Source organism: Monodelphis domestica, chromosome 6 (assembly GCF_027887165.1).
Source record: "Monodelphis domestica isolate mMonDom1 chromosome 6, mMonDom1.pri, whole genome shotgun sequence".
Lineage (NCBI taxonomy): Eukaryota > Metazoa > Chordata > Mammalia > Didelphimorphia > Didelphidae > Monodelphis > Monodelphis domestica.
The window spans coordinates 303001399-303287980 of NC_077232.1; the positions used below are offsets into that span (position 1 = coordinate 303001399).

At 41.5% G+C, this 286582-nt stretch overlaps 4 protein-coding genes across 10 annotated transcripts; 1 reads left to right on the forward strand and 3 right to left on the reverse strand.

The window, feature by feature from the left end:
• Window positions 1-17274: 17274 nt before the first annotated feature.
• Window positions 17275-34980, forward strand: EXOSC9 (exosome component 9). Its single transcript, XM_001362762.5, has 12 exons — window positions 17275-17512; window positions 22263-22357; window positions 23272-23391; window positions 23510-23612; window positions 24745-24882; window positions 25899-25981; window positions 27082-27214; window positions 31838-31926; window positions 32360-32506; window positions 33075-33256; window positions 34084-34162; window positions 34807-34980. The coding sequence occupies exons 1-12, from the start codon at window positions 17447-17449 to the stop codon at window positions 34886-34888; spliced, it is 1317 nt and encodes a 438-aa protein (XP_001362799.2). The 5' UTR covers window positions 17275-17446; the 3' UTR covers window positions 34889-34980.
• On the reverse strand, window positions 34168-41340 carry CCNA2 (cyclin A2). Its single transcript, XM_007495537.3, has 8 exons — window positions 40761-41340; window positions 39939-40182; window positions 38290-38405; window positions 37993-38216; window positions 37328-37535; window positions 36576-36689; window positions 36153-36286; window positions 34168-35948 (listed from the first exon to the last, which is right to left on the reverse strand). The coding sequence occupies exons 1-8, from the start codon at window positions 41007-41009 to the stop codon at window positions 35900-35902; spliced, it is 1338 nt and encodes a 445-aa protein (XP_007495599.1). The 5' UTR covers window positions 41010-41340; the 3' UTR covers window positions 34168-35899.
• Window positions 41341-42263: 923 nt separating this feature from the next.
• BBS7 (Bardet-Biedl syndrome 7) lies at window positions 42264-127620 on the reverse strand. Of its 5 annotated transcripts, XM_001362675.4 has the most exons (19): window positions 127374-127617; window positions 123810-123875; window positions 118785-118847; window positions 109113-109288; window positions 107164-107350; window positions 99070-99142; window positions 98374-98490; window positions 78741-78871; window positions 72563-72647; window positions 72025-72127; window positions 70081-70273; window positions 67839-67913; window positions 66533-66598; window positions 59343-59482; window positions 56734-56898; window positions 46758-46867; window positions 46563-46666; window positions 45293-45416; window positions 42264-43323 (listed from the first exon to the last, which is right to left on the reverse strand). In XM_001362675.4, exons 1-19 carry the CDS (start codon window positions 127407-127409, stop codon window positions 43190-43192), a joined length of 2148 nt encoding a protein of 715 aa, XP_001362712.1. In that variant the 5' UTR covers window positions 127410-127617; the 3' UTR covers window positions 42264-43189. The 5 variants fall into 5 exon arrangements, with proteins under 5 accessions (XP_001362712.1, XP_056659482.1, XP_007495596.1 ...); XM_056803504.1 differs by lacking the exon at window positions 56734-56898 and having other exon boundaries at window positions 127374-127619; XM_007495534.3 differs by lacking the exons at window positions 42264-43323; window positions 45293-45416; window positions 46563-46666 and adding exons at window positions 48797-48985; window positions 54035-54102 and having other exon boundaries at window positions 46785-48528; window positions 127374-127620.
• Window positions 127621-133082: 5462 nt separating this feature from the next.
• On the reverse strand, window positions 133083-235628 carry TRPC3 (transient receptor potential cation channel subfamily C member 3). Of its 3 annotated transcripts, none has more exons than XM_001370640.5 (12): window positions 234332-235626; window positions 218826-219597; window positions 197989-198177; window positions 185847-186011; window positions 182442-182658; window positions 173371-173604; window positions 166316-166580; window positions 154247-154442; window positions 151528-151737; window positions 146698-146781; window positions 143390-143465; window positions 133083-137178 (listed from the first exon to the last, which is right to left on the reverse strand). In XM_001370640.5, the coding sequence occupies exons 1-12, from the start codon at window positions 234556-234558 to the stop codon at window positions 137036-137038; spliced, it is 2778 nt and encodes a 925-aa protein (XP_001370677.2). In that variant the 5' UTR covers window positions 234559-235626; the 3' UTR covers window positions 133083-137035. The 3 variants fall into 3 exon arrangements, with proteins under 3 accessions (XP_001370677.2, XP_056659480.1, XP_007495593.1); XM_056803502.1 differs by lacking the exon at window positions 234332-235626 and adding an exon at window positions 219690-220317; XM_007495531.3 differs by lacking the exon at window positions 146698-146781 and having other exon boundaries at window positions 234332-235628.
• Window positions 235629-286582: the final 50954 nt, after the last annotated feature.

The window sequence follows — 286582 nt, forward strand, 5'->3', positions numbered from 1 at the left end:
CAGACAGTCTTTTATCACCCTTTGGGCATAGTTCCAAATTGCTCTCCAGAATGGTTGGATCAATTCACAACTCCACCAGCAATGAATTAATGTCCCTACTTTGCCACATCCCTTCCAGCATTCATTACTTTCCTTTGCTGTCATGTTAGCCAATCTGCTATGTGTGAGGTGATACCTCAAAGTTGTTTTGATTTGCATCTCTCTGATTATAAGAGACGTAGAACACTTTTTCATGTGCTTATTAATAGTTTTGATTTCTTTATCTGAAAACTGCCTGTTCATGTCCTTTGCCCATTTATCAATGGGAGAATGGCTTGATTTTTTGTACAATTGATGTAGCTCTTTGTAAATTTGAGTAATTAACTAAGGTTTTTATGAAGATTGTTTCCCAATTTGTTGCTTCCCTTCTGATTTTAGTTACATTGGTTTTGTTTGTACAAAACCTTTTTAATTTGATGTATTCCAGATTATTTATTTTGCATTTTTTGACTCTAAGTCTTGCTTGGTTTTAAAGCCTCTCCCTTCCCAAGGTCTGACATGTATACTATTCTGTGTTCGCCTAATTTTCTTATAGCTTCCTTCTTTATGTTCAAGTCATTCACCAATTTTGAATTTATCTTGGTGTAGGGTGTGAGGTGTTGATCTAGACCTAATCTTTCCCACACTGTCCTCCAATTTTCCCCAGCAGTTTTTATGAAATAGTGGATTTTTGTCCCCAAAGCTGGGATCTTTGGGTTTGTCATATACTGTCTTGCTGAGGTCACTTACCCCAGTCTATTCCACTGATCCTCCTTTCTGTCTCTTAGCCAGTACCAAATTGTTTTGATGACCTCTGCTTTATCTTCTGGGGGATTTTAATTTGTTTGCATTCAAGTTTTTTTTGATTTGCATGTCCAATTCATTGACCTCTGCCCTCCCTAATTTGTTAATATATGAACTCAAGGATATAAATTTTCCTCTGAGTACTGCTTTGGCTGCATCCCATAGAGTTTGAAAGGATGTCTCATCATTGTCATTTTCTTCAATGAAATTGTTTCTATGATTTGTTCTCTAACTAGTCAATTTTGGAGAATCATATTTAATTTCCAATTAATTTTTTATTTGGCTCTCCATGTATCCTTACTGATCATTATTTTTATTGCCTTATGATCTGAAAAGGTTGCATTTATTATTTTTGCTTTTCTGCATTTGTATGCCATGTTTTTATGACCTAGTATATGGTCAATCTTTGTGAATGTACCATGTGCTGCTGAAAAAAAGGTGTATTCCTTTTTGTCCCTATTTATTTTTCTCCATATATCTATTAACTCTAATTTTTCTAAGATTTCATTCAACTCTTTTACCTCTTTATTTTTTTATTTGATTTATCTAAATTTGATAGTGATAGGTTCAGGTCTCCCACAGTATAGTTTTACTATTTCCTCCTTCAATTCTACTAGTTTCTCCATTAGAAAATTGGATGCTATACCATTTGGTTCATACATGTGATATTTCCTCATTATCTATACTCCCTTTTATCAGGATGTATTTACCTTCCCTATCCCTTTTAATCAGGTCTATTTTTACCTTGGCTTTGTCAGATATCATGATTGCAATTCCTGCCTCCTTTCTATCAGTTGAGGCCCAATAGGTCTTACTCCAACCTTTAATTCTGACCTTGTATCTATCCACCTCGTGTTTCTTGTAGACAACATATGGTAGAATTCTGGATTCTAATCCACTCTCCTATTCATCCACGTTTTATGGGTGAGTTCATCCCATTCACATTCAAAGTTATGATTGTCACTTTTGAATTCCCTAGCATTTTGATATCCTCTCCTAGTTCTATCCTTTCTTCTTTTGCTATATCCTTTTAACTGTAACAGTTAAAATTAGTTTTTCTACTAAAAGTATTATATTTTTAGAGGTTTATTAAAGATTAAGAAATAAAGAAAATACAAAATAAGAAAAGCACATGTCTAGGAGGGCTGAAAAGCCCATTCAATTTCACTTACTACATCTTGAGAGATGCATGTGCTTAGAAGCAGAAGCAGGAAGAGGGAGCCAAAGTAAGCGGAGAATCAGTTTAAATACCCATTTTGTTCTCATCCCAAGTGAGGACCTCAAGTGAGATTTTAGGGAATTCTGGGAACTACCAAAGACTTCTGGGAATTGAAGTCTGGGGTTCAAATCTCCATTTACACAACCCGGTGGTTTACTTTTAGTCAATTCCCCTACCCCCCTCCCTTAATATGCTTCCCTTTCTGACCCCTCCCTTTTTGATCCCTTCTTGTTTTTTCAGAGTCTGTTAAGTTCCCTCCCCCCTCTCCTTCCCTCCTTTTTTTTGTACTCCCCCCCTCTTTACCCTGTAGGATAAGATAGGTTTCAAGATCCCAATGGATCTAGATGCTCTTCCCTCTCAGAATTGATTTCACTGAGAGTAATGTTAGAGTATTACCTATTAGCACTCTCTTCCTCTACCTCTTATAAGAGTATTCTTCCCCTCCCCTTTCCATGTGTATCTTTGTGTGACAAAGATTATTCTATTCATTTTATTTTTTCAAGTATCTCTTGATACCATCATCGATGCCCCCACACCCTTTTTCTTTTTTCCTGCATATCATTTTATAGCCTTTAATGCCACAATCTTTTCCTATGAATGATTTTTCTATTTACTATAATAATGAAAACAATGTTTGAGATTTACAAAAAACAGTTCCTCCACATATTAGTATATATAATTTGATCTAATTGTAGCCCTTAAAGAAGAGAGTTTGAATTAAAAAAACAAACATTTTTCTCCTTTTCCGTCTCTTTCATATTTACCTTTTCATGTTTGTCTGATCTTTGTGTTTGGATATCAAACTTTCCACTTAGTTCTGGTCTTTTCTTTACAAATACTTGGAAATCTTCTATTTTGTTGAATGCCCATACTTTCCCCTAGAAGTATATAGTCAGTTTTGATGGATAGGTGATTCTTAGTTGAAGACCCAGTTCTGTTGCCTTTCTGAATATCATGTTCCAGGCCCTGAGGTCCTTTAGTGTGGAAGCTGCCAGGTTTTGTGTGATCCTGATTGGTGCTCCTTGGTATCTGAATTTCCTCTTTTTGGCTTCTTGTAGAAGTTTCTCCTTAGATTAAAAGCTCTGGAATTTGGCAATTACATTTCTGGGAGTTGTCTTTTGGGGATTTACTGTAGAGGGTATTCTATGGACTCTTTCAATGTCTATTTTGCCCTCTTGTTCAAGAACATCAGGGCAGTTTTCTTGGATTATCTTTTGTAGTATGTCAATATTTATGTTTATTTCTGGCTTTTCAGGTAGACCAACGATTCTCAAATTGTCTCTTCTTCCTCTGCTTTACTGATCTGTCACCTTGTCAGGGAGATATTTTATGTTTTCTTCTATTTTGTCAGTCTTTTGACTTTGCTTTATTAATTCTTTTTATTTTTATTTATTTTTTAAAACCCTTACCTTCCATCTTGGAGTCAATACTGTGTATTGGCTCCAAGGCAGAAGAGTGGTAAGGGCTAGGCAATGGGGGTCAAGTGACTTGACCAGGGTCACACAGCTAGGAAGTGGCTGAGGCCGGATTTGAACCTAGGACCTCCCGTCTCTAGGCCTGGTTCTCAATCCACTGAGCTACCCAGCTGTCCCCTGCTTTATTAATTCTTGCTGTTTTGCAAGATCATTGGTTTCCAGTTGCTCAATTCTAGTTTTTGAGACCTGGTTTTCTGCTTTAACCTTTCGGTATTCAGCTATGATTTAATTTTTTTAAAACCATTTCCCCTTTCTTCCCAGAAGGCTTCCATCTTTTTGATAAGCTCCAATTGAAATTCGTCCAGGGCTTTTGAACAATTTCCATTTTTTTTAGGTTTTGCCTTTGTTTGAATTTCGTCCAGTGTTTCCTCTGTAGCCTGGGTTTTTCCTCTGTAAAATTCTTGAGGGTCACAGTCTTTTTTTTTTTAAGGATTTTGAGGCTCCTATGCATAGTTAGCTATTTCCATGTATATTTTTCCTTTCCTTTTTAGTCAGAAATCTGAGTGAGCTGGGAAGGTTCTCTGTGTATGGAGTTAAGGAGCAAGGGTTTTGCCTGAGGCAAGCTCTCGAATCTCTGCAGTCCTTTGCAGCTCTTCTCTGTGCTACTTTCCCAGGGGAGTCCAAGGTCTGCACTCCCCTACCTGCCTGGGTTTCCAGTCTAGCTGCTTTCAGGGGTAGGTCTCCGGGAGTCCTAGTCAGCTACCAAGTACCTAGAAGTGACTGTTGCTCTTTCTAGAGGTGCTCCTTGCTCATTTGAAGGTTCTGGTGGGCACGCCGGCTCTGAGCACCTAAGGTCTGCGCTCCCTCAAGCATGCTGGGGTTTCCTGTCTAGCTGCTTTCAGGGGTAGGTCCCTGGCAGTCCTAGTTAGCTATCAAGGACCTAGAGGTGCCTCTTTCTCTCTCTCGAGGTGCCCCTCACTCGATCACTGGTTCTGGCCTGCGCTGGCTCTGGCTCCATAGGTGGAGTGGGGGAGGGTGGATTGGCTCACATTTTGGGTGGAAGCTTTTTCACCCTCTTATAGTTTGGAAATGTCCCAATCCCATGTACCTTCAATGCTGTGCCCTACTGTACAGTTTCTCAGTTCTTCTGAAAATGATTTTTAAGATCTTTTGAAGTGGTCTTTGTCAGTGTGTGCTGGTGAGAGGAAGTGTCCCATGTCTAGACTGCCTCCATGCTTACCCAGAAATCCCTTGACTCTGATTTTTTAAATTTTTGAGTGAAGTTTTTGGAATTGTTGCCTTTTTTGTAATATGCACAATTGTTTTTTCTGTCTTTTGTTGGTTAAAGTATTTAGAGATATTTTTTAAATTCCCTTAAGGACTGCTGTATCCCCAATTTTATTATGTTGTCTCATTATTATTTTATTTAATGAAATTATTCATTGTTTCTAAGGTTTTTTTTGACCCACCAATTCTTTAGGATTATTTACCCTCCATTTACATGAATGCTTTGTTCAAAGGTCCTTCATTAATTATAATTTTTATTCTGTTATGGCCAGAAAAGGGTGTTTAATATTTCTGCTTTTCTATATTTGTTTGAAGAATTTCATGTCAAACTACACAATCAACTTTTGTAAAACTACATTTACAGCTGAGAAATATGTAAATCCCTTTCAATTACCATTTAGCAATGACCAAAAATGTCTTAACTTTTCTAAAGTGCAAATCATTCCTCAATTATATATGGCTTTTTGTGAGATTTAAGTTCAAAAAGGGTAAAATAAGGTCAACTATTATCATTTTGCTATGTTTCCCTGTAATTCAACTAACTTTTCCTTTATTTAGAAGCTATGTCATTCAGACACATATATACACAGATATATACACAGATATAATCTCATTTCCTTTAAGCATAATGTAATTTTCATATTTATCTTCTTTAACTATGTCTATTTTTATTGTTACTTTGTCTGAGATCATGATTATTACTTTGGTTTTAAAAAATTCATCTCAAATATAATGCATTCTGCTCCTCCATTTTAACTCAATGTAAATTTTTGTTTTAAGTGGAAGACTACTGGTTCCAGATACCTTGGAGTAGAAACAGGAGTATCTATACCTGTCAGACCCTGACTAAACTCAGATTCAGGTCAAGCTGCCACCTACTACCTTCTGTTTGTTATTCACTAGCTCCAACACCCTCCCTCCCCCAACCACCATTCCCACCAGCCACCTGGGCAAAGAGGTAGACCCAAGACCAGCCTGACTCCCTCTGCAATATTTCTGAGAGACAATAAGTTTCTATTCGCATCCCACCCAATACCACCCCTATGGCTTTTCCTGTTTCTCTCCCTATCTTGCATAGTATATGCACTAGGGCTCTCTTTCCGAGTGCCACAGTTGCTATACTGCCCCTCATGGTTCTAAGGGACTTTGGCTACAACCCTGAAGTTTTGCCACATTGTCTAATTATTGTAATTTTCAACTGTAATATTATTAGAAACCCTGAGAGAGTATTTTCTTCAATGCCATTGTCTAGAGCCCTCACCCTCTGTGTACTCACCACCAATTGTTAGGAGCACAGTAACTAGTACTCAGGGTCCAATTACCCACTCAATATTGATTACATTTTTACAAAAAGTTATTTACTTCAAAGACAGAGGCAGAATATACATATTCCCCAATTCCTCTGGAGGGTGCTTTCTCCTCACCTTCTTGGGAAAAAGGCTTGAAAATCAGAATTGAAAACTGTTCTGCTCTTGCTCCCTTGTTCATTGCCACCTTTCTCTTGTCAAACTTCAGCCATGGATTACTCTCATACTACTCCTTCTCTTCCATTCTTCCTCAGGAGCCACTACCTGAAGCTGAAGAAAATCCCACAACTATACTGAGTTAGTACATTATAAATTCAGGTTATCCAATCTTAATTGGGCCTTCATTGCAGTGAAGAAATCCTTTTATTGTTCTCCAGTTGTTTTCCTATTTTATTCCTCATAGAAGCTTAGCATTCTCTTCCACTATCAAGCCCTCCATACTTCTGCCTTTCCTACTCTTAGTAGACAACTTTGTTTCTTCCTTTTCTGGGAAATTTGAGACCATCTGATATAAACTTTCTCTTCTACTTTCCTCATCTGAAAACCCCTATAACCTCCCACTCTTCCTTTTCCTTAGTGTCTGGCAAGGAGGTGACCTTGGGGCAGCTAAGTGGCTCAGGGGATAGAGAGCCAGGCCTGAAAAGGGGAGGTCTTGGGTTCAAATTTAGACTCAGATATTTCCTAGCTGTGTGACCCTGGCCACACTTAATCCCCACTGCCTAGAGATTACCACTCTTCTACCTGGGGACCAATATACAGTATTGACTGGAAGACAGAAGGTAAGGGGTTTTTTAGAAACAAAAAAACAAAGAGATGACCCTTCTCCTTGCCAAGGCTAACCCTTCTACATGTACACTTGATCAATCCCCTTCCTATCATGTCCAGCAGATTTATTTTCAATCTTCCTCCCCTTGAATCTTCAAAGCCCTCTCACCTGGTTTCTTTACTACTGTCTAATATGTATAAGTCTCAATACAAAAGGGGGAAAATCTTCACTAGACCTCATCCTTTCAAGTTACCATCCTAAATTTGTCTTCCATTTCTCAGTCAAATCCCTTGGGAAAAAACCGTTTCAACTTCCTCTCCTTTTACTCACTCCTCAACCTTTGCAATCTGGCTTCTAGTCTCATTACTCAACTGAAAATGCTCTGCCAGATTCCATGACCTTTTCTCAGTCCTAATTCTTCTCATTAAATCCACTGCATTTAATAGTATTGGGAACCCTCTCCTCTTAGATATCCCCTCCTCTCTGAGTTTTCAATGACTACTTTGCCTTGGTTCTCCTCCTCCCTATTTCAGGCTCTTTTGCTGGCTCATTCATATCATGCCATCTAACTATGGATGTTCACCAAGATAGATTTAGAGTATATGCAAATAGGTAGCCTGCAAGAGACTACAAGATAACACTAATAATATATTTATACAAGTGTCAGAGCAGCATTAAACAATTCCCAGAACAATCACTCGGCTGTTTCCTTTATCTGTTCATGGGTTTAGCTATCATTTTTATGCAGTGGACTACAAATCTACGTATCTAACCATAGTCTCTCCCCTAACCTTTAATCCTGTATCAAAACCTACTGGGTATTTCAAACTGGATGTCTAGGAGGCATTTCAAAATCAACATGTTCAAAACTGAATTATCATTTCTTCTAAACCTTCTTCAAATTTTCCTTGTTATTATCACTCATCCAGTGTCCAGGTTAGTAATCCTGACATCATTCTGTATCCTTACATACCCTCACCTCATAGTCTCAAATAAGGCACCAAAAATTGGCATTTCTCCTTTGAAAGAGAATTCTTTACTCTATTGTCTATCCTGAGTTAATATTAACTTAAGTACCCCTACTTAGTACCTCACTACACTGAAGACAGGATTAACTCCCCCTTGTCTACTTTTGAATTGAATCAACAAAAGATTAAACACCCTACTTAGTACTAGTTGAAAAGCTAGCAAGGTACTTAAAGAATTCACACCCTTAGAAATTCAATCAAATTAGGAATCTGTGAATCTTCTTGATGAGAACTTAACCTTCAGAAAGTGAGAAGTCGATCCTACAGACACTGCCCTCTGGGCAGTGCTAGACAATTTGGAAATTGTGATTGGTCCCTGTGAAGAGGGAAAGGGACAAGAAGTCACTATAAAAAGCAAGCACTGAACTCCTTCAGAGCAGATTGTCTTTGAGAAGATAGTCTGAACAGATTGTCTTCTGGAGATAGTATTAGATAGTCTTCAAGGGAGCTTCACTGGAGACTACAGTTTGGATTGTGGACTGGGTGCTTGGCTTCTACTTGGACTCTGACTTTTGGATTACTTCGCTGGTTGAGTAAAGGGCTGACCCCTTTCCTAGCTTTGGGAGTTACTAGCTTCCATCTTGGAGGTGGTAACTCACTACCAGCCTTTCTGAGAGCTAATTAATCTCTACATGGATTAACCAGACCTGAAGCAAAACATTTAGGTTGATGGGATAGATAACTTCTCTTCTTTATTGTTTCCTCTCTGTAAATAAATTTCTCACTAAAGATATAATAAATATTAGCGACCACATAATTTCATATGATCATTGTCCAACTATTAATTTTAATCTTTACACTCCTTTCCCCATATTTCTAACTGCCTGACCCCTTCTCTCTACTCACATAACTACCACCTTTACTTCAGGTTCAGATCATCTCTAACCTATATGACTGCATCAGTCTTTTACTTGGTCTCCCTCCCTCGTGCTTCTCACCTCTTCCAGTCCTATACAAGCTAGAAAATAACTTTCCTTAAATGCAAATCCAACCCTATCACTCTCCAACTCTATAAACTCTAGTGTAGTCCTACTGTCTTTAAGATCAAATGGAAATTCCTCCATTTAGTTTGTAGAACCCTATACAACCTGACCTAATCCATATTTGCAAAATCACTATACATTAACCTGCCTCACTCTGTACAATGTCTCTCAGACTTCTCTAAACCATGTTTCTTCATTGTGTTTGATGTTTTCTTTTAACTAATATTTTTAGAACCAGTTCTTGAATTAGGGTTTTCTGTTCAGACAAATCCTCTTTTCTACTCTTAGATGGGGTTAGGTAGTCCCTTAATGCTCCTATATCCTCTGCAGTCTGAGTGCCAGTGCCACCACCAGTCTGGATGAAGTGACTAGTATTAGCCATAATCTTCTGCCTTGACCTCTAGTTTATGTTTGTCTCCTCACAGTCCATAACAGGCTCTGGTCTTGGGCAATTTGTCTTCTCTTCTTTTAAGTGGTGAATTGGTTTTATCCTTTGCTGTGGTCCTAATAAGTTGAATGTCAGAGATAATACTGGTCTGAGACCTCCTTCACAGCCTCCTAATAGTAAGGGCTGACTTGGCCCCGTTTCCAGTTCTAGTGCTCTACTTCGTTAAGACCCTACCTCCCTGCATAATGACCTTTGTGGTCTTGCTTGAACCCCTGCTTCTGTTTTGGCAGAGCAGAACCAAGATGTCAGTCAATCAAAATACCATATAATAAATAACCTATGTTAAGGGAAAATAAATTCTAGCACTCACAGAGAAGACATTTCATGAATTCATCAAAGCTGAAACAACTTTTAAAATATTGTTGGGCAAGAGACAGATTTAAAGTGTATGCAAATAGGTAGCCTGCAAGAAACTTCAAGATAGTACTAATATAATACTTATACAAGCATCCGAGCAGCATTAAACAATCCCCAGAACAATCACTCAGATGTTTTCTTAATAGAACACTGTTTAGGAGTGGAGGTTGATCTGTCATGTCATTATTTCACATCACTAGGTTTTATAAAACAATCTAAGGTTTTATAACAATCCATTTTGCTTTACCTTGAATTTAATAATTTATGTGAAACTTTGCCAGGGACCTTGAAATATTAAGCAATGTCTATGGGTGCCTTGTATTACACTGAATCCTTTTACTTACTAAGCGTCAGGCACTGTGCTAAGCTACAAGATTATAAAAAACAGCCAAAGACAGTACCTGACCTGTAGAAGCTCTCAATCTAATAGAAGACAACACATAAAAAGAAGTTGAAAGGGTGCAAACGGAAGAAGGATATCCAGGTGGGAAATGATGAAATGGCTGTCCTTGATCCTGGATTCTAAAATGGAGGATCTGCAGGTCAGGGGAGGAGCTAGTTGATATTCACCTACTACTCACTTCAATCAGAAGGAAGGAGGAATCCAGGGGGAGGGGGAGCTGGGGAGGTGTGAGGTGTGTTTTAGAGTTGATGTCATCTTGCCAGGAAGATGCATTTGATGAAGTACAGGAAAAGAGGCAAGTGGGACTTTATTAATGGATATTTCTCTGGCTTGCTTCTCCCTTGTTCATATCACCTGCTCTCTTTAGGTCTGTTTTTGGAGCTCTCTCTAGCTTCCAGGTTCGGCTCCTCTCTATACCTTCATCAGCTTTTATGTTGACTTGCATTCACCCTGGATTTCCTGAGAGAACCCCTCTGCCAGCTTCTGCAAACTTTGTTAATGCATTTCTGGATGGATGATAAAAAGTATGTTTGCTTTTTCTGTTAGTTTCCTCATCATCACTTTTTTTTATCTTTTTTCAATATTTTCCTGGGGTTATATAGGAGACCTGGGCTTCTCTATAACCTTTCATGTTCACCACTTAATTCGAGGGAATGTCAGTTACTTTGAACAAACTCATCTTAGATGAATTCTGCTGTAATTGCTCCCAAATGCTGGTCTTCCTGATCAGCAAATTCTAATAGTACAATGATAGAGAAAATATATGAGATATCAGCTTTTCCTTGACATTTCCTTGCATTTTCCCCATCCTGAATGCACCAGAGATGGGCAGTATGGAGTTGAGTTGTCCAGGTCCTTGAACACCATTCTGCCATCCATGTAAGCTATATGAAAACAAAAAAAAGCCTTTATACTTTACAAAAATACCAGTAAGAGACACAGCATTGGCAATGTGCTGCAGTGAGTTTAGGGGCAAATATGGGAGTAGACCCTGGAAGGAGGTTCTTCTTGCCCTCAGAACCAGCCAGCCTATTGACATCTCTTCTACTTTCCTCATCTGAAAACCCCTATTTCTCCAGGCAATCGAGCAGGACAGGTATGTAGTCCAAGGAGGAGTCAGGGTGTATAATTTTATATATATATATATATATATAGGAGATAAGTAAATTAGAATAATAGACCTGTTCTTCTAACTTATCTCCTTTTATGTCCAGATCATGTATCCATTTTAATCTTATCTTAGTTAATGGTGTAAGATATTGGTCTATACCAAACCATAGTCTAATTGTTCAATTGAGTTATAACATCAACCAGCCTCTTATAGGCAGCATTCATACAAGCCCCAGACTTACTGCTGATTGCCATCATAGTCTCTGTGATGCCCCAGAAGCCAGAGTTCCAGTGAGTCTTCTCATTAATAGTAAAATTCAAAGCAGTAATTGATCTTACCAACTTGTAGACAAAGCACAAAAGAGGAGGCAATAATTCACGTGATCAAGTCCAAACAAAGTTCCAAAGGTAGAGGGAACTTACCCCTCAGCATTTTCTTAGCTGTTCTTTTCCTATAGCTGTCATTTGCATGGTTTGGCACCTGAGATACAATACCTAGATTGGAAAAAGAAGTGAATCCTCCAGCCCTAGTGAGATGGAAGGGGGTTCACTTTTCCAGCTATCAAGCATCCCTGTGGACTGTAAAGCCCTGTCCCTATCAGTAGTGTACCTCCTTTCCCCAGGAGACATGTAATTCAATCTCCTTTCAAAAATACTTGTGTAGTTCAACTGAAGGAATCATCTGGGTTTGATCTGCCCTATCCATTGCCAGAGCTCTGCACACCAGCTCTGCCCAGTTCTAGAAAGCATTCTCCTGTCTATTGAAGCTTGCCCTTTAATGTACAGCTCTCAACTTGCTCATGTGACTGGGAGTCCTCAGCTGCACAAAGTTGCCTGATTTTCACAACTTCCCAAAGCTCTTCTGCCATTTCCACCTGGTGAAAACTAAGCTTCAGTCCATGACAACAGAAAAGAGTTACCTATTCTTAGTAAGCATTATATAAATGTTGGACAGTATTCCCTACTTGCTACTTTTTTGTCCAGAGGGTTCAAAGTTATTTGGGGTATGGGGACATCTCTGACACAACCCCAAACAATAAGACAGTTTTCACAAGCCAACAAAGTTCACAGGCTATGTAAAACAGTCCCATGTAGAAGTGAGTTACTCTCCTTATTCCAAGGTAATCAGCCCATTCCCATTATCCTTAGGCATATACAGTTGCCTACCTGGTTCAGTCTGGTATTCATTAGCCTGTCATTGCCTTATTCCCATAGCACCTAGTTAAAACAGTATTCTTTTTTTAGTAAAAGAACAGTCCTTCTCAGGTGTGCCATCTCACCTGTCTTTAAGCTGGCTTCTAACCCATTAGGTCCTGTGTAAGACACAAGATAAGAAAAAATAGTTCCCTTTCCATTTTTATGAGGCTTGTTTTATAGGAGGTTTTTCCCTTGGCCAGAGCCTTGGGTAATTGCTATTGCCCTACTCATGAGGGCTGCTGAAATTAATTTCTCCCTGCCCAAATGAAGTTAAATGATGGGTCAAATTCTCATGTAATACTATTTATTATTTTTTACATACCAAAAGTCAGTGTAACCCCTATTAGAGGAAAATTCCATCCTAATTCAAAGAAACACTTGCACTAAATGTATTATATTATAACCCTTTCTGCCTATTTATTGAGTTACTGGTTTTCTTTGAAGTAAATCATAACTACTTCTAACCTCTTTAGAATTCACCTATTAAAATTTCAAAGGTTTTTTTCCCCTTTGAAACTTTTGTATAAGCTTTACTGAATTTAGCACCTTATTAAGGGAGAACCTGACTCAGGTCAATCCCACTGTATTTTATGTTCAATACTGGAACAAGGTGAGACACTCTGGTCATTTAACAGTCAACCAAAGTTGTTGTGTGAAGGACAAGCAAAGGAGGAAGTTTCCTGAGACTTCCTGGAAGAGGGCTTTGAAAGAAGTACTGACCACCAGCTGATTTGAATCACAAGTTACAGTGGGGAAATGGGCATAGAGATATTATACAGAAGACCTATTTTACAGCCCAATGCCCACTGTCCATTAGACTTCCCTAAAGAGACAAGCACCCCAAATACAATCACTTAGCCAGGTCAGGGGTGGGGGCGGTCATGCCTAGAATCATTTCCTACCTTCTAGAAATAATTATATTATGCCAGAGATCCAAGAGAAAACAATGCTCTACAAATTTCTATCTGGTATTATCTACCTTATTCATCCTTCACCCCAAAACAAAGGAGTGAAATACAAAAATCCTTTGGATGTCTCTTTGGGCTTAAAGAAATAATTAAATAATTTGAAATGAACAATACCTTAAAAAAGTAAGAAAGAGGAAAACAAAAGAGAAGGAAATGAGTCTAAATTCCTTCTTCCCCTCAAAAAGGATGGGCTGTTCCATCTCCCTCCAAGGTTTATCCAGAGAAAACTGAGATAGATACTTCACAAGAAAATGGAGCTGTGATGATTTTAGGCTATCATTCTCAATCTAAAACTGCTCCTCAAAAAGGATCAAGGGATAGGTCAACAAGAGATTTTAATTTTTTTCTCCCATTATTATAATGTTATAGAATGTACATGTGAATGCTGTGATTATTCCTGGAAGAAGTCAATCTGTTTCACTGAATTAAATCTAAAACCTGTGCTGCCCTGGGGTTTTGAGGAGGAACTACATGGACTGAATCACCAGTTGGAGTTTGCCAGGCAAGCTTTCTTTTATCTGTTCAACTCGAATAGGAACAAACTGTTCTATGAATTTGATACCACACTTTTGCATGTAGACCCCATTTTTGTGGACCATATCCTGGTCAAACTCTCACAGGAGAATGAATTGAATCATCACAGTCACAGCCAAGCCAATGTTTGCCAGAAACCCAGCACATTCAAGGGTTGCCAATTACCTGGGCAGTAAGGCAAGGAGATCATCATTGCTGATACAATATTTCCTGTCTCCCAGGATGCCTAAGTAAAGTAGCCTTTAACCTCTGAGGTTATGTAAGTTGCCTAAAGTCACCCAGCAGTGTCAGAGGCAGGATGTGTTATCCTTCCAGTGTACCATGATGCTGCCCCAAGCAGGAATATCAGAAGGAGCAGCATTTCTGCACTTTTCTTCATAATCTTAGGATTTGCCTAGGCTATTCCCTTTCCCCCCCTTTCTTTCTCTTTTCCCCTTCCCTCTTTTTCCCTTTTCTTTCTCCCTTCTCCAAGCCCCTTCTTTCAATTGGTTATGAAATGGAAGTTCATTTCCAAAAACACATTTGCCAAATAAAGTTTTCTATGCTTTGCTATTCATCTAAAAGATTAGTAAAGGAAATGATTGCTTTCTCTCTAAAAATAAGAACACAAGTTGCTTTTTTACTTGTTCATACTGCTAAAGTGAATTTTTTATCCCTATATGTCCCTTGATTGATGAAAAGGGATGGTTTCAAAGAAATCTGGGAATACTTGTATGAATCTCTGCAGAGGGAGGTGAACAGAACCAGGAAAAATATTGCAAAGACAAACAATCTGAAAGAATGACTATGATCCCAGAGGACTCATTATTTAAGAATGCAATCTGCTAAGAGACAAATGGACTCGGTAGTGATTGAAACATATTTTTTGGACATGGTCAAAGTAAAAATTTCTTTTGCTCCACTATTTACATTTGTTATAAGACTTTTGTTTTTCTTTCTTTCTTTTTATCCCCCGTTGGTGGGAAGGAGAGAATTCTGATAGATTTTTTTAATTTAAAAAATGTGATTTAATTTTTAAAAGGAAGATGTCAGAGATAAACTTTGAAATTAAAATGTAAGAGAAACCTAGAAAGATAAATTTACTTGAGTAATTGAAAGGGCTATATAATGTTGAAGAGATAATATTCTATTGGGGGAAAAGAAATATTTCTCTCTTCATAAGCTCAATGGGTACCAAGTTAAGTAAGAAATGCATACTAGTATAGAAAGAAGAACTAATTTATCTCTTTTTTTTTTCAAAAAAATCCTTACCATCTATCTTAGAATCAATACTTAGTATTTGTTCCAAGGCAGAAGAGGAATAAAGATTAGACAATGGGGGTTAAGTGACTTGCCCAAGATCATCCAGCTAGGAAGTGTCTGAGACCACATTTGAACCCAAGACTCTCATCTCTAAGCCTAGCTCTTTATCCTGAGCCACCCCAGAACTGATTACTCTCAACTGGAGTGCATGAGAACAGTATACACACACACACACACACACACGGAGGAAGGGACTGGAGAAAGAGGCTTCGGATGAAGAATTTTGAATATACAACCCCACAAAAACAGTCTGGTGTAGAAATACATCAAAGTTAACCTTGAAATACAGAGACAGATGGGTAAAAGAGGGAGGGGAAAAGAAAGACAACTTTGAAAGTCTTGAGAACTTTAATTAATGCAATGACCAGGCATGTCTCCAGAGGACTTGGGATGAGAAATATATATATTTTTGAACATGACTACTGTAATAGAATCACTTTCCTTGACTAGGCCTATTTGTTCCAAATCTGTCTTTGTTTTTTTCTTGGCGTCATAATGTGGGGAGGGGGGGTGAGGAAGAAAAAGGGGGGTTAGCAATGAAGAGCATTTTGTTGAAACTTAAAAATTCACAGAAGCAAATAGAATTGAAGTTTTGAAAATAATGTATGCAGTTTTTTTTAAAAAGGGATATGAAACAGTTACAGGTTTATATGCAATCATTTTTTTGTGGTCTACTTCATAAAAGGAAGTGCTTTTTGGGAAGTGCATTTGGATGTCCACGAATGTAAATTGTGGCACCTTTCTGTTCAAAAGTTGTTTGCCTCTTAGTAACTGCAGTGGAAGTGACCTTTAATACTGTTTCTTGAGGGGTGATACCCTTCCCTTAGGGTCTTTTGTGGAGAGTTCATTCTAAAATGACAAATGGAATTAAGGCTTTGGTTTCCTCATTTTATTTGGGGAGGGGAGGAATAATGAATGCATTTTGGACATGTACCCTGTGAGATGTATTCAAGACATACAGTTTAAAACATTCAATAGCAGTTGGTGATTTGGGACCGAAGCCCAAGAGACAAGCACTGCCTGGTTATATAGATCCTCGAGTCATCCACAGAAAGGGCAATTAAATCCTAGACAGCTAATGAGGTTGTCAACAGAGAAGGTTGCCCCAAACTGAGCAATCTGTCTCTTCCTGGCACCTTACCTGGCCAACAGCCCGGATTAAGCCTGCAATAGCCTCACAACTTGTTTCCTTCCTGAAGTGTCTCCCCTCCCCAGCAAAGGTAGGACCACTCCACAGCTTCTCAAAATAAACTCCAGTGGTTCCTTTCATTTACTTCTCTCCTTCCACTACTGTGTTCTGCTTGAGCAGGAGATAGTGTCTCTCTCCACATCTCACATCACCTGCTTAGAAGAATGTTTCTACCAATAAGTGCCCGGGACATGACCCTGCCAGAAGCACTGCAAAGAGCTTTCATGGAGGGTGAGGAGAGGTACCCTGGGTTGAATCCTGGGGCTGACAGCTAATTAGGAGGAATTCCTGGCCAGTTAGAGAGTATGTGCCCATCTGAAGAAAGCACACAGAAATGGAAGTTCTCTTTAATCTTTCTACAGTAAAGATAAGTAGCTTCTCTCAAAGGGGTGGTACAAAGAGGCAGAATTATCTGCTAAACTGAATACCTCTTTTTAGTCGCTTTTATTCTCTCAGAAAGTCCCGGCAGGGGACACCGTCGGAAGCTGGAGAAAATGATTGTCAATTGACAGGAACGACGACAGATGTCACCGATAATCAATCAACCCAAGTTTTCGGAAACTCAGTGAGCTCCAGATTAGAAGCATTGGTGAGGGACACAATTAATTCTTCCTAAGGGCAAATGTAAGTGCATCACTTATCCCGAGGGCTCCCCGGAGAAGGCGGCACCGCTGGCGCGCTGGGGTAGGTCCCTTAAATCACTTTTCTAGCTCATTTTCTTCATGTATAAAAAGGGGGAGAGGACTGGATGACCCTTTTTTATGATCTAGGCACTCTAAATGCAAGTGGAACTCCCACCTCGAATTTTGCTGAGAAACTCCTGCCCCTGCCAGTAATAGCAGAAAAAAAACTGCGAACTTCAGTCCCGACGCCGACGCCTGCGCAATTTGAAATGCCCACGGTTTTCCGCCCAGCTCGGCGCGTGCGCATAGCCATAGCAGTGCGCCCGGCCCCTCCCTACCTCCCGGGGCCGCGTAGTGATGCCGTCAGTCTTCGGCGCGACCGAAGACTCTAGGGACTCACGTGAAGTGGTGCGCACTTCGTAGCCCTTCCATTCCCTTCCCTCCCTCTGGGCTCTGGGGCCACAGCCCTCCTCCGGAACGGCGGCGTCATGAAGGAGACGCCGTTATCTAACTGTGAGAGGCGCTTCCTGCTCCGGGCCATCGAGGAGAAGAAGGTAAGAAAGGAAGCTCGCGCGCACTCTCTGCCCCCGCCCGCATGCGCGCACGCACGCACGCGCTGCCTCTAGCCCGCCGTTTGGAGAAGTGGGGGCGGGGCGGAGCGGAGCTACAGTCATACTCCTGCCCCACTCCCACCCCCGCGCGCAGAGCATAGCGCATGCGCCTTAGCCCCTCCCGCCGGCTCTCTCGCCACTTTCCTGCGGCTGCTGTCCAACTGTGGCATGAATCAAGGGGTCGGATCCAAGGACCTTCTGAATACCCTTCCCCTAGCTTCCTCCCCACATGGGAAAAGTTTCTGAACAATTTGAATCCCAAATACGAGTTTCCCTGTTCTGCCACAGGCCCCTTTAGACACATGCGCCCTTTACGCCATTGGCGCTGATCTGCGGCTGAAAGGCAGTGTCGGCGAAATGACGCATGCGCGGAGCTCTAACCCGTTCCGCTCCTGCGTCTGGGACGAACGGGAAGCGTCTCTTGGCGCGCCTCAAGACTTGGCAACTGGTTGGATATAGTAGTTGGGTTAGAGTAGGTTGTGAATCTGGGTTACTGGGAGAATGGTAGTGCTCTCAAGAGGAAATATGGGAATTAAGCAGAGAGGAATACAAAGAAAGAGAGCTTCTTTGGACATGTTGAGTGTGAGATGCTACTGAGGCATAACAGTCCAGACATGATACCCAGCAGGAAGATAAATACTGCTTAAGTAAATTTGGAAATGATGTGCGTAGAGAGACTATATTGAATCCCTAGGAGTTAATGAAATTGGGTGAAGTGAGAAATTAGTGTCTTATTCTCAAACATTTATCTCCAAAATGAATATGCCGAGAACCCCAATAGGAGTTAGTAAATTAAGTCTCTGTCCAAGGGCATTCCTTGCAGGACTACATGACCCCACCCCATTCAGAATACAAAGCCCCCCTTATTTTTGACCTGAGTGAGACCAAAACAACTAATACCTTTACTATCAGAAACAGTCTTTAGTAATACAAAGTATTTTGGATGCCTTTTAAGTTGGTACTTTTGGAATAATTTTCATGAACCAGAGGCTAGGCTAATACAATAGTGACTAGTTAGAGGTAACGATCTGTCCCAACCATCCCTGTACCCATGCAGATTAAAACCTGACTTCGACCCCTTGACCTTTTGCTAAAAGGGTTAATTTGAAGGTTACTTCCTTGAAGGTTGGACCATGACTAGGGTGACTGTCAGGATGATATAATTTAACCTGAGGGTTGTATTTTCCTATAAATAAAGGGTTTCTCTCCCTTTCTCCCACTTTCCTCTCTCCCTCCCCTCTCCCCCTCTCCCCCTCTCCCCCTCTCTTCCTCTTCTCCTCTCCCTTTCCCCCTCTCCTCTCCCTCTTTCCTCTCCCCTCCCCTCCACACTGCAGAACACTGAGAAAAAGCCACTGGTTTAGAAAGAAAACCAGAAAGATTGCTCATGGGTATTGCAGACTTGTGTGTATTGTGGATAATAATGGGATCAGGCTGCAAATCTTAGGAGTTGGGGAGTTTCACCTATGAAACAAGGATACTTAAGGAGACATTGGCATGTTAGGTTGACCCAAGTGTAAGGATTCTGGTAGAGAGACTGTGCCATATCCCGAACTATGGTGGGCTAGTGGAGAATATAGTGTAAACTCCATAGATCGGGGTGGACTGAACCTCAAAGGCTCTCAATAAAGGTTGTAGAAGGGAGGAGTGCATGCACCTATCCCCTGGCCTAGTGTGTCTGGCCATTTATTGCATACTAGTTCAGCCAAAGTTCTTCTGGCTGCCCCACTAGGACACCACATCCTATCTCCAGTTGCCAGTTGCTGGCATACAACCCCTCTTCACCTTCACCTAGAAGAATCTCTAACTTCCTTCAGAATTTAGCTCAGGGGCCACTCCTACATGAGGCCTTCCAGAACTTTCCCAACTCTAGTGCATTCTAACACGTTCCACCTTGTCTTTTCTTAACTTGATCTTAGCCAAAAGACTGAGGAGTTATTTGTACATGTTTTTCCCCAATAGAATGTAAGCTCCTAAGGGGCAGGTACTGCTTATCTGACTGTATCTCTAGCACCTGGCACAAAGTAAGTGTCTAATCAATGTTCGTAGATTGATCTGGGTTCTAACAGAAGAGTCATTCAGTTCTATAAAGTGTCCAGAGATCCAGTGTTTTCTATTGCAAGGGTCTTTGACAGGAGCTAAGAGGGGGTGTTTAATGTGAAGACAGTTTGTTTAAAATAGAATAATACTGGAAGGATGGAGCTGATGTGGATGAGGATGAGGCAGTGAGGACAGCTACCTCAGATGAGGTTTAACTTACCCTCTTCAAAAGCCTTTCAGTTCTGCCCTAAAATAACTTGGAGGACAGTAGGGTCCCTGGTGGTAAGACAACTTAAGGCAATCAATAAACATTTACTATTACAACAAACACCATCAGTTTAAGGTACCTGATTTTGAGGTTACAATCCCTGCACTTAAAGAGCTTATAATCTATTGGAGGATGAAGCCTATTTGTAAATAAATAACTTCATTAGATAATACAAGATTTGGTAAGAGTTAGGGAAGAAATTCAGGAAAGCTTCTTAAAGGAGGTGGGAGAATGGTGTGCACTCAACAGAAAAATGTTAAGAGGAAGAGCTGGTTTAGGGGGAAAAGATAATGATCTCTGTTTGGAATATGTTGAGTTTGAGATGCCTCCCATGGTCTATGGCATCCAGGTGAAGAAATTGAGAAACAGAAAAGAGCTATACCTGTTTGAGAATTCTCTTCATAAAGATCATAGGTGAACCCATGGTTCTTGAGGGCCAAAACTGGTCTTCATTTTTGCCTTTGTGTTCCCTGTACCAAAATATTTGTTGAACTGTTTAGCCAACCTTAAAACACTGTATAAAAGGATCTCTGACCTTTTCTCCTTCCTCTCTCATAAATGATCTGTTCACAGGTCCTGCCTGTTTTTGAAACTACCCTGTCTTTGATGTTCCCACTACTATCAGCCCAGGCTCTCATTACCATCCACCTGGAATCTTGCTGTCACCTCCTGACAGGTCTTCTGGATTTTTCTTTCTCCACCTTCTAATCCATCCTTCATATCATTACTAGAATAACTACTCCTTTGCACAGATGTGGTCATATCAGTTCTCTCCTGAAAAGTCCCTTCTAGCTCTTTATTGTCTGCTGAGTACTAGGTTCAAGACCCTCCACAACCTGAAACCCCTCTAGCTTTAGCTCATTCTGCTTCCCTTGGACACATGCTGGGTGTATCAGTCCAAATCTACCTCTTGGAACCGATTCCTTCTTCCTCAGTCTCCCACATCTGCATTTTCCAGGATGGGACCAAGGGATAATGAGAACCAAAATCTAAGGGCCAAGTATTAACCTAACTCTATGCCTTCTTTCTAAGTACTAAGAACTCATGTATCCCAAGCCTTCTCCTTTTGTGGCCACCCTAAGGGAATTACCATCACTTTGTACTATTCAGACCTTCCTCCTCTCCACCCATATGAGTATTAGTAGTCAATGATGGCCTCCCTGTGAATGCCTCGACTTAGGCTGATAGCCTCTTTGTATCTGACTTCTTGATTTTGTTATAGTGAAATCACTTTTGAAGATTGATATAATATTAATTTATGGTCGCCAAGGAATTTACTTATGAAATTCCTAAAATGAAACACTCAAGACAGAATGGAGTTTATGGTGGTTTAATCACAATGGGAGTAAGCGAGAAGGAGAGGGAGAGAAAGGAAAGAGGGGGAAAAGGAAAAAGGTTAACTCAACCTTCCGGCAGAGCCAGAGGGAGTTTAGGCCAGAAGGCCAAGGTAGAAAGGAGAATCGGTCCTTGACTCACATGACCCATCTGAAGGAAAGCTGTCTGCGGGCCTCCTCTCTGCTCAAGTTCCTAGCACCAACTGGTGCCTAGCTCTGTCCACAGGAAGTGAGCGAACTCCAGAGGCTGCTCTCTACCTCACTTCCTGTACCTCACAAGTGCCAATGGTGGCTTAAGCTTGGCTTAGGACAGCCCAGGTGGGCAGTTAGTCATTTCTGATTTGTCATTGACTAGCACATGCCCGTGTAGTGTGGGTGTGCACAATTTTGTGCTAGACCAAGCAAGATGGAGATTTAAAAATCACAATTTCTTATGTCCTGCCTGTGTCTTGTCATGAAAGGTTTAACTGTTTGTGGCCTATAGCTCTATCGCAGGATATAGCTTGGTTTGGTTTTAATGGAGATACCTCCTCACCACACCCACCAGTTCAACTCTTTCATTTTCCACTTATGGTGGAGGCCTTAAAAAAATGCCACTGCCACTTTTTAAGTTCTTTTTTTGAGAGGGAGGGGACTTGATTATTTTACAAGCCTCTGCTATTAGAAATTTATCATTCTAAAAGGAAGTAGTATAGATTTCTTAGGTGTTTGGTTTAAGAAATTAATGTCAAGATGATAGCTTAATTCAGTTCAAATTTTAAGTATTCTTATTGTGCACCAAGCCTAGAACTAGGTATTATGGAGAGATAAAGATTCTTAGGTAAGATGTAATCTCTGCTGTCATGGAACTTATGGAGTAGTAAAGGATAAAACACTGACATATAGAGCTCTGTAACACAGTAGTACAAAACCAAAGGTCATATAAAGCCTGAGTGCTTTTGAGGTGAACAGAGCTCTCAGTTTACTCAAGTTAAAAACATTAAGATAGTTTATTAACTGTCTAAACCCCCTAAAATTTCTCCCTACCTATGAAACTGTTGTTTTTCTGTTGAAGCGCCTTGATGGTCGACAGACCTATGACTACAGAAACATCAAAATTTCATTTGGAACAGACTATGGCTGCTGTATTGTGGAACTTGGGAAAACAAGGTAAGAAAAATCAATATAAGACATTCCTTTTATAGTTAAATAAAAAAACTCCTGGTTCTTAGTTTCCATAGTTTATTAATATTACTTGAAATAGAGAAAGCAGATAGGTAGAGATTAAAGTCTATTTCTAATCTAATTCTAATTCTGACCACATGACTCTTCACATGGCTGTCTCTCTCAGCCACAGTCCTTCACTGCTACCATCCAAGGGAATAGAGAGACCACTTCCTGGCACCCCTCTTTTATTTGTTTCTTTTGGCCCGGACCCATAACCTTTAGTTCCGGGTCATGTCCCTAGGGCTCTTCACTTGTGACCTCTGTTTGGAGCTCTCATGTGACATCCAGTCACACAGGGCAGGGACGCAGGTTGGACGACCCTGGGGGAGGGGGTTTCCTTTACACATACCTCGTTGGTTTGGCATGTTTGTCATTTGAAGCCTTCTGAAACCTTACCTTTTCTTATCTGTAAAAATGAAAGGATTGGACAAAATTGCCTTTGTTTTGGAGGGGTAGTAATAAGAAAAGATTCAAGTTTACCTGAGACTAGTAAGTAGCTCCTCTGGACTGCACTGAGCTGTGCCAACTAGGCATACAAAGCCTGTAATTAATGTGATGACTCCTGGGTCCCAAGAGGGACGAAACAGCCCAGGGAGGAAGCAGTATACAAGTCAGAGCTCCTGGGCCAGTCAGGGGTGGATCTTGTCCTGGATATCCAGCCTGAACAAGAAAGGAAGTTCCAGTTTAAAAAAATCTTTCTAAAAAAATCAGTTGACATTTATTAGCTGTATGATCCTAGGCAAGTCACTTGATGTTGATCACCTCAAAAATAAAACTAAAAATCAGTCGATCAAGATGAGCTGTAAGAAATGAATATGTAGATTTCACTGATGAATGTTTATTTTTTGTTTTTGTAGAGTTCTTGGGCAAGTTTCCTGTGAACTTGTTTCTCCAAAGCTCAATCGGGCAACAGAAGGTATTCTTTTCTTTAACCTTGAACTCTCTCAGATGGCCGCTCCAGCTTTCGAACCTGGCAGGTATTAGATTCTGTTTCTTAAGAAAGATTTTCTCTGCCGTTTAACAGAAGAAAGTGTATGACAGTGAGAATTTGTGTTTTAATGGTCATCTATCATCAGTTCATTCCTATTTTCATAGGCAGTCAGACCTCTTGGTGAAGTTGAATCGACTTCTGGAAAGATGTCTAAGAAATTCAAAGTGTATAGACACTGAATCGCTCTGTGTTGTTGCTGGTGAAAAGGTACAGAATATGCCTACAGTGCTTAACTCGAACGAAACATCTCTATTTGTTGAGCTCGACATGCACCCTTCTTTCACAAAGCTTGGGTTAATGTGACTTTTTCAGGAAGCATCTCCCGTCTCTCCCAGAGGCTGGCGAACAACATATTTGAGCATTATCCTATCTGTTGTTAGGGAGGCATAAACATCACTCTTGTGAGTAGAAAATCAGTTTGTTTCTATGAAAACAATACATGATAATAATGATAATAAGAGTTCTAATCAAATTATAGTAACTTTAGTACCCCACAGAAATGAGACCCTGGGTTCATAGAATCTTTCTCCCAATGAGCTTTAAGGCTCCTATCCATATTTATCTTATTGATTCTGTTTAATTCATAGAGGCAGACAGTACTCTCGTCTTTGACAAGTGAAGACCCTAATGCACACAAAGGTTCATTAGCCTCCCCAAGGCCACACAAAAGTAAGGATTAGAACCTAATTCTCTTAACTTTCAGTCCAGTGATTTTGCTGTGGAATCATGGTGCCAGCCTGGCAGACAGGTCACTTTGGACTTAACCTTGGCTGTGATGGTCTGACTCGAGAGTCACTTTCTGTTTCTGCATTACATACTTCAGTGCCAGACCTCCTCTGTTTGCCGGTTTACACAAATGCCCAAAAGAAATGAAAGGAGCTGAAGAGTTCCATTTAAGGCATTGTAGAAGTAGAAATTGTGAATACTCTGGGAGTCTAGGAACATTTTATTTTTAACATAGCTATAACTCTTATTTATGCAGCCACCTATCTAAAATTAGATTCAATTTAACCAATAGACTAATAGAAAATTACATTTTTACATATTAACTTACCTAGAAATCCAAACTATATCAGTGGAAGGACCGTAACACTCATCTGTCATAGAGATAGGAAACAGGTCCAGAAAGTCCAGTGACTTGGCAAAGGTCTCACCCTCCTCACCAATAAGGGTAAGGGCTGTAAGGAGCCCCAGTGCCACATTCCGTGTTATTTCCACACTACCAGATTGCCTGTGAAATGGTCCTCGATCTTACAGTCTTGCTAAACATATTGAAAAAGTAATTACATTTTTCACAGTGTGCAAAGAGTTACTTTTTATTAGTCCACTTCTCTTTTAGGTCTGGCAAATACGTGTGGATCTGCATCTCTTGAATCATGATGGAAACATTATTGATGCTGCCAGCATTGCAGCCATTGTGGCACTGTGTCACTTCAGGAGACCTGATGTGTCTGTCCAAGGTGATGAGATTACCCTGGTAAGTCTTTATAGTCATGCCAGTCATTTGGGTTAGTAATAGAATTGGGTATAGATAGTTAAGAGACCTCAGACACTGGCTGTGTAACTGCAGGCAAGCCATTTAATCTTTTAAAGCTTCCATTTCCTTCTCTATAAAATAGGCATAATAATACTTGCACCATCTAGATTCCAAGGTGGTCATGAGGAAATTGCTCCCCTCCTCCCCCGACAACCCTTGTCTTCTTCCATCTTGGCATCACTACTAAGCCAAGGTAGAAAAGTGATACGGGCTAAGCAGTGGGGGTTAAGTGGCTTGCCCAGGGTCACATAGCTAGGAAGTGTCTGAGGCCAGATTTGAACCCAGGACTTCCTGACTCCAGGCCTGGCACTCTATCCACTGTGCTACCTAGCTGCCCTGAGGAAATTGCTTTATGAACTGAAAGCACCATGCAAATAAAAGGTCATTGTGCTAACTGATGATTAGGGTCCCAGAGTCAGACTGAACTCTTGTCCCTTAACCCCGTGTTCCTGAAATGTTGAAGAGAGTGGCCAGCCTAAAGGTACCTCACCCATGGGGCAACATGCTCTTAGCTTCTGCCTTCTGAGAGTTTCTGGTTCTCTGAAGCTGGCAATCTGATGGATCTGAGTCACATGCCAAAGACTCCAAAGTTTAAGGTTGCACATAGTGCCAAGGCTCTGGTGGCATCAGACTGGCATTTGGGTACCTGGGGAAGAGGCTGAATGCATACTCAGCACCAGCTCTGGAGTTTCCTCCCAAGGTGGTATACTTGGAAGATGTCCCAGCAGGAGGCAGGCACTTGGCTTGAATACCTGCATCCTCCTCACTGGTAAGAGAGCTGGAGGAGGGAGGATTCTGGGATCAGAGAGGCATGAGAGAAGGAGATGGTTTTGTGCCATTGGCCACAAAGGGACATTTTATTTTTCTCCCCGAACCCCTAGACCCATTCGGTTTTTGAGGTGTCCATTACCTGACCTTAATGTTCTCTAGTTACTGGCCATTGTGTTTTTGTGTAGTACGCGCTGGAGGAACGAGATCCCGTACCTTTGAGTATACATCACATGCCCATCTGCATCAGTTTTGCCTTCTTCCAGCAAGGGTGAGTCGTGAGAGCTTGGCATCAGGAACAAACAGATGATGGAAGGAACAGCCAAGTCAAATGCCAAAACAGTGCCTATGACACAGACCTTCGATCTGAAGCCACTCTTCTTAGGCATCAGCCACCGGGAAATGGGGGACATATGGATAGCACCTGGGCTATGAGCATCATCATTATTCCATGTTCCCAAAAGAGCGGCAGGGAGGCAGGGTAGTGCTGAAATCACTCTCCACATTGCCATCTCTCTTCCATTTAATAAATGCCTGAGAAAGACTTCAATCTGGAATGGCAATGGGATAGGAACTCTTAGGTGAGGAATCTCCCTTTGCCAGTGGAAGTCAGCACCTCATCCAGAGCTGCCCACAGCACTGAGAGGTGACTTGCCTAGGGTCTGCATGCAGCCAGTCTATGTCCGAAGGAGGACTTGAACTCAGGGACTAAGGACCTGGAAAATGATGGGTTATGAACAGGTAATTAGGGTTCAGTATTTTTTGTCTTTTGGCTATGAAGGAGGAATGGAGAACAGCACAGAGAAGCACTCAGTAGACTCATTACATTGAATTGAAAGTAGAAAATTGCATTGTAAGAAGATGAACAATTTTGATGGAATATGACCAGAGTTTAGAAGTACTTTAAGGGTCATTATGTTGGCCAGATAAAGGCATTTATTGTACTTTGAAATTTGAAGTGAAATCCAAGAAGGAAAGAACTAGAGGGAAAAAATGGCCTTGGAATAAATACAAATCATTAAATCATGTCCACATTATCTAATTGTTTGTTAGAACACTTAAGCCATCTAATCAGCCAAAGACAATTATGCATCATTTGAAGAAACTGATATTGGCTTAAAGAGGTTTTACTCTAATTGCCCTGTTGGGTTTTCAAAGAGAGATGCATTTAGCATTCACTCTGTATTCAGAGACGTAATCATTCTCTGACTCTTAGTGCTTCCCCAGATTGCTGTCTAATAGCACAAGATGCTGTCTTTGTAGTTTTTCAAAACTTAGGGCTTAGTGCTCACATCTTATCCCTTGGATAACTTTCTGCTTTGCCCCGAACAATAAATATTAATTAAAATATTAAACTAATATTTATTTCAGAACTTACTTGTTGGTGGATCCCAACGAACGAGAGGAACGCGTTATGGATGGCCTGCTTGTAATTGCTATGAACAAACACCGGGAGATCTGTACCATCCAGTCTAGCGGGGGGATCATGCTGCTCCAAGATCAGGTGAGCTGTTTGGTTCCCATTTTCTTAGATGTGATGGGCAGGGGCCCTTTCTGGGTTGAAGCTGCAAGGTCATCTTAATCACAGACAATCATCTAGCTGTTACTGAGTCTTGAGTAACTAGAAGAGGTTGTGTAAAGGATGCTAGTTCTCACACACACATTCCACATACTAATAGTTGCTAGTCTTAATAACACTCACTTAGTCATGGTTAAGAGCATCCATGATACAAATCACAATCTTTCCACACCAGAGAAGATGGAAACTAGTTATGGCCAAAAGCAGCCATCTTCGGTTGCTAGCACTCTGCTCATGGGCTTCCCTGCCATCGGTGAAACTGAGACAGATGGGTGCTGGCCTGATCTCAAGTTCCACTGGTATCATCATCAAGATCCCCCTTTCTTTCTTTCTTTCTTTCTTTCTTTCTTTTTTTTAAATAATACTGTGTACTGGTTCCAAGGCAGAAGAGTGGTAAGAGCTAGGCAATGGGGGTCAAGTGACCTGCCCAGGGTCACAAAGCTAGGAAGTGTCTGAGGCCAGATTTGAACCTAGGACCTCCCATCTCAGGGCCTGGTTCTCAATCTATTGAGCCACTCGGCTCCCCACCCTCACCCCCCACCCCCTTTACTTCTTAATAAGAGGAGGCATTGAAAGAGAACACAAGTGATGGCATCAAGTCAGCCATGTTGGGAAATTGTTTATTCTTCCAAATCTTAGAACTGGAACCTTCTGGTTACCTAGCTAGTGTGGATATGAAGCTGGAGCTTAATCTAGACTAATGGTCTAGATTATATCTGTGGAAATTTGTTATTACATGTAATTGGTAAAATAAAGTCTCTTTAAAAATAAGTAGATTAAAAAAATGGATAGTTAAATGAAAGGATGGTATTGACAGTTTTAAAATACATAGTTCAAAGATAGCATGTTGTAATGGATAAAGAACTGTCTTCAAAGCTAGAAGGCCCGAGTTCAGTTCCCACCTCTGATATACTCTGTAGGACATTGGGCTAGACACATGGCTCTCTAAGACTGTGTTTCAGAGAAGATGCTGAACTTCCCTGGCAGAGTTTCCTCACTCGGGAATTCCCTGGACCAATGAAATCATCAATCTAGTCCTTCCTCCTCCCCATCTCTGTCATCTAAGGGTGATAGGAAAAAACATCGGAGGGGGTTTTTTAAACTAGCTCGAGCTTCAAGCCTTTATTTGAACTGATATTCCAAACAGTGGTTTGTGGACTCCTGAAAGATGGAGAAATAACAAAGGTGTAGGGGAAAATTTCAGGCATTATTTTTATCAGAAAAAGTAACCAAATTGGATATTAGCAACTTCCTATCCATAGGCCACCATCCTATCAATTTTTCCTTTCTTTCTTCCCTTCTTACCCTTACTTCTGTCTTAGAATCAATTTATTCTAAGACAGAAAAGTGATAAGGGCTAGGCATAAGTGACTTGCCCAGGGTGATACAGCTAGGAAGGGTCTGAGGCCAGATTTGAACTCAGGTTCTTTTGACTCTAGGCCCGGCACACTACACACCATACTATTTAGCCACCCCTGTTCTGTTCATTTTCTCAAAAGTTTTTATATGTACATGAAGGCATCTTTGATGATGTTATAGAAAAGAAATAATGAGGCATTCTCAGGTGAGCTTCTTCAGCGGACCATGGTCAAGCACTTGACTGAAAAGTATAGAGAATACAAGACCCTGCTATGCTTATAATTTGTTGAAATGATAGGAATTGAGAGCAAAACAATTCTCTGAAGACTCTTTCTTATGCATATGTTAGTCATACAACATCCGAGTGATGGACCAACAAAATAACTGTTTAGTCTCCAGTCTCTGATTATTTAAGTGAAGCAAGGCTGTAAGACAGATGTCTGCTTGCCAAGGTATTTTCTGCCATCATGTACATGTGCAGTCTGGAGTCCTCCTGGAGATGAGACCCTTCAGATTCACTTTATTAATGAATGCAGATTGCATCAAGCCCAGGCACACTACTGAGCCTCCAAAGGAGATCTGTAATCATTCAGAAGTTTAGCCTATCTGCCCAGGAAACAAGTGCATGGAAAAGGTCTTGTCTAGATTACAGATGATGTACGTTTGGATGAACTGCCCATTGAACACATCTATCAGTCTGTGCGTCACTGAAAAGAAGCAGATGGAGAGAGAGAGAGAGAGAGAGAGAGAGAGAGAGAGAGAGAGAGAGAGAGACACTCACCACAAGATCGTCTTCAAGCAAGCTCCAAACCTCCAAACTCCAACTAACTTCTAATCCAAAAACCTCACTCAAACTCAATAAGTCCCATCCTTTTAAAAATTTTTTCTTATATCACCTCCTCTAAATCTTCATGCCTACCAATCAGAGTAGATGCTTTTTCCCAGGACTGCCCATTCTTAGTTCTCATCTTCTTTGGTTCTCACCTTCTCTGGTTAGATTAGATCCTCCGAGTACTTCACACCTCTTTTGTTAATCTTGTCTTTTGTAAGTTGCTTGACCTTTTAGGTACTAATTTAACCTTTATAGGTACTGAGCACCTTTTTGTATTAGATCTAAAAATAGACCTAGCTTAAGGTTTTAGCTTCACTATAAGTATGAGTTAGGGACTTATATTGTTCAGTCAGGAGTTTGCAACTTTATCTTTCCCTAAGGCACTGTCTGAGTAGGGTGGAGTAATTTTAAAAGTTCTCAATACATTCCTGATCAAGTACCTCCATTGTTAAAAATGGAGAATAGCTTAATCAAATCTTCTGAAGTAGAGTCTGAGCAGTTTTAAGATTCACAAGGTAGAAGTGTAGGAACTGTGCAGAGCCATTAATGTCCTAGAGTGATCTAATTCCTCTGCCTAGTCCTCTAAAAATACAGAATTTGAAAGAGTAATATCAAAGTCACTAGATTTAGAGCTGGAGAGAGGCTATAAGGGTCATGTAGTCTTAATGTCCTCATTTTATAGCTGAGGAGTCTGAGGCCAGAGAGAAGTGACTTACTACAGGACCAGTAGTAGGACCTGCTCAATGCCTTAGAGCAGCATTTTTGCCATTGTCCCATAATGCCTCACCCTTATCAGAACTGGCCTTTTGAAGAAATATTGTTGGGGCAGCTTCATGTCTCAGTGGATTGAGAGCCAGGCCTGAAGACAGGAGTCACTGGGTTCAAATCTGGTCTCAAACACTTCCTAGCTGTATGATCCCAGGCAAGTCACTTAACCCCCTTTCCTAGCCCTTACTCTCTTCTGTCTCAAAATCCACACTTACCATCAATTCCAAGACAGAAGGTAAGGGTTGGTTTTTTAAAAGAAAAGAAAAATAAATATAAGAGATCATCATCATATCTTCATTTAAACTTTTATTTTGTGAATCCTTTGCCCCCAAAGAGAATGCCTGCTTCTCTGAAAAAGCAGTAGGGTTAGTAGCCCAGATGCCTTCAAATTCATCAGTCCAAAGTGCAAAGGAACCTGAAGGAAACAGTGAACTCTGAGTTACTTTGTCTTAGACAGTAAGAGGTTTTTTCATTGAAAAATTCTGGGATCAGTGGTCATAGTGTCATCATTTTAGAGCTGGTGGTAGCAAACTCAAATAGAAATGGGGGCCCCTATATATCAGGCCAAATAGTGACTTAGAAAGCCACATGTTCAAACATTAGCTATATTTTATTGTATTTTGCAATATTTTGTTAAATATTGCCTAATTACATTTTAAAATATTTTAATGGATCTAAAATGAATTAAATATTTAATAAATAAAATATTTTATTTATAATAAAAATTATTTTAATATATTTTTAATGATATATTTTCATTAATTTTTTAAAAACCCTTACCTGCTATCTTAGAATCAATACTATGTATTGATTCCAAGGCATTAGAGCAGTAAGGGGCTAGGCAAGTATCCGAAGTATCCGAGGTCACATTTGAACCCAGGACCTCCTATTTATGAGCTTGGCTGTCAGTCCACCGAGTCACCATCTGCCCCTCCCGATTATATTTTAATCTGGCTTAAGCCGCACTTGGGAGTGTCATGGGCTACATGTGGGCTGCTGTTTGCCACCTCTGATCCAGGCCAACTCCTCATTTCACATGAAGTTGAGGCCTAGAGAGGATGACTGTTTTGTGCAGGGTCAGGGACATTCAGCTTCCCATGCTCTCACCATCAAAAGAACATCAGCATTGGTATTACTTAAGGGGCTGGGGAGCTGTACTGTTTTAAATCAGTCAACACACATTTAGTTTATTGAGCGCTTACTGTATGCCAAGGATACACAGGTTATCCCAGAATCCCTTTTTGGGAAGGCATTCCTGTTCCATAGGGGGAGGCCAGCATGCCACCAACTGTGTATCATAAGATAGGCAGGGTAGATGGCATTAATGAAATGTTTATTCTGGATCCAGGACTTTTTAACTTCTTTAGAACATGGAAATCCTTCACATTTCTTTGTTTTTAACCTGGAACTTTGAACTTTCCTCTTAAAAAAAAAACAAAAAACACCTCTGGCAAAGTTGCTTAAAAAGTTTGGCAGTATTTTCAGAGGTAGAACGACTAGTCTCAGAACCGAAATGTGCCTGTTTTTGTCACATTCGGATGAAGTGTTTGATGTGTTATAGCCTCTGAATAACATTGACAAACCAACAGGTTTTGAGATGTAGCAAGATCGCTGGCGTGAAGGTGGCGGAGATCACGGAACTCATCCTGAAAGCCTTAGAGAACGACAAGAGAGTGAGGTGAGTGTGACAGAGAGGAAACGTCACTATCACCCCAGCCCCCTTAGCCTACCTGGCATTTCCGTTTAGAAACCACCAGGCATCTCAGAGCAGCCACGTAACCACATCATTAGCCCCATGCTTTCTCCTGTGGATGTGCTTTGTCTACTAATTGTGGTTATAAGCTACTGAGAGTCTGTGAAAGGCCTTGTCTTATATTAAGGCACTCTCTGCCAGGTAAGACAACTCCTTCCTTCAAGTTTCTTAAGGAATCAAAATCAAATTTGTAAACTATCTCCAGTTGAATAGTTCTCAATTGTGTATTCCCCACATGTGAGCCTGATGGCCCACAAAATACAAACTAGCCTGATTTTGAGGTTCCTTGCCTATCACTGGACAAATAATTCGACTCTGCTACCCTTTTGTTTTCTCACACTGATAAAAAACAAAATAGGAAAGAAGGTGGAAAGTTCGGCTTTGCAGAATCAATTGCAAACCAGAGGATCACAGCTTTCAAAATGGAAAAGGCCCCTGTTGATACCTCGGATGTGGAAGAGAAAGCAGAAGAAATCATAGCTGAAGCCGACCCTCCTTCAGAGGCGTATCTCTTCTGGCGGGTTATTTTTTGTAATGAGTGACCATAGCAAACTAATTGGGGGGGCCTGAACCTGTGCTCTCTCTCAAACCTTTTTTCAGAGATGGCTCTCATGATTTACATTTCTTTTTAAGGTAAGCTTTATAGTAGGAAATGTAAATAACTGAACATTTAGGAACCGTGAAGAGTAGGATAATCTAGCTTATAAAGTAAAAAGTCGCCAATATCCTATTCTTAATTCTGCCTGCAGAAATCCAGGAGTTAAGAGCCAGGTCCCTCCACTGCAAGGAGCCATATTTACTGCCTCAGAGAGAGCCCTGAGGGTCAGGAACTCTGGCTACTGTTTAATGTTGCACCATTTTCCTTGTTATTAGCCCATCAGAGGCACCTCTCTTCTGGCAGTTATTCTTTGTGATGATGACCCTAGAAAAAAGTGATCTTAGAAATAGGCAAATTGTGCCACTTCTTCCACGTGGGCTAAAGTGATTCTTTAAGAAACACCTCTTCCTGCCTCTCGGCATCAGGGTGTCAGCTCAGCTTTGGGGTGGTTTCTTAGCTTCCTTAACAAGCTGAGTGTTTCTAAACCGGTGCTGTGGACTCCTGGGACTGCCCAGATTGGAGAGGGGATAGAGAGTTCCTGGGGCGATCTGGAAGAGGAGGAGGAAGAAGAGGAAGGTGGCAGTGATGAAGTCACCATTCTCGACAGCGTCAAGATGGAAACTGAAGACCCGAGTGCAGGCAACCACATCAGCGACGGTAAGTTCGCTGCAGTTAAACAGAACCCTTGGTTTCCAGCAGCTCTCTGCTCAGCACCTTCCTACTGAAAAGTAGTTGTTCCCGAGGCCGATGGTCTCAGTCTGTACCCATCATGCAGTGGAATCCATTCACACCCAAACAACACTGCCTGAAATAGTGTGCAAAGGAGCTAGAGTGGCTTTACATGCTAGGCTGGGAGGGACAGGCAGCCCCTGCTTCCAGCTCTGTGACCTGGGGCAAGTCACTTCACCCCAGTGGCCTAGTCCTTGCTGCGAACTGCTACTTAGTATCAATTCGAAGTTGGAAATGCTCAAAAAAGCAAGCCGCGTTAGGTGGCCCAGATCAGGAGCCTTACGCTTAACTGAGCTGGGAAGTCCTTCCAACAAGGCGTTCTGGCAAGCGCCGTGTCCAAAGCACGAATGAGCCCACGCCTTCCCGACTCCAAACTCAGCCCCGATGAACCGCCTACAGGCGAGCCGATGGAACCTTCCAGATTCTGTCCTTGGGGAGACGTTCCTACTTGGGCTACACTGAGTAACAGTAGCAGCGTGTCCCGCATGGGAGAAGAGGCAAACCAGGGCCCTGCCCCTTCCCCCAAAGGCAGTTCGTTTTTTTCTGGAAACAAAATCCAAGAATTCATTTAATGAGATATATTACAGCTTTTGAATAATCCACACAGAGCACCCCTTGGGAAATACAGTCCAGCCCAACACAGTACGCCGAGCCCCCCGTAATGGCAGCTATCTGGTGCTGTTGCTCAACGATAGGAACTTCCGCTTGTCCACACGTCCTCCCCTAACTGCGTGTGTGGGTTTGGTTAATTTCAGATGCTCCCATCGTTCTGTCAGACAGCGAAGAAGATGAGATCATCATTTTAGAACCGGGAGAAAATCCAAAGAAAACAAGGTAACTGAAGTATCTCAGATTTATTAGAACAGTTAGGGAAGTCTATGCAAATGTTAATTCACCTCTGATGTCCCTACTCTCCACCTGTAGAATTTTCCAAGGCAAATGTTAGTATAAATCTTACTCAACAGCCTTCAGATTCCTTTTTAGACTGATTGTAGCGAACTGTCCAGGAAGGGTGGACTGGACGGTCTGCGGTTTCCCTAAAATGCACGGGACAAAAGCATACGAAGGTCACAGGAAAGAGCTCGAGTTCCTCTCGTAAACCCACTTTAAGCTTGGTTCAAGTGAGAACGTTGGACCAGCTTCCACTGCACAATTGGGTGTTAGGACCAAGGAAGGCAGCCCCGTTTGTCTGGCCCTAACTAATGAAAGAGAATGAATTTTCCTTGGCAGTGTCTGGCAATGTTAGCAGTCATCCCGGGCAGTGATTTGTTGCTGTTCTGTGGAGGATACAACGGTGGCCTTCCCAGACTGGCTCCTCTAAGAGGCCCTGGAGTATGCCAGCCCAGCCTTAGGGCTTAGCTCCCCACCCTCCAAACTAAAAGCCTTATTTTTGACTGAATGAATACCTGTTAAAGAAAGCCTCTATAAATAAATGTCTATAATACATGTTCTTAGGCTTTGATTTCATTTGTTTACAGAACGCAGGCCAACTCCAAACCGGAAAAAGTCTCAAGTAAAAAAGCAGTTAGAAAGAAAAAGAAGAAGAAACCTGCTAACTAAAATTTCCCAAATACACTACTGGAAGGTATATTTAGGACTTGCATATTTTCACATGTATTTTTCTTGATTTAAAATAAAGCATCTAGAAAACATCTTGTGGAATTGGATTAATCTGAGAGGTTGAACCTACTTGTGATTGCAGACAGTTGGGAAGGGCCCAGAGGGGCAGGCAGCATGGACAGATCTGTGGCCCTGGAGACCTCCCTGGAGAATCTGGGCCACTGAGTCGGTTACCTAATCTTAAACGGAGCCCATTTCTATCCCACACATCAGACCCAATTTGTAGTTGGGCTCCGTGTCCTGCTAGTTACTAATTCTATGATCCATTATTAAGATTATGGGCGAGTTCTTCTTCCTGGTTGGGTTTTGTGAATGTCACCAAGCGTACTAACGGGTAGACAGTGGAGGCTGAGTCTGTATGATCGAGCCCGGATACCTCGCTGCCATCAGCAGCTCCCTCGGAGTCCGCGAGTGGCCCGCCGCCCTCATCAAGGACTACACGTGGTTTCTGCCTTACACTTCCCCAGCCATTCCGGAAGCACGTGGAACAGAAACAAAGCTAGGACGGCCAGTGCACACAAGGCCGCCGTCCGTGAGCAGGTGCCAGCACTCTCCGGAGGGCTGGCCAGGCCCTTTTCCACTTTGTCCAGGGAGGTCTTTGTGCCGGGCTCTCGTGCCACACTGTTCACGTCCAAAGCCTCCTGGCAGCGAGTCCGAGTCTGGCGTTCACTCGCTAGATGGGATGAACCATCCGGTCGGCCAAATTCTGAGTCCTAAGGAATGGGCTTGGCTAGTACTCACTATACACACACAACACCATTTCTGTCTGGAGCTAACTATGCAGGGCAGTGGCACGTAGAAAAGGTTTATATTTAAAATCATAAAAATCAAGAGGGACGTCATCATCGGAAACTGGCCATGACTCATGCTTTGTGAAGTGATTCTTTGCGAAGACACCCAGGCCCAGGGAAGATAAAAACTGTACAGCGCGGCGGCGGCGGCTCCCGCCCACTACAAGTTGAGCGTCTCCGGAGGGTTAATGAGGGATACACCGTGGTACCTGGGAGGAGAGAACGCAGCAGGCTTTGTCTCAGGACGCCCACCCCGAGGTAGAGCAGCCGCTCCGCTCCGGGATGGGCCCCCGCCACCTCCCCCCGCCCACATCTGCCCACCCGCCTCGCTGTAACCTCACAAGTCACAAGGACTCCGGGCTACCCTTGGCCGGCGCGGAGGGGGAAGACTTCTGCTCCCCGGCCCTGCTTACTTTGCCGTCTTGTACTTTTCTCGTATAGACTGTTGCAAATGGTGTGGTGCTCTGAGGTAGGTCTGGTGCAGGTCCATGAGGCACGGCTTCAACGTTTCCAAGGTGTAGCCCGTTTTCTGGATTAATGACTCGGGCTACGGGACAGGAACGAGAGCACACACGTGAGGCCGGACGGCGGCGGGGTGTGCAGAACTCGCCGGGGCCCAGGAGCCCCAGGGGCCGCCGAGCCCCAGCCCGTGGCCTTTCCCAGAATCCTCTACTCGGTCCAGCAAAAGCCCGACCCAAAGAGCACTCCCTCCGCCCTCGGGCTGGACGCACGCCAGCTCGGCCTGACTACCAGCCTTCCTCCTCCTCCGGACCAGAACTGGGGCAGCCAAAGCAATGGGACCGAAAAGCAAGGCCGTTGGCGGTCCGAGGACATACCCAGCTCTTCCCAGTGATGGTGTACAGTGCTATGTGGAAGGCGGCTCCTGCAGTAACGGATGGCAAGTACTTCAGGTACGGGTCGGCGTCGATTAAACTTAGCTCTCCCAGAAACTGGAAAGGAAACGGTCACAGTGAGCAATGGCAGAACTTCCGTGCGGGGGAAGGGAGCCTGCCACCACCGGCAGCCTGGGGGGCCATTCTGAATCAGGCTGTGGGGATCCGCTGAGGAAGCTGGCAGCCACCCTGGAAAGGACGAGGCTGGGGCGCTCGACAGTCTAGAAACCGGCTTAGTGTTTTGAGAGGCGAGATTTATGTCTTCAAATCAATACTGAGTATCGATTCCAAGGCAGAAGAACCCTAAGGGCTAGGCCATGGGGGTTAAGTGACTTGCCCAGGGTCACCCAGCCTGGCTGCCCCCAATACCTGGATTTCACCATAACGGCTTTGTTGGGTAGCATGTTATGCATTCAAAACACTCTAGAGGCAGCTAGATATTCCAGTGGATGGAGTGCCAGGCTTGGAGTCGGCAAGTCCTGGGTTCGAATTTGGCCGCAGACATGTCCTGGCTGTGTGACCCTGGGCAAGTCACTTCACCCTCACTTCAGAGTCCCTGCAGCTCTTCTAGCTTAGAACTGATATTTAGTCATGGGATTAAAAACTCAAACCAACCCCCCCACGACTGTGAGAAGGGGTCTTGGACCCCAAAAGGGGAAAGCAGAAAGGGAAGGCCCAGCGAGGCCGCCACCTACCATGGCCAGGCTCTCCACCTTGGAGTTGGCCTGCTGCTGATGGAGGAAGTACTGGGTGAGGAACTGGTTGATGGTGGGGGCGGCGAGGTCAAAGGCCAGCACTTTGAGCACCAGATGCTCCATCCTCAGGACCTGCTTTTTGTTGTACGTGTCGTCGGTGATGTACACAAACTCGGCCACCTCCGGGGGGTAGATTTCTTCAAACTTTCTACCAGGAAAGAAAGCATCCCAAACGAGGGCCCTTTAGGCACAGCAGCCTCACCTCTGTGACCCCGGCCTCCGTGTTAGCTCTCGGCTCCAAGGGCTAGGCCGTGGGGGCACACGGCCGGGACCCGGACCTGCCCCTGGGCACACAGTCACAGCCCGGCCTCCCGCCAGTGCCTCAGCCCTCTGCCGAGGCTCAGCCGCCCCTCCGCGAAGGCCACATCTCCCCCTCCCCCGCCGGGGCCAGACTGTGACCCCCTAGCCCCATCTCCCCCTCCCCCGCCGGGGCCAGACTGTGACCCCCTAGCCACATCTCCCCCTCCCCCGCCTGGGCCAGGGCGTCCTCTCCGGGCCTCCAGGAGGTCAGCCAAGAGCGGGGGAGCCCCACTGGCCGAGAGGCCCAAGACTCGGGCTGCCCATTTTATTGACCGAAACTCAGCGAGCCGCTGGCGCCAACTTACGAGGCCAGGAGCATGGCGGCCGTGCCCACCAGCTGCAGCTTCCCCCGCAGCACGGACATGGCGGACAGGAAGCGGTCGATGTAGTTCACGGCCAGGTGCAGAGTCTCATTCTGGAGCTTGTACTCCTCGCCCACCTCGACCAGCCAATCCACCAAGATGGCCCGCATGCTGTTGGTGATGTCGGGCTGCTTCTTCATGTAGCCCGCTTTGGGCTTGCACTTCACCTGCGGAGAGGAGAGGCGGTCAGGCCTGCCCGCGCCGGCGGCCCCACGCCCCGCGGCCCGCACGCTCCATTACCTCCATCTCCCGGAGGTACAGGTAGATGTCCTCGTGGTAGTCCGGGACCTCGTTGACGTTGGGCGGCCTTTCCTCGGGCTCGAGCACCACGGACATGTCCATAGTGAGGGGGGACTCTAAGGGCAATCCGGAAGAGACGGTCATTCAGGGTCTAAAGCGGACCCCAGAAGGCGGAAGGGGCCGACCGGACTGACCAGGACGCCCACCCGCCGCTCTGGCCACCTCTAGTGACGGCACCGGCCACACACAGCCTTCTTGAGGGTTGGCGAGCGCCTGCCTGCGCCGAGGGGAGTCAGGCACGGCAGGGAGGAAACAGACACAGAGAGGGCACGAGAGCCGGGAGGCTGTTGGAGCAGGAAGCGGGGCTTGAGGATTCCTTCAGACCAGGACCTTCTCGCACCCTCCAGGCAGAGGCACGGGATGCGGAGCCTGTCCCAGCCTTCTCCCCTCTCAACCCCAGGGGCAGAACTCCCTGGCACATGCAGCCGGGGACTGCAGAGGCGCAGATAATACCTGATGGTTTGATTTGCGGGCTTAAAATGCCAGTGACAGCGGCTCACATTCAGGTCACTGCTCAGGGCTCCACCGAGAGGCAGGGGCTATCTCATGGTGAAGGACCCTCAGGCGACAGCTAGGAGGTGTCCGAGGCTTCCTGACTCCAGGCCACCCCACGGAGCTGCCCCTAACAGTGGTATTTCAGATTCTACATGCAATGCGCAGGGAGCCCAGACAGGCTCCTCTGTGCAACTTCCACGCTGGCATTTGTTACTATCATTGAAAGCAAGAGAATCGGCATCGATGGCTGGCAGTGAGTTCTGCAGATTTTAATTTAACCCCACAATGCAATTCTCTGGAGCACTGGCAACTGTGTTACCAGCGGCAGCAAACCCGTTATCTGCAGCCAGATCCCGACCCTTATTCTGAATCTCGCTCTAGCTGTGCCCAGTCCGGGAATGCTCAGAACATCAGCTCTGCAAGAGAACATTCTGGCTGTCAGACACTTGGGCTACCCGTGTGGAGGACGAATGGGAGACCCCCAGCCTCTCTGGGACGGGAACCCGAAGGAGCAGAGAGCTCCGCGCCCCCCACTGAATTGTCACTGACAGCCTCTGGATACTGTTGCTTCTAGAATCCCAGTAACATGCAGGAGGAAGCCAGGGCAGCCCCCTGCTGTTCTCATCCAGCTGCCATGCAGGGGCTCTGCGGGCCAGAACGTTGGTTGTTGGGAGTAAGAAGAACCGCCTCCACACAAACACACCAGCGTGATCTCGTCTTCATCTAAACTCTGGTGGGTGCGGAGGAGACAAACCACCACAGGTGGGAGCCGGGCTGCCCACCGCCACCCCAGAGGGGCTCTGGGCAGGCTTTAGGAGGTGCTCCTGGCAGTATCTCAGCCTGTTTGTACTGCTATCCAGTGTTGAAAGTCTGAGCCTGCCACCCGGCCTAGCTCGGGAGAGCGGATCAACTTTGTGACCGCTCGCGTTTGCTTTCTTCCAGAACGTAGGGCTAAATGGATACATCCTTCCTTTCTGCTGCCCTGGGGAAGTTATCCCCCAAAGCTAGGCTACTCTCCGCTCAAGACCTCTCGAGGATCATGCCGTACGTACCCCCTCAGCCGTCTGACTTACACATGAAACGCGAAGGCTTACCAAAACTGCCATCCATGGGGTAATCCAGGGGCCCCAGAGGTTTCCTCTCCGGCAGTGAAACGGCTGAATTGAAGCCCAACAGATCCTCCGACTCCCCCTTCTTGGGGCCGGGAAGCTTCTTCCCGGTCTCCCCTTCGGGTTCATCCACGTGAATGGTGAAGGCAGGCTGCTTGCTGGGGGCATTCCAGGCTGGGACGATGCCCGGCTCATCATGAAGGGGCACATCTCTGAGAGGAGCGGCAACCTGCAAAAAATAGCGAGTCCGTGACTTCCCGCAGGGGCCGCCGCCTCGAATGGGCCAGGACTTGGCTAAGTCTCCATGCTCAGTACAAAGAGAGAAAGAGGGCCAGGCCAGGAGCCCACGCCTAAGGTTGGCGAGTGGGGGGCACCGAGCATTCGGTATGCTCTGGCTATTTTCCAAGGCTGGCCCAGGAATGGGCTGGGGCTGTCCAGAGCCTCCTCTGGTACCCCTGGGGGAGCCTGTGGCCCCCAACCTCGCAAGGAGCTCGGCCGGCTGACAGCTGGCACTTCCTGGAGGGGGTGCCCTTTCAAAGGTTGTCAGCCCAGAAGGGAGGGGCCGCGCGCGCAGGCTGCAGTCTGATCCCGCTCAAACGGGCGGACCGGCGGGAGCTGCCGCCGGCCCGGGACAGGGTGAGCCCCGACCCCCCCTGTTCCCCCCTCCCCGCAGACAGAACCCCGGGGAGCCAGCTGAGCAACAGAGGAAGCGGCAGGGCCGCGCGGCTCCCAGTGGAACGCCGGGCATCGGGGCATTCTCGCCCGCCGGAGCAGTGCTCCAGGGCGCGGGACCCGCCTCTCACTCACCCGCCGGTTCTTGGACTTGTGCGGCGCCAGGCCCGCGGCGGGACCAAGGCCAGGAGCTGGGCCCGGGGCCGGAGCGCGCACGTTGGCCCGCAGCACGCCCAGCACAGTGCGCGTTCGGGCGGGCTCGGCGCCGCCGCCGCGCTTGTCAGGCTGAATGTTCTCCTGGTTCTCATCGGGGCTGGCGGTCCGGGCCAGCCTGGGTGGCTGCGGCTGCGACCCCGCCGCGCCGGCCGCCGGGTGCCCCAGCATGGCGCGGGGCCAGCCTGCCGGGGCTCGGCTGTGCGTCCGGCCTCTCTCCGCCTCTCTCCGCCGCTCTCCGCCCCGCGCCCCGCTTCACTCCGCGGCGCGCCCCGGGCAGGGCCAAGCCGGGCCGGGCCAGGCTGGGCTGGGCCGAGCCGTACAGGGACCGCGCGCACACACACTCACTCACTCACTCACTCACACTCTTTCTCTCTCACATACACACACACACAGACACGCGCGCACGGAGGCAGGCAGGCACACCCGCCGCTCCCGCCGCTCCGAGGCCGCGGCCCCGGGTTCTCCTCGCCGCAGTTCAAGTGTCCCGCGACTATTGAAATGGGCCAATGGAAGCCGCGGGCGTCGGGACGTCACCGCGCGGCGCACGCGGGCCCGGGACACGACACGCGGGGCGGGGCGGCAGCAGAAGGAAGAGGAGAAAGAGGAGGCCGCGCCCCTCGGGGAGGGTCTGGGGCGGGACGGGCGTCGGAGCGGGGCTGGGGTCCCCCAGCCCTTCCACGTGTGTACCCGCTGCCCCGACCCAACAAAGGACGCCCCAGGCCTGCCCTCGGGCGCTCTCGGGCACTTGTGGGGGCGGGCGGCCAGCATGCACTGGGGCTGGAAGGCCACCCACTGACCGGCCACTGAACTGGGCCAAGTGCTTTGTAGGGGGAGGGAAAGGCTGAAACCGGCCTAGGAGCTCTTTCTTTAGACCGACTGGGAGACGTGCCCCAGGGGCAGCTAGCTAGGCATCCTTTTGGAGAGGCGTAGAGCAGCCAGACCTTGCGCGGAACACCGGGCCCCGGGATGCGTAAGCCCTTGCTCCTGGTGAAGCCTGAGGGCCCGGAGATCTGGGGAGCCAAGTCGGACCGTGGTGGGGGGTGGGGTGGGTGGAGAACCAGATCCAGGAAAAGAAACGGCCTCAGAGGAGGGGCGGGGCAGAGGAGGGGTCCCCCAGAGAGCTTCAGGAAGGAGGAGAAAGAGAATCCGAATTGGCAGCTTAGACTGAGCATCCCGAGGGGAAGCGCCTCCAATTCCTAATCATCTACCCTCAGCCGAACAGGTATCCAGGCTGGCCATAGCGAAGGCCTCAGAGGTTAAGGAAGGCCATTCGGGGCCCCTGCGGCCAGCTACCCCAAGGCAGATCTTCCCCTCAAGCCTCAGTGCCTCCCTCTCTTTGGGGCAGAATGATAGGCCTGCTGCTAGATAGGCCTTTGAATAAATGAAAATCTCCATTCCTGAAAACAACCCATCAAACAACCATTCGCTTAACCAGACTCATTTTTATTGATTTCTTGTGAACTAAAATACAATGATACTCACTGAAAAGAAGAATTTGATCCCGGGCTGTTTGAGTCCTCCAACAAATGACTCCTTTCCTCCAAGGCTTTAAAGTGGTTAGAAGGGTCACTGGCATCCCGTAACAGGCCAGATTCCCCCACCCCCACCTCAGCAACATATAGTTAGGGTATGGCTCCCAGATGGGAACACCCACCCCAGTTCTTTTATCTTCACTCTTCTTCTGGGGACCACCTCTTCCATATGGGTCATCTGAAGACCCCCTTGGCTTTATTTCACAGAACCAGCCCCATTACTGAAACAACAACGGGAAAGCCAATGGCATTATCCCATACAAAGGCAGCAAGGACTGTCGGGTAGAGGAGAACCACAGAGATCAGGAGTCAGAAAAGCAGGGGTCCTGGCCCATTCAGATGCAGATCTGGGGTAAATAGTGGACATCTCAAGGCCTCAGCTGGAGTCCGGGAGCCAAAGGTCCTTTCCAGATCTACATGAATGTATGATTCTATGACTAGTTGTAAAGTGAGAATGATAAAACCCCATTGTACTTCATGGGGACGTCATAAGGGTCAAATGGGACTATGTGTGAAAGTATGTTTTTAAAACCAATTCTCCTGCTATCTTTGAATATTTTCCAAATACCAGTATTCAAGGAAGAAAATTGATGCCAATAAGTCATCTGTACAACTCTTAAAATCAGTTTTTTAAGCTAAAAATAAAAAATTATTATTTTTTTTAAAGAACCATCTAACCAAAAATACAATTTCTTGAAAAATATCAGGACGACGTCAAAGCGATTTGAGATAGAATCAAAGCCATATAAAAATGGTCAAAATCAGATATTTGAAAACATCCTTTCCTATTTGGTTGCTCGACCTACACCTTATGTTTTAAGCGGCATCAAAGAAAGTGATGAGGGCATTCTGGTCATAACTGTCCAGAATCTCCAACAGAAGAGGCACTTTGGTCTTCACGTTGGTGCCTTTAAACTTGAACTTGTCGATGAAGAGGTCTGTGATCATGCCTGAAAAAGAAATGCCCATGTTCAGCCATTAGCTTTCACTGCTCAGGATGACACATTTCCAAAAAGGTAAGCCTATATATTTGGCAATTTGTTGCTAGAGATGGCTGTCCCACACTATCCTTTTAACACAGAGAACCACTTAGAGGGGCCTTTTTGAGGTCACTCATCTTTTCTTTTGCCCAGACTTTTGATTTCATTATTCAAATTGCACAAGGGTCACTGTACTTAAAAATAAAAGTATAAAAAACCCAATTTCTAGGGCAGTGATCCCAAACACTGTATTTTGATTGTGGAGGTGATAGAGAGGCTGCTGGAATGTACCGAGGAGGGGCAGTGACGTGGTTGGACCTGGTGGGCGAATGGAAGAAAGCTTGTGGCAGGTGATTGCAACAATCCAGAGTTGAGATGATGAGGGCCTGCACCAGGGGTGGGGAGGAGGGGCAGTACTGTCAGAAGAGAGAAGAGGGTATAAGGGAGATAAGGTACAAGGGTCAAGAGGACACACGTTGGCCAATGGATTGGACATAGGACCATGGGAATGAGGAACTAAGGAAGGCAGTAAGGTGGTAAGCCTGGATTACTGGGAGGATAGGGGAACCCCAGAAAAGAAGAGAAAAAGGGGTAGGCACGGTAGGAAGAGGGGAGTCTGGGGGCAAGAGAAGGAGTTCAGTTTGGGGCATTGTAGAGTTTAAGAGATCTACCAGACTTTGAGTACAAGACAGTTTGGGGGTGAGAGCATGGAGAGGAGCAAAGACTTTGAAGCTGGATAAACTGATCTGAGAATCATTGGACTAGAAATAGGAACGGAATCCACAGGAGCCAATGAGATCTCCAAGTGAAATGATAGAGGGAGAAAAAGAGAGGGGCCAGGACAGAGGGCTGTAGGACACCCGCGGTTAATATTGATGACCTGGAAAAGATCCAGCCAAGGAGACAGACAGGTAGAAGGAGACGTAGCAGAGAGAAGAGAGCATCATGGAGAGAAGGGTGGCTGCCCGGCAAGTGAAGATTGAGGAAAAGCCATTAATCGGGTAAGAGGCTGGCAATGACTCTACACACTTCTGCTCATATGCCATGCTAGCAGCTGGCCACCTTGGCCTCCTCACCCTGACCTCACAGACGGCCCAGACTTCCTTCAGCTCAAGCCCTTTTGTCCTGCAGGTACCCTTCCATCCATTTAGCTGGCATCAGTTTTGTACCTGTACATATCTGGCCACACTGTCTCCCTAGGTAGAACACAGAAGTCGTAGAGACTATGTTGGTCTGCCCAGTGCCCAGCACGTGATAGGCCTAGCCTGCCCCTCGCAGCCTGGATGCTCCCAGCAGCTGCTCGGAGGCCCCATTTGCCTCTGGGCCTCTTTGATAGCTGCTTCAGCCTCTGTCCCCACCTACCTCATCCCTCAGCCCCTGCCATGCTATCCCCAGCCCCCTCGCTTCCACAGACCCCGTGGCTCAATCTGCATCAGACCCTTGGAGGGAGCTGGGATCAGAAATAGGGATGGACAGCCCTCCCCAAGACAAAGGAGCCCACTCTTCTAGGGCATCCAAGTTTCAGGGTAAAATTCACCACGATAATCCACTTTAATCAAGGCCAAGGACAAACAGTTAAATAGTTGATGTAAAAAAACAACCAAATTGACTATTTTGCCCCTAACTTGTAGATAGCCCCTAATTTCAACCAGATTAAACATCTGTAAACATGCCCTGGTTTCCCGTCAGGTTTGATCTGGCAATTTTTCCTTCATGGCTGCATTTATACATCAAAAAGGAATAGGCCACCTATACTGTCTCTGTGTCTGTCTGTCTCTCCCTCTCTGTCTTTCTGTCTCTTTCTCTCTTAGGGCATCTCAGGACGTTAGGAACCACAGATTTGGTTTGTCATCCTGAGGGCCGGCTTTCCCCATCAAGCCTAGCTTCCCGTTGAACAGTGAATGTTTCTGAGTATCAGACAAAGGTCATGCAAACTGACCATAGAGCCTTTCCAGGTGTGCAGGTTGTTTCTTGTACTCCTCCTGCAGGCGGTCGGCCTCTTCGAGAATGCAGCGATATTCTGGTATCAAAAAGTCGGTGTTTCCCTCATGCACCTGCAGTTCCTTATCGGGATAAAGCAAAGCCACTTGTTAGTCTGCACATCCAGGAGGGGGCCTCTTTGTGTCCCCAGGTGTCTCCCTCATAAAGTCCCCTGCCTATCAGCAGCAGCAGCAGCAGACCAATGAGCGTGGGAAAAGGTATTTCCAGATCATAAAGCAGGGCACATTTTTACATCCTTTTGGCCAGTGTTCTCCAAGAACATGCCCTGGTCTACAAAACAATGACTATGGATGGCCATCGCTTTATAAAACCCGTAAACCTTACCAAATGGCAGGCTCTCCTTCCTCTCTCGGCATCCTTCTCCTCTGACCTGAGCCCAAACATGTTTCTTGCTTTCTTCCTGGCTCCCACTTCCCATCCCTTAAATTAGTGAAGGCCACAGAGTCACAGCATCATTGATTATCAGAACTGAATGGGACCTCCAGAATCACTGAGTTCAGTCTCTTCATTTCAGAGATAAGCAAACCAAGGCCCAAAGACATGGCCGTATCCACTCAGAGGTACTGCGTGTCTGGAATCAAGTCACTCACTCTGCTCCCATCTCTTGCGACCTAATCTTCAACGGGCAGAGAAGGCTGGCTGACTTGTCACTTAGGTCAGGGCCTCAGAACTCTTAACGATACATGGAATTATTCTAACTAGAGAAGGATCAGGGCAGAGGCTAGCCTTGGGATGTCGTTGGAAGAGGAAATCCCTTCTCTGAGGGCAGGGCAGTGTCCCACAACCAACATGGCGCCAGTGCTGAGGGTAGGATCTCAACCCAGGCCTTCCTGGTTCTAAGGCCAGCTTGCTATTCACTGTGCCACATCCCTCTCTGGCCCATGACTCGGCTCCAGACGTATAGCATGATCACAATTCAGGATAACAAAATTAGCTCAAGAAACCATTTCTATGTCTAACAAATGAGTTTCTTTGGGTCTTCTAAGAAAATAATGAGCCCAGGTTTTAATCTTCTCTTTATCTCTTTCCAGAAATAAGCTGGTGGCCCCATGGCTACAGTACAACATAGTTTTTCATTCTTTGGCAAAATGTCCCAAATGAAAAAAAAAAAGGACAATTTTATTCTTTGGGCAAAGTGAGAAATAAGGCACTTAAAATATTATGAGAAATGGCTTAGAGGATTAAATTCATCTGAAAATGGAGCTTACTTTTAAAGCATCAATTAACTGCACTTTCTTGGCCAACAGGAGCTGGTATTCCAGTTTGGGGTGGATCAGCTTTAATGTGTGATTCACAGACACTTCACTGATCTCTAAGAAAGAGGAGATACAGATGCCAGTTGATAGAGTGACTGGAAAAATGTGGCATTATACAATTTTTTAAAACTGGATTTTTATTTTTACCGTAGGCTATGTTGAGATTAATTTTCCTTTTTGTGGCTTCTTTAGAAAGTACATCCTTTAGGATGGATATGGTAGAAATGTTGTCCGATTTAAAGACTCCTTCTCCTTTTCTAAAAAATTAATATTTTTGAAAGAACATCATCAGGAGAATATGGTCCAGTCCACAAATCATTTTTGTCAGAAGCCTACAGTTCAAATCTGATCTGACCTTACAATTTATTAATATGAATCTATCATGGAATACAACATAATATACTATGAACTCTTTACAAAATTATCAACATGTAGCACACCTAGATTACCTCAGATCCTCAATATATTAGGAAATGCTGGAGTGTCTAAACTCCTTGTGGCAAAGGACCAGAGGGAGTGGATCTGAATCCCTTTTTTCATATGCCCACCCCCACAGGCAGCAGAGCTGGAGGGGAGCAGAGAGCTAGGACCACTCCCCTCCCCTTCTCTACACTCATTCAGGATATTCTTCACTTCACCCACCCCTCCACCCAGCAGCCCAATGGGAGCACTTTTTCCCTCTTCTGTGAGGGGTGGGGAGGGCATGTGTGGCATTTATCTGGGGGGCAGAGCACAGCACACAGTCTCTAAAAGGTTGGCCATCACTGCTATAGGAGAAACAGGAGGCAGCATGTGCCACTTGAATCAGGCCACCAGCACCACCACTATGAGCACTACCATCTCCCCTCAAACCCTTTTGGGTACAGCCCTGAACTCAAGGGCCTTGGAATGCTTCCAGGCCAGTGCCCTCAGGCCTCATCAAGGGAAGCATCCCCTGGAGTCCCAGAAAGGAAAAATGTAGCCTCCAGAGACTTAACACTGTCAAATGGGTCAACATCAGAATCTGATACTGTTTTTTCAGTGAAACTGACAACAAAGATGCCACTGCACCCTAAGGACCATAAGACCTTTGCATCTGCCCTACAGCTGGAATCTACCCTATGCTGTTTCCTTCTGTTGGAATGTGAGCTCCCTGAGAGCTTAATCTTCTGTTTGTACCTCCAGCACTGAGCCCAGGAAATGCTTCATTCTTTGATTCATTTTCCCCCCTAAAATGTTGATTTCCCTTATCCTCCATTCCTTCTTGCCTCAGAAGTAGCTTTGGGAGAAGTGTCTTTCCTCCTTTTTATGACTAATCTCTTAATGTGCACTCTGAGCTTGTGTTCTACTTAAGGTCCTTCAATTATCCCCTTAACCTTCATCTATCTTCAGTCTCTTCCAGGTCAATGACTCTTCTCCCTTCTACCCTCTGCTTCTACAAGTACAGTCGAGTTCCTGGGGCACCACCACCATTCCCACCGAGCTACCATCTCATCTCTCCCCTTAACCATCCAACTTTACTGGAAGTAGAATGGAGGGCCTTTGGCCAGCGATCCTGTAGACAGAATTCTTGGTGACATACCAGGCAGAGGAGATGGCTTTGTTGGTTGCTATCAGTTCTCTGTTTGGGAGTAGACTGGGTTTATCCCCCATCACTGAAAGCATCCTGTCAAAATTATTAATGATGACCTCAGACACAAGCTTACTGCCTTTTTCTTAATCCTCATCCTACCATAACCTGTCTGTCTGCTGACTAGGAGCTACTAAAGGCCCTTTTTCCATCCTGCTTTGCTATCAGCAATTATGAAAAGAGTCCTGTTGTGGATATACTCACCTGTGTCTGCAAGCACTTAAATAAATGGAGTCCAGCAGAAAATTCACAGGCTAAAAAGCAGTCTGGCTGTGAGTTCTTTACAAAGTACTTTTTAAAATTTCAAACCTAAACACCATCAAAATTAATATTTTCATATACAAAGTGGAACAGAAAATAAAGGATTACATATGAAAGCAGGAATCTCTGCAGTTTTTAAAAATTATACTACGAATTCAACATATTACTTTCAAAGCTCGAAGCTATTTTGCCTGTTTCCTTTGGAATTTCCTATACATTTTTTAAAAATGCTTCAACAACCCTCTTCTCTTCTATTTTAGCAACACCATAACTAGCTTCCCTCCCCTCCCAACTGAGAAGAAAAAAAAATCCTCACCACAAAAAGGCATCGTCAAGGAAAACAAATCTCTGCAATAGCCATGTTCAAAACTGTCTTCGTCATTCAGCATTGTGAGTCTATGCCTCTCTGGCAGGATGTAAGAAGCCCATTTCATCATTAGTCCTCTGGAATCATGGCGGGCCATTCCATAATTGTGAGTTCTTAAGTTTTTCAAAGGTTTCTTTTCTTTTAAAAAAACAATATTGTTTTTCTAGTTCATTTCTCTTCCCTATGAATAAGTTCACACAAGTCTTTCTAGGCTTCTTTAAAACCATCTCCTTCATCACTTCTTGTGACACAATACTTTTACACTACTTTCATATGAGTGAATCTTAAAACTACTCAAACTCTACTTTAGAAGATTTGGTTAAGCTATTCCCCATTTTTAACAATGGAGGTACTTGATCAGGAATGTATTGGGAACTTTTAAAATTACTCCACCCTACTCAGACAGTGCCTTAGGGGAAGATAAAGTTGCAAACTCTGGACTGAACAATGAAAAGTCCCTAACTCATACTTATAGTAAAACTAGAACCTTAAGCTAGGTCTATTTTTAGATCTAATACAAAAAGGCTTTAAGTACCTAGAAAGGTTAAATTAATCACAAAACGGTTAAGTAATTTACAAAAGGCAAGTTTAACAAAGAAGTGTGAAGTACTCAGAAGATATAATCTAACCAGAGAAGGTGAGAACCAAAGAAGAAGAGAACTAAGAATGGGCAGTCCTGGGAAAAAGCATCTACTGTGATTGGTAGATATGAAAATTTAGGGGAGGTGACATAAGAGAAAAATTTCTTTAAAAGGAAGGGTTAAGAGGAATTCAGGGCATTTTGAATTGAGTTCACAATTGAATTCAGTTTGGAGGCTAATTTCAGTTCAGAGTGGAAGAACCCAGCTTGGAGATGATCTTATGGTGAGTGATAAAGACTGACTGCTCTCCCTTAGACTCAGGCCAAAATGGCCTAAGCCTTTTCTACGGCTTGGCTCAGCCTGAGCCAGGGAATTTAAATTAATTCTCTCTCTCTCTCTCTCTCTCTCTCTCTCTCTCTCTCTCTCTCTCTCTCTCTCTCTCTCTCTCTCTCTCTCTCTCTCTCTCCTTCCTTTAATTCCTTCATTTATATTAATTAAAATCTCCATAAATCCCAGCTGACTTGGGTATTTTTCATATTTGGGAATTTCCCATGGTGACCACTTATTTTAGATTTTAAGTCAAAACACTAAAATTATCCCTTACATTTTGGCCAAAAGCTTTACAGTAGTTGGCATTTACAGTTTTGGCCTTTACATATGCCATAATTTGTTCAGCCATTCCCTAAAAGATAGGTACCCCCTCTGTTTCCAGTTCTTTGCTACAATGAAAAGAATGTGTATATGTGTGTGTGTGTGTGTGTGTGTGTGTGTGTGTGTGTGTGTGTGTGTGTGTGTGTCCTTTTCCTCTTTCTTGTGATTTTAAGTCAGAAAATCTTGGTTTGAGTTTGGTTCTGCCATTTAACATCTGGGTTTTATTGGGTCAATCACCACATCTTTGAACCTTAGTTTCCTTTAAAGGCTATAAAATTCCATTTATAAAAAAGGGATCATAATCACAGCACTACCTACTTCCCAGAATTACTGAGAGAAAAATCATGGTGCCAACTTCAAGTCCATTGCTACTGTCAAGTCCATTCAGCCACTCTTCTCTGTCTTCTGCTGGCTCTTCTTCCTTCAACCTATTCCCTAATTGTAGGTATCGTACAAGGCTCTGTTCTTAGCTCTTTTCTCTTCACACTCTACATTCATAATTTTTTCCATTGACACAGTTTCAACTATGGACATGGCTCCCAAATCTACACGTCCAGTCCTGACTCCACGTCCAAGCTCCAGACCTTCATTTCCAACACAATGATGGACCTATCTTTCAGGCAGTTCCAAAAGCAGCACAAATACACCATATCTCAAATTAAAGCTTTCATTTATATTCCCTCAGAAGAAAACCATTTCTCTTCCTCACTTCTTTTTTCTACCCTCTCCATGGCATTACCATCTTCGTCATCCAGGCCTGAAATACCAGGGCCATGGTTTGAATCTTCTTCTAAGTGGGTGGACAGGTTTTATTGATGCTATATCTCAAATATGTCTTGGTCCATCCCACATTTAATCCTTTTTTTCCCTTCCTTGGGACTATCATCTGAGCATTCGAAATGGTATCCTCTACTTTTGTCTTTCCCCCATCTAATCTGTCTTTAGCACATTCTGATCTATATTTTTCCTAAAGCCCAATTCTGATCAGCACACTTACTAATAATATGATTATATAGCAAATGAAATTTACAAAGTGCTGCTCTCATAGCCACTGCCGAGGGAAGGGAAGACATGTATTCTCACCATCAGGATTTTATAGATGGTGAAGGAAGGTGGCTTAGTGGTGCAAATATCAAAACTGTACTATAAAATAGTAATGGTCAAAACAATCTGGCACTCCTAAGAAACAGTGCTGGATCAGGGGAACAAAAATAAATGACCATGGTAGTCTGGTGTTTGATAAACACGAAGTTCAAGCTTTGAGGGTAAGAACTCATTTGACAAAAATTGCTTTCAAAATGTGTTGCCCCCCTTTCCGTCCCCCCCCCCCGAAACTGGAGTTGAATAGCAGACACTAAGTATAGACAAACATTTCACACTGTATATCAAGATAAGGTCAAACATGATTTAGACAAAAAGGGTGACATCATAAACAAATTAGGGGAGCACAGAATATTATGAGATGTATGGATAAAGGAGGAATTTATGGCCAAACAAGAGACAAAGAACATTATCAGAGATAAAATGGATAATTTTGATTACATGAAATTAAAAAGGTTTTGTACAAACAAAACCAATACAGCCAAGATTAGAAGGAAAGCAGGAAACAAAAGAAAACATTCTGTAGCAAATTTTCCTGATAAAGGCCTCATTTCTCAAATATATAAGAGAACTGAGTTAAATTTATCAGACTTTGAGTGATTCCCTACTGGATAGATGGTCAAAGTGGCATGGGCATTGTACCCCCAGAAACTTGGGCAAACTCTTATCAGGGAAATTCCTTTGCTCCCTTACATCCTCATGACTCCTAGCCTAAAACATCCAAAGACCCCTATAGGACCCTGACATGATTGTCCTCCTTTGATCCTCATTTAGATTTAAGATGGACAGAGAGATGCACCTCCAGGCTACACCTTGATCCTATCAGGCTACATCTCAGACATCCGTCTGTTCCCTAAAACTAAGGAATCTTTATGAGGGTCATTCCCCATGTCTCCAGGCAGACCCCAGTCAGATAACTAAACCCCTGACTGAATGGCCGAGGGTTTACCACTCTAGAGTCCTGTCCACACCATGACACAGCATCTGTTGTAAAGAGTATAAAATCCCCAGAACCGATGTCATCTGGGGGACAGCCTTTCCATCTATGCTATCCTCCCAAGGAGCAGCCTTCTATCCTGCTGTTCCACCTGTACCATCCTCCTGGCCATTCTCAACATTACTCTTGAAATTAATAAATTTCTCTTTTTATTTTTAAGATAAGTTTTGGAGTCTTGAATTCTTGCACAAGGTATCCTTCCCAAACCCCAGGGGTGCACCTCTTCACCCCTTTCAGAAGAAGAAATCAAAGCTATCTATAGTCACATGAAAAAAATGTTTTAAATCACTATTGATTTAGAGATATGCAAATTGAAACAACTCTGATATCTTATACCAATGAGATTGGCTATTATGATATTAAAGAAAAATGATGGAGGGGATGTGGGAAAACTGGGTCCCTATTGTGCTACTGGTGGAATTGTGAACTAGTTTAACCACTGTAGAAAACAATTTGGAACTCTGCCCAAAGGGTTATAAAAACATTTATACCCTTTGATCCAACAACACCACTAAAAGGACTATATCCCATGGACATTTTTTTTAAAAAAGGGAAAAGGACCAATTTGTAGAAAAATACTTATAGTAGTCCTTTTTGTGGTGGCAAAGAATTGGGAATTGAGGGGATGCTGTGTAATTAGAATCTGTTTTCCTAAAAACTACAAGCCCCAGCAAAACTATGATTCCCAGGACTCCACTCACTTCCCGTCATTACCTGCTAACCTTCTGTGTCTTGCTTTCTTTCCTTCCTATCAAGGCTATGGTGGAGTGGGGATTTTTAAGCAGGTAGAAAAACTTAGTTACTTGGTTCTATTTTGTCAAATAATCAACTTTAAAAAAATAATACTTGAAGTATTAGATTTTAATTTTTAATCTTACAATGCCCATCAACTGCAGAATGGCTGAGCTGGCTATGGTATAGGATTGTGATGGAATATTATTGTGCTGTAAGAAACAGCAAGCAGGATGCTTTCAGAAAAAATTGGGAAGACTTACATGAACTGATGCAAAGTGAAATGTGTGGAACTAGAAAATATTGGGTGTGGTAATAGCAATATTATATGATAATAAACTGTGAATGAATCACTTAGCTACTCTCAGCAATACAATGATCTAAGACAATTCCAAAGAATTCATAATAAGAAATGTTATCTACCTTTGGAGAAAGAACCAATGGGGTCTGAATGCAGAACAAAGCATACTTTTAAAAACTTTATTATTCTTAGTGTTTTAGGTTTGTGTTTTCGTTTGCAACATGGCTAATATGGAAAAGGTTTGCATGACTACACATATATAATCTACATAAAATTGCTTGCCTTCTCAAGGGGGAAAGAGGGAGAGAACTTGGAACTCAAAACTTTTTTAAATGAATGTTAAAATTTTTGTTTATGTGTAATTGAGAAAAAAATAAAAGTGAAATGTAATAAAATAAAATGAGAGATTAAACTATCTAACCTCCAAAGTCTCTTCAAGCTAAAAAAAAAAGGAATTTTGTAGATGAAGATTTAAATTCCTTACCCAAAGTTAAATAACTAATACATATCAGAGCTGAGACGCACTCTCAGGTTTCTCCTTTACTTAAAATTTTAAAACTTCAATGGCCTACAGAATAAATTTCAAACTCTTTAGCCTGCTATTCAGAGAACAATCCTTCCTTCCTGGTCATCTTTCCCAGCACTTCCCTCCATGTAAACCAGGCTCCAGCTAATCTAGACTATACTCTAGGATCCAATTTCCCAATGTTTTCTCTGCCTTTAAATGACCTTTGCCCAAAATTCTACTTTCCCAAACATTACCCATCATTCAAATGTTCCCTCTTCCCTCCCTCCAGTCTTCTTTTCTTGTATGTCTAACATACCTGTGTAGTCTGTCTTCCAGGACAAATCTCTGATTGGCCCTAAATTCCCCGATTGAAGTACATATTTCCTAGAAAGGCAACAACAGGAGTTTTCCCATGCTAGTATTCCCAAGGGACCTCCTAGCTCAATACTCCAGCTACAGTGAGCACTAAATAAATATTTGGTGAATGAAGGAGCACAGATACTGTATACCTAAGCAGTCTTTTCCTTCTCTCAATGTCAAAGTTCTTTGGATTTAATTTGTGGGATTCCCTGCAAAGATTCATTCTTATCAGCCATTGTGAGGCATACTCTATCTCTGGTCAGGAATCTGTCAGTCTCATATTGCAGACTTTGTCTCACAAACCGAAATCTCAGTATTCTCAGACCCTGCATTCTTAGTCAGCCGTTCATTTAAGTGGTCTTGGGTCTTCTCTACCTCTTACATTCAATGGATAGCACCAAGGAAGCCACAAGCTAAGTCTCTGGGTCATCGGTTCCCTAGGCAAGATGGCATCATCATTGGCAGCACTTTTAGGGTTCTTCTGCTGCTGTCATTTGTGCCTCTTACCTTCTCTGAGGAGGGACTACTTTCATCTGGAGTCTTCTGACCTATCTACATACTCCCTTAAATAAGGGAAATGTGCCTTTGGTGGAAAGTTTAGTATTCTATGTGTCCTCAGGAAATAATCCTTTTTGCTCTCTCCTTTAGCTTTAGGAGGAGGAGGAAGGTCAAAGTCGCACCACCCAGGAACAGCAGTCCTCCTCCCTCCCCTCCAGAGGAGCAGAGCTACTGCTGCTAAGCAGAGAACCAGTCCTCTCCCTGGAGATGATTCATTCAGGCAGAAGGTCCCAGCTGTCATAGCTCCAGGGCTGATTACCTCCACTGGGATCTTTGGTCCTCTCCTTCCATCTGCATTTCAGCCTCCCACCTCCAGCTGCTTCCCGACTTTCCTGCTAGAGTTCTCTTGTCATATGTCACAGTGCAATCTTTCCCAGAGGAAACTGACCAGCTATCCCCTCCGGACTGACGTGGCAGGATTTTTTTCTCTCAAAAATTCTCTAGATTCTAACTTTTTGGAAGGGGCTATCATGTTCGCCCATCTGTTCCAGCCCACACAACCAGAGCCTCAGCCTTTATCACATTCTCCTTCAAACTGGATTAAGATATACAGAGCACTAACAGAATAATCTGCCCTAAGGACTTCTTCCATGGCTGCTGGTGGGCCCTTTTTTAAAGAACGTTATAAGATGTCACTTTATACACTTGACAAGAGTAAACACAAAGAAAAGCCAGGACCAGAGGCCCGCAGGAGCCTGTGACACGGGGTCTGTGATGTTCAGCTGGATTTGGAATCAAGAAGGTTCCACTTCATTTCCAGCCGCCTGACTGTAGCCCCTTCTGCCTGTTCTCCTCTTGGCACCTCTCTTCTTTCTTTAGGGAATATCTTGATCCCGAGCTCCTCCCGCCCCTTAACAAACCAGCTCTGGGGAAGCAAACCTTTTTTAAGAGCTCTAAAACTTACTCTTTCCATTTATTTACAGTGCCAAGCATGCCTCTGTTTGTAGCAACAATGGATTACCTGCTCATCTGGACAAATAGCCTGCCCTGGGGCTAACGGGCAGACTTGGGGAGCACTGAGGAGCCCCACACAGTGACCTGCCTCATGGTTCTCTCCAGGAATTCTGAGCACAAGGCTGCATACCCCAAAGTCTGAGCAATCCTTCTGGGCTATGTAACCTCACAAAAGTCAATATGCTTCTGTAGCTCAGTTTTCCCATTTGTAAAATGGGAACAGTCCGAATACGTGCCTAGACCTCATAACATTTCAAAGGAACGAATGACCCAGTTTCCAGTTTGGCCTCTATGCTCTCAGTGCCTCCTTTTTCCAAAGCAGCCTTCCTGTGACATACAAAGGATCTTCTTAAAAGGCCGGGGACACAGTAGCCCTTCTCAGAAAGCTTTGGTAGCTCCCAAGCTGGCAAGAGGATGACATATAAACATCTATGCTTGACTTTCAAGATCTCCAAAATCGGTTTTTCCACACTTCTCCCCAGCAGGCCCGAACAATGAGCTGGTTCTTCCTTCCTCCAGTTTCCTTCCCAGGTCTCTCCATAAAATGAATGCAAACTCCTCAAGGGGAGGTTTGCCTTAGCTTTGGAGCGTGGCCTAGTGAGTGGCACTTAACTAAAGCTTCTCATTCATTCATTCATTCATTCATTCTTAAGCAAAGGAGGCTTTAAGGACAGTGGACTCCCCTGCAATAAACTCATTCATAAGAGTAGAACTAGGGGCTTCAGAGGTCTCCAGCATCAGTCCAAGTCATCCCCCAGACCAGAATGCACACATTCTTTCATCCAGACCAGGGAAAATCCTTCTAGGCCCAGTGCAGGTGCTTCTTCCAGGAGGTTTTCCCTGGTTCCCTGGGGCCACTTGCTCCATGGCCCTTTTCTCCCCTTCCAAAGTAAGATCAACTCAACTCTGACCTGGTTTCCAGGATGAGCCTGACCTATCAGCTCCCTCCAGGGCTCTCTCACCAAAGCCTGGAGCTTTCAGTACCCTAGCCTGGCCACCACTTCGCCCACTGGGATGCAGGCTGCTTAAGGAAGGGCTATGCTTCAGCATGGGCCTGCACACACCCTTAATAAATGCCTTTCATTCAATCACTCAAGGCAAACCAGGTCCTTTCTGGTGAGGCCCCAAGGACGTGGCCTTTACCTGTAAGTACTTTCTAGCTGTGTATCGAGGAATGTGTTTTGAAAATAGAAAGTCACACATTCTCCTGCTGGAGCTTTTTCTGGAACCTCAGGCAGGCAGAACACCACCCAGGAGTGAACTTCAGCAAAACTGAACTGGCCAGTCAGGGTCAAAGTGTTCATGGGTCTGCAATTGAAAAGAAAACCAAGAGTCATTAGGAGCAAGGGGCATCCAATCACAGAGGTGGAACGTAAATAGATTCCTCTCCTGCCATCGGATACCTCCAAGGAGCCATGTTCATTTCTTCTCCTCAGTCACCTACTTGCAGCTCCCTCTAGGCCAATCTCACCTGGAGATCCCACTAAGCAATGTCCCAAAACTAATTTGGGGAGGCCCTCCCTAGACTTGCTCACTTCTGTCAAGGGCCTTATCCAACCCTGCATATTCTGAACCCCCTGGGAGCAGAGAACCTCTGACGACTCCCCATGTGCCCTGCAATGAGTTGTGCTCCTCTGCCAGAGATGAAGAACCAGAGAGAAGGCTCCCTAGGGCCTATCGTGTTCCCACACTTCCTGCCGGTGGCTCAGGGCGGTACTTCTCCAAACCCTCTCTCCTTGCATGTGCCTTGACAGCTAGCTCAGGCCGGCGCCCTCCCATCTAGCCTCCCTGACAGGATTCTCTATGTTCTGCACTTCCCAGCAGAATAACCTTCCACGTGGTACACCATGTCATCATGCCAACAACATCACTGCTAGAAGGCCTCAGAGGTTCTCTGGCATCAGCCAGAGGGGGTGGCAGGAGGAAGGAGAAAGGGCTGGAGTGGGGGAGATGGGGGACGAGTGGGGATGCTGCACCTTGGTGCCATGCCTCCTTTACACTTTACACTTTACACATCAGTCAAATAAGGCACTTGTTCTTTTCCAGGCCTTTGCTTATGCTGTGACTGGGACGCTACCTCCCTCCTTCTTTATGCCATCTACACCATGAATGACTCCTCAACTCTCTGGGACGCTGCTGACCCTGGCTGAGGTATTGCCTGGTGGTGAGGGGGCCAGGCTTCCAATCTTACCTCAGATACCTCCAAGCTGTCACATCTTAACCAAGTCTCCCTCTTTTTTTAATCCTTACCTTCCATCTGAGAAGCAGTACAGTATATTGGTTCCAAGGCAGAAGAGTGGTAAGGGCTGGGCAATGGAGATTGAGTGACTTGCCCAGGGTCATACAGCTAGGAATGTGTGGCTGTGGTCACATTTGAACTCAGGCCTTGCAGACTCCAGGCCCATGCTCTATGGGGCCTAGGGCCTCCCTAGTAGGCTTTTCCTGTGCATCAGTTATCTGATCCTCCTTCGAGCCCAAGATGGCAGGACCCACATCTTTTCTGAACTGTTTTGGGTTTCCTGGGCCTAGCACAGAGGAAGGTATATGATAGGGATCTAATAAATGTTTGTCAAACTGAACTGACTTTTCCAAATGATATAAATAGGACACCTGCTGCTCCCTGGCAGTTGGCTTCATTCCAGTGATCAGCCAATATAATTCCATTTTTTTGGATAGAATTAGATAAAGAAAACTTATCCAATGTTTTGTTGTTTCGTGGAAATTACAGATTACTTTCACATGGACAAAGTAACAGATAAAGATGAAGAATCAAGATGTTGTAATGTTATAGATGACAGAGCTTTAAAACAAAACAAACGGAGGATTATGGAACTAAAGGCTTGAAAGGGACCATGATTCAGAGGTCAGGAAATTCATCCCAGCCCTCCAACAGGGCCATGCCTCAAATTCCTCAAGAGTAAGCTTATCCAATTAGAAAGATTTTCAGAAAAATAGCTCTCACTCAAGAAGTTGTATCTTTCAAGGTTTAACAATCTTCCTAATCAGAAACCCTTCCTCAATACAATTTCCTCTCAGTTCAATAGCCCCAGAGGACAGAACTTTGAATAATGAGTGTGAGTTGGAAAGTTCTCAAAAACAGAATGGGCCTCCTTGAGAATCAGTGAGCTCCCTGTCACTGAAGGGCTCCAAGCAAAAGCTTGAGGGACTGCTTTTTGGATACCCGATGAAGCAATTTCTGGTTCTGGTGCAGGGTGGGCTAGAGAGCCTCCCAATTCAGCCATTCTGCGATCATATAATAAAGAAAATGCCCCAGCGATTGGGAGGGGCAGGGGGATGTGGAATTGTTCTAAAAGAAGCATATGGAAACTGGACACCAACAAGAACTTTAACAGCCAAGCAGGCTTCCTTCTGTTCTTCAGGAGGATGAAAAAGGAAAGCAGAAATTCTACAAGAGAATCCAATGGCCCACCATGTTGTTCAAATGGGAACTGTGCTGAAGGTGCCCCCTTTGATCTAGTTTAAGGGTAGCAGGTGCTTCAGACTTACAACTAATTACAACGGAGAACTCAGATGGGAAAATACAGAAGAGGCCAACCAACCCATCTCCAGAGCCCACAGAGCAAAAGCTCCCATTAATCAGAAGAATGGCCTTAAACAAACCCAAGAGGTTAAATATACTTACACCACTAAGGAAAAACTGCAGGGAACTTCTGGAAGGACTAAATTACAAAAACAAATGGCCTAAAATCCAGTCAAGGAAAAAACCCGAAATATTCAATCTTTTGTCTTACCTGTCATGATCGATAAAGTGAGTTCTCTGATGAAGTGAAAGGGGCTTGATCTGATACTGACGGACCTGGCAGGTTTTGGGCTGAATTCTTGGAGTTACATATGCTTGTAGTGTTCCATACTGGCCTTCAATGGAGCGAATCTAATTCAGTGCAAAGGAAAGAGAGGGGAAAAATATGAAGAAAATCCTTACTGCAAACCACCAAAAATGGAAGACAATGTAATGAGATATGCCAGTCTGGCTAAATGGGAGCTCGTCTCGGGGAAGGTGCACAGCTCAGGAAAGAAGGAAGCCTAATGAATTAACGCTACCTTGTAGATACTTTCAAAAAGAAGCCGGAAATTGGCCAACATTTTCCACATCCCCAGTTTTTACTAGCTCTGTACATAACTCCGTCAATATATTCCCCGAATGCTAAATAGATATAGTCTCTCAAACGACACTGTCACAAGTCCTAGCCCAGTGCCTGGCACATTACTGATTAGGAGAAAAGTGTTAAACAAATTAAAGATTTTTTTATTAACAATAAGCTAGGAGCTGTGAAAGCTAGCAAGGCATACTGAACAGAACTCTCCTCTAGAGAAGAAGATCTGGGTTCAAATTTTGACTCTGATACATCCTGGCTGTAAGAACCTGGGCAAGTCTCCTTTTACCAGGCATCTACTCTGAATTGGCAATCTGCACTGGGAAAGGGAGTTTCCTCAGGATGAACAGTCATGCTGAGAAATCCACAGATCTAAGCCAAGGGGGGTGGAGGGGGGAGGCTTTGATTGAAGGAGGGGCTTTCCATGTTGTTATAAATAAAGGGCCCAGTCTAATTGACACAACAAACTCTGACTAAAGAATCTTTGAAGATGATAGTGTGAAAATGCTCTAAACCACCCAAAATGAACCCCATACATTTTATTTTTTAATTTTTCCATGGTTAAATGATTCTTGTTGTCTTCCCTCCCTCCTTCTTCCCTCCCTCATCCCAGAGTTGACAATCAATTCCACTGGGTTATACTCAAATCCTATTTCCATGTTATTGATTTTTGTAATACAGTTATCTTTTAAAACCCAAACCCCAAATCATATACTCTATAAACAAGTGATAAATAATATGTTTTCCTCTGGATTTCTACTCCTACAGTTCTTTCTCTAGATGTGATCAGCATTCTATCTCCTAAGTCCCTCCAAGTTGTCCTAGATCATTGCATTGCTTTTAGTAGCAAAGTCAATCACATTTGGTCATCCCACAGTGTTTCAGTTACTGTATATAATATTCTCCTAGTTCTGCTTATTTCACTCCGAATCAGTTCATGGAGGTCTTTCCAGTTCTTATAGAAATCAAGCGGATATCCCCTCATTTTCCAATTTTTTTGCCACCACAAAAAGCACAGCTATAAATATTTTTGTATGAACAGATCCTTTCCCATTTTTCTTTTTTTTTTTTAATCTCTTTGGGGTACAAATCCAGCAGTGGTATGGCTGAATCAAAGGCTATGCATTCTTTTAAAGCCCTTTGCGTATAGTTCCAAATTGCCTTCCAGAATGGTTGAGCCCAAGATTTTTAAGCCAATGTTGTAATATGCTCCAAATGGTAAGGTAAAGAAATGAAATACTGACTGAAAAACATTTATTTTCATCTAAACAAAGGTGGAGAGGGTCGGCCCAAGTTACTCATGAGTGAACTATGAAACTAAATCATTTAACACTTCATAAGAAAAACAGAGATGGGTAAAGTAATAAACTCTATGTTAAGACTTATACATTTTAACATTGGAAATTAAAAAATAATGGATTATAATTCTTTTGGTGTTAAGTTTGACATCAGTATGCTAATTATTCATTAAGAACACCATCATTTTGTGGATTTAGGGTGAGCTTACAAATGAAACCAGTGAAATAAGTTTTGCAATAAGATATTATAAAAATGATATTAGGAGAAGAGGAAGAGAGTGATAATAGGTAATATGTAAATCTTACTCTCAGTGAAATCATTTCTGAGCGGGAAGAGCATCTAGATCCATTGGGATCTTGAATTCTATCTTATCCTACAGGATAAGGGAGAAGGGAAAACTAAGGGGGGTAGGGAGGAGGGAGTACAAAATGGGAGGGAAGGAGATGGTGGAGGGAACTTAACAGACCCCAAAAAACAAGAAGGGAACAAAAAGGGAGGGATGAGAAAAGGAAGCATATTAAGGGAGGGGATTAGGAGGATTGATTAAAAGTAAACCACTGATTTATTTTTTTTCTTTTTTTAAACATTATTTTATTTGGTTATTTCCAAACATTATTCATTGGAGAAAAAGATCATTTTCTTTTTCTCCCCCCCCCCCCCTTCCCACCACCTCTCTCATAGCCGACGTGCGATTCCACTGGGTATCACATTAAACCACTGATTTAAAAGGATATAGCAAAAGAAGAAAGGAGAGAACTAGGAGAGGATATCAAAATGCTAGGGAATTCACAAGTGACAATCATAACTTTGAATGTGAATGGGATGAACTCACCCATAAAACATAAACAAATAGGAGAGTGGATTAGAATCCAAAATCCTACCATATGTTGTCTACAAGAAACACACCTGAGGTGGACAGATACTCATAAGGTCAGCATTAAAGGTTGGAGTAAGACCTATTGGGCCTCAACTGATAGAAAGAAGGAAGGAGTTGCATTCATGATATCTGACAAAGCCAAAGTAAAAATAGACCAGATTAAAAGGGATAGGGAAGGTGAATACATCCTGATAAAAGGGAGTATAGACAACGAGGAAATATCACTAATCAACATGTATGCACCAAATGGTATAGCACCCAAATTTCTAATGGAGACACTAGTAGAATTGAAGGAGGAAATAGATAGTAAAACTATACTAGTGGGAGACCTGAACCTACCACCATCACATTTACATAAATCAAGTAAAAAAATAAATAAGAGGTAAATGATGTGAATGAAATCTTAGAAAAATTAAAGTTAATAGATATATGGAGAAAAATAAATAGGGACAAAAAGGAATACACCTTTTTTTCAGCAGCACATGGTACATTCACAAAGATTGACCATATACTAGGTCATAAAAACATGGCAAACAAATGCAGCAAAACAGAAATAATAAATGCAACCTTTTCAGAACATAAAGCAATAAAAATAATGATCAGTAAGGGTACATGGAGAGCCAAATAAAAATTTAATTGGAAATTAAATAATAAGATTCTCCAAAATTGGCTAGAGAACAAATCATAGAAACAATAATTTCATTGAAGAAAATGACAATGAAGAGACATCCTTTCAAATGCTATGGGATGCAGCCAAAGTAGTACTCAGGGGGAAATTTATATCCTTGAGTTCATATATTAACAAATTAGGGAGGGCAGAGATCAATGAATTGGACATGCAAATCAAAAAACTTGAAAGCAAACAAATTAAATCCCCCCAGAAGAAAACCAAATTAGAGATCCTAAAAATTAAGGGAGAAATTAATAAAATTGAAAGTGACAGAACTATTGAACTAATAAATAAGACTAGAAGCTGGTATTTTGAAAAAACAAACAAAATAGACAAAGTACTGGTCAATCTAATAAAAAAAAGGAAAGAAGAAAACCAAATTAAACAGTATCATAGATGAAAAGGGAGAACTCACCTCCAATGAAGAGGAAATTAAGGCAATCATTAAAAACTATTCTGCCTAACTATATGGCAATAATATATAGTATATATATTGTATTATTATTATATATAATATACTATATATTAATATAGTATAATATAGTAATCTAGGTGATATGGACGAATATTCACAAAAATATAAATTCCCTAGATTAACAGAAGAAGAAATAGAATTCTTAAATAATCCCATATCAGAAAAACAAATTGAACAGGCCATCAAAGAATTCCCTAAGAAAAAATCCCCAGGGCCTGATGGATTCACAAGTGAATTCTATCAAACATTCAAAGAACAGCTAATCCCAATACTATACAAACTATTTGACATAATAAGCAAAGAGGGAGTTATACCAAATTCCTTTTATGACACAAATATGGTACTGATTTCAAAGCCAGGCAGGTCAAAAATAGAGAAAGAAAACTACAGACCAATATCCTTAATGAACATAGATGCCAAAATCTTAAATAGGACAACAGCAAAAGATTCCAGCAAGTGATCAGGAGGGTTATTCACTATGGTCAGGTAGGATTTAAACCAGGAGTGCAAGGATGGTTCAATATCAGGAAAACCATCCACATAATTGACCATATCAATAAGCAAACCAACATAATTCACATGATTATCTCAATAGAAGCAGAAAAAGCCTTTGACATAATACAACACTGATTCTTATTGAAAACACTAGAAAGTATAGGAATTGAAGAGCCTTTCCTAAAAATGATAAACAGTATCTGTCTAAAACCATCAGCCAACATCATCTGCAATGGGCATAAACTAGATGCATTCCCAATATGATCAGGAGTGAAACAAGGATGCCCATTATCACCTTTATTATTTAACATTGCACTAGAAACACTAGCAGTCGAAATTAGAGAAGAAAAAAATTGAAGTTATTAAAATAGGCAATTAAAAGCTATCATTCTTTGTGGATGATATGATGGTCTACTTAAAGAACCCCAGAGAATCAACCAAAAAGCTAGTCCAAATAATCAACAACTTTAGCAAAGTTGCAGGATGCAAAATAAACCCACATAAGTTATCAGCATTTCTATATATCTCCAACACATCTCAGCAGCAAGAATTAGAAAGAGAAATTCCATTCAAAATCACCTTAGACAATATAAAATGCTTAAGAATCTATCTGCCAAGACAAACACAGGAACTATATGAATACAACTACAAAACACTTTCCATACAACTAAAACTAGACCTGAGCAATTGGAAAAACATTAACTGCTCATGGGTAGGATGAGTTAACATAATAAAAATGACCATCTTAACCAAACTTATCTATTTATTTAGTGCCATACCCATCGAACTTCCAAAAAACTTTTTTACTGAATTAGAAAAAACCATAACAAAGTTCATTTGGAAGAACAAAAGATCAAGGATATCCAGGGAAATAATGAAAAAAAAATGCAAAGAAAGATAGTCTTGCAGTCCCAGATCTCAAACTATACTATAAAGCAGTGGTTATCAAAACAATTTGGTACTGGCTAAAAGACAGAAAGGAGGATCAGTGGAATAGATTTGGGGCAAGTGACTTCAGCAAGACAGTCTATGACAAGCCCAAAGATCCCAGCTTTTGGGACAAAACCCCACTATTTGACAAAAACTGCTGGGAAAAATGGAAGACAGTGTGGGACAGATTAGGTTTAGATCAACACCTCACACCCTACCTACACCAAAATAAATTCAGAAAGGGTGAATGACTTGAACATAAAGAAGGAAACTATAAGTAAATTCTATGAACACAGAATAGTATACATGTCAGACCTTTGGGAAGGGAAAGATTTTAAAACCAAGTAAGACTTAGAAAGAGTCACAAAATGTAAAATAAATAATTTTGATTACATCAAATTAAAGTTTTTATATAAAAAAAAACAATATAACCAAAATTAGAAGGGAAGTAACAAATTTGGAAAAATCTTCAAAACAAAAACCTCTGACAGAGGTCTAATTACTCAAATTTACAAAGAGCTAAACCAATTGTACAAAAAATCAAGCCATTCTCCAATTGATAAATGGGCAAGGGACATGAACAGGCAGTTGTTAGCCAAAGAAATCAAAACTATCAATAAGCACATGAAAAAGTGTTCTAAATCTCTTATAATCAGAGAGATGCAAATCAAAACAACTCTGAGGTACCACCTCACACCTAGCAGATTGGCTAACATGACAGCAAAGGAAAGTAATGAGTGCTAGAGGGGTTATGGCAAAGTTGGGATATTAATGCATTGCTGGTGGAGTTGTGAATTGATGCAGCCATTCTGGAGGGCAATTTGGAACTATGCCCAAAGGGCGATAAAAGACTGTCTGCATTCGATCCAGCCATAGCACTGCTGGGTTTGTACCCCAAAGAGATAATGGACACAAAGACTTGTACAAGAATATTCATAGCTGCGCTCTTTGTGGTGGCCAAGAGTTGGAAAATGAGGGGATGCCCTTCAATTGGGGAATGGCTGAACAAACTGTGGTATATGTTGGTGATGGAATACTATTGTGCTAAAAGGAATAATAAAGTGGAGGAATTCCATGGGAACTGGAACAACCTCCAGGAAGTGATGCAGAGTGAAAGGAGAAGAACCAGGAGAACAGTGTAAACAGAGACTGATACACTGTGGTACAATCGAATGTAATGGACTTCTCCATTAGTGTCAGTGCAGTGATCACGAACAACCTGGAGGGATCAACGAGAAAGAACTCTATCCACATTCAGAGGGAAAAACTGTGGGAGTAGAAACACAGAAGAAAAACAACTGCTTGAGTACATGGGTTTGAGGAGATATGGTTGGGGATGTAGCCTCTAAATGAACATTCTAGTGCAAACATCAACACCACAGAAATGATTTCTGATCAAGGACACATGTAATACCCAGTGGAATTGTGCGTCAGCTACAGGGAGGGGTTGGGGGAGGCGAGGGAGGAATAGAAAATGATTTTTGTAACCAAGGAATAATGTCTGAAATTGACCAAATAAAAATAATGTTAGAACTGTTTAAAAAAATGATATTATAGATGGCTATTATTATACTGCAAAAAGAAAGCTTCAAAAAGATTTCCTCTCTAATCATTAAAAAGTCAACGCCTAAGGGGCAGCTGGGTAGCTCAGTTGATTGAGAGCCAGGCCTAGAGACGGGAGGTCCTAGGTTCAAATCTGTCCTCAGACACTTCCCAGCTGGGTGACCCTGGACAAGTCACTTAACCCCCATTGCCTAGCCCTTACCACTCTTCTGCCTTGGAACCAATACACAGTATTGATTTCAAGATGGAAGGTAAGGGTTTAAAAAAAAAGTCAACACTTTAAATGAGGTTACAAATAACCACTATGCTTTTAGGGGGGAGTTTAGGTGAAAGCCAGGTAAAGGGAATGGAAAAGTTAAAGGTATTTGGTTTTAAATGTAACTCATTAATATATCCAAAAGACAATGTTCCAAAATAAAAGTCAGTCCAGAGATAAAAGAAAAAGTGTTACATCTGATGGGATTCCTAGGAATAAATACATGTTGCAGAATTCAAGACAACCATTTCAAGCACTTTACCTTGAGTTCCAGCCTCGTAGTATTTGCTTGGCATCGATAAGTGGCCAGGAGAAAATTCTCATTTGACTGTAGGGAATTCATAGTTAATGAAAAGGATGAATCAATATTAGATGAGGCAATTTATACATAGGACATTTGTCCTAAAAACATTCTGCTTAGAATTTAATTGAACCATAATGATCATTTCTTTTATTTTTCAAAGAGTAATTAACAATTATGAAAGCTATGATTTATGACCTAATTTTTCATTAATGTGGCTTATTTATACTGAATTGCTTTAAACAAGTTATATGAACATAGAACAACTTGTGTTCTTTGAAATTAAATATAATGGCAGCTAACATTTATACATCTCTACTTTCCATTAGTTATCTCTTTTGATTCTCACAATTCTGAGGTAAGTGCTATAATTATTACCATTTTTTTTATAACCCTTACCTTCCATCTTGGAGTCAATACTGTGTATTGGCTCGAAGGCAGAAGAGTGGTAAGGGCTAGGCAATGGGGGTCAAGTGACTTGCCCAGGGTCACACAGCTAGGAAGTGGCTGAGGCCAGATTTGAACCTAGGACTTCCCATCTCTAGGCCTGGCTCTCAATCCACTGAGCCACCCAGCTGCCCCCAATTATTACCATTTTACAGATGAGGAAATTGAGAGTGAGAGAGCCAAAATGATTTGCCCAGGATCACATAGGTGAAGTGTCTGAGGCCAAATTTGAACTCAGCTCTTGCAACCTCTAAGTTGCATCATCTATCCATTGCACAAGTGAAAAAAATTTTGTGATTTATGAGTAATCAGAATTCAGACACTTTAAGATGGAAATGACATATCTATAATTTTTTCTAAACTAAAATCCCCTAATAAATAAAAATAAGGGAAATGTAAATATTTTTTCTCTTGGCATTTATACCTGAGAAGAATAGAATGATGAATATCAATCATTATTATGATTAATTAAGAGATCAATGTTAATCATTAATTAATATTCATCAATTACCCAAAATGAATTCACCCGTAGAAAATCAAAAAGTTACTGGCTCCCGTGGCCTTAGGCTCAAGATTAGCAATCATCTAAGAAGCTGTAGGCCTGGTGGCAAGAGTGTCCATCCAATGCAGTGCCACAAAGGTGGGAATCTCTGCCCACACTCAAAGCAATTCTGGCTTCCATCACAAGCCCAGCATTTTAAAAAGTTTGTCAGAGGGTTCACTAAATGTTAGCGACATGTCGGAAAAGCCTTAATCTAGAAAGCTTCAAGCAGAAAGAAGCAAAGGCTGCCAGAATGCTTCATGTTCTGGATTTACTCACCTCTGTATCAGCGCTGCTAAAACTAACCACAGCAGAATTCTTATCCACATCAAGTAAGTCTATGGGGACATCGCTCTGTTTGTAACAATTGGGAGAAGAGGGGGAAAAATGAATATTCCTTAAATTAAAAAATCTATATTCTCAGGGATATTTTCAATTCTGCTTTGTTTTTATCTTCTAAATTAAGTTGGAAGGTCTACATGACTAGAAAATTATGAAATTTTACAAATAATGAGCACATTGTATAAGCAATTACTTTTCTGACTCAACATTATTAAAACCAACAAACCAAAGATTTGGGGGTATTGCTAAAGCTGTTCATACACATACATGCACATCACCATTTATATTAGGCAGAATTTTTCTAGCTTTGCTGGAACTAAGCAAAGCAACAGATAATTGGGCAGCCCATTATCAGTGGTATGTGATCATCTCTAAAGTCCCCTCTAGTCCTAAACCTAGGACCTGCTATAATCATTAAACAGTAGGAAATAACCTGGTTCACAGCACCCAATTGCTATAATGAACTCTTACCCCATCATTGACAAAGAAAAGCTAATGTTCTGGTCTAAAGTAAACAATTAAAATGTTAGCATTACTAAACAGGGGAATTGGGGTTTTAAAATAACCTTTAAAGAAACAGCAATATGAGATCTTTTTATAATGTGCTTCCCTCTTCCTTCCTTGGTGGCATTTGATCAATTCCCCCCTCCCCCCCCATTGTCCTTAGGATCCTAAGATTGAGAGCTAATTTGGACCTAGGAGTTCATCTCTTTTTTTTTTTTTAAACCCTTACCTTCTGTCTTGGAATCAATATTGTGTATTGGTTCCAAGGCAGAAGAGTGGTAAGGGCTAGGCCATGGGGGTTAAGTGACTTGCCCAGGGTCACACAGCTGGGAAGTGTCTGAGGCCAGATTTGAACCTAGGACCTCTTGTCTCTAGGCCTGGCTCTCAATCCACTGAGATACCCAGCTGCCCCCAAGTTCATCTCTTAAGTAACTCTGGGATTGAAACCCAGGTCTTCTGACTCTAACCCTGGGAATCTTTCCACTATACTCCCATGTGCTTACACTTCATTCCTCCTCCCATCCTATCCCATCTTTTCTATAGCATTTTAAACTTGTGGTCTGATCTAAGATTTTAAATATATATCAATAAAGGACCCAAAATCAATACTCATGATTCCATTTACTTCTTTCTAAATTGGAGACTTGGTGGGATAATTGATAAACTACACTGTAAGTGATCTCATTTCAAAAGTTATTCAAGATGCCATTTATCTTTAGATGAATTATTTTAGAGCCTATCCCACCCCACATTAAATCTGCCTTCTCTCTTATGAAGAAAAACAATTAAGCAAACAGTGAGCTTCTCTAAAAAGATTTATAATAGACCCAATTTTCCATCCTAGTAGTCCCCCATCTCTCTGTCCTGATGGAAGAGGTATGTTTTGTTATTTGACCTCTAGGACATTCATTGGTTCAATATTTAAAGAAAAATTTTGATAACCCATTTTTAAAATGAGTTATTCAATTTAGCAAATATTAAGGACATTTACTAACAACATATTTCATCTCCAGGTAGACCAAAATATTTATAGCAGCACCTTTTATGACACCAAAAATACTTGGAACAAATTGGAGAAGAGTTAAATAAGTGGTGGTGGTGTATGAAAGTAATGGAATATGACTGTACTGAGAGAAACAACAAATATAATGACTGCAGAGAAGTAGAAGAAACACTTAAATGAACTGATGCAAAGTAAAGTAAGCAGAACCAGAAAACAATATACTCGGCAACTATGACAGCCTAAATGAACAACAAAAAGAACTGAACTTGAAAGCATGTGATTGTCATGACTGAGTTCAGCCCTGAAGAAGAGACAAAAAAAGGCTCCTCCTAGAGGTGGGGAATGCAGCCTACAATGGCAGCCTTTTTTTGGTCAGTTAGTTTGGCTGAACTCTCTTGTTTTTTCTCTAAGTCTTCTGGGCGGGGGGGGGGGGGGGGGAGAGGATGGCTATACACTGGGAAATGTAGGTGATGTTAAAACAAAAGCAATCAATAAAAAAGCATTGTTTTTGGTGTTCTAACTTAACTCTTCCCCTGACATGATTCTCTCCAAGCTGCTGTCTTCCTTCAGGACAGGATCCCCCAAATCCTACCATACAAGAGGCACAGAATGAGACTCTATACTCCTAGTTTTAGTAGAGTTGAGGTCTTGGAAACAGGGCTGTTCACCTACCTGCACCATGACGTTATCAATGGCTGTCTGCACCTCCAAAATGAGGCTATAGCTGGCATCATCCTTATTTAATGTGAATTTATCATTCACACTGAAAGAAGGCACTGCCGATATCGCTGTGCTGGATTGGGATGACTGCTGATATTTCTCTCTTTCCTGAATCACTTTAAATTGCAAATGTTCCAAGTCACTCCTACAGAAAGACAGACACACTTGGATTCTCTAAGCTTCTTCGAACCCCAGCTAGAGAACAAATGGAGAATTTCTACAATGTGAGTTACTTTTGGTGTAGGTACATATGAGACATCAAGCCCCCTACCCACATGGGGTCAAGAAGGCACAAGCCTTTGGGTTTTTATAAATGGCCAAATTACTTAATGGACATCAAAGATGCATTTGAATAGAAAGAGTAACCAAGAAATCACTAATGGAAAGGGGTCAGATGGTTCCAGAAAGGGGATCCCCACAGAGAATCTGAGTAGGTCAGCTCACAGGACTTCTACTATTCCCTTATGACAGATGGAATGGGTGAACCTTTAAGGCTAAATAAATGCCAGCTCTCCCAGTTCCTGCTTCCTGCCCAGGGCAGACAACACTTCGAGAGGGAGGGAGCCTCTCTTTCCCAAGGTGGCCAAAGTCCCCCAGGTAGGCTACTTGCGAAGTACCATGAACAATGGAGACCCCGTTTCCTAGTCTCCACAGTCTAATAACAATAATAAGTGGCATCTTAGAGGGCTAGATAGAGAGCAGGCCTAGCTGGCTGTGTGACTGTACTTAAGTCACTCAGAACAGTGTCTGGTACACAGCAGGCGCTTCATAAATGCAGCTTGACTTGATTTCAGCTCTCAATGCTGCAGGCAGCTTACTAGGCTGATGGTAGGAGAGCTTAATTGATCTACACAGGAAGACAGGGTTTCCCCACCAGGTGGGAGAAGTTCCCCATGTAGGCATGGATGAGATCATAGGTTTGGCCAAAAATGATCTCAACTATAGTATCTCCTTTACAGACTACATCAAGGTTTATAAAAGGTTTGGTCACAAGTCTAAGGCAAACAATAACAGTGCTATCCAAATTTTACAGATAGGGAAACTGACTCTTGGTACAGTTAAAGATAGCTGTTTATAAAGTACTTTAAGGTTTGCAGAGCATTTTATAAGTATTTTCTAGTTTGAGCCTCATGACTACTGTGAAAGGCAAGTTCTATTATTATCTCCCACCCCCATTTTATAGAGGAAAAATTGAAGCAGATAGAGGTTCAGTGACTTGTCCAGGATCAAACAGCTAATAAGTTTCTGAGGTTGAATTTGAACTAGGTTTTCCCGACTCCAGGCCCAGAGCTTTACCCCCTGCACCACCCAGCTCCCTTGCCTGACTTCACAGCGAAGAAGCAGGAACTCAATGTCTGGTCTTCAGACTCTAAGCCCGGTGCTATTTTCTACTCATACAGTAAGAAACGTCTTGATGGGCTTCCTCATTAGAATGTAAACTCCCCTCAAGAACGAGGAGGGGATCCCGCTTTGGCCTTTCTTGTATCCTCAGCATTTAATCAAGTACTTTGTACACAGTAGGTGCTTAATAAAGCCCTGACTGACTGACATACAAAGATGATGGACTCAGAATCCCCAGATGCCAGGAAATTTGTATTGAATGCTCCCTGCTTCTACAGAAAAAAGAGAGCTCCTACATGGAGAGATTCTTCATAGTTCAAACACATGGGAAAATGGAATTTTTAATCCAAGGAAAAAACTTAGTACAGAGTAAAGACCATATTGGGGGTTTTCTTCAAACCAAATTTTAAAAACCAAAGATTATTATGTGTTCATGTTTTATTCCCCCAAATGAATCAATACATTTTAAAATATAAGCTGGCTTGTTCCTTTCAAATAATACCACATTTGAAACTAAGCAAACCAAGCAATCCATTGAAAAAATCAAAGATGTACCGCAAGGATGCAATCTTGTTCTGCATCTCCTGGTTTATCTTAAGTTCTTCCCCAGGTCCGCTCTCCTTTTGGACAGGCTCTGTGGTCAGACCTGTGATCCAGCCTAGGGAAAAGACCTCTAATTACACACCAAAGAGAATCCTGTCTTGGTGACATCCAGGAGAACAGGTGAAGAGGTGGCCTGGAGTCAGACGGCTCCACTCTCCATCCCATCGCACTTGACCAGAACACTCAGCGTCCAATTGGCAAACCCTTAAAACTATGCAACATGAACATGACAAGAGGAAATCTTTTTCCCCAAGAATTTGCCTTTCTTCCTTAATATGAGAAGCCCAGATTACCGAACAGAGTACGAGAACAACATCTGGTATGGGTGCCCCGGGATAATTCCTTTACAACTGGGTGCATGGCCTCTGAGAGCTGCTGTGGCTTTCAATGCTAAGGGGTAAAGTGATTGGAAAGAGGTAGTACTAAAGAAAATAGAGCGATCAAGCGGTAAATCGCGAGATTCCAAAGTGTCTGGAAGCATTTACTGTACCTGAATATGTGGTCAGCACGATTTCATCATAACCATCCTTTCCCACACAGCCACCCTGGATGGACGTGACACTCTCAGACAAGGGCTAGGAGAACAATAGGAAGCAGAATATCACTCGTTAAAAATAGCTGAGAGCATAATAAGCATCAAAGTTGTTTATCCTATTAGCACAGTGATAAAAAAATCTAGAACAGCAAGGGTATTCCGTTTGGCTATATCTCCCTGCAATAAAAGCTAAAATTAAATTATATAGACATAGCTACTGGGCCTGGAGTTAGGAAGACTCATCTTCCTGACTTGAAATCCAGCCTCCGAGGTTTACTAGCTGCAGGATCTGGGTTCAAAATGATATAACTGTGGGATTGTTCAATCTGCACATGGAAACGCACACATACACTGTACCTACATACATAGGTATATACATATATTTAAGTAAACAGTGTAAATACATGTACATGTAAATACATGTATGAATACATACATGTCGATGTCCAGCCCAGCTTTGTATAGAATACTGTATGTCTTTCTCCCAGAACTCCTGCATCAGTCATTTTCTTGAAAGAACATACAATATTTGTTTTTCTCATGCTAGGGAGAAGGCTACATGTTTGGTAATTTCCAAGGTATGGTTTCCCCGAGACCTTGCAAACTGGGGTGCACTGGGCATTCCATAGCCTTACTGGAATGGAATCTCCTAATCTTCTTATGCTGGTCCCACATGTATATATTTCTATATGAATGTAATATATATAAATGTATATGTAAATATGTGCAATATATTATAACTATATAAATAGAAAAGCTTTTAAAATCTCAAATTTGGTAAAAACTATTCTATTTTACTTTAAACATAGCAAATTCTCATATTTAAATGATATACCCTACTATCAACAAAACGGTTATGTTCTATTTAAAATTAAAACTCAATAAGCACGTACAATTATTCCCAGGTAAACATAAGAGTTCTACCTACAGTGGTCCATAGTTGTTCATTTGCTTATCAATCCACATGTTTTCAAGAGCATGATGGAATCTGTGTAAAAAACCAATTATATGCTTTCTGTGCATTTCTCTAAAAGTGTGGGCCTTGCATATTTATAGTAGTCTCATAAATTTTAGATGTTATCATTTATCTATTAAATTTGCAAGAAACACATTTCTTGATTAATGTTTTTCTTGTATGAGGTTTTTTATTTTTATATGATCAAACCCACCTAATTTATCCCTTGTGATATGTTCTGTTTATATAACAGTTTTAAATGCATCTGCCTTCCAAAACGATGATATTCCCTCTTCCTCTACTGGCTTTTATAGTTCATTTTCTTATATTTAGTTCTATGATGCAGCTGGAATGTATCTATAGTATAAAGCAAGTGTATACATTCCCCCCCACATCGTTCATTTTCCCAATAACATTAGCTCATGCATCCTTTCTCTGATTTTTGCCAACGGATTTGTCAAATATGAATCTTTCGTATGTATCTTTTTTATGTCTGCTGTGATAAAGGATGAAAAGGTTTGCAATTTGCAAAACTGTTGCAAAAACTGAGAAATGCAAACCTCAGGGAATGATGGACAGTAGCATGTGGCCAAGGGTCACATGGGAGCCTGAGGGGGGGATCTGGGAAGATTCTATGTCCAACAGTTTGTCTTCTCAGTGTCTGCTCTCCTGGAAGACCTTGAAGAGGATTTTGCCTGTGATCAACGGAGGAAGGAGTTTTTCTGGATCTGGCTGCTGGCAGCATCCGTCTGGACTTACTTGGACATCTAACAACATAAGATCCTGGCCCTATTTGATCTGGACTCCTGGTGTGAGATTGGGATATTTGGGAAGTTAAGGTTTTAGTTTAGTAACATAGTTTAGTTAGTTATAATCTTTGAAATTAAGCATAAGTATATTCCTAAACCCTTATTCCTTTCCTACCCTTCCCAAACAATAAAGCAGAATTTATTTATGTGTTTTCCTCTTGTTTTTCCCTTACCCCAAATCCTACCTTAACACTACTCTATTAATAATAGCCTTCATATAGCACTTTAAAGTTTGTAAAGCATACCACATTTGATCCTCAAAATGGGCCTGTGAAGGAGGTACTATAATGCCTGTTTTTTTTAAATCCTCACCTTCTGTCTTGGAGTCAATACTGTGTATTGGCTCCAAGGCAGAAGAGTGGTAAGGGCTAGGCCATGGGGGTCAAGTGACTTGCCCAGGGTCACCCAGCTGGGAAGTGTCTGAGGCCAGATTTGAACCTAGGACCTCCCGTCCCTAGGCCTGGCTCTCAATCCATTGAGCCACCCAGCTGCCCCCTATTAATGCCTGTTTTTCAGATGAGAAAACTGAAAGATGAAGTACTTGCTTAGGATTACAAAGCTAGTCAGTGTCTGAAGCCGGCTTCAAACTAATCACCGAGTTGCCCAGTGTTGTACTGGGTTGCTTTTCTTCTTTTGACTTGTTCCAGATAGTTTCAATGGGAACTGTTTTCTAAATATATTTCAAAAGCCAATTAAATTGAAATTCGCTTTAAAAATGATTAAACAATTATAGGCAATAATAAAACCAAACATACATGTCCCTGTGTTTATGTGTATGTATATAAGTACATGTGTTTATTTTCTATATACAACTAAAGGACAAGATTTATGGTCCGATTTTCCCCTAAAATTAACACTTAATATTCCTGACCATGAATATATTTATATTTTATTGATATTACATTAAAACTATACGTTATTTTAGGACACATTGTCACCATTATTAATTTGACCTATTCATCAACACTGATGGTCATCTAGTGTTTTTGCTCTTCCTTCATTTGTCATTATAACTTAACAATTTTTCTTATTCATGTTATCTATGTCTATCTAAAGTAAATTTCCAGAAAAATAATGTTTTTTTATTTTAAAAATTAAAAAAATTAATTTAATTTAATTTAAAAATTAAAAAATTATTTAAAAATAATTATAATTAAAATAAGATCCCTTTTAAATAACTGCTTTCATCTCCATCAGCTGCTAAAGAATGCCAATAACTCTTATGGTTTTCTTTTGTATCATGAAACCCTGATAAACTCATTTATTGACCGAGACTGAGTGAGTTTCTAATCTAGTCATGTTATTTGAAAATAATGTTTTGATGTTACTCCTTTTTATATTAGTTACTTTAATCCTCCTTTTTCTGCTTTATTACAATTATTAACATCTTAATACCATGTCAAATAGAAGTAGTACAAGAGTACTCCCTTATTTTGCACCTATTTTTAATGAGTGATTCTAATAGTGTGATATTACACATAATGTGGGTCCTGCTTTTGGGTAATTTACAAAATTTTTAAGAGAATAGCCTAGTGGGGGGGGGATAATATCCTAACCCCCCCCTCCCCAAAAGTAGGCTGTTTTTTTCCTTAAAAGGTATTGAGCCCCTCCTCAAGTCTTGATTGGCTCAGGGTAGAGGCTCAGCCTCTTGATGTTACTCTCCTCATCAGCCGGTGCTCCAGAAGGACTGGTGGATCACAGTGGACCAGGGTAGCTCAGGCAAGGAAGCCAAGCTCAGCAAAATCACCTCAAAGTGTCCTCAATACTTTTCCTTACTGAATATCCTTCTCCTTTTTTGTTCATAGCTGAATGACGGACAAGTATCTTATTTTGCTTTGATAAACTACCACAGGACTGAGCAGCCCAGAACAAACTTATATGAGTATGAAAATTTGACAAGTGAACAGCCTGCATTTGCAAACACTGTGCTGAAAACAATTTCTTAATAATATATATATATATATATATATATATATATATATATATATACATATAATGAAAAATCATCAAGGGTACATGACCTTGGAGTACTGACTCTTTTGCTTACATTTTTAAAGCTGGAGGGGGAGCAAAGAATAGCATAGTGAATATATCTAGGCCAAGCTCTACCACAGGCAGAACAAAGGAAGTTACAGAAAATGGGGATTTTTCAGGACCAGAGCAGAGGGGCATCAGTGGGGCTGCCAAAGACAACCAATATAGTATAAGAAATACTAGCGACTTCCATAAGACATAGGAGTAAATGGAAAAAATATTAAGTGTTTGTACAAAGTAGGGGGGGGGCAGGGGGGATACATAGGTAGCTGTAACACTCATATAATAAAGGCTTGAACTCCAAGGAGTGAACATGGGACCCAGGATTGGAAAGAATTTTCATAATTAATGAGAAACAATGGCAGGAAGTCCAGATGGGCTTTGGGGTATACTTTGGGTGGTTGGGAGCAGAAACCTGCACCCATAGCAAGGTTAGAGTGCTTTGAACATCAGACTCTTCTCTTTTTTTCATGGAGGGGAATGAAGTAATGATTGTATCGGCAAAAACAAAAAAAGAAGGAAAAAATGGTAATGGAAGCAATTTTTAAATGTTCAGAGAACAGATTGACAAAAAATTCTCAAACAAGAAATACTACTTTGAAAATTACATGCTGAATTTATTACGTATCTTAAAAGTGATATGTATATAATAAAGATTCATATATCCATTAATTCATTCATAGATTCGATAAAAAGAGAAAAAAAAGAAAAAAGAAGCATCATTCTTAAGAGGGAAAGAACAATTTGTATATAATTTATGTGCCCCAGTTATCTTACACCATGATGGAATTTAGTTGTTCAGCAGCAGGCTTTGGGAATGTCATCAAAGAAGTCAAGTAAGGAGAAGAAAAGCCTGCGATCCAAAGTCCGGCTTCTTATATAGAAGCTTATTTCCAGACCAGAAGGTGGTCAAGAATAGAGAAATTGAGAACCACCCTAGAAGCAAACTGGAGAAGCCCTGGATTGTGTCAAGAGCCCCATTTCATCACAACAGAGATCTTAAAATATATTTTAAAAAATATTTTGTTTTTCTCAATTTTTAACATACATTTTTTGAAATTTTGAACTCTCCTTGAGACAGCAAGTAATTTAATAGAGGCTATATATGTATAGTTATGCAAAACATTTCCATATTAGTTAAAAGATATTCTTAAAACTTAATTTTTAAAAAGTCTCCACATCTTTACTCGGCATAAATGGGAGTAAAATAAACACCTTAAAGTTATAACAATTAATCTTCTGTTTGTAGATATCTTTCATGTTGTTGTAATAATTAGGGGAATATAGTTGTTTATCTAAAAGATTTAATATTGCTACAATCTCACTTGGCTTATATAAAAAAATATTTCAACTGCATGCATACATGAACCCTTCACACCGCCGTTAACATTGGCTCACAGAATTACATGATACTCATGGATTTTGAATCTTATAAATATCATATATTTCTTATATATAATTACACATTAATATATAATTGTACATAATTATATATTAAAATAACATGTAACATATAATCGTCTACCAAATATAAAAACAATATATTATAAAAATAATATATAACTTATAAAATAGTTTAAATTGATGAAATATCACTTATTTGCTGTTCAGCAACAGTTTTAAGGTACATGTTTAGAAGACAGTATCTTAAACTATGTAAAACACCTCAATTTTCATCAAAACAAGGTCCCAAGATAACCCTATGGGGCTCGTGGGAAAAAATGCTTTTCCCAGCCAAGGAAAGAACTGTTGGAATATGATTACAGATCAACATAAGCCATCCTTTATTTCCTTCATGAGTTTTTTAATTGTATGTATGATATGTGTCTTCTCTCTTGACATGGGGAATATGGAAATATGTATTGCATGAAAGCAAGGGTATAACCTATAACAAACCATTTACTTCCGGGGCGGGGGGGGGGGGGGGCAGGGATAGGGGAGAAGGAGGAAGGGAGGGAATCTAAATTGTAAAATGTCAGAAAACAATTTTAAAAAGTTATTTCCACATGTAATTGTTTTTAAAACTAAAATAATACATTCAGACAAAAACAAAACAGACATTTTTGGAGTGAAGAAGACTTTAGTTCAAATCCTGCCTCAGACATCTGCTAGCTGGGGGATCCTGGGCGATTTTTACCTCTGTCTATCTCAGTTTCCTTATTTTTAAAAAGGAATGATGATACTAAAAATATATTAACAATCCCAATAGTATAATAACAATCCCAAGGTTGTTTTGGAAACCTTAAATTGCTATACAAATACTATGTTTATTATTATTGTCTTACTTCTTTGATGTAGTAATAAAGTGCTATTAGTGGTATGATTTTTCCTTTACCTGGTCAAATCGGAGTACAGGCTCATTGACGGCGTCAAAACTATACACTTCCACCATTCCATCATCTCGACCAACAAGTAGGTCTTTAACGCCATCTCCCACAATATCAAAATAGTCAACACAGAGAATGCCTTTATTTAAAAGGAAGAAAAAGATATCCAATATGAACCACAGATAAAAGTAATGACGTTTGAATTCAAGGTAGCAGTTATTCACTAAGGCAGGGAAGTAAAGAAACATTTTTCTGTTGAACAGTACATAAGCATTGAGTCCTTCCTGCATTGAAATGGTTGGTTGAATGACAGAAGGCCTCATCATGGATATGGACTGGACACATTTATCCCTTCCCGAAACAATGTTATGAAAAAGGATTAGCCTATAAAAGCCATTTAAGCCATAGAGTAGCTAAAACAAGTAGTTCTCTAATCTCATTAACTGTATCCCTCAGCTCAAGGACTCTCTATGACTTCAATTATACTTGAGGCTAAATAAGGCTGACCCGAGAAACTATTATTTATTTTTTCCTGTTTTTTTGAAGTCAACATTTGACTTATAAATGAACAGTATAAATTAGAACCTTCTCAATACCAGGGACTATTTGGATTTTTTTTAAACCCTTACCTCCTGTCTAAGAATTGATACTAAATATAAGTTCCAAGGCAGAAGAACAGTAAGTCAAGTGACTTGCCCAGGGTCACACAGTAGGAAGTGTCTGAGGACAGATTTGGATTGTTTGTATTTCAATATAACTTAGTCTTAGAGTGAGAAAATAGGCAGAATGTATATACATTAATGATTCCCAAAATATAACAAAGGAAACAGAATATATAAATGTTTAACATTCAAACCTTACTTTTTCAGTTTAAAATGAATAATAATTTCATTGATGGCAATTTTTCTCTAATTTATTTTATAATTTTATCCAATTTATTATTATATATGGTATAGTGGAAAAGAAATACTGGACTTGAAGCTGGTCAAGATCTAGATTTAAATACCACCTGTGACACTTCCTAACAGGTGACTTAACATCTATCTCTAGGCTGCCTCAGTTTCCTTATCTCTATAATGATACTAATATTATCTGAAGTAACTACTTCTCAGGATTATTGTGAGAATTAAGAAATAAAATATATAAAGAACTTTGTAAACCTCAAAGCATAACATAACTGCTAGCTGCTGCTAGCTTTTGAGGTTTACAAAATTTACAAAGTCTTTATGTTATGTTATGCTTTGAGGTTTACAAAGAACATTAATAGTGTTCTTTTAATTTCAACGAACACTTATTAACATCCTGTGTAATTAGAATTTTGTACCCCAGGACAACATTTCCCAGAACCCCACTTTCATCTTCACATTACATACTTATATTTGGGAGATACGTTTTGTGTAGATCCACCCTCCTCTCTCTCACTCTTCTCCTGCTTTCATGGTTCAGGAAACTTATCTTTACTCAGGCTATACTTTTCCTCTACTTCAAGTGATTATTAATAAATCTTATAAAATACAATGCTTGGAGATATTAGATATTAATTTTAATCTTATATTTCTGGCAACCAGCAAAGCTGGAAAAAGAATTCTTGATTTTTTTACTCAGATAGCCTTTTGAGTAAAGGTGAGGAGTTTTCCTGGTGCTGGGGACTTACCCACTATGAGAGCCGGGGACTGGCATCTCTGCCCACCCTGTTCTCTTGCTAGTAGCTATTCCTGGCTGCTTCCCTGCTTCCCATAACTATCTCCGAGTCTTTTTGAAGGAGGTAAAATATATACTTTCCCTAGCTGAATAATTGGTACTGCCCCTCTGCCTCCAGTCATGGCTATACCTCATCCCTCTCCTAATTTCCAATCCAAATTTTAAGCTAACCCTGGGCTCCTGGAAACTATGGGGTTTTCACATGGGGGTCTCCTGTGCCACCCTGTATACCCTAAAACCCAGCATAACAGGGGGGTCAATTAGCAGGTCAGTGGATTTGAAGCTAAAAATATTTTTAAATTAATCTCTGAGGTTTCCTGACTCAAACAACAGGTGCAGACTTTATTTTCTATTCAAATATCCTTTTGTTCTCCCTGGCATTTTTTGTCCCTAGGGAGGAGGGGAAGGAACAATAATTTCCCAAACCACTTAGCTAACTCCTGAAGCTTTTTTTTTGTTGTTGTTGTTTTGTTTTGTTTTACCTTCAAGTAAGGGTCTTTTGTTTTGAAACTCTAAGGGAACAGTTTTTGTTCCCAGAGAATTTTACTGGGTTGGAAAAGCTTATAAGTTCAGATCGGCTCTGTTTACTTCTGTTCCTGGGAATCTTTATTTTCATTGGATATTTCCCACTTTATTTACTTCTTCTCAAAAATAAACAACAAAAAGCTAGCCCGCTTAAATTACAGACTCCAAAGGAAAATTTTGAAAAATTCTTGACTAGTCTCAAGATGCAAAAGGAAGATCCCTCCCCATCTATGCCACAGGTGGAATGCCTCCTCTCTCACCTTATGCAGTTCCTGGTCTCCCCGCCCTCACCTGTCCTTTTTCCCAGCACCCAGGCCTCCCTATCCTCAGACCAATCTTGCCCTCTCCCCTCACCCTTCACCTTACTTACTCTGTAGGAACACAGACATCCAGCCAGTGCTCACCTTAAATAAGGATGGATTAGTGGTGACCTTAAGGCACCACACACCTTTTACACCCCAAGATATTAAGAAATTGAAGCAAAACACTCCTAATTGTGAAGATGAACATATAGTAGTCATTAAGAAACTTGACAACATTTTTGTATGATCCTGCATATTAGGATGTGCAGAACTTGATCCAAGCCTTTTTTGACAGAAAAAGAGAACAATAACATTGTTTCTCTTGTTAATAAAACCCAGAGAAGGAATGTAGTTGGTCCACTGACCTAAGATCCTAAATGGGATGTTAATGAGAAAGGAAATTATTTACAACTATGCCAAGCTAGAGAGGCATTGCTAAAAGCTATGAGAAATTGTTCTGATAGACATAGACCAAGTTTGAGCGTCTTAAGCAATCAGAGGATGAAACTCCCTCTCAGTTTAGGAAGAGACTTATTCAGCTGTGTGAATCTTGAAATTTCTCACACTTGTGAATGTTAAAAATTTCCCCATCGGGGAATTCTCAATTGGAACAATTCCCTACTGGGAACATTCCACATTTGGATGTGAGAACTCTACTTGGATCAGAAATGGGAGGACCTCTACTCTACCCGTACTTAAGACTGCTTTAGGGAAGAAAACTCCTTGCAGAACAATGAAAAGTACTTAAACCCATACTTAAGCCATGCCTATTTTTAGAATTATTACAAAGGGGTGCTAAGTACCTATAAAGGTCAGGCAACTTGTGAACTTAAAAGGAGCAAAGAGGAAAAAAACTTACACAGAGATTCTAACCTACTCAGGTGTGGATTACTAAAAGGATTAATCTACTCAGGTGTGAATTCAGAATGGGCTGTCCTTTGGAAAACATCTACTGTGATTGGTAGATGGAAGAACTTAGGGGAGGTAACATAGGAGAAAACCCGCTATATAAGAAAAAGGACAGACTGTTGAGAGATCTCTTGAGATGGAGAACAGGCTCTTGAGAACGGTCTCTTGAAGGAGAGTCTCTGGCTGGAACTCCCTCTGAGGAGACTCCGTCTCTCTCAGAACTCATTCTGAAACATTCAGATGGAGGATTGAGCTGGTGAAAGCAGCTGAGATGATGCTGGCCTGGTGTCACTAGAATCCTTGCTTGGTCAGATCTTGTGGTGAGTGATTAAGGACTGACTGATTTTTTCTCTTAGGGCTTATGCCTCGGTTGGCCAGGACTGGCCAGGGCCGGCTTATCCCCTTCTCATTATTCCCACTTTTTCTCTCTCTCTTTCTTTAATTCCTTATTGTATTATTAATTAAATTCTCTATAAAACCCAGTTGACTTGGATATATTCATAATTGGGAATATTTCCCTGGCAACCATCTTATATTGATTTAAAAACAAGACACTGTAGTGAAAACATATTTTCTGCGGTCACAATTTACTCATCCACTGTTTTATCTATCACAATTTAAGTCTTCCACTATTTTAACTCACTACAGTTTATGACCTCAACCATTTTAACTCTTACAGCTGGGAGGTAGATACATAAACCTAGAACTTTCCAAAGACAGAGATGTCAGGCAAATTAGGAGACAGTTTATAAATAACTGTTGCAAAGTGGTCAAATATCATTTGAAGACAAACTTCCTAAACTGGCCTAATATGGACCTTGAAGAATTGAGGAGAGTCACAGTTTATGTATATAAAGGCCATGAACAGAAAAATGATGAGACCAATGAATTAGTAGAGACATTAAGAAAGGAAATAAAAGCTTTAACTGAAAGATTTGAAAAAGAGAAAGCAGGTCAAGCAGTGGCCATGGCCCCTTTGCAGGAATCTAAAAATCAATCATTTGCATGTCATTTCTGTGCAAAAAGGGTCACATAATGATGAACTGTAAGAAGAGGAATCAAGCGATTAGAAATAATAACTTTAGAAATAATAACAATTATAGAAATAATAATCCAAATGAAGCAAACAATTACTCACACCAAAATGCCCAACAACAATATATCCAAAGTGGAGTTCATCCATCTATAATCAGGGTAAAAATGCCCCTCAACATGGGGGATCCCAGGGTAATATCCAAAGATCTTTATGAAGGTATGAGGGGAGGTGGGGGTAAGGGCACTGGAATCAGAGAATGAAACCTTTGATTTCCCAGACCCTGATGTTTTAATGCCAGTTATCCCTATCCACTCCCCCTTCCCCCTATAGTAATGAACCTCATGTAATCCTGAAAGTTAGAACTACATATTATGATTGCCTCTTGGACACTGGAACCTCCAGATCAGTATTGATGAGTACACCTGATTCTGATTGTGATTCCATAGGCTCACTAAATGTAGTTGGAGTTTCAGGGCCACCCCTAAGGGTCCCAAAGCTTTCCCCTCAAATGGTATCTGTAGGACCTTTATCAGTGAAACATTCTTTCCTTCTAATGCCTACCTCCCCTATAAATTTTCTAGGAAGAAATCTTTTATGCAAGCTTAGAGCCACAATAACTTGCTCTACAGATGGCTCTATGCCCCCTAGAATTGCCTGAGGAATCCTTAAATTTGCTCCCTGTACTTCTTTCAGACAGTTAGGAGATGAAAGAGTCTCTCACTTTTGAAATCACAGCTGATATACCTGAGTCTCTCTGGGCCACATCATCTTCTGATGTTGGCATACTTATGTCAGATGTTCCTGTTCAAATTAGGACAAAAGCTGGTCCACCTCCTTCCATTCCTCAGTACCTTCTATCAACAGAGGCAATTGAGGGAATTATTCCAGTGATAGATTCATTAATTGAGCAAGAAATAATAATTCCATGTAAATTTGAATATAATATACCCATCCTACTTGTAAAAAAAGCTAAAATTTGGCCCCAGAGGGAAAATTATCTATAGATTTGTACAAGATTTAAGGGCTGTGAATAACCATATCATAAAGAGACATCCTGTGGTTCCAAACCCAAACATAATTATCTTCTCTATTCCTAGTACAGGCACATACTTTACTGTAGTATACTTGTGCTCAGCATTTTTCTCAATACCAATTCATGAGAATTCCAGGAATATATTTGCCTTCACCTGGAAAGGTTCTCATTGTCCTGGTGTTAGCTGCCACAAAGGTCCATAGACAGCCCTATGTTATTCTCACAAATTTTGAGCCCAGACACAGAAAATATTAAATTTAAGAATAGCCATTTAATTCAATACGTGGATGATTTGCTCTTGGCCTCACCAAATGCCACAGTGTTCCAGGAAGATAGCAAACATCTTCTTTTAGAGCTGCATAAGAGAGGCCACAAGGTCTCAAAGACAAAGGTTTAGTGGTATCTCCCCAAAGTGAAATATTTAGTGTTTATTTTAACTGCTGGTGCCTGCTCCATTTCCCCTAAGCATATTGAAGATATTAAAAAATTGGGTTCACCCTCCACTAAGAAACAGTTGAGGGCAATTCTTGGATCAACAGGGTTTTGTAGGCAGTGGATCCCTTGTTATGGGGAAATCACTAAACCCCTTATAGCACTTATAAAAAATTCAGTCAAAATTCAGTCCCTGAACTGATTAAATTAGAGGCAGAACACCTGTCAGCTTTTTCTAAATTAAAACAGGCTATCCTGTCTGTCCCTCCTCTAGGCATCCCAGATTACAACAAGCCATTTACTTTGTATGTACATGAACAGAGAGAGGTAGCTTCAGGTGTTCTAACTCAAACTTTGGGACCTGCTCAGTGCCCAGTTGCTTATTTTTTAGCCCAACTGGACCCAGTACCTTCAGGAGCACCACCATGTCTTAGAGGTGTAGCTGCCACAGCCTTGCTAGTAACAGAATCTGTTGATTTAGTATTAGGATGTCCTTTAACCGTAATGTGTCCACATGAAGTTGAAGCATTGTTGCTAAGACATGGAACATGGGCATTTTCTGAACAGAGACTTGCAAGGTACGAGGTAACTTTGTTAGGTAATGAAAATATTACCTTGAAATGTTATACAGTTCTAAATCCTGCAACTTTTATTCCTGATTTTCCAGTTTCAGGAAAACCTTTGCACAGTTGTGAATCTTTAGTGTCCATGGCAGAAAAACCTCAAGATAATCTCCTGGACACTCCTTTAAACAATACAGATCTAGTCTTATTCACTGACGGTTCTTTTCTCATGAGGGATTGCATATGCTATACTAGAGCTGCTGTAGTCACAGAATTTTCCACTCTGTGGTCAGCTTCACTGCCCTCAAATATAAGTGCTCAAGGATCAGAGCTGATAGTTCTAAAACATGTTTGTATAATTGTCAAAGATAAGAAAGCAACAATTTACACAGACCTTAGATATGCATTGAGAATATCATGCAGTGGGTGTGCTATGGCTTCAAAGGAGATTATTAACATCAGCTGGAAAATGTATAGCAAATGCAGAAATTATTAATGAAGTACTTTCTGCCCCTTCAGCTCCCTGAAGCCCTAGCTGTAGTTCATTGCCCTGCCCATACAGGTGGCACTGACCCTGTTTCTAGGGGGAATAATTGGGCAAATACCACTGCAAAGCTAGTGGCCTTACAAGGGTCTGAGTTAATTTTAATATTGGCAACTAGTGATGACTTAAATTTGTCCCTGTCTTATAATGAAAAGGAAATGGAAAAATGCAAGCATAAATTTAAAGCAAAATTGATAAATGGAATATGGGTATCAGCTGAAGGAAAACCCCTACTCCCTAGAAGTTTCTATCACCAAATTTACCAATCCATTCACAAAAATGGTCACTTTGGTACCCAGCTAATTGTGGACTCTGTTAAAAGAGTATGGATAGCATCTGGCATAACTACCATAGCCTCTAAAGTATGTACAGCCTGCCCTTCCCGCCAAGCATTCAATCAGCACTCCTTTTGTGGCAAAGCTCTTGGTGTGTGTCCTCTGGCTTACACACCTTTTGAACACCTACAAATTGATTTTATCACTATGCCAAAAGCTAGACAGTATAAATTTTGTCTGGTCATAGTAGTTCAGCTGACCAGATGGCCTTAAGCATTTCCTACTGCTTGAGCCACAGCAGCTTTTGTTGCCAAGGTGCTTTTAAAAGAGATTATTCCTTGCTTTGGCTTACCAGCACAAATTGATTCAGACAAAGGAACTCATTTTACTAATTTGGTTTTGTCTCAGATTTATTTGTTTGGGGATAACTCCTAAATTCCATGTACCACACCATTCCCAGAGCTCAGGCCAAGTTGAGAGAATGAATAGAGATCTTAAGACTATGATTGGCAAATTGTTCACTAAGACTCATTTAAAATGGCCTGAAATTTTCCCTCTGGCCCTATTTTATCTCCAAAGCAGGCCCAGGGGAGATCTATGCATCTTACCATTTGAGATGCTTTTTGGACATCCCCCTATGCGGGCTAAGCCTTTCTCTCATGCATATACAGCATTACTATGGGGAGATACTTCTATTGCCTCATATATACAGGACTTGCAAATCAAATTGTGAGAACTCCATGAATCTGGAGATGCTGTACAAGCAGAAACCATATATTTTTCACTCCATTACTTATACCCAGGTGACAAGGTATACATAAAGAACTTCCAGTGCACTGGGGCAACTCAGCCTGCCTGGGAAGATCCATTTCAAGTCTTGTTAACCACTCCAACAGCTATCAAAATTACACAAAAGGACTCTTGGATCCATTGCTCACATGTAAAGAGAGTATTTTGTGAAGATTAAATTAAATCCCCTGCCCATTTTTAGATTTAATCACCAAAAATGTAAACACCTTACTTACAGTTGAGTGGGGAGGTCTGTGACCCACATGTGCGATAGTGGGTGATGAATCAGAATCAAACTGAATGCCCCCTGGGCAGTCCTAAGCAAAACTTCAACAGTAATTGGTAGACTTAAAAGAGGAGGAAGGCCCAGAAGTGATGCAAAAGAAAAGTGTCTTTAAAATGGAGTTACAACTACCTGGGGACTTCTGCTGGGACTTCTTCTGGAGTTCAGAGTTCAAGTTGGAGACTGGTGAAGAATCTGCTGACTGGACCCGAGACCTTTCCTGGTGAGGCTGTCCTTAAATCTCTCCCTTTAGACTGACACATGGTGAGTGAAAAAGCTGACTCCTTTCCTGGATTTTCTGAAGAGACTAGCCTCAGGAGAGACCTATCCTCTTGAGAGAGGCTCCCTGCATCCCTAGGTCCTCAGCTACAAGGGCCGAGGCCCCTCTAGCTAAGGATTAACTAACCCTCCCTGTTTTTGAGGCAGGGATTGGAGCAAAATACTTAGTGCTTAGGCTAGATATCTTACCTTATCTTCTCTCATGTCTTACTTCACTTTTTCTATATTTTGTAAATAAATTGTAAAAAAAATCTCTTTGGAATTTCATAAAAATTCCTGGTGACCCTACTCTTGAATAATCCAGTCCAACCTTTATATAAAAACCCCTTTTCTCCCCCTTACAACCCTCTATAGACTATGAGTGACTGCACACTATTATCATGCTTATTGTATTTGCTAATTGTTTTAAGATTTAATTTTGTTTTTTTAAGTTTATATGTTTAAGTGAATCTATAATATTATGTTACACTATGTCACATTCTATTACTGTGTTTTGGATATTATATATACATTCTATTGCACTGTCTTTATTTGTACTGCCCTATGCTTGGACTGGAGAAAATACCATTATAAAAGTCCATAAACTAGTTTGGATAAAACCTGTATTGGTAACCTTTGGGAGAATTTTATATGCTTTTTTGCAATTTTTAGGGAATTTTGGTACTTTGAATGTGCATTGCCTACTATACTACTATTTTAAAAAGCTGTTATTTATGTAATGTATGAAAAAAGAGACCCTAAATAGAATCCTGCTGCTGTATGAACAGCTAGCCTGGTGGGGGCAGCTGATGGAGGAGGAGTGGAGAGTGAGCAAGAGGATTCTGAGAAAAAGAACTGGGAACTGAGAGAATTCTGACCAACTGATCACTTCCAGCCTTGGAAGAAATGGAGGAGATTTTTCCTGAGGGTCAGAGAATATCTGAAGCTACAGGAGGGAGAAAGAACCTGATTTCCATACTTGTTGCAGACCAGTCTCCATCTAGAAATCCTTCATAACTCTTCTTTCACTTAAGACTACATGAGACTCAGAAGGAGTTTGGTTGAACTCTCTCATCTGAGCCATCTTGCCCTCTTTGGTTCTCTCACCCTTGCCTTTTCATTGGCCTGAATAATAGTTTTAGTTAAATTATAGTAGTATAGGGATAGAAGAAGCAGTCAATTGGGAAGGGGGCCAAGACCCTGAAGCCACAGTAAGTCTCAGCTCTTGAAATTCTACTGCTGTGAAATAGATTTACAAAGCATCCTCTCCCTCTATCCTCTCTCTTATTTTCTTTAAACACACATTCCCCTTCTTTTCAATAAACCCTTAGTATAAGTCAGATTTGGGTCTAGGTCTGCTTTATACTAAGGGGAAAGATAAGACAAGTTGCAGAGAGGATTCATATTGAATCCTATCCTATCCTCTTCTGTGGCAAACCAGACCCTGGGTTGCCACAATTCCTCCACAGAAAGGGGGTTTGATTACAAACCCCTTGCTCTGAATTGAGGCAAGGAAACCAGATAACACTTCTAGTTTGTGTCAATATAGTACTCAAAGAAACTGTCAGTTGAGCTATTCTTTGGAAAAAGGGTTGGAGAAGTCTCCCCACCTTTCTGAGGTTGCCTCAAGCTCTAATGTAATTAACCTTGAGGAGGGAGAGACACTGCCATCTCTCCCTCAACCTTGCTATTTGTTTCTCAACATCCATATTGCCCTTACCTTACTTCCCTCAACTGTTCACTGGAGTTTTTACATCTTTCCAGTGAACAAAAACCTACTCACCTCTCTCCATTTTAAAAGAGAAAGAATCCCCCCTTTTCTTCTCTTTTACATTTAGTGAAAATCATTTGCACTCACTGTGAATCATGGCCAAATTAAAAAGGAAATGGATCTCATTTTTGGTGAGAAACCTTTGTATTGTACCTCTCCTTGGCTGACACATTGTGTCACTGATTATGAACTACATATTTTTTATTTCTTTTACATTTTATTATTGTTTTTCCTTGTATGTGCAATATAGTATTTGAGTTTTCTTTTTTCTCTATTTTTTGTACTTGAAGAACATATTACCATTATTAATGGTTTTTTGATTTTGCACTAGGGTAAGCTTAAAATATCCATTAGCCCTAATGTCAATGCATACCCAAAAGCTTTAGACTATGGAAACCTACCATTGATTGTTAAATATTATGGGACTTTTATTAATAATTGTGTCTGATTCCAGGAGAGGGGATCACAAAAGAGCCACTGCACAGTGCCAACAAGCACAAAGTCAAAGGGAACAACCAAACCTGTTAAGATTGATGAGATTCTGCATCAAGACATAGGACTTGAACTTGTTGGAAGTTCAAGGTTGTGGCTATTTGGCATACATCAAAGACACAGGTCTTCCCTGTGCCACATTCTACCAAGTACCAAAATTTGGCTACCATCCTGGCTCTCCTATCCATGAAAGAAAAGGTAAAATCAGATCAGGGAATGCTATTTCCTATTTGCTTCAAAAATCTAGTCCTTTTTCTGTCTTTCATAGTGTGGCAATTTGTGGGACATAAATCAGGCCCTGATTCAAGGATCTGTTATAAGTTTATTTTTCCTTACTTAGAATTTTTACACATAAGACTTTGACATTTTATATTTCATCCAGAAGTTATTTTTTCTCTTTTATTTGGATGTTTTTGTGTTTTTGATTTTCTTTTGAAAATTGATTCATATAACTCAGCCATATATCCCTGAGAGATCCATGTGTTTGTCAACACCCTTCTTGGGGGGGGGGGGTGTATTATTATACTATAATGCAAAGTTTAAATTCTTTTGAGAGTAATTTTAGGATAAGAAACTTGCTACCTCTCTGAATCCAGAAAGTTAACTGTTTGGAGAAGGCACCATGAAGATGCCTGCAGAGATCACACTCTGCACCAAGAGATACAGAGTGAATTTTGGGATGTGGAGATTTGAACTGTGCAGGATTGAATGCATTTGTTTTGAATGTACACTCTTATGCCAAAGGGGACTGCCCCCAAATTGTTTTTTGTCAATGTAGCAATCATTGGTTTTGTTCTTTTATTTTCCTCTTATCCTCAACTTATTGTAATTTCCCCTTAGAGAGTGTAATAATGTATTTACCTTTAGTTGAAGATCTTTTAAGTTGGTTATGTGTACTAATTTCATGGGGAAACTAGGCATGTAAATCTGGGAGATTTCTACATGCTTGTTTTCCATGGGAATCATAAAGGGGGGTTGTGTAATTAGAATTTTGTACCCCAGGACTACATTTCCCAGAACCCCACTTTCATCCTCACAATAAGTCCTCATGTTCGGGAGATAAGTTTTGAGTAGCTCCACCCTCCTCTCTCTCACTCTTCTCCCTCTTTCGTTGTCCAGGAAACTTGTCTTTACTCAGGCTATAATACTTTTCCTCTACTTCAAGTGATATTGTAAGTAAGATATTGAAATCTTATAAAATATAATACTTGGAGTTATTAGATATTACTTTTAATCTTACAGTCCTTTTATTCATTCATTCATTTATTTATTTAGCAAAGTGCTGAAGGAACAAAGATAAAAGTGAAATAATCTCTGGCCTCAGGAAACACTTATGAACCTCGAAAGGATCAATTACAAGTCCAGAAAATTAAACACAGGTAATACAGAGTAATTTCAACACACACTTTTGGTAAGAAAGTGGCTAAGATGCCCATCACCTATGATCCAGTGATTCCACTATTAGGCAATGGCATGAATGGACCCAAATGACCTGAAAAGGGCTCCCTACCAGGCCAGAGGCTAGGAAGTGGTGCCATTCCAGACCAGAATAGCTCAAAAAAGGAAGAGCTAGAAAGTCAAAGCCAATGCTCAGAAATGGGCTGCAGTGGTGCAGCCTGGGAGAGGGGTTCCACTGGCTCAGGAGATGGGAGGTGAGAACCTACTGAGAAAGCTAAAGAGGAGTCTGCCAGAAATTAGGAGCAGACCAGGATCTCACACCATATATTACAAGTGCTATATACATATATGGTTTCCTATGAAGTCTATTAGCAATCTGCCATAATTCTCAATATTTTTGAGAATTTTTCTTTAAGTTACCTGAAAGATAGATTAGATTAGCTATATTCTTTTTCTTTTTCCAGTTTGTGGGAAAATCAATAATAATGATATTTCCTATCCTGGATCTGTCCTCCAAATCAATCATTTTTGTTTGCACTAGTTCCAAATATTTTGCTGGCTTATTTATCATTCTTATTTAGAAACTTAAAGTTTCTAAGGATTTAAAAAAAGACTCATTGCAACTTCCAACAACTTGACATATGATGTATAAGGGTTAAAATAGTAGGAGTTTGACAAAAAGTGAAGAGAGCAGTTTGATAAAGCACTTAGTTTAATTTGAAAAGAAGTACAGATAGAAAATAGAAAGGAGGAAAGAGAGATTATTCTAATACCTTATGACTTATACCTAAATTCCTAATTCTAACTAAAATTTCTAAAAAACCTACTCTAACAGGTTCTTCTGCCTGGCCAGATCATGCCTAATCTAACCTACTCTGTCTATAAAATATTTACTAACTACCTATCTACACTAATAAAATCAACAGCTACCAACCATGACCTCCTTAAATCAGGTTTTATCCTCCAATGGCCAGTAAACTGCCAGTAGTAGCCGCGTACCTCAGAGAGCAACCTCTTCCTTGCTCAAGGTCCAAAAGTAAAAGCCCTCAAACTGCCAGCTGTCCCTCTCTGAACTTCCTTGTCTCCTAGGTAATGGAATCTTCAACTTTGGCTAACTGGCACCTGCCAGTTCTCCTTGATTTGGAAATCCTGCACTCTTGCCTCTTAAAGAGACAGAGGGTGAGATTAAGAAAATGCCTTTAACATATGAAATAATTATACTTTTCACTGAACCTGTTATTTTGCTTATATTCTCCAAAAATATTTCTAGGCCATTGAATTTCATCATTTTGTTGAGATTATTTAGCTATTCAAGTCTTTATTTAATTCATATTTTCATTTCTTCCTTTAATCATTTTACAATGAAGATGATCTGTTTTCCTCTTTAAACAATTCTGGCTGTTTTAAATAAATTTTATTGCTGTATTTTGTCTTCATATTTCCTAGATTTCCCCTTTCCTTTCTCCCTCCTGCAGAACCATTGTTTATAACAAAGGCTTTTTTAAAAGTGGAATAAAAATATCAAAACTGATAAACACATTATAAAATCTAACATTGTATATAATTTTTCATACTCAAAGGCCCAATCTCTACAAAGAAGTTGGGAGAAGGGAGAAAGATGGCTTTGTGGCACACTTTTTAAGGTCTAACTTTGTTGTTTACAATTTCCCAGTATTTAATTTTGATTAGTTGTTCTTGCTTAAGTCACTGTGTAATTTTCCTTTTCTAAGTGAAATTTTTAATATTTCCAGGGGGCAGGTAGGTGGCTCAGTGGATTGAAAGGCAGGTCTAGAGACAAGAAGTCCTGGATTCAAATCTGGCCTCAGATACTTCCTAGCTGTCTGATCCAGAGCAAGTTACTTAATACCTAAGTCTAACCCTTACCACTCTTCTGCCTTGGAACCAATACACACTACTAATTCTAAGATAGAAGGGTTTAAATACATATTTCCATATTTGCCATGTAATAAGAGAAAAACTTGATAAAAAATCAAAAAGTATACTTGGATATGCCTTCAGATGCCACCAGTTCTTTTACTGGAAATGGATAGTATTTTTCATCATAAGTTCCAAAGAATTGTCTTAGATCATTGTATTGCTGTGAATAGCTTAATCATCCTTAGATGATTATCATTCAACATTACTGTTACTATGTACAATATTCACTTGGTTTTGCTCACTTCACTTTTCAACAGGTCATATAAATCTTCAGAGGTTTTTTTGAAACCACCCCTTTCACCATTTCTTACATGATAATAGTATTAGATTGTGAGATGATATACTATAACCTGTTCAGCCGTTCCCCAATTAATGCGCATCCCCTCAATTTCCAATATCTTACCATCATAAAGAGTTGCTATAAATATTTTTGTAAATATAGGCCCTTTTCCTTTTTTTTTTTTAATCTGTTTGGGTTATAGACCTAGAAGTAGTACTGCTGGGACAAAGAGAATGTAGTTTTATAGCCCTTTGGGCATGGTTCCAAATTGTTCTCCAGAATGGTTGGATTAATTTACAACTCCATCAAAAGTGCGTTAGTGACCCAATTTTCTAACAACCCCTCCAACTTTTGTAATTTTCTTTTTTTTTTTAAATCATATTAACCAATCCAAAAGGTGTGAGGTAGTACCTCAAAGTTGTTTGTATTTGCATTTCTCTCATCAATAGTGATTTAGGGCATTTTTTTCATATGACTGTATAACTTTGATTTCTTCTGAAAAGTACTTGTTCATATCCCTTTTATCTTTTATCTTCTTCCCCTCCTACCTCCCTATAGAGTAAGATAGATGTTTATACCCAACTGAGTGCGGATGCTATTCCTTTTTTGAGCCAATTCTGATGGGAGTAAGTTTCCAGTGTTATTCACCTATACCACTCCTATCTTACCCTCCATTTTAAAATTTCTTCCTTTTTCTTCTCTTTTCCGAGATATAATTTACCCCATTCAACCTCTCCTTTCCCCCTTCTTCCAGGATATCTCTTTCATGCCCCTTCATTTTATTTTATTTTTTAATCATGCCATCATAGTCATTTCACACCCATGCCTTCTGTCTATGTATATGCCTTCTAACTGCCTTAATAATGATAAAGTTCTTAGAAGTTTCAATTTTATCTTCCCATGTAGGAATGTAAACAGTTTAACCTGAAGGGATCCCTTGATTTCCTTTTAATGCTTCTCTTGAGTCTTGTATTTGGGAGTCAAATTTTTTTATTCAGCTCTTCTGGTCTTTTTAACAGGAATACTACAAAATACTCGGTTGCATTAAATATCAATTTTTTCCTTTGAAGGATTATACTCAGTTTTGCAACAGGTTATTCTCAGTTGTAATACTAGCTTTGCTATCCAGAATATCACATTTTAAACCTTTTGATCTTTTAATGCAGGAGCTTCTAAATCTTGTGTGATCCTGACCGCAGTTCCCTGATACTTCTTTCTCTCTGGCTGCTTGAAGCATTTTCTCTGTGGCCTGGGAACTCTAGAATTTGGCTTTAATATTCTTAAGAATTTTAATTTTAGGGCTTCTATAAGGAGGTAATTGGTGGATTCTTTTAATTTATATCTTTTCTTTTGAATTTAAGATATCAGGGTAGTTTTCCTTGATAATTTATGGAAACATGATGTCTAGGTTCTTTTTTTGATAATGGTTTTGTAATAATCTGATAATTCTTTAAAAAAATTTTTTTTTTAATTTAAAACCCTTACCTTCTGTCTTGGAGTCAATACTGTGTATTGGCTCCAAGGCAGAAGAGTAGTAAGGGCTAGGATCAAGTGACTTGCCCAGGGTCACACAGCTGGGAAGTGTCTGAGGCCAAATTTGAACCCAGGACCTCCCGTCTCTAGGCTTGGCTCTCAATCCACTAAGCTACCCAGCTGCCCCCTCTGATAATTCTTAAATTACCTCTTTTGGATCTATTTTTCAGGTTACGTGTTTTTCCAATGAGATATTTTTACATTTTCTTCTATTTTTTCCATTCTTTTAATTTTGTTACTATTTTTTGATATCTCATAGAGTCATTAGCTTCTACTTTTTAAATTCTGATTTTTAAGAAATTATTTTTACTAGTGAGCTTTTGTACCACCTTTTCTATTTGACCAATACTGCTTTTTAAGGAGTTCTTCTCTTTAGTGAATATTTTTGTTACATCTTTTTCTAATTGGTTAATTCAGCTCTTTCAAAAGTTTTTCTCTTTGGTATAGTTTTGTGTTTCTTTTGCAATTTGGTCCATTCTTGGTTTTTAAAATGCTATTTTCTTCTATTTTTTTGTGCTTCTTTTACTGTGCTGTTGACTTTTTTTGTAATTGTCTTTCATTATTCTCCTTTCTTTTCCTAATTTTTGCTCTCAATTTTTCAAAACCTTTTTTGAATTCTCCCAGGAATTCTCTTTTGAGACTGAGATTAATTTGCACTTTTCCTAGACATGTTTGATGTTGCTACTTTTGACTTTGTTGTCTTCTGAGTTTGTGTTTTGATATTCCTTGCCACCATAGTAAAATTCTATGATCAGGTTCTTTTTGTTGTTGTTTCTCACTTATTTTTCCAGTCTATTTATTGACTTTTAACTTTATGTTAAGTTGGGCTTTGCTCTCTGTGTGGAGAGAGCTCTGCCCCAAACTTTAGGTTTTTTCATACTGCTGTTTTCAGAGATAGTTCTTCCAAGGTAGTATAATCTAAGTAGAGGTGTGGTTGCTGCTCTCTTAGCCTTTGCTCTGGTCTATGAGTGTTGTTCTCCACAAGAACCGTGATCAGAGCCCCTGCTACTCAAAGGCAGCAAGTGTCAATGTACTTCTTTGTCTTAGATGTGAGACTAGGGTCCCTACTCCCCTATGACTACAAGTACTCTTCTCTACTCTGGAACTTTAAACTTAGTCCCTGATCCACTGCAGCTCAAAGCACAACTGCACTAGTGCTCCTTCTTACTGTGGGATGGTGATCTGGAACCACACATAAGTAATGAAATAGGGTCCTGTGCCCAATGCCAGCAGAGTTCCCTGTAATCTCCTTCTGACCAATTATCTGATCTCTTTACCATTTGTAGGCTGAGAGTTTCTGATGTTGCTGTTGCTGCTAGTTTGCCAAGGTACAGCCTGCTCTGTACTATGCTCCAGACCTGACCACTACCCTAGTGAGATAAACCTTTTCTGCTGACCTCCTAAGTTGCTTTGGGATGAAAAATTGTCACATCCAGACCTTTTGGTTCTGTTGTACCAGAAATTAATTTGAGGCTATATTTTGAAGTTGTTTGGAAGGAAATTGGGGAAGATTCGGATGAATTCTCATCTTTACTCTGCCATCTTGGCTCTGTCTCTGCGCCTTGTTTTCTTGACTCAATTGACTTCACTCTTTATTCATTAGTTTTATTTATTAATTATGAGAAGAATTATTCATCCGTCTCTATAGTCATTATATTATTGGTTTCTTGTAGGACAGTAATATTCCATTGTTTCCATGTACTACAATTTGTTTAGCCTTGCCCCAGTCAAAGGGCATCTTCCTTGTTTCCAAGCTTCTTGGCTACCACAAATAAAGCTGCTATAAATACTTTGGTGTCTACAAGAACTTTCTTTATGGCTATCACCTTGGACATATTCTTAGAAGTGGGTATCTGGTATGAACATTTCAGTCATTTTATTTGCATAATTCCAAATTCTAGCTTAGTTTATAAGCCTCTTTATATTGTGTCAGGACATAGGTCTTCTGGGATCTTTGCTTATGCCATTAAAAAATCCATAATATTATTTCATCATGTTAAAACTCTTTCTTGGTTTGCTCATTAATACAGCTTTTGAATTTTCCATTGGGGATTTCCAGGCATTTTCCATACTTTCTATTGTTTCTGTTGCTATTTGGAGAGATTACTATGAGAAACTCTCTTCCATCCTTTCAGTCTGCCATATTCCCAGAAGTTAGGATTTGTTTTTTTTTTTTTTACTCTAAAGATTGGTCAAGCAAGATTCTTTGGATTTCTGGCCTTTTAAAAGGCTAATCAATCAATCAATCAATCAACATTTATGTACCAGGAACTATGCTAAGAGTTGGAGATACAAATAGAACAAGTGAAAGAAATCCTACTCAAAAGTTTATATTCTAATGGGGAAGAAAAAAAGGACCCATATAACTCTAGATAGAATTAATATAAGGATGGGAATAATTATGCCCATTTCTCAGTGTTTTTGTAAAGATTAGACAACGTTAGACAATATTTGTAAAGGACTTTGCAAACCTATATAAATGCTTGCTATAAAGAGTAAATACAAAGTAGTTAAATGCAAAATAATCTGATGAGAAGAGCACTAGTAGTTGAAGGGATCATGAAGATTCCACATAGAAGATGGCCCTTGGGCCACATCTTGAAGGAAGAAAAAGATTCTATGGGGGCAGAGGTGAGGAGGAATGTATTCCAGACATGGGAGATAGTCAGAAAAGCTAGTGCAAAATGATAGAGGTAGGGATGGGATGTCTTGTGTGAAGAGTGAGGAGACTGGTTTGGCTGGACCACAAAGTATGAGGGAGATTAGGGGAAAGAGGGCTGTCCAATGAGGATAGAAAGATAAGTTAGGGTCAGGGTGTAAAGAGCTTTAAAAACTAAGTGGAGGAGTTTACATTTGATTCTAGAAGCATGAGGAACCTACTAGCATTGACTGAGTAAAGGTGTCACATGCTCAAAGCTGTGCTTAAGGAAAACCACTTGGTAACAGTATAAAGGACACACCAGAGCAAGAGGACTAAACACAGGCAATTGACTAGAATATCCTTTATGGCCACCCTACCTATCTAAGGCACAGAGCTAAAAGTAGGGTTCAGACTGATTCAAGGTGATTTCAATAAACTGAGGTATATCATATTTTAACCAAAAATTCAAGTCTTTTATCTAGAGGGTAAACCATATTAAGTATTTTTATTTGGCTGTCTGAAACAAATGTTACACATAGACCTTAAAACTGAAGAAGTAAAAAGAACGATAACAAAAAGGGTTAAGTCTTGACTAAGAGGGAATGATTTCCTTCTGAAAAATACTTTTATATACAAGTATAAAAATTATTAGTCTTAATAAATAAATACAGTAATTCAAGAGGGTCTCACAGAAATGGAAATGAGGATTTTTTCAATCCCTGAAAAGTGAATGAGTAATATGAACTATTCTCACTGAGTGAATAATACTATTATCACTCATCTCATGCTATATTCAATTAAAAAGCATTTTATGAGCATTATCTTTTGATCCTTACAACCACCCAGTGGGGTAAGGCAAAAATTGTTGTCCCCATTAAATAATGAGCTATAGACTTATTATAAACTACCACTAGAATGTTAGATTCACCATGACATACCTCCTCTCTTTTTCTCATTTCTCATTTCCCATTTATGCACTGGGTTAGATGCTGTGATCTGAATAATCCCAAGTTTCCCATCTGAAGTTCCAAACAGAAGATCCTCTCCAGATTCACCTAGGAAATTAACATGAAGTAAATATTTCTCCCATTAGGTTTTTAATAGAACCTTTAATAAATAAATTATTTTTCCTAGCTGTTTTATTTTAATGAGGGAAATTTAATTTTTATGTAATGGCAAATAATTTGAACTTATTTCCAGGTACATGTTCATAAACTGTTAAGAGCTAGAAAAGACCTCAGAAATAATGAAGTTTTAAGGAGCTTTAAGAGGTGAACTTGCAGATGGCTAGTTAGTAGTACTGTTGGAACTAAAATCCAAATCTTCTCATCTCCAAACTCCAATTTATTTCTAGGCTTTTTTAACTATTAGATGCATTAGTGCAGTTTTAAATAAATTAAAATTAGTTGAATATTGAAGTTTTGTTAATTAAATTTTGAGCCACGCAGCTTCCCCCTGCTGGTCAGTATTAAATGTGGAAAACATCATTATATTTACCTTAGCATAACATTCACTATAAAATATTACAAACATATTAACTAAAAGTTATGCGATATTGGTAAGAAACCTTAACCACAGGATACAAACAATTTGACATGGTCCTCTATTTAAGTATGGAAATGCCATGTAGTTACCACCATTCCCATTGTGTAAGGCGAGGACTGTGGGGGGACCAGGGACTTCCACTTCGTACATCATATCGGACCCCTAAGGAAAAACATGATGTGAAAATACTGAAATAATGGAATTCAAGATCATGTCTTTTAAATAATAACAAACATACCTATGGTTATAAGTATTTAAATATAGTATTCTGCATGAGTTTTACCCAGGGGTGTGCTAGTAAATGTTTATTGACTGGCTTTGAAAGGTGGAGGAAAAACACCCATGACATACTTTGAAGGTTGACCTGCATTGTTAACAAAAAGAAAGGAGGAAAGGAAAGGAGAAAGAGAAGGCTGAAGGAAAAGGGGAGGGGAGAAACTCTATAATCATGCAATAAATCTATGAAGCCTCAGTTGAGGGCAAAGCCCTGGGCTCAATGGGAAAGGGGGAATGACAAAACTTAGACCAGACATGGTCCACTCCTCAAGTGGCTTATTGGGAAAATGTACAAATTGATGTTTATAATAATATTCACAAATGTTTTCCCCTACTTCAAATATTTTATTTTTTTAAATTTTATTTAATTAGATAATTTAGAATATTTTTACATGGTTACAAGACTCATGCTCTTTCCCTCCACTCCTATATATGATTCGCAATTCCACTGGGTTTAAACATGTGTCATTGATCAATACCGATTTCCATATTGTTAATATTTGCACTAGGGTGATCATTTAGAGTCTACTTCCCCAGTTATATCCCCATCGAACCATGTTATCAAGCAGTTGCTTTTCTTCTATGTTTCTTTTCCCACAGTTCTTCCTCTGTAAGTGGATATCATTCTATTTCATATGTCCCTCTGAATAGTTCTGGATCACTGCATTGCTACTAATAGAGAAGTCCATTACATTTGATTTTATCAGTGTATCAGTCTCTGTGTACATTGTTCTCTTGGTTCTGCTCCTTTCACTCTGCATCAATTTCTGGAGGTCTTTCCAGTTCACATGGAATTCCTCCAATTCATTATTTCTCTTAGCACAATAGTATTCCATCACCAGCATATACCACAATGTGTTCAGCCATTCTGCAATTGAAGGGCATCCCTTAATTTCCCAATTTTTTGCCACCACAAACAGTGCAGCTATGAATATTCTTGTACAAGTCTTTTTCCTTATTATCTCTTTGGGGTACAAACCCAGCAGTGCTATTGTTAGATCAAAGGGAAGAAAGTCTTAGTGCCTTTTGGACATAGTTCCAAATTGCCTTCCAGAATAGTTGGATCAGTTCACAAGTCCACCAGCAATGCATTAATGTCCCAATTTTGCCATGTCCTCTCCAACATTTATTACTTTCCTTTACTGTCATGCTAGCCAATCTGCTAGGTGTGAGGTGATACCTCAGAGTTCTTTTGATTTGCATTTGTCTGATTATAAGAGATTTAGAACACTTTTTCATGTGCTTATTAATAGTTTTGATTTCTTTATCTGAAAGTTGCCTATTCATGTCCCTTGCCCATTTATCAGTTTTGATTTATCACAATTGATTTAGCTCTTTGCAAATTTGAGTAATTAGACCTTTGTCAAAAGTTTTTGTTATGAAGATTTTTTCCCAGTTTGTTGTTTCCCTTCTAATTTTGGTTGCATTGGTTTTGTTTGTATGAAAACTTTTTAATTTAATGTAATCAAAATTATTTATTTTATATTTTGTGATCTTTTTTCTAACTCTGGCTTGGTCTTAAAATCTTTCCTTTCCCAAAGATTTGACATGTATACTATTCGGTGTTCACCTAATTTACTTATAATTTCCTTCTTTATATTCAAGTCATTGACCCATTATGAGTTTATCTTGGTGTAGACTGTGAGATGTTGATACAAACCTAATCTCTCCCATACTGTCTCCCAATTTTCCCAGTAGTTTTTGTTAAATAATGGATTTTGGTCCTAAAAGCTGGGATCTTTGGGCTTGTCATAGATTGTCTTGCTGAGGTCACTTACCACAAGTCTATTCCACTGATTCTCCCTTCTGTCTCTTAGCCAGTACCATATTGTTTTGATAACCACTGCTTTATAATATAGTTTGAGATCTGGGACTGCAAGGCCACCTTCCTTTGCATTTTTTTTCCTTATTTCCCTGGATATCCTTGATCTTTTGTTCTTCCAAATGAACTTTGTTATTTTTTTTTCTAATTCAGCAAAAAAGTCTTTTGGTAGTTCAATGGTATGTCACTAAATAAGTAAATTAATTTGGGTAGGATTGTCATTTTTATTATGTTAGCTCACCTTCCCATGAGCAATTGATGTTTTTCCAATCGTTTAGATCTAGTTTTAATTGTGTGGAGAGTGTTTTGTAGTTGTGTTCATATAGTTCCTGTGTTTCTTGGCAGACAGATTTCTAAGTATTTTATATTGTCTAGGGTGATTTTAAATAGAATTTCTCTTTCTAACTCTTGCTGCTGAGATGTGTTAGAAATATATAGAAATGCTGATGACTTATATGGGTTTATTTTGTATCCTGCAACTTTGCTAAAGTTGTTGATTATTTCTACTAACTTTTTAATGGATTCTCTAGGATTCTTTAAGTAGACCATCATATCATCTGCAAAGAATGATAGCTTAGTCTCCTCACTGCCTATTTTAATACCTTCAATTTCTTTTTCTTCTCCAATTGCTACTTCTAGTGTTTCTAGTGCAATGTTAAATAATAGCAGTGATAATGGGCATCCTTGTTTCACTCTTGATCTTATTGGGCATGCTTCTAATTTATTCCTATTGCAGATGATGCTTGCTGATGGTTTTAGATACATACTGTTTATTATTTTTAGAAAAGGTCCATCTATTCTGATACTTTCTAGGGTATTCAATAGGAATGAGTGTTGTATTTTGTCAAAGACTTTTTCTGCATCTATTGAGATAATCATGAGATTTTTGTTGGTTTGCTTGTTGATATGGCCAATTATGTGAATGGTTTTCCTAATATTGAACCATCCTTGCATTCCTGGTATTAATCCTACCTGATCATAATGAATAACCCTCATGATCATTTGCTGGAGTTTTTAGCTAGCATTCTAGTTAAGATTTTTGTATCTATATTCATTAAGGAGATTGGCCTGTAGTTTTCTTTCTCTGTTTTTGATCTACCTAGCTTTGGAATCAGTACTAGATTTGTGTCATAAAAGGAATATGGTAGAACTCCTTCTTTGCTTATTATGTCAAAGTTTGTATAATATTGAGATTAGTTGTTCTTTGAATGATAGAATTAACTTGTGAATCCATCAGGCCCTGGGGATTTTTTCTTAGGGGGTTCTTTGATGGCTTGTTCAAATTTCTTTTTCCAGTATGAGGTTATTTATGTATTCTATTTCTTCTTCTGTTAATCTAGGCAATTTATATTTTTGTAAATATTTACCCACCTAGATTGCCATATTTATTGCCATATAATTGGGAAAAATAATTTTTAATGATTGCCTTGATTTCTTCTTCACTAGAGGTGAGGTCTCCCCTTTCATCTTGGATACTATAATTTGGTTTTCTACTTTCCTTTTTTTTTGTTAGGTTGACCAGTACTTTGTCTATTTTATTTGTTTTTTCAAAGTACCAGCTTCTAGTCTTGTTTATTAATTCAATAGTTCTATCACTTTCGATTTTATTAATTTCCCTTTAAATTTTAGGATCTCTAATTTAGTTTTCATCTAGGGATTTTTAATTTGTTCACTTTCTAGTTTTTTAATTTTCATGCCCAATTCTTTGACTTCTGCCCTCCCTAATTTGTTAATATATGAACTCAAGTATATGAATTTCCCCTTTAGTACTGCTTTGACTACATCTCATAGATTTTGAAAGAATGTTTCATCATTGTCATTTTATTCAATGAAATTATTGTTTCTATGATTTGTTCTTTAACCAACCAATTTTGGAGAATCATATTATTTAATTTCCAATTAATTTTTTATTTGCCTCTCCATGTACCCTTACTAATTATTATTTTTGTTGCATTATGATTTGGAAAAGTTGCATTTATTGTTTCTGCTCTTTTGCACTTGTTTGCCATGTTTTTATGCCCTTATACATGGTCAATCTTTGTGAATGTACCATTTATAGCTGAAAAGGTGTATTCTTTTTTGTCCCTATTTATTTTTCTTCATATATCTATTAACTCTAATTTTTCTAAGACTTCATTCACATCTCTTACCTCTTTCTTATTTATTTTGTGGTTTGATTTATCTAGATCTGATAGAGGAAGGTTCAGGTCTCCCACTAGTATAGTTTTTCTATCTATTTCTTCCTTTAACTCCTCCAATTTCTCCTTTAGAAATGTGGATGCTATACCATTTGGTGCAAACATGTTGATTACTGATATTTCCTCATTGTCTATACTGCCTTTTATAAGGATATAATTATCTTCCCTATCTCTTTTAATCAGATCTATTTTTACTTTGGCTTTGTCAGATATCATGATTGCAACTCCTGCCTTCTTTTTCTCATTTGAAGCCCAATAGATTTTCCTCCAGCCTTTCACTCTTAATCTGTGTGTGTCTACCTGTCTCGTGTGTTTCTTGTAAACCACATATGGTAGGATTTTGGTTTCTAATCCACTCTGCTATTTGCTTCCTCTTTATGGGTGAGTTTATACCATTCACATTCAAAGTTATGATTTCTACCTGTGTATTCCCCAACATTTTGATTTTCTCTCCTTGTCCTGCCCTTTCCTCTTTCACTATTTCCTTCTATACCAGTGTTCTATTTTTAATTAGTCCCCCTAATCCCCACCCTTATTTTACTTTCCTTTCTCCCCCCTCCCTTCTTATTCCTCTCTTATTTTTCTTTTGGGTTCTTTTTAAGCTACCCCACACACTCCCTCCCTAGTATTGCTTCCCTCCCCACCCTCCCCTTCTGGCCCCTCCTTTTTTATTCTCCTATTTTTTTAGGGTCCAGTAAATTCCCTTCTCCCTCTCTTTCCCCCTTCTCTTTTTAGCTCCCCCATCCCCCTTAGTTTTCTGCTCTCAATTTCCCTATAGGGTAAGACAGATTTAAATACCCCAATGGATCTAGATGCTCTTCCCTCTTGGAATTGATAATTGATTCCACTGAGAGTAAGGTTTGAGTATTACCTTTTAACACTCTTCCTCTCCTTCTTATAGTTGTATTCTTCCCCTCCCCCTCCCCTGTTACTTTTTGTGTAGTATAGATTATCCTAATTTTCTTATTCTTTCAAGTTTCTCTTGGTGCCATCTTCTCTCCTCACCCCACCCCTTTCTTTCTTCTTATTTTTTTATATATGATTTTAAACCACTTAGTACCCCAATCTCTATCTATGATAACTCTTTTAACTACTTTAATAGTGAATACAATTTTTTGATAATTTCAAATAACATTTTTCCATATAGGAATATAAACAATTTGGCCTTACTGAGGCCTATTTAGTTCTATTTAGTTCTGGTCTTTTCTTTACAAATATTTGGAAGTCTTCTATTTTATTGAATGCCGACACTTTGGAAGTATATAGTTAATTTTGATGGGCAGGTGATCTTTGGTTGTAGACCCATTTCTCTTGCCTTTCTGAGTATCATATTCCAAGCCTTGTGGTCTTTTAGTGTGGAGGCTGCCAGATCTTGTGTAATCCTGATCAGTCCTTGATATCTGAGTTGTCTCTTTCTGACTTCTTGTAACATTTTCTCCTTAGCTTGGAAGCTCTTGAATTTGGCAATTATATTCCTGGGGGTTGTCTTTTGAGGATTTAGTGTAGTGGGTAATCTATGGAGTCTTTCAATGTCTATTTCGCCTTCTTGTTGCAGAGCCTCAGGGCAGTTTTCTTAGGTAATTTCTTGTAATATGATGTCAATATTTCTGTTTGTTTCCAGGTTTTCAGGTAGGCTTAGGATTCTCAAATTGTCTCTCTGAGATCTATTTTCAAAGTCAATCATCCTCTCAATGAGATATTTTAGGTTGCCTTCTAATCTGTCATTCTTTTGACTTGGCTTTATTAATTCTTGCTGTTTTGTGAAATCATTGGCTTCTACTTGCCTAATTCTAGTTTTTAATGACTGGTTTTCAGCTAAGATCTTTTGAATTTCCTTTTCGGTTTGATCTATCCTGCTTTTCATGGCTTCCAGCAGGTCATTTCTGGTCTTCAAGTTGCTTATTATTTCATTTGATTTCTGGGCTTCAATTTCCAAGTGGGAGATCCTGCCTTTTAAACTGTTATTTTCTTTTTGAACTATTTCCCACTTTTCTTGTCACATCTCTTCCATTTTTCTCGCAATCTTGAATTTAAAGTCTTCAAGAACTTGTAATCAATTTCCATTTTTTTCCTGAAGGTTTGAGTGTGTTTAATTGTTTGTCATCTTCTGCTGTCTCTTCTTTTGTCTGAGTTTTTTTCTGCATGAAAATAATCTAGGGTAAAAGTTTTCTTCTTGGATTTTTTAGTGTTTGTGATTTTTAGTTTCTGGGAGTTAGTGGCCATTGCCTTGTTCCTTCCTGGTCAGATGTCTAAGTGAGGAATGTGGGTGGACTTTGTATTGGGCTCTGGAGAGGTTTTTGCCCTGAGGATATTTTTCCCAGAGCTCAGCAGTGTCCAGCTGCTCTTAGTGGCCAGTCCAGCCCCCAAGAACTTAAAGATTGCCTCGCAGAGGTCTGGGTATGGAGTATAGGCAAGTCTCTGTATTGAGTGCAGGAGAGGTTTTTACCCACAGGCTATTTTTCAGGTCTCTGTGGCATTTTCCTTTAAGCCACTTCTTTCTACCCAAGCTCCACACCCTATCTCCACATTTTCTCAGCCTCCTGGGGTCCCTAGTCTTCTGTTCTTATGGGAAGGTCCAGCCCCTGAGTACAGGAAGGAAGAGGTCTGGGTATGGAGTGTTGCTGGAGAGGTTTTTGCCTGAGGGCTTTTTTTGGTTCTCTGTGGCATTTTGCTATGAGCCACCCCCTCTCCCCAAGCTCCGCACCCTATCTCAATGTTTCCTCAGTCTCCCAGTGTTCTGAGTCTATTTTCTCTTAGGGGTAAGAATGTGTTGACCTCAGCCAGCCTCCCTCCTAGAACTTAGAAGTTTGTCTCATGCCCGCTCAGACCCTGGAAAGGTAGGTGAATTGGGGGAGGGGTGATGAGCTCACCCCTTGGTGGGGGGAAATTTCACCCCCTTTTAGCATGGAAATGCCCTAACTTTGAGCCTACCTTCTGTGCTGTGCCCTACTGTGAAATTCCTTTGCTCGTTTGACTTTGGTTTTGTTGTTTTGAGGCACTCTGTCTCAATCAGTAGAGAGGAGTAGAAGAATTCTGCCTTTACTCTGGAGTCATGTTGACCTGGAAGTTCCCCTCAAATATTTTATTTTTTAATTTGCTTACTTCTAAAGTGATCTTTGACACAAATCAGAGCTTTGGCTCAATGAAGAGCAAGGCTATAGAAATGATTCTCTCTCTATCCACCCAAATCACATATCCTGATTCCTCTCCTCATATGTTAAAAGAGCAGAGAATCACAGGAGTCCTTGGAGAATAAGCAAGTGAGGCCTTGACATGATCAGAAATTATAGATTAGAACAGTCTGCAAACAACAAAATAGATTACTATTCCTTAAATCCTTGTCTCCCTACCAATGGCTAAAACACCATGAATATTGTCCTCAAACTAACAAGACAGTTTAGAGCAGAAATTCAATGTAGCACTTACATTATCAATAGTTTCCCTATAGTGGTGTCCTTGGAAAATTTTCTTAAATAATTATCATTGTTTCAAATTAAGAGATAGATGGTGTGTGTGTGTGTGTGTGTGTGTGTGTGTGTGTGTGTGTGTGTGTATGAGAGAGAGAGAGAGAGAGCGCACGTGCATATGTGTGGTCAAATTGGACTGAGAGTTTGTGCCCATTCCCTAGTATTCTTCCTGTCATCAGCTTCCCTTTTTTAGAACCTCAGTTGGCACATTCTACATGAGGCCTTTCCTCATCCCCCTCTACCTTCAAAATTACTTTATGTGAGTTAGTATAGAAGTCTTTACTTAGCCGTATATCTACTTTATTCTCCCAGTCCAATGAGCAGGAGTTTGTCTTTGTATTTCTGCCATCATAATAAATGCTTCTTGAACTAAATATGCCTCAAATATGCCAAAGAAAGAAGCCAAAAACAGTCACTCACCTGTAACACTCGAAGCACTCTGTCCTGACAGGCCAGAATGGGTATAATACAAGGCAATTTTTCAACTGGAAGACATATCACATCATTGATTTTGTCCCCTGACAGGTAGTAATGCTGGTCTTTGCAGTCACAGTAATGGTTATAGATGTAACTGGCACAGAGGAAGAGATCTGAGCCAGAGATGTGCCTGGATGTAAGAGACAACATGGCAATTAGAAAGCCATTTTCTCAAATTGACAGCTCCATTTTCTTTTGAGACTAAAGTAACACAGTTCTCCTCTCCTGAAAGCTATGGTTTTCCTATTGCATCAAAGGGCCCATAATGCCTTTCTTCACTTCCCTCTTTAATCTCTACCTTTTCAGGATTATGTTGTTATAATTTTTATAAGTGAAAATTCTGAACAAAAGTGATTTCAGGACTCTCCTGTGAAAATTCAAACTGGAAGAAATGACAGTAGAGGCTTCAGAAATGCAATTGTATGTTAATGGGAACAATTAAGTGAGTGATTAAAGATGAAATTATATTAAGAACAATTTGTTTCTCCTGAAAATTTTACAGCATACCAAGAGGAAACTCTTAACAGCTCAGACATGAAAAAGAACTCTGAATTTATAAAAATTATTTTAAAGGCATGATCAGGAGCAGCTAGATGGCTTGGTGGATTGAGAGCCAGGAGGTCCTGGGTTCAAATCTGTCCTCAGACACTTCCTAGCTATGTGACCCTGGGCAAGTCACTTAATGCCCACTGCCTAGCCCTTACCACTCTCCTGCCTTGGAACCAATACATAGTGAAAAAAAAAAGTATAATCAGTAACTGTAGTGAGAGTGATATTTCCTTAGGCCTCAGCCCTATGGGCTGAGTAAGTTACTTGTTTATTCCTTCTTTCTCCCAAAGGCAGTGTAGCTATCTCCAAGGTTTGGTTGGTCAAGAAAACCAGGGTTTCATCCACTCAGGCCACATCCTGGTGATTTGGGACATAAAAAGAAAGCCCATGAGGTACATGAAGTACCTAAAGGCTTGATGAATATTCTATGGATGCCTGGACCTGGATCCATGTTGAATATTCTTTCCTCCCTCTGGCTGAGTAAATTTCCTTTTGTTACTAAGTGTTAGCTGGTCTGTTAACATCTCATTTCATTCCAGTCTGAATATGAAGCACCTGATTGGCCTGCCTCAAGCCTAGTCTATAGTAAGGATTATTGTAACAACTGAAACTTTCCATGCGTGCTGGTCACATCCCTATACACCCTTCAAGTAGAGTTCAGAGCATAATCTGGGTCTTCAGCATTAGTCTAACATTTAAGGAGTAAGTGGGCCAAGAGTAGCCCCAGCTTTGTCAACTCTCTGTGGCATATCCTGCCATCTCCCTTAGGGACACAGTGTCTTCTGCTTTTCCATTCATCCCTCCCCGCCAAATCTGCTTTAAGGAAAAGTTCACATACTATGTACTTAAGACTCAACGGTCATTCCTCCCAGCTCAACTTGGCTATTATATGGGGAACAAAACCAAAGGTTTTAGGCTTTGTGTAAGATGTCACACAGGAAGGATGCTCCCTAACTGCCATAAAATAGCATCCAATGAATGGTCCCCGACTCATAAGGCTGACTCTATTGGTAACAAAAAGGTTCATATGGACCAAGATGGCAGTACAGATGTGTAAATGCCAAAATGATCAAGAATCCCCACATTCTGGGCTTTTCTTTTAACCTGGATCTATTTTCTTTGTTTAAAAAAATAAAAGTTCATACAGCTCTTACAAAGAAGAGGGACAGTAATATTTTCAAAACCACAAAATTAAAGATGAGCTCTTTCAAGAAGTGAATTTGGCTTTTATATTATGCCCCCTGGGGAAGGCAGGCCTTCAAGCTGGCCCTCTTCAGATACAGGGCTTGATTAAAAACTCCTCAGACTGATGGAAGACCCAATATGCTTAATAATCAACGTACATAGCTTTGATGCTTTCAGTGAGGTTAGTTTCAAATGAAAGGAACTGCTTTCCCCTCTTTGTGAAACCTCTGATTTCTGAGCCTGTAGCCACAAAAATTTTCTCCTGTGGTGTGTTAAGTGCTCCTCCCAGTTCCAGTCGTGCAATCTTCAGCCCTGGTAACGTCTTGAACACTGGCTGGAAGAATCATTAGTGAAATGATTAATAAGCTTTTAAAAAGATCTTCCTTTTGGTCATTTAAAAACACATACAAAGTACCACAACTTTGGTGAACACAATTGGATAAGATTTCATTTCTCTTTTTAGCATTCTCTTTTGCTAAAGACTTTTAAATATTTATCTAAATAAGCATCCTTATTTAGACCTGCATGCTTCACACAGCTAAAGGCCAAGCACTGTTAACATAGAACAGGGAGAGTCAACTAGCAAATGCCCAAGAGCCTCGTTTCTGTTTCAAATGTGTCAACTCGAATAAGCTGGTTGTTTGAACTAACCTTTCGTTAAGCCTTGACAGTCATTGGTGCCTGTCACGTCAGCTGCAGTATGTGAATTCAAACCCTCTGATACCCAGACTAATAGCAGAGTATTTTGTTTTACTTTTGCTAATACCCAATTATCCTTCAGAGCACCATTATAAACAGAACTCTTACGAATTCACTCACACTTCTCCGCTACTGACATTTTCAGAGTTTATCTTTTTTAGTTAACAAGCATTTCTTTTTTACATCCCCACCAATCTACTCTCCTCTGCCAAAACCCCCCCAAAACCCACCTTGTAACCAATCCATATTGTCAAGCAAAACAAGTTCACACACTGGCCACATCCCCCAAATGTGCGTCTCCCTCTGTGCCTTGAATCCATGCCCTCTCTATCAAAGGTGGGCAGCATGTCCTCGGACGCTGCGCTGACCAGGATTCCCCCGCTTTCCAAGCTGTTTGTCTGTCTCTGCAGTGTTGTTGCTGCTGCAGGGTAAACTGTTCTGGATCTGCTCCATTCACTTCTCATCAGTGCAAAGGAGCCTTCCCGGGTTTCTCTGAAACTGTCCCTTTTACCATTCTATAATCTGTTTTAGCTCCCAATTCTCTGCTGTCACGAAAAGAACAGTTAAGAATGGCTTTCTCTACACAGGTCCCTTTCCTTGTTCTTTGGTCTCTCTCGGTCCAGGCCTAGTAGTGGTGCTGTAGGGTCCAAGGGCATGTAAACAGTGTAGAGTGAATCTGGAGGCCTGGCTCAATACTGCTTTCCAGAATGGCTGGACCAATGTAATCTCCCTAAGATTCCTCACCTGCAAAATAGGGCTAATGACACCTGTAGGAGATCAGAGGCGTGTTATAGTGCCTTGCCAACTTTAAAGTCTAAAATAAATTAAATTACTGACATAGCCACACTGAGGCGCTGAAGGAGGATTTTAGTAGTGGCTAAACATATACAGACCTGCACACACACAGACAAACATACCTGTATATATATGTACCTACACAGCACATACACATACACACAACACACAAAACAAAACAACTCTACATTTTGTTTCGATATGAAATGCAGTTTGGTACAATGGAAAGAGTTCAAACCCAGCCTCAGAAATTCACTAGATGTCAGAACTTAGGCAAGTAATTTAATCTGTTTGTCTCATTTTCCTCAGGTGTAAAATGGGAATAGTAAAAACAACATCTCCCAGAGTTGTTGTGAGGGTCAAATGAGACAATATCTGTAAAGTGCTTAGTGCAGGGCCTGGCATATAGTAGGTGCTAAATAAATATTACCTATTATTGTTGCTATTGATTTTGCTCTTGTTGTAAGCAATGGATTTAGAGTCAGGAGAGCTGGGTTCAAATTCCAGCTTTACCACTTACTCCCGTGTGACAATAGGGCAAGTCACCTCACATCTTGGGGCTTTTTCTTGAATATGAGACCAAATAAGCTAAATGACCTCCAAATTGGGGTCCTATGGTGGTTCTGAAAACGATCTTGTTCTTTAACAGTATTTCAATAAATGACTTTTCCCTTGTCTTGAATCAGTTCAGGATTTAGAGTTGGAAAGACATCATCTCATCCGATCTTTTCATTTCATAGATAAGGAAAGTGAGGCAAAGCAAGGCCAGGACTCAAACCCAGGTTCTCTGACTCTAATTCTGGGACTCTCCTATGGCATGCTGTCCTCTTCATGGCAAGAAAAAGGAACAAACCAGAATTAGCTGTGAAGCAGCACAGAGAAGAAATCCTAGATATAGGTGATCCCTCTTTCCTTCTGGGGATGCCTTCCTACATTCAGAAAAAGCCAGAGATTTATGGTCAACCACCTCTATCATTGACACTACTGAATTTTTCAGAATCAGGCATAGAGACACTAATTGCAACAAAATCCATCTGAATCCCCAACACTCCCACAATTCAATCTTAGAAGCATTTAATTTTTATTTTTCATGAATAATTGCTAGTTGGGGGAAGAAACCCCTAACCCTTATAATAGGCATAGCCAAGCAAATCTAATCCTTCAGTGGCCATATCCAAAAAATAAATATCTTACTCTGTAGCCAGAGGCTCTTTGTTAGGCCACGGGGCAGTCCTTTAGAATCATGGCTCACCACTGATCAATATGCATGTGGTAAGTACCTACTATGCGCCGGGCATTGTACAAGGCCCTGGGGATGCAAAACCAAAGACGAGGTAGTCCCTGTCCTCATTTTATGGGACGATATAACGTGTACATTTATAAATATGTCCCAAATCTATACAAAGTAAACACTGGATCCACATTGGAGGTAGGGACACCCTAAGACGTGGGAGGGGTGGAAAAGGGCTTTAGAGAAGCTATCCTAGGGTAGCACGGTGCTGCATTGTGAACGACAAAAGGTTCTAAGAGATGAAGTTGAAATGAATACATTCCAGACAAGGGGAATGCCGCTGCCGAGGCAGAGATGGGCAACGGAGAAATGGCAGGCAGGCTGGTTGGATCAACTGTGAGCTCCAGAAGGGAAGCGTGTATGAAAGGGTGGGAAAGGGAGGTGAACTCAGGTGGGGAAAGCCTGAGATGTGAAGCCGATGCTTGGCAGGTGTCTCTGCTCAATGCTAGAGGCAACAGAGAGCTGCTGGAGTTCACCGAGTAGGAGAGTGATTTGGGTGGAAACAGGGTGCTTTATCACTTCAGCCACTCCTCCGAGAATGGACTAGAGGAGAGACACTTGAGGCAGAGAGATCAGTACGGGATGAGGGCCTCAATTAGGACAGAGGCTCAGTGAACACAGTAGGGGTAAGACACTGTGGCTGTGGATCCGATAAAACCTGGCAAGTGAATGGATATTCAGGAAAGGAGGAAGAACGAGGAGTCAAGAATCATGCCAAGTTAGATGCAGCTAAGGGGCTCAGTGGATGGAGAGCCAGGCCCAGAGAAGGAAGGAGGTCCTGGTTTTAAATCTGGCCTCAGACCTGGTAACTTAACCTACTGCCTAACCCTTACTGTTCTTTTGCCTTGAAACCAACATACAGTATTGATTTTGAGATGGAAGGTAAGAGTTTATTTTAAAAAAAAGAAGAAAAGGATGCCCAGTTTCAGGTCACTGAAAGGATACCCTTGATAGAAATAGAAGAGTTCAAAAGGGAGGCTTCTCCCTCCCTTTTGGAGGGAAAGATCATGAAATAAGTTTGGAACATGCTTAATTTGAAATCCCACTGGGGCATGTAAAAATAGACTTGAATCCAGGACTTCAATCACCAGAAGTCCTTGCTCCACTTCCCCAGAATGCTTTGTAATATCACTGAATTCTCACCTGGGCCGAGAGCAAGAAGAGGTATTTAACCTGGTTGTGAATAGGCTCTTGGTCTTTCCTGTTTCTGCTTGCAAGTAGACGTGGCTCTTTTCATAATGTAGGTGAGGTGGTCTAGGCCCCTGGGCCTAGTCCTTAATCTTCAATAAACCTCTAAAAATATAATACTCCTTGCAGAGAGAAACTAATTTCTACCTGCTTCAGCTTCCCCAAAATTTTAATCTTTACAGGCATTCAAGAACTTTTGAATGCATTCCCCTCCAGATGTCCCAAAGGCATCTCAGGAGAGGCATGCTTGGGACTCAAGAGAGTGACTTTGTTGTTCTCTGGTCATGTGACTCTTCATGACCCCATTTGGGATTTTCTTGGCAAAGATGTTGGAGTAGTTTGCCATTTCCTTCTCCAGCTCATTTTAAGGATGAGGAAACTGAGGCCAACAGGGTTAAAAGACTTGCCCAGGGTCACCAAGTCAGGAAGTATCTTAAGCCAGATTTAAACTCTGATTTCAGATCTGGTGCTCTAACCACTGAGTCACCCAGCTGCCTAGAAGAGAGTGAGTGACTAGGACCTGATACATAAATTTCAGAGTCCTCCGCATATTTAACTTATGGGAACTAATGAGATAACTAAGAAAACAGAAAAGGGCCTGCTATGGGGTATGCTCCTAGTTAGGGACCCAATAGGAATGACAAACCAGCAAAAAAGACCAAGAAGAAACAGTCAGATAGGCAGAGAAACCAGAAACAGAAGGTCAGAAAAACTCGGAGAAATGAGAACATTAACAGAGAAGTTGTCAAGAATGAATGCCAAACGGCCTGATCACCAAGCACTTTGGAGAAAGCAGTTTCAGCTGAGAGATAAAGTCAGAAGCCAAACTGCAATGGGTTGAGAAGTGAGAGAAATAAAAAAAAGTAGAGAAAGAGTTTAGATCCAGCTTTTTCTAGACGTTTGTCTGGAAAAGGGAGGAGAAAAAAGATGAGAGCTTAAGGGAATGGTAGAAATCCAGTGAGGGTTTTGAGGATCAAACACTTTAGCGCAGGCAGTGCACACTTCAAAAAACAAATGAAACCTAAAGGCCCTTCCCCTCCATAGCTATGTACAAATGAAGAATCCTGACGGAGACTCCTTCCCTTACCACTTTATGATTTCTAACTGTAACCCACTCATATCTGGTATCTTTGCGTATGGCCTTCCTTCCATCTCATCCAGTACAATACTGACTGCTAGATTAACTTTCCTAAGGCATTTACACCCCTCTTTTGCTCAAGAGCCTACACTGTTTGCCTGAAATCAGGGTAAGTACAAAACCGTCAGCCTCAAAAGACCCCCGTCCAACTAGCTTCATCTTATCTATCCCAGGCTCCTTCCTTTTCCCCACATGATCTCTCATGCCTGAGCCAGACCTTTGTTCCTGTTCCCTCCACCCTGAAAGCTCCCCCGTCTTTTCCTTAAACTTTACTGATCTATATACCTCACGTTAGTGCCATGTCCTCCAGGAAGCCTTCCTTGACTTTTAGGACTAACAGCTGGAAGGAATGTTGAAGACCATCTGACCCAAGACATCAACTTAAAATGTCCTGGAAAGACCCAGCTATTCCAGCAAAAATCTTAAAGTATGCCAGGAGAAAAAAAGGGAAAGAAATCTAAAGAGAAATTTCAGGAAGCACTCCCATCAGCCCAGGACTGCTCAAGAAGATGGCCCAAACTGGGCATTTTAAGTAGAGATGAGAGAGGGCAGGGCGAAGCCAACAGTAAGAACTGGGACCTGAACCAGCATTCGTTTGGCTACCTCAGTGATGGAGCCTGAGCCAGAGCAGCTCATGCTAGGGCCTGAGGGCAGTACCAGGCAGAGGGCTTGAGAAAGCCGAGGCCAGCACTGCAGAACATGCACAGGTTGCACAGCACAAGTGCTGGGGACATTGCAGGAAGCATGCCCCCACCTAGTGGATGATACAACATTCATCTGGTGCTTATTAAGGCCACAGCAGGAGATGAAGACCGTGCAAGGAAGAAGGCTACAAGTAAGCCACCAGGACACAGAGCCATCAGGCAGGCACCCGGCAAAGGGCAGAGCCTTGTTCGTCCTGGACATTGGAATCAATACTACAGTAGCAGCATTTGGACCACAGAGGAGACAGAACATTACTGGATCTGTCTATTCCATCCAATACACAGGAGAGAATAGTCTGGCTGTGATTCCAAGTTCTAATCCATAAATCAAGGCTGGAGATATGAGCAAACAGAACACCACGTACAATGAAAAGAAAAGTCTAAGAGTTAAACTCAGAAGACTAACTATGCAACGAGTATAAATGGAGATTTGGGTAACAGAATTATTTTTTTACATGGGACAAACTGAAAGAAATGAAGCAAGAGATAAAAAATGAAATTATAAGCAAAATTAGAATCCTTGCTGAAGAAACTGGAAGGAGAAAAAATAGCTTAGAATAAATACATGAAAAATCTTACCCAAATTTGCTCTGGCTCTCCCACTTGTCCTCCTGGTTGTACTGGAGAAGAGAGCACTGCCAGAAGCCTCTACAGGGGGAGAGGACTCCAGTCTTCCCCACGTGGGGCCAACTAACATGGCCCATCATTTCAGACCTCCCTCTTTTCTTTGCATCCTTGCCTTCTGTTACTTTTAGGTGAAGGAGAGCGGGCCACCAGAAGCCGGTGTTTATATCTGGATATGTCTAAAGCCAAACATTAAGTAGCAAAGTCCTGAGTAACCTAGATGGTCCATTCAAGCAGCTGGAAAGTGAAGTTGGGGCAAATTCTGTATAGAAAATGTATTAAGTCTGAACTCACTCTCTTCAGAGACTGAGAGGTATAAGATGACCATGGGATGATCGTGGGTCCTCCATTGTTTGAAGGAAGAGGAGAGGGGAGAGTATTTGTACTTCTATTATTCCTCTGTAAATGTCAAAAGAAGAAAAAGAAAAAGTAACAACTTCCCAAGTAGAAAACTCCCTAAAAAATAAAATGGAGCAAACCGAACTCAATGATTCCATGAGACATCAAGTTATATTACAACAAAATCAAAAGACAAAAGAACATTTAAGGTACCAACTATCAAAAACAACTCACATGGAAAACAGGTCATGAAGAGATCACCTAATAATCACTGGAATCCCTGAGAACAGTAACAAGACAAAGAACCTAGATACTATACTCTGAGGAATCAGACAAGAAAGCTGCCCAGATCTATTAGAATCAGAGAGCAATGATAGAAAGCATTCACCATTCACTTCCTGGAAAAAAATCTCAAATTGAAAATTCCCAGGAATGTTATAGACAAAGTCCATGGCTTCCAGGTCAAAAGAAAAAGAAGGGGAAAAAAAAGGAGATGGGGAGGCAACTGGTGGAGCAAGTACACAGAGTGCTGGGCCTGGAGTCAAGAAGATCTGAGTCCAAATGCAGCTCGCCCTTGGGCAAGTCATTTCACTGCTGTTAGCATTTCCCTTTGCAGAGTTGTTGCAAGGGTCAAATGAGATAATGTTTATAAAAAGCACTTAGCATGGTACTTAGTACACAGCAGGCACTACAGAAACATTTATTCCTTTATCCTTCTCACTTCCCTAAAAACAAGTATAATCCTAAAAGAAAAAAAACAATCTTTAATAGAATGATAGAATGGAGAAATTTCAAGCTTTCCCAATGAAAAGACCAGAACTATATAGAATCTGTGGAATACAAACAAAAGAGAAAAGAGGAACCTAGAAAGAAAAATATTGAACTAGAAAAAGCTAAATTTCAGATAAAGGCTTCCTCTAATTAGAGGCAAAAACTTCTTTAAAATCGATCTGTCTTTAAGGCCACATATGTGGAAAAGAAAACCAAGTCAGGAATGAGAGTGATTCTGTTCTATGTGATTGAGGACCAGAGGAAAAGAAAAGGAAGGAAAAAGAAATCTACTGGAGAAAAGTGAAGGAGGAAGGATTTCTGAGTTCTCCTAAATGTGGCACATAAGAAAATGACATAAATATATCATAGGAAGTCAGTGGGGAAGGCGTCTCAGTATATCTATTTCACTCATACCTGAACCACACAAAGGTAATGAACACATTCACAATTTGGCATATGAAATTCAACAGGAAGGCAGCTGAGACAAGGAGAAGAGAGAGGAAGGCCAAAAGAGATGGGAGAGTCAAGGAGGGGATATTCACTGGAAAACAAATTTTAACTTTGAAGGCTAGATCAGAAGTGAGAATCAACAGGAAAGAATGAAAATTTAAGTGATTGGAATTCTGAACTAGGCAAAGATAATTGGGGGGAAAGAAGAGGGATCAGACTGTTTTGAGGATACATTGATAATGTTGATCATATTTCTCTTATCTTACCACCATTTTTATATAGAGAGAAATGGGGGGGGGGATAAAAGGATATGATGGAGGGACAAACATAATTAGCTTTCATAACAGTCAACGTGGATGGTATAAATTTAGCCATAAAATGTAGAAGGGTAAGATAATAAATTCGAAAGCAGAATTCAACAATGTTACTTTTAGGAAGTACATTTTTTAAAAATTCACCAAGACTTAAAAGAGATTATTATTGTGCTTTCAGTGAATTCCAAAAAGCAGGACTGGACATCATGATATCAGACAAGGTAAAAATAAAAACAAGTACTGGTTGGGTCATGCCAATTTAATAAAAATAAATTAAAAAGCAATTTCTTAATTTATTTTTCCAGTGTCATACTATCTACATTACCTATACACTTAAGAAAAATAACCACAATATTCATCTGAAGGAACAAAAGGAAATAATGAAATGATGAAATAATGACGTAATAAAAAAAGGAAGGAGAGGATGTAGCAGAACCATTTCTTAAACTATACCACAGAGTAGTAACTATAAAGATGAATTGATCCTTGTTTAAAAACAGAGAAAAATAAGAAAAGTTGCTAAATGGAATAGACTAAGAATACAAATCCAGGATGCAAATGAACTCTTTGGAATCCCTAGAGCTTTTATTTATAATACTCAATTGCATATCTTTTCTTTTTTTTAATAAAACCCTTACCTTCCATCTTGCAGTCAATACTGGACATTGGTTCCAAGGCAGAAGAGCAGTAAGGGCTAGGCAATAGGGGTTAAGTGACTTGCCCAGGGTCATACAGCTGGGAAGTGTCTGAGGACAGATTTGAACCTAGGACCTCCCATCTCTAGGCTTGGCTCTCAATCCACTGAGTTACCCAGCTGCCCCCTCAATTGCATATCTTAACCAAAATGTAATTTCCTGGAATTATGTCTTCTATTGTTTCTTTTGTATTTACTACAATGCTTAGTACAGTGCTAGGCACATAGGGGACTTTTAATAATATCTATTCATTTAATTTATAATTAAATCTAATTTAATTTGCTCCATGGCTAAGCTCCCATTGTTATTTCTCTCCACTTCAAAATGATCTCTAAAGCCATTGAACGTTCACCCAAGTTTAGGTTTTTTTTTTTTTTTAAAAACCCTTACCTTCCGTCTTGGAGTCAATACTGTGTATTGGTTCCAAGGCAGAAGAGTGGTAAGGGTAGGCAATGGGGGTCAAGTGACTTGCCCAGGGTCACACAGCTAGGAAGTGGCTGAGGCCGGATTTGAACCTAGGACCTCCTGTCTCTAGGCCTGGCTCTCAATCCACTGAGCTACCTAGCTGCCCCCCCAAGTTTAGGTTTATGGAACAAAGAAACATATATATTTTATTTCCACTATGAGTGGCAATGGCTTTTCCTAAGCCATTTGTCCAGCTCAACATTACTGAGTATATATATTTGTGGAACACATTGTCTTTTTCATTTGTTTTTAACCATTGCCTGTGTTGTCAAGATAAGCACATTAGGACTCCTTAAGCTTAGATATAAGAAAGAATAAGGAGAGTATTTCTCTCTCATTCCCAAATGCTCCACTTACCATGACTTCTCCTTTCTTGATGCCAAAACATGTAACCACCCCGTCTTGATCTCCAACAACCACCTTTAACAAATCAAATGGTATAAAGTTACTGTTTTTTCAGGTTATTACTCAGACATAAAAACATGACTCTATTTTATTATTCGCCACTCCTGACTTGGTATCTATTCTGTGAAAGGCTCTTAACCTCAGTACACAAATTCTGCCTGTGGATTGGCCCAGATTGGAGAATCCAGAAAAGCCAAACACACAAATCCAAAGGGCTATAGAATTGGACATCAGAGGAAGAAAGGTCATGGATACGTAATAAATGTTTTCCAAATGAGAACAGAACAAGAAGAGATTGCTTTAAAGTGCAGCAGGGCAGATTAAACATCCAAACAACCATAAGAATTTCCAGAGATTATCCCTCACAAAGGATTAGCCCAGATAGCTGTAGTATATCTTCTCCTGACATTCTTTAGGAACATAAGAGGCACCCACATGTCTGTAATGGTTTAGGCAATGTTTAGGGTTAGGACAAAAAGATAGAACATGTGAGGTTGAAATGTTGTCCCTGATGAAGGACGGCACTTTGGTTGGTACTACATGTGGTTCGATAATTTCCCAGGAGCACTAATTTAGAGCAAGAAGGGACCTCGAATTATTTTCTAAGCCCTTCATTTTATGGAGGAGGAAACTAAGTCTCGTGGAGAAAAAGGGATTTGTACAAAGTGGCAGAAACAAGACTTGAACTTGAATTGTCTAACTCTAAACTGAAATCCAAGGGGGCAAAAAAGAATGCATCTATCCCCCAAATACCTGATGATTTCTCCAAAAATACCGTTAGTATGGCATACCATCATGACTTTGTAGTTGCTTAAAAATCCTGCTCTTGTTTTAGGACAAGGGTAAACAGCAGTCATCAAATACACAGATCAGGTCAGAGAGATGGCATTGTACCTTTATTTAAAAGGTGATAAATGAAGAAAGGAAGCAGTTTCTTTGTGCCATATTATATATTCTTGTTTTCTTTGTGTACTTGCAAAGGCAATGTTACAGGGAATATTATATACAAGGCTCTGAAGAGCCATAATAATTGCTTTAAAGGTAATAATTGTTGAGTTTGAATTTTGAATCTCAAATATATGTATATGTTCCCATACTATGTTGTTGTTGTTATTGATTCATTTTAGTCCTGACTTTTTACTCCATTTGAGGTTTTCCTGACAAAGACACTGGAATGATTTGCTATTTCCTTCTTCAATATGTCCCCATTCTACAGATGAAAAACTGAAACAAAGAGGAAGTAAGTGACTTCCCTGGAGTCAAACAGCTAATATGTGTCTTGAGGTTGGATTTGAACTCAGGTCTTCCTGACTCTCAGCAGGGCATTCTATTCACTGTACCACCTAATGGCCCTTCCCACATTATGACAAACAACTAAATGTGTAGTCTGTTAATCAATTAACTTTTGATTAATTATTAATTAATTAATTATTATAATAAATGTATTGATTATTAGTTAATTAATAAGTCCATTAAATTAGTCCATCGGTAATTACAGGAAATGTTTCTTCATCCCCCCGGTTGCTAGTGCCCTCCTTCCCAATGACCTTGTATGTATCCTCTCATTTACTCAGTGGTACTTCTTTATGCACATATTATGTTCCTGTTAGAATAGAGGAAGCTCCTTGAGAATAGGATGGTTCCATTTGTTCTATTTGTATTCCTAGTTCCTAAGCCCAGAGCCTGGTACCATGCAGGTGCAAAGATCCCTGAATTTAACCGGAGGAATAGAGTGAGCAATGTGACATTTGGGAAACTACACAATGATGTCAAGAAACCCAAACTACTTCCTGAGGCAAAAATCACCCTTCTAACACAAATGGGCTGCCAGGGGCGCTGCACGGTTGTGATTCTTTGGACACACAATCTCTGAAGGAGTTACAAAAAACCCACGAGGTTCAATAGACAGACACCTCTGTCCAATTACAGTCCACACCCAAAAAATGGTGGAAAGGGTGGCATCGAGGACGTACATTCAGACAAGGAGGAGCCTCACGGGCTGAAAGCAAGCCACGAACCATGGACAGCCAGAATGCTCGGCTCATACCCACAAAATGGAAGACAACCTGGAGGCTCTGGCATACCAAGGGTAGAGCAGTGGGACTGGTCCTCCTGGGGGGCAGGCAATTCTCTACTGCTGGTAGAGAACTGAAAAGCAATAAATAGTGTATTGTGTAAGGAAGTTAATTTGGAGAACTCCCAGCTCTGGCAAGCCCTTAATACACACAGCCCTCAGCTTGTAACAGTCCAGAATAGCACAGTGTGTGTCTCCAACCCCTGCATCAAAACAGCGGGAGCGAAATAAACAATGATAGCACAGGATTGTGAAGACAAAGAACAAGAACCGGAGTTACTTTCTTGTCGTCGTATTTCATAGAGTGAATCTCTATACATGAAGGTGTACAATTTTTTTCTGGTCAGTGCAAATATTAGTTCAGACATGAAATACTTTACTGAAACATTTGCACCCTATACTTAAAGCTGAAATTTCTTGTTATTTTCATTGTTTGTTATTTTAAAACTGAAGAACAAGTCAAGGAAATGAAATATGACATCAGTGGTGCGATTTAGTCGTGCCTAAACTTTGTCTTTTGAAGACATTTTGGCTTTACTAAATTCACTTGTGTAATGGCATTTTCACAAATTTATCCTGCTGTTTAAGATCTTTTCTAACTCTTTTGTATATCTGTTGCTTCATGTGAAAAAAAAATTTTTGAAATTTAAATGAATAAAAAATGTCCTTTCATCAACCATGAGTTAAAACAGGTGATCAAACCTGCTTCTTTCACCTAGGAAAAATTAATATGCCCAGAGTAAGGTGTAGTGGAGGTGCAGCTAAATGGCTCAGTGGATTGAGCCAGGCCTAGAGACAGAAGGTCCTGGGTTCATATCATACTTCCTACCTGTATGACTCTGGACAAGTCAATTAACCCCCATTGCTTAGTTCTTACCACTCCTGCTTAAGAACAAATATACAATATTAATTCTAAGATAGAAGGTAAAGGTTTTTAAAAATTAATATGCAAAGACAAATTTTGAAGAAGTTATTAACAAATTTGCAGAATTTAAGGCTCAAAAACAAACCATGATATGTTTGTAGGTATACTTTTTTCCTTTAAAAAAATTTAATGTAAATAAAAATATCTTTTTTCTTTTTCATACTATAATAAATTTTTTTTTAATTAAAGACATTTTTACTGGCATGATTATATACAAAGTTTACTAAAAGATAATTGTTGATGTCTACATTTCTTTTCTGGTCAATATTACTTGTTTCATTTCATGATAATTGTTGAAAATAGTTTTGTTTTAAATGCTGAGGCAGATTGGCCAATATGGCAGCAAAGGAAAGTGATAAATGTTGGAGGGGATGTGGCAAAATCAGGACACTAATACATTGCTGGTGGAGTTGTGAATTGGTCCAACCATTCTGGAGGGCAATTTGGAATTATGTGCAAAGGGCTTTAAAAGAATGTCTACCCTTTGATCCATCCATAGCACTGCTGGGTTTGTATCCCAAAGAGATAATAAGGAAAAAGACTTGTACAAGAATATTCATAGCTGCGCTCTTTGTGATGGCCAAAAATTGGAAAATGAGGGGATGCCCTTCAATTGGGGAATGGCTGAACAAATTGTGGTATCTGTTGGTGATGGAATACTATTGTGCAAAAAGAAATAATAAAGTGGAGGAATTCCATGGAGACTGGAACAACCTCCAGGAAGTGATGCAGAGCGAGAGGAGCAGAACCAGGAGAACATTGTACACAGAGACTGATACACTGTGGTACAATCCAATGGACTTTGCTTCTACAAGGTGTAAGATTTAAATTAGTATCAATGACTCCAAGTATTAATTTTATAAAGTTTATTAATATCTACTTGAAGTAGAAGAAATTAAAAAAAAAGAAATAGAAGTACAAAGCCTAATTTTCTAACTAAAGTTAAGAACACGTGTGTAAATTCTCCTGCCTGGCTGAAAGCCAGGTGTCAGCAGCTGAGTTCAAGGGGGAAAAAAAGACAGAGGCAGGGTCACACCAAAACTTTATCCAACATACGTACACACAGTGTTCACACTCATCATGAGCATGTAAATGGGATGCTGGGTAAGAGAGTCCTAGGGAGCAAATTCTATCCACACAAAGATAATTCCAAGGGACTTGTGAGAAAGAATGCTGTCCACATTGAGAGAAAAAACTATGGAAGTAGAAACGCAAAAGAAAAACATGATTTGTCACTTGGTTATATGGGTACATGATTGGGGGTTTTGGCTTTAAAAAATTTCTCTATTGCAAAAATGAATAATATGGAAATAGGTATAAGTGATAACATTTGTACAACCCATTGGAATTGCTTATTGGCTCCGGGAGTGAAGAAGGAAGAGGGGAGGGAAAGAAAATGAATCATGAAAAAGTGGGAAAATATTTTAAAATAAATAATGGAGAAGTTGTGCTAAAAATAATAATTTTGTTATAAAGAAGAGGGAATCTTTAAAAATAATCTGTTTAGTATGCCACAGCCTGAAGAACAGAATCTGGCCCAGTGGAGAAAACACCAAAGAACATGGATAAGAATCCCTAGGGATGAGAAGGTTGAATGGAGTTAAGATATATAACAACGGAAGAGATGTCCCCATCGATGAGCTCTCAAATATTCTCAAGTATTGAAGCCTTAGTATTCCACAAACACACATTTATTTGAATGCTGTAATTAAGAAAGTAGTTATTTCTTCATGTAGTACATTATGCCCCGTGGCATTCTGACCGATGAGGGAAAAGGAATTCAAGAAATAAAGTTCAATTTTAAAGCACCTTTTAAAACATGAACCTTATCAGTAAGGGAAAGAAAGTATTCTAAAACCTCAATTTTCCCAACACTGAACTTCCCTTCCCCATTCAATTTCTCATAATAAGGTCAAATTCAGAGAGAAACACACGAGCAGAGACTGCTCCAAAGTCATATGTAGGGAAGAATGAGCACCTTCTGAGTTGCTCTGCGTCCTGATGCTGGGAGCAGCTTCATGGTCTTCTGAGAGGTGACGCCCACCTGGGAAAAAAGGAACCAGAGAGTTTTTTAGTGAGCAAATTATGATCATAGCAAGCAGATTTCAACTGTGACCAAACAGTTTACAATGAAACCGTCATTAACTACCAGAAGGACAAACCCTCTTGCAATGGAATTGGAGTTCTTAAGGCATGCTAAAATTTTCTAAAGTCACCACATTGACTTCATCCAGAAACAAGGAACTTTAGGTTTCAAATTATGAAGTAAACGACACTGATCACTTGCTTATGGCACTGTGGTAAGGGGAGCCAGGCAAGAATGCTTCTAAAAGCTTTTTGTTAAAAAGGAAAAAAAAAGACAGGCTAATAATCTAATCTATAGATTTTGCCTTAAAAAAAATCCTTACCTTCTATCTTAGCATGAGTTAAAAGAGCAGTAAAGGCAAGGCATTAAGGTTAAGTGACTTGCCCAGGGTCACAGCTAGGAAGTGTTTGAGGACAGATTTGAATCCAAGCCCTCATATTCTTCCTTAATGAAGTAATTTTTCTTAAATCTTTGCAAATATGTAAATGTATACAACAGTTAATAGGGGAGATATTGCTAAAATTTGCTAAAGTATAAAGAAAGAATGACGACAACTACCAATACAAAAAGCTAAATAAAAACTCTTCAATAACCTTTGACATAACTTTTTTTTTAAACCCCTTACCTTCAGTCTTGGAATCAATACTGTATATTAGTTCCAGGGCAGAAGTATGGTAAGGGCTAGGCAATGGGGGTTAAAAGACTTGCCTGGGGTCACACAGCTGGAAGTGTCTGAGGTCAGAGGTGAGATTTGAATTCAAGACCTCCCATCCTTAGGTGTGGCTCTCAATCCACTGAGCCACCCAGCTGCCCCTGATATATCTTTGATATATATATATATATATCTTCAATAATAGATAATAATGAAAATGTTCTGCAATTTCCAGTCTTTCCTGACATGGAATGCTCGCATTAACTCCATATGGTAGGGAAGACAGGTATTATTTTACCTTCTTTTTTCTCTCATGCTCTCTCTTTCTCAGTGTAATCTCATCATCTCTAAGTAGAGGACATACAGAAGAATACACCCGGCTCCTGCCTGCCTCCTGAGCTTCAGACACATATCACCACCTACTGCCCAGTGGACATCTCTCGTGGGCATTTGAAACTCAACAGTATCTTTCCTCCCAAATCTTTTTTCATCACTTCTCTAATTCTTTTGAAAGTAGCACCATCCTTTCAGTCATCCGGATTTGTACCCTCAGAGTCATCAGCTCATCAGACTCCTCTCCTTTGTATCCAATCAGCCCTCAAATCTTGTTACTCTTATCTCCACATATCGCAGACATCATTGTTCCTCTTCTCTCACACAGCTACCACCCTAACACCTCCACTTGCCACTACATTGGCCTTTTAACCTTCTAGATCTGACCAGGTCAGTCCCTTGCTCAACAAACTGCAATGACTCCCTCTTGACTCTATGATGAGATACAACCCCAGTGAAGGATTTACCAGGCTCTGGTCTTTCCAGGTTTAATATCCGTAACTTTCCTTCTCACCTCTACACTGCACCAAACCGGTCTTAAAATCCAGCATCTCCTATCTCCATGCCTCTGAGAAAGCACTACCTTACATATCTCTCAGAATCTCTAGTTTCCTTCAATGTCTGTTTTTTCTTGCGTCTTACATTCCCTCTAAATATACTCTGTGATTCTGGGCTCCTGACTATTCCTCAAATAAGACACTCCGAACTCTGGGCATTTTCACTGGCTGTGCTCCATACCTAGAATGGTCTCCCCCTCCTCATTCTACCTCCTGGTTTCCTTCAATTCCCAGCAAAAAACCCACCTTCGACAGGAATCCCTTCCCAATCCCTCTTCATTCCGCCCTTCTGTTGACTCATGGCATGTCAGCTGCCCCACTAGACTGTGGGCTCCTTGAGAGCCGACTGGTTTTTGCCTTTCTTTGTAGCTCCAGAGCTTAACACAGAGCCTGGCACATAAATGCTTCGTATCTAACTCATCTCCTGGTTACTAGAACCCCACCTACAAGCCTTGTTTTTATTTGGTATTTAACTTCTGGTGAACATGTTGACCCCATCCAATAGTATGTAAGCTCCCTGAAGGCAGGAACTGTTTCTGTCTTTAGCGCCTGGAACAATTGGGGGTGGGGGTAGGGTGGCAAGGGTGGCAAGGGCCTTCCACTGGTATTGGGAGATCCCTAAGAGGAAATTTCTACTATCAAAGCTGATTAGCAATTGCTTTCCAGCCTAGTTTTGGCAGTTGTTTGGGGCAATAGGTAAAGTGTTGTGCCTGCAGTAACAGTGGCTGAATTTGAACTCAGATTCATTATCTGCCTCCATTAGAATGTGAGCAGTCAGATGACCTGAATTCAAAACTGTCCTCTAGCACTTGTTAACCTGTGAAAACTTGAGCAAATCTATTAAACTGTCAATGTTTCAGTTTCCTTGTGTAAGATGAGAGGTTTGGACTAGATGGTCTCTGAGGTCCCTTCCAGAAGCCTTTGTATTGAAGTGATAAGATCTGCATCTTTCTCAGAAGTGCTAAGTACCTAGACCCTGTGTACTTTCCCTACCTTTTAGAGCCCCCCCCCCAAAAAAAACCCCCAAAACCTTGGCCTTTCACATTTCAAAGGCCTTGAGGGGTGAAGTAACTCACAATCCATCAAATCTTGTCATGTATAACCCAGTGATTTACTCATCTTTCCAAGTAATCTACAATCCAGCAATTCACTTATCATTTCAAGATGTCAAAGAAGACAACATCAGAACAAAAGGTAGGAGAGGGGAGGAGTTTCTTTGATTGGAGACCCCATAAACTGAATCTTTGGACTCAATACTTTGACATTCTTTAGGCACCTAAAGCTGGGGAATGTCCCTTTCTCCCGAAAGAATAAACTGCTGTCCTACTTTAGCTTCTGACTTCTGTGTTTGTGAACTTCTTTCAGTGGTGGGGGTCCACTGTCCGTGAGCGTATCCCACGCATTATGACCTTGGGCAAGTCACTTCCCCCTCCCTTAGGTCTCATTTTACTAAACTGTAAAATGAGTGAGTTGCTTCCAGATCTAGCTGTGGGAACCCATGAAGGCAGGGAATGGAGAGTCTGAAGAGGCAGAAACTGGGGGCGGAAGTTGTGTGATGGAGAGATGGAAGATAAAGGGATAGAGGGGTGGAGAGATGGGAAGGGGAAGAAATGGTAGGGGAGGAGAAATGAGAGAGGTGGAAGGGAAGAGATGGGGGAAGGGCAAGGATGTGGGGATGGGGAGGGTGGGAGAGGGGCAGGGATGGTGGAGGAGGGAGGATGGGAAGGGAAGGGGTCTTTCAGCCCCACTCCTCTCCCCATCCCTCCTCCAGCGGCCGCGGAGGCCCACGGACAGCCAGGCCCCAGTGTTGGGACCCTCCCACCCGGTCTCCCCCGCGCAGGACAGCAGGGGCGGTGGGGAGGAATCTGTCCCCGGGTCCTGGGGCGCTCGGGCCCCTCGAGATGCTCCTCTCACCTGTAAATAGTCGGAGCGATTCAGGGTGAGTTCCATGGCGGGGGCGGCGGCCGGGCGGGGAGGAGTGAACAGCGGCGGCCGCCAGCGGAGGAGCCCGCGCAAAGCACCTCCCCCGGCTGGCGGCCAATGGGAGTGCTGGCACAATGGAGGCGGAAGGAGGGCGGGGTTTAAAGCTTCGTCTTGGTCAAGAGCCCGCCCCCAGACACCCGCGCAGCCTCCCTGGCACCTAGCGGGAAGGAGGAAAGACCCCGTTGGCAACCGTTTCCATGACGATGGAGACGCTGGACCTGGCTCCGCCCCTCCGTAGTTCTATTTGCTCCCTCAGGGAAGGGAGGGATCCTGGGCTCCAGGTTGAGCCAGATGCAGAAAACCCTAGCCTTGGGCAGCTAGTCAGACTGCTAGCACTAATTAAGCGCAATCTGTGCGCTGGACTCCAGGCTAAGAGCCCGACTGCAAGACTAAGCAAGCCCTAACAACAAACTTGTTCATCTTAAATCTTTTCCCGTTCCCATTCCTTCAGTCTGCTGTCTGTCACTGACACCAGGCTTCCCATTTGATGAATCAATAAACATTAATTAAGCACCTCCTGGGTGCTGAGCACTGCAATGTGAAAATACAGCCCCAGGACTTCAGGAGCCAACAATCTTTGGGAGAGCGGTAACACACACAGGAAGCTGAAAAAGAGGGACCGGAAGGTACCCAGTATGGTGGAGATGTCAGTGGGGAAGTTCCAAAGTAGGGCATCCAGGTGAGAACAGTCTGAGCTGAGCACTCCTCTCAAATGGAGGTTTAGAGTTCTTGGCCCCATCCTCCAGTCAAAGGGGTAAGGGGTAGGGATGAAGTGGAGAACCAAGACTGAATGAACCTTTACAGGACTAATAAGCTTCCTGGGCCTGTTGGAAAAATCAGAGAAGTACCAAAGGAGTGTAGTCAGGTGAGAGATGAAGATCAAATCAAAATCTCTTAGATGTGTTCAGCACCTCTAAGACACTTCCCTTCTTTCCTCGGTGAATTTTGTGCCTTGATTACAGCTTTTCTCTCTGCCTCACCTCCTGCCCTCTTTTGTTCCTCTTTCAATCTTTACCTTCTTTTTTGGAATCGGTATCAGTACCAAGGCTGAAGAGTGTGGTAAAAGCTAGGCAATTGGACAAGTGACTTGCCCAGGGTCACACAGCTAGGGTGTTTGAGGCCAGACTTGAACCCAGATTTGAATCCCCCAGAGAGCCTCCCAGTTGCCCCAAACCCTGCTTTCTTACTGATGGGCATCCATACATACTTGCCATTTTGCCCTTTGGTCACTTTAGCCAATCTGATATATATGAGATGATATTTCAGTTATTTTCATATGCATTTTTCTAGTCAATAATGATTTAGAGCACTTTTTCATATTCTTATATGTAGTTTTGCTTTCTTCACCCAAAAACTGTCTATTCATATCTTTTGACCATTTATCAATTGGGGAATGGTTCATTTTCTTATATATCTGACAAAGTTCTCTCCTTATATTAGATATGAGACCTTTATCCAAGAAACTGTATAAAAATTTTCCCCCTAACTTACTGTTTTCCTTCTAATCTTGACTATATTAGTTTTATTTGTATAAACCCTTTTTAATTTAATGTACTCAAAATTATCCATTTTGTACCTCACAATGCTTTCTATCTCTTGTTTATTCATAATTTTTTTCTCCTATTCACAAATCTGACAGGTAATATGTTCCATGTCTCTCTAATTTGTTTATATCTCCTTTTATGCCATTTTGATCTTGTGTTGGTATTGTGTTATTGTGTTGGTAAGATATTAGTCTATATCTAGTTTCTACCACAGTGCTTTCCAGTTTTTCCATCAATTTTAACCAAAGAGTAAATTCTTTTTTACAGAACTTGGATCTTTACTTTTGTCAAACAGGTTACCATAATCGTTTACAACTCGTTATATGTCTGTTGTGTTCTATTGATCTAATTTTCTATTGTTTAGCCAGTACCAGATAGTTCTGACAACTATTACTTTATAATATTGTTCAAAATCTGGTACTACCAAACCTCTTTCCTTTACATTTTTTCATTGATTCCTTTGATATTCTTGACCTTTTGTTTTCCAAATGAACTTTGTTATTACTTTTTTTTCTAGTTCAATAAAATTAATTTTTGGTCATTTAATTAGAATGGCATTGAATAAGTAGGTTAGTTTAGATAGGATGGCTATTTTAATTATATTGGCTCTGCCCACCCATAAACAATTACTATTTCTCCAATTATTTAAATCTTATTTTCTTTAAAAGTGTTTTATAATTAAGTTCATTTATTTTCTGCATTCATTTTAGGAGATATGCTCATAGGCATTTTATTCTATCTATGATATTTTAAATGGATTATCTCTTACTATCTGTTCTTGCAGGACATTGGTGGTAACATAGAAATGTTGATGATGTATAGGGGTTTATTTTATATTCTGCTACTTTGCTAAAATTATTGATAGTAAAGTTTTTAATTGAATCCCTAGGATATATATGTGTGTGTGTATATATATATATGTGTGTGTGTCATCATATCATCTATGAATAGATTTATTAATTCTTTGTCTGTTCTGGTTTTTTCCATTTCTTTTTCTTTCCTTATTGTTATTGTTAGCATTTCTAATACAATATTAAATAATATTGGTGATAATGGGCATCCTTATTTCATTCCTGATCTCATAAGGAAGGCTCCTAACTTATCCCCATTACAGATAATGTTTACTGATGTTTTAAAGTATATCTTTACTACTGTTCTAAGGAAAAATCCATTTATTTGTATGCTTTTAAGTGGTTTTTAATAGGAATGAGTATTGTATTTTGTCAAAAGCTCTTTTTGAATCTAATGATATAATCACATTATTTTTGTCACTTTTTGTTTATGTAAATTACATCAATAGTTTTTTCTATTAAATCATCACTGTATACCTGGTATAAATCCTGTTGGGTCATAATGTACAATCTTTGTGATATGCTGTTGTAGTCTCTTGGCTAATCTTTTATTTAGGATTTTTGCATCTATACTAATTAATGAAATTGACCTTTAATTTTCTTCCTCTGTTTTTGCTTCCTGGTGTTGGTAGCAGCACCACATTTGTTTCATAAAAGGAGTTTGGAAGTACTCCCTCTTTACCAATTTTTCTAAATAATTTCTTTAATATTAGATTCAGATGATCTTTAAATGTTTGGTAAACTTCACTTGGAAATCCATCTGATTCTGATGCTATTTTTTAAGAAGTTCATTTAGGGCCTTTTCAATTTCTGTTTCTAAAATGGGTTTATTTAGATATTCTATTTTCTTTTCTGTTAGTCTTGGAAATTTATATTTTTGTAAGTATTCTTCTATTTCATTTAAATTTCTAAATTTGTTGGCATATAATTAGACAAAATAACTTCTAATGATTGCTTTGATTTCATCTTCATCAGTGGTAAATTCATTCTTTACATTTTTGATGATAGAGATTTCATTTTCTTCTTTTTTACAAATCATACTGATTGATGGTTTATCTATTTTGTTAGTTTTTTCATAAAACTCTTAGTTTTGTTTATTAATTCAATGGTTTTCTTATATTTGATTTTGTTAATCTTACCTTAATATTTAGGATTTCCAATTTGTTATTTAGTTGGGGATTTTAAATTTGTTCTTTCTCTAGTTCTTTATTGTATTCTCAATTCATTATTTGTTCTTTCTCTATTTTATTGATATAAGCATTTAGAGATATAAATTTCCCTCTAATTACTTCTTTTACTATATCCCATAGGTTTTGGTATATTGTCTCCCATATGATAATTTGAAGAATATCCAGACTAATTACCTGGGGTAGAATAGGAATTTTAAAAAAATTTCAGACAGTAACTCAGGTAAGAGTTTGAATTGAGGGACACTTTCCCATCGTGTCTCAACAGTAGAAAAAGAGTTCAAAAGATAGACTTAAAAATACCTGGTCTCTAGCTAGCTGGCTGGGCATTTCAAATTAAAAAGATGATAAATCTCTCCCATCCTTAGGAAAAAAGCTCTCAACCCAGATGAATACCAGAAGCAGCACCAGCAGCCTCACCATTTAGCACAAGTAAAGGGATATTTTAGGAAACTTGGGAGCTGTTTTTGAATGGCTGCTGATCCACCAAGTGCCTTTAATCTGTGATACTTTCCTGGTGGCCCACATGGATCCCAGTATACCAGGTTATCCCAGAACTATACATTAGAAATGCCCCCCCAAATTTCAACCTAGTTTTTCAACTAAAAGAACTTAAATGACACATAACCAGCCATCCCCAAGGCATTTAAAATACTACCTGAAAAAAAGGCTTCCTGAGGCATCCACCCTCTAACCAATCCCTATTTGGACTGCCATAACAATTGTTACTTGTTACAAGCAAGTTGTCATCATGGCTTTCTCTACCACTTTGAAACTCTGAATTAAGGGTTAATGGAGAATCCTAGAAGAATATCACACTAGCAAACATGTAGAGCCATTTGTTTCAGGGGCACTTGCCAACCGTTTGTGTAGTTATAATTGCCTTTGGTCATATAGGTGCCCAGGGTGGCAGTGCCCTGACTTGTAGCCTCATTCTTATGAGTTCTTTCAGTAACTCTTCCTAATCTCACTCTCCTCCTGCCGAGGGTTTCCATCAACCCTTGGAAATGTACTAAATATCATTTGTTACAGCTTTAAGGCATGAATTCTCCCTTTCAAAAAACCCATTCCTTACCCATTTTTTCAAAGCTAACTATGTCTCCAAAGAATGGACTTATGCATAAAGACAGAACAAGGAAAAAAAATACACATAATACACTGCAAAAATACACTGCAAATGTCTTTTGTGTAGATTTTTTTCTTTTAAAATATTTTTTAAAGTGCATAATGTTTAGATAGGTAATTTAATATTAAATATATACTTTTAGACGTATAAAATTATTATTATTATTATTATTATTATTATTTTTAAAAAAGCCTCACCTCCCATCTTGGAGTCAATACTGTGTATTGGCTCCAAGGCAGAAGAGTTGTAAGGGCTAGGCGATGGGGGTCAAGTGACTTGCCAGGGTCGCACAGCTGGGAAGTGTCTGAGACCAGATTTGAAACCAGGACCTCACATCTCTAGGCCTGGTTCTCAATCCACTGAGCTACCCAGCTGCCCCCTATAACAAATTATTTTAAAGCTGTAACAAACCAAAATGTAACTTTCTAACTCCCAAAACTGTCCTGCTTATCAGTGGTTCCTTCTAGTTCCTTTTCACTTTTGGTAGACCCTGTTTTGGAGGTGGGCCCTCTCCTTCCTACTTCTCTCCTACAAAAACGGGAAGAAAAGAAAAATGAAGCCCTTATTACAAATATATACAGTCAAGAAAAACTACATTCCATATAGGTGGGGTCTCAAAATATACATCTCATTTAGCACCTGGAGTCCCTCAATCAATCAATCAATTGATCAACATTTATCTAGAACCTGCTATGTGCCGGGCTCTGTGCTGAATGAATACTGGGGATATAAAAAAATTGGCAAAAGATAGCTTCTGTCCTCAATTGAGGCTCTTACTATACAATCTAATGCCAAGGGGTGAGTAGCTAAGGGCATGCCACTGCTGGAGCCTGTCCTCAGACTGTAGAGCAGATCTTTGGATTTAAATAGTATAGGAAGTTCCTAGTTTTGTCACAGCCAATGTAAGTGGATATTAACACACAACACTAGAAAAATATTCAGTCATTTATTGAGATCTGAGGCTTCACATCAAATACTCAACTGTGTAATACATGTGAAATTTGGAAAACTACTTGTAGAGCACAAAGAGGATTTCATTTCCCCCCCGCCCAATGGCAACAGAAACAAACTTCTCCAGGTAGAAACAATAAAATATATCCCTTGAAACGTTATGAGCATCTCCAGGATATGCTAGCTGATATCACTGAATCTGGGAAGTTGTATTTGGCTCTGCCATCCAGGTTCTTTCACCCAAATGCAGGAAGAAAATAATTACAATTTATATTCCTAGGAGAGTGCTATGGGAACAGCTTGTAGTGGGGGAACTAATGATCCAACGTATAAATCTCTAAATAATTTAAAGTGGCTGGCAGAAGTCCTTTTGAAATTTTCCCCATTCTTTGGTGATTCAGTAAACATTTTGCAAATACAAATCTTTGTGCTAGGATGCCTTTTTGGCCCAAAGCCCATTTCTTTATAGAATGCCAGAATCACAGAATTAGAGGAACCTCAAAGGGTATCTGATCTGTCTGGAGAAGAATATCCTTTCCAACATACCCCATATGTGGTTGCTCCACCTTTGCTTGAAGATCTCCAGTGAGTAGAGGTAGAGCCCACTGCTTTCTGAGACAGCCCACTCCACACTGAGACACGTCAGAATGTTAGGACACCAGACCCAAATTCACCTCCTGGCAACTCCACTCTCCACTCCTTTGCCCTCACAATTTCTTCTCTTGTGGTAAATAGAAGTAAAATCTCTTTCTCATGAAGCCTTCCAATATTTGGAGTTTGAAACATTGTAGGAGTATCCAAACCTATTCTGATAGACTTCAAATACAATTATACCAGTTTCTAGATTATTTCTATAGTTGAAGAGGCAGAGTGATATAGTAGGTAAAGAGCCAACCTTGGAGTTGAAGAGACCTGGATTCCAGTCCAGCTTCTCACACACTAGAAAGTTCCCTGCAGAGATTAAATTGCAGGTATAAACCAAAACCAAAAAAAAAGGAGATAAAAAGGACTAGAGTGCTTTGGGAAGATGAAAATATCCTAGCAGGTGTTTGCTGTGATTGACACAAATATTCTCTTCATACAGAACTGTCAATGATCCCTGGACAAATATAACTGAACATTCAGAGGGCCCCTTGGGAGATGTAGTTCAGTGTTTCAGAGACAGCTTTCCCTGTTTTATTTGGGAAGAGACAGGATTGGCACAGAAATACTCAACTGCTTCTGTTAGGGACAGCAATAACAACAGGATGTGAGGACTGATTTATAAACATTAAGATCCTGGAACCTTTTGCTTACATCTTGGCTGTTTTCAGAAAGATCCTTCTGGGGAGGATGAGACTGGTCTTTCCTAAGGAAACGCAAGTTGCTGACGAATTATTCTCTTTTTTTCTCCTCCTTTTCTGTCTGACAGGGTGAAGGTTTAAGTCCTAAATCTCACTTTCCTCTTGTTAAACTATTCTGTATTCCTTTATTACCATTTTAGATTTTGTTTCTCTTAGATTAAGACACAATTTCTAAACTGCCTTTGTCTTTAGGAACAATGACTGGGAGGACTGCAGGGACTATTTAAACATAAAGATTTTAGCACATCAACTTTTTTTAACACGTCATCTTTAACCTGACAACTAGAAGTCATTGTGGTCTGGAGGCTCAGAGCTTTTGTTTTTATTTTCTTAACAATCCACATTAATAAACTCCCACAGAAAACATGGAATACAGACAAATGAACCTGTGGGCCATCTGTTGTTGTTTAGTCATTTTCAGTCAGTCCAACTCTCCTTGGAGTTTTTTTGTTTTTTTGTTTGTTTTGTTTTTTGGCAAAGTTACTAGAGTTTTGCCAAGTTCTTCTGCACTTCATTTGACAGACGGGGAAATGGAGGCAAACAGGGTCAAATTATTCCAAGATCACACAGTTAGTGTCTGAGGCTGTATTTGAACTCAGATCTTCCTGATAACAGGCCTGATGCTATGGGGCATTGCTCTGGGCTAAAATTGAGATTTTATTTCTTCAAACTCTTGAGCTTTGAACAAAGACAAATTAGGCAATTTCTACCTTCCTGTCCAATGTGATTCCAGAGATGAGGAAGGAAAAAGAGGGATGGCCATTGGGCCACTTGAAAGGTAATCCCTGTAGCCAAGACCAATGGACAAGAGGTAAGTGTGGTCTGGGAGATTAAGATCTATCTCTTTTTGATGGGGGCGGGGGGAGTCCTCCTCAGCCAAATTCTGCCCTCCTTGGCAATATCTGCTGGCCCCAGAAGTATCTAGCAGTATCTAGCATCTAGCTACAGCTGCACAGCACTCTGGGCTTTTCTTTTATTGCTGTTCATTTTTAGTGCATGATTTCTTTGCATATAAAATACACTCACAAAACTCAAAGTCTGCTAAGTGTATATATTACATTGGGCTGCTCAGCCTCCGAGGCAGCAACAAGAAGCCTACGGTAAAGTCATCAGCCTGGCAGAGAATTTCAAATAAAGTGTCTGCCCCATGAAAATGCACTTGGGACTAAATTCAAATTGCCTTGAGAAAGGTGGACGGGAGCTAAGACCAAAAGGACACAATTTACAACATGTATATATATACATACACACACACACACACACACTTCCATATATATATATATATATATATAGAAATAGAAATAAAGTACACAGTAATGTTCATCGCTTTGGACAGCACAACTCCACTTCTTGTCATCAAGCTCCTGACCCTGGGCTTGAAGGCAACATTGAGAATCTCAGAACAAAATCATCTCAGCAGTTCTCCCTGAGCCCTATATTCTTCAACAATTCTCCAAAGGAATCTTTTTTGGACCACTTGCTGCACAGGAATGTGTGGTTTGGGCTATTTCTTTTTCTGTCGGAATGCTGAAAGGTATGTTGGAAAAAAATGGAAAATTATTCACAATGGCTTAATGGAACAGACATTTGTTTAGGAGAGGCTGATCAACTGGAAGCAGTTAGAGGGAGGTAAGCCTTGGTTTGGGCTTTTGTGCTTCCCTTCTGAGTGCTAACATGCCCATTAATTAATGCCCACAAGGAGGCTGAGGGCATCTCTTGAGCTTCCATGTCAATTCAGAGAGTGTGAAGAATAAGGATTGGCTTTAGGGGTGGGTGGTCCTTGGGGTATTAAGCACCAGGCTCCCCCTCCTATCCAGGGTTTATGGTCTGCTTTCATTTTCCCAGTTTAGACTCTCTCTGGATCCATCTGAGGATCTCACCAAGGCTAGGTGCTCCCTTGGTGCCTGGCACAAAGGGGCAGCTTGGATTCATACTCTGAATCGATCAAATTATATCCATGAACACCGAATCATTCTTCATCAGAGGGCTCTAATGACTTAAAGATGTTCTCAACATTCTCAATGAAGTCATCAGAGTTTGAGGACCATAGTTTTGGGGGTTTTTTAAGTGGAAGGGACCTTAGAGGTCATCTAGTCTAACTCCTTCGTTTTACAGATGAAGAAACAGAGAGGAAACATGAGTTGTCCAAGGTCACAATTGTAGTAAATGGTGGAGTCAAGATTCAACTCCAAGTCCTCTGGTTCCACACTGTCACACAATGGAAGACAAAGAGTCTACACCTTCTCAAGGGGGATAACAACCAAAATCTCAAACCAAGGCGTACTGTTCTGTATCTTCATCCAACTAGGTCAGTCTCCTGATCAGCTCTCTACAACTGGCCTTTTCTGTATGATGGCATATTATTTTTTAAAAAATGTAAAAATATCAGTGCAGACAATTAAAATATGATCATTTTGCTGATGGACTAAACTAGTCAAATCTTGAAATCTTGGTTTTCAAGGAAAGATTCACATAATAAAGGCAGTTAATACTAAAAATCGACAAAGTCTTTCCCCCCAAGTATCTGTTAGAAATATTATTGCCCATGTTTGTGCTATAGTCAATAACAGACTTCCAGGTGCTTCCTTGAGTCATTCACATCTCAGCATGCTGGGATTTAGTTTCTCTGTGAGTTTATGGATTAGAACCGCTAACTCCTCTGTTGCTTGGGACTTGTCTTCCAAAAGTTCATAGCGCAGGCTTGAAATGTCCTGTTTGATTTCTTTCAATTCACCTGCAGTATTTGAAAAGATGATAAAAAATATCATTGATTTGGAAAATAACATGCAAAATCTCTTCTGTGCAAACAGGTTTGAGAATGTCTCCAAGGCACATATTTCAAATGTTCTTCTTTAAAAAGTCCCCTTTGCTAAATTAGTGGTAGTCTCTCGGTGACCGAGAATGACAATTGTCTTTGTGCATTATCATCTATTGATGTACCCTCATGGGGCTTTGAATCCATAATCAATTCCATGTTCACTCAGCAACTGGTTTTTGACCCAAGATGCCAGGGGGTGCTCAGGGATGCTGGGATTACCGACCTAGAACTGAAGGAACCTTACGGAACCTAGTAACACCCTCTCTCCGACTCACAGCAAGAGTGCCTCTTCCCCTCTTGGTTGTGCATAAGAAGGGATAATACCATCAGTCCTGTTAGCCAAGAGGCACACATAGAAAATCCAGTTTGATTGCATTTTGTGACCATACCAAGGGTTTCCAGCTAACCTCAGGGTTATAATTAAGGAAGCAGCAAGGGGAACTGAAAACCATCTGGCTTTGGAGTTAAAGCACCTGGAATCAAATTGTAACTCTGATACTTAAAAGTGTGTGACCCTGGGTGTTGTTGTTCAATTGTGTCCAACAAAGGTATCTTATGACCTTTCCTGGATTCAGTCATCCACTTTATGAAGATGATTCCTTGAGTTATATTGTTCTTGTTTGGCCCTTTCAGGTTGTGTCTGTCTCTTCATGACACCATTTGGGGTCTTTGGGGGCAAAGATACTGAGGCGATGTGACATTTCCTTCTCTAGCTGATTTTACAGATGAGGAAACTGAGGCAAATAGTGTTACATCACTTGTCCAAGGTAGTGTCTGAGGCTAGATTTGCAGGAAGATGAGTCTTTCTGCCTTCTGTCCTGATACTCTATCTATTATCAAGTTTCCCTGTGACCTTGCGAAAGTAAGTGTAACTCCCCGGGCCTCAGTTTCCTAACCTGCAAACTGAGGAGTCAGTACAAGGTAGTGTCCAAGGTCCCTTTGAATGTTAAAGCTATCGGTCATTGATTCTAGCTCAATTGAACATGGGTTTGGTCAAATGCCTTCCTGGAACTGGTGAGTTTTGAACAAGTCTCAGAGCGAGACATGGGAAAAAGGCAAGAAGGCACCCCGGAGAAAGGGAATAGCATTTATGGGGATGGTAACAAACTGGAGAAGAACTGGAGAAGTGGGCAGATGAGTCGGCCGACCCAGAGGGTCTATACCAGAGAAATAACAAGAAATAAAATGAAAAGATATAAAATAAAAAGATAATATTTACAAGAAAAAATATAATAACACAAAAAAGGAAACAGGGCATGAGGCTGCCAGAAGCTATAGAGCAAGTAGCCATTAACTCTAGTTTCCTTAGCATAGCAGTGGGTTGCCTTGTGTAAGATTAAAATTAATATCCAATAACTCCAAATATTATGTAAGATTTCTTAATAATCACGTGAAGTAGAAGAAATAAAAGAACAAAAGTATAAAAGCCTAAGAAAATAACATGTGAGTAAAATTCTCCTGCCTCTCAAACCACATTCCCGGGAGAGAGAGAGGGTGGAGCTACACTCAAAATATATCCTTCCTACATTAGCACATAATGTGAGAAGGAATTTGGGAAGTTGGGATTTAGAGTCCTGGGGAGCAAAATACTAATGGCACACTTGCCCATCAAGGGGTACTTCTTCAGCCCCTCTCCCCAATAACAACACCGTGCTGGCTGCCAGAAATGGTTTGGCTCATCACCCAAATTATGACTCACTTTCAATTATGATGTGAAGCAGAGGGGTCACAGTAAAACAGAAACAATTTCTACTGTACAACTTAGAAAACCACAAATGAAAATTATCTATGGTGTGTTGTAGTTATTTTTTCAGCTGGATATTTTAATTTTTTTTTAAAACCCTTACCTTCTGTCTTAGAATAGATACTAAGTATTGGTTCCAAGGTAGAAGAGCATTAAGGGCTAGGCAATGGGGGTTAAGTGACTTGCCCAGGGTCACACAGCTGGGAAGTGTCTGAGGCCAGATTTGAACCCAGGACATCCCATCTCTAGGCCTGGCTTGTAATCCACTGAACCACCCAGCTGCACTCTGTTTTTATTTTTAAATATTTTCCCATTTTTACATGATTCCTTTTCTTTTCCTCTCCTCTTTCCTATTTAATTTGTTAAACATTTCCCAATTACATCTTAATCTACTGGGAAGTCTTGTGGCTGTAAAAAATAGACTCGAATACAGGACTACAATCCCCATGAGCCTTTGCTCCACTTCCCCAGAATGCCTTGTAATCGCACCTGGGCCGAGATCGAGAAGGGATTTAAGCTGATTCAAAGGCTTTTGAAGGATGCTCTCGCACTTGGACTTCCTTTTTGGGGCAGGCCTGGCTTTTTTTCATAATGTAGGTGAGGTTGTGTCTAGGCCTCTCTATGGCCTGGACACGTGTCTCTTATCCTGTATTTTCTTTAATCCTTAATCTTCAATAAACCTCTAAAAAATATACTTACAGAGAGAAACTAATTTCTACCTGCCTCAGTCTCCCCAGTCTCCCCTAAATTTTAATCTTTACATGGCTAAGTCTGATACTTCTGATGTGAAGTACCCATCAGTCATCATTCAGGCCTAAATTCCAGAACTTAAATTCTGGAACTTTCTTGGCAAGATGCTCCCAAGTCAGCCTATGGAATAATATATCTAAAGTTATAGATCAAAAAATATATTATTTAATATCATTTGCAGGATCTTTGTCCTCTCTTATACTCCCTTCACTTAACCTAGCTTCATTTGAAGAGATTCAGTGCCAGGCTGCTGGTGATGAGTATTTTGGCTTCAGAGACCCATTAACCAATACCTAAAATGGCCTCATGAAATGATTTCTCCAATTGCTATGAATACAAGGAAGCGGGCTCTGATTTCTCATTTGTCACTGCTTCTAATTAACCGTGTGCATTGGGATAAGTCTCCTGAGCCTCCAGAGAAAGGAAAAAATAATATTTGGGTTGTCGGGAGACTCAACGAGAGACGGATCAATGTGGAATGAATTGTAACTATTAAGGGCTCCATCAGTGCAAACCATGAGGACCATGAATGCTGGGATGTGCCAGCCAGTCCACCTCCTGGTGTAAAAAGCGACCCAACCACAAGATACTCCCCAAGTTGCTTTTGTGACCCCAAATAACAAGCAACTCAACAAAGATGATTGAGCCCGAAAGTATACCCAACCTCTAGAGCAGGGAGCATCGTTCTTGGGTTCGGGAACCCCTAAGGGGTCTCTGGATAGATTTTAGAGGGTCCATGTCCTTGGACGAGAAACATGGTATCTCTCTTTTCAATAACCTCTAGTTTTATCTGTAATGCTCTGTGTTTTGTTTTATACACTTAAAAACATTATTCTGAAAAAGGATTTCCTAGTTTTTCCAGATTGCTAGAAGGATCCAATGTGACAAGGAAATCACTTAAAAAGACTGATATATATTAATTTAAGGTCGCCAAGGAATTCAGCTATGTAATTCCTAAATGAAAACTCAAGTCAGCAGTCAACCTTTTATAGAGTTTAATTACAAACAGGAGGAAGAAAGGAATTAGAGATAGAGAGAGAGAGGGAGAGAGAAAGGGGAGAGAAGGGAATAGGGCTTAAATACCCCTTTTGTTTAGGCTGGGCCAAAAGGCCCAAGCCCTTAGATAGCTGAGGCAAAGAAAAGAGATCAGTCCCTATCACTCACGTGACCAAAATGGAGAAACAGTCTCAGGGGCCTCCACCTCCAGCTTCCTTCAGAGCCAACTCTCAAAGCACCACCTCTCAGAGCCAAAACCTCTCCAACCAACCACCCCTCAGTCCTCAGACCCCTCTCTCTTTAAGGAAACCATCCAAGTTCCCTCCCCTCAGTTCTCACATCTACCAATCGTCGATCTCTCCCCGTGCCAATGGTGGCTCTAGCTTAACCCAGGACCACCCAGAGGTCTGTGGCTTTGCACATGTCTGTTGAAGGTTATATTCTCAATAATTAAATCTTGATCCTTTGCTGCAGCCCTTCCTAAATCCTGTTAGGACTGAGTGGGGTGGAAATTGTATTTTCCAAGACCTGGTTCTGTCATTCCAAGTATCTCTATTGTATCAATTCTAAAATCAATCATGACTCAAAGAAATTCCTGTTCTATGCTTAAGCATAGGTCAAAGTCCTTTCCATTGTTCAGCAAAAGGTTTCTGTCCTAAAGTAATCTTAAGAAGGGAGGAGGAGGAACCTCCCATGCCAATGGGGTTCACATTCCAATAGAGTGCCCACTATCAATAGGAAATTTTTCAAGTATGAAATTTCCCAATGGTGAAATTTCCAACATTTATAAGTCTAAGAAATTTTAAGGTTTACACCAGGACACAAGATGAGCTAATGAATGTCATGACCTCCCAAATCTTAAAGTGGCATTTGTCAGTTTATTATTATTATTATTTGGGAAAATTGTCTCTGAGAGAAAACCTTAATAATAAGTTCCAATAAACAAATGAAGCGTTTGCCCAATGGAATATTCAGATCCCAAACATACTGTATTAGCTTTTAGCTATAGGTCCCCAAACACTTCCTGGCTTATCTGTATTTTTATAGAAGACACTTGCCAAGACAGCCTGGAGCAAAGATATCTCTGACAGCTGGCAGTGAACCCAAGCCACATCTGAATCCTTCTCTGTCTTTGTAGCCAAGGCAGAAGCCAAGGAGGGCCAGGAGGGATAGGGCCAAGAGTTACAAGAACAATTCTTTCAACACAGCCTCAGGCTTGTCAAAAGGACACTGGGGCACCAACCAGTCAAGTGACTTGCCCATGGTCATATAGCTGGCATCTTTTAGAATATAGGCTGTGTCCTTAACCTAGCTTTGTATGAGGAGACTCATAACTGGCCTATTATACATGGGGCCATTCTGGCTCCAGCATTACTTTCTGCGCCACAAGTAGACAACTGCCCATGTTTCCATGTGCTTATTAAACAGGAGTTGGTACAGTCCGCCTTCTGCTTAACCATTGCTGTAAGGACTAAAACCCTGCCAGTGCAGATGAAGGCTTGTAATGATAGTTGAGAAATGTTAGGTGGCTCAGAACAGCCTGTCAACTGTGCTCCTGCCCAAGAATCCTTTGCTTCTGCCAAATAGGAATTCAGAGGTTCTTAGATACTGAGCCATCAGAATCCTTAAGGTCTAGATTTAAAGCTGGAAGGGCTTTTAAAGGTAATCAGCTGCAAGCCTCTCATTTTCCAGCTAAGGAAATCAGAGAGGGTGACTAACTTGCCTAGAATCACACAAACATGTTTCTGAGGTAGGATCTGAACCCAGATCTTTCCAGCCCCAAGTCATGCTGCCTCTTGAAATCGTATCTAGTACTTCACTCCAGGGTACCAGAAAGAACATTCCCTACTCTCATTATCTAACCCCATCTGTCTCTCTCTCCCTCCCCTGGATCCTCATCCTAGCCCTCTTTTCCACAGCTTACAAAAAATCCTATTCATGACTTTGCTCAGATATTGACAAACATGCCACAGTTTGCTCAGTTGCTCTTGTACTAAAAGAAAGCTGAAGAATCAGAAATCAAATTTCTGTAATGCTTTAAGATGTCCAAAGGGTCCTTTCCATTCCTCCCCCTTTTTGTCTCTCTCTCCCTCCCTCTTCTTCCCTTTCTCTCTCCTTCCTTTCTCTCTTTCCTTCCCTTTCTCTCCTTGCCTTCTTTTCCTTTCTCTTTTCATCCCTTTCTCCCTTCCTCTTCCTCTCTGTCTCCTTCCTTCTGTCTTTTCTCTGCCTTCCTCCCCTTTTGCTCACTTTCTTTCCCTTTGTCTCTTTCTCTCCTTTCTCCTCCTTCTCTTTCATTCCCTCCCTTTCTTCCTTTCCCCCTCCCTCCTTTCCTCTCCTTCTCTTTGTCTCTGTCTCTCTCCCTCCTTAAGTCCTTTCTCTCCCCCTCCTTTCTCTTTGTCCCTTCCCCTTTCTCCTTCCTTCTCTCATTCTCTTTGTCTTTCTGTTTCTCCATCCCTTTATCCTTTCTTTCTCTCTCCCTCCCTCTTTTTCCCCTCCTTTTCTCTCCCTCACTCCATCTCTTCCTCTCTCTCCCTCCCTGTCCTTCTCCCCCACTTAGTGAGAGATAAGAGATGCCATCTTCCACATTTGGGGAAACCCTTGGCAAAGTGAGCTCTGGCTGGGGGGGGAGTTACTCACCTTCATTGACTTCATCGTTCTCTTTGTCTACCTGGGCTTTCAGCACATACCGTTTGATGAGCCTTTTCATGATTTGCTGCAGAAAGAAAACAGAACAAGAGCTTTGTTTACGTAGGGAAGAAGTACCCAACTCTCTCTCCCAAGACTTCTATGCACCTGCAAGCAAAACATCCCATGGCAGAAAAGCTCCTTCCATTTTTGAGTCTGCTGCAGCGGAAGGACCCCGCCAGCCATTGGAAGGCTGCTTTAGGGAGGGAGGGGGTACAGGAGAAAGGACAGTGGATGTGAAGTCATGGACTTGGGTTCGAATCCTAATTCTGCTCCTTTATCCCCATGTGACCTTGGGAAAACTCCTCTGTTCAGGGCCTCAGTTTCTTCTTTTGTAAAGTGAGGAGGGCAAACCAAGTAATATTCTAGTTCCAAGGCCCCTTCTGGCTTTGAATCTGATGTTTCTCCCACTAGCTGTACAATACGACGTACCTTTTGGACTTCCCAAACAAGCAGGAAATAATTTCCCAGTCCCCACCTCCAAAAACTCCTTTCCCAAGTGGCCCAGTATAGCTGTATCATCTCTAATGACCCATTAGGAAACTTGGGCACCACAAGGAAGCCAGGAGCATGGGAATAAGAGTGATGGGAAATTAGAAGACCAGAGCTCTGCCAGGGCCAAAGCACTTTGGGAAGATCAGGATACATCCTGGGGCCTCGGCCCTCCGCCCTCCCCCATAAAATGGAGGGAATGACGTCTTTGTGACCTGGGGTGTTATACTTGCTCTGAGATGGTGAACCAAATGCTTTGTAAACCAGAAACTACAATCATATAGAACTGAGTCACTGTTATAGTTCCTCCACTCAACACGGGGGTCTGAGGCCTTGTCAGTTCCTCCCTTGGGGCCCCTCTGCTTCCACCCTAACATTTAAAGCACCCACATCCTCCCCAATAATATACTAGGGGTAGGCCGCAGAGCTGAATAATCTGCCCAACTGAATCCCAGAGAGTGGAGCAGAGCATCAGGCTCTGACATCCCAGAGACTCCTGGGGCCTCACCTTGGACCTGTAGCCCTTGGAGAGAAGCAGAAGGCTTTAAAGGTCAACAACATTTTTCTGGGAGTTCACAATTTATAGTATTTGGGGTTAAAACATAGTGAGAACTCTTTCTGTGTGTCTCTCTGTCTTTGTCCCTTATCTCTTCCTTCTTCCCTCCTCTTTCTTTCTCCTTCCCGCTCTGCTCTCTATCTTCTTCTGTCTTTCTCCCCCATTTCTTTTCCTCATTTTCTTTCCTCTTGTTCTCGCCTTCCTCTTTTCAGCACTGGAGCTGAAGACCTGAGTTCAAATCAAACCTTAGGAACTTATTAGCTGCTTGACCCTAGACAAGTCAATTTACTTCTGTCTGCCTCCCTTTCCTCAACTGTAAAATGGAGATAATAATAGCACCTATGTCCCAGAAGATCAAATGAGATAGTATTTGTAAAGTCCTTAGCACAGTACATAGTAGATGCTTAATAAGTGCTTGTTGTCGCCTTTCTTTTCTCTATCTCTGCTTCTCTTTTCTTTTTTCCTCTCTTCTCTCTATCTCTCCTCTCCCTGCCCCATCTTCTTTCTCTTCTTTTCCTCTCCCATCTCTTCTCTCTCCCTTTCTCTTCTCTCCCTATGCCATCTTTTTTCTCTCTTTTCTCCCTTGGCCATCTCTTCTTCCTCCCTTTCTCTCCTCTTCCTCCACACTCTCTCCCTTTCTGCCTTGTCCTCCCCTTCTCTCTCATTTCCCTCTCCCCCCCCCCAGTCCAATCTCTGTCCCTATTTAAAAAACATTTCACTGAGGCCACTAAGTGATGTAGAAGATAGAGCTCTGGATCCGAATTCAAGAATCCCTGGGTTGGAATCCTACCTCAGGCTCTTCCCCATTTGTGTGGCCTTAGACCAGTCCCTTATCTTCCAGGGCCTACCACATCTATAAAATGGGGACCAAAATAGCACTTGCCTGAGGATCACTGTTAGGAACCAAATGAGACAGTAAATGTAAAATTTTCTGCAAACCCAGAAGCCCCAAGTAACACCCCTTAAAGTCTTTGTGGGAGGTCTATTTGAATCTGAACAGGCTGCTTGAGGTCATGAGCTGGGGCTGAGGCAGGAGGAAAGGCAGGGCAGCTTCCAAGGAGAGCAGAGCCTCACTGTAAATGTGGGCAGTAATCGGGTAGAGACAGCCCAGGAATCGAAGGAAGAATCAGGGATGATGCCTGGTCCAAGTACCCGGGGGGGGGGGGCACAGCAAAGATGGAGGGGCCTGGGAAGAAGGGCTGCCAAGATATCACAGAGAGAGAGGGGCTGGGGACAAGGACTAGAGCATGGCGGGGGAGATGGGCTGAGCCAGCTCCATACCTCCAGAGCACATGGCTAATGCTGGGCCAGTCTTGGGATGTTTGCCTTTGGCACTGGCATCAGTTCAAAGCAGAATATTCAAAAGAGCTCCCCAGAAGGTGGCGTGAAGAGAACCCTCTCCCCCTAGGCCGGCCTGCCCATTACAGCTGCACCAGCTACTCATCCTCTTCCTCCTTATCCTACGACTGGAGCACCACCAGAATCAGCCCAAACATTTAGTAACTCTCATGACCAAATGGAGGGGGACCCCACCACCTCCCGCCCACCCAGCCTTGAGATTGGGGGTAGCTTTCAAATGCCTCCCCAACAGTAAAGTGATAAATATAGAATATCATTTCAAGGCAGCTAGGTGGTACAGTGAATAGAGCACTGGGTTGGGCATCAGTAAGAACCAAGTTCAGATTCAATCTCATTTATTAGGTGCTTGACCCTGGACAAGTTATTTCACCTGTGTTTCCTCATCTGTAAATGAATTGTAAGCCCCCACCTTTTGGGGTTCTTGTGAAGGTGAAATGAGATAATAGTTGTAAAGCACATAGTAGGGGCACTCACTCTCTTCCCTTCAAGATGGCGCTCATGGAGCCAAATTCCCAAAGTATGGGCAATAATCTGGGGGAAAAGGATTGCCTGAAGGTAAAACCATTCTAAACCCAGGCCAAGTGTGAAGCTGATTTGTATCCTGTCCTTGATGATGCCACAGCCAGCTGTCACACCTGGTATTAGCTGTTCTTCCCAAACCAAAGCTATTCTTGACTTGGAATGTTCCAGAATGGCTCCTCTGCATCCTTACAATCATCTGCTGGTGTCTAAGGTCCATTCCAACTCTGAAATTCATGGCACAGATGACAAATGGATCTCCACTCACAAACACAAACACACACAGTCACATTTGTGCACATAACATGTAGATCCAGGCCCACTGAGCGCTTACCTGATAGCGTGTTGGCTGATTGAGAATGCTGTTAAAACTGTGTGATTCAAAAACTCTGGAGTTAGACTGAGTGAAGAGGTTTAACTAGGAAAAAATACAATTAACCTAGTAAATGAAAATACAGTCATTGGAAATAAAAAACACTTGCTCCCTGCTATTTCTGGAGTTCAAAACTGGGGCTAGCATCCTTCGCAAACAGGTTTCGGAAAGGATAACTGAAGGCATTTGGCACAAGTATTTTGAGGCAGCTTGGAGGTGCGGTTGGATCGATTGGGGACCTCGAAATAGAAAGACTTAAGTAAAAAAAAAATCAGTCACTTAACTTCTGTTTGTCTCAGTTTCCTCAACTGTAAAATGAGAATAATAAGACATGAGGCTAAAACGGGATCATATTTGTAAAGCATTTAGCATAGTGCCTGGCACATAATGCTAGTTATTAGTATTCTCTGTTAGCCATTCTTATTTTATATTGTATGTAGGTATGTGTCAATGCTCACTATTGCTATTATTAGTGAATGAATGAAAAGTGAATGAACTCAATATCCCTACATCCTTTAAAATGGTGATGATGCAGGCCACAAGATGTAGCAAACCTATTACTCAGATTACAGACTTTTCTCTCTCTTCTTCCTCCGTCCTGGGGCTCTGGGGGCTCTGCTACCTAGAATGGGGTCTGTCGTCTACTTTTCTGAAGTGTCGCTCTTTAGGAAGCAAAGGACTTCTTGGGGGTTATTTTCTTTCTTTAGAATATGAAATTCTTGAGGGCAAAACATTGTCTGGTTTGGGTTTGGTAGCCTTTGCACATGAGATAGAACTTCAGAGATGCACATGGCTGAGTTGCATTTCAGCCCAATGGAGGCCTCTCTCCAACTCTCCAAGAAAGGCCGATTTACAGCATCTTCCCAGACATCTGATGTGGACTTTGGGAGCCAGGCTAAAAGTGCCCTGTATGCTTTGCAGTTCTGAGCTGGGGGGACCAACCACCCTCTGAGGAACTGATGACACCCACGCACAAGAGCAAGGCTGACATTCCTTTCCATGGAGGCAGAGGAGATGGGGGCGGGCTATACTGGGGTATGAAGGTGCCCCAAGCAGGGCCTTTTGTCCAAAAATATCAACACTACTATTGACTTTCTACCATTTACAGCTTCATTTCTTTGGATCTGAAAGAGTCCCTTTTGAAAAAGAATGTTATACCAAAAATTATTAAAAGCTCACAAAGCTAACAAAATGTAGGAGAGCTCAGCTGACCATCAGATAAAGAAAAGCTCATGACGTGAGGGGCCATGGGTGAGCACGTAAGTGCCACAATGGGAGAAACTGGACTTGATATGAATGTCCAATACCTACAAGCATTTCACTATGTTGTCTAAAGAAAGGCAGAGTGGAGTAGTGGATAGCCAGGCAGCCTTGGAGCCCAAAGACCTGAGTTCAAGTCCCACTTCTGGCACAAAATGCCTCTGTGACCCTTGGCCAGCCACTTAATCCCCCAGTGCCCTAGACAACTCTCTGAGTTGCAGAGAAGGTGGCACCCAGCATTCCTAGAGGGACTTTTCTCATCTTATACCAGTGAAACCACTAGTCCTTCAGACAACCTTCTCCAGACTGTCAGTCAGATCACTCTATAAGGAGGTGGACTTTGTTGCTCCCCACAAGACATTGGGGTCAGTCTACAGGCCAAGGTGACCTCCACAGTTGTGCAAAAGAGATCTCTTAAGGCCCCAAAATGAAATTCCCCTCCCCCAAAGAATAAAAGCATCACAGCTATGGTCGTCATAGTCTTCCCATTTTGGAGTGGTCGAGAGAGAAGTGCCATCTGTGAACGGGATTAGGAAGGGAGGAGAACACAGCTTACTGTTAAAGCTGGAAAATGTGGATGGCGGGTTTGAAACTTGGTTTATTTTGGCTGGGAGGCCACTGAGAAGGGGCTCCAGAGGGCTCAACCTTTCTTCTATTTGCAGGAGTCCTGCCTGAGACAAATTATTCTCCTCTCGGAGGGCAGCAATGAGGGTACCAGCTGTGCACCTTAAAATAGAGCCCAGCTGTGCACCTTCCGTGTTGCAGTGCCTACTCAGATTCTTCTCCATCGGTCCGACTTAGCAAAACACCATCTGGCTTAGAGATTTAGACACTGAGCAACCTTCTATTGGGGGGTTTTCAGCTTTCTCATTAGGAAGAAACAGGGGATTGGACACATGATTTCATTGAGGCAAGGCACTCCTGGGCAAGGGATTTCCTTCTACCGAGGTGGACCACCTTCTCTGTAAACTAGAACTTAGAGAATTGCCAAGAGCAATAAGAGTACCTGGCCAGTAGGAGACAGGATTTGAACTTAGATTTTCCTTCAAAAACCAGTTTTGAAGTTGAAAATCTCAAAAAATAAATTAGTTCAATCCAGCTATTACAAAGGAAGCCAAATGCTACCTCAAATAGCCATGGGTTTCCACATTATGAGTGGAGTAAATCTCAGATAATAAATATTTCATCATAGGGAGGTAGGATGGGGCAGTGGGAAGATCCCAGGACTTTGAATTCCAGGTCCTGGAGTTGAGCCTTGGGTATGCCATTTATCTACTAGGGTATCGGTTCCTTTATCTCTAAAAAAGAAAGGGTTCTAAGGCCCCTTCCAGTTCTAGATCTATGATCCTAAGTCACTTGAATCTCTTTTATGCCTCAGTTTCCTCCTCTCTAAAATGAGGAGGTTGGAATAGAAGAAATCGGCATTCTCTAAATCTCTGATTCCCTGACCTTACATCGAACTCTACCTCATTCCAATGGCAATCAGGGTGACAACTAGAGTGTGGTCCCTCCAGCAGTCCAGCTTTGCCCTCTGGTCACTGAAGGCCACAAACTACAAAATCTCTTGGCACCAGGCCCTGCTGGAGAGATGAAAATCTCTAGAGAATTCCTACAAGGGAAATACCATGACCCAAACAGGGGTGTGATGAAGTCAGTCTGAACCTACAAGAATCAGAGTTAAATTTTCATTGTCAACATGTACACCTTGGAATTAAGCAGAACTCTCAAGTCAGTCTGCTTTGCTGACTCTCTAGACTTAGGAAAGTGATGGAGATCTTAATAACACACATTAAACGTAAAAGTGTTTCTTGCTTTTAGGAGAGCTGGTTGTTAAACATTTACTAGAACACCCCTAGATTTAGTCCAATGCTTTAGGCCTTTTGGACATTTATGATTCAGTTTGTTAGTGATCTTTCCCAGTTTTGTATCACCTGCAGAGGTAATGAGCAGCCCATCTATTCCTTTATCCAAGTCACTGGGAAAAAAATGTTAAATATCCCAGGACCCAGCACAGATCCCTGGAGTGTACCACTGGAACCTTCCTGCCAAGCTGACATGGAGCCATTAATGATACTTTTTGAGTCAAATCCTTTGATCAGCGCCAAATCCATCTAACTGCATTATTATGTACCCCACGTCTCACCATCTTCTCTTTTAAAACACTGCGATTTACCTTATTAGATGCTTTCCTCAAGTCTAGGTAAATTCCATGTTAGCATTTCCCTGATCAACCACTGCAGTAATCTTGTTAAAAAAGGAAACAAGGTTGGTCTGCTCTGACCTGTTCTGGATAGAGCCCGGCTGAGTTCTCTAACCATCTCTTTAATATGTGTGCTATGATTTCCCCAGGAATCAAGATCAAGTTCATCAGCCCCGTTTGCAGTCTTGGCTTTCTTCTCTTTTTTTGAAAATCAGGATATGCGCCCTTCCTCAGCCCTGGGATGCCTTGTCCCTCTTTTCCCTTTGCATTTGGGGCTTTCTCAATATGGAGGGCTGTAGCCTATGTGGGCCCCGTAACTCGAACTCCCCGAAGGCAGCTAAGTGTCTTCTTACTACTGCCTCATTTACCTCAGCCAGCAACTCCCTGCTAGTCTTTTTTGTTTGTTATAGTCAGGTAACCAGCATTCTCTCCTTGGCAGAGAAAGCAGAAATAAGATAAGATTGAAGCAGCTCTATGGTCAGTTGTCATTGTCCCATCCACCCCAAACAGTGCTCCCAAACCTTCTCTAAATCTCTATTTTTCTCCCAACATAATGTTAAAAAAAAAAAAGGCCAGAGGTTGTGCACTCCCCCCCACCCCCCCGCCATGTACTTCCTTTCTCTAAAGTCTTGAAATTCAGCCCTCAGCCAACTATGTACATACCTCTCTGGCAAAAATGGAGTTGCCATCATGAAACATGGCTATTTCATGAATTTCCCCCATTCCCCTTTGATCCCCGGGGCTGCTTTGGGATAATTCAGTCCCTTCAAATAATGGCTGAAATTGTCTGCAAGAAAACTTGATGAGGCTGATTTGAGCTTCCCTATGTCTATATTCATTGCTATATCTGTTACTAAGAAATTCGGATTATTTACCTTGAGAAGAGATTGCTGGCAGATTTTTTTTTTTTGGAGTGAGGGTAATGGTTAATGATTATGAGCAAGAATATATAATAGATGATGGAAGGAGTTACTTATTTCTACTCCAGATAAAATAAGAAAAAATGGGTTTCAATTATAGCCTAAAGGATTCAGGTTAGAACTTTTTAAACTTTCTATTAATGGTACAGACTTGGAATATGATAAAAAAGGGAATATTTATATTATTTACTTCTATGGACATTTTTTGCCTCCACTGGCCTTAACTAAAAGCATATAAGTTTTCTTTAAATGCCTAGGATGATACTAAAGTATGGCTTATTCTAGGAAAATCCATGAAGAGTTCCAACACCTTCCAACTTTACAAATAGAAAATAGTCTACAAATAACAAAGGACAATGATGGGGAGACGAACACATTTATTTTAGGCCTGGAGGAGTTTTTAATACCTACCCTGGACTTGGAGTTACCCATTCCCATTTCTATATCCTTCTGCAGTCTTCTCCTCCTGCACTTGGAAAAATTAACAATCCGCATGATGAGATAAATAAAGGACTTGGGACTGGGCACAAGGCTGAAGGGTGGGGGCAAGGTTTTCCCATCATCAAAGTAAGATAACCAAAGTTTTGATCGAGCAAACTTCCATTCAACATCACTGTCATCCTGCATCATGAAAGAAAAAAGAGAGACACCAGCTTATATTTTAAACTAAATACTGTAGAGCAGTTCTCCCCTGCTCTCATGAGCAAGCATTTGAATTTTTTCCAATTACATGTAAGAAACAATTTTTAATATTAATTAAAAAAATTTTGAGTTTCAAATTCTCTCCCTCCCACCTTTTCCTCCCCCTCAAGAAGTCAAATAATTTGATATAATTTATACAAGTGCAGTCAACATATTACAGAAGAAAACATAGACCATACCCCCGCACCCCCCCAAAAAAAACCCTCCAAGAAAGTCTTCCCGGATTGTTCAGAAAGCATCCTACAGCACAAATTCTTAACCCGGGGCCCATGAACTTGTTTCAAAAATATTTTCACAACTGGACTACAATATAATTGGTTCTCAGTAAGTGTCCCTGCTTACTGGGAAGGCTGAAGCCAGTGGATTGCTTGAGTTCTGGAGTTCTGAGCTGCAGTAGGATATAAGCCAATCACAATCAGGTGTCTGCACTAAGTTGGGCACAAATATGGAGGCAGAGGGAGGAGTGGCCAGTAGGCTTCTTAAGGAGGGGCAACAAGTAGGTCAAAATTTTTAGGTTAATCAAAGTGGAATTGGACCAATATGTAGCTGATGTGTTTCTCCACTGAGTGAGATAGGGAGACAGTCTCCCAAAAAATGTTTTCTTTTTTTAAAATATAAAATTGCCCTTCAATACAATTGGCTCCACTTGTAATTTCTAGTAATTTTTATTTTATGTACTTAAAAATAGTGTTCTGAGAAAGTCTCCCTCAGTTTCACCAGGCTGCCAAAGCAGTTCATGATACAACAAAGGTTATCTAGAGCAATAGAACTCAGTAGGATTTTTTCAAGATGTAGATGCAAATAGGTAGGCAATTTATTCTTTATTAATTTTTTATTACAACTATTGGCCCATGATGAATATCTTATCTGTATGAAATTTTTATGAAAATCTATAACACAAATGTGTTAAGGATATCCTGGGTGAAAATATGTAAATGTCGCAGACAGGCTTTTTTCTACAGTGGACCACATCTTTATAGTCACATGATGCACTAAAAAAATACAGAGAATGTAAGTTTCTGCTGTGTTTATTGTCTGTCTTTTACAAAAATGCCTTTGATTCTATAGAACAAAATCAAGTCATCCTTCAAAAAGGAATCTCTCATTTATACGTTAAGGTCATAGAAAAACAAAAGCCTAGAGATAATTGCTCAGGCAACCTCTATTAATATAAAGATATATCCTACAGCTGGGACTTCACTGGTAATGGGAATTCTCAAGTGAGGAAATTCCCTCCACTAATACAGGGCAGCACCTTTTCTGCAACTGACTCTCTTAGAGAATTGTCCAAAGCACATGCCCAAGGTGGCATAGTCAGCATCTGTCAGAAGCAGGATTTGAACTCAGGTCTCTCTTTCTGGCTTGTTCTCTAGTCACTACAACACCTTACTTTGTGACTTTCAGGCAAGACATAAAACAGGAAGATCAGTGGTAGCCCAAGGAGCTGGTCATGGCATGGAGGATGCCCTATACCTGTGTTGGTAAAGATGTGGCACACGTGCTCTGGTGTGTTGGAAGGGACTGCTCCATTCCCCCTCTCCACAGAGCCTGATGTGTTTCACATGCCTCGCCCCTCCACCTAGCAGCTCAGTGTGAGCACTTCCTCTACTGTCTGGGGTAATGTGGAGGGATCACAGGCGGCTTGAAGGTGCAGTTTGGGCACATGATCTCTAAAAGGTTTGCCAATGCTGCCCAATACAGTGTTCAAATGGAAAGATTCCCCATAAATTATAGAATCTTCCAAGTGTTCTTTCTTGTAGATGATATTGTGCTGAATGCATCATTCCTCAAAACATTACAAGGCTGAGACTTCAAAAGAAATGAGTCTAGCAATGCAGAAAGAAAAACTAAGCATTTGAAAAGTGCCCATTTTCCAGATGTTGAAAAACAGTTGTATGGTCAGTCCATTCAGCTGTTATATCAGTACATTTTTCCAGATGTCCCACATTCCCAGATACACTGTTATCTCATGGGTACTATCCCCCCTCCATGTTTTTTGCTTCTTGCTTTGAGAACAGTAGTCATAAAAACCCTCATCGCTTCTCAAAAGGGAATGTCTTTTGATTCCCAGACCATCCCTCCTTTACATGTGTTCTCTCAGGGACTGTCTTGTTTTTGTATCTGTATTCCCAATGCTTAGCATAGTGAGTGTTTATTAATGTTTTGCATTCATTCAGTCTGGGACAGGCATGACAAATAGACAATAATCTTGGCCGAGAATTGAGTAGAGAAATTGCTCCATCTCTCTAGGTCTTGATTTTCTCATTCACAGAGGGAAGAGGCTAGAGTGGATACCTCTAAGGTCCCTTGAAGCTCCAAATCAATGCTTTTCTGATCTCTAACATTCAGGGTAAAGCCCACAAGTAAGTACCATGTTAATAGGATGTCCTGGAAAAGACGGTGGGACTGCCTTTATGAGATGCCTTACCTCGATTTCTTGGTAGGAGCTATTAATCATGGCAATGAGCATGTTCAAGAGGACCACGACCATGGTGACATTGTATATTCCATAAAGAACATAGCCGATGTTTTCGATGAACTTGTGATCATATTTCAGCACCACGGATGTTACTTCGGACAATCCAAATATGGACCAAAACAAGGTCTTGAAGCTTTCTTCTACTCTGTTAAAAGAAGGAGCATAGTGAGCAATGAACTATTTTTGGTACAAAGAGCTCAAATGCCACAAGTAACTGAATAGAGGAAAAACTCTGGAATGCTGAATTCTATGAGCCCTTACCCTTTTACTTAACCCAGCTCTGCCCCACTCTCCTCATCTGGAAAATGGAAACAATAATAGCACCTGCCTCCCAGAGGAGATGCTATTATTATTTTTTCTATGAGGATAAAATTTGAAAATATGGCATTTCCCAAAAGTGTTAATGCATATGAAAGCTTTAATAACTCCAATAATAATAATAGTAATAATAACTAGCATTTATATAGCACCTACTATATACCAGCTACTGGGCTTTACAAATATTACCAATATGAACTTCATAACGGGGATGCTATTATTATCCCCAAACTGAGAAGAGGTAGAATGACTTGCCTGGGGTCACACACTGTCTGAGGCTAGATTTGAATTCGGGTCTTCTTGACTCCAGGCCCAGTACCCTATCTGAAAGTATGAATGTTTTAAACTTATAAAAAAATTTTAAGCTATTGATTTTCTGATTAAAATTCAACATAATTGCCATCTCCTGCTATATATTGCACTTTGATCTTTGTAAAAACTTTTATCAGTAGTGGCTCAGGGTAACTCCACAAGAAAAAGTAGAATGGAGATGGATCAGGAGGTGGCCAAGGAAGATGATCTTCCCTGCTGCTCCATAGTCTGAGAAAGTGTCAAGCAGAAACTGTCATGTACACAGTGCATAATGAAGGACAAGGTGGCTCCATCTTGTTCAAATGAAAACTTTACTATTCAAAATTCACAAAACTACATAAAGAAAATTATTCAGGGTAAATGAAATCTAAATAATTGAAGTTTCCAATTATGTTTTTTTTAATTCTAGCATTTATACTTCTTTTCCCCCCCCAAAAAAACCCCTTACCTTCCAGCTTAGAATCACCCTTGTTTATCAGTTCCAAGACAGAAGATTGGTAAGGGCTAGGCAATGAGGTTTAAGTGACTTGCCCAGGGTCACACAGCTAGAAATTCCAGATTTGAATCCAGGACCTCCCATCTCTAGGCCTGACTATCTACTGAGCCACCTAGCTGCCCCTGAGCATTTATAATTCTGAAATTATTGAACATTAAAGCTTCACTAAGACTTATGGGATAACTTGTATTTGTAAAAGCACTTTGAAACCCTTAAAACACAATATAAATGCGAGTTATTATTCTTATAGTTGTTGATGGTGTTATTATTTACTGTAAGATATTGTTAAAACAGACACAGTGTGTTAGAAATTGCTTCCCAAGACTGTGGGCACCAGGGATGAAATGTACAGTGATGGCATACATTTCATCCTTTCCTGTCTTTGCCTGCTCTAAGCTCCTCTACTGACAAGAAGAGGTTTTATTTGTTAGTTTTGGTTGGGAATTCACACCCTTATCTTTAGTGAGGCTGTTCCCTGAATTCTACCTGCCATCTCCCACTTCTAGACATTTGAACAGGTCATTTACCACAGCTGGAATGTCTTCATTTCTCAACTCTAGTTTTCAAAATCTGAGTTCTCTTTCCTGCCTGAGGCTCAAATGGCAGCCCCTCTAATGAAGCATTCCCTTCCTTTCAGAGCTCCCTAATCAGAATTGCCTCCATCTCTTTGTCTGGATCTCTGCTTTGCTCCTTTATGCCCCACTTTACATTCTCTTTCTCTGCGTTTACATTGTAGTCTCTTCCCTTAGAAAGGCACTGCATAATTTTTTGTTTTACCCTTCTTTAAATGGCTTCTCTCACAGAGGCTTTGGTTATTGTTACTGTATTTCTATGAGAAAGGAAACAGTTTAGCTGCTATTACAAAGAGGGTCCATAAAAGACTGAATACTCTCATGACAGAAAAAGTCTGTGAAAGATTGCAGTTAATTAGCACGAGAGAACTGCAAGACTTTGAGAATTGCGATAGTCAGATAGAGAGACTGAGGCACAGAGAAAGAGAACTGGGAGCCTTTCTTTAGATTTTCCTCCACTCAGATAAATAATTGATATTCCTAAAATACAGCTCTGACTGTACCTGTCAGCAGGATATTCTCCTGTTTCAGAAACTTCAGTGGCTCCCTATTGCTCTCAGGATAAAATACAAACTCCTCTGGCTTTTAAAGCCCTCCATAGTGTGGCAGGAAATGACTGAGCTTTGTACTGATGTTACTGTACTGGCACCAATTCTTGAAACCTTCCAACCCCCAAATAGCACTGAACCCTATGTTTCAGTAACTACAGGGGATCAGATATATGATCTTTTGGTGGATACGGGAGCCAGTAAATCAGTTTTGTAAAGTCTTACTAAAGATTGTAGAGCTGTTGGTACTATGGAAGGGATTAGAGCTACTGGAAAACCCAAGAGAGTAGCTAAATTACAACCTAAAATGATTACCCTTGGTCCATTAAGCATGGAACATACATTTCTATGTATGCCTGGATGCCCAATGAGCCTTCTTGGGAGGGGCTTGCTTTGTAAATTACGAACAACGATTCAGTGTACTGACACTGGGGATATATCATTACGACTCCCAGAAGAATCTCTGAAAGCCTTTCCATTGCTGTTCTTAGATTCAGTCAGTGCCGAGAATGAGTTGAATCCCATCTATCCAATTCCTGAGGATATTCCAGAAGGTTTATGGGCAAAGTCTTCCACAGATGTAGGCCTATTGAAATCAGCTGATCCAGTGATAGTGAGAACCAAGGAAAGATCAGTTCCTTGTGTTCCTCAATACCCTTTGAGTAAAGAAGCTATAGATGGAATAAGGGCAATTATTGAGTCCCTAATTCAACAAGGGATCGTAATACTGTGTTTTTCAAATTATAATACTCCCAATACTGCAAATAAAGAAACAAAAGCTTGATCAAGATGGAAAAGTTGTCTATAGATTCATACTGGATTTAAGAGCTGTAAATGATCATGTAATTAAGACTCATCCTGTAGTACCAAGCCCAGCTACTATAATACCATCCATTCCAAGTCAAGCAAGATATTTCACCATGATAGATTTATGTTCAGCTTTTTTCTCGATACCAATTAATGAGGATTCTCAAAAGATCCTTGCTTTCACATGGGGCAGTGCCTAGTGGACATTCACTTGTCTTCCACAGGGATTCTGTGAAAGCCCAAGCCAGCTCTCTCAAATTTTGAATAGAGACCTTAAAACAGTATCATTCAAGGAAAGTAAAATAGTGCATTTTGTAGATGATATCCTCCTAGCATCTCCATCTGCTAACGTGCTTGAGAGATAGACAGATTCTTTAGATTGAATTATATAAATGTGGACATAAAATCCCTAAAGCAAAACTTCAGTGGCTTTTGCCACAGGTTGAATATCTTGGTTTTGTGTTGTCAGAGGGTTCCAGAAGTATCACTAAGAAAAGAATAGCTGATATCCAGAAACTGAGAGCACCTAAGACCAAGAAGCAACTCAGAGCTGTTCTTGAGTTTTTGTAGACAATGGATACCTGCATATAGTGAAATTACTAAATGTTTAACAGATCTAACCAGGAATATAGAACCAGAACCTCTGAAACTCAAACCTGAACATCCGCAAGCCTTAAGGAAGCTTAAGGAAGGGATTTTACTTGCATCAACTCTTGGAATCCCAGACTATACTAAACCTTTTCAATTATTTGTGCATGAGACCAAAGGTATTGCATCTGGTGTACTGACATAGACTTTAGGACAAAGTTATCATCCAATTGGATACTATAGTTGTCAGCTAGATCCTATTGCTGCAGGTACAGTTCCTTGTTTAAGGGGTGTAGCTGCTGCAGCTGTGTTAGTTCAAAAGTCATCAGAATTAGTTTTGGAATGTCCATTGACGGTATTCTGTTCACATCAAATAGAAGTGCTAATGAGGAAATTTTGTGCTCAAGCATATTCAGACCAATGAATATCTAAGTATGAAATTATACTTCTAGGTAGTGAAAACATCATGTTGAAAAGGTGTAGTGTATGAAGCCCAGCTACACTTCTTCCTAATTTGCCAAAGAACAGTGAACCATTACATGAATGCTTAGAAGTAGTAAATCTAGTGGATATGCCAAGGATGGATTTAAAAGACATTCTGATTGAAAATCCAGATTTGGTTTTATTTACAGATGGATCTTCATATTTGTGAAATGGAATGAGATGTACAAGTTCTGCAATTGTCACAGAATTTGAGACGTTGTGGTATGGATCATTACCTAGTAACTTTAGTGGTCAAACCGCAGAGTTAATTGCTTTAAAGCAAGCATTTCTTCTGGCAGCTGGTAAAAGTGAAAACATTTACATAGACTCTCATGCTTTCTCTGTGTGTCATGCGACAGGAAAGATCTGGAAACAATGAGGTTTTATTACTGCATTGGGAAAACCAATTGCTCATGCAGAAATAATAACTGAGTTGTTGGATGCTATCCAGAAGCCTAAACAGCTAGCGGTAATCCATTGTAGAAGTTGTACTAATAGAAGAGATTCTGTTGCTAAAGGAAATCATAGAGCTGACATAATGGCAAAATTTGCAGCCAGAAATGCTCCAGTGTATATTATAAACTTATCAACTAAAAAATCTGATGATCTAGACAAAGCTTATGTAGACTCAGAAATACAAAAATGGAAAGAGAAGTTTGGAGCTAGAAAAGAACATGATATATGGTTAACAGATACAGGAAAGCCACTGTTACCAAAAGACCTGTATAGCTATTTGTGTCAAGCCATTAACACAAAAGGTCATTTTGGTAGTCAAACTGTAATTGACACCGTAAAGAGGCAATGGGTTGCTCCTGGAATAAGTACTGTAGCAAATAAGATCTGCTCAAGCTGTTCTGTTTGCCAAAAATTCAATCAAGGAGCATTCAGACAGAAAGGTTTAGGTGGTAGACCTTTAGCATATTGTCCATTTGAGAGTCTGCAGATTGATTACATTAGCATGCCAAAAGCTGGAAGATATAAGTTTTGCTTGGTAATTGTTGATAGATTAACTAAATGGCCTGAAACTTTTCCATCAAATACAAATACAGCTAGCTTTGTGGTGAAAGTGTTGATTAAGGATATTATACCTAGATTTGGAGTACCATTAACAATAGACTCCGATAAAGGATCCCATTTCACTCAAGACATCCTGAAAAGAGTCTATGAAAATCTAGGAATAGCACCAAAATATCATGTGCCGTATCATCCTCAAAGTTCAGGTCAAGTTGAACGCATGAAAAAGGAAATAAAGACTATAGTGGGGAAGCTCTGTGCTGAAACTCATCTCAAATGGCCAGAGATTCTTCCCATAGCTTTGTTTTACTTACATATGAGGCCAAGAGCAGATTTGCATATATCATCCTATGAAATGCTCTTTGGACATGCTCCACCACAAGCAAAAACTTGTAAGACAGCCTGTACATCTCTCTTAGGAGGAGATTGTGAACTTGCTTCTTACTTAAGTGCTTTACAACAAAGACTAAAAGAATTCCATGAAATGGGAGTATTAATTCAAACTGGTCCTTTGGATTATTCTCTTCATAATTATGAACCAGGAGATATGGTATATGTAAAAAAATTTGCTAAAACATCAGCAACACAGGAAAGTTGGTTAGATCCTTTCACTATTGTGTTAGTTTCTCCATCTTCAGTAAAAGTTTTGGGTAGAGATTCTTAGTATCATTGTTCACATATAAAATTAGCACATGGTATAAATAATGAAAATGTAAAAATCATTGAAGAAGAAGGAAATTAAGAGACTGCAGAAATATAGAATCATCAGTCACACTGAGGCTGCAGTCAAAAAGATCAGTAAGGAGAGGACCATTCCTGTGGAAGAGGATAGAAGAGGACAATGCAGATGAAGAGGAGAATTCAGGAATTAATGATCATTGATGAAAGACAGAACTTAAAAATTTAAAAGACTGTGAAATTTGCAATGAAGAAGATTACAGGATAAATGGACTAATGATTTTATCCTTTGGATAATGTATTATAGTATATAATAACATAACATTTATTCACATACAAACACAAATATATTTCCTACTATGGAATGGCAGAAGGACATTCAAGAGGAAGTAGGGGTAAGTATGTTGCATACAACAGTAACATTACTCATATATATATATATATATATATAAAACAGTAACACTGACATTTAAATAGCAAAACAACCTGACATAGAAAAAGTAACAACATAATAAAACATAAACATGGTTAGGTTACATTGAATCACTACTTAAATGAGTGAAACAATGTATAGTTAGGGTACTAACAGTTATTTACTAACAAAATGTAGTTACATACTTGGATTTAGTTTAGATGTAGAAATTTAGTTAGGAGGAGTAGTTTGAAGTTAGGGACAATTAAGTAAGATTAGGTAAGAAAATCAGGTACTGACTTGCACTGCATCATACATTACACAACACAAACAACATATGACATCACATATCAAACCAAATTGTAAGTAAATATGTAAATATATGTAAATTGGGTACATAATGAGATTGTAAATTAATTGATTTATAGTGTATGTAGATATGCCAACTGTGTAAGTATGAAGTGTATACGTGCATATGTATAGCATACATGTATGTATTGTATGTATGTACTATATATGTATATATGTAAATTATGTACGTAGCTCACTGTTACATTACATGTATTTGCATAAGTGAGTTTATTGTTTGGTTTAATTTTCAGTGTAAAACTTACGCAATGTTGTCTTTATTGTGATTTACAAGATTTTTCCTCTACGTTTGATGTTAATGTACTGCAATACTAGTACATTGTTCTGTTTTAGCTGACAAGAGCATTTGAAGTTTGATAACTGGTTTTGGGCCCCTGCTGTGATATTTGGGTATTTTGTTAAGTTCTTTTGGTTTAGTAACCTAGCTAGCATAATTAGTTAGTTTTGGAATAAGAATAAGCACAAGTGAATCCCTAAGCCCCTATTCCTTTCCCTTCCAAAACAATAAAGTAGATTTTTATATGTTTCTTCCTCTTGTGTTTCCCTTACCCACAATCCTATCCTAACAGTAGTCTGGTTCCTACTTATATTTCAAAGGTTCATTATTTTATACTTCTTTCTCTTCTCTTCCACTCCAGGCTGCACTCCTGACTCTCTCTCCCATGTAAGCCACAGAAACCTCTTCTACCTGAAGTTTACACTAACTCTGAGCTCATTACACTGGAAGTACCCTCTGTTTCTCCAGCCTCTTCCTCAGACTGGCTGCTTCCTCCCAGAACCTCCATTTTAAGAAGGACACTCAGTATGTCATGCTTCTTCAGGTTATAGTCTCTCTGTCTCCCATCCCCAGCCCACCCCCACCCCCCATCACCCCTCTTTTTAGCTCCTTTCCCTCACTAGAATGGAAGCTCCTTGAGGGCAAGGGCTACCTCTCTGTTTACTTTTGTGTTAGTGCTTGGCGCAGTGCCTGACACACAGTAAGGGCTAGTAAAGGGCTTGTTGATTTGACTTTGCTGGCTCACTGTCATGGAGTAAGAGGAAGTGAGAGTGAACTGTCATCTTCAAGCGAGTCTGGAAAGCTAATCTGAGAGAACTGAGCTTAACATCTATCTTGCGGAGACTTCTGAAGAAAATGCTTTAATGGGCATCCTGAGGAAAAGGGATTGTGACTGGACCGAGGTTCTTGGGTCTACAGAGGTGTGGGAAGAGCAGTTGTAGTCATTGATTAGAGGTGGATTTTGTGGCCTTCCTGATAGCCCATACATTCTTGGAACACCCACCCACCCACCGTCTATTCAAAAGTAATATAGCCAGCAATATTGCTGTTTGTCTAAATGGGCTTGAGTCTAAGGAAAGAAAGAGCTCATGGGGAAAGAATTTTCATAAACCGGAGTGGGAACTTGGAGCTCACTAATTACTGAGAGAATTTCTGAGAGAAACTATGAGGTAGTAACGGAACATACCCTTCGATTGCCTTTGAACCCACCCTCTGAGAACTAACGAGTAAGAAACAAGCCACTAAGCACACTGAGGCATGGCTGGTTGGTGCGCTTGTCCCTGAGACCTGTACCTCACATCTGCACAAGCATGCTCCAGATGACCTCCATACAAGAAGCCTAGCAACATCCCTGTCCCTTGGATCTAAGCCAAACAAATGTCTGTTGAATCAAAGTGAGAAATAAATCGCTTTCTCTCTTCCCATCAGAAAATGGATTTCCAAATGCTCAACTGATCTTAGAGTGGGCACCCACTGAATGATTAAAAAATACCGTCTACCATGAGGAAAAGAACTGCCTGGAGCCAGAGCCACCCCAGGAAATGATAGCATCAACAAAGTCTGAACCCAGTTTTCTTTGGGTTTTCCTAGACCTCTGGAGACCTGGTAGAACCAGGCAGTAGGAAAGGATGAGAGGCATAGACAACGGACTTCACACAAACACGATTTCCCTGAGAGAAGGAGGGTTCTGAGTCGAGTGTTGAACTATGGGTAGGATTTGGACCTGTAGAGAAGAAGACACAAAGCATTTCATGCAAGTGACATGGCTGAGCACCAGTGGAGCAGTGGGAAAGGGCAGGGTCTGGAAATGGGTGTGGGTGGACCTGTGTGAACAGAACAGAGGGCTTCCTTTTAGGAAGCATCAACAAGAAAGCAAGTGAGCATGGTGGGTTAGGACTTTGGACAGAGAGGATGGTATTAGAGTTGGAAGAAGTCATCTGATAGATGGTATCAAATATATGGTCCAGAGGTTGTGTGTGGCCTGCATCTCTACCAGACATAACTGGAAACAGATGAAAAGGTAGCTGGGAAATATTTTTAAATGAACAAAAATATAATAAAGCAGAGACAATATTACATTGTAATACTTTAACTATCTTGCATTTTATTAAGTATATTTATTACTTCTATTAACTTGCATGATTTATTTACCAATTATATTATAATATAAAATATTACATTTAAACACTTTTTAACTAAGTTAATATATAGCTCACAGGGGTCCTTACTTAGAGATTAGCAGCCACTGTTTCCATTTGAGTTTGACACCACTGATCTAGACACTAATTGCCCAGAGAGCAATTTGGACAGAGTGATTTGCCCACAGCAATGTCTATAGTTCTTATCCGAGATCCTGTCCACCATTACCAACTGCCTATTGGACATTTTGAATTTGATGTTCAATAAGTATTTCAAATTCAACAAATACAAATGAGAGCTCATTTGATCAAGGGCACCACCATCTTTGTTGCCCAACCTCAAAGTCATCCTCAAGTCTTTGATATCCCTCATGCCCTATATCTAGGCTCCTTTCTAGAACATCATCCATATTCCATCCATGGAATCCATCCAGTTATGGATGTCCTTCATGGATCTGTTCTGGGCCCTCTTCTTTTCTCTCTTTCTAAACTTACCAACCTCTAAGGATTCAATTATCATCTCTATTCAGATGCCTCCCAGATCTACATACCCAGTTCTACTCTCCTTTACTCTTCCATACCCACTTTGTTGTGAAATCTTGTTGATTCTGTCTCCAAAATATCTCACACCAATGTCCTCTCTACTTACATGGCATCACCTTGGTACAGGCCCCATCACCTCTTGCTTGAACTCTTTCAATGGCCTCCTAATTGGTTTCCCTGCATTTATTCTCTCCCCTCTAATCCAGACTTTCTATTATTACCAAAATATCACTCGTAAAAGCATGCATATGCTAATGCTTACTCAACTTTGCTTTAGTGGCTTCCTAATACCTCTAGGATCAAATGCAAACTCCTCTGTTGGACTTGAAAGTCCTTCGGAACACTGGCCTCACTTTACCTTTCTAGCCTCATTACTCATTGCTCCCCTCCATGCAGTCTAAACCAATCTTGCCTCCCCTCCCCTCCCTCACATGAGATTTTCCATCTTCTTTCCCATGAAAAAGTCATCTAACTGCCAGGTCTAGAATGCCTTCCCTTCTCATTTCTACCTCTTAGAATCCCAAGTCCCTTTTAATTTTCAGCTTGAGGACTTCCTCCTACATGAGGCCCTTCCTGATCCCCATCTAATTGCCAGTGCCTCCTTTAACCCCCCAAACCAAACCAAACCAAACCAAACCTTGGATTTGCTTTGTTTTAGGTGTGCTTATGTGGGTACATGTTGAGGCAGCTAGGAGGCATGGCAGAAGAGAGTGTTGTACTTGGAGTCAGAAAGAATTAAGTTCAAATTCTGCCTCAGACACTAGCTTTGTGACCATGGGTAAGTCACTTCACCACTAAGCCTCAGTTTCTTCATCTGTAAATAAAGATAATAATAGCACCAACCTCACAGGGGTGTTGTGAGAAGCAAATGAGGTGTAAAGCACTTGGTAAAGCTTAAATCTCTCTCTAAATGCTAAGTTATGTTGTTGTGGTTTCCCTCAATAGAATGTAAACTCTTTGGAGGCAGGCGTTGCTTTGGCTTTCTTTCTGTCTTCCCAGGACCCTGCATGGTGGGAAGACTAGGTAGGTGTTTAATTAAGCTTGTTGACTGACTGATCAACATATTGGAAACTGAGACATAGAGACCCCCAAACCAATAGTTAGTTTATTCTCTTCTTTCATAGGTAAGAAAACTTGGGGCCCAAAGACATCACGTGACCTATCAAAGGCCAGAGGAAAGAGCCCTGGCCTTGAAGACAGGTACGTGGGCTTGTGTCACAGCTCTGCTACTTGGGTGATGCTGTCCCCTCCCCTCCATGGGCCTCTGGTCCTCTGATATGGTGGCCACATCAGAAGGAGAAGCCATATTTCAGGGGTCTAATTCTCGCCAGAATATTTCTTTGGTTTTGTGGCTTGTGGAGAAAACGAACAGAATCCAGGCCACTTGTGACTTGAAGTGATTGGTTTTTAAAGGAAGCAGGTCCTTCCTCCAAATGGATGCCGAGCTAATTCCCATAACAAAGAATGGTCCTTAGAGACACAGTGGGGACCTTACAGTCCTGTATATAACCAGGAGCCCATTTGGCAGCTGCTCCAGGAATGTGGAAGGCGAAGCGGAGTCCATAATGATTTTGGACAGGCGAAAAGCACGGAGTCAAATCAGACTCGAGGGATTTGACTTTAAAGACAATTTTATATGTGTCGATTCTCATTTTACTGGGTTTTTTAATGGGGAAATGCTGAGGTTTGGGCCTATTTTTAAACATTTTGAACTTACAGAATTCAAACAGAATAAAAGTGAAATTCTACATTTGGGTTAGGAAAAAAACCTTTTATAAATCCCTGAGGAGGGAGTCATAACTAGATAGCATTTTGTCTGAAAAAGATCCGGGGGTTTTAGTGAACCACAGGCTTACTACATCAACAGTGTTATATGGTAGCCAAAAAGGCTAGTGTGATTTCTGGTTCCTTTGGAGAGTAGTAGTTCCTGTGTACTCTGTGCTGTTTAGACATGATCTAGAACAGAGGTGTCACACTTGCAGCGGCAAAACTCCCAAGGGTTCTGAAGCAGATTAAAATGTTTTGAGAAATCATTAAAAAATACATAAAAATGCCATAGCACGTGATAATGGGAATTTGTGGTTTTCTAAGGCCATATGCTGTCCTCAAAGTTTCATTTCTAGTGGAGTTTGTGTTTGGTTTCCACTGCTGTTAATTTCTTTCTCAGATTTCCCCCTGGCTTCCCCTTGTAGCTGTCAGGATTGTTCTTCATGTGCTAGTTTTTTTAACCCCTTACCTTCTGTCTTAGAATCAATACTGTGTATCGGTTCTAAGGCAGAAGAGTGGTAAGGTCTAGGCGATGGGAGTTAAATGACTTGCCCAGGGTCACACAGCAAGGAAGTATCTGAGGTCAGATTTGAACTCAGAACCTCTCATTTCCAGCCTGGCTCTCAACCTACTGAGCCACCCAGCTGCTCCCCTCCCCACACCCGTGCTATTAAAAAAAATAGAAATCTTACTTACGTGGTAAAAGCAGAGTTGACTTTGGCCCCCAGGTAGTAGGAATACAGTATGAACATCCCAATCATAAATGCCAGGAACACCATAATGAAGAGGACCATGAACTTGAAGATGTCCTTCACAGTCCTCCCAAGAGAAATCTGCAAGGGGCCGAAGCTCTCATTGGCTGGCAGGATGTAGGCGATCCGGGAGAAGCTGAGCACAACCGCTATTGCATAGAGGCCTTCCGAGATGATCTGAGGATCAGAGGGGAGCCATTTATCTCTAGCTGGAGAGAGGGAAAAGGGCAAAAAAGAGGTTTCCATTTATCATCGTGTATGCCAAAGAAACCTTGCCAGCAGCATCGCCATGGCAGGCAGTATTTATCTCTGGAGGCACCACGCTGTTGCTGGCCCAATCGCAGCCTGTTAGCATCCTTCCTTTCCACTCAGGGTTGAATGAAATGTTCTTTTCAATAGGGGGTAGAACAATCCCAGAGGCACGTGCTGTCTTTTCCTACTGGGAGAAGCCAAAACAAGCCTCTTAAGGGGAAGAGAAAGAGGATAAATCCCTCTGCTCTAGGCGGGGATAACATGATGTCAGGCATCACTGAAATGGACCCAGTTTTTCCAACTTATTGGGTAAATCAGATTAGCTGACATTTCTGTATCACACTGAGCTTTGCAAAGTGTTTTCACATTTAGGCTGCTTGAGCCTAGGGTGACCTGCTCTCTCCTTTTGGATTTAGGTACTGGTTTAGGAGACATGGTGGAAACAGCCTTAAGCCCAGAGTCAGGAAGACCTGAGTTCAAATCTGGCCTCACACTTACTAGCTACATGATCCTGGTCAAGTTACTTGATCCTATTTGCCTCAGTTTCCTCAACCATAAAACGAGCTAGAGAAGGAAATGGCCAAGCACTCTTTACCAAGTCTTTACCAAGAAAACCCCAAATGAAGTCACATAGAGACCGACATGACTGAAGCATCACCACTGACTCATGTGAGTGTGTATGTGTGGTCTCCCAGGGAGGGCAGCAAGTTTTTGCTTTTGTATTTGTGTCCCCAGTACTTAGAACAGTAACTGGCCCATAGAGCGTGCTCACAGAATGATTATGGATTTGAGTCTCACAACAATCCCAGTGAAGCCACCACTATCATTTTCTCTTGTTTACAAGCAAAGAAACTGCAGTGGCTGAATTTGAACACAGAACTTCATGACTGTTTTGCCATCATGGAGCCCCAGCTGTTATGAAACTTCTGTATAATAGTGTTTGGGGAATCGTGTTCTCTGAGCACAGTCATTATAGGAAAATGTCTTGTTCTGTCCACCCGGGATAGCTGCTGGTAGCTAAAACAAAGGAAGTGCAGGGGGGTTTAGGTTTGCCCCACGTAACACGTCTCAGGGCTTTTCATTTATAGCTTTCCCCAAGAGACGGAGTCCCAGGCTCTTTTTGTAAGGCAAACATAAACATTAGCCAACTCTGTAGGAGGATAATAATGGCTTACATTGATACAGCAATTTAATTCATTCATAAGACCCTTTTCATCCATTATCTCATTTGATCCTCAAAATCATTCTACTCTCACCAGAGCAAAGGATAGAAAGCCAGACCTGGAGATCTGGTCCTGGGTTCAAATCTGACCTCTGTTACTTCCTAACTGTGTGATCCTGGGCAAGTCACTTGATCCTAAATGCTTCCAAGAGCCCTTATTGCTCTTCTACCTTGGAACTGACAGTATCAATTCTAAGACAGAAAGTAAGATTTTAAAAAAATCACTCTCAGGGAGATATAATTATTATCCTAATTTTACAAATTAGAAACTGAGGCTCAAAGAGATTAAATGCTTTGCCCATTGATGGCATCTGAAGCAGGATTTGAACTGCCTTTCTGACTCCAAGTCCAATGAACTAGCCACCATGCTGTACCATGCTGCCTCTAAAGACAAACCCCCTAGATTGATATGCATATACCTCAGCCACCTCTGCCTCCACTCCTGGAAACCTCCATTTTCCTCCCTTCCTTTCTATCTTTTTTCCATTTACATTTCTAAAAGGGATGGCCGCTCCATCCCCACCTCAACAAAATTCCAATCAGGGCACAAACTCAGCCTTAAATCATTTTCCTAAAATCCCTTCATAAGGTAAAAACAAGTCCTGGAACAATTTGAGAGGATTACAGGCCTGTAGGCATTGTATAAAGGCTGATTAGTCATAAAGAACACATCTTAAGATGGACTGAGAAGCTCAAGTTCTACCCCTTGGGCTATACAAAAAGGCCAGCAAGCCAAACCCCAAATCTAACAGTCAGGAAGAGAACCAGTCCAGTGTGGGAAGACTCCAAGTTTAGGGGTTGAGGATTCCAGTTCCAGAGTTGGAACCAAATCCCTGGGAGGTGGCAGTGGCTGGGAATTGGGTGAGTTGGGGCGGGGGGTGGGATTTCTCTCTTGTTCTTCTACCCCACCCCCCTCACATCTGACCATGTCATTAGAGAACTTGGACCAGTAGCAGAGAAGATAATCTTGGATTAGACAAAGTAAACCAATAGGAAGCCCTATATTCAGCCAGAAGAATGGAGAAATTGATGGGAAAATGCAGTCACTGGAGAAGGGAGGCCACATCAAGGAGCAAGAACTTTTGTACCAAAAAAGAATGTCAGTGTGTGCCTCAATATCATCGTTCTCCAAGTTTAAGTCTGCTCTTCCCATGGACCCAAGGTGTATTGGGCAGGGAGTGTGTCCCATAGTTGGGGGGCATAAAGGAATGTTTCATTCTCACTATACCACTTTAGTGGATGTTTTTGCTAAGTTTTTATTAAATCTACTGACTGATTGTTAATGGGGAAGACACCAGTTGGGGCTTGTGAATAACAATATTAGAAATCTTTATCTTAGAGCACTGAGTAATAATAGTCCCCGTCTTCTGGGAACCCCAACCAAGCTGAGGGAGAAGGCCTAGCAAGAGTGCTATGTTTCTATAGTACTTTAGTAATCTGCTTTTAGAATGGGGATCCTTAACACTGTTTTATCTTTCTCATCCAAATGTTGAGATGAATTCAGGCCATACTGTGAAACCAACCATTGACAAGGAGTCAAGCTAACAAAAATATAAGACCAAGATCCATTCTCCATTGGAGAATGGCTGAAGAGAGATAAACTAAGAGAAATGGAACTGGAAACAGCTCTAAGGCTTCTTCTTGCAACCAGCAAAATGGCAAAGCTGACAAAAGATGGGCATAGCTGCTGTTGGAGGAGCTGTGGAGAGAGCCCAGAAGGCACTGTGGGAGGAACCATTCTGGACATCCAGATCCAAAGAAAGGAATACTTCCAAAATCTCATAAAGAACAAAAAAAGCAACTAGGAGGGAGAGGAGGAGAGCAGATTTTTCAAAGTCAGGTCGAGATTTTTTTAAATTGCCAACCAAAGGGCAACAAAAAGCTTCTGAATTCTCCTGGCTATATTAGGAGGGATCATAGAGCAGCTGGAATAAGCACGAGAGGAGAGCTCGGTGGAATGCAAGCTGAATTAGCTGATAAACATATATGGTTTCAAAACTGACTGAGCCTAGTCATATTTTTCTGACACTGCAGCAGAGAGCAGGCAGGTGATGGATGGTCTGTCCTCAGGGGCCTGCCTGGCTTAGCCAAGCTCAGAAAAACTCATCTCCCAGAATTGCAAAATCTCAGTGTTGGCAGGGACCTCCGAAGTCAGTCAGTTCTACACATACCTGAAGACCAAGAACGTCTACTACTACGCATACAACGTGTGGTCACCCAGCCTTTTGGGGGGGATCCCCTCCTGTGTGGGAGAACATGGCGGCACATTCCACTCCTGGACAGCTGACTTTAAAAGAATAGGGAAACTTATGATAAGAATAACTGGCATTTATATAGCACTCAAAGTTTTGCAAAGTACTTTTTAGATTTTATCTCACGATAATCCTGAGAGATAGGTTATTATTATCCCTATTTTACAGATGAGGAAACTGAGACAGGCAGCGATTAAGTGATTTGCCCATGCTTACAGAGCTATTAAGTGGCTGAGGCAGGATTTGAATTCTGCTCTAACTCATCCCAGGTTCAGCCCTCTATCCACTACACCACCCGACAGCAATTCATCTGCTCAAAAAACCAAGAAGTTAAGTGACATGCCCATAATTACACAGCTAAGGCAATAGCTGTACTTCAGCCACCCCAATTTCTCTGTTATCTCCCCAACAGAAATCTGGAACAAAATTCATAGGAAGTTGGCTTTCTCTTCCTTCCTTCCTTCCTTCCTTCCTTCCTTCCTTCCTTCCTTCCTTCCTTCCTTCCTTCCTTCCTTCCTTCCTTCCTTTCCTTTCCTTCCTTCCTTCCTTCCTTCCTTCCTTCCTTCCTTCCTTCCTTCCTTCCTTCCTTCCTTCCTTCCTTCCTTCCTTCCTTCCTTCCTTCCTTCCTTCCTTCTTCCTTCCTCTCTCTCTTTCTCACCTTCCTTTTTCTTTCCTCCTTCCCTCTCCTCCATCCTTCCTCTCTGTCTTTCTCCTTCTCTCCTTCCTTCCTTTCTTCCCTCCCCCTCTTCCTTCCATCCTTTCTTTCTCTCTTGCATACTCTCCTTCCTTCCTTTCCTCTTTTTTCTTTCCTTTCCTTTCTCTTAACGGTCCCTCTATTTTTGTATTTAATTTCTTCCAGTTTCATGTAAAAATGATTGGGAAGAGTCATTTTTCAATTCTTCAAGATCCAGATGCTCTCCCTCTGCTCCCGGCCTCCTCTCTGAGAAGACAAGCAATCAGACACAGATTAGACCTGTGCAGTCACGCAAAACACATTTCCCATATTAACCATGTTGTGAAAGAAAACACAGACCAAAGACAGGAGGCTTTTCCTAACAGCAAACGGGTTTCCAGGAACTTTCATCTTTTCCTTCTAAGGCTGCCCTCAGAGGTCAAGCAAGATGATAACTAATAACAAAATAGCAAATGCTTCCAGAGCCTGCTTTAAGGTTCCCAAAGCACTTTCCATACGGAACCTTGACTGGTCATCACAACCACCTTTGGAGGGAAGTACAATGAATGAGTCAGTACAACTACATATTTATATGTAATTACATTACGCCCATTTTACAGATGAGAAAACTGAGTCTGACCGAGATGAAGGGACTTGGCCAGCGATTTACAGCCAGTTAAGTGTCTGAGATGCAACTCACAGCCTCCTGAGTCCAGGTCCAGAGCTGGAGCCTCTGCGCCTTCTCGAAACCTGCCCCTCCTCACTCTATCTCCCCCATCAATTTTCCTCTAGTGGAAGCACAACATGACCAACAGGGACGTGTGCTATATGACCATGGAGAGAAATATATACAGCCTGAATCACATTACCTGCCCTCTTGGGGAGGGGAGGAGAAGCGAGAGAACGATCTGGGGACAGCTAATGTGAAAGCGTTTCTGTTGGATTAGCATATTTATTAAAAGGTATCATGAATTTGTAACAAATCAGGTATTATATTATTAGCTTACATATTATGCTTTTTATATATGTGTAAATATATAAAACAAAAATAAAAATAAATGGTAACTTAAAAAAAAAGAAAAAGTCTTGGGGCAGTGAGGTGAAACAGTGGATAAAGCACCAGCTCTGGAATTGGGAGGTCCTGGGTTCATATTTGACTTCAGACACTTCCTTGTTGTGTGACCCTGGACAAGTCACTTAACCCAGACTGACTCTCTTCTGCCTTAGAATGACTAAATAGAATACTAAAACAGAAGGTAAGTGCTTTTTTAAAAGAACGTTTTATCCCTCTTTCACATTTTAAAGACCTTCGGGTACTCAAAGATGGTGATTGTGGGCCCCCTTCCCCCACATGCATGCACATATGTCCTCTAAACCTCCCCAGCTACTAGACTGCCCACTAAGTGATGATTTACTAACTGTGTGGCCCTGGGCAAGTCACTTAACCCTGTTAGCCTCGGTTTCCTTATCTGTAGAATAAGTTGGAGAAAGAAATGGCAAGCTACTTCAGTATCTTGGCCAAGAAAACCCCCAAAGGGGTCAGTCACACCACAAAGAGCTGTACATGACTGCAAAATGACTCAACAACCAAACAACAAAGGAGCCTTCTAGCTTGAAAGCTTGGCGGGGAGGAGAGTCCCATCACTGAATATGAAATGAATGAACCAAAGCAGGAGAGCTAAGAGACATCCTGGGCAGAGGGAAGAGAAGGTTGAGCCCAAGAGGCCCTCAGGAGCAGATGTGGTGGGAGTGGGTGGGTGGGCGAGGATGCAGGGCTGGCTCCATGTGGTAGGGGAAGGGGCAGAGGCCAAGGATGGCTGGGAAGATGGTCGGCAGTGAGAGGATTCAACAATAAGCATGAGGGGAGTCTGCCTTTTAGAGGGGAGCCAAGCAGCATTTTGAACAGAGTTAAGCCAAGTTGGTCCTTCAGAATGGCACGGCTCTCTGTGTGCTCCCAGAGTCTGTGACGGGTGGCAGCACCTAATTCATTAATTCGCTGCGACACGTTTTTGGTTTACTTTCTTGACTGCCTGCCCCGACAAAGGTGGGAAGTAGAGAAGCCAAGTGTTCCAGAAGGAAGTCGTCTCATTCAGGAGACATTGGCCAGGGGGCAAATCTACCTCTGATCTGATCATTGCCTGGCTAACCCTAGACAAGTCACTTAACCTCCTCGGGCCAGTGTTTCCCCATCGGTAAAGTAAGGACGGTGGAACAAGATGGCCCCTCGAGATGAAATGGAAGGTGTCTCTTACAGTCCGAGAGCTGTGATGCTGGGCATTTCTTGACGCTTTCTTGAAGTTTTGTTTCTTTGTGGGTGATGGTCTGGATCTGAGATTGGATTACTTTAGAGAACTAACTCCCCTCATGGGCAAGTCCCTCCCTCATTCAGACCAGCGACTCGGCTGTCACTTACGGCCTTCACGTTACCCAGGAGCAATGAAAGACTAACCAATTTCCCTTTGGCCAAAGAGCCCTGCAGGACATGCCAGAGGCAGGAGGTAGGCAGGTCCTCCTGACTTCAAGGAAGTCTGTGTCCATGCGCCTTCCTCTACTGGACAACTTCTCTTCCGGAAAGGTGAGAGATTCTTTGGGGAACTTACCGTAAGTGAAATACTGGATCTCTGGAGGAAGAGTGACTTCGCTGAGGTCACTTTCTTCGATATTTCTGTCCACATACTGCTGTGCCTTGGTGGCCTGAAGAAAGGCTAGAAACCGGGCGGTGAATGCTGCGATGAAGATGGAAAGCATTCCAAAGTCCAGTACATTCCACAGCTGTAAAATGTACTCCCTCGGCCCTTCAAGCCACAGCTCCTTACATTCCGACCACATCATCCCTGTTGCGTGGACCAGAGCAGAGAGACACAATCAGCTTCTCATCAAGCCATCTTTTGTTCCTGTTGCTAGAACCCATCCCTATGCACGTGAAGCCCACCTTTGAAGGGCATTTTGCCCAGCTCCGCCTTATCTTCAAGGAGTCAACATCCAAATAGCTAGCCATGTTAAAACACCAGGGAAAGATCGACGGAAGAAAGTAATTCACCACTCTGAAAGGGAGCACTGGGAACATCCCAACACTACCTTCTCAAGTCACCCCAGAAATGGGGGTGCCATCATACTACAGGGGTGCAGGGGCAATGTGGGATAGAGCAGGCATTAGATGCAGGAAGGAATGGGTTCAAGTCCTGACATTAACTGTGGAACCTGGAGCAAATCATCTAACCCCTCAATGTTCTCAGATGACCGAGACTGTAAATTTCTGTTCTTCACCTATGGAGGGGGTTTGTGTCAAGGAAGCTCATCCCCCCCCCCCTTCCTGAATAACTTTACCTGTCTATCACACATTCCTGACATACCACAGTTGTGATAGGGTTCCATCGGTGTAAGTTCTGGTGTACATTCTGTTCCTCAATAAAAATTAAGGTTTGGGGCAGGATCGGGGGAGACCGATGAGAAGGCCAAGGGAAAACCACAAGGAGAAGAGAGGGCAGGCAGGTGAGGTGGAATGAGGAAGGGACTCGCAGGCTAGGCACCACGCGGTCAGGTTACTTAGGAATGATTGTCTACCCTTCCTAATAAACTTTATAAAAATAAAAAATATATATCTGGGGAGAAATATTATTATTTTTAATTATTACAAGTTTCCACATCCAGAGTTCCCAATACCCAGGAAGTCAGAGGTCTGGACCCAACCCAAGCTCTAATATTGTCTCTATTTTACAGCTCAGAAAATTGTGAGACTCAGAGAGCTGAGGTTCATGGACTTGTACTGAACATATAGCTGCTAGATGTGGGAGGCAGCACTGGAATCTTTTCCTCCCTCCCTCTTCCTCCGTTCCTTCACTCTTTCGTTCGTTCGTTCGTTCGTTTGTTCGTTTGTTCGTTCGTTCGTTCGTTCGTTCCTTCCTTCCTTCCTTCCTTCCTTCGAATCAGTACTGTGTATTGGTTCTAGGCAATAGGGGTTAAGTGACTTGCCCAGGGTCATATAGCCAGGAAGTGTCTGAGGCCAGATATGAACCCAGGTCCTCCCAACTCTGGGCCTGGCTCTCCATCCCCTAAATCACCCACCTGCCCCCTCACTTCCTTTCTTAAACAGGATTTGAATTCAAATCTGTCTATTGTTCTATTCACTATGCCCGACTACCTCAAAAAAATGTCTAAGCATGTAGAGCCAATTGGGTCAATCAATTCAATTACCCTGCCCCACTTACCAGACCAAGAATTTCTACTACAACACAGGCAATGTGCAGTCACCCCAAATTTTGGGGGAGGAACCCCTCCTGTGTGTGGGAATATGGAACCCAATTCCACTCTTAGATAGTTGCTTTTAAAGACTTCTGGGTAACTCCCAGCAGGAAACTGATGATAAAGATAACTAGTATTTATATAGTACTTGAAGGCTGGTAAAGAACTTTCCAAATATTATCTCATTTTATCTCACAATAACCCTGAGAGATGGGTTATTATCATCTCCATTTTACAGCTGAGGAAACCGAAGGGGGCAGAGATTAAATGATTTGCCCATGTTTATATAGCCAGTAAGTGGTTGAGGCAGGATTTGAATTCTGCTCTTCCTGACCCTCCTCCACAACACCCCCTGACAGTGACTCAACTCTGAATATTCTTCCATAGCTGCTCTATTCTGATAACACATGAATGACAGTGGGTAAGAACTATTCACTGTGTTCTCCCCATTGACGATGATTCAAGCATCCAGCTGTTTATCGGTGGGAAGGAAAGACTTGGGGGATGGAGCTTCAGCTTTGGCCTTGGCCTCAGTCTCCTCCCCTCAGCCTTGCACAGAGGAGGCCCTGGTGAATACTGGAAACCCAGAGGACTGGGGCGCCTCGTTGGTGTCATGGAAGCCCCGGATCACAGTCAACTGGGAGGCGAGGACAGAAAAGGGTCGAAGAGGGCAGGCAGATTCAAGACTACGAGGAATTTAACCAAGACGTCTCACTCTACCCAAGAGGAGCAAAATGAGGCCGGGAGGCCTGGCTGCCAGGAGCGGGGAGTTACCCCTTCCACATGGGCTCCACACTCTTTCTGTAGAAGTGAGAGAACACATCAGCCTTTGGGAAGACACTCTGTAGGCAATGACCTAGTTCTAAGAGCTAATTAACTTAGTCTCGTTCATATGGACCAAGAAGCCCAGGTAGAAGCCTGTCTGCGGGGGCCTCAGAAACGTATCCCCCCACCCTCTGGGCAACAATGCCAGCCTGCCCTGGGGAGCTGGGATGGGGAGGGCAGCCCCAGAACAAGAGCTACCAGTGTATCCCAAGAGTGAGGCCAGCTGGGAAACAATCTCCGGTCAGTAGATCTGCCGCGGTAGAGAAGGGATGGACCTCAGCTACCCCTCACGCATAGGGTGCATCACCAAGACGTCTCACTCTACCCAAGAGGAGCAAAATGAGGCCGGGAGGCCTGGCTGCCAGGAGCGGGGAGTTACCCCTTCCACATGGGCTCCACACTCTTCTGTAGAAGTGAGAGAACACATCAGCCTTTGGGAAGACACTCTGTAGGCAATGACCTAGTTCTAAGAGCTAATTAACTTAGTCTCCTTCATATGGACCAAGAAGCCCAGGTAGAAGCCTGTCTGCGGGGGCCTCAGAAACGTATCCCCCCACCCTCTGGGCAACAATGCCAGCCTGCCCTGGGGAGCTGGGATGGGGAGGGCAGCCCCAGAACAAGAGCTACCAGTGTATCCCAAGAGTGAGGCCAGCTGGGAAACAATCTCCGGTCAGTAGATCTGCCGCGGTAGAGAAGGGATGGACATCAGCTACCCCTCACGTATAGGGTGCATCACCAAGACGACACACTTGCCAATACGCTCTAGTAGGGAATCTCCCGTGAAGATCGCCATGGGAATCTTAGTAGCATTTTAACATTTACAAAACATGGAGAAATGGGTGGTACGATTCGGATGACAAGCCTCATGTTACAGATAGGGAAACTGAGGTCAGAGTGACTTTAGATCACATTGCCACACAGTGGCTAAGCATCTTTAGCAAGATTTGAACTCAGGTCTCCCAAGCACAAGTCTAGCAGGATTCATTCACGTGGGTTCCCTGGAGCTGAGCAGAGAGAATACAGGCTGGAGGGCCGGCTAAAGAGGCCTCTGGAAGTTAATCACAGATTCTTGCCCTTGAAGATCATTTTAGGTTAGAGGGATGTGGTTATGTATCACGCCACACCAGAGGATGATGGGAGGAATTAGCTTGGGTTGGTCAGGTTATCTGACTTCTGACATCATATTCCATTGGAGCCATTCTCTCCACAGAACCTTCATAACCCCCACCTCCCGCCTCTCCAGTCTTCTTGCACCTTACCCCTCTACATGTACTTTTGGACCCAGCCACACAGGAGCCAGTCCATCTCTCCCCTCCGGGCATTTGCTCTGGCTGTGCCCCCTTCCTGACATGCTCTCCCTTCTCATCGCTGCCTCCTGGATTCTCTGGCTTCCTTTGAAGTCCTAACAACAATCTCATCTTCTTTCAGAAGCCTTTCCCAACGCCTCAATTCTAGTGCCCTCCCTCTATGGACTATTTCCTATTTATCTCTAGACAGCTTGTTTCTACTTATGTGTTGGCTTACTGGCTTCCCCATTAGACTGACAAGTCCTTGAGGGCAGGATCTATTTTTGGTCTCTTTTTTCAATTTTTAGGACTTAGCACAGTGCCTGGTACATAATAAATGTTTGTTTTTTAAATTTTTATTAAACCCTTACCTTCTGTCTTGGAGTCAATACTGTGTATTGGTTCCAAGGCAGAAGAGTGGTAAGGGCTGGGCAATGGGGGTCAAGTGACTTGCCCAGGGTCACACAGCTGGGAAGTGTCTGAGGTCAGATTGGAACCCAGGACCTCCTATCTCTAGTCCTGACTCTCAATTCACTGAGCCACCCAGCAGCCCCCATAATAAATGTTTGTTGAGGGGGCAGCTGGGTGGCTCAGTGGACTGAGAGCCAGGCCTAGAGATAGGAGGTTCTGAGTTCCAATCTGGCCTCAGGCATGACCTTGGCTAAGTCACTAACCCCCTTTGCCTAGCCCTTATCCCTTTTCTGTCTTGGAACCAATACTCGGTACTGGTTCTAAGGCAAGGGTTAAAAAAAAAAGTTTGTTGACTGACTGCTGACTGACTATGATGACAATGTATTGACTTTTAAAAATACTTGACTCCCAATCCTGGCTCTCCTAATTTCAGCTTTAGTTGCAAGGTGGAGGGTGGAGGGAGGAGAGCTAGCTGGTCTCCCCTGCTCTCAGCTTTTCTTAGTGTTTTAAGATTTACCTAGCAGTTCCCCACACCCCTGTAACAAACTGAGTGCAATATCCCCATTTTATAGAGGAGTAAACTGAGACTTGGGGAAGTGATGTGTATTTCCTAGGGTCACTGAGCTGACTCAAAGACCAGCCCTGTTTCCATCGGTTTATACTGCTTCAATATATTCCCCTCGATTTCTGAAGATGGCATGTGCTGGCTCTCCTTATCTCCGCAAACTGGCTAACAGACTAATGAATCACAGCAGACGCGGGTATAGGCTGGGGGTGGGGTTGCTATTTTCAGGCCTGTGGCACCGTCAAATAAAGCCCTCTCATTCTTCATGATTAGAAGCTCGGTAGGGCTGTCAACACGTTTACAGTGCTCCATTCCTCATTTGTTCCCCTCTCCGAGGGAGGGTCGGGTGGCTTTTCTCCTTGCCAGGTCAAGCTCTGACCTCCTTGCCAGTGGCATGGGCCCCTCTCATTCCTTCCTGGAGCTGGCCCTTCCTTTGGATCATTTCCTCCCCTTCTCTCATTTTCAGTCTCTGCCACCGAGCCCCTTCCCGGCTGCCTACAAGCATCCTTGGCTTTCCCCAGTCCTAAACAAACTAAGAAACCCTTCCTCAGGTCCAAGAGTCCAAGTTTTGGATCAATGACTACAGGAAACCACTAAGAAGACAAATGCCAACTGAAACAACAAGGGGGTCTGCCCCCCCCCAAATGGGCCAAGATGATAAAGGATCATGTAGGAGGCTTCAGAATGATTTTGCTATTGTAGCCTATGTGGTTGCCAGCTGCATTCACTTGCCCACAACCACACCAAATCCCCACACCCGTACCTTCGACTTGATTCTACCATAGTTCATTCCTCTCACTAATTAATGACTTAGCTCTGAGCTCCCTCCTTCACCTCCAGCTTAAAAATATCACGTTAAATAAACTTTTTTTTAAAAAAATATTTTTCCATCAGCAGGGTAGCTTTTTGGGATACCCTGTATGTACATAATCCCCTAATCTTTTAGATTTAAATAAACACCAGATTTATTAACAACGTAACAGAAAATGAAGCAAAGATATACGTAGTTATTTATATTGTATCCTCTCGGAGAAGGATCACAGCCAAAGTTGCTGATCTCTCCATTTCTAGGAAACCCAATCCCACAGTTTAGCTCTCTCAAGACATCAACCAAATCTCTCAGGAATACTCTTTTTTTAAACCCTTATCTTCGTTTAGTGTCAATTCTAAGACAGAAGAGAGGCAAGGACTAGGCAACTGGGGTATAGTGACTTGCCCAGGGTCACACAGCTAGGAAAAGGAATACTCTTCATATTTTCCCCCAAAAGAGTTAAATCTAGTCTCCCAGGAAAGTTCTTATAGTTTGTTCTCTCTGTACCTCACATAGTATCTCTCTAGTCATCATAAGGAACTCTCCTGAATAAAAATTAAACTCGGTCTTCTCACAGAGTCTTCAAATAGAGCAATTAATTTGAAACTTTCTGAGATTCTATTGTTGCTTAAAGGCACAATTAAACAGTATGTACTTTGAGGGACAAGCTATCAAAGCTCATGTATTAAATCTATTATTGCCTTTTATTTCAAGTTGGTTGTAGGAGCAGCTAGGTGACACAGTGGATAGAGAGCCAGGAGATGGGAGGACCTGGATTCAAATCTGACCTCTGACACATTTCCTAGCTGTGTGATCCTGGGCAAGATATTTAACTCCCATTTGCCCAGCCTTTGACATTCTGTCATAGGGTTGCTAATTAAGACAGAAAGGAGGAGTTTTATGGAGGGGCTCTGGGAAGACAGGCACCCTAATAACACTGTTGCTGTATTGTGAATTGATGCAAAACAACTAGAGAGACATCAGTAAACTGTTAATAAACTTTGACTTTTGTTAAGACAGCAAAGACAACTTAAAAAAACAGTAAGAAAACCTCTGGAGGCAGCTAGATGGCTCAGTGGATTGAGAGCCAGGCCCAGAGATAGGAGGTCCTGGGTTCCAATCTGCTCTCAGACACTTCCTACCTGGATGACCTTGAGCGAGTCACTTAATCCCAATTGTCTGGCCCTTCCTGATCTTCTGCATTAGAATTAATACACAGTATTGATTCTAAGATGGAAGGTGATGTTTGTTCTGTGAAAGTGCCCCCATAACTCCCAGATCTCTTCCCAATATCTAGCCTACCCATGCATTCATGGATCTGTCTGCTTCTAACTTCTTACAGTCGGGTGAGCCTAGAAATAAATAACTATCTGAGCTAACCAATAGGCAAACTGGCCCTTCTTTGCATATTTGCCATTAGGACCTCTTGCCACTTAAGATAATGAAGAATTTCCATCCATCAGATAAAGTATTCCATGGGGAATAGCAACAAGGTCAAGATTGGTGAATTCATTGACAATGGGAACTCCCCTAATGATGAAACCCCCTCTACCATTCCAGGGAAGTACTTTATTGTCCACCTGGAGCCTTGGAAGGCTGCCTAAGGCACTGAGAGTTTACACAATTTGCCCAAGGTCAACCAGTATAAGCTAGAAGGAGACTTGAACGCGGGTTGTCCTGGCTCTGAGATCAGCTCTCTATGCATTAGAGCACATTGCCTTTAACAACTATGGTCTAGTTTCCCAGAGTGTACACCAAGGCACCATGAGATATTTAAATTCCTGACCTAACTACTTGATAAGCAGAACTATTAGGTATTTCTTTTGGCCTAATGGTTTTATGAAAAAATTACTGAGAAAGTTTGGGAATCTCTATACCAGTGATGGCATACCTTTTAGAGACTGAGTGCCAAAGCTGCAACCTTCATGTCGCATATGAGCACCCCCCCAACTCCTGCCCCTGCCTTACCCTGACAAGGGAAGGAGGAAATGCTCCCATTGGGCTATTGGGCAGAGGGGTCGGGGATGAGAGAAATGTCCTCAGGCAAGTGAGGAGAGGGGGAGGGGGAGCTGCCCCCTCTGGAACATGTGTTATAGGTTCACCAAACACAGCTCTAAACTATGGCTTTATGCTAAAATATTTTCAGATGTAGATAACCCAGAAAGACACTGAAAAAACAAACAGAATTCAACTGAGCAAAATCAAGGGACATAGAGACTAATCTAGGTCCAAATCCTGGCTGCCACTTACTACCTGTGTGACCTTGGGCAAGTCACTTCTGGTCCCTGGTTTTTTTTCCCTGTATAAAATGAGAACTTAATACTAGATGCATACTATACTATACTAAGGTCCCTTTCAGATCCAAATTCTATACTTTCAGTGCAAAGTTATATGCTGTTTAAGGGCTCCTAATAAACTCTAAGAGGGGAATGGCATTTGAGTGCTAAGCCATGGGAACAAAAGTCGTAATCTATATTGATAGTCAGGAGCAATCTTGCAATGGGTTTGTTATTTTGTTTAATCCCTTTCATTCTGTCTTAGAATTAATACTGTGTATCAGTTCCAAGGCAGAAGAGCTATAAAGGCTAGGCAACTGGGCTTAAATGACTTGCCCAGGGTCACAAAGCTAGAAAGTATCTGGAGTCAATTTTGAATCCGGGACTGGATCTCCAGGCCTGGATCTCTCTCCACTGAGCCACCTAGCTGCCCTATTTTGTTTTTTAATGAAATGGACCACTGGAGGAAATAAGAACAACTTCCTGCAATGGGGAGCTTCAAGCTAAGTCTTGAAATCAGGGGAACCGATGGAGGAGAGAAGGCAGAGTGTTCTAGGCATAGGGGTTGGTCAGTAAAAGGGTATAGAGATTTGGAGACTCATTGGGATGTTGGAGGTCAAGCAGGCCACTGTAGCAGAAACTTAGCAAGGAAAGAAAGAAACAGGCTGGAAAAGTTGGAAGGAGTCAGGTTATAAAGAGCATTCCATGTGAAACAAAAGGACTTTATATTTAGTCCTATAGGTACTTGGGAGCCATAGAAGCTCATTGAGTAGGGGTGAGTATATGGTTGGTAAAATCACCCTGCCAGCTGAGGGGAACATGGACTGGGCTCCACCTTAGATGCTTACTAGCTGTGTGACTCTTAACCTCTCTGTGCCTCAGTTTCTTTATCTGCAAAATAAGGGAATCAGACACAATGGTTTATTGAGGCTCAGTCTATGATCCATCAATCCTCTATGTGTAAAGGGGAAAAACAACTGGGTTGAGCATCATCAGTCAACAAGCATTCACTACATTCTGGGTGCTTTGCTACGCACCGGAATACCAAAAAAGGCATGCCTCATCCACTGATCTTCTCTCTCCTCCATGAGTCCCTGGCTTCACTGTTCTTCTGTAATTTGGCCCTACATCCAAGGCAATGAAAGCTAGGGCAATCAGCATCAATAGAAGTCCATAGATGACATAGATACTTTGTCTTCCCCTCAGTATTTCCTGAGTCAGAGAAATGGGTATAAACAGAGAGCCACTCACTTACCGAGAACCCAGACCATGATTAACATCTCGGTCCAGGTGAACTGGGTTGTTTTCACCCTGAAGATCTGCTTTGGATAATCAATGACGGTGATGTTTGGGAGCGTGGTGATGCCCTCAAACCTGTCAGAGGCGTTAAACACCAGCAGGCAGAGGAAAATGATGAAGGAGGCAGCGTGGGCCACAAATTTCATGAATGGGCTGCGCAGGATTTTCCCAAGCTACCACATGCAAGACAGAAATATTTAAAAAGTCAGTTCTTTCACTTGCGGAAGCCCGACTCCCATTTCTAGAAACCCCAAGGGGGAAAGCAGAGGCTAGGGAATGTTTGCTTGCTTCTCTTCTTATTCAGTGTCTTAGCCCAGGCTCTGCAAACAGCAGGAGTTTGAAAGGCTTGATGCACTGGAGAAAGATGAATGTTTGGCAGGCTGTGTGGGAGAATGGAAGACCTAGATTCAAACACTCCCTCAGAAGCTTACTGGCTTTACACATATTATCTCATTTGATCTTCACAACAATCTTGGGAGCATGGTGCTATTATGTTATAGATGAGGAAACTGAGGCAGATAGTGGTTAAGTGACTTGCCTAGGGTCACACAGTTAGTAAAATCTGAGGCAGAATTTGAACTCAGGCCTTCCTGACCCTAGGTCTAGCACTTGGTGCATGGTAGCACCCCCAGGGACCTCTAACACACATGGGAGGCCTGCTGGGGGCAGGATACGACTCAAGCAGTTACTGTATCAGGTCACATCCATAGGATGTCTCTGTTTGGCCTTCTGAACCTCATGCCCAGCCGTATGAAAGGCCATGAAAGGATGGTGATGATACAATGATGACAACAACTACAACAATGGGAAGGCAGAGGATGCCTTAGCGTCAGAAGATAGAGGTTGGAATCTCAGCTGGGTCACTGACTATTAGTGTGACCTTAGCCAAGTCCCTTTCCCTCCCTGAACCTGATTCTTCCCTTGTAGGATTAAAGGGACAAGAGCATATCTAAGTCTATAATCCTAATAGTAGTAAGAGCTATCATTTTACAGCATTTTACAGTTTGCCAAGAGCCTATCTCCTTTTAGTCTTACCACAACCCATGAGATAAGGTGGGTGCTATTTAACCCTATTTTAAAGATGAAGAGAATGAGGCTGAGAGTAAAGTGACTTGCCTAGGGTCATACAGCTACTGTGTACAAGTCTTATTATGTCCATTTTACAAATAAGAAGACTGAGGCTCAGGATGGCTCAGTTACTTGCCATGTTCATGCAGCTACAAATTCAAGAGGCACTTCTTGCTGTGGTAGGAAATTAAGTCTCAGCTATGGTTACTAAATGGGGAAGTTAGGTGACACAACTGGAATCAGGAAGACTCACTTCCTAAGCAACTCTGGCCCTGAATACTTAGTAGCTGTGTGATGTTGGGCAAGTCACTTCATTCTTTTTGCCTCCTCGGATTTAGCTGTAAAATGAGCTGGCCAAGGAAATGCCAAAGCCCTCTAGGATCTGTCAAATGGGGGTCACAGAGAGTCACACACAACTGAACAAAATGGCTATTCAAACCCCCAACTCGAATCATAATGAGTACATCAATAATATTCAATCACTGGCTCTTTGGTTAGGAAAATACTAGAAAATTGTGGCAAAAACTGGCCTGCTCTCCCACAGAATGTTATAACGAATCATAGTAGCTAACATTTGCCTAAGTTGGCAAAGTGCCTTTGAAATATTACTTCATTTGGTCTACAATCATCCTGCCATGTAGGTGCCATTATAGTCCTCTTTTAACAGAAAGAGAAACCGAGTCTCAGAGAGATAAAGGGCCTTGTCTAGGGTCATACACACAGGAAGTATCTGAGGCAAGATCTGAACCCATGTTGTCTTCTGCTCTGAAGCTAGTATACTACCCAGTATGATGCCAAGCTGCTGAGATCTAGCTCATCTCAAGGAAGGAAACAAGAACTTGGTAAACATTTCCTGTGTGCTAGGCACCAAGGTAGGCTTTCCTCCATATGGAAAGTAGCTATTCTATACTCAAAAAGCTTCCATGAAGAAGGAAAAAATAAGACAATAAGCCTGACTCTGAATCAGGATAGAAAATAGATCTGTCTGTTCCTTTCCTGCTCTTCCTCTGCTCCCCCTCTTCTACTTTCTCCTAGAAATTATTTTATATTTATCTACTCGTGTTCATGCTGTCTTCCCCCTCCCAGGAGAACAGAAGCTCCTCAAGGGCAGGGATTATTTCATTTTTTATTCTACAGCTGTAGCTCAGTGCTGTAGGCATTATAGGGGCTTAATGAAGACTTACTAAATTGAATTCTCCCAATAGAAAAAAGGTAAGGTATGGAACTTCACAGAATAGTTCAATTTACCCTATTGAACAGTTGAGTCTGAGACAACGGAAACAGGATCATAGATGTGGAGTTTTGACCCAGCAAGGCCCACTCTCATTTTACAGATGAGGAAACTGAAGCCTTGTCAGGATCACCTGATCCTGAGGCAGAATTTGAATTGAGGTCTTCTCAGAGGTGGGTTGGAGCTAGCTCATACTGACTGAGCTGATTGTTAAATTTTCAGCATGAGCATTTACGCTTCAGAAATGGCGAATCAGGACTTGAGTTATCATTTTGTTGATTGTCTAGGCTTAAGAAAGTGACCAAGAAAATAGCAATAATGCAGATTAAACTTAAAAATGATTAACAGGCACATTTTTCCTCTAGAGAGTTGGTTATTAAACACTTATTGGCACCCCACTCCCCACCACAGTCTTCTTCTTGACTATGGACCCAGTACTCTATTCACTGTGGTATTTAATGAAAGTACCTTAATACCTAAGTTTATCATTATATGGGAGTTTCTTGTACACCTTCAAAACCATGCCATGTAGGGTCCTAAAAGTTCCATATATTGGTGATCCTTTTTCAGAAGACATTATAGGATTTTAGGGAAAAGGCACAAATAATGTTCCCCTGTCCTGAGATGTCTTTTAGCCCAAGAAATAGGAACACTTGCTGAGTTTTCTTGTTTTCTAAAAGTAAATTCTATATTCTGTTTTCTGGGACTTCCCTTCCCATCCCCCTAAAAAGAGGGAAGAAATGAGAGGAAGTGGGAGAAGAAGAAAGGGGAGAGGAGGAAATGGGAGGGGAGGGGAGGACAGGACAGGACAGGAAAGCAGAAGAAAGGAGGGGAGAGGAAAGGTGAGGCCAGGGGAAAGGAGAAGATGGGAAAGGAGGAGAGGAGAAGGGGATAAATGAAAAAGCAACCATCCCAAAACAGAAACAACAACAACTGGGATGGGGATGATTAACAACTGATGGCAGGAAGATTACTTGGCTCACAAACACATGCACAAAACCCAACTCCCTAAGGGACATCCAGAACCAACCACATGGGATATTAAAGCAGAAAAGTCAATACCCTGCTACATGGGGCAATCCAGTAGCCAATAGCCAGGAATGGGAGTCCCAAGGCCACGACCAGCACCACCAAACACTTGATAGCAATGGCCTGTTCCCGTAATCCTGAGAGGTTCTCGTACCAGATAGTTAAAAGCTGCTGCTGACAGTTGGGATGAGCCACAAACTGCAGGTAAACAGAAGGAAAGACACGTTACTGAAGCATCATCAGAGCTACACAAATACTGAATGCATGGATGCACTAAGAGCCCATAGACCCAGCCAGCTGATTAAACGCTTATGAATGGGACATCTAGGAGGCTCAATGGATAGAGAGCCAGGCCTGGAGACAGGAGATCCTGGGTTCAAGTCTGGCCCCAGATACTTCCTAGCTGGGTGACTTAACCCCAATAACCTAGCACTGAAACCGCTTTTCTGCCTTGGAAGCAATACTTAGTAGAGATTCTAAGATAGAAGACAAGGGGGAAGGGGAAGCTTATGAGTAAGTGAAGATCTGGAATAAACACCACTAATGGAATAACTAGAAACTGACCAACTCTTCTCCTAGACTGAAAATATAAGGGTTGGAAGAGACACTGAAGGCAACTAATTGGTCCAGAGTGCTGGACCTGGAGCCAAGTACACCTGAGTTCAAATCTAGCCTCAGATCCTTCCTGTATGATACTAGGCAAATCACTTAGCTAATCTGCCTCAGTTTCCTCATGTGTAAATTGAACAAATATAGCACCTACATCCCACAGTTGTTGTGGAGATCAGGTGAGATGATATTTGTAAAATACTTTGCAAACCCTAAAGCACCATCTATAGGCTATTTTTTTTTATCATTATCTAACCCAAGGCTCCATGTTGTAGATGATCAAAGGAGGACCAAGGCCATAGAGCAGAGGTTCCAGGTTCCCTCTAACTCAAGTGACCCTGCAGCTTCTTCCTTGGGGCTAGGATCCACAACATCCATCTGTCCTTCATGACAGTGCTACTCTGGCGACCTGTCCTTTGCTGCCTGACAGAAAGGCTTCCCAGGGGATGGGACAAGGGCAGCCTTGTTTCAGCATCCTTCCAGTCTCTCTCCTTTCACCATCACCTACTATAAGAGGTCAATGTTGTCTCCAAGGGCTTATTTGGGGTAATGAGGTTTTCTGTTTTTAATCCAAAATGGTATTTAGTCAATCAATGTGCCTTCTATGTGCCAGGCACTGTACTAAGTGCTAGAGATACAAAGACAAAAAAGAGTCCCTGCTCTCTCAAAGAGGTCAAAGGCTAAGGAGAACATTGGAACATCAGTGGGGAGCAGGTCTGAAGAATTATTTCATGATGTTCAAGCCATCTGGGCTTTGGGTTCCTCTCCTCTTAATCTCTTCTAAACTAGCTAGAATGTCTCCCTCCCTCACCATTCAACTGAAACTGTCCTCTCCAAAGTTACTAATGGACTTATGGTGGTCAAATCTACTAAGCTCTTGCCTTCCCTGGCCTTTCCTTTTCTTCCTTTCCCTAGCCTACCATTCCCTCTCCTCTTCCCTTTCCTGAGTGTCCATAAATTCATGCCTCTCCCCTCTTCTCAGTCCATCCACCTTCACACCAGTGATTTTCCAAAAGCCCAGGCACGGCCATGTTACCCCTATCTCAATAAACTACCCTGAGGCCTGTCTGCTGAGACAGCTCTACCAGGGAGTGGCCACTTCCCATGCTCCAGCTTCTTGGAGCCACAGGGGAGAGCTGAGTGACAGGTGGGTGCCAAAGGTGGGTGAGCAGACCCAAAAAGGCTTGGCAAGCCAAGTGGAGGTGCCAGAGTTCCTAACACAGAAAACTCTTTCCAAACTCATTATTCCCTTCCATATTCTGTCCAGACATCTTCGAATACTTGCTGTCCTTCACAAGCAGTGATCCGTGCCCCGTCTCTGAGTCTCAGAATGGGTCATTCCCCATGCCCAGCATTCTTCGGCCCTTCAGCCCCAATTCTGCCACTTGCAGTCTCCAGCTGCCTTCAGAGCTCCACTCAAGGATCATCTCTGTGAAGAGACCTTTCTTGTCCTCAAAGAATCTGTTACTGGATCTCTTTTGGAAGCTCAGAGTAATAGCTGAATGGTCCTGAGGCTGATTCTACAGAACACTGAGAAGGGACAGTGGTAAAGGTTTGAATAAAATGGAAGAGAAAGCAGCAAGAAAGAGGATGAGGAAGAACTTTCTTGGGAGAACTGTTTACCTTTACTTTGGTGCAAAAACTTTATGAAGAAAAGTTCAGGAGGAATAAAAAAAGATAAAAGAATTTTTCCTCTCTCCAGTGGAATGAGACTGAGTGAGTGGCAGTGGACCAAAGGATGGAGAGGGCTTTTTCCTTTAGAAAATTGCTTTCACTTTTACTTCCCCGAAAGGATGCAGGGAACTCTTTGAGAAGAGCAGTGGTGTCTTGAGACAAGTGAACAGGAGGACTGGGTTCCAGAGAGAAGCCACCAACTGTCGGGCCAGCCTGGGTCTGATATGTGCTTGTTGTCTCCCCGTTAGAATGTAAATTCCTGGAGAGCAGAAATTGATTTGGGTCTCTGCACCCCAGGCAGCACACCAGGGAGGTCTTAATAAGTGCCGACTAATCGTGTGGTTACTCCATCCTACTTAGGAAGTTAATATTAAAAGCCAACCTGTACATTTAAAAGCCCCAGAAAGAAAATCATTGTTGCTTTTCCTTCTTTTTTTGAAGAGCGTCTCTAAATAGTCACAAAGCCCCAGCCCAGGGATATCCCAACTGGAGTCACAACTCAAACCAATCACTGAGTTTAACAGGGAGGGACAGCAGGGCCTAAGGACCAGGGCCCTCGATCTGAAGACATGAGACTGAGATGCCATTCGGACATTTGATGGCTATATGACTAGAGCCAAGGCACCTAGCACTGCCCTAGGTGAGGCTTAAACTCTATTTGTCCCAGAACTCTCAGGCTTTTGTGGGGAAAGTTCTCTGTAAACTCAAAGCAGGATATGAAGGAGTAGAGAGTCTTCAAAGGAACTCTGGGACAAGTTCTCTCCTCCCAAACTTCAGCGATCATCTCCACCACCCACCCCCCCAGTACGTGAGTTGGCAGTGTCCATGGACACAGTGATTTTGCCATAAGTGTTTCCAAAACTGGCCCATGCGAATGACTGATGAATTAATTCCATCGTTCCACGTGGTCAGCTGTTAAGGGCTGTTCTTTAAACTTCAGGCATCATTTCTCTATTTCCAGGATTCAGCTGGCTGCCTCAGGCCTCCTGCCCTCTTTGTTGGCCAACCTTTCATCTCCCCCACTTGGAAATGAACACTAGAAGGAAAGTGTGAATGTTGATTCATTCAAATTTTTTTTATAATTTTACTTAGAATTAAAAACGTTCATCCTAGCTCTACTCTCTTTACATCATGGGTTAAAAAATAAATCCTTGCATCAACCGAAGCAGCTTGGTCCTTGGAGACGTTCTTTACCTCTGGTCCTTCTGATGTTCAGGTTGGATGCCATGGAGTAGCACTCATGTGGTGAGAGATGATAACAAACGTCCAAAACACCAACATTGGCCACCCCCGTGCGTTGCCATCCCATGTACAAATGAATGAATACATGGATGGAAAAGCATTTACTAAGTAATGACTAAATGCCAGGCACTGCGCTAAGCATTGTGGACTTGGCTGTTCTGTTGTGGCTCACTGTGCCCAGGGTCACACAGCCAGGAAATGTCTGAGGCCAGATTTGAACCTAGGACCTCCCATCTCTAGGCCTAGCTCTCTATCCACTGAATCACCTTGTTTCCTCTTGGCTGTGACAAGAACGTTGAATGGAGTCACAGGGCAACTATTTGACATGTGCTTTCCAGGATGGGAAGTGGATATGATTTCTTGTCCTCCGACTCAAGGTAAAAAGAGGGAGGCAGGAAGTATGTGGGCCCACAGTATAGAGACAGCCCAGGAGCAGGAACAGTGTGAATTTGTTCAATCTGGAGCCCAGGGGGCAGGGCTAAAGGCTAAGTCAGTGAATGAGGTCGGAGCACCAAAGCAGGACATGAAAGTGGCCCAAAGTCATCAGGTGTTTGTAAGCAGGAGGCCTCGCAGGGCCTTGTCCAGAATCCGGGATGCTGGACCACTGGATCTATGTGCTCTTGGCCAGTACAATGGGAAACAGGGCAGGAAGTAGAACGGGATTCAAGTCTTGATTCCACGACTACCTGAGTGACCTTGAAGAAATTCTCTGACATTCGAGCTTCTCCATCTGTGAAGTGTAAGGAGGTATCCACACCCTACTTTCCAGAGTGGGTATCGGGAAAGCACCTTGTAAAGCCACCCACTCTCACCCATAGTTCCTGGCCTCAGACTCACTGGTTCATAGATTTACAGAGTTTCACAATTGGAAGGGACCTTGGTGACCATCTACACTAAGCCACACCTGAACAACCTGCCTGATAAAGGTCTGTTCAGTCCTTGCTTGAAGCCTCCTCATGAAAAGGGACCCACGGTCCCTCGGGGCTTCCAAGGGTGTCCTTCCTTGAGACATAAACAAATCTGAGTCTATGAACAATGGGAATTTGCCATCTCCAGCCAATTTCTGGGGCAAAGCCGACTCCAAAGAGCAGCCTCCACACGGCAGCCTTCCACATTCTTGAACCCCTCTGAATCAGCTCTCCGCATGCTGTTAGATCCTGGGACTGTGGCTCCAAGAAGGTTTACTCTCAGAAGAACCATCATTTCAGGGAAATGTAAGAGTGAGATACATTCCAAGTAGGGAAGAATCGAAGCCGGGCAGAGATCTGAAGTTTCATAGCGGAAGATTGCTTAATGCTTAAAGCCAAGTCCTGAAGCCCTGCTCCCAAATAAAAGAGATACAGAAAAAGACAGACCGAAAAAGTCAATGTAGAATTCTTTGATATAGAAATGCTCTATCTCTCTGTCTTTCTGTCCCTTGTCTGGATCTACAATCAAGAAGACTCATCTTCCTGATGTTCCTGGGGTCAGATCCAGCCTCAGACACCTATTAGCCAGGTGACCCTGGACAAGTCACTTAATCTTGTTTACCTCCATTGTAAAATGAGCTGGAGAAGAAAACGTCAAATCATTTCAGTGTCTTTGCCCAGAAAACTCCAGACAGAGTCGGGAACAGTGAGACTGGGGACTGAAACAACTGAACAACAGTAACAACAAGTGATCTGTATCGATGGGGGGAGTTTCTACATCGGGAATTCCCAGACCACAGAAATTAGAGGCACAGATTGAAACAGAAGAAAAACCTGCAAGACTACAGTATCCTACCAGATAACGCCTGCCATGGAGAGTTACGTAAAGCACTCTATGTCCATTATTTCGTTTGTACCTCACAAGGAAAGCAGGAAACCATGACTCAGAGAAGAGAGTGAAATGATGTGCTGAAGATAAGTATCTAAGTCATGATCTGAACCAAGGTCTTCCTGACTATGCTCCCAGAATGCTACCCTCTGTGCAACACTGCCACTGCATTACCTGTCGATTATAGATAGTTCCTTGCTTTCCCCAGGGGGAAAAATTAGATCAGGATTTGAATTCGAGGAAGAGAGAAAGCCTACCACTGATATAAAGGGCCAAACTTGTTTGGTTGGGTTTTTAAGGAAAGCAACTCACATTTAGAAGCTGCATCTGAAAAGGGAACAACAACTTCCCAAACATGAGCTCTCTTCAAGGAATTCCCAGTAAGGACATGGTCTTAAACTATTTCAGCCCTCCTCATCTTCCTTAAAAAATATACACAGGTCGGGGTAGCAAGGGGGTTCAGTGGATTGAGAGCTAAATCTCGAGACAGGAGGTTCTGGATTAAAATCTAGCCTCAGACACTTTCTAGTTGTATGACCCTGGGCAAGTCACTTGATTCCAATTTCTTAGCCTTAGCTGCTCTTCTGCCTTGAAACCAATGTTCAGTATTGGTTCTAAGATGGAAGGTGAGGGTTTATACACACACACACACACACACTCACACACACACACGCACACACGGGTGCTTCATTATATAAATCACAGCCAATTTAGCAATTGGGTGATGGTATTTCATGGATGTAATGGGATACTGGATGGAGAGCTCTCAAAAGTAACAAAGATGAAATGTGAGTCTCGAAATACCCCAGTGAGCATGAATTAAAAATCAGTCATTGCATCTGCCCCAAGCTAGAAGCAGCAGGCTGATGAGAGGAGAGACGGCCAGGAAAATGAGGTCAGGGCTTGGTATATCCAAGGGGCACCATCGGAGCTGAAATCAGCATTTGACAGGAGATTTTCCAGAGAATGAAAACCAAAGCAAGCCGCCTGGATGATAATCTCAGAGGTGCAAGGTGGGAAGCCACAGACCAGGGAGGGAAGGACTCGCTCATATTAGGCTTTCCTCCTCCCAACACATTCTGTACATGATGCCAGAGAATGAATGATGGGAATAGGAAGAGCCAAGGGACCCGTGACTCACTGGCACAGTACAGAGAACTCCTGAACGAGGAACCTGCCCCTACAGATGCAGGGCAGCCTTTCTTTGCAACGTCAATGGGCCTTAAAAAGCAAAAACAACTTCTGATTCATTTATTTTGAACACTCATTTGGGAAACGTTCGAGATCACAATTTCTGCTCCTTCTAGTCCCTCCTCCACTCGTTCAGAAGCAGCATGGTGTCTGCTATCCATGTGAAATCATGTAAAACACATTTCCACATTAGCCAGATTCCCCCAAACAAGAAAATGAAATCAGACTCCAATCTGCACCCAGAGTTCATCAGTTCTCTCTCTGGAAGCAAACAGGCTTTTTCATCAGGAGTTCTTAGAGCAGAGTAGCTAAATCTTTCAGAGAAACTTATATAGTCTTAGAGAATTCTGTAGCACAGTGAGGTCTTGTGACTTGTCCAGGGTCACACTGTCAGGATGCATCCAAGGGGGAGGACTTGAACCTGGGCTTCCTTACTTCCTTCTGCCTCACTAAGCCATACTGCCAAAAAGTGATGGACCTGGGAATAGATCCCACATCTCCTAGACCTTAGTCTAATGCTCTTTCCATTATCCATGCCACTTTCCTTAGCAGTCCAAACACTGATGGAAATAGAAAAGATTTCTATGGATCTGTGGGTTCATAGGTGTAGATAGTTGATCCGCTGGTATAGACTACAACCTCCTCATCCCATGCAGCTCTTTTCTGTTCCCAAAGAGAGTCTACACCACATGCTGGATGTCTTCACAGAATCATGGAATCCCCAAACAGGGGAAGGCACCCAGGGGCAAAAATTGATCTGAAAAGGTCTGAGGGTTCGATGAAGCATGAGTTAAAGATAAGTCAGTTGTGGGCTATGAGAGCTCCAAAGAGTCACTGAGGCAATCAAGGAGTCCAGAATGAGGAAGTTCAGCATCCCACAGGCCTCTGCCCTACCCAGTCCTGGGTACCACAGTTTAGAAAGGGCATTGATGAGAGCATCCAAAGGAGGGCGGTGATGATGAGGAAGCTGAAGGACTCTGAGAGGGCACCTCCGAAGGGGAGGCTGAAAGAGCTCAGAATGTTTAGCCTAGAGAAAGCTGTTTGAGTACTTGAAGAACTGGCATGTAGACGGAGGAGGAAACTCATTCTGCTTGGCCTAAAAGGGCAGATTTAGGAACAATGGGTGGGCACTGGAGAGAGGCAGAATCAGGTCTGAGGCAAGGAAACACTTCCTAAAGGGCAGCTAAGGGACACCCTGAATAGAGTCAGGAAGAGCTGAATTCAAATCTAGCCTGATATTTGTGTGGCAAATGACTTACATCTACCTGTCTCCATTACCTCAATTGTAAAATAGGGATCATGATAGCACCAGCCTCTCAGGGATGTGGTGAGGATCAAACAGTATCATATTCATATAGCACTTAGTAGAGTGCTTGGCTAGGCTCCTAATAAATGCTAATCTCCCTCCTTCCTTCCAACCTTCCTTACCTCCTTCTTTCCTTCCTTCTTTGCTTCCTTCCTTCTTTCCTTCCTTCTTTCTTTGCTTCCTTCCTTGCTTCCTTCCTAGGTTCCTTCCTTGTTTCATTCCTTCCTTCTTTCCTTTCTTCCTCTCTCTCTTCCTTCTTCTTTCCTTTCCTTTCTCCCTCCCCTCCCTGGGCTGGGCATGACAGGAGGGAAGCCAGTAAACTTCACAACATGATAGCAAGTGAGATCAGGGGGCTGGCCATTGGCTAGCATTCTCCAGGAAGTTGGGAGAATAGGGGCTTTGGTGTGCGGCTCTAGAGGATTTGGGTTCAAATTCACCCATATAACCTTAGGCAAGCCCCTTTCCCTTTCTTGGCCTCAGTTTCCTTATATGTAAAATGAGGGGGTTGGACAAGATGAGCTCTGACTGTGTCACCCTAAGCACCCTCATCTTTTAAAAAATAATTTTTGTTGATACTTTCTGCTTTTTACATCATCCTAGTTTTCTAAGCATCCCTCCTCCTCCCTTTCCCCAAGAGCCACCCCACAGGACTAAGTATTTTGTTTTGTTTTTTCAGGGAGAAATAAAAACCAGTGTAACAGATCATACACCGAGAAAGCCCAACAACATTGGCGCAATGGGGAACAGCTGTGGATGCCCCGCTGCACCAAGGAGTAGCTTGGGGCTGCCTGTCTTCTCTTAGCTCTTCCTTTCAGGCCCACTTGATCTTCCTAATTTTGTCATGTCAGGTTTTCCATTTGATCTTCCTAATTTTGTCATGTCAGGTTTTCCATTTCCATCGTCACAGTCACTGGCTCCACCAGCTTCACTCGGCGTTCGTGGATGTAGATCTTTCCACCGCATTCACCATCTTAACAGATCATTCTTTTTTCAGATTCAAATATGTACCTCGATCGCCAAGTCCTTTTCTTCTGAACTATTGGGATAAAACCCCAGGCTGACAGCTAATCAAGGGGCACACTAATGTCACTTCTTGGGCCCTGAGGCTTCCCACAGAGGATTATTGGATCCATCCATTTAAAGGGGCCACAATTGGCCACGGCTGGCCAATAAGATGAATTCACCAGCCCTTATGGAACACTCATGAAACCAGTGACAAGACAAGGAATTATGCTCTGCTCCCAGAGCCAAGTAAGAGAGACGGGCACCATTAACTCAGAGAAGACTGAAATCAATCTGGGAGAAGCCTAGGTGTCATCAGGACAAGCCGGTCTCAAGCTTCTTGCGATGAAGACCTCTTTGTACTCTTTAAAATTACTGACAGCCCCAAAGAGCTTTTGTTTCTGTAGGTTACATCTAGGAATGGGCTAAAGCCAGTATGAGCCATCTCTGGAGAGCCAATTGTTCAATTTTCATTGTGAGCATTTGCACTCTGAAAGTTGGCAAATTGGGGTGGGGGGGGGCAAGCCAGGTGGCTCATTGGGTTGAGAATTAGGCTGGAGGTCCTGGGTTAAAATCTGGCCTCAGACACTTCCTAGCTGTGTGACCCTGGGCAAGTCACTTCACCCCTTTTGTCTAACCCTTACCACTCTTCTGCCTTGGAACCAATACACAGTATTGATTCTAAGGTAGAAGGTAAGGGTTTAAAAAAAAAAAAGGTTGGCAAATGCTACAAATCCAGGATTGACTCATTGTTTTATTGATTGTCTAGACTTTAAGTGATAGAGAAAATATTACTAATGCAGATTAAACCTAAAAGGGTGTCGTGTATGCTTCCTCCCCAACCCAGCACACCCTTGGTTTTATCTATCAATTTTACTATAGTAGAGATGAAGATATAAAATGTAAAATGTGTATGTGTTAACTCATTAAAATAACAGTAATAAATACCTTAGATGCTAACAAAAATAGCATTTTAGTGAAAATAAAGTATATCTTATAATTTTAGATATAGTCATATTTTCTACTTATAAATATTAGTAACCAATGCACAAGATAATAAAATAATAAAAGTTATGAACATAGCTATATATTTATATAAGATCATTAAAATACATTTGTATATAAATTACATATAGTTACATATATGTAGATTATTATATATTTATAATGATAAAGTTACATATTCTATTTATGTTATCATATGTATAATACTAATTATAAATAGCATTATACGTAATAGTTCTAAGTCATAGTTACACAAATAAATATAGTTATATTGATAACAAAATCCAGTGAGAAGCATGGCATTGCTTTATGGACTGTTGTGAATCTCTTTAATTACTGGCTTCATGGAAGGCAGGTGGATAATCCTAGCTGCTCCTGCATTCCATCTTTTGCAAGATGTTGTTCTGGCTGAAGTATTTGAAGGAAATTCACCCAGATGTAGAGTTGAGAAAAGGACTCTTTTAACAGGGAAATATCATATTATTATTATTATTATGAAGATAATTTTGACCATCAGCATCCTCTGAAAGGGGCTCAGGAATCCCCAATTGGTCCACAAGTCATACTTTGACCTAGATCAACTTCTTTTTTCAGAGGCGGAAACTGAGGAAGTGTAAAGAGGGAAAGGATTTGTCCACGGTCACATAGATTCAAACCTACATCACTGACTCCAGATCACACTCTTCCAAAGACAACTATATGAGGTTCTCCAAGTCAACTATGGAAACATGTGATTCCCAGCTTTTTAATCCCCATATAACTCATGTCTCCAAATAATCATGATGTTCCAGCTTGAAGCATTCTTGTAGAGAGAGTTTTTGGAGAACTGAAATGTTGGAATTATTTAGGAAAGAAAAGCATCTTAGTAAGTATAAGCTTACTCAACAAAAGTTTGTTGAGTGACCAACTGTTGCTTAATGATCACAGGGATTATAATATTCCAGGATCATCATTGTGAATATTGACTCTCACTTTAGGATCTTGTAGATGGGAGTGTAGAAAGGAAAGTTGTTGGTTGTTATTCAGTTGTTTTTCAATCATGTCAGACTCTTCATGATCCCATTTGGGGTCTTCTTGGAGAGATTTGCCATTTCCTCCTCCAGTTCATCTTACAGATGAGAAACTGAGGCAAATAGGGTAAAATGACTAACCCAGGGTAACACAGCTAGGAAGTGTCTGAGGCTGGATTTGAACTCAGAAAGTTGAGTCTTCATGACTCTGGGCCATGGGAATCTATCTATTGCATCTGTTTGCCCCTCTGATTTCCATCCTGATCCCCTTATCCAAGGAAGAGTGTTTTCATTCTCTTCTAGAGCACAGAAAAAGATCCATTGATTGGAGCAATCTCAGGAGCTGAGTCTACAAATTCCAGAATCTTGGGCCTGGAAGCAACATCCTTGAGAAGTGATCTTCCAGAAGGTCTTTAGTAACAGAGGACCCACCACTTCCCAAGTCATCACAATCCACTAACATTCAGGAAGCTTGTCCTGACCTTGAGACTAAATTCGTCCCTTTGCTATGTCTACAAAGTGTTCCTATTTTGGGTCCTGGGACCAAACTTAGAAAGTCTACTCTCTTCCACATGAAGGGCCTTCAAATCCTTGAACAAAACTATCATGGCTCCCACCCTCAACATTAAGTCTTCTCTAATTCAAGCTCTCCATCCCCAAATCCTCCAACTGGTCCTCAACTATAATAAAATATGACAATAATTATTTTTTACAGACTATAACATTTCCTCTAACATCGTCAGCTTGTGCTTAGCTTTGGTGTGGAGGCAACTGAGGCTCCTGATGACTATGACAACAGAATATAAAGTTTAGCAGGTCCTACCAAACCAGAAAGGTTTTGAATAGGGACCCAGCAATGGTCTTTAGGTTGGCTGTTCCAGGACCAACCCCTCTCACTAAGCTTGGAGGTTCATTAATAAAAATAGCTAGAGTTTACTAATATCATTACCCGATTGGTTATAGAGTGATGACTTGTGGGATGGAGTTTATCCCTATAATTTTGTTGTGAGAGAAGTTCCAACATGGAACCTCCTTCTACCAATGCAGATGGGCAATTAATCTGTAACTGGCAGCCTAAGGGAATTTACTGGGTCCCTAGGAAATTAAATGGCTTGCCCATGGTCACACAACCAAACGTATGTGCCAGAAGCTGGAATTGCTACCTAGCATCCTGGAGGCAAGAAGGCTTTTAAACAGAGTGGAAACTATTCCTTCTTTCACTAATTGTTCCTGATATTTTTTATTTCATTGTTAAGTCCATTGGTATTCACAGCATATGGGTGAGATGATGCTTCAATAAGGCACTGGCTAGCATGGTGCTGGCTGTCCACCTACTCACCTTTTTTACTTCATACTTGATAGCTAGCTTTACCCGACTCAGGGATGCTCTATGGTGCTGTCCGACTACCGGTTCCACAGAATCCACATCTCCATTGAGGATGGCCTCAACCTCTTCAGAGTCTCGGCAAAGGTCTAGCACACCCACCACGAAGTCTTTGCATTGCATGGAGAGCTTCCGATAATCATTCTAAGAGGAAGACATCTGGAGATTAGTATTGGGGATGGACTTGGGTTTAAATTACAATCATCTTTAGGAATCTGAAGTGAGAAGCCACATGCATCAAATAAAGGCGAGTCTATGGATGATACTAGAATCTCAAAGGAACACAAGAATCTCTGTATGCACAAACAAGGATATTTTATAGCCAAAAGAAAATTCTTTCTGAGTTGGGAAGATGGTAGCTGGTGTAGTGGAGGATTAATCGGAAGAGATCTAATCAACTGAATCCACCCTCCCCATTCCCACTTCAGGGAATGGACTTTTCCCAGAAAGGGGCATCTCCTATGGAGCCCAACTTACATCATGGCCCCTTACTGGAAGTCATGTGCTTTTTCATCATAGTGACTTCCTGATTGGTCCTCAGTAACTGGGATTGTTTTCAAACTTGGTGCAGTGGCTAGTGTGCCTGGTCTAGATTTAGGAAGAAATGAATTCAAACCTGGTTTCAGATACTAGTTGTCTGACCATAGGCAAATCACTTCCCCACTGTCTGCCTTAGTTTCCTCATCTGTAAAAGGGAGATAATAATAGCATCTACCTTCTAGGTTGTTGTAAGAGCAAATGAGATAACAATTAAAAAGCTCTTAGCTCAGTCCGCGCCTGATACATAGTAAGCACTATATATGTTAGCTCTTATTAATATTATTCTTCATAGCTGAGGTTCCAGAGAATGAACTCTTGGGAGGTTCCACTGTTGTTGTGGTTGTTGGTTTTTTTTTATTTTACTTTTAGGCCTCAAATATCTTTTCAAGTTCTTTCTTTCATGTGGACTTCCACAAAGGAGTTTCTTTCCTTCCCCTCTCTGACCCATCCCCAGCAGCACTAACAGCTCACAGGAGAAGAACCTGGCATTAGGAGGCTTTGTTTGCCTACGTGAGCCTGAAGCTGGTCTATGAAGCCTTGGATGCCTTTGGGGAAACCATCATTGTCTGCGGGGAGAGGAAGAAAATGGGGAAATAGAAATTTTCTCTCTGATCCCTTCATCCAAGGGAGAGAAAAGAGGTCCAAAGCCAAAGGGACCAAAAAATAATGTTGGAACTTCCCTTAAAAAAAGCTATAGAGGGTGTCGTTCCTCCTAACAGTAATCCATCCTCCTAAGCCTTGTTTTCATAACCCCAGTCTCTGGGGGCCAAACAGGAATTCATTGTAACCCCCAGTAACCCCCATAGCCCATCTCCCAGTCTATGGGAGGTGCCCCTTTCTTATTAAGGCTCATGCCCTGTTTTCTGTCTGTCTCTCTTAAATCCTTACCTTCTCTCTTAGAATCAATACTAAGTTTGAGTTCCAAAGCAGAAGAATGGTAAGGACGAGGTAACTGGGTTTAAGTGACTTGCCCAGAGTCACTCAGCTAGGAAATATCTCAGGCCACATTTGAACCCAGGACCTCCCATCTGTGGGCCTGGCTCTCCTCCTGTAAACTCTTAAAGTAGCTTCCTCTGATCAAGCCCCTGCTACACTTACTATGAGTGGAATGCCATAGAAACGTCAGATGTGCTCCCTGTGCTGGCTGACTTTGTACCAGACTTGAACCTTAAGTCAGCCAATAGCATTTACTATGCACTCATGTATCAGGCACCCTCCTACAAACTAGGAATATGAAGAAAGCCAAAAGTTGCTCTGCCCTCAAGAAGCTCCTATTCTCATGGGAGAGATATGTTAATAACAGGGAACACACAAGATGCACTGGCTGGTCGGTCGGCTTTTGTCCTTTGTACTTGAAGAGGACCAAAATGGCATCACGATGTTGGGACCAATGTACAGTGTGTCCAACTGGGGCTGATCAGACCAATGCAACCTGGGCACAAATGGCTTGTATGAACATTTGGGACAGAACACAAGGACTTGTGGGGTTGGGGGGCGGGCAGAAAAGGCTCTTGAAGAAGGGAGAACTTGAGCAGTCTTCTTTTTTTAAATTTAGACTATTTTTCCATGGTTACATGATTCATATTCTTTCCCTCCTCTCTTCCCTCCCCTCTCCTGGAGCTGACAAGCAGTTCTATTGAGTTTTACATGTATCATTGTTCAAAATCTATTTCCATATTATTAATATTTGCACTAGAGTGGTTTTTTAGAGTCTATTTCCCCAGTCATATCCCCATTGACCCAAGTGATCAAGCAGTTGCTTTTCTTCTATGTTTCTGCTCCCACAGTTCTTCCTCTGGATGTGGATAGTGTTCTTTCTTGTAAGTCCCTCAGAACTGTCCTGGATCATTGCATTGCTGCTAGTAGAATAGTCTATTATGTTTGATTGTGCCACCATGTATCCGTACAATGTTCTGGTTCTGCTCCTTTGTTGAGCAGTTTTGAAAGAAGTTAGGGAACCTAAGCCACTCAGATGAGAGGAGAGAGCATGCCAGGCACTGGGGGTTGGCCAGTGCAAAGGGACAGAGATGGCAGCTGGGTTCTAATGGGTTGGGGAATAACTAAAAGGCCAGAGAGGTTGGATCATATAGTTGCATGGAGAGAAGGCAGGACAGAGAGAGGAAGGGGACAGCTTGTGAACAACTTTTTTATTTTATTTTTAAACTTTCTGACTTAGAATTAATACTAAGTATTGGTTCCAAGGCAGAAGAGCAGTAAGGTCGAGGCAATGGGGGTTAAGGGACTTGCCCAGGGTCACACAGCTAGAATGTATCTGAGGCCAGATTTAAACCAAGGACCTCCTGTTTCTAGACCCGGCTCTCAATCCACTGAGCCACCCAGCTGCTCCCTGTGAATAACTTTAAATGCCCAACAGAGGAGTTTATTTCTCTGATCCTGTCTGTGCTATTGGTATGGAAGAAGGTGGTTAGGAGATAACAATAGTATGGTATAAAACACAAAAGGCATGAGTAAAACTTGTGAAAGGAAGAGGAAGGGGAGAGGAGATGGAGATGGAGACAAAAAGGAAGAGGAAGGAGAAGGAAGGGAATGACCTGCTCAAGGTCATACTGCCAGCTCATAATACAAATGAGACCAGAATCCACATTCCCTAACTCCAGAATGCTGCCTTGTGACGTCTCTTACACTTTGACCTTGAATTCCCAGGCACTAAGAGGTTTGGTTTAACCAGACACAAGTCTGAGTGGACTCCTCAGTTGTCTCCACCTCCCAAAGGACATGTCAGTGCCCACAGAGCTGGAAGGAGAGAACTGGGCTGGTGACGAGTAATTGAATCCTCCAGGGCTGCAGAAAATCAATACCAAGAGGACATTTTCCAGGACACTGGAAGTAATGCTTTGCTAAAAATATTCCATGAATGAATCTCTAATTTCATTTGTATATTTCTGGAGCACAGAGAATTTTCCTGGAGTGGGGTTCAACACCCTCTGCTCCTTCTCTGAAATATGAAGCCATGAGCTGAGGCTACAGTCTCCCCTAAAATGGCCCAAGGCCCTTCCTTAGAAAGCAGCCCCCCTGTGAAACCACAGGACCCTGAGATCCAGCTTTCCCAGAATAATAACAGCTGGCATTTCTACAGATCCACTGTGCTGTCATCTGAATTTATCCTCATAATAGTGTCCAGTGAGGTAGGCACTATTATTTCCCCCGTCTAATAAATGAGGAAACTGAGGCTGAGAAGCCAATTAACTTGCAGGGTGGGAGTGGAGGTCACAATGCTAGTAAATTTCTGAGGTAGGATTTGCACTCAGGTCTTCCTCACTCTCTAGGTCCAGCATTCTATCCACTGCAGCACCAACTAGGCAAACATATCTGACATTTCTATAGTCTTCATGTTTAAAAAGCACTTTACAAATATTCCTTCTTTCTTTTTTAACTTTATCTTTTGTCTTAGAACCAGTACTATCTTTTGATTCTAAGGCAGAAGATCAGTAATGGCAATGGGGGTTAAATTACTTGTCCAGGGTCATGTAAACCTTAAAATTTCTTAGACTTATGAATGTTGGAAATTTCCCCATTGGGAAATTTCATACTTGAAAAAATTTCCTACTGATAGTAAGAACTCTATTGGAATATGAAACTCCTTGGTATGGGAGGATCCTTCTCCTCCCTACTTAAGACTACTTTAGGACAGAAACCTTTTGCTAAACAATGGAAAGGGCTTTGACCTATGCTTAAGCATAGAACAGGAAGTTCTTTGAGTCATGATTGATTTTAGAATTGATACAATAGAGATACTTGGAATGACAGAACCAGGTCTTGGAAACTACAATCTCCACCCTACTCAGAGTAACAGGATTTAGGAAGGGCTGCAGCAAAGATCAAGATTTAATTATTTGAGAATATGACCTTCAACAGACATGTGCAAAGGGGGCAGACCTCTGGGTGGTCCTGGGTTAAGCTAGAGCCACCATTGGCACAGGGGAGACATTGACAGTGATTGGTATATGTGAGAACTGAGGGGAGGGAACTTAGATTGTTGGCTTGAAGATAGCGGGGTCTGAGGACTAAGAGGGAGTTTTTGCTCTGAAGGAGGTCTGAGAGGAGAGAGGTCCTGGAGAGAGAGCCTGGAGAGGTTTTGAAGGAGGCTGTGGAAGGAGAACTCAGGAGGAGTCAGGAGGAGAATTCTCTGGAAACATTTCTTCAAAGGAGGCTCTCTTGAAGGTGGAGCCTGAGGTTGGCATGAGAAGCCTTACCTAGAGAGATCTTGGGTGAGTGATAAAACCAAATGACTGATTTATCTCTTAGGACTGAGGTCTAGGCCTTATTAGCTTGAGGCCCTTTATTCTTATTCCTTTCTTACTTTCTCTCTTTTTCTATTGATTAATCAGTGTATTATAAATTAAATTTCTCTATAAAACCCAGTTGGCTTGGGCATATTCATAAATTGGAAATATATTCCCTGGTGACCATCTTATATTTATATAAACCAAGACACAGTAGAAAACATATTTCAGCGGTCATAATTGTTATCTATTTCCCTTGCTCCCAAACATTTTAATTATCACAGTTTATGGCTCCCACTCTCTTATCTACAACTATTTAACGCTCAAAACTATTTTAAATCTAACAGTCATACAGCTAGGAAGTATCAGAATCCAGATTTGGGACCTCCTGCCTCTAGGCCTGGCTCTCCATCCACTGAGCCAACTAGTTGCCTCCTCCCTCACTGAGGGACTTAGAGACAGCATTCTTTCTTTGTTTCTTTCTCTTGGACCTAGAATTTCACTGGTGGGTAGGGATGTGGTTGGGTGTACAGATGAGTTGATGATGTATATATTAGAGTGAATTTCCATACTGGGAGTTCCCATTCATGCTGATGAAATCACAAGCCTGGATCTATCTATACCTACCAAATACAGCAACATATATAATCTTTACATCCAAATAATAAGTAGCTCCTGTGAAAGTTTTCCAAAACCCTGCACAATTTACAAGCTCCTCCAGCACAAAACACATTGGTACAGAGTAGGTGCCTGTTGACCGACTCGCTGACCTCTGAGCCAAATCAGAGGAAGGAAGGGAGGGAGAAGGGAATCTCATTTCAAGTTTGCATCAGGCTCACAGCCGGAAATTCCCATCCAGAACAAAGAAGTGGGCTGTATCCTCCAAAGTTCCCCTGATACCAGGCCAGGGATAAAAATGATAAAAGGCCCAGGTTCAAGATTCCACGCAGGACTTTGAGGGATGAAAGATCCCTCTTCCATCTGCTCCTCAGGGACTAATTAGAGCTCCTTGGAAAAAGTCCATTTTCTCCTGAGCTCAGTCTTCTTGCTGTTGTTGCAGAAGCACAGACTTCTTACTTACAACAGATTCCGGTTCATTCTCGGTCCAGGGGGATGGACCAACACAGAAACCTGTGCAGGATGGAAGCTGGCCACTTCCTCACTGACCAGGTATCAAAGAGGTCGTGCCTCCTCCAATTTCGGGGCCAGAGGATCAACTCCTGACTAACTTATCTGCTCATCCCTTCCATCTCTAAGCACTCAGACAATACACATTCCTTAAGTATCTATTATGTGTCAAGGACAATGGGTGGCACAGTGGATAGAGCAACAGGTCTAGAATCAGGAAGGCTCCACTTACTTGGTTCAAATCTGGTCTCAGACACTTAGTAGATGTGTGACCCTGGGCAAGTCACTTAACCATGTTGGCCTCAGTTTCCTCATATGTAAAATGAGCTGGAGAAAAAAATGGCAAAGCACTCCAGTAACTTTGCCAAGAAAAACCCAAATGGGGTCATTGGGTTTCATGGAAGATACAAAGAAAGGCAAAAAACAGTCCCTGCCCTCAGGGAGTCCTAGTCTAATGAGAAGCCAACATGCAATTAACTCTAAATAAACAAGACCCATACAGGATTTATTGTAACTTAATTAACAGAGGGAAGACCCAAGAATAACGAGGGATTAGAAAAGGTGAACTTCCCAAAACTCAGGAAAGAAAATGGACTTCTCTGCATTCAGACACACTGGCTGGGAAACAAAGGTATGGAATAGTAAGACAAGTTTAAAGCAAAATGGCAGCTTGGTACTGAAGATAGGACACTTGCCTTGGGAGCCAGGAAAAGCCAATTCTAAAATCTGCCTCAGATATGGATATGTATGTAAATGTTCATACACACACAAAGATATATATGTGCACGGACATAAATGTGTGTGCATTCATGTGTAGATGTTGTTGATCCATTGTTTCAGTCATGTCCAACTTTATGTAACCCCATTTGGGGTTTGCTTGGCAGAAACACTGGAGGGGTGTATCATTTCCTTCTCAGGCTCATGGTACAGATGAGGAAACTGAGGGTGAAGTGATTTGCCCAAGGTCACATATCTAGGAAGTGTCTGAAGTTGTATTTGAACTTGGGTTTTCCTGACTCCAGCTCTGGCACTCTATCCACTGAGTCACCTAGCTATATATATATATATAGTACCATTAATGTAATTTTTAATGCCTATGTATATAATATTGTATACACATATATGCTAAGATTAAGTAAAGGAAGGCAGTGCCAAGTCCTGGCTTTGCTCCTTGCTGTGTCACCTCAGGTAGGCTTCTTCACATTGCCTGTCAGGGTTCATCTGCTTTCTTCAGCCTGAGTTGGCTCATTGCTGTGTTTTTCATTCCCCCTCCCCCCCAGGCTGTGCTGTCCTTTACTTGGTCGTTTGTCTCCTCATCTTCTCTAGCTGTCCCCATTCGTCAGTTCCCTTCAGCCATCTGGACTGCATCATGCAAGGTCAGCTGGGGGCAGGCAACTGGTGCCCGCTTAAGAGGAAGGATGAAACCCAGACCTTGTCTCCATATTTCATTGCTCTTACTTTGACGAGTAATTTTCATTTCTAATATTTTTTGCCCCTTAAGAAGAAAAAGAAAATTCACCTCTAAACTCACAGATTGCACTGAAATGACTATGGTGCAAACCAGGGCCAGTAATGGATCTGAAATGTTGTCATCATTGTTCTTCGAATTTGGGGCAGGGTGGAATGGAAGAAAGAAGACTCTGACTCGGGTCAGTATCTGCTTTCTGGTTCTTGCTCAGCTATTATCAAACTTGGACAGATGGGATAACTGAGGGCAGAGCAAGGTCACACACAAGTTTGACTTGGCAGAGCAAAACTCCAGTTGCAAATGAGCTCAGGAAAATGTGGATTTCCATCAAGAATTAGACGTGGGATTTCCTCGAAGTCTTCCCCTTATATTCAAGTGACTTTGACTTAATTTCCTCATCTGGGATTTGCTGAAAGTTACTCCCTCACCTTCTTAAGTAACCCTGTTTGCCTCAATTTCCTCATCTGTAAAGTGAACTAGAGAAGGAAATGACAAACCAAACAAGTGAGAAGCAAAACTTTCTTGGGCAAAAATAGCTCCATGAAGGGATCTGATGCTCACAAGTTTGCATCTTGGCCGTAGCCTCAATTTCCCCACATGTAAAATATGGAAGGAAAGCTGGAAGGTCTCTAAGGTCCCTTCAAGCTCTGAAATTATATAATCATACATGTTGATTACAAGGTCTTCAAAGTAACTTCTCTGTGCTAACTCTTTTCTTCATTCCTTAAAGGGGTCTCCTCTGATCCAGGTTAGTACTGTTGTTCTACTTTAGAGACAAGAAAACTGAGGCAAAGAGGAATCTAATTCTTATCTTGAGTTCATTGAGTCATAGAACCTGAGAGTTGGAAAAGACCTTTTTGACCATCTAGGTAACCAATATCTGAAAAACAATGCCTACCATAATATACTCTGACAAATATCCTCCATGCTCTGATTCAAGGTCTACAGTGGAGAGGACCAACCACCTTCTGAGGCCATCCATTCCATCTGTGGAGAGCTTTATTTTTATTTTTTATGTAAAATAAAATAATTTTAATTACATAAAATTAAAAAGTTTTTGTACAAACAAAACCAATGAAACCAAAATTAGAAGGGAAGCAACAAATTGGGAAACAATCTTCAGAACAAAAACCTCTGACAAAAGTCTAATTATTCTAATTTACAAAGAGCTAAATCAATTGTACAAAAAATCAAGCCATTCTCCAATTGATAAATGGGCAAGGAGCATGAATAGGCAATTTTCAATTAAAGAAATAAAAACTATTAATAAGCACATGAAAAAGTGTTCTAAATCTCTTATAATCAGAGAGATACAAATCAAAACAACTCTGAGGTATCACCTCACACCTAGCAGATTGGCTAACATAACAGCCACAGAAAGTAATGAATGCTGGAGGGGATGTGGCAAAGTTGAGACATTGATGCATTGCTGGTGGAGTTGTGAATTGATCCAACCATTCTGGAGGGCAATTTGGAACTATGCCCAAAGGGCGATAAAAGACTGCCTGCCCTATGATCCAGCCATAGCACTGCTGTGTTTGTACCCCAAAGAGATAATAAGGAAAAAGACATGTACAAGAATATTCATAGCTCCGCTCTTTGTGGTGGCCAAAAATTGGAAAATGAGGGGATGCCCTTCAATTGGGGAATGGCTGAACAAATTGTGGTATATGTTGGTGATGGAATACTATTGTGCTCAAAGGAATAATAAAGTGGAGAAATTCCATGTGTGAACTTTATATTACTCCACCTTACTTAGTCTAACAAAATCAGGAATGTCTACACCAATACTTAAGGATTAAGTATTTAGGAGGATGGCCTATGATAGACATATGCTAGCAAATGACAAATCAGAAACATCTGACAGACCCCTGGGCTGTCCTAAGTCAAGCTTAAGCTACCATTGGTACAGGTGAGATGCAGGAAAGTGATATAAAACTCTCTAGATATTTCGTGTCACTTCCTCTGTCTGGCCTCTTTGGTGGTAGAGAGGTGGCTGGTGGCAGCGTGCTGAGCCTTTCAGCATCTTGGTGTGGTGGCAGCTATTGTCCAGTTTAGCGGTGAGTTTTCTTTGCTACCATACTAGAGGAAGCCTAGTAGCCTAGTTCAGGTGAGGGGTCTTCTCCGAGCTCTCTTGGAGTTTAGGCTGATTTTTCCTCCTTTACTTTCCAAACACTATCCACTTAGAAGCCTCTAATCTTCAGAAACCTTGTGGCAGAGGACTTCAAACTCCCCCTGGCACAGGCCAGGCGGGTGAAACCCTATACCCTTTCCCTCTCACTGCTCCTTGATCTCTTCCCTCTATATAGATTAAACCACCATAGATTTCCAAACTGACTTGGGTATTTTATTTGGGATATTCTCTGGTGACCAAAAATCAAACTTAGGTTAGGTCATGACCCTAAATTATCCTTACACATGGGGACTGGAATGACCTCCAGGAATTGATGCCTTGTGAAAGGAGCAGAACCAGGAGAATATTGTACACAGAGACTGATACACTGTGGTACAATCGAAAGTAATGGAGTTCCCCATTCGGGGCAATGCAGTGATCCTGAACAACCTGGAGGGATCTATGAGAAAAAACATTATCCACATTCAGAGGAATAACTGTGGGAGTAGAAGCACAGAAGAAAAACAACTGCTTGAACACATGGGTTGAGGGGATATGGCTGGGGATGTAGACTCTAAATGAATATCCTAACACAAACACCAACAACATGGAAATAGGTTCTGGTCAAGGACACATGTGAAACCCAGTAAATTGTGGGTCAGCTACCGGAAGGGTAGGGGTAGGGGAGGGAGGGAAATTATGATTCTTGTAACCAAGGAATAATGTTCTAAGTTGTCTAAATAAAATTAAAAGTAAAAAATAAAAAGTAAAGAATAAAAACCCTTACCTCCCATCTTGGAATCAATACTGTGTATTGGTTCCAAGGCAGAAGAGTGGTAAGGGCTAGGCAATGGGGGTTAAGTGACTTGCCCAGGGTCACACAGCTGGGAAGTGTCTGAGGTCAAATTTGAACCTAGGACCTCCCATCTCTAGGACTGGCTCTCAATCCACTGAACTATTCAGCTGTCCCCTGTGGAGAGCTTTACTTGTAAGGAAGTTCCTTCTATTGGGGAGCCTACAAATACCTCTTTAAGACTTCAACCCATGACTCCAGGTTCTTTGTTGTTAGATCAGTTCAGGAATGTCTCACCCTTTGTGAGCCCATTTGGGGTTTTCTCAGTAAAGATCCTGGAGTGGCCTGCCATTTCCTTCTCTGGCTCATTTTACAGATGAAGAAACTGAGGCCAACAAGGTGAAGGGACTTGCCCAGGGTCACACAGCTACTAAGCATCTGAGGCCATATTTGAACTCAGGAAGATGACTCTTCTTCAGTCCAGACCCAGCACTCTATCCACTGTGCCCACCTAGTTTCCTCAGTTTCTCAAATCACCGCCACCAGCACTCTGAGAATGTAACAAAGCCATAGTGAGTTAGGCCTGTAAAATGGAGATTTGAACCCTATACTTCAATTCCCAGAAGTCCTTGGTATTTCCCAGAATTCCCTATAATCTCACCTGAATCTCCACCTGGGTGAGATCACAATGAGTATTTAACTGGCTCTTTGCCTCATACTTTCTCTCGTTTCCTTCCTGCCTTTGCAAGATGTAGGAACTAAGCTTTGAATGGGCTAATCAGCCCTAGGCACATGGTTTATTATTTTGTATTTTATTTTTATTTCTTTATTCCTTGATTTTCTAATAATCCGTAATAAATCTCACAAAATAGAATATTTCTATTACTAGAGACTAATTTAATTTTTACAGGACAGAGGTCCACATGGTTCAGCATTCTGCTTCTAGCAGAAGCATCAAAGAACATTTTGTGTGGCCAGACCATCCCTAACATAATTTAGCTACATCCTGCTCATACAGTATGATTTCTGTTTCTGTTCCCACTGACTACCTTTCAAAGAGCTGGGAAGGTGTGGGGTTCCTTTATCTGTTGTCTACTCCATCTGAAATACTTGAAGATGGCTTTGTGCAGTGGTAGTACCAAAGCCAATGGGGTTTAACCAAGGTGTGATGATTGCTAATTGAAACACTTGAAGAAAGGCCATTTAGTGAGGTAAGGTTCCAGTGATAGACCAATATTAGGAGAAAATAGAGTAGGGCAGCTAGGCAGCCTGGAGATGGGATGTCCTGGGTTCAAATCTAGATCAGACATTTCCTAGCTGTGTGACCCAGGGCAAGTCACTCAACCCCCACTACCTAGCTCTCATAGCTCTTCTGCTTTAGATCTAGTATTTAGTATTGATTACAAGATGGAAGGTAAGGATTTAAAAAAGAAAGAGAAAATAGATCATGATAGGTAAAATGATGTCCAGTTATTCAAAAAGGGCAAAGGAAATATATGGGGTGTCCCAAAAGCCTCAGGGCAGACTTTTGGGCCACTCTGGATGATCTTTTTACTAGTAGGGGATGATTTCTCTTTGCTTTCTTTCCTTTTTTTTATTCTCCTTGTATGACTTTTTTCTTTCTGTCATTTTTCTCTTTTCTCTTGTGTTTCCTCCTTTATAACTTTATCTCCCCCCTCCCCACTGTCTTCTTTTCCATCCCAAAATGTATCCCCAGAGAGGGAGGGCTGGATAGGCTGGAGAAATGGGAACAGAAGAAACTCCCAGCAGGCAATAGGACAATGCCACAGTCCAAGGGCTCTTTCCAGTTGCCTTCTCTTTAGTTTAGCACATGTGAAGGGTACTCACTCTTTTCCTCTTGGTCCAAGATATTTAACAGAGGGAACAGAGGTAGGATAAGATGGTCATATGAATATGGCAGAGATGTGCTGGAGCCAGCTCAAACCAGCCACAAGCCGATTGTTAAATTTTCAATGTAAGCATTTATGCTTTGGAAATTGGCAAATGTTACAAATTGGGGCTTGATTTATTGTCCTACTGACTGTAGAGCAGAGACGTCAACATGTATTTGAGGAGGGATGAATTGGATTAAGATGTAAATGGGGAATACTTAGCAAAATAAATAGAACAAAATGTTAATGTGCCATTTTCAAAGTCAATATGCAATTTCCATTGGTCCCATTTCTGATACTTTCAGACCAAGTTGGCACCAGAGGCCTAGATTTAAGAAAGTGATGATCTTAATAGTGAAGATTAAGATTAAAAGCCATTCCTACCCCCATCCCAGCCCCCAGAGCCTGCTATGCCTCCAGCACACCCTATAGGACAAGCCCTGGTAAATAATAAAGACAGCTCCTGAGTGGAATTCTCCTGAAGTTATACAACAAGGCAGGTCAGAAAGGGCCCCAGATCAGAGAATGTGGGGTTGAATCCTGGCTCTACACTTGCCTCTGTGACCCTGGGCAAGACACTTGACACATTAGGGCTTTGTTGTTGTTCAGTCCTGTCTCACTCTTTGTGACCATACCGTTCATGGGGTTTTCTTGGCAAAGACACTGGAGTGATTTGCCATTTCCTTGTCTAGCTCATTTTATAGATGAGGAAACTGAGGCAAATGGGGCTCAGGGAACCACAGTGGGTAAGTATGGAAATATGATCCTGGGTAAATCAGTTCTCTTGGCCTTCTACATTTATGAAATGAGAATAGTTATATCCATAATATCTTCTTCAAAGGGCTATTGCTAGGCTCTGATGAAATAATGAACCTGCTTTCCAGAATTTTTCTAGGAAACTCGGTAGTAGGAGGGCAAAGGAACAAGGTGCCTCCCTCCATGGTGAGATCTGAGACTATTTTGGAAACCTTAAAGCACCATTCGAATGTCAGCTATTATTATTTGGAATATCTACTGTAAGAAACTAGACTGAAATCACTAGGAGGGCAGGGACTTTGTCTTTGGTTAAATGTTGCGATTTCGGTAAAAGCCCGAGTCTTCCAGTATCTGGACCACTTCTCAGCTAGGCTCCAGCTCAGCTCCGAAGGACTTGGAACTGTGGGAAGGTGAAACCATGTCTTGGTCCCTATGATGGCAGCAGCGGGGAGAATGGGTAAAAAAGAGCACTGGCTACATGACCTCACATGTCTAATGGAAGTCAAAGTGCTTGTCTTCTCAAGGACAGGGGTTGGATGGGAGGAATGAGAGGAAAGGGGAGAATCTGAAACTCAAATTTTTTTTAAGGGTTGTTAAATTTTTTTTCATGCAATTAGGAAATACTTAATGAAATGAATAATATGATTTATAAAAAGAACATTGGCCCTATGCCAAGGAGCTGCTCATTCAATAGACTTGAAAAGGAGAGAGAATTACTCTCCCTCTTTATTTCTCTCCTGAAAGTGTAGCTTGGCATTCTCCCTTTCTGCCATCTTGGCAGCCATGTCTCCCTCCAGACCCTCAGAGCAGGTGGACCTATATCTTGAGGCTATGACCGACTTTTGTTTCTTTCCCCAGATACAGATGATCAAACCGTGATGCTGAGATTATGCCTTCAACCTGGGAAGCAGGAGAAGCCAAGAGCTCCGAGGTCATTGAGTGGGTGCTGAACCTACCATGAGAGGTGCTCCCTGCTTCTCTGAGAAGTACCACCAGCTCCAGTGAGCTGAGCTCAGACCCTGCCTGGCTTGCCAGACACAGACTTTGAGGGAGTTTGAGTTCAGGACATGGGAACAACCCACTGGGAGCGCATGATAGGCATTTTGGGTTCTGTTTTAAGTTTTAAGTCATATTTTAAGTCTCTGTCAATGAATGCTCAATGAAGTAAAAAAATACCTAATGTATAAATGATCTACATATTAATTCAATACCTTTTAAAAACTAATTATGATATTACTAGCATTTATATTGTACTTTAATGCTTACAAAGCATTTCACAAAAATTATCACAACAACCCTGGGATTTAGGTGTTATTATTATTATCCCCATTTTACAATTGAGGAAACAAAGGCAGACAAGAATTAAGTAAGTTGCCCAGAGTCACATAGCTAGCAAGTATCTGAGGCCAGATTTGACCTTGGATACCAAGTATCGTATCTACTGCATGGCTTTTTAGGGAGACCCTCAATGTGAGTCAAACCTAATAAACCTAATTTAAGAGGTTTTCCTAGGATGTCCATTTAAAGGTGGAGGGGGGGGAGAGAGAGAAAGAGAGAGAGAGAGAGAGAGAGAGAGAGAGAGAGAGAGAGAGAGAGAGAGAGAGAGAGAGAGAGAGAGAGAGATCCTCTTTGAATTGGGCTCTCTAATGAACCCAGAGGGAGGGGTCCAGTAATAAGGATCTCTGGACCAAGAGGATTTGTTTTTATACTCATTGACCTTGGCTAGAATGTGAGGGGCTGATTCCCAAACCAGCCCAAGTGTCTATACATTTTTTTTTACCCCATACATATAAAAGTAACTTTTTTTTTTGCTTTATTTTAAGCTTCCTATTTGGTTGGGCAAGTTCAGGCCTCAATTTGATACACCCTCTGTAACTGTAAATTTACCTGCAGAGATTTTCTTGGGCTTTCTCTCTGGATTGCTCTCTTCATCCATTATGGGAAATGTAGAAGTTGCCATTTGCGCTACAAGGACCCATGGAGGGATCCATCGTGCTTTGGCTTCTCATCTGGGCATTAAGAGGTCTGTAGGGAGAGTCTCTCTTGTTCTGGAGTCTACATGGGCCTAGAGGTGATCTCTACTAGAAGAAAGAGGCTTTCCTTTTCTTTTTCTACAACAGGTTGCAACTCCCACCATCATTACCATTCTTTCATTTATTTTCAATCCCTCTCTTCTACTGGCTCCTTTCTTATTGCCTACAAGCATGGCCATGCTTCCTTTATCCCAAAAAGTCTTCTCTCAATCCTTCTATCCCTTCTAACTATCATCCTTTGTCTCTTCTACCCTTTCTAGGTCACCTGCTTGAAAAGGTGGTTATATCAGGTGCCTCCATTCTCTCTCTCCGTAACCCTCTACGATATGGCTTCCAAAGTTCAGTCCAAACTGCTCTCTCCAAAGTGTTCTCCTGAGCTTCAAATCCTAAGACTGTTCTTGATGCTCATTCTTGATCTCTTTTCAGCTGTTGACCCTGCTGATCCCTCTTTCCTTCATGACACTCTTTTCTCTCTCCAGGTTTCTCTTACCCAGTTTCCTCTTATTTACAGATCCCTGATCCCATTTTCTAACCACAGGCATCCCTCAAAGTTCTGCAATGGGGCCTCTTCTCTTCTCTCTCTAGTCTCCTGGAGATGGCTCATCTCCCCTTTCACCTCTCCGACTGCCCTGTGGACATCTTCACTGGGTGTCTAGTAGACATCTTAACTCAATAGGTCCAAAAGAGAACTCATTATCTTTGCCCCTAAATGCTCTGCCTCTCCTTCCTTCCTCATTAATGTGGATGATGGCACCATCTTCCCAGGCCCCCTGGCTCAGAATCATGGATTCTTCATTATCTAACCTGTTCAATTGACTTTCAAAGGAAATTGAACCACTTAGGTATATGTATGGTGCTCTCTCTGGGAGTTCCTGTGATGAGGAGGCAAGAATATCCCCCTCTACTGTAACCCTAACCCTAAATCACCAGGAATAAGTTGTTGCCAAGGGCTGTTGACTTCACTTTTGCAGGAGCTCAATTGTTCAATAGCTGCTGGTGAGTCTGCCCACTTCAAGTCTTTCCTCACTCCAATCCACCTTCCATTCAGCTATTAACATGATTTTCCCAAAGCTCGGTCCAATCATGCCACCCCATCCAAAGACCCTCCTGTTGTTTTCAGGATCATACAATAGTCTGCTTGGCGTTCCAAGCCTTCTAGAACTTGGTCCTTACTACCTTTCCAGTCTTCTTCTACCTTACTTACTCTTCAATACGATGACACTGCTGGCCCATGAGCAAGACACTATCTCTCAGTCTTGGATACTTTCTCCCCAACACCTCCAATGCTCTTCCTCCTCCACTACAGCAACTGACTTCCCTGGCTTCCTTCAGTTCCAACTAAACTCCCAGCTTCCATAGGACACCTTCCCTAACCCCTTCTGAATTCCAGTGCTTTCTCTCTTATTTCTTATTTATCCTGTGTATAGTTTACTTGGTCCTTATTTGTTTGCATGTCTCTCCCCTTCGCACCCCCCATCAGACTGTAAGCAGGGACTGTCTTTGTTTTGATCCCCAGTGCTTAGCACTGTGTGTGGCACATAGTAGGTACTTAAATAATCAATGTTTATCAAATTGAATTAGATTTCTATTTTATTCGTTGTCTGTTTTATTTCCAATAATTGTTTTTTCTAGGGCACTGGGTTGGAACAGGTAGTAGCAGATGATAAACATTGTGAAATGGCCTTTGTTGACTTTGTATAGCTTTGTACTTAGAAGAAATGATCATCTCTAGACCTGTCCATCAGCTTTTGGTAGCTCCAGAATACCCATAAAGACCTGCTCAAGCATTCTGAAGAACTAGGCAGAATGCACCCTGGGAATTGCATTGATGAAAAAATGAAACACTGTGCCATGTGGATTGTTGAAGCTCTTTAGTGCATGCCACGGGGAGAGGGGCTCTAAGAGACAGTGCTTGAGTCTCCCAGTTCCCTGGAGAACTTGCATCTCAGTTGTTATACTGAGAACCGCAAACATTTAACTGGGGGGAATAGGATGGGGTTAATACAATGAGGCTCTTTAGCTGCAGGTCACGGGTCACTTTTGCTAGCTCATTTGTACTCTGGGTCATCAGGGAAGGACTGGAGCTTTGGAATCCCTTGGTCCCATGGCAGCAGCATGGTCTAGATGATGCTTCAAAGAAGGCTGGCCAATGGACCAGGAAGAGGCAGCCACTTAGTAAGCTTTTTTTTTTTAAATGTTAAAAAAAACTCTTACCTTCTGTCTTGGAATCAATACTGTGTATTGGTATTGGTTCCAAGGTAGAAGAGTGATAAGGGCTAGGAAATGGGGGTTAAGTGACTTGCCCAGGGTCACACAGCTGGGAAGTGTCTGAGGCCAGATTTGAACCTAGGACCTCTTGTCTCTAGGCCTGGTTCTCAATCTACTGAGCTACCCAGTTTGGAAGTTTTAAAGGGAACTTCAACCCCAGCTTAGAGGTATCATGGGGTGGAGAAGAAGAGAGAGTTAGAATCGACCTCAGTTCAAATCCCATCTCTGACATTTACTAGCTGTGTAACTCTGGGCAAGAGTAACTTCTCTGTGCCTGTTTCCTCAGCTGTGAAATAGGACGCTAACGTCTTTCCCAGCTCTAAATCTATAACTCTAGGTTCTCATGCTGTTGTTCTCTTCCCTCTTGAATCGATTTAGACTCCCACAGATGGGGGCACTTACCTGTTTACCCTTTACATATTCGTTCTTCGATTGTCCCTCAAATGCTACCCTTGCCCTTTCTTCTACCTACAAATGCTGAGCTCCTGAAGTTTAACAAGTCTCCAAAGACTGACACTGGTCCATGTGGAGCTTTTCCGAAGCCCAGACAGGAAGGCGATTTGCTCAAGATCACAGAGGCAATAAAGAGCAGAGATGGGCCTGAACAGATTTTCTGACTCAAACCATGTTCTTTTCTCTACCCTTTGGAGGGCTGGGGCTGAGGAGGCCCCAACCACTATGGCCAGTATTTATATTTATATTAGTGTCTATAAGCACCCTCACAATTAGGCAGGGGGAGACAAGGACATTACTGAAGACAGGCTGGTGCACTGGACCATTTCTACCAAGGAATATCCCAGCTATAATAGGCAGAACTGTTCAAAGTTGACAAAAAGGCTGGAGTCGGCAGAAAATGAAGGATACATTTTCCTTAACATCTCATGAATAACAATGAATAATTTTACTGCTTGTTGATGAAATACTCACATAAATTACCTTTGATTAAGAACCAAATTCCTTTTTATTTCTCCGTTATTCTATTTTTCTCGGGAACTCAGAATGCCACGAAAACATTTTCCATTTTACAAAGCTGAAGATCGAGACCCTGGTGGTAAATATCAGAGCTGTGCTTCCAATCTGCATCCTTTGAATCTCAACCCGGTGTTCTTTTGTACAGTGCCAATTACCTGGATTGTCTCAGCGCTCATTCGGAATTGCAGTGACACTTGTCTCGAGGAAATTTATGTTAGCTAATTCCCTTTGAAGTTACGCCAAAATGGTTCCTGTAATCTGCTTTTGGTCACATCCTTGGCTGGGGATTTCAGGGCAAGGCCTTCTCCTCATTTTCATAAGTGAACCAGAAGAAGTAAAGCATAACACCAGGTTTTTATTTCTGAAAGATCTTAAAGGGAGACAATTCTATTCAATGAGCATTTTTAAGTGTTGGCATGGCACATTGGACTCACACTTGTAGCAATAGGATACACTGGCTCTCAACAGCACACTATTTTTTGCTGTGTGCAATTAGAGTCTACATCGAACTGCCAACTTCAGTTGGCAACAAGGAAGGCTTCCAAGGCGGTAAGGGTTTAAACTTAGGGCAGAACAGAGTGCTGAGGTAGCCTTCCCAATGCTAGCCTGGTGGGCCAGGCAGTCCCCAGGGCACCATGGAACCTTGGATCTAATAATAACTGGCACTTACTTTGCAAAACAATTTAGAAACCTTATTCATTTGATCTTCATAACCACCTTGGGAAGTGAGTACCATTATTATCCCCATGTTATAGATGCACTGAGGGCAGGTGGAAGTTAAGTGACTTGTCCAAGGTCACACAGCTAGGAAATGACTGAGAAAGGATTTTAACTCCATCTTCCTACCTCTAGGTCTAGCATTCTATCTAGCACCTCACCTCAGGGCCTGATTAACATGAGAACTGCTATGATGCAGGATTCATAGGTTTAGGGTTGGAAGAGATCAACCAGATCTCAGAGATTCACCCTCTTATTTCATAGATGAAGATACAAGAAAGAGAAGATCCTATATATATATATATATTAGAGAGAGAGAGAGAGAGGAGAGGCAGACAGACAGACAGACAGACACACACACACACAGAGAGAGAGAGAGAGAGAGAGAGAGAGAGAGAGAGAGAGAGAGAGAGAGAGAGAGAGAGAGAGAGAAAGGAGTATTTATGTGTTAGAGAAAAAGGGGAGGAAGAGATTGAAATGAATCATTGCACACCAGTAAATGCACTAAGGGAGGAGAAATCTGGGTGCTTCCCCCCATACCTTTTTGTAAAGAGTTTAAATGTCTCTAATGCTTCTAGGTGGCAGTGGCGATAGAGTGGCAGCCCTGGAGTCAGGACGGTTCATCTTTCTGAGTTCAAGTCTGGCCTCTGATATTGGCTGGGTGAACCTGGACAAATCACTTAATCCTGTTTGTCTCAATTTTCTCATCCATAAAATGAAATGGAGAAGGAAATGGTAAATCGCTCTAGTATTTGTGCTATAAAGCCCCCAAACTACTCCAGACCCTGGGAGAAAAACAGTGATATAGTCCTAAGCACCAAGATCTCTAACTCAGGAGAGAGCTTCCCCAACACTCAACACTTCCCTCCTTTCTGTCTTTCCTTCTCCCCCATTATGTCCACTGAGCCAAACCAATTTAGTAGAAAAACAACCAATGGCACCTGGTTTGGAATCACAGGGACTGCATTCAAAACCTGCCATCCTGTGAGTTCTAGACCAAGTGATTTAACCTACTGGGGCTTCACTTCCTCTTTTCTAAGTGAAGGAACTTTCAAGGTCCTACATATAGTCTCTCTCTCTCTCTATATATATATATAGAGCCCCATAAATGGCTAATACGAACCAGATGCTCTAACCATCGCACAACAATGAGAACAGAGGATACTGCCCTTCTCCCAAGTCCCATCTGCCAAGGATGGGCCCCCAGGCCAGAAGTGGCCATCTGAGAAGGATCATAGGATCCCAAATTAGAGTCCAAAGGGACCTTCCAAGGACAGGGAGCTCCATCCCCTCCTCTTCCCCAACAGAAAGCTGAAGGTCCAGAGGCTAAGGGATCTGCCCAGCTCCCGGGTGAGATTCGTCTTTGGGTCTTCACAGCCAGCCCTCTGCCTCTTAGATGGTTCCCCAGAGCCCCCACGAGCTCCGAGGCCAGTGCCCGCACAGCCCTGCCCAAAGGTTTTAACGTCTCTTCGGCCTGTGCAGAGATTTTAGGGGACCCAGAAAACTCGAATGGCTATGCGAGTGTCTTCAAGAAGTCGTACAGAGAATTTGGTTTCCTCTGCACCACCGGGTGCTGTATTTGGGGCACTGAAAGACCATTCTGAAGGTGGGGAGGGGGAAGGATTTGGGTTTTGCCAGGAAGCCAAAGGCTACCTGACGCAAAGAAGGGGCGAATACCTGTAATCTAAGAAGATCATCCCACCAAATCATGGAATCCTCCAAGATGCCCCTCCTCCCTGTCTCCTCGCCCCACCCCTACTCTCCAGTGGCCAGACACTCGGGCACACTCGAGGATGCGGACCCACATTCCCATCCTCCGTTCGCTCGAGCGCGCTGGCCCTCCGACCCTCCAGCCCGGCCCACCTCACCTTGAACTCCTTCTCGATGTTAGCCAGCTTGGCGAGCTCGTTGCTGAGCTCGAGCGCCGTGAGCACAGGGTCCTCGCTGGCTAGGGACAGGTAGGCGGGGCTGGCCAGGCCGCGGTAGGCGTTGATGCGCGAACGCGAGTGGCTGAAGGAGTCGCGCCTCTGCTTGTCGGCACAGTCCGGGCACTTGCAGAAGTAGTCGTGAGGCCGCTCGATGCGGGCGCCCTTAGTGAGCAGCATGTGCACCACCTCGTACTTCTGGCAGTGTGCCGCCAGGATGACGGGTGTGATGTCAGGGGAGAAGCGCGTGCCGTCCTCGTCGTACGCGTAGAAGTCGTCGTCGCGCAGCTCCTGCTCGCCGGGGCTCAGCGTCAGGCGGCGGCCGGCCGCGAAGCCCGGGTGACTGAGCAGTGCCTCGACGATGCGCACGTAGCCCTTGCTGATGGCCAGCAGCAGCGCGTCGCCGATGCGGCTCAGGTTGTCCTTCTTGAGCAGCAGCTCGGTGACCTCCAGGTGCTCGTTGCCCACGGCCAGCTGCAGCGCGTTCTGGCCCATGTAGTCCACGCAGTTCACGTTCAGAGTCTCAGACTCGTCCAGCATTTTGCGCACCACCGGGATGTTGCCGTACTCGGCCGCGTCCAGGAAGCGCTCCTCTTCCGCCGTCAGGCTCGGCCCGCGGGCGTTGAACATGAACGCCGGGCCCCGCACTGCCTGCCGCCGGCCCTTCTCCCTCATGGCCAGCCACTTGGTCGTCGTCGGGCTCCGTTCCACAGACCTAATTAGCAGCAAGTAGAAAGTCACTGGAGGCGATGACAGTTGGCACCCGCCCCGCCCCCCCCCCCCCCCCCCATACACAAATATACACACCCTCCTAGTCCAGACCCCTTTCCCTGCTGCCAAGCTCAAAGTCCGATTTGGCACTCTCCGAGCTCACCCGCTGTCAACCGTTAATTAAAGGCTCTGCCAGGGGTCTGGGAACTTTGAAAATCTATTTTGATAACTGTATTCCGCTAGTAGTGGCTTTCTGTTTTGCCCTGGGGGGGAGGGGGGAAGAGGAGCAGGAGCAAAAGATAAAATAACCCGGAAAACTGGGACAACTTGTGGTAGCTGCAGGTAGGAGCGCCGAGGGGGCCTTCCTGGAGCATTTTTCGGAGAAGGTGCCGACAAGCTACGTTAGACTGCCGGAGGAGGCCCTGACACACAGAGGGTTAAAACCGGGGGGAGACCCTCAGCGGCCAGCATTGCGGATGAGAACCTGCAAGCCCGGGGAGCGGGCACGGAGTGGGGCTTGACTCCCTTTCCAGAGTCCTCTCACCACCTTAGGCTGGGATGACACCAAACTGGCTACTTGGAGTCAGCCTCCAGAGGGCCAGTTACTAGTCAGAGCAGGACCAGGAAATCATAATAGTAGCCAGCATGTGTGTAGAACTTAATTATTATGGATCAGATGCTGTGCTGCTCGCTTTCCAGATACTGGCTCATTTGATCCTCTTAATAACTCTGAGACCTAGGTGCTTTTACCACCCCCATTTGGAGGAAATGGAAGCGGAGGTTAAGTGCCTAGCCCAAGGTCACACAACTGGAAATTAGCTGAGGTCAAATTTGAATTCAGGTCTCCTCTCCTCCAAGCTGGGTGCACTACAAAATCTGTATAATTTATACAAAGTACAGATTTTTTTTAAACGTCAGGTAAAAAAGGTCATTTTTTTTTGTGTACTCTATTTTGTTTAGGAAGAAAATAGGGAAGGAGAGAGAGAGGGAGAGGGAGAGAGATGGAGCAAGAGGGAAAGGGAGAGGGAAGGAGAGGGAGAGGGAGAGGGAGAGAGATGGAGCAAGAGGGAGAGGGAGAGGGAGAGAAGGAGGAGAAATTGTCATATGTGCATCCCAGGATTGAGTGTAACTTCTTTTTTTGGAATCAATACTGTGTATTAATTCCAAGGCATAAGAGCAGTAAGGGCTAGGCAATGGGGGTTAAATGACTTCTCCAGGGTCACACAGCTCAGAAATGTATGAGGCCAAATTTGAACCCAGGACCTGTCTGTCCACTGAGACACCTCACTGTACCCCCTATAATTATCTTTGAAAAACTCTATTATATATTCGTTTTTCCATACATATGTTTAAATTTAATTTTTATCTCCATATGATTCATTTGTGTAAGTGAACAATCTCATAAAACCAAACCCCCCAAACATATCCCCAAATAAACAAGTGAGAAATCATGTGTTTTTATCTGCATTTGTGCTCCCAACTTCTTTCTCTGGAGGTGCATGGTATAATTATCCTTTAAAAGATCTTAAACTCTTTCTGAAAGGTTGTACCCAAATTCCCACCAAAATATCCCAAACTCCTCCCATGCACCTCCCTTCTCTGACACCTCATAAACCATCACCTGCATTTAAAAAACCTTAATGTAATCCTAATACAAAAAATCTAACTCACCTCTGTCTACCGGAGTCTTGCTAACTATACTCATTCTCAGATTGCCTCCCTGTCACCTCCAGGATCAAATAAAAATGTCTGTTTAGCTCTTCCTAATCCAGCTCCTTCCTCCTTTTCCAGTCTTCTCACACTCTTTCATTCACCCTTTGTTGGTTTCTTCATTTTCTTTGTGTTCCCATTTTTAATGGTTTTCTTGGCAAAGATACTGAAGTGGGTTGCCCTTCCCTTCTCCAGCTCATTTTACACATGAGGAAAGTGAAGCAAATAGGATTAAGTGACTTGCCCAGGGTCACATAGCTAGTAAATGCCTTAAAGTCAGATCCTCTTGATTCCAGGCCTGGAACTATCTACTGAGCCATTAACTCTACTTTCTAATAGCACAGCATTGGCCTGCAGTTCCTTAAACATCGCATCTCCTATTTCTGTGCCTTTGCATTGGCTGCCTCTCAGATCTATGTCTTTCTCTTTCCCTCAGGCCTCTTAGTTTCTCTAGATTCAAGACAGCTCAGATCCAATCTAGTATAGGAATCTTATACACTCACTCTTCCTCTCCCTCTCCCTATCTTCTTCACTCTCTCCTCCCTCTCTCCCTCTCCCTCTCCCTCTTGCTCCATCTCTCTCCCTCTCCCTCTTGCTCCATCTCTCTCCCTCTCCCTCTCTCTCTCCTTCCCTCTCCCTCTCCCTCCATCTCTCCCTCTTCCTCTCCCCCTCTCTCTCTTTCCTTCTCCCTCTCTCTTCCTCTCCTCCTTTTCCCTCTCCCTTTCCTTCTACCAGTTCCTCTTCCTCCCTCCCTCTCTTTTTCCCTCTGTATATATCTTACATCTATCTCTTTACTTGATATCTCTCCATTGGAAGAATGTAAGCTCCTTAAGGGCACGTACTTAGTATCCTGGCCTCACTATACTAAGGGCTTACCAAATGCTTATTCACATTCAGGTAGCAGTTTGTTTAGCCATTCTCCAATCAATGAGTATCTCCTCAGTTTCAGGTCAAGATGCAGGCTTTAAAAATGGCTGTGTGGGGATTGAGGGGATACCTATCATTTGGGGAATGGTTGGCCAAGTTATGGTTTCTGAATGTGATGGAATGTTATTTTGCTGTAACAAAGTATGAAGGAGGGGGCAGCTAGATGGCTCAGTGGATTGAGAATGAGACCTAGAAATAGGAGGTCCTGGGTTCAGATTTGACCGCAGACACTTCCTAGCTGTGTGACCCTGGGCAAGTCACTTGACCCCCATTGCCTAGCCCTTACCACTCTTCTGTCTTGGAACCAATACAGAGTACTGATTCCAAGATGGAAGGTAAGGGTTTAAAAAAAAGTATAAAGGAGATAGTTTCAGAAAAACTTTTTTTTTCCTTGATCACATGGTTTGATGGGGATATGATTGGGGACATCGACTCTAAGGGATCACCCTAGTGCAAATATCAATAATATAGAAATAGGTCTTGATCAATGACACATGTTAAACCCAGTGGAGGGGAGGGAAAGAATATGAATCACATAACCATGGAAAAATATCCTAAATTAATTAAATTAAAAAACAACAAAAAAATAAAGAAAAACAGTGTTTTTGTTAAGTTCATAGAGTATCTGGCAAAAAAAAAGCTGTTTAATCAATGTTTGTTGGACTTGATTAGGTTCCTTCAGTGTTTCTGGCTCTCTTCCTCCCCCCCCCCCCCCCAGCTATTAGCTCCCTGGGCCATGAGGACCAATAGAAGTATCAAAGAAACTGTCTTCAAAATGGTATATCTAAGCCAGAAGTTCTAAAAATTCAGTGTGCGGACCACTAGGGAGTCTACATGGTTAAAGCTGATTTCATGATAATATCAACTTTTAATGTCTAGTACAGTTAATATCAATAGATATAAGCTATATAAATGAAAGCTTGAGATGAGTCCTCAATAATGTTGAAAAATATGTAAGAGTCCTAAGATCAAAAATTTTGAGAGCCACTTATCTAAGCATAAATATATGTTGTGAGTGTGTGTATTTATATATCTATGAGATACAGTATTTTATATATAATACTGTATCTTAAGTATATATATTTGTATATTACAGTGTTTATACATAATACTATATATGTAGTATTTTATAATTATATGTAACATAGTACTGCCATATCTCAATGTTATGTATGAATGTAGATAGATGGATGGATGGATGGATGGATAGATAGATAGACAGAGAAAAATAAACATATACATAGATATATGGATGGATGGAGAAAGAAAAAGAAAGAAAGAAAGAAAGAAAGAAAGAAAGAAAGAAAGAAAGAAAGAAAGAAAGAAAGAAAGAAAGAAAGAAAGAAAGAAAGAAAAAAAGAAAGAAAGAAAGAAAGAAAGAAAGAAAGAAAGAAAGAAAGAAAGAAAGAAAGAAAGAAAGAAAGAAAGAAAAAGAGAAAGAAAGGAAGGAAGGAAGGAAGGAAGAAAGAATGGAAAGAAGGAAGAAAGAAAGAAAGAATGGAAGGAAGGAAGGAAGGTAGAGATAATAGATGGATGGATAAATAGATGGATAGACAAAGATATATAGATAGATGGATAGATGGATGGAGAAAGAAAGATAGATATGGATAGAGAGAAAGAAAGAAAAAGAAAAATAGATTGGAATATAGAAAGATACATAAGATCATATTTCACAAGCATTAATTAAGTGAGATAATATGCAAGGAACACAAGAAGAGTACTAAAAATCATAATAATGTAAGGAAGAATTAGCTTATCATCAGACCTTTTTTTTCTACTCTTTTTTGGTCCTAACTTGTGATTTCAGCAGGGTAGGGAATGTCCAGTGTATAAAATGCTTCTACTGATGCAGCAATTTAATAATATAAACTAAGTATGAAGTATTGGTTCCAAGGCAGAAAAGTGACAAGGGCTAGGCATTTGAGGTTAAGTGACTTGCCCAGCATCATACAGCTAGGAAGTGTCTGAGGTCACATCTGAGCCCAGGATCTTCAGGCCTGACTGACAACCTACTGAGTCACCTAGCTGCCTCTCACATTTTTTTTTACATCATCCAACCTCAGCCTCTATGTGTTGATCATATACTTCTCATTAATCAACCAGCAATCTCTTTATTATGAACAAATTAATTAGATTGATGCTTCATACAATTCATTAAATATTAAGTATTAATTGAACTAAAAAAACTTTTCTCAAAAATTATTCTTTTATCTATTTTAGATACATATTTTTAATTAGTGAATAGAAATATACTTTATTAGCAAATGGAATAGAAACATGAAGTTATTTAATTTTTTGGCAAAGAGTTTTAAAGCAATTTTAAAATTTAATAGTTTTAAAAACTTAAGTTTAATAGCCTTAATATCTTTAAACTTATCTGACTTTTGAGACATCTTCTGTAGGAATATAATATTTTGGCTACCACAACTGTAACTGTCAAAGTAACTTGTCTATAAATTCAATCCCAAATCATTCAACTTACTGCAGATAATGCATAAAGTTTCTTAGTCTTCTTAATATTTCCCTTTAACATTAGTTATTTTCCCCTTTGTCTTTTCTCCAGCAATGACAGAAATCATCTTTTAGCTTCTCTCAAAGAGAATTCTGTATACACTTCTCATTACATGACTTTCTCAGAAAATAACATTTGAGGTGGTTATCATGAGAAAGAAACCTATTCCCCTCTTCTTTCTTTCTGTCATAGATTCTTCTCACATCCTCACAAGTTACAGATTAAACACACCTTAACTTCATTGGGAGAAGTGTTTCACATCAAGATATTTTTCTTTCAGGAGGTGACCAATAAATTATTTGTATTTCCAGTTTTCCTCTGATTCAAAGAAACCTGGGCAGTTTTAAATTATGATTTCTCAAAATATGACATCTAGGCTTTTTTTTAAATCAAGACTTTTGTGTCATCTAAAACAGGAGCAGTTAGGTGGCACAGAAGATGAAATGCTTGACCTTGGAAGACTTGAGTTCCAATCCAGCCTTGGAAAGTCACTATGTGACTCTAATAAGTCTATTTAATCCCTGCCTGCCTCAATTTTCTCATCTGTAAAATGGAGATAATAACTGGACCTACCTCACAGAGTTGTCCATGAGGAAAAAATGAGATTATAATTGCAAAGCATTTCTCACATTGCCTGGCACATAGAAATGTTGGCTATCTTTATTATAATAATGCCCTAATAAGGGCAGCTAGGTGACACAGTGGATACAGCACCAGGCCTGGGTCAGGAAGATCTAAGTTCAAATCTAACCTCAAATTTACTATCCATGTGATCCTAGAGAAATCACTTAACCTATGGCTTCCTCAGTTTCCTCATTGATAAAAATGAGCTAGAGAATGAAGTGGTAAGGCACTCCACTATCTGTGCCAAGAAAACCCCAAAAAGGATCACAAAGGGTCAGACAGAACAGAACAACAGAAACCATTACTATTACTACCATCTCTCCTGAAGATGTTTTTCAAGTGAACTGTTTTTGCTATGAAATATTTGCCATTTTCTATTTTTTCAGTCTTTTGAAATAGTTTTAATATTTCTTGTTGTCTCATTAACTTCAATTTGGTCCATTCTATTTTTAGGGAGCCTATTGCATGGTTCAAATTTTGCACCTTTTCAGACAAGCCATTAATTCTCTTTTCAATTCTTTCTTTAACAGCTCTCATTCCCCCCCCCCCCTAACACTCTAATATCATATGTCAAATCATTTTTGAGCTCTTAAAAACAACAAGCTCTTGCTTCATCTTTTTTAGGAATTCTAGTTGAACCCCTACCTAAGCTGTTACCTCTTTGAGATTTCACTTGTAGATGCCTTGAAATCAATGTCTTCTTCTGAGTTTGAGTCTAGAGTGTCCCTGACCCTGTAACAGCATTTTGTGGTAGAGTTTTGTTTATTTGTTTGCTTATTCTTTCATCCTACTTCCTGAGTTCAGATTTTATGTTAGGGCTGGCTGCACTCTCCATAATTCTGGAAAGAGTATCTGGGCTGACTGGGTTCTATACTCTCTGTCCTGCTGCTGTTGCTGCTTTCCTTGGGGACTGAGTATTGAGTTGTTCCAGTCCCTTGGAGATGACAGCTCACTTTGGGGACCTGCAAGCTTCCAGTACCCCCAAAGTGGTCAGTTCCAGGACAAATTCTGAGGACTGCCCTCTGGGTCTGACTTTCACAAATTCCTGACCTGGGGGCATTCTAGCAGCTAGATCAGTCAGCTAAGAAGTCCTTCAGATTCAGAGAAGCAGAACTGCAGACTCCCTTTGGTTTGGGATTTCTGCCTTGGTTAGAGTTCCTGGGGTCAGACAGGAAGTTGATGACGGCATGATTAATGGAAAGGCTAGGGGAGTGAGAATGGAAGGACCTGAATAAAGGCTCTTACAATGGTTCAATCCCTGACAATGAGGGGCTGAGCTAGAGTAGGGCCAATAGAAACAAGGATGGGGCATATTCAAGGGATACAGAAGTTCCACGATCCACAGGATTTGACAAATGAGAAAATATGGGCACAAGACTCTATGGATAATCTCAGGGGAAGGGTGGTGCACAAATAAATCTTTTCTATGGCAGTCAAAACAGAGACAGATTTAAAGAAGTTACCCAAGGCAGGGTTGCCTTGAGTGACCCCCATTTCCCTTCACTGCAATATTTCCTCTTTTTCCTGTTCCCTTCCTCCCAAGATCCATCACTCCAGAGGAGAGCTCACGATGAATAGATTTACACTAAAGTGTCACTGACTTCATGGGTAACACCTCTGAGGCAGATTCACACATTAACAGTAAACCTAAGGTGACAATACTACTTAAGCCAATGGAGAGCTAGTGGAAAGCAGCCCAGGCTGGGCATCAAAAGACCAAGGACAGCTCTTCCCTTCTGCCACAAACTTGCCATTTGAGTCTCAGACGCCGAGCTTCTGGGTCTCAGTTGGCTCCCTGGAAAGTTAGGGGGTGGACAAGAGCAGGCTGTGTGATACTATATAAAGATCATTTGCCTTTGACCAAGGGTGTGCTGATGAATATTTAACAACTAGCTCTCCAAGAAAAAAACCACCACCACCACCATAAACAACAAAACGTACCTATGACATGCTTTTAAGTTTAATCCTCATTATGAATATTTTTCCATCACATTCTTAAATCTAATCAACAAAACAGTGAATCAAACCCTGATTTGTATTATTTGTGATTTCCAAAGTAAAAATGCCCATCCTAAAAATTTAACAATCGGCTCTCAAGTATATCTGTGCCTTGGCTCCTAAGAACTGAGGATGAAGTGCTGGATATACTTCTTCCTTACTATGTCAGCTAGGACAAGTGACTTTCATTTCTTTGGGTATTTGTTTCTGAATCTTTCAAATGGGGACAGGATTCCATGGTCTCTGTGCTCTCAGTCCTACAATAGAAAGAATAAAGCCCTTTTCAGCCCAAATATTCTAGGAATCTAAAGAGATTCTCAGACACTAAAGTGAAGGTGTTCACTTCAAGGATTTCTTTATCACTCACCAGCTGAACAAGTCACTTAAGTACTGCCTGCCTCAGTTTCCTCTTCTATAAGATAGGGATAATAATAGCAGCTACCTTGGAGCTTTTGTGAGGATCAAATGGGACAATGTATGTAAAGTGCTTTACAAATCTTAAAAAGCTACATCAATGCTCAGCCTTGGTGTTGCTGTTATCATTTTCATTACCACAATGGGAATACAAAGACAGAATGGAGAGTCTCTGTCTTCAAGAATCTTACATTGAACTAAAGCTACTCCTTCCCATCTCACCATGCAGGCAATGATCTGCTTCACCTGCACCACAGATATTTAGGACTAGTATCAAATAGTAATAATAATGGCTAGCAATTCTATAGGGCTTTACAGTTTACAAAGCACTTCATAAATATTGGCTCGTTTTTATCCTCACAACAACCCTGGGAGGCAGGTGTGGTTATTGTCCCCATTTTATAGTAGAAGAAGCTGAGGCAAGCAGAATTTAAGTGACTTGCCCAGGATCACACAGCTAGTATCTGAGGCTGGATTTGAATTCAGGTCTTCCTGACTTCTGACCCAGTGCCCCATCCATTGTGCTACATAAAACTCCTAATAGACTTTCCACTGTAATCTCATATAAAATCCCTTTTGATCTAAGGGTTAGTGACTGGCCCCAACCAATTAATTACCTTGTATTCGCTTCATACACAGTTTGCATGTACTTCTGTTACCTGCATTTAGAAATCCAGTAGAAAAAGGGACTCAAGTGCCTTTGGACAGAAGACTGAGCAGCTGGGTGGGTGCTTTATCCAGATTCCAGGTTTCCTTTTTCTTTTCTTTTCTTTTTTAAAACTCTCACGTTCTGTCTTGAAATTGATATGACATATCAGTTCAAAGACAGAAGAGTGGCAAGGACTAGGCAATTAGAGTTAAATGACTTGCCCAGGGTCACACAGGTTGGAAGTGTCTGAGGCCAATTTTGAAACTAGAACCCCTGTCTCTAAGCTTGGCTCTCTTAAAGGGGATATTCTTGAGTCACCCAGCAAATTCTCTTGGGCCAAAACCTCTGAAATAACCCTAGATGGGCTCTCCTTAAAGAGTCACCAGGAGAACAAATGCCTACATATTTTTGGTGTTTTATTTTATTTTAATTTTTTTAATCCTTACCTTCTGTCTCAGAATCTATACTGTGTATTGGTGCCAATGCAAAAGAGCAGTAAGGGCATGGCAATGAAATTTAAGAGACTTGCCCAGGGTCACACAGCTAGGAAGTGTCTGAGGCCAGATTTTTGGTGTTTTATTTCACATCTCCTATGAAAGACCTTCTCTAGAACCTCAGTCTGGAACAGAGGTAATCTTGGGTGAACTAAAGGTCCTGTCAAGCTAGAAAAGCTTAGATCTAGTGGCCAAGGCAACCTCAAAAGCACAAAGATGGTGGAAAGACTATTGGATCCTGATTCAAGAACCTTGGTACAAATGCAGATTTTGCCCTTGAGCAAATGAATGGACTTATCTGGATGTCAGTAAACGGAATCTTCACAACCCCATTTGGGGTGCTCTTTGCAAAGATGTTGGAGTGGGTTGCCATTTCCTTCTCTAGCTAATTTTACAGATAAGGAAGCTGAGGCAAATAGAGTTGAGTGACTTGCCTAGGATCACAACACTAGTAAATATCTGAGGCTGGATTTGAACTTGGGTCTTCTTCACTCCAAGCCCAACATTTTATCCACTGTGCTACCTAGCTACCTACCCCCTTCTACCTCTAGAACCCTGATGCCAGGAGAAGCATCTCAGTTGCAGCCTGCCTACCAAGTGACGGTGTCTAGTTCTGCCACAACTTCAGATACTGTCCTCAAGGGTTGCAAAGACAAGTCTATGAAGGGGTTGGAGAACCAATTCATTTATTCATTTGTGACAAAACCAGTGTTCTTTCCTATATGAGCATTGGAGCTTGGAGATGGCTTATGGAAGTTGAGCCACAGCTGACAAAGTACTAAATGCAGTGCAGACACCATCCCCTCTGGGTTGGTTCTGACTCAATGCCTCAGTATGGTATGATATACAGGGCACCAGGCTTCCAGTCAGGTGGCCCTGGGTTCAGATCCTCTCTCAGATTACTGTGTGACCTAGACAAGTAATTAATTTCTCTGTGCCTCAGTTTCCTAATCTTTAAAATGAGAAGTTGCACAGAGACCCTTTCAGCTCTACAGTTATGACTGATAATATGCTAATAATCCAAAGGTATTGGGCATGAGGCATGTCTGAAGATGATCCTGTCTCTAGGATCCTGGTCAAATCTGAAAGTAAGGCACTATACTCTGTCCCTAAAACAAGCCCCTATGATTTTGGTGTCCCCAAGTCCTTTCGGGAGGCAGAGTGGTGGAGTGGGAAGAGCTCCATTTCTGAGACCATGGGAAAGTTTATTTCACCTCTCTGGGCCTCAGTGTGCTCATTTATAAAATGAGCATCACAATATAAAAAGAGAGCCCTCATGGTGTGGTGAAAATAGTGCAGACTCTCGAGTCAAAGGTCCTGAATTCAAATTCTACTCTGCCATTCTCAGTTGTATGACCTTGGTGGGGTGTCATTTTTCCTTTTTGGGTCCCAGATTTGTTTTCATATGTAAAAAGAAAGGGTTGAGTTGGATGACCTAAAGGTGCCTTCCAGTTCAAAAGACCCTGTGAACTACTCACCCCAGGTGGCTTCTGGGAGAACAGAGTTTTGTAAACATCAGAGGCTAAAGAGAACCTAAACCATCATCAGTCAGCTCTGAGCTGTGGCTGTTGCGGTGTCCATGGTCCTGGCCCTGGCTCTGCATTTGACTACAGAGGACCTAAATTCAGGGGCAGACAAAAGGACAAACCCTCCTACTTGACATTCCCCTGCCTCTTCTCTCTCTCTCACCCCAGGAGCTTATTTTTCCTCACTGGCAGAAGGAACTTTTCTTAAACTATATAACTGAAAACTGCATAGTCTATTGAGAAGTTGAGGAACTTTGAACTTGCAAGACCTGATTTCAAATTCTGCCGTAGTCACTTTCTAGCTGTGTCTCTCAGGGTCTGGTCACCCAGCCTCTCTGAATCTCCATTCCCTCATCTTCAAAATGGAGTTAATATTATCTGTAGGATCAAACCCAACAATCAGCTTGTTGTAGGAATCCAAGGAGGGAGGAGTCAAAAGTTCCTTGTAAGGCATAGATTTGGACCAAACTATCCACAAATATTTATGAAGAGCCTCATATGTGCCAAGCACTGTGTTAGGTGCTAAGGATAAAAATAATGAATGAAACTATCCCTATTTGCAGAATTGGGTCCAAATCCTGGCTCTGATACCTACTTTACTCTGTGAGACCTAAGACAAGTCACCCTCCTTCTTGGTGATTCAGTTTCCCAATCATTAAAATTAGGAGGTTGACTAGTTACATCTAAAGTTCCTTTCAGCTTTAAATCTTTGGTCTTCTGAATGTGTGTTATTATTAATAAACACACCAGGCAGTTAGGTAGCACAGCAGAAAGAGTCAGAAGGACCTGGATTCAGATCTGGCCTCAGATATTTCCTAGATATGTGACCCTGGGCAAGTCACTTAACTCTGACTGCCTAGCCCCATGCTTCCCCTCTTTCTTAGAATTGATACTAAAAAGGGCTAAAAAGCAAAAAGAAAAACCAGGGAGCCCCTCCATGCTAGCTATAAGAATCTGTGAGAAAAAATGTTCTGCTTGCCCATTTGACTGGTCTGTATAAAACCACAAAACTGTTAGCTTTGTATAACTGGCCCCAAACCTTAGAAAGCACATGAACCATCTCCCTTGTGTCCTACTTCCTCAGGTCAGAAACTTCAGGTGTCCTCTTTCAGCTGAATTTTGTGTTTAAAGAAACAGACTCAAATATTTGGAGCACATGATAAAAAAAATTTGGCAGAAGGGTGGAAAATTTTCAGCTTGTCATTTGGGAGGGGCTGGTACTGTGCCCAGAATAGAAGGTATACACTCCATCCTCATCAAATGTTCACACTTCATCCTGACAGGGCCTCAGAGATCACTCTGTCACTTTACAGATGAAGGCATTGTGCTCCAGTAAGGGGAAGGATTCTCCCAAGGCCCTATACCTAGAAAGGATCAAAATGCATTTTAACTCTTTGGAGAGTTGGTGTAGGGTCATGGAAAGAGCTCTGATTTGGAACCCAGGTTCTGATATTTACCTATGATCTTTTGGCCAAGTTTTCTGGGCTCATAGGATTTAGAGCTGAAAGGGATCCCTGAGGGCATCTAGTCCAACCCCCTCATTTTAACTGAGGATCAGAGAGATGAAATACTTTGCCCAAGGTCACAAAAATGGTAGTGAGTAAATGCAGACAGGAGCCAGGTCCTTGAACCCCAAATCCAGAATTCTTTCCATAACCCATTCAGCCTAGGTCAGTTTCATAACCTTTTTGATTCATAGACACCTTTGGCAGCCTGGTGAAACCTATGAACCTCTCCTCAGAACGCTAGCCTTAAATGCATAAACCAAATACATCCCATTACAAAAGGAAACCCTTTATATTGAAATAGATTCATCCAAAACCCAGGTTAAGAACCCTGGAGTTGTAGGTGACCTTCAATTCTCAGACTCCAGGCCCAGGGCACTCCTCACTTTCCCAGGCTGCAGTGGGCTCCCTCCTTACCCAAAAGCCCATCTGGGATTCAGTCCTGATCAATAGTACACTAACTACCCTCTACCTCCACCTGGAAGGGACCACCATTGCCTATTTTCACATAAAATAAACCGAGAGGATCTTGCTGGGGAAGGGGGCCTCTTGGTGAGAGAGGGTCTCCCAATTTAGAAGCACTCCTTGCAAGCCAGGAACCAAATCCCCTGTCGGGCTGGGGCGTGCCTACCAGGCACAAAGGGGCGCTGTGGACCCACTGGTGATTAGACCCCTTAGTGTTCCTTCTCCCCGCTTTAGGGCTATTTGTTCCTGCAACAAGCTCCTCAAACCAGGCTGGGCTAGGGTTTGGGGTTGGGGTGGTAGGGTGGTGGTGCTAGTGCAGAATACAGCTTCAGGAACTAATCACTCAAAGCAGTGGCCCCTGCTGTCCTTCCGCCGTTCCCCCGAGAGTCCTCAGACGCTCTAGGCTGACACGTCTACGTATCAGGAGCCTAGAGGTGAGACTGATCAGAGTCGCTGTTCTCCCCCAGCCATATGGCTCGGGACCTTTCCCTTCCCTAGAAGGAAGGAGCGAGATGAGAAGGCCACCATCGATCACGTCCTAACAGCCCGCCGTCCCCCAACCCCCAGCCTCAACTCCAGCTGCCTCCAGCATCTCTTGAAACAGACAAACAAAATCTCCACGCCCCTGTCAGGCCACCAAGCACCCCAACACCGAGGAGTCCCCCTTGTCCTGGGATGAAGCAATCTTCCTCCCCGGGTTGGGGCCAAACAAGCAGGTTATCTGTCCCGGGTAGGGTTGGGAGAAAGAACAAGTCTTCCTTCGGCCAGCGAGTGGGGTGATCCAGGCAGCCTTGTGGAGCCCATCTACCCGCTTCGTGAAATTGTGGTGGAGTGTAAGGCAGAGAGGGAGTCTATTGGACTGGGTGTTTCAGCGGGCGGCAGATCCCTCCTCGAGTGCTTCAGGTGCTCAGGGTGGCTTTGGTTCAAGCCGCCTGTCTGTGCCTGTCATTGTCTTTGTCCATCTGTCTGCCTGTCTATCCCTGTCTGCCGAGCCCGTGCCGCCTGCCGGATTTCTGCCTTCCTCTAGGTGTCTGTCAGCTGATCGCCGCTCCTTTCTTCCGGCCCGCTTATTTGGGAGTCTACCGGTCTGGCTGGGGTTCTGATTTTCTGCCTCTACCTGTCTGCCAGCTGCCTGTTTCTTTGTCTACCTGTCACTCGTCAGCTTATTGTCTGTCAGCCTTTTGGCCAGCCTGGGTCAACTTGCCTGTCTTCTGCCTGCTTAGCTTCCTGTCTGCCTGCCTAGACGTTTGCCTGACTGTGGCCCTAGATTTCCGTTTGTCTGTCTCTGCATGCCGGTTTCTCTCTCCATCTCTGCCTGCCTTCCAGTCGTCCCCTGTCTTGTGGTCAGCCTGCCCAACTGTCTGCCTGCCTGTGTCTTGGTCTCTGTCCGTGGGTTCACTTGTCTAACCAAGGGCCTTCCTGCCTATCTGTCTCTGCCTGCCTCATTCTGCCAGCCTGTCACACTCCATTATCTCTCCTGCTCTCTGACTCTGACTCGGTCTCTCTCCTTTCTTCTCCCGTGTGTGTGTGTGTGTGTGTGTGTGTGTGTGTGTGTGTGAGACCTCCCCCCCCCTCCCCAGTCTGTCGGTCTGTTCAACCCTCTTCCTGCCAGTCTATCTGCCTGATAGACTGTCTGCCTGTCTCCCCGTCTCTCGGTTCTGACCCTGGAACGCCTGCCTGCCCCTCCAGCCTTTGCACCTCTCAGGCAGCATCCAGAGGCGCCATCGGCGAACAGAAAAGTTGCTCAGAGTTTTCCTCTGGCCCTTTGATTGTGGGGTTAGTCCTGCGGCCCGAGGATCAAAACCTCGGCTTTCTCAGCTCAGGGGGGATCCTCTCGACTCGCATCCGGCAGCCCCCAGACCTCTCTACCTTCAGCCTGCCCCCAGCGTGCGGGCGCTTGGAGAGTATACTCACAGGCTGAAGCCCAGCGGAGATCGAGGCAGCTCTCCGGCAAGGGGCTCGGCGGGGGCCTCCCCGGAGCTGGGCGGGGGCAGCAGTTCCAGCCCCCCATTGATGCCCCTCCAGCCCCAGCGGCCGCCGCGCTGCTGCTGCTGCTGGAGCTGCTCCTCCTCGTCCTCCGAAGGCGGGAAGGTCACTTTCCCCCTGGCCGGCTCCTTCCACTTCCTGCCCTTAGTGGACATCGCGGAGGGCCGGGCGGCCGGCCCGGGCTCGGGCTGGGGCTCAGCTCAGAGAGGGGGAGCCCGGGCCAACGCCTTGCTCCGCCCCGGCCCCCGCCCCTTCGGCCCGCGCTGCCCGCTGCCGGGGAGGCGGCCCCCGCAGGGCAGGGCCCGGGACTGAGCTGCTGGAGGGGACGGAAAGCTCGGCCCGAGGCCAGCCTGCGCCGCCGCCGCTGCTGCGGCCGCACCATCCAACCTGCCCGGCTGCCAGCTGCTGCGGCCAGATGTGCGCCCCCGGCGGCGGCGGCAGGGTCCCTGTGGGCAGCGCAGTAAGCCCTCCCTCCTCAGCCCTCGCCTCTTGTCTCGTAGCCCCACATCGCCCGCGAGGACAGCAGCCCTCGGGTGGGGCGGGGGGGGGGGGCAGAGGCGGGGCGGGCGGGAGATGGGGGAAGGGACGGGAACGGGGATGGGAGCGAGGTGGGTTGGGGCGGGGCGGAAAGGAGCTGGAAGGAGCGGCCGGAGAACCGACGGTCCCTTTGCCTTAGATCAAGACCAGGAGGACTTGAGGAGCGATGGAGGGAGAGAGGGAGGAAGGGAAGGAGGGAAAAAAGGAGGGAGGCAGGAGGCCGTATACTCAGACCCGCAAGAGGAGAGACCAAGAGGATCCCCTGGAACCATCCCGGCCGGCCGCAGCCCTCCGCGTTGCATCTATGTAGAAGAAGATTCCGGCTTCCTTTGGAAGGGAAAGCGCTTTCTTTTTCTCAGATCCTGCCTTCCCCTTCGCCGACTTTCCAACTTGAGTCAACAAATGTTCCCCCCCCCCCCCTTTGAACTCATTGGAAGCCCAGCTTTGGGTAGCGGGGCGGCAACTTCTCCTAACCCTGAAGCATGCTGCAGAAATACTCAGTAGATCTAACTCTTCAAGACCCCCTTCGGGAAAAGAGTCTGCAGTGGATTATCACTTCTCTAGTTCGTTTTAAAGATGAGGAAACTTAGACAAACAGGGTTAAGTGACAGGAGGTCACACCGCTGCCGAGTGTCTCAGGCCCGATGAGTCTTCTGAATCCAGACCCAGCAACACTGAACTACCTAACTGCCCCCAACTGTCAGTACCCTTCCTCTTAAAGTTACTTTGTTCTTTTTTTTTTCTTTTAAACCCGTAGTGGCAGGGAACTGTGCCTTCTGAAAACACCGCCTGCCGCGTGTAAGGCCGGCCCCGTGGCGGCCAGGAAAGAGCGTGCCCCGGAGGAGCTGGCAATCAGAGAGGCTCCTCTTTCTGCCCGGGAAGCACAGCACCAGGTGCTGAGCCCTGTTGTCCGAAGGACTACAACATCAATGCTTCCTTTAAACAGACTAGAGCGGTGGCCAGAGGGAAGAGCATCATTTGCGTTGATTAAGCTAGGATTTAGATTCCGAAAGACCTTGGGCATCGTCCAGGTCGCGTTCTCGGGTTGGATCAATTGAGGCCCTGAGAGTTTGCGGATCACAATAAGATCCTGTTAGGAAAAGGTCCTGTTTTTATTTATTAATACTAATAATGGCAAACATTTATTTATATAGTGCCGTAAGATGTGCGGAATGCTTTTGCTTTACAGCTTTGAGCTCATTTGATTCCATTTCCTTTGGACTGTGAGCTCCTTGGAAGCCCTTCCTTTTCTTTTTCTTCTAATAGCAAATTTCCATATGAGTTATCCAAAGTCATATGATCCAAATTCTCCCCCTCCCTTCTTCCTCCTCCCCTCCCAGAGCTGGCAAGCAATTCGGTCTGGGGTATCCATGTACTATCCCCCCAAACACGTTTCCACATCATTCATTTTTGTGAGGGAAGTCTTAGAGAGCCAAACCCCCAAACACATCCCCAGATAAACAAGTGCAAAGCCATCTGCATTCCTACTCCAACAATTCTTTCTCTGGGGGTGGGCAGCATTCTTTGTCATAAGTCTGAGCCCTTTCTTTGTGCTCTGCTAGTAACACAGTTCCTGACAAGTTCATGCTTATTGACTGACTAGAAGAATCCTACAGAATCTAGTCCAACTCCCTCCTTTTACAGTTGAAGAAACTGAGGCCCATGGAGAGACCCAGTCAGATCTCCTGCTTGCAAGTCTAATGCTCTTTCCAGGTAAGGGTCACCAACACCATAAGGATTATGGGATTTCCTGCTAGAAGAATACTGTAGGTTGCCTAGTAAAACCTACTGCTTTTACAGATTTAGAAAGGTAGAGACCTATCCAAGGTCATCTGGGTCTCAGGGAGCAGAAGCAAGAGTGAAGTCCAGATTTTGGGCCTGCCTTTTTCTTCCATGATGACCACATACCTTTGACTGAATCCCAAGAACTCTATCTAGAACGAAATTTTAAAATAACCTATTTTTAAAATTCACAACAGCCACCTCCCCAATGACTTCAACAGGGGAAAATTTGTTCTGAATAGGCTTCTTCAGAGTTATAAATTGAAAGGGCAGCTTTTTTCACAAGAATACCTGATAGGTTCTAATGAGAGCTAAAATAAGATCTTCATTTCAACAGTAGATCTAATCATACCAGTTTCTTTTTCTGGTTGAGGCTGAAGCTCTACCCATCCCTAACCCTCTTTCCAACCCCTCCCACCCAGGACCTTTCTTGAGCCCTCTGATGTTAGTTTTTGTTCAGTCACATATAACTCTTCATGACCCCCTTCAGGAAAAGAGTCTGCAGTGGATTATCACTTCTCTAGTTCATTTTAAAGATGAGGAAACTTAGACAAACAGGGTTAAGTGACAGGAGGTCACACCGCTGCCGAGTGTCTCAGGCCCGATGAGTCTTCTGAATCCAGACCCAGCTAGCCATTGAACTACCTAACTGCCCCCAACTGTTAGTACCCTTCCTCTTAAAGTTACTTTGTTCTTTTTTTCTTTTAAACACTTACCTTCTGTCTTAGAATCACTACTAAGGATCAGTTCCAAGGTGGTAGGGGCTAGGCAATGGGGGCCAAGTGACTTGCCCAGGGTCACACAACTCTGAAGTGTCTGTAGTCAGATTTGAATTGGATACCCCCAGTCTTCAGACTTGGTTGTATCCACTGAGCCACCCAGTTGTCCCTTAAAGCTACTTGCATATTTGCTTATCTGTATATGTTATACCCTCCTCCCCCACCCAATAGAATGTAAGCTCCTTGGGGGTAGAGCCTAATCTAGCCATTCTTTGTCCTTGTATCCCCAGAACTTAAAAAAGAGCCTGGCACATGAGGATAGGGAATGGACCTGTGACTTAATTGACATAAAGAATTCCCAGATCAGGAAAATCCCACTGCCTCTGACCAGCATATTCTCTAGAGACCAGTAGTCAGAATAGGCCAGTGGTGGGACTTGAACTCATCTTGAACTTCTAGCTCTGAAGCCTGCTTGCTGTCTAACTCCAGGGTATTCTGCTTTCCAAAATAATAAATGACAAGGATAAAAATAATCATGATTTTGCTGACTTCAATTCAATGGAAAATTATAGTTCTGTTGATTCCTAATACAAAACAAAAATTTAATAAACTCTGGAGCAGCAATGGATAGAGTGCTGAGTCTGGAGTTAGGAAGACCTGAGTTCAACAGGTACTTATTTTTTCTAGCTCTGTGACCCTGGACAAGTTAACCTCTTACCCATTTAATCTCCATCTGCCTCAAAAGAGGACCCAGGGGAAGGGGAATTGTAAAGTATAGGAAGACTAGAAAGGGGAGAAGGAGTGTAGTAGATAAGGGCCTTGAACACCAAGCAGAGGACTTTTATTTGATCCTAAAGGTGATAGGGAGCTACCAAATGCTATTGAATGGGAGGGATGTCATGGTTAGTCCTAAACTTTAGGTAAATCACTGGGGCAACTGAAGAGAAGACAGACTGGATAAAGATTTGTGGTATTGCAACAGGCAACAAGCAAGATGAAAGGAGGACCCACATAGGATGGTGGCAGTATCAGAAGGGACAAGGAAGTATATTTAAGAGATGCCACAAAGATGAAATTGGTGGACATTGACAATGAACTGGATGTGGGGGAGGTGAGAGAGAACAACCAATCAAAGATTCCAAGTAGGTTCTGAGCCTAGGGATCTGGGAGGAGGAGGATGCCTTTGACAGAAATAGGGAATTTTGGAAGGGGAGAAGGTTCGGAGGAAAATGCAATGAGTATAGTATATGTTGACTTGAAGATTTCTATTGGACATTCAGCTCAAGATGTCTGATCTAGAAAATCTATCATCTAGAAGATGCTAGACTAGTTAGGAATCCATAAGTGATGATGAGAGTCATCAGTATAATATATTCACAGGAAATAATGAATTCATCAAGTAGAATAAAGGGAAAACAGAAGAGGGCCCAAGAAAGTGTAAGAAATAAAGAAATCTCTGTGCTGTAATTCTGAGCTGAAAAAAATAACTTTATTCATGGGCAAATAGAATCAGTGGTCCATTTAACATCTTGTGGGTTTTCACAGTTGTTTTAACTGTTTGACAGCATTTGACAGCTGATACAAATCACTGATTAACAAAACCTACATATTCCAAGTATGTTAGCTATAGTTGATAAAGCCAAGAACTTTATTGATCCTGTCACTACTATCTTTAGACAATATTTTAGGGAAAGACTTATTGAGATTATAACGGACTATAACTCATAAAAACTTAGATACACAAAGTTATCCTTTTTGAGTCACAAAATCTGAAGACCCTACTCTTGACATACATACCTAGAAAAGCAAGCATTAGACCTACTTTTATAACTGATTGCTTCTGTTATCTTTATTCAGAATCCAGAGAAAGTAGAGATGTGTATTTAACATAAGACTTATAACAATAGCTCTTAAACTAACACTCTCCTTATCTATCACCGTTAATTAACAACTGAGACTAGCCTTTCTCACTTTCTAGTTACATATACTATTTAAAGGATTATATAAGATGAATTAGTTTCATATTAAAGGATATAAAAAGAAATTAAATGAAATAAATGAAAGTTAAGCTTTTCAACAGAGACCTTCTCCCCTCCAGTTAATGAGCATGACATGGATGATTATTGATTGAAGGATATTGAAGAGAATGATAAGCAGAAGAACCAGGAGAAATCAGTAACCCAAAAAACTAGAGAGAAGAGAGTATTAAGCAGAAGATGATCAACTATGGCTGCTGAAGGGACAAGAAGAATCGGGATTGGGAAAAGGATGTTGGATGGGCAATTAAGAGTTCATTAGTTATTTTGGAGAAAGGACTTATGCTTGAATAATGAGGTTGAATAATGAATACTGACAAGTCAGATTGTCCTTTACACCTCTTCTCTCATTCAAGTTATCTTTGAAAACACACTGTATCCTGTGACCACAATTAATGACTGGGCCTTTTGGGTTACCTGTAGTTGTGATTCTTCTAAGATCATGGGGCTCAATGATTCACAGCCATAGAGCATGATTGGGGAACTGTTGATATTAAAAAAAAAACTTTTTTTGGGGGGGGGGTAGAAAAAGCTTAGGAACATTCAATAGGAGAAATAAAGAACAAGTTGACAGGTTTTCACTGATGCTCATTGAACTTCTAGACAGCTGGTGGTGCTATTGAAATTCCAGGTCACTTTGACTGAGAACATACAGAAGAGTAGAAATAATTCTGAAATGGAGTCAGAGGTCCTCAATTAAAATGCCTGCTCTTCTATTTGCACTGTGTGATCTTTGGCAAGTCACTTAATCTCAGTTTCCTCATCTGAAAAATGGGATTAAATATTTGCATTAATGAGACAGCTAAGTGGCACAGTGAATAGTGTATTGGACCAAGAGTCAGAAAGACCTGAGTTCAAATCCAGTTTCAGATAGTAGGAGTGGGTACCTAGGCAAGTCACTTAAGCCTGTTTGCTTCAGTTCCTTGTCTGTAAAATGAGCTGAAAGAAGGGAATGTCAAATGAATTTAGTATCTTTGCCAAGAAAGTCCCAAATGGGGTCTACAGAAAAAGACCAGACAATAACAATTTACATTAATTGCTTCATAGGACTTTTCAAATTAAGATTAAGAAGGGAAGGGGAGGAGAGAGGACATACAATTGCTTGAGGAGGATGCAAAGTCAAGATAAGGAAAAGGGCATGTTTATATAGAGTAGGGAAGGAGCCAGAAGATAAAGAGTGATCCAGGATCAGAGAGAAAAGAAATATTCTTTGGGGCAAACACCTCAAGGAGGGAGGGGATGCACAAGGAGAGAGGTTGACTTGACAAAGAAAAGAATGATTTAGGGAAGCCTGGGAAAGAATATATATGAAATGAGCTTCAAAGGAGAAAACCTTGATATGGATTAATGGCAGAGGGTGGATCTGGGAGCTTGGGAAAAGAGTAAGAAGAATGTTGACTCATCTCTTAACTTCAATGAGCCTCAGTCTCTTTTGTTTTCTTTCCATTTTAAAAATTATATACTATCACCACCACCAAAAACATTTAAATGAACAACATTTTTTTTAAAAAGAGCAAAACCACAAATGCTACACTGCTTAAAATTTGTTTTAAAATATGCAAATTATATATGTGTGCTAATATAAACACTCTCTGCTTTTGAGTTTCTTTTTGATTTGTTTTACTTTGATACTTTATCTTGATTTTGTTGTATTTTTTAAAAAACATAATTATAGTATGTATTATTCTCTTTTCTTCTCTTTTCAGTTCTTCATAGATTTAGCTTATTTTCTTTATACTTCCAATAATATAACACAATTTATTACATTAAAATATCATTGTCTATTCATCCATTTCTTCTAATCATTGCATTTGTGTTATTTCCAGGTATTTTGTCATTACAAACAAAATTTCCATGAATATTTTCATATATACACAGCTTTTTACCCTCTCAATAATGCTGTGAGGGTCTAATCCTAGTATGTGATCCCTAAGTTAATAAGCATGAACAGCTTTAAAGTTTTTCATATATTTGGATCTTATTTTCTAAAAAACAATTCACAGCTATTCTAGCAATGTAATACTAGGTCTGTTTTTCCCTATTCCTATCAACATTTAATTTGATCAACTTAACCAGTCTGGTTCTCAATTAACATACATTATTACCAGGACCATATTTTGCTAGATTGGTCTTTAGATAGCAGACACAATCTGTTGCCAGGACCACATGCTTTCTAAAACCAAGTCTTTCCAGCTTGGTCATACCCAGTGGAACTTTTCTTCCACTCTAGGTATCTCTCCCTTACTTCCTTTTCTTATCCCTTTGCCCTCCTCTCTCTTAATCCATCCTTCCTTCTTATTCCCTCAGTCCCCCAAGGGGACTCCTAGTCCCTCTCTAATCCCATTCCCCTTCCCTCCTCTTTCTCGGTATATTAAGATTTTTACCCTTCTCATTGAATATGTTGTTCTCTCCTTATCCCAAATCTAATGAGAAGGATTCTAGTGCACCCATCCCCACCCAATTTCCCCTTCTCTGTGACAGTTTTTCCATTCATTACTCCTCCATATGAGATAACCATTTCACCCTACCTCCTCCTGGTCTACTCCATTATAATTTTGACTCATTCTATTACATTCACCATGACCTCAAGTCTTCCATACACAAATGCCCCTTCAAAATACCCAAGCAATGATGCCATTCCCAAGGACCAAAGATGACATTTTCCATACAGGAATCAAATAATTTGATCTTTTGCGTTGTTTATGATTAGTTTTTCATAATTGCTTTGGTATGTTTCTTATAGATCAAATTTTCTGCTGAGTTCTGGTTTTTCCCCAGGAATACTTGAGCTCCTTTAGTTCATTAAATGTCCATTTAAAATCTTTTATAATATGCTCAGCTATGCTGGACATGTTATTCTTAGTAGTAAGCCTAATTCTTTTGCTCTACAAAATATTGTATTCCATGCCCTGAATTCTTTTAGTATTGCAGCTCTTGCATCTTATGTTATTCTGATTATAACTTCACAGTATTAAAACTTTTTTTTTCTTGTTGCTTATTGTACTTTTCTCCTTAACCTGAGAGTTACAGAACTTCACAATGTTGTTGTTGTGCATTGTGTATGGGGTGCTCAGGGAGGAGTAATATCTTTGGTATAGAGGGCTTGTCGTGCCCTCCTAGGGCAGCTCTCCAGCCTCTGACCCTCACCTGACACCCAGGTCTCACTTGTAGCTCCTAGTAGCTGCTAGCATGTGGCAGCAGCCACACCCCGGGCAATGGCTTCGACAGGCCGGCTAAACCTTGTGAGGGTAGCCATCGGGTCATCGTGGAGCCCTGGTGAATTAGGGCTTTGCTCACCTAGCATGTGAAGTCTGCTTCAGCGGAACAGGTGGAAGAAACCAACAAGAAGGTTCAACGGCTGAGATGGCAATGCAGCAAAGCACTGTGGAGTGCTTAGGGCATGTTGGAGCACAAAAGACAACACGGCCATCCAATGCAGCTGAGGAAGTCTCCAGGTGTAACGACTTTTCGTGCCGCTGGACCCAGGCTTCCAATGCCGAGAGAGTGGGACTGTCTCTGGGCATCGACTTTTCTACTTAAATCTTCATGTACAAGTGTCTTTGTGCACAAAAACCCACAAAGACAATCATCATCCTCGATTACCGAGAGACTACTACCAGTCATCTTCAGGCCTCATTGAAGTGATGATGCATGGATCCTAGAATTTCTGGGCAGTTTTCCTTGATGATTTTTTGGAGTATAGTGTCTAAACTCTTTTTTTGCTCATAATGTTCTGGAAACCCAACTATTCTTTTTTTTTAGTTTATCTAGTTAAATAATTTAGAATATTTTTTCTATGGAAACATGATTCATGTTCTTTTCCTCTCCTCCTCCCACTGTCCTCCCATAGCCAATGAGCAATTCCACTGGGTTTTACATGTATCATTGATCAAGACCTATTTCCATATTATTAATGTTTGCAGTAGGGTGATCTAGAGTTTATATCCCCAATCATATCCCCATTGACCCATGTGATCAAGGAAATGCCTTTCCCCTGTGTTTCTCCTACCACAGTTCTTTCTCTGTCTCATAAGTCCCTCAGAATTGTCCAGGATGTACTGCTGCTAGTAGAGAAGTCTATTACATTCGATTGTGCCACAGTGTATTGGTCTCTGTGTACAACATTCTCCTGGTTCTGCTCCTTTCACTCTGCATCAATTTCTGGAGGTCATTCCAGTTCACATGGAATTCCTCCAGTTCATTATTCCTTTGAGCAAAATAGAATGTCATCACCATCAGATACCACAATTTGTTCATCCATTCCTCAATTGAAGGGCATCCCCTCATTTTCCCTTTTCCTTTTTCCTTTTTTTTTTATTTTGCCACCACAAAGAGCATGGCTATAAATATTTTGGTACAAGTCTTTTTTCCTTATGATCTCTTTGGGGTACAAACACAGCAGTGGAATGTGGATCAAAAGGCAGACAATATTTTAAAACCCTTTGGACATAGTTCCAAATTGCCATACAGAATGGTTGGATCAATTCACAACTCCACCACCAGCAAAGCATTAATGTCCTGATTTTGCCACATCCCTTCCAACATTTACTTTCCTTTGCTGTCATATTAGCCAATCGGCTACGTATGAAGTGGTACCTCAGAGTTGTTTTTATTTGCATTATAAGAGATTTAGAACACTTTTTCATGTGCTTATTGATAGTTTTGATTTATTTATCTGAAAATTGACTATTCATGTCCCTTGCCTATTTGTAGAATTGATTTAGCTCCTTATAAATTTGAGTAATTAGACCTTTGTCAGAGGTTTTTGTTATAAAGATTTTTTCCCCAATTTTTTGCTTCCATTCTAATTTTGATGGCATTGGTTTGTTTGTACAAAATCTTTTTAATTTAATGTAATAAAAATTACTCATTTTCCATTTTATAATAATCTCTATCTCTAGCTTAGTCTTAAAATCTTTCCTTTCCCATAGTTCTGACAGGTATACTATTCTATGTTCACCTAATTTACTTATTGTTTCCTTCTTTATATATGTCATTTACCCATTCTGAATTTATCTTGGTGTAGGGTGTGAGGTGCTGATCTAAATCTAATCTCTCCCATACTATTTTCTAATTTTCTAGCAGTTTTTCTCAAATAGTGGAGTTTTGTCCCAAAACCTGGGATCTTTGGGTTTATTGTACACTGTCTTGCTGAGGTCATTTACCCCAAGTCTATTCCACTGATCCTCCCTTCTGTCTCTTAGCCAGTACCATATTGTTTTATTTTTAACATTATTTTTTTATTCACTCGATTTCAAACATTATTCCTTGGTTACAAAAATCATTTTCTATTCCTTCCACCCCTTCCCAGACCCTTCCCATAACCAACGCACAATCCCACTGGGTATTACATGTGTCCTTGATCAGAACCCATTTCCATGTTGTTGGTGTTTGCACTAGGATGTTCATTTAGAGTCTACATCCCCAATCATATCCCCATCAACCCATGCATTCAAGCAGTTGTTTTTCTTTGGTGTTTTTACTCCCACAGTTTTTCCTCTGAATGTGGATATTGGTCTTTCTCATAGATCCCTTCAAGTTGTTCAGGATCATTGCATTGCCACTAATGGAGAAGTTCACTACATTCGATTGTACCACAGTGTATCAGTCTCTGTGTACAATGTTTTCCTGTTCTGCTCCTCTTACTCTGCATCACTTCCTGGAGGTTGTTCCAGTTCACATGGAATTCCTCCACTTTATTATTCCTTTGAGCACAATAATATTCCACCACCAACATATACCATAATGTGTTCAGCCATTCCCAAATTGAAGGGAATTTCCCTCATTTTCCAATTTTTTGCCACCACAAAGAGTGTAGCTATGAATATTCTTGTATGTGTCTTTTTCCTTATTATCTCTTTGGGGTACAAACCCAGAAGTGCTATGGCTGGGTCAAAAGGCAGACAGTCTTTTAGTGCCCTTTGGGCATAGTTCCAAATTGCCCTCCAGAATGGTTGCATCAATTCACAACTCCACCAGCAATGAATTAATGTCCCTACTTTGCCACATCCCCTCCAGCATTCACTGCTTTCCTCTGCTGTCATGTTAGCCAATCTGCTAGGTGTGAGGTGACACCTCAGAGTTGTTTTGATTTGCATCTCTATGATTATAAGAGATTTAGAGCACTTTTTCATGTGCTTATTAATGGTTTTGATTTCTTTGACTGAAAATTGCCTATTCATGCCCCTTGCCCATTTATCAATTGGAGAATGGCTTGATTTTTTGTACAATTGATTTAGCTCTTTGTAAATTTGAATAATTAGACCTTTGTCAGAAGTTTTTGTTATGAAGATGGGTTCCCAGTTTGTTATTTCCCTTCTAATTTTGGTTACATTGGTTTTATTTGTACAAAAACTTTCTAATTTGATGTAATCAAAATTATTTATTTTACATTTTGTGACTCTTTCTAAGTCTTGCTTGGTTTTAAAATCTTTCCCTTCCCAAAGGTCTGACAAGTATACTATTCTGTGTTCCCATAATTTACTTCTAGTTTACTTCTTTATGTTCAAGTCATTCACCCATTCTGAGTTTATCTTGGTGTAGGGTGTGAGGTATTGATCCATACCTAATCTCTTCCATACTGTCTTCCAATTTTCCCGGCAGTTTTTATCAATTATTAGGTTTTGGTCCCCAAAGCTGGGATCTTTGGGTTTGCCATAGATTGTCTTGCTGAGGTCATTTACCCAAAGTCTATTCCACTGAACCTCCCTGAGCCTCTTAGCCAGTATCAAATTGTTTTGATGATCACTGCTTTATAGTATAGTTTGAGATCTGGTACTACAAGGCCGCCTTCCTTTGTATTTTTTCATTATTTCCCTGGATATCCTTGATCTTTTGTTCTTCCAAGAGAACTTTGTTATGTTTTTTTTCTAATTCAGTAAAACAGTTTTTTGGAAGTTCGATGGGTATGGCACTAAATAATGTAGCAGTCTGCATCTGTCTAGGGACAAGGGAAACAGAATGTAAAGATTGTCTTAGAAGAGAGCATACTCAGTCTTGAGCATGCTCAGTCTTGCGCATGGCTGGGAAAGCCTCTGACCCCTGACCCCAGCTTCCCCCAGGTTAGGCGGGAAAACAGGTTTCTTTGTGTTCACCTGGCTAAGAGAAACCACACCTATACCTTGTCATTAACCAATGATAATCATCCCTATGTATTGTGTATATTTGCATATCAAAGAGATTAAATACAGGGCCACAGCAAGCTCTGCCCTCTCTTTCTCTTGAATCTCAGCTCTCACTGATGCCTGTCCTTGCTGGAGCTTGGCCTCTTGGCCTCTGGCCAAACTCCATCTTTGATTCCTTTCCTTATCTACCTCTCCCACCTGGGACCTGGCCTTCGGCCAGGCACTTTCTTCTCTCTATCATGTCTCCGACCTGTGTGGTATTAAATTTGGATCTTTGGACGGGTATAAGCCTTCTGAGTAGTCCACTGATCGGAGTTTTTGCTGTGGCTCCTTGATAATTAATAAGGCCTGGATTTCTGACTCATTCCTGCCACATCATATCTCTAATTTGGCTCCACCATCCCCCTCGCGGCATCCAGAACTTCTATCCTTCCTCTATCTTCCTACCTTGAGGCTTCTCGCTGGATCGGGAAGCTTCAAATAAATAGATATGTTTGGGTAGGATGGTCATTTTTATTATGTTAGCTTGTCCTACCCATGAGCAGTTAATGTTTTTCCAATTGCTCAGATCTAGTTTTAGTTGTGTGGAAAGTGTTTTGTAGTTGTGTTCATATAGTTCCTATGTTTGTCTTGGCAGATAGATTCCCAAGTATTTTATATTATCTAGGGTGATTTTGAATGGAATTTCTCTTTCTAATTTCTGCTGCTGAACTGGGTTGGAGATTTATAGAAATGCTGATGACTTATGTGAGATTATTTTGTATCCTGCAACTTTGCTAAAGTTGTTGATTATTTCTACTAGCTTTTTAGTTGATTCTCTAGGATTCTTTAAGTAGACCATCATGTCATCTGCAAAGAGTGATAGCTTGGTCACCTGATTGCCAATTTTAATAGCTTCAATTTCTTTTTCTTCTCTAATTGCTACTGCTAGTGTTTCTAGTGCAATGTTAAATAATAGAGGTGATAATGGGCATCCTTGTTTTACTCCTGATCTTATTGGGAATGCATCTAGTTTATGCCCATTGCAGATGATGTTGGCTGATTGTTTTAGAAACACACTGTTTATTATTTTTAGGAAAGACCCTTCTATTCCTGTACTTTCTAGTGTTTTCAATAGGAATGAGTGTTGTATTTTGTCAAAGACTTTTTCTGTATCTATTGAGATTATATGTCATTTTTGATTATATGATTTTTGTTGGTTTGCTTGTTGATATGGTCAACTGGGTGCAGGGGAGAAGAAGCATTCCACATCTAGGGTGCCACTATGCTTACCCAGAAGTTCCCTATATTGTTTTGATGACCACTGCTTTAAAGTACAGTTTAAAATATGGTACTGCTAGGTCCCCATCCTTCACATTTTTTCCATTATTTCCCTTTATACTCTTGATCTTTTGTTCTTCCAAATGAACTTTGTTATAATTTTTTTCAATTTAGTAAAAAAAATGTTGGTTGGTAATTTGATAGGTATGGCACTTAATAAGTAAATTAATTTGAGTAGGGTTGTAATTTTTATTATGTTAACTCATCCTACCCATGAGCAATTAATGTTTTTTCCAATTGTTTAGTTCTGGTTTTAATTGTGTAGAAAGTGTTTTATAGTTGTGTTCATATCATTCCTGTGTTTGTCTTGGTAAATAGATTCCTAAGTATTTTATATTATCTAGGGTGATTTTAAATAGAAATTCGCTTTCTAACTCTTGCTGCTGAGATGTGTAGGAAATATATAGAAATATTGATGATTTATGTGAGTTTATTTTGTATCCTGCAACCTTTCTAAAGTTGTTGATTATTTCCATTAGCTTCTTAGGTCATTCTTTAGGATTCTTTATGTAGACCATCATATCATCTGCAAAGAGTGGTAGTTTAGTCTCCTCATTGCCTATTTTAATACCTTCAATTTATTTTTCTTTTCTGATTGCTACTGCAATGTCTAGTACAATGTTAAATAATAGAGGTAATAATGGACATCCTTGTTTCACTTCTGATCTTACTGGAAGGCCTCTAATTTATTGCCATTGCAGATGATACTTGTTGATGGTTTTAAATATATACTGTTTATTATTTTTATGAAAGGCCCATCCATTCCTATACTTTCTAGTTGTTTCAATAGGAATGAGTGTTGTATTTTGTCAAAGGCTTTTTCTACATCTATTGAGATAATTGTGTAATTTCTGTTGGTTTGATTGTTCATATGGTCAATTATGTGGATGGTTTTCCTAACATTAAACCATCCTTGCATTCCTGGTATAAATCCCACCTGATCATAGTGAATAACTCTTGTGATCACTTACTGGATTCTTTTTGCTAGCAATCTATTGAAGATTTTTGCATCTATATTCATTAAGGAGATTGGTCTATAGTTAATTTTCTTTCTCTGTTTTTGACCTGCCTGGCTTTGGAATCAGGACCATATTTGTGTCATAAAAGGAATTTGGTAGAACTCCTTCTTTGCTAATTATGTCAGATTGTTTGTTGAGTATTAGGATTAGTTGTTCTTTGAATGTTTGATAGATTTCACTTGTGAATTCATCAGGCCCTGGGGATTTTTTCTTAGGGAGTTCCTTGATGGCTTATTCAATTTCTTTTTCTGATATGGGGTTATTTAAGTATTCTATCTCTTCTTCTGTTAATCTAGGCAATTTATACTTTTGTAAATATTCATCCATATCACCTAGTTTGCCACAGTTATTGCCATAATTGCCATAATAATTAATGACTTCCTTAAAGAAGAGGTGAGATTGCTCTTTTCATCTTTGATAGTGTTAATTTGGTTTTCTTCTTTCCTTTTTTTATTAGATTGACCAGTACTTTCTCTATTTTGTTTTTTCAAAGTACCAGCTTCTAGTCTCATTTATTAATTCAATAGTTCTTTCACTTTCATTAATTTCTCCTTTAATATTGAGGATTTCCAATTTAGTTTTAGCTAGGGATTTTAATTTGTTCTCTTTCTAGTTTTTTAATTTCCATGCCCAATTCATTGACCTCTTCCTTCTCTGATTTGCACTCAGGGATATAAAATTTCCCCTGACTACTGTTTTGGCTGCATTGCATAGATTTTGACATGATGTCTCCTCATTGTCATTCTCTTCAATGAAATTTTTAATTGTTTTCATGATTTGTTCTTTAACCAACCAATTTGGGAGAATCATATTATTTAATTTCCAATTAATTTTTTATTTGGCTCTCTGTGTACCCTTACCAATTATTATTTTTATTGCATTATGATCTGAAAAGTTTGCATTTTTTATTTCTGCTCTTTTGCACTTGTTTGCCACATTTTTATGCTCTAGTACATGGTCAATCTTTGTGAATGTACCATGTGCTGCTGAAAAGAAGATGTATTCCTTTTTGTCCCTATTTATTTTTCTCCATATATCTATTAACTCCAATTTTTCTAAGATTTCATTTGCATCTTTTACCTCTTTCTTATTTATTTTTTAGTTTTATTTATCTAGGTCTGATAGAAGAAGATTCAGGTCTCCCACTAGTATAGTTTTACTATCTAGTTCCTCCTCAAGCTCCAATAATGTCTCCTTTAAAAATTTGAATGCTATACCATTTGGTGCATAGATGTAGAGTACTGATATTTCCTCATTTTCTATACTGCCTTTTATCAGGATGTAATTACCTTCCCTATCTATTTTAATCAGATCTATTTTTATTTTGGTTTTGTCTGATATCATGATTGCAACTCCTGCCTTCTTTTTCACAGCTCATGCACAATAGATTTGGCTCCAGCCTTTTACCTTTATCCTGTGTGTGCCTACCTGCCTCATGTGTGTTTCTTATAGACAACATATGGTAGGATTTTGGTTTCTAATCCACTCTGCTATTTACTTCTGTTTTATGGGTGAATTCATCCCACTCACATCCAGAGTTATGATTACCATCTATGTTTTCCCCATCATTTTTATTTCCTCTCCTAGTCCTGTCCTTTCTTCTTTCACTATTTCCTTCTACACCAGTGTTTTGCTTTTAATCAGCTCCCCTAATCCCCACCCTTATTTTTCTTCCCTTCCCACCTCCTCTTCTCTTATTCCCCTCTTATTCTTCTTTAGGATCTATTAAATTCCCTTCCCTCTCTCTTTCCCTCCCTTTTTGTACTCCCTGCCCCATTCCCCACCTTAGTTTTTCCCTCTGAACTTACCTATAGGTTAAGAAAGAATTCTATACCCTATGGATTTAGATGCTGTTCCCTCTTAGAACTGATTCTAATGAGAGTAAGGTTTAAGTATTACCTATTAGTATTCTCTTCCTCTCCTTCTTATAATAGTACTCTCCCCCTCCCCCTCCCATGTGTGTCTTTATGTGGTATAATTTATCCTATTTTTCTTATTCCTTCAAATTTCTTTTGGTGCCATTTTCTATTCCCCCCTTTTCTTTTTTACATATCATCTTGAGCCACTTAGTAGCCCCACCTCTAACTATTGTATTTTCATAAAATCCAAGACTAAAAAATTTTGTTTGAGAAAGATCTTCAGGAAAAACACTTGCTAACTCATAAAATCCAGAGAATGAACTGTTTACAGAAAGATACCTGAAAAACCTACACTTCATCAAGAAGATCCAGAATGAACTTTGGGGTGCAGTTGATTGAACTGAAGGTTGATTGAACATTTATTTTTTAATGTATACTCTTATGCTAAAAGGGGACTGCCCCCAATTGGTTTTTGTCAAAGCACCCAGAAAAACATTGGTTCTTCTGTCTCTCTCTGTCTTCTAGTTCCTTCTTATTTCTAACTATTGTAGTTTCCTCTTAGAAGGTGAAATTTTGTATGCACCTGTAGTTAGAAGATTTTAGAGGTACAAGATGATTATGTTTACTGATTGGGGAGACTAGTTCCCCAATTATCATCATGGGGGATTGTGAATTTTAGTTTTACTCCACCCTTCTTAGTCTTTAGAATTCTAGCAACCAGGAATGTATACACCCTGACTTAAGTATTAAGTGTGGGGGAGGAAGGTCTGTGACCTGCGTGTGCTGGCAAGTGACAAATCAGTAACAACTGACTGACCCCTTGGGCTGTCCTAAGCCAAGACTAAGCCACCATTGGTACATGTGAGACACAGGAAGTGATGTAAATAACTGCCTTTATATTTTGCATCACTTCCCTTGAGAGAGAACCTTTTGTGGACTTGGCTGTGGAACTCGACCCTGGAGGAGCTCAGCATGAGACCTTAGACTGCTTTCCTTTTAGATGGTCACATGGTGATATGGCTGACTTCCCTTTTCCTTGGCTTTCTGGGGAGGCCCCTTGGCCTAGGCCTCTGAACTCCTGCCTGGCTCAGATCAGGCCAGAGCAGATCAATTCCCTTTTCCCCTTCTCTCTCATTCTTCCCTCCATTGTAAATACGCCACCATAAAATTCCATTCTGACTTGAATGTTTCATTGGGATTTAGAATTTAAATCCTTGGCGACCAACTAAAAATGTATTCAGTCTCAACCCTAAATTTACCCCTTACACTATGAATAATTCTTCTAACTACTATGATAGTGAATACAGTTTTTGACAGTTACAAATATTATTTTTCCTATAGGAATATAAAAAATTTGACCTTACTGAAGCCCTTAAAATTTTTTCCCCCTTTCTTTCTTGTTTACCTTTTCATGTTTCTCTTGATTTTTGTATTTGGACATCAGATTTTCTGTTTAGTTCTGGTCTTTTCTTTACAAGTATTTGGAAGTCTTCTATTTTGTTGAATGTCCATACTTTCCACTGGAAGTATATAGTTAGTTTTGATGGTTAGGTGATCATTGATTATAGGCCCAATTATTTTGCCTTTCTAAATAGCATATTCCAAGTCTTGAGGTCCTTTAGTATGGAGGCTGCCAGAATCCTGATTGATGCTCCTTGACATCTGAATTGTCTCTTTCTGACTTCTTGCAATATTTTCTCCTTAGCTTGGAAACTCTTGAATTTGGCAACCACATTGCTGGGGATTGTCTTTTTTGAGGATTTAATGTAGAGGGTGATCTATGGACTGTTTCAATGTCTATTTTGCCCTCTTATTGAAGAATATCAGGGCAGTTTTCTTGGATAATTTCTTGTAGTATAAGGTCAAGGTTTCTGTTTATCTCTAGGTTTTCAGGTAGACCTCTGATTCGTGGATTGTCTCTCCTGGACTTGTTTTCAAGGTCAATCATCTTCTCAATGAGATATTTCATAGTTTCCTTTTAATTTGTTATTCTTTTGACTTTGCTTTATCAATTCCTGCTGTCTTGTGAGATCATTAGCTTCTACTTGGCCAATTCTAGTCTTTAAAGACTGGTTTTCAGCTAAGATCTTTTGATTTTTCTTTTCAGTTTGGTCTATTCTGCTTTTCATGGCTTCCAGCAGGTCAATTCTGGTCTCTAATCTCCAATTACTTATAATTTAATTTAATTTCTGGGCTTTTTTTTTCCAAGTGGGAGATTCTGGCTTGTAAACTGTTATTTTTCTTTTGAATTACTTGCATTTTGTTCTCCTGTTTTTCTTCCCATTGTTCTTCCATATTTCTTACTTGGTTCTTAAACAACAATTTGAGTTCCTGGAGAGCTTGTGACCAATTTCAGTTTTTTTGGAAAGTTTGAATGTATTTGCTCATTTGTTGTCCTCTGCTCTCTCCTCTGTAGTTTACTGTTTTTCTCCATAGAAGTTATCCAGGGTCAAACTCTTTTTCTTTTTGTTTTTCTTTTCTTTTTTTGGTAGTTGCATATTGGTAGTTGGGTGTTTGTGGCCATTGTTGTGTTAGTTTTTTCTTCCCTTCCCAGTCAGAAGTCTGAGTAAGGAGGAAAGGCTCTCTGTGTAGGGAGCTACAGTTTGGTTTTTACCCTGAGGCTATTTTTCAGTCTCTGCTATGTCTGCTGCAGGCAGGCCCTCTCTGCCCCATCTCTATGCCCAAGCACCATATTCTGCAGCATCCTGGGGTCCCAAGTTTTATTGCTTTCAGGGGTAAGTCTGTGGTGTCCTCAACCAGCCCCCAATGAACCTAAAGATTTCCCCACACTCACTCTGACCCTGACACCATAGGTGGAGTGGGGGAGGAGTGATCAGTTCACACTTTGGTAGCAGTAATTTTACTCCCTTATAGCATGGAAATGCCCAAACCCTGCCTACCTTCAAGGCTGCACCCTATGATTGAGCTACTTTGCTCATCTCATTTTGATATTTTGTCCTTTTGAAGTACTTTATATATGTTGGTGGTGAAGTGAAGAAGACCCTTGCTTCTACTCTGTGGCCATCTTAACCCCGAAGTCCTGAGCCCAACTATTTTTATCTTGTCTCTCTTTACTCTATTTTCCAGGCCAGTTGTTTTTTATAATATTTCATATCTTTTCTATTACTTTATTCTTTTAATTTTGCTTTATTATTTCTTATTGTTTTAGCAAATCATTAGTCTCTCTTCATCTAAATGTAGTTCTCAACCAATTATTTTCTTATATTTGTCTCTGGATCTCTTTCCCCATTTGACTCATCTTTCTTTCATAATTTTCTTAGTTTTCTTGCATTATCTTTATTTTTTTTCTATTTTTTTCTTAACCTCTCTCATTTGGTTTTTGAGGTATTTTTTAAAGATCTTCCAAAAGCTCTTTTTTAGCTTGTGGCTATTTATTGTATTTCTTTGCTGTTTTGGGAGTTGTTGGGTTTTTTTAATTTCACTGTACTCTGAATTTGAGCTCTTCTCTGACCCCATAAGAGCAATTAATAGTTGGATTCTTTCTCCTTTGCTTGCTCATTCAAAAAAATATTTTTAAAAAGTTTAGTGGCCAGGCAAATAGGCTTAATTATTAGCTTTTTGCTGGACTCCCCAGGTTTCTAGTGTGTTGGTGTATGCTACCTCAGGTTTTAGGATTTTGTGTGTGTGTCTTTCTGGGTCCTATTTAATTATTCTGATTATTATAGTCTATAGTCTGACATACTTCTTGTTTTCTGCTCACACCTAAGTTAGTGTTTCATCTCAGGTGCTCCAACCAGAGCCCATGGGCAGTTCTGCCACTGGAATTACAAACAGCCAGAAGCAAGCAGCCACCTCCTCCTGTGGCAGAAACTAGGGGCTCTACTCTTTTGGGAGTGACCATAGCTGACAGGGCCCTAATCCTTCAGCAATCACAGTCACCAGTGCACTCTCCTTCCTTACTCCTCCTCTCCTATTGTCATAGACCAGGATAGAGCAGGTATCTAGTCTGCATTTCTCCAGCCTCCAGAGTCCCTCATTTGTTAGCAGGAAGGCTTGAGTTTTTGCCCTTAGGGCCTGAGGTGCATAGATTTTGTGGTGCCCACTCCTCATTCCTCTGCTGTGGGCCAGCAGGGATTTCTGGATCTAGGGCACTCAGTGGCAGATTGCAGTGGTATCCTCAGGGGTGAAATCTCCTGGGCTCAGTAGACAAGGTGAGGTTGCCATCTACCCCTAGAGTCTACCTTTTGTTTATTGATTCCATGCTGTTTGCTTTGTTCCTGCCTCCAGGGGCCTGCAGTGGTGGGGCTGAGGCCAGGGAAGTCAGAAACTTTTCTCTGTAGTTTTTCCAGGCTGTTTAGCTTCACTCCCCACTCCTGTCTGTTTTTGCTGCTTTTAATTTGATAATGTGGAATTATTTTTGGTTGTTTGTGGATAGCATTAGGAGGGTGAAGAAGCTTCACACCCTACTCTGCCATCTTCCCACAATGCTCTCAGTTTCTTTTACAGTAAAATTAGTCTGTGGGGGCAGTCTATATAAATTTGAGTTCAATAACCAACTTTGGCAAGTAACTATCTCTGAATTGCATGTTTTTCTTCATTTTCCATTGGCTAATTTGCTTGGTTTTGACTCCAGAGAACATCATGTCTCCCCCAACCCTAACTCTAACTCAGGATAAACTGGTCACCTGAAATCTCATCATCACATGCAAATTGACTTAGTATCTTCTCAGTTCCCTCAGTTGCTTCTTCCCTCTGAATGGAAGGATAAAGAATGGAACAAATCATTCCTCCCAAAGCCATTTTCCATAAACTGTTCTGCTCCCACACTGGGCACCTCCTGGTTCCTGATCCCCAAACCAGGTACATCCTATTCTCCCCAGCACTTAGCACAGTGCCTGGCACATAGCAAGAATTTATAGTTTATTGAAATAATTTGGGAGTAATTATGTTGTCTCCTAGCCAGAGAATTATATTACCAGCTGGTAAATGTCTATTCAAAAGACATTCCAGGACACATGGGGGTATCTACAAAGAGTTTTGGGAGGGGAAAACAGTAGAGATCAAGCTGAAAGGAATCTCTTTCACCCCCTTTTTGTCTTTGAAGGGATTTTGATAGCAAAGAAAAACCACTTCCCTGCAGAGAAACTCAACAGTCTTTGTTCCAGAGCAAAAGGGACAGAGATATAATATAGCAAAGTGAGGGAGAAAGGATTCGATAGGGTCCAATACTATCTATGTCCCATTGCCTGCTATACATGATAGATTTGTGACACTATGTCACATAGGAATAATCTCCAGGAATTCCATATGATCTGGAATGACCTCCAGGAATTGATGCAGAGTGAGAGGAGCAGAACCAGAACATTGTACATGGAGATGGATACACTGTGGCACGATTGAATGTAATGGACTTCTCCATTAGTGGCAATGCAGTGATCTGAACAACCTGGAGAGATCTATGAGAAAGAACACTATCCACAATCAGAGGAAAAACTGTGGGAGTAGAAACAGAAGAAAAACAACTGCTTGAATTCATGGGTTGAGGGGATATGTTTGGGGATGTAGACTCTAGATGATCATCCTAGTGCAAACATCAACAACATGGAAATAGGTTCTGGTCAAGGACACATGTGAAACCCAGTGGAATTGTGCGTCAGCTATGAGAAGGGGTGGGGGGAGTGGAGGAGGGAAAGAATATGATTCTTGTAACCAAGGAATAATGTTCTAAATTGACTAAATAAATTAAAAAAAAAAGAATAACCTCCAGAACATTTTATTAACACTCCACTTCAGTGCTGGGGAACTGCAGGGACAAATTGAATCCTTAACCTTCTTGGACTTCAATTTCCTCATTTGTAAAATAAGAGATTTGGACTGTATAACCTCTAAGCTATATTCCAGGTGTGACACCAGCCTACTCCCAAAGGCAGTGTAAACTATTAATGTAATATCCAACTATTTCCTTTTCTTTTCTATTTCCTGGCACCCGTTTCCCCTTTCTTTCTGTCCTAATTCACTTGCTCCTTTCTGCATTTATCTTGGCATACCTGGAGGTTTTCAGGTCACAGCCTGGTACACAACCACTACTCAAACTCTCTTGCAGAGTACTAGCAATAGACAGAGCAGTCTTGGGAACTAGAGATAGGTTGGGACAGGAGCTCATTGTTCAATGCCCAGATATGGACTATGTATGCATCAGGTCAAGAGGTGGCCTCACATTTGTACTAAGATACTGCCAGACTCATGCTTGAGGGCTGCAGCTGATTCAAGACACAGTGAGAAGGGGTCCTGTGCATGGCAGTATATGGAAGAAAGCTCTGAGTGGAGGAAATTCAGAAGCCAGCAGCAGTAGCAGCACCAGCAGCAGTGGAGTAGCTCAGACCTTAAACATGACAGAGGATTTCATTCTGCAGAGGAATAATCAGGGCAGAACTTCTGGGCTGAAAAGGAGCCTACTATTGTACCACTCTGAGCCAAAAAGCTTTCCAGCAGGCAAATAGAGGAGTTTAGCAGCAATCTACTCTTGCTCAGACTCACATCCAGGTCAGGAATTTATAGAGCTCAAAGAGGGTAGGAGGACTACAGGAAGAGGGTACCATCAGACCTTGCCCTGAATCAGACCTCTCTGGAAGCTCTGAAAAGCTCTTAAGCCCTGGCTTGTCCTAGAAAAACAACATTCACTATCCCAGGATATCAGTCAGATCTTACTTCTAGAAGTGCAGCAGAGACCAACTCCAACATCATGTCCAAAGTCAAGAGGTGGGTTACCTGGAAGAATGATCAAACTAACCGAAAATAAACTCATTTTAATGAGTAATTATCATAGGAGGGATGTTCAAGACCAAATCACAAAAGAGAATGACTCCAAAACAGCTGCCAACATTGGTTCAGAGAAAAACACAAAGTGGGTACAAATTCAAACAGAATTCCTAGAAAAGATGTTTAGCATAAAAGGTACAAAACCTTGCCCAGGCAACAAACTCTTTGAAAATGTGAATGGATCAAATAGTAGCCAAGACTTCATGAAGCAAGAAGATATATTAAAATAAAATCAAAAGTTTAAAAAATAAAAGAAAATTTAAGATATCTCATCGCAAAAATAACTGATTGTAAAACAAGTTGAAGAGGAAAAATTTAAGCATTGAACTATCTGAATGGCATGATGAACAAAAGAACTTGGACATTCTATTTTCAGAATTCTTAAAATAAATCTCTAAGGAATAAGGATAGGGAGGAGCAGGAATCCACTAGTCTTCTTCAAAAAGAAAGCCCAAAATAAAGACTCCCAGGAACGTCATGGCAAAAATCCAGAGCTTTCAAGTCATTGAATAATACTATAAATAGTTAGAAAGAAAGAATTTAAGAACTAAGGAACCATTCAGGATCATGGGGGATTTAGCAGCCACTACTATAAAGGATCAGAGAACTTGGAATGTGATATTACAGCAAGTAAAAGTTATGGGTTTACAGTCAAAACTAAATTAACCAGTAAAACTGAGTATAATGCTACAAGGTAAAAATGGATTTTTAATACAATTGAAGACTTCCAAGAATTCCTGATTAAAAGACCAAGACTGTGGAGAAATGTTGAAGTATAAAGAAAGAAACATCAAAAGTTATACATGAATAAAGGACTAAATAAAGACAAATTACATTTAAATATGGAAGATGATTTAGGTGTTCACTCTGATCCCTATCATCAGCAGGGTTCATAGAAGAAGTTCTTTTACATTAGGCTTGGGAATGATTCTGTTATGTCTCACCATTCTTAAGAAAAGGTATAAAGACAGGGAGAGAGGAATACCATTGGAGAGGAAGGGATAAGAAGCCTAGGGAACATCATCTCACAAAATGAGCTCATAGGTAGATATCTATAGAAATAAAGAAGAGGAGGTGGAAAGATAGCTGATACTTGAACCTGACTCTCATCTGAAATGGTTCAAAGAAATCGGATACACACCAGAAAATTGGGTTCAAAAATACATTGCACTCAAGGGTGAAATAGGAGGGAAAGGGGAGAAGTTAAGAGGTAGAACTACATGGAGGGTAGGTTGAGGGGAAGATTAGTCCTGAGCAAAATAAATTCTAAGGATGTGCAAACATGTTTATAGCTATTTTTTAATATGACAAAGAATGGGGATCTGAAGGGATAAATATCAACTGAAAAATGTATGAGTAGGTATAGTATGTAGATATAGTGGGATACTATTATGCTGAATTAATTATTCTGATGACCAAGCAGGATTCCAGAGGACTATGATGAAACATGCTACCCACCTCCTGACTGAAGGTGAAGAACTCAATGTAGAATGAGCCAAATATTTTTTAGGCTATTATCTCATTACCTCCCAACAAGCCCCAGAGGTACTTGTAATTATCACCATTATGTAGATAAGGAAACCAAATCACAGAGAGTTTAAGTGACTTTCTCAGAGTCACACAGCTGGCAGATATCAGCAATAGAATTCAAACTCAGGACTTCCTGATTCCAAGTTCAACAGTCTATCTGCTTCCTTCCATCGCCACCCCCAGGGCCCCAGCTACCCTTTGGAAGGGACTCTTAGATAGTTTTGGAAAATGGGTAAGAGTCTCTTTTCCCCTAGACCAGGACATTTCTTCAACCCTTTGACCAAAACATTCTCTATTCTCTCCAGTCTCTATAATATTGTTCAAGTACCATCTGTGTCCTTCCTGAAAGTGCTAGCTTTGTGAAGTGCCCAGACCCCAGATTGCTTTGTTGAATGCCATCACCCTTAGAAAATTGTTCATTCCTGCAAGTAAGGTAGCCAAGCCAGGATTCAGATTCTCATCAGACTTGCTCTCCTGTTGCACTGCTATTCTCAAATGCCCACAGGAATTGATGTCTGAATAAGACGGTACATTTTCCTTGATCTGATTTTTTAGTTCAGTATTATCAGCAAGAATAAGAATTATATACAATGGCAGACTTGGCCAATAAATAGAAAAGCAGACCATATAATAGTTGTGGGGTTTTTTTTTTAAGGAAATGACTGATTTTTTTTATTCCAATTTATGTTGGAGAAAAGAATACTCTCTTTAGGTGGTAGGGAAAACAGTAAGTCCTACATTTCCTCGATGAAATTGCCTTGATAATTCCATTCTCTCATGCATAGAAGGAAAAGATAATTGAAAATCAAAACACTAAATCATTCAGGGATGATACCATCTGAAGACTTTTCATTTATCTTCCTGCTTCATTTATTCAGCTCAGGAAAGTATCCTGGTGTCTTAGACTGGTAATAAAACAGCAAGAAGACTTGCTGATCATTCAGGCAGGGAACGCACTAGCCCCTCCCTATAGGTTTTAACAATAATGATGTTCTTAAAACTCTGGAAATCTACCAGTCATTGACAGGAGAAAGGTGAGGTGGGTGCTATGATGGGGACCAAATGATATAATATATGTAAAGTGCTTTGGAAACCTTTGAACACTACATAAATTGAATGCTGCCAACATTAAGAGCAATTAACCGCCGCTGCTGCTGCTGCTGTTGCTATTGATGCTAATGATGATGATGATGATGATGATAAAGATAATGCAAAAGTCAAATATAAAATACTATTCAGGCTCAGCTTAAAGGGCCTTTTCCTGCTTCCTCCTAGTGGTTAGTGTTCCTCCCAAATTATTTGTAATTTTTTTTGTGCACATTTTGTTTTTATTTATTGCTATACAGGCTGTGTCTCCCCCCCCCCCCCCACCTCCATACTCATCCCTCCACAATGTAAGCATCTTAAGAACAAGTTTTTGTCTTTGTGTCTCTACTGCTCAGTACAACACTGGAATAGCAGATACAAAATATGCAACTTGGTACAATAGGATATAGCTTGGTGGTACAATAGAATACAATACCAGGCTGGAAGTCAGGAAGATCTGAGTTCAAATTAGGCTTCAGACACTAGCTTTGTGCCTCTGGGCAAGTCACTTGACCTCTGTCTCAATTTTCTCAATAGTACAATGGGAATTATATTACCAGCTACCTCCCAGGGCTGTTGGGAAAGTTAAGTGAGATCATATCTGTAAGTGCTTAGCAAAGTTTCTTGCACATACTAGGTACTTAATACATGTTTGTTCCTTTTCCTTTAGAAATACTTGAATGAATGAGGGAAATGATAGTGCTTAACATATTGCAGGCATTTTTGTTGTTGTTCATTTGTTTTTCTTTAAAAAACGAAAACAAAAAACCCTTACCTTACACCTTAAAATCAATACTGTGTGTTGGTTCCATGGTAGAAGAGTGGTAAGGGCTGGGCAATGGATATTAAGTGGCTTTCCCAAGGTCAAACATCTGGGAAGGGTCTAAGGTCATATTTGAATTCAGGATCTTCCATCTCTGAGCCTGACTGTCCATCCACTGAGTGTAGGTATAGTATATAGACAACCCAGGTGTCCCCTGTTCAGCTATTTTCCAATAATGTCTGACTCTCCATGACTCTATTTGGGGTTTTCTTGCAAAGATAGTGGAGTGGTTTGCCATTTCCTTCTCCAACCCATTTATGAGGAAACTAAGACCACTAAGGTTAAGTGACTTGCCCAGGGTTACACAGTCTGAGTCCAGATTTGAATTCAGATCTTCTTAATTTCAAGCTCAGTCTATCCATACCTCCACATTTTTGCTCTCATTGCAGGCAAAGTAGATATCTTAATGAATGCTTCTTGTATGAGTATATGAATAAATGAATGAAACTATTAAAAACAAGGACAGGCACACATTCTTATGACTAATAAAACAGGCAACATGATCACAGAATGAGAGAATACAAAATTTCACAACCCAAGGGCTAAAATAGGTTTGTCTTTTCTGTCATGTCTTGGATGTGGAGTCCATGAACATATAACATGGGCTTTCTTAAAAAGGAAATTCCACCCAGTTCAGAGGATAGGTTTAAAGCTGGAAGGAAATTTAGAGGTCATCTCCTCCAGGAAACATTTGTCCATTTTTTAGATAAGGAAACTGAGGCACAAAGGGTGCTGACTTGCCAAAAGCCAACCTTTAAGTGGCAGAGCTGAAATTGAAACCCAGGTTCACTTTCATTCTTTTATGAACTAGGAAGGCTATTAACCTTCTTGCAGCTGACAATTTTATAGGAGAGAGTACATCTGAATATAGGAGGGAAGGCTTATTACTAGGTGTAATGTAGGAAAAAAGAGACCCTGCTTTTGGATGAGCAGCTAGCCTGAGGAAAGACAGCTGGCTGAGGAGTAGTGGAGAGTGAGCAAGAGGATTCTGGGAAAAAGAACTGAGAGCTGGGAGAATTCTGGGCAACTGTGCACTTCCAGCCTTGGAAGAAAACTGAGAGGAGCATTTTCCTGAGGGTGAGAGAAATATTTGAAACCACAGAAGAAGAAAGGACCTGACTTTCTTCTTCTTTTCCATCTGTCTCCAGCTAGAAATCCTCACAACCTCCCTTCACTTGTCTCCTGCTACTCAAGACTGACAAGAAGTTCACTTGAACTCTGGCAGAGCCAATCTGCCCTCTCCCTTTTGGGTCTCCCCCTTTTTGTTTTTAATTGGATAGATTTATAGAGATATTACTTTAAGTTAGTGTAGTGTAAGACAATGAGAAACAAGATGTGGGGGGAAAAGGCTTGAGGCACAAAGCCTCTGGCCAAGGACCTTTGAAACCCAACTACTGTAAAATATAGTTATTAGGGCATCCCTATCCCTTCATCCTACTGCTTCAACCCCTTTGTTCCCAGTTTATGTCAGTTTGGGTTTGGTTGGGTTTTCATGAGAAGCTAGAGGTTGAGTGAATAGTGAACAAGACCAAGTAAGTCTTGTTTCATCTGTGACAAGCAAAGATCCAGCTTGTCCCTGAGTTCTATAGGGAAGGGTTCAACAACAAAACCCCTTGCCCTTGAAGAGACTGCCTGGGATACAACATCTTTCCCAGCGGATGAGCCCACATTCAGAACTCAAGGACATAATTTGTGGTGTATCCTTGGAAGATTCCTCTTGTGTCTCTCTTTCTCTCTGAGTTATCCCAAACTCTAAGGTCAGCCAACCTTGAGGGAGGAGAGACAGCCATCTTTCCTCAGACCTTTCAGCTTTCCTTCACATCCCTTTCCTTTACATCTCCCTTTCAGCCTCTCACTGGAGAAACACATCCATCCAGTGGGTTAAACCTGTTCACTCCTCTCCATTAGTAAGAGAGGAAAGTCTTTCTCTATTTTCCTCCTCTTTTACATAGGATAAAGATTGTAGTAGAGGGGGGGTGTTTGGGAACATGGGTTTGGATTCTGATTCTTCTGCCTTAACTGTGTGACTCTGGGCAGGTTGATGAACTTTTCTGAGCCTCATTTTCCTCATCTAGAAAATGGGTAGCTTGGTCTAGTTGTCTTCTAAGGCCTCTTTCAGTTCCAAGTCTAAGACACAGATAGGAAATCTGCTTTTCTATTGTTACTTTTGCTGCTTTGTGCCAAGATTCCCATAATAGTGTTTATAGAGAAAATTGGGAGGACAGAATGAGATAAATTTGGGCTGCAGGAATGAACTCATCAGTGACTTATAGTATTAGAGAACTACCTAAGCCCCACAGAGGTTAAGCGTTGTCCATGGTCACATAGTCTGTATGAGTCAAAAGAGGAGTGGGAAGTCCACTGCTCCTGAATCCTGGGTTTGGCCCTTTAGCCAATATGGTACAGCTTTCCAGCTGGTGGTGGTGAGGAAGAGGAGGAGAAGACCTGTAGCTATTTACTAACAATAACAATTTTAAATCATGGTTGAAACTACCAAGGTCTTTCAACATACAGATGCAGGACTGGAGAGGAGGGAGGAATCCCTTCTGAAATTAAGCAATAAAGGGTTGGAGGATAAGAGTTGACTGTGTGTCTAGCTGACTAGGTCTAATACTAGATACTGTGATTCTTTTCTTCATCTTTTTTTAAACTCTTTTTTTTCTGTTCTGGTAACAATTCCAAGACAGAAAGGCAAGGGATAGGCAAACAGTGGTTAAATGGCTCTCCCAGGCTCACATAGCTAGGAAGTGAGGCCACATTTGAACCAGAACCTCCCAATTCCAGGTCTGGTGCTCTATACACTGTGCCACCTGGCTGACTGCCTGTGATTCTTTTCCATTAATTATGTGCTTTCTCATTTTAAGTGTTTCGCTGATGACTTAATTGTTTTCTAAGGTACATGTTATGATCCCTGATTTTAGGCATGAGTGGAAATGCAGAATCTCATCGTTGGGAGGGAACTCAAAGGCCATTTCACTAACCTGTCTCTAGACAAGATCCATCACCCTCCCACAACATCCTTAATAAGCGGCCATCAAACTTTTGCTTATGGATTTCCAGCATCCCCCAAGGCAGCCCTGTAAACTTGGGGACAGCTCTAATTTATAGGATGTTTTCCCTTATATCAAATATAAGTCTACCTTTCAGAACCTTCCACCCATTCATTGCCCATTCAGTCAGACATCCTTGCCTCCCTCATTACCTTCAAAGGGCCAAGAGACTTGCTAAATTGTGGCACCCAGAAATAAGCACAGGACGCCACAGCTGTGGTCAGACCAGGGTTGAATATGTCATGACTCCCTAGTCCTGGATACCATATTTATCTTAGCACTGCTAGAAATATTCCCAGCCTCTTGGTTACTTCTCTGCGCTGTGGGCTGAGGGCACAGTTCTAGGACCTTCCATCTTAAGTGTGCAAACCACATTATAATTTTACTGCAAGATGCTTAAGAATCCCATTCCTTGCCCTTATCTGAAGTATTCCTGATATTCATCAGAAGTGCCGGAATTGGTCTGTACAATCTTTCATTCCCTTATCCATGACACATCTCAATGGTCAGGGAGGTAGAATCATCTTCATGCTCACATTCCTGATATTTCTCTTCCACCCCCACCCCACCCCCCGTGTCCAAAAGTAGACACAGCCAATGAGTACATGCAGGATACCCACAAAGACTGTACAAACAGCTTAAACGCAGGGAGCAAAAGACAGGGTATTATTCAGCAAAATGGACAAGTAGAGGAGATATTTGGGTGAGGGCTGCTTAGACAGATTTCAGATAAAGAGAACAGACAGAAACCAACAGACCAAATCAAACCCAAGTTTAGCTCTGACTGCTGGTTAATTCCAAAAGCAAGCCTAGACATTAATTATCTCCAGGTGATAAAGCTAATTCCTTGACAAAATAGTCCAGTTCTTAGCACCCAGTAACCTATTCTTCATACCTCATAATCTCAGACGGCATCCACTGCTCTGTGTTTTCCTGGCAGCCACCGATGAGGAAGTTAGCCCAAAGAATTGAAGAAATGAATACTTGTGCTGGATGAGATGGAGGCTCTCAGAATGACCAGATTGTTCCAAGGGGTTTTCTGGATTCTTTCAAATAAATAATAATTTTTAGCACAATCTGGGGCATAAAGGGCAGGGTGTTTTGTAGCACCCTGAGAGTCATAAAGAGATTCACTTAAGGCTGCTAACGTACAATGATTCAGGGATGCATGTTTTCCCATGGCTCATATGAAATATGATCAGCCAATGAAAATGCAGATGTCTTTTGCCTCCTTGCTATTGATGCTTCTCTTCCTTTTCCCCCCTCCTTCCCCTACCTCCCAAGCCCCACCTATTTTTTTTTCCCCTTCAAGAAATTGCCTCCAAGCTTTAGAAATTAGCTTTCTGTAGCCTCTGGGGGAAGCCCAGAGCAACTCTCGAAGAGATTAGCAAGTATCTTTTCCCCTTGATTTAAAAAATAAAAATGTTTATATTTTCACCTCCCAATGGAGAGATAGAGCATGATTTTTCACAGGAAGAAACAACAGGCTCCTTGGAATAAACTTCACATCTTCCTCATGACCTTTTAGATCTAATGAAAATGAGTTTTAAGGGAGGGGGAAGACTCTGGGGCAGCCAATTTAAGTCACTAATGAAGAAAGTCTTAGTCACATAATAAATCCTGGGAACTTGAGAAGTGTAATAAGAGTTACACCAGTATTCTTCCATAGCATCTTGGGGCTATCTACCTCAGATATTTTAAATATATTTTTTAAATATTGTATTATTTTACTTTAAATCCAATTTTATTTTCAGTTCCAGATCCTCTCCCTCTCCCCACTCTTTCCTCTTTCATTAAAAAAGGTGAGAAATCAAAACCCATTATAAATATGAAGTTATACAAAACAAATTCTATGGTTGCCATGTTTAGAGGGGAGGAAGAAAAGAAAAAGAAATAGGAAAGAATACAACTTGTACTCTGAGTCCATCAGCTCCCTCTGGAGCTGGACAGCATTTTCCATCAAGAATCCTTTGGAATTGCTGTGGATCTTTGTATTCTTCAAAGTTACTAAGCCTTTGTCACTAATTATCTTTACCATGTTAGTGTTACTGTGTAACTTGTCCCCTTGGCTCCGCTCACTTCACTCTGCATCAGTTCATACAATTCTTCCCATGTTTCTCCCTTGATGTTTCTTATAGTATTCCATCACAGACATATAACAAAACTTATTTAGCCATTCCCCACTTGATCGAGTACCCTCAGTTTCCAATTCTTTGCCTGACCTTAAGTCAGAGCACACATGTTACTCACAGGAGGCACTTAATAAATGTTCATTTAAAGAATGAATGAGGGAACAGAAAGCAAGGCCTGGAAATGGGAGGTCCTGGGATCAAATCTGACCTCAGATAGATACTTATTAGTTATGTGACTCTGGGCAAGTCACTTAAGCCCCATTGCTCAGTCCTTACCACTCTTCTGCTTTGGAACCAACACACAGTATTGATTCTAAGATAAAAAGAAAGAGTTTAAAAGAAATAAATTTTTTAAAAGAATGAATGAATGAATGAGTTGTACAGTCTCCCTCAAATGTCCATATGTATTCTGTAAGCAATTAGTCCTGCCCCAGGTAGGAACTATGCTCATTCAAAGGATAATGGAAGTGTACAGAAGAGACCTTTGATTCTGATTTCTTTTGGAGGAGAAAAGTGAGGTTACCTGAGGTTTCTGGATTTTCCCAGTAAGAAGTATCCATTTGGTGTCAGCAGTAGCAACATGAGGAATCTATAAAGTGCATGTGTGCTGGAGGCTCTGAATGGATGAGTGGATGACTGCTGAGTACATAGATGTTAGGATATCCCCAATCACTCCTCCAAGCCCCCATCCCACCAATAAGGATTATGGAGCTGTGAGTCCAGGAAGGATTCATCCTTAATTGGAAGTGCAAAATCTGAGTCATCCACCACAGGGGTTAGGAAAGAATGGGTAATTATTAATGACCATGGTGATAAAAATAAAAGATAAATCTTGCTGAAGTCATTCTGCAAAGTCATCTGTTATGAATTCTACTGTCCAGATCAGTGAGTTTTTATTATTTCTATTTTTTTGTGGTACAAGCTTGAAGTACTCCCATGGCCCATGACCCTCACCCAGCCCCTTCCTCCCCACATACACACATACTTCCCAGTCCTTGGCATATTGATCAGGAAGCAAAAATGACATATGTACTTAAGCATCTAAATATGCAGACAGGTAGTCCTGCCACCCACTGGGGACCAAGCTCATTCAGAACATGATGAAAATAGGCAAATGAGAAAGTATCTCATTTTGAATCCTGACTCAGCCCTCCCTGTGTATCCTCTCTTCCCTGGAACTTCATCTTCCCTTTTGCTGTTCAGTCATGTGAGACCACTGCACATCAATATTTTGTTGGGGTTTCTGATGTTGAGCCATTTTTCATTCATGTCCAACTATTCATGATCTATTTGGATTTTTTAAATTTTAAATTTAAAAATCTTTTTCCATGTTTACATGATTCATTTTCTTTCTCTCCCCTCCTCCTCCTCCACCCCCAGAGCCGACAAGCAATTCCACTGAGTTGTACAAATGTTGTCACTTAAAACCCATTTCCATATTATTCATTTTTGCTATAGAGCTATCTTTTAAAGCCCAAACCCCAAATCACATCCCCATATATACATGTGATAAGTGATATGCTATGTTTTGAACTTCCGCATTTCTACTCCCATAGTTCTTTCTCTCATAAGTCCTTCAGAAGTGACCTGGCTTGTTGCATTGTTACTAGTAGCAAAGTCCGTTATACTTGATTATTCCACAGTGTTTTACTTTTCATGTACAGTGTTCCCCTGGTCCTGCTCATTTCACTCTGCATCAGTTCATGGAGGTTCTCACATTTGGGGTTTTCTTAACAAAGATGTTAGGATGGTTTGCCATTTTCATCTCCATTTTGTTGTGGGAGAAACACACCCAAGTTTGTGGCAGGGTCTTGCTCCTAAGAATGGGAGACTCAAACTCCATTCAATCTAGAAGTAAGAAAAGAATTTTATTTGAAGAAGAAGAGGTTTAGGGTGGTGAAATAGCTGAATAGCCAGTGGAATAGCCAGGGGAGGGGGGACTAGTAGAGTAGCCTCTCTGGAGCTGCAGCTCTCCAGGTGTGGAATAGCAGATCCAATTGTGGAGTAGTAGCTCTGGAACTGATGGAACAGCAGCTCCATAGCTCTGGATTGATGGAGTAGCAACCCCAGGTGTGGAATCACAATCTAAGATGTGGTTTAGGCTTTGCATATTTATTGAGGTTCTGGGAGCTTGTCACTTCCAATTCCAGGGAAATCACCTTTTCCCAAAACCCTGAAAAATGGGCATGGCCAAATCTGGGTGGAGGTGTGATTTGGGTTTTGATGCATCCTAAGTTAACTTGGGGACACATAAAAGAGAATGAGGAGCATGGGCAGGTTTGGGGGATCCTTCTGGAATGCCTGAGCCTTTAGTGTGCATGTCCCATGTTTCCCCCATGGCATCATTTGTCAATGTGGGAGACATCTTACTTTCCTATGGAATGGGAACATGGTGGGGGGATACAGCATAGTAAATGGTCACTCTAGGTAATTAATAATGTCTCATAGTTCAGAACTAAAGTAAATAAAGAACAATATGAATAACTAATAATGCAGAGCAGGCACAAAGCTGATGCCCAGTATAGAACATTACAGATCCGGCACAGGTGACTGATGATATAGAATGGGTAACTGATCAGCAGTACAGATTCTGCAATCCAGGCTTGACTAATGCTGAAATTACAGGTTTTCAGTTTATGTTTAACTGGTGCTAACTGGTGAAAAATAAAAGATTTCAGTGTATGAAGGTCCTGCTTCTATTCCTGCTCATTACCCAGTGCCATCAATTTCATTTAAAGATGAGGAAATTGAGGCAAGCAAGGTTGGTGACTTTCCCAGGATTGCATAGCTAGTAAGTGCCCAATACACCAATACTTCTCTCAGCAAGTTCTCTTGGCAAGGATACTGGCATGGTTTGTCACTTCCTTCTCCAGTTTTTATCTGCTGAATGAAAGGGTTGGATTAGACCAGAGATTCCCAATCCTTTTCAGTCCCTGTACTGCTGGGCCTTCAGTAAGTCTTCCTATACTTCCTATTCATCTGAAAGGACATCACTTCCAAAGTTTATCATGCATATGCATGTAAGAAATAAAATGAAAAGATTGCTTCATGTCAATGGGATAATATAGTTATTTGTCAAATATTCGCTGGACCCCTTGACTAACTTCTCATACATTCTATACTGCAGGTTTGAAATCTCTGGCCTGAATCTTTTAAAACCCCTCCAGTTCTAAATCCTATGAGATATTCATACATGCTGAAAAGGACCAGGAAAGACACTTCAGTGGACACCAAGAGGCAGAAAGAATTTTTTCTCTGAGTCTGAGGTGGACTGATTCCAAAATCTTGCAACTAAAAGATGCCTCTAAGATGCTATAAGCCCAGCATCAGCTGAAAACCTGACTATGTCCAGAGAAGATGAAATGGGTTTAAGACAATCCCCCACCTATCAGGTTTCCCTTCTCCATGGACTTCACCCATCTCAGCCTAGCCAGGACCTCTCAACTGTCCACGGAGTTGCTCATACTTTAGACTTCACCAGCCCCACAAACTGTGCCAATGGACCCTGAAATTCCACTCTCTGATCATCATTTCCCCTGCTTCCATCTCTCCCTCTGTATAGCCCCTGACAAATCTTTTAGGATCCCAGATTTAGAACTATGCCTTGGAGGTCATTTGGTTCAACCTCCTTATTTTACATATTTCTGATTAATTCAATCCTTTAAAATATCCCCGGCAACATTGGTCTCTACCTCTCAGCGATTTGCCATTGGTCCTAGTGCAGTCCTCCTAGGCCAAGCATAACCTGGCTAATCCCTCTTCCATGGGGCAGCTTTTCAGATTCTTGTGGACAGTGATATTTCCTTGCAAATTCTCTTTCCCTCTCTCTGTCTCTGTCTCACTGTCTCTCTGTCTCCCTTGTCTCTCTCTCTGTATATTGGGCTCAAATTTACAACAAACAGGGAATAAACATTGCCATCACAAGGGGTCCACCAGGGAATGATCCCCAGATTTCAGGGAAACCTAATCCCAGATCTTTATGGGGTAAGGAAAAGGCCAAATGCCAAGCTTAGTTTAAGGAATTAATCAACATTTAAGAAACTTTTAAGAAAAGTTTCCTTTAAAAATGTAAAATTTCTGTTGACAACAATCTTATCACTTATCTACGCAACATCTTCATGTCCAAATATGTTAGCCTTTCCCTTGTCCAGTGAGCCATCCTATATTTTAAAAAGTGAAAAAGAAAGAGATAAAAAGGACAACATAGAGAAACTTATCCACATCCAAATCTGACAGGTAGGGTTGTGCTGGAGTCTGCTCCTACTGGCTCTTGAGAGCTAGTTGTTAAATTTTCAGTGTGAGCATCTATACCTTAGAACTCAACAAACACTGTACAACTCAGGGCTTGATTTGTGGTTTTCCTAAAAATCGAAACTTAAGTGAGAGAGAAGACAGCTTGGTGTCTCGTGGGAAGTCCTGGCTTCAATCTGGCCTCAGACAATTTCTAGCTGGGTGACCCTGGGCAAGTCACTTAACCCCCATTGCCTAACCCTCACTGCTCTTTTGCCTTGGAACCAACACATACAATCGTATCATTTTGTATTGTATAGTATCAATTCTAAGATAGAAGGTAAGGATTTAAAAATTAAGTGATGAAGAAAATACAGATTAAACTTAAAAGTGAGTTTTATATATGTACATACATATATACATATATATGTATATATATATATGTATATATATATATATATATATATATATATATATAATTTTTTCCTGGAGAGCTAGTTTTTAAGCATTTACCAGCATAAGGGGAGGAGGTACATTTTTCTCATCTATTTTTGAGGTCAAACTTATTGATTATAATTAAACAAAATTCACTTAGGGGTGAGGGATCAGGGTTATTGCTCTCTTTTATTTTGTAATCATTGTGCATATTGTTTTCCTAGTTCTATTTATTTCATCCTGCATCAGTTCCCATGTCTTTCTTTTCTAAACACGAAAAAAAATGAATTTTAACATTCATTTAAGAAATTTTGAGTTTCAAATTCTCTCTCTCTCTCTCTCTCTCTCTCTCTCTCTCTCTCTCTCTCTCTCTCTCACCTATCTGCCATTGAGAAGGCATAGAAATCTTTCGGAGCTTCTCTGAATTCTTACAGCATTCCTTTCTGAGTAGTGCTAAGTCATTATGGTTGTAGCCTTCCTTCCAGAGATGATCAAGAACTGGGGGTCTGCAAACTGTCTGAGCACTGGTGATTTTTGTCTGGAGGTCTTTGGATCCTCCCTGGACTTGGGGAGAGTGACAAAGTTCTCCCCTCTCCCCCCCAAAGACTTTGAATTTGAAAAGAGTGGGGAATAGTAGCTATGTGGGGACTTGTTAGGGGGTGAGGCAGAGCCCTTAGCCAAGATCTTTATGTGGAACTCTTCTGTTCCCTGTGACTATGAAGAGGAGGAACCTAGCCACCAGAGACATTATAGTATGTAAAAACTATAATCTGGACATCAGATAAGAAACCAGGAGGTGTTGCTGGCGAGAATGACTTGTGATTCCTCCCAGTAGATAGCAAATCACCTTTATCTGCTTCCTGATATCACCCATCCCAAAGAGAACAGGGGAAGAGGGGGTGGAAGCCCCTTCCTGACCACAAACCAGGAAGCCATTCTTCAGAACTGCCATCTCTTTAAGAAGGATTTTTGACTTTGAGAAAGAGGCAATTCAAGCCAGCAAAATCACAGAGATGAGTAAACGAGTGGCAGCAGGCTACCATTTCCCTACTTCCTGTGGGATGGTGTCAAGACCTACACTTGGCTTGAAAAGAAAGCCACAAGCACTAGAAGGAGGGGGAGTGACTTGCTGGGCACAGAAAGTGTCCCTCCAGAAGGCAGTGAACTGCTGCTATTAAAGCTCTTTGTACCAAAGGAGAAAGAGACCAAGTTCCTCTGGCAGGACTGTAACCAAGGAGGTGATTGACAGCTTTGCCTGCCTGCCTTGTTCACCAGTGCTCTATGGAGGTTATACAAGAATGTAACACAATCTGGTTCATCATTCCCAATTTGAAAAGCATCTCTTTTGCTTCCCATTCTTAGTCGTAGCTGTTGTTGGTCTGTTATTCAGGCATGTCTGACTCTTGTGATCCCATGGAGCACAACATGCCAGGCTCTTCTAGCCTCCACTGTCTCCCAAAGACTATCCAAACTCATGTTCATTGCTTCCATGACACTAACCATCCATCTCATCCTCTTCCGTCCTCTTCCCCTTTTACCTTCAATCTTTTCAGTGAGTCCTGGGCCAGAGAATTTCAGCTTTGGCTTTAGTATTTAACCTTCCAATGAATAGTCTCGGTTGATTTCTTTACATATCAACTGATTTGATCTCCTTGCTTCAGAGTCAGGGGCCTCTCAAAAGCCTTCTCCAGCACCATAATTTGGAAGCATCAATTCTGCCATACTCAGCTTTCCTTATAGTCCAATTCTCACAGCCACACATCGCTACTGGGAAAACTAGAGCATTGACTAGTTGGGTCTTTGTCAGCAAGGTTATATCTCTGCTTTTTAGTATGCTGTCCAGACTTGCTATAACTTTCCTTCCAAGGAGCAGGCGACATTTCATTTCATGGCTGCGGTCACTGACTGCAGTGATCTTTGAGCCCGAGAATATAAAACCGGACACTGCTTCCATTCCTTCTCCCTCCATTTGCTGAGAAGCGATGGGACAAGTTGCCAAGATCTTGATTTTTTTTTAATTTTAAATTCAAGGAAGCTTTTACACTCTCCTCTTTCACCCTCATCAAGAGGCTCCTTAACTCTTCACTTTCTTGTCATCGTAGTTGTATCCTCTGAGTATCTCGTTTTGTATAAATAAGTCTTTCCTTTCTCTCTTTTCTTTGACCTCCATAGAGTATATGCCTAGTCATGGAGTGTCTGGGTCACAGGGCATAGATATTTTAGTCTTTTAAAAAAACCCAACACATCATTCCAAATTGCATCACTGTCAGTTTAATGGATGTGAAATGAAACTGAGTTATTTTGCTTTGCATTTCTCTTATTAGTGATTTGAAGTCATCTTTCCTATGGCCATTAGGAATCTGAAATACTTCCTTGGTGAACCTTTTGTTCATATCCTGTAATTATTTATTCACTGAAGAATGACTTTTGGCCTTGTATTTCTGCATTAGTTCCCTAATGCATCTTGGATATGAGAACCTTGTCTGAAATGTGTGATGCCAATATTTTTTTTTCTGACAATTGACTGCTTTCCTTCTTATTATTGAATTGATTTTGTTTTAGCAAGAGTTTTTCAGTTCTAGGCTCCCATACCTGCTTCCCTCTTACTCCTTGCCTATTGTAGAATAAGCCTTCTAGAATAAAACTTAGCCACATCCCAACAGGTCCAACCTTAAAGGAAGGCTGTAAACAGTCTAATCAATTGACTCCCTTCCTCGTAGACTGCTCTGTAGCCACCAATACTCTTCCTGAACTCATTCCTCAATGATTAGCAAACTCTCATTCACTCACACTTTCTCTGTACCAGTGATTCTGAACCTTGGCCATTAATATACAGATATATTTCCCCAATCCCAAGTTCTCACAATCCAAACCTTTCCATCTCAAACCCACCCTTCTCCAAATCGGCCCACATCTTCCACTGTGCTCTTTGGTCTGCCTGTTCCATAATTAATACACTTATTTTTATCTTAAACCCTGTCTTTTCTCTCTCTCATCTTTGAACTCTCTCTGATATCTGACTTCCTCCTAACAATACTGTGTCCCTGGCCTCCCTTTCCACTTCTGGCTGTACTTCCACTCAAATCACCCAACATTCTCTCATATGACCTACATGATCAAGTGAGAGAGTCAGACTACTATGCTCCCAATTGCCACTTCTAGACTCTCTCTCTCCCACTATTACTTACCAAACTCTTCTCTTTTGAGGTTCATGCTATGCAAATTTATCTCCTAAATACTTGTTGAGATAGATAGATAGATAGATAGATAGATAGATAGATAGATAGACCTTTGGACCTTTCTCCTTTTCTTCATTGAGTTCCAATGCTTGGCTTAGAGCCTTTTTCTCCATCCCAAACCCTGTCTTCAAACTACAGGATTTCAATATATTATTATTTAATTCAATTTTTCAACCAATAACCATTTTCCCCTCCCTCCCTAGTAATAAACATGCACATTCCGGCAAAATAAATGTCCATAGTAGCTATGCCCCAAAATATGTATCTAATTCCAGATATTAATCCATCAAGACAGGCAGTTTTTGTCATTGGTCCTCTGGAATCATCATCGGTAATTGCATTGATCAGAATTTCTAAGACATTCAAAGGTTTTTATTTTCACAATGTTGTTTTTGTAATATAAATTGTTCTTCTGGCTCTGCTTAACACATCCAGTGATGCTACTTCAGCCTCAACATGACTTCTCTGTTTCTCCATCTATTCAGTTCCCATGACTTGTTCTTCCACTCTACCTCAGCTATACATAGAAATGGTTATGTCCTTGGTCTTGCTGTCTCCCCACAAGCATTACAATTCCATGTTCATGAACTCTGAAATTGCTTTATCTAATCATGATCTGTTGTCATTCCACTCTTCCCTATACCATGTGACCCATAATACTGTTCATTAACTTCACTGTCACCTCTGATTTCTCTCTTCCCTGACTTCTTTTCCAGGCCATTGCCAACTTCACTGTCTATATTCTCCTCCCTTCCCTGTCTTCACCTCTTAACTCAGCTCAACTCTATATAATCCTCTAATTTTGAAAACTTCACACCCTTACCTCATCATTGATTGTGCCTCGTCAAACACAATACTGGAATATGCCCACCATTTGCTTTCCTTGATCCTATTTGAGTACTGTTTAGTGTATCTGGGGGAAATCATGAAATCAAACTGGTTGGATCCACTACAATTAAATTTAAGTGTCTGTGACCTCATTGCAACAAGGCAATCCTTTACTTTCCTAATCATTTTGCTGTCCAATTAGCCATAGCAATAGTTCCATACTTTCTTGTATGTCCTCAAGTCTCTCAAGGTACCTAATACCCTCCCCCTGTTATCTGAGGACCTCAACTCATACTGTACTGAAAACACTGAGGCCATTCCCAGAGAACTCTCATCCTATTATTCTCATGTTAATCAAGATAACTTCACTCACTATTCCATCTTTCATGTTAGTCTTAAATGAAGACATAGACCTACTTCTTTTTTTTTCCCATTTGAATTACATTATTTAGTCAATTTAGAACATTATTCCTTGGTTACAATAATCACATTATTTCCCTCCATCCACCCTTCCTGCAGCCAACATGCAATTTCATTGGGTATTACTTGTGTCCTTGATCAGAACCTACTTCCATGCTGTTGTTTGCACTAGGATGTTCATTTAGAGTCTACATCCCCAACCATATCCCTTTGACCATGTATTCAAGCAATTGTTTTTCTTCAGTGTTTTTACTCCCACAGTGTTTCCTCTGGATGTGGACAGTGGTTTTTCTCATAGATTTCTCCAAGTTGTTCAGGGTCACTGCATTGCCACTAATGGAGAAGTCCATTACATTTGACTGTACCACAGTGTAACCATCTCTGTGTACAATGCTTTCCTGATTCTGCTCCTCTCACTCTGCATCACTTCCTGGAGGTTGTTCTAGTCCCCTTGGAATTCCTTCACTTTATTATTCCTTTGAGTACAATAGTATTCCATCACCAACATATACCACAATTTGTTCAGCCATTCCCCAATTGAAGGGCATCCCCTCATTTTCCAATTTTTTGCCACCACAAAGAGATTAGCTATGAATATTCTTGTACATGTCTTTTCCCTTATTATCTCTTTGGGGTAAAAACACAGCAGTGCTATGGCTGGATAAAAGGGCAGACAGTCTTTTAGTGCCCTTTGGGTATAGTTCCAAATTGCCCTCCAGAATGGTTGGATCAATTTGCAATTCTACCAGCAATGAATTAATGTTGGAACTAACTAAATAAATTAATTTGGGTAGAATTGTAATTTTTATTATGTTAGCTTGTCCCACCCATGAGCAGTCGATGTTTTTTCAATTGTTTAGATCGAGTTTTAATTGGGTGGAGAGTGTTTTGTAGTTGTGTTCATATAGTTTCTGTGTTTGTCTCAGCAGATAGATTCCTAAGTATTTTATATTGTCTAGGGTGATTTTAATTGAAATTTCTCTTTCTAATTCTTGCTGCTGAAATGGGTTGGAGATATATAGAAATGTTGATGATTTATGTGGGTTTATTTTGTATCCTGCAACTTTGCTAAAATTTTTGATTGTTTCGACTAGCTTTTTGGTTGATTCTCCAGGATTCTTTAAGTAAACCATCATATCATCCACAAAGAGTGATAGCTTGGTCTCCTCATCGCCAATTTTAATACTTTCGATATCTTTTTCTTCTCTACTTGCTACTGCTAGTGTTTCTAGTACAATGTTAAATAATAGAGGTGAAATGGGCATCCTTGTTTCACTCCTGATCTTATTGGGAAGGCTTCTAGTTTGTCCCCATTACAGATGATGTTTGCTGATGGTTTTAGATATATACTGTTTGTTATTTTTAGGAAAGGCCCTTCTATTCCTATACTTTCTAGTGTTTTCAATAGGAATGCGTATTGTATTTTGTCAAATGCTTTTTCTGCATCTGAGATAATCATGTGATTTTGGTCACTTTGCTTGTTAATATGGTCAATTATGTGGATGGTTTTCCTAATATTGAACCATCCTTGCATTCCTGGTATGAATCCTACCTGGATATAGTGAATAACCCTTGTGATGACTTGCTGGAGTCTTTTTGCCAGTATCCTATTTAAGATTTTTTGCATCTATATTCATTAAGGAGATTGGTCTATAGTTTTCTTTCTCTGTTTTTGACTTGCCTGGCTTTAGGATCAGTACCATGTTTGTGTCATAAAATGAATTTGGTAGAACCCCTTCTTGGCTTATTTTGTCAAATAGTTTGTATAATATTGGGATTAGTTGTTCTTTGAATGTTTGATAGAATTCATTTGTGAATCTATCTGGACCTGGGGATTTTTTCTTAGGGAGTTCTTTGATGGCTTGTTCAATTTCTTTTTCTGATATGGGGTTGTTTAGGTAATTTATTTCTTCCTCTTTTAGTGTAGGCAATTTATATTTTTGTAAGTATTCATCCATATCAACTAGATTGCCATATTTGTTGCCATATAATTGGGCATGATAGTTTTTAATGATTGCCTTAATTTCCTCTTCATTAGAGGTGAGGTCTCCCTGTTCATCTTGGATATTGTCAATTTGGTTTTCTTCTTTCCTTTTTTTAATTAGACTGACCAGTACTTCATCTATTTTATTTGTCTTTTTCAAAGTACCAGCTTCTGATCTTATTTGTTAAATCAATAGTTCTTTGACTTTCAATTTTATTAATTTCTCCTTTGATTTTTAGGATCTCTAATTTAGTCTTCATCTGAGGATTTTTAATTTGTTCTCTTTCTAGTTTTTTAATTTGCAGGCCCAATTCATTGATCTCTGCCCTTCTTAATTTGTTAATATATGAACTCAAGGATATAAATTTCCCCCTGAGTACTGCTTTGACTGCATTCCATAGGTTTTGAAAGGATGTCTCATCATTGTCATTTGCTTCAATGAAATTATTGTTTTTACGATTTGTTCTTTAACTAGTTTTGGAGAATTGTATTGTTTAATTTCCAATTAATTTTTGATTTTCCTCCCCATGTACCCTTACCAATTTATTTTCATTGCTTTGTGATCTGCAAAGGTTGCATTTATTATTTCTGCTCTTTTGAACTTGTTTGCAATGTTTTTATGCCCTTACACATGGTCAATCTTTGTGAATGTACCATGTGCTGCTGAAAAGAAGGTGTATTCCTTTTTGTTCCTATTTATTTTTCTCCACATGCTACTAACTCTAATTTTTTTAAGATTTCATTCACTTCTCATACCTCTTTCTTATTTATTTTTTTGGTTTGATTTATCTAGTTTGGCTAGAGAAAGGTTCAGGTCTCCCACTAGTATAGTTTTTCTATCTATTTCATCCTTGAGCTCCACTAGTTTCTCCTTTAGAAATTTGTATGCTATGCCATTTGGTGCATACATGTTGAGTACTGATATTTCCTCATTGTCTATACTGCCTTTTATCAAGATGTAATTATCTTCCCTATCTCTTTTAACTAGATTTATTTTTACTTTGGCTTTGTCAGATATCATAATTGTGACTCCTGCCTTCTTTTTATCAGTTGATCCCCAATAGATTTGGCTCCATCCTCTTACTCTTACCCTATGTGTATCTACCTTCCTCATGTATGTTTCTTGTAGACAGCATATGGTAGGGTTTTAGATTCTAAAATCCACTTTGCTATTCCCTTGTATTTTATGGGTGAGTTCATTCCATTCACATTCAGAGTTATGATTACTAGCTGTGTATTTCCCAGCATTTTGATTTCTACACCTGGTCCTGCCTTTTCTCCTTTCACTATTTCCTTCTACACCAATGTTTGTTTTGAATCAGTCCCCCTAGTTCCCACCCTTATTTTACTTTCCTTTCTACCCCCCCTCCATTCTTATTCCCCCATTATTTTCCCTGTAGTCTTTCTTAAACTATCCTCCCCACCTTCTCCCTCCCTTGTACTGCTTCCCTCCCCACCAGTCCATTTGTAACCCTTCTACTCCCCTATAAGGCACAAATCTATTCTCTGTCCCAATGGATTGGATTGTTCTTCCTTCTTTGGGTCAATTTCAATGCATGTAAGAGTTGAGTATTTCCTCTCCCCAACCTCTTCACCCTTCCAGTGTATTGATGTTCTCCCCCACTTCTGCCATGAGCCTCTTTTTGACATATACATTTACCCCCATTTGTTTCTTTTCCCATTTCTTTTAGTTTTAACCTTTTTTTTAGCTCTAACTGTATATCTCATTCTCTCTATATATATACATGTATATGTATTTATGCATGCATATATCTATATACCTATATATGTCTTGTCCTTTCATCCTATACAGTTTGTCACTGTTCCCTCTAAGTGTTAATTCTTCTAGCTGCCCAGGTGATAGCAACAGTTTTTAAGAGTTACCAATGACCTGTTTTCTTATAGGTATACACAACATTTTAACTTCTTGAGTCTCTTAATAAAAAAGGTTGGGTTTTTGTTGTTGTTTTGTTTTGTTTTGTTTTTCTTTTTTCCCTCTTTTTAAAATTACCTTTTGATGATTCTCTTAAGTTCTGTGTTTGGGCATTGAATTTTCTGTTCAGGTCTGGTCTTTTCTTTACAAATTCTTGGAATTCTTCTATTTTGTTGAATGACCACACTGTCCCCTGTAAGAATATAGTCAGTTTTGTTGGGTAGTTGATTCTTGGTTGTAGACTTAGTTCCCTTGCTTTCTGGAATATCATATTCCATATCTTTCAGTCCTTCAGTGTAGATGCAGCCCGATCCTGCCTTATCCTCACTGTGGTTCCATGGTATCTGAATGACTTCTTCTTGGCAGCTTGTAATATCTTTTCTTTGGTCTGATAGTTATTGAATTTGGCTATAATATTCCTGGGTTTTATCAGTTGGGGATTAAGTACAGGAGGTGATCTGTGGATTCTTTCAATCTCTGCTTTTCCCTCTTGTTCTAGAATATCGAGGCAGTTTTCTTGAATAATTTCCTGTAGTATTATGTCCAGGCTTTTTCTTTTGTTATGGTCTTCTGGTAGACCAATGATTCTTAAATTGTCTTTCCTTGAACGATTTTCTAAATCCTCTGTTTTGTGAATGAGATGCTTCATATTTTTCTCAATTTTTTCATTCTTTTGGTTTTGTTTTATAGTGTCCTGCTGCCTTGTGAGGTCACTTAATTCTAGTTGTTGTATTCTGGTTCTTAAAGACTGGATTTCATCCCTGGCTTTTTGGTCATCCTTCTCCTTCTGGTATGATTTTCTTTGGAGGTCAACTTTCATCCTGTTTACCTCATCTTTCATCTCCTTTGCCTCATCTTTCATCTCCTTTGTCTCATTTTTTGGCTTTCAAGACACTATTTTCTCATTTTAGTTCAAGTGCCTCTGTTTCCAGATGACTTATCTTAGTTTTTAAGTTCTTTTCCCAATTGTCTTCTGCCTCTCTTAATTGTGTTTTGAATTGCATTTTGAGTTTTTCCATATCCTGTATCCAATTCGCTGGGATTTCTGATTCATCATTCGCTGATCCCTCCCCTCCCCCTGTTCCTTTTGCTGAATAGAAGCTGTCTTGTAATTTCTTTCTTCTTTTTCTGTTGTTTGCTTATATTTACCCCTTCTTTGCTCCCCGTATATGTCTGTGCTCTTGCTCCTCTCATTTTTTTGGTTTTGCAGGCTTCTGTCAGTCTCCCCTCTTGGAGCTTTGACAGTAGATCTCTCAGTGCAGTCTGTGTGGGAGGGTTGTTGGAGTTTGAGCTTCCCTGACCTCTAGAGGCTTTTGATTGAATTAAAGTCCAGCAGTCAGTGAGGGATGGGTGTTGGAGCCTGGGCTTCCCTGAGTTCTGAAGACTTTTGATGGAATTAAGTTCAGCTGGGTTGGGCTGGGTGTGCTCTGAGGCCAAAACCTCCTGGGAGGCTGGAGCAATATGGAGGATCTCCATGCTCTGAGCTGCCAGTTTTATGCTCCCTCTCCAGCTCCTTCCCCGCCATCTGTTTTTGATGTTCTGAGCTTGGCAAAGCCCTGCCTGCAAGGTACACCCTCCAGACCAGCACCTTTGCCCACCCAGAGGTTCCTACTGTGGCTGAAGGTTTAATGCTCTAGGTGGTGGAGGAGGGGTCCTGGGACCTTCCTTCTGCCTTCCCCTTAAACCTGAGTGTTCTTGGATTCTGGCTTTTGAGGGGGCATACCTTTTGAATTGAGTCCAGCAGGAGGGTTCCTTGGCTCTGTCTTGTTGTTAGGTTTGATTTTCAAGGAGCATTCAGTTTGTGGTTGGTAAGGAAGGGTATTCAAAGGTCTGAACTTCTGCTTCTTCTAGGCTGCCATCTTGACCGGTAGCCCTACTTCTTATAAGGCCAACTTCTCTATATGGACCTTTGATCTCATGTTCTCCTGTGATCAACAGCATATTGCCCCCACTATAATACCATTCTCTTATCTTCAATCCTTCCCAGTCAATGATATACTTCCTTACTGTCCACAAACATGCCAATGTCCCTCTCAGCCTTCAAAAAACATTGCTTTGTTTGATCTTACCATCTTAACCAACTGTCATCCTATATATCTTTCTTCTACTAAAGACAAATGCTTTAATAAAGCCATCTATACTTGATGCCTCTTCATCGTCTCCTCTCACTTTCTTCTAAATTCTTCGTAATCTGAATTTGTTTCTCTTCTGTTTTATTTGTTTTCAGCTTTTAGTTGTAGGTGGTAAACTTCCCTGGACCCAGTAATTCAAGCAATGGCTGCTTTGGAACCAGGATTCCAGGTGGGTGTTTCAGCCAGATAGCCAGTCCAGAAGGGAAGCCCTGAAAAGCCAGGATACCTGGCTGGGATTCAAACCCAGTGGGGGCTTTGGATTTGAAATTTGAGACTGTACTCTTTAAGAACTCAATTAAGTTATGGACTTAATCTCCTTCCCCTCCCCAGAGACTGAGGTGGTATTCAGGAGAGAATTAAATCCCACATATTAAAAAGTAAGTGTGTATATTTGTGATAATAACTTTGAAGTAAATATTGCCTTGTAAATGAGTGTCTAAATGGAACCAGGATGCAGGGGACCTTCTTGTATTTATGGGAACTATTGGAGAGAGCCTTTAAACCAAACCCCTTGAAGGATACCAGAGAATCTTGGGAAATGAGGGAAATCTAACATACCTAGCCTTCAGGCACTGAGGGTTAGTATAGTCAATGATATGTGTATGTGTGTGCAATCACATAGGCTTAAATAACCATAAAAGTTACTAATGATACAGTTTATTAACAGGGTGACAAATAATAGCTCAAAGACAAGGAGAGATATTTATAATATTTTAACTATGAGAAAGATCATAACCATAGTCACCTTTACCTCTTGACTTCTCACTTCTGAACACAATCCCACAATTCAGCCTCTTTGGCAGCAGCCAGAGGTTCTCAAGATTCCTCTTTTTATGATTCCCAACACTCAGTTCTATCATGGAATAAGTTCTTTCTCATTTCCCTCTCCCAGTCTCTATCTCCAGGTATGACAAGAAAATAGTGTCTTTGTAGATGACAATTAAAACTCCATTTCTTTTTCAGTAGGAGTTACAAGTCTCCTCCCCCCAGACTCCTCATATAGTATAGTATAGTAGTAGTCTCTCGGTAACCGAGGATGACGATTGTCTTTGTGCATTTTCATCTATGATAGATGAGTGTGCACAAAGACACTTGTGCGTGAAGGAGATTTAAGTGGAAAAGTCTTGCACAGAGACAGTCCCACTCTCCCGGCGTTGGAAGCCTGGGTCCATTGGCACGAAAAGTCGTTACACCTGGAGACTTCCTCAGCTGCATTGGATGGCCGTGTTGTCTCTTGTGTTCCAACATGCCCTGAGCACTCCACAGTGCTTTGCTGCGTCGCCATCTCAGCCATTGAACCTTCTTGTTGGTTTCTTCCACCTGTTCAGCCGAAGCAGTCTTCACATGCCGGGTGAGCAAAGCCCTGGTTCACCAGGGGTCGGTGACCCGATGGCTACCCTCACAAGGTTTAGCCGGCCTGGCGAAGCCGTTGCCCGGGATGTGGCCGCTGCCTCATGCTAGCAGCTACTAGGAGCCACAGGTGAGAGCTGGATGTCAGGTGGGGGTCAGAGGTTGGAGAGCTGACTTAGGAGGGCACGACAAGCCCTCCATACCAGAGATACTACCCCTCCCTGAGCACCCCATACACCCCAAGACTCCTCATAGATTAAATTAAAACTCACCCTCTCCCCAATGACTCCTTGGGGAATAGTGACACAGTTAAGGCATCACTGTTCAAGATTCCAAAGACTCTTAAAGAAACAACAACCATTTTTTCTAGTCTCTGGAGTAGAAATTATTGATGTTTGTGTTACATTGTATATGTTGTGTGTCCCCTTCCCATGCCAGTCCAGGCTTCTAGGCTTCAAGGCTGGGTCTGCTTTGGCTTTTTCTTTATATCCTCAGTGCCAGGTCTAGCACATGGGTAAACACTTAGAAAAAGCTTTTTGATTTGTTGATTGAAGAGATCCAATGCATTGAAAAATGAAAAGGAATTCCCTATGAATGATAAGGTCCTCCAGATTCTGCTGTTTATATATGGCACTTTGCTGGTTGCATCAAATCCTAGAGCACTGAAAAGATTCCTGGAAAAGATTCGCCACTCAAGAATTTGGCCTAATCATTCAGAAAGGAAAACCAAAATAAAGACATGGATAAAGAATGTCTATTGTCCAGATTATGACATGCAACTACATATAGAATATGAACATGGAGGGGAGAGAGGGGAAGAGAAAAGGAAAGGAGAGGAAAGGGGAGAAAAGGAGAGAAGAAGAAGAGAGGAGGGGAGATAATTTAAGGTGAGAAAGAGGGAAAGAAAAGAAAGAGAAAAGAAAAATGAGGGGGAGAGAGAGAGAAGGAGAGAGAGAAGGAGGGGAAGAGAGAGAAAGAGAGTAAGAGAAAGATAGAGAGGCTAGGAGGTACCAGGAAAAGTAAGTCAGCACCTTGGCCATCACCTTCCCCCAGAGTCCTGTGGAGACAGCCCAAGCCCCTGAACCCAAGACATTAACTAGATACCCTAGACTGACAGTCCTGTTTCCAGACTGGTCCTGATAGCCATCATTGAGGGGAATAATCCCTATAGAAAAGGAGCTTGAGTCTGTACCCCAAAGAGATAATGGACACAAAGACTTGTACAAAAATATTCATAGCTGCGCTCTTTGTGGTGGCCCAAAACTGGAAAACGAGGGGATGCCCATCAATTGGGGAATGGCTGAACAAACTGTGGTATATGTTGGTGATGGAATACTATTGTGCTAAAAGGAATAATAAAGTGGAGAAGTTCCATGGAGACTGGAACAACCTCCAGGAAGTGATGCAGAGCGAGAGGAGCAGAACCAGGAAAACATTGTACACAGAGACTAATACACTGTGGTATAATCGAACGTAATGGACTTCTCCATTAATGGCGGTGTAATGTCCCTGAACAACTTGCAGGGATCCAGGAGAAAAAAACACCATTCATAAGCAAAGGATAAACTATGGGAGTGGAAACACCGAGAAAAAGCAACTGCCTGAATACAGAGGTTGAGGGGACATGACAGAGGAGAGACTCTAAATGAACACTCTAATGTAAATATTATCAACAAAGCAATGGGTTCAAATCAAGAAAACATGTAATGCCCAGTGGACTTATGCGTCGGCTATGGGGGGTGGGGGGGAGGAAAAGAAAATGATTTATGTCTTTAACGAATAATGCTTGGAAATGATCAAATAAAATATATTTAAAAAAAAAAAAGAAAAGGAGCTTGACATCCTCCCAACATCACCCACTGACCAATTTCCTCTACTGGGCAATTAAAGCCCAGGAGTGTCCACGTCTCCCAGACCACCAGTCCTGCCTCCAACCCAGTCCCCACTGTCAGAGAATATGAGAAGAGAAAAATTCACTGGAACATCCAGTGAAAAGGCAGAGTTGGGAAATGGAGTCTCTAGTAAAAGGAATAGCAAGGAGGCCATTGTCATTGGATCATAGAATATGTAGAAGGAAGAGAAGATCAAAAGAGACTGTTGTGAAGGGCTTTAAAAGCCCTTTGATACTAGAGATAATAGGGAGCTACTGGCTTCCCTAACTTCTCTGGACTCATCTCAAATCTCCCTCCTTCCCCAATGGCTAATGTTTTTCCTCTGAGTTAACTTCCAATTTGCCTTGGGCATAGCTTGTATATACAATGCATAGATGTTTGTGCATTGTTTCCCTCACTGGACTGTGATCTCCTCAAGGGCAGAACCAGGAATTTTTTTCATTTCTTTGTATCTCCAAACCTCACACAGAGCTCAACACTTAGTAAGGGCTTGATGTTCATTCTTCATTTCTAGCAGGCCAATGACATCCTGACTGGAACATGAATTGGAGTTAAGTGAGGCAGAGTTGCATACCTCAGTTTTCAACCTCACTCTGTCTTCCAGAGTCATGGAAGTCCAATGGCAAGACAAAAGTCAAAATGGCTGGGATGGCCCAGGATTTAGTGGACTTTGGAGTCTTCAATGTCTGACCAAGCTCTAGGCTCTCCACAGTGCTTGCTTCTGCCACCTTCATGGCTGTTAGAACAAATTGTTCTCATTTACTCTTTCTACCAGGGCTAAGTCTTCACATGCCTGGGGTAGATGACACCGTAACTCACCAACAGGTTTAAGGCCTATTGGTAACACTGAATCTGATTTTGCCCATCTGTCAAGACAGTGTTACTGGGGTATGGCAGCCAGCCATGCTCCAGCTTTGTGGAGCCACAGGTGAAAGTTGAATGCCATCTGGACACCAAAAGGCTGAGCAGACTTGAGAAGGGCTGGTCAAGCCCTCACATCAGAGGCATCAGCCCTCCCTGCATACTCCACACACACCAGTAAGCACTTAATAAATATTTGTTGACTGACTGATTTTTCAGGCTTCACTTGGGTGAATGCAGATCATCCAAAGAGAAATTAGGGCTAGATCCTTGAAGTGTCCCTGGGGGACCTGGCAAAAGCCTCCTCCACAAAGGGTTAGATAAGGATAAGCTTGTTCACAGAAGATCTCCATCTTTCCTCACTTGGTCATGATTCCAAGTCTAAGGACTCTTTGTGTCATGCAACCATTAACTTAGCACTGAAGATTCCATTTGCAAAGTCTCAATGATACTTAGGAAATAATCCTGCCTATTAAGACCTCTTAATGAAAGCACAGCATTAGCCACTCTACTTGGTGCCAAAAAGAATTAGATGTGAGCATATGATTTGTTTGTGGATTAGAATATCATTTGGCCGATCATTTTAGCAAATGAAACACTCCATAGTACATCAATCTTTTCAAGACAGATGGTGAGGAAGAGTTTAAGATGAAAGGGTTATATAAGATCAACTTGCATCCAAATCAGGCCTGAAAAACTGTGTATTTTTAGACATCTTAAATATGCCCTCTTCTCTCATCTGACTCTGCCTCCAGCCTGATTTAGGATCTCATCACTTCACACCTGGATGATTGCAATAGCTTGCTGATTGGTGTCCCTGTCTCCAATCTCTCCCCATTCCAGGCTACCCTCCACTCACCTATCAAAGCTAACCTCCTAAACTGTAAGCTTGACTCCATCATTCTCTCCTTCATCCCATAGCTTCCAGTTACCTCCAGGATTAAGTATCCTCACCAGTTTTTAAAGCTCTTCATGATTTGACTCCTTCCTACCTTACTCACCATCCACCAATGACCAAGTAACACTGTCCTTCTTGCTATTCCTTCACAATCGACTCCATTTCCCATCTCTGTGCATT

Coding starts and splice junctions, on each gene's coding strand:
- EXOSC9 (XM_001362762.5), top strand. CDS start 17,447: ATGAAGGAGACGCCGTTATCTAACTGTGAGAGGCGCTTCCTGCTCCGG. Junction 25,982..27,081: donor TTTGCCTTCTTCCAGCAAGG/GTGAGTCGTGAG, acceptor TATTTATTTCAG/AACTTACTTGTTGGTGGATC. Junction 34,163..34,806: donor GAAAATCCAAAGAAAACAAG/GTAACTGAAGTA, acceptor ATTTGTTTACAG/AACGCAGGCCAACTCCAAAC.
- CCNA2 (XM_007495537.3), bottom strand. CDS start 41,009: ATGCTGGGGCACCCGGCGGCCGGCGCGGCGGGGTCGCAGCCGCAGCCA. Junction 38,406..39,938: donor CCCCATGGATGGCAGTTTTG/GTAAGCCTTCGC, acceptor GATTGCCCTTAG/AGTCCCCCCTCACTATGGAC. Junction 38,217..38,289: donor TGTACCTCCGGGAGATGGAG/GTAATGGAGCGT, acceptor TCCTCTCCGCAG/GTGAAGTGCAAGCCCAAAGC.
- BBS7 (XM_001362675.4), bottom strand. CDS start 127,409: ATGGAACTCACCCTGAATCGCTCCGACTATTTACAG. Junction 72,648..78,740: donor CTGTACTCCGATTTGACCAG/GTAAAGGAAAAA, acceptor TTGTTCTCCTAG/CCCTTGTCTGAGAGTGTCAC. Junction 67,914..70,080: donor TTGATAACGTCATGGTGCAG/GTAGGTGAACAG, acceptor TGTTACAAACAG/AGCGATGTCCCCATAGACTT.
- TRPC3 (XM_001370640.5), bottom strand. CDS start 234,558: ATGTCCACTAAGGGCAGGAAGTGGAAGGAGCCGGCCAGGGGGAAAGTG. Junction 146,782..151,527: donor TGGGTAACTCCAAGTCCAGG/GTAGGTATTAAA, acceptor ATTTTTTCCTAG/TTAAACCTCTTCACTCAGTC. Junction 143,466..146,697: donor ATCAGCCAACACGCTATCAG/GTAAGCGCTCAG, acceptor TTCTTTCTGCAG/CAAATCATGAAAAGGCTCAT.